Genomic DNA, 263764 nt, shown 5'->3' with positions numbered 1-263764 from the left:
GCACTCTCCACACACTTGGATGAGCCTCACGCATAAAAGAACTGACAGAGGAACCCAGGTGTGTGGGACCCGGGGCTGAGATCTCCAAGCCTGCACAGTTTGGGACTGGACCTGCCAGTAACTAGACAGTTACACCAGTCGGCCGCGCGACATCTTATCATCTCATTCCTAATTTGGTCAAACTGGCAGGCTACCAAATGTAACATGCCCACACGGCAGAGTCTGGCAAACTCCCCGTGGTATACCCAATATGCCAAATACCAGTAACAATGATGGGTCTCATTCTCCTAACCCTGAAAAAGCCTTGAATATGGCACTTTAAAAAAAAAATCTCAGGGCTAGGACGAAGAAGACGTTACTGGCACCTGCTCGAGGCAATCGACGAACAACAGGGTGGTCGTGATCGTGATCGTGATCTTTTTTATGTCGGAGTACTGCTATTTATTCAGCCACTGATTAGCTGATTGTATTGAGCATGAACTCCACCTTACTTTTTTTTTCATAATTTTATTTTTTCTTCTTATATTTATTTATTGAATCACTGTGGGAAAAGTTACTAAGCTTTCAGGTTTAAGTCTCAGTTATACAATGATCAAACATCTCTTCACCAGTACTCATTTTTCACCACCAAGAACCCCAATATACCCCCTTCCCACCCCTCCCAATGCCTGTGAGGCAAATGATTTCTACTTAACTCTTCTCTACATTGATTACATTCATTATTTCGACAAAAGATGCACCATTATTGTTTAGAATTCCCCCCCCCCCAACAATCAGAATTGCTGAAAAGGCATTGTGAAATACCTTGCTTTCTATAGCTGGTTATGAGAACCATATAATGTTGTGTGGCTGTGTGATTTTGGATTTCTGCAAAGAGCCAGATAATTATGAGTTTGGTTTCTGTGTGTCTGGTGTTATGTCTGTGCTGGAGAGCTGCTGGTGGGGGGCAACTTGTGACCTTGGCAGGGCGTGAAGGACGAGCTGGTACCGCCCCCCTTCCCATGAGACTGCAGTTGCCCCGTCACTGCCAGCTCATACCTGGCTTTCCTATAAGCTCTGAGGTAGCAGCCACCCTGCTGCTGGGGGAGGGGGGAGAAGTTGGAAGGGAGCAACACCCTTTCCCTCTCGGGGAGGCATGGAGCTGTAGTTTAACTCATGGTCCATTCACTTTTCTGCTGCAAGCTGCTGGGCTCTGGACTAAGTCCTTTTGCCTCAGGAGCCATGGTCATGCTGGAGAGTCACTCGTGGAGGGCAACTCGTGACCTTGGTAGGGTGTGAAGGACGAGCCGGTACCGTCCCCCTTCCCATAAGACTGCAGTTGCCCCATCACTGTTGGCTCATACCTGGCTTTCCTATAAGCTCTGAGGTGCAGTCACCTTGCTGCCGGTGTGTGTGTGTGGGGGTGGGGGTGGGGGGAAGGCGGAAGGGAGCAACACCCTTTCCCTCTCAGGGAGGCATGGCGCAGTAGTTTAATGCATGGTCCATTCACTGTTCTGTTGCAAGCTGCCGGGCTCTGGATTAAGTCCTTTTGCCGCTGGAGCCATGGCCGTGCCAGAAGCTGCTTGTGGGGGGCAACTCGTGACCTCGGTAGGGCATGAAGGGTGAGCTGGTACCACCTTCCTTCACATGAGACTGCATTTGCCCCATCACTGCCAGCTCATACCTGACTTTCCAATAAGCTCTGAGGCGGCAGCCATCTTGTATGCCGTCCAGATGCATTTCTGCCAAAAGACGCTGGGTTTCGAGATTTGTTTGAGTCTCTGGGATCATGGCCATTAATTAGCTTGTTCAGGAGCCAGAGAGGCCATTCGTAGGCAGTGATTCAGGGTCTTGCTGGGATGGGGAGGAATGGGCCGGTTCCATCCCCGTCTGGTGAGGCCTCATGTATCTCGTCACTACAGGCCCAAACCTGACTGTCCAGTGTCCTCTGGAGGATGGTGGTCACTGGGCCGCCAAGGGGAACAGGCCAAGGCATAAAACCTATTCCCACCTGGAGTGGCCCAGCACCAGTAACCTACTGCAGGAATAGGACGCATTTCTGCCAAAAGCCTTTGTGTTCCGAGATTCGTTTCTGAGTCTCTGGGATCATGGCCATTAAGCCATTGAACTAATCAGGAACCAGAGAAGCCATGCCTCCAATTATATAGCTGAGCCGGAGGTGGTTTGTGGGTGTGTCTCCCACATACCTAACTTTTGGCCGTTTACTTTCTTGGTAAACTTTGTCCCAAGTTTTTGGAGTCTGGCCAAAGGCACAGCAGCAATTTTGGGGTATCTGGAAGTCTGAAAGCACCATCAGGCTGCTGATGCACTCACCTCACAGGTACAGATTGACCTGCTGGTGGCACCATACCCCCTGGATCTTTTTATTTTAAATTTTAAATTTATTTATTTTCTTCCCTGATGCAACAACAAAATTGGGTCTTTTTATTTTAGCTTGAGTTTTTTTTGCCATACAAATCCTTTTTAATTTGATGTAGTCCCTTTTATTTATACTTTATATTTATTAATACACCTCTGATGTTTATTTCCTGGAAATTTCTGCCTGTTTTCTTCAATGTAATTTTGGATTCTGGTCTAATCTAGAGGATAATTCACTTTGAATTAGCTTTTGTGAATAGTGTGAGATATGGTGTCAGTATTATTTTTAAGAGTTTATTGAAATTTATTGGAATTATTAAGAGTTTTATAGATATATGCAGAAACATTAAGAAAGTCTAGAAATCAAATTAACCACTTGGCAAGGTTTTCCTGTTTTGTGAATAAGAGTAAAAGTTTAAAGAGGCCTGGTTCTATGAAACTTATTAAATTGATGCATATTTTCATTTGTGTCAGTATCAATTTTTAATATGTGGTTATCCAGTTTTCCCAGCACTATTGGTTGAGATTTCCTTTGCTCCACTTCATGTATTTAATGAGCCAGAATTTTAAAGATGCATTTGTGCCCTCTTCATTACTATGCCCCTTCCAGTGTCGAGAGGTAGAAGATGACAGACCCTTAGGCCATGACATGACCACATAATTATTAGGGCCTCAGTTCCTAAATCACCACATGGAAGAGAGTCAGACAACCAGGACATGGAATTTAAGACAAGAAATGTTCTTTTGTTGATTTGAGTTATTGTATAGATTATTTTAAAAATAAATTGTAGGGGCTGGAGTGAAAGCAGAGTGGGTGGGGCCTTGCATGTGGCCAAACCGGGTTCAATTCTCAGCATCCCATATGATCTCCTAAGCATCACCAGGAGTGATTCCTGAGTGCAGAGCCAAGAGTAACCCCTGAGCATTTTGGGTGTGACCCCCCGCCCCAAAAAAGAAAGAAATTGTAGTTAGTATTATCGTAAGTAGAACACTTCTTATATCTCCATGATGGGACACATAGATATTTTGTAAAAGTTTAGCTGCATTCAAATTTTCAAGAGGGTGAGGGTGGGGAAGATGGAATCCTGCTTGTTTTTGTTTGGGGACTTACTCCTGGCTCTGTGCTCAGGGTCACTCGTGGCAGATGTGGGGGACCATGTGGTGCCAGGGATCAAACCCAAGTTGGCTGCATGCAAGGCAAGCCTCTTACCTCTCTCTGGCCCCCAAATACCTTAATCAATAGTTTTCTGGAATAAAAGATCTACTCCTTCATTAACAGGAAAAAAGTAGGTAGAGGTTCCCATAAGATTTTTATCACTCCCCCAACCTAAATTATGATTTAATAAGAAACTTTTTATTTATTTGTTTTGAACCTCCCAAAAGGTGCTCAGGAGACCTGGGACCCCACCAGTGATTGGCCGACTGGCTTGGCAGTTCAAAGCAAGGGCCTGAGTATGTGATGCTCAGGGGGCCAAGTGGTCTGGTAACTGAACCAGAGTTCAGTGCTGATACCTGGGCACCTGAATTGCTTTACTATCTCTTTTGGCTCCAGCATCTGTATGTGCTTTTATTTATTTATTTACTTATTTATTTTTTCTTTTTGGGTCACACACAGCGATGCTCAGGGTTTACTCCTGGTTCTGCACTCAGGAATTACTCCTGGTGGTGCTCAGGGGACCATATGGGATGCTGGGAATTGAACCCGGGTTGGCCGCGTGCTAGGCAAATGCCCTAGCCGCTGTGTGTGCTTTTAGACAGACCCACTCAGAGCTCTGAATGTACTCACAGCAAGTATCCCTATCTTTTGGTTGAGGGTTTGGGGGCCTAGAACTTTCCAAGTTCCAGAAGTATTTGCTTTTTTTCCCCTGCAATTTCGCCTTGCTTATTGGATGGGAATTGTGATCAGGGAAACAATGGTCCTGAGGTCTCTTTAGTTAAGGACGGCCTGGCTGGGTCATTTCAAAGTGACTCTGCCTCAGGCTATACCTGAAAGCCTATCTAATACATATTCAATTCCCTAAAGGCTTCACTAAAGGTATTCAGTTTTCTCTCTAATGGATACTTTCAATCTGCAACCCTTGGCTTAAAAGGAATAATAACACAACTGAAAACAGATCATGGCACATTTTAACCTGGAGTTGCCAAATATGCTGGATTCACAATTCCCATCCAATAAGCAAGATGAAATTGCAGGAAAAAAAGCAAATACTTCTGGAACTTGGAAAGTTCTAGGTCCCCAAACCCTCAACCAAAAGATAGGGATACTTGCTGTGAGTACATTCAAGAGCCTGATATTTGCTACCAAGACTTAATTTTACATTTTAAAATAATATTCCAACTCTGAAAAAAATTATACTTTTGGCAGGTTTTCATTAAATAAATGCTTACCATGTGAGATTTTAGAAGAAAGGAAGGGAAATTAGTCACTCAATACTTTGAAGCATCCAGCAACTGCTAAATCCTTGGAAAAATCAACACAAGGCAGACCTCTTGCAGATTTCTTAACTTCTATTCTCCTAGGAACGCCAATCTCAGCTGGCTGCAACACAACTCCAGAGTAGGGATTGATCCAAACCAAATTGTGGTTTTTCACTTTCTATCGCAATGGCATTAAAATGGTATTAACAAGCACATCTTAAAGTGTGGTCCTCTTACCGGCAAACCAGGCAGAGTGGTGTCTGTCACGCAGCTTTCGCTGAGTGTGAAGGGGTCTTGTTCTGATCACTGGAGAAGCAGTGATTACCTACTGGCCTAGAGACTTAAGGGAGAGACAGTGCATTTCCTGTCCAGCACTACTGTCACCAAGAAAAAGCATAGACTTAATTTCCAGAGAGCTCTTTCACAGAACTTTACATCACATCTCTGCTCTGAAGTTACTTCCGCAAGAAAGTGAGCCAGCTATGTCCTAGCCATTAACCAGTCCACGAAGAGAGTGATCACAAGAGCTCCATGCTGCTGGAAGTGGCCTGCTGCAGACCCTCTCAGGGTCATCTTAACAGGAAGCAGTGAAGGTAATTCTCCAGTGGGCAGAGACACAAGAAACATACTTGGTGATTCCCTCCCTGTCATGAGGGAGAAGCAACCTGAGGGTTGGATTGATGTGAATCCTGGGGCAAGGGTTAATTTTCAATTGCTTAATCAAGGTTAAGCAGTTAAGCAACTGCTTAATCAAGGTTCCCATGAAAAAAAAAAAAGAATAGAGTTCCATGACAAAGTAATCAAGGGAAGAGGCATGAGGATGAACTTCTTTTGGTTAGGATCACCATTCAAGGGCTCTCAGAATTCCCATCCTGATGTCCTGCATACCTGACGTCCTGTGGTACCAGACATGTGCCTGTGGTCACTGGCCTCATTAGACATCTGCGAGTTTAATGTATAGTAAAATGTCTATTGAAGACTCAGTTGACTTTGAGACAATACTTGTCGGGTAGGATACTGAAGTGATGTGTGCATTATTTTCCCAAACAACTAGAATTCACAGGGACAGGAAGCAAGAGGTTGATTGGGTATGGATCTTTTCCCAATCACAGCTTCTGAAGCTGGCATTGTTAAAGGTCTGGTTCCCTCACAAGAGAAACATCAGTCAGTTACTAAGTTTGAAACTGTGACTCTGAGCAGTACATTTTAGATTCTTCTTGTCAGTGAAAGAATGGAAAAAGGAAATAACATGGATGGGAAATATTTCTCTGAAATGCCATGAGGACCACTATAGCACTGTCCTCCCATTGTTCATCGATTTTGCTCGAGCGGGCACCAAGTAATGTCTCCATTGTGAGACTTGTTGTTACTGTTTTTGGCATATCGAATATTCCACGGGGAGCTTGCCAGGCTCTGCCATGCGGACTGGATACTCTCGGTAGCTTGCCACGTTCTCTGAGACGGAGGAATCAAACCCAGGTTGGCTGCGTGCAAGGCAAATGCTCTACCACTATGCTATCGCTCCAGCCCCCTCCATGAGGAGTAGGTTTTTTTTTTTTCTATATAACGGACATACATGGAGTTAACTGGAACCCAGAGGACTCACTGGAACATCATAAGTGCTTCCATGTTAGGGCAGAATAAAAGCAAATAGGTGATTATAACAACCATGGCTGGTGAGGTAAAGGCAGCTAAGGACTCAGTTCTGGGTTGGTCCCTTGGGCAGGATTACTGTAGTGGAGAGAGAATCATAGAATCTCTACTTTATGGAACTCATGAGAGATCCCAGCACCTGTTGCAGGATTTTGAATTTAGTAAAAGTCTTTAGACAGTTGAGTGTAGGGATCTTTGGTGACTCTATTAATGAATAATTTTGCCCTGAGATTTGTAATAAAGGTGCTCAGTTTAATGCATGTTTAAGAAGTGCTTAGAATTCTCAGGGGAAGGTCTGTATGTTAACACTTGGCACATCCTCATCTCTGCAAGGTTCACTAATTGTCCCTCCCAAGAAGCTAGTCTAGTGGGGAAGTTCCCATACAGCCTTGGAAGCATACCAGACCACCTCTCTGCTTGCCTTCCCCAAGCCACTGTGTCACCAGCAGGAATTCATTATTCCTTCAGAGTCAGAGTGACAAAGAGAAATACAGTCTTTTAAGACTTTACCATTTTCTTATCCCCCAAATAAAAAAGGCCAAGTCACACATGGCTACAATTTGGATGTGGTGTCACTTTTACACTTTATTGTCCCACGCATAAACCAGTTGAATGTTTTTGTAAGTGCCTGAATGAGTTTAGTTTTCAAATTATCCCATGTACCTTACTCTGATAAATTACAAAAATAAACAGCAAGAATAATATAATTGCAGCATTGTCCGTGGTCTAAGACTCAGCTAGATGGAAAATTGCTTTCCATCTACCCCTTCATTTCTTTTGGGAGCAGTTGATTGGAGTTGAATTCTACAACATATTAGGCTAGCTTCTTGAAAGGTAATGAAGAGCTGTTGGGCCTGAAATATTGTTTCTTGTTCCTCATTGCAAGGAAGATTTGTAGATATGTGAAGAAAAGTCCATCAGTTAATCTATTCCTATAATCATTGGGGGTGGGGGGCCCAATCAGGCTGTATTCAGGACTTTTTCCTGACTATGCTCAGGGATCATTCCTGGCAGACTTGGGGACTGGGGATCAAAACTTGGGTCAGCTGCAGGCAAGGCAAATACCTTATCCACTATATTATTACTCCAGCCCCCTCCCATTGTTGTTATCGTTGTTGTTAGTGGTGGTGATTTATTTGCATTTTCTTTTGATAGTATGGCTTAGTGATACTCAATTTTAATTTTGTATTTATAGTCCATTCTCATAGGATAGAATCTGGTGGATATTTGAAGAGATACAAATATTCTAAATAATATTAAATAATGAAGTAACAAATGGCCATGTAATCGCTTCTAAGTTTAACACTTGGCTTCTGGTATCTATGAAAGCATGCACAATTATTGTCTCATTCACCAACCACTTTTAGCCTAAGTTGTTTTTTTGAGAAGGCTTTTGCACTATCTTAGTCTTTCACATGTGTATGTATGCTAAAATTTACCTTTGATGTCAGCCTGATAACATGTAAAAACTGAGATGTGGTTCAATGGTATGCCTCATGCGCTGCATTTACAAAATGAGGAAGTCAAGACTCAAAGTACCTGCACTGAGTTGCATCCAGTCAGGTAAGCATCCCCACACCAGTATGTTGCATCTATTTTCCTACTTTCTCTTTACAACAATAAAATAACTGGGAGTCTTCATGAGATTTGAGCACAGACTCATCTGGAGGAGCTTTAAATGCAAAGTATAACTTCTGCCAGCAATTCTTGTAAGAGGTTACCAGCAACAGCCCTGCTAGTCAGAAATGTTCCTCTATTTATTTTTCTGGGCATTTTGCCACACCCTGGGGAACTCAGTAGCTATTCCCAGTTCTGTACTCAGGAATGACCCCTGGCTATGTTTCGCACCAGGGACTGACTGTGGTTGGCTGCATGCAAGACCTGATGTTCCTCCTTTCAGTAATGGTCTTCAGTGAGGGACACATCAAGGTCTATGGACTAGGAAAGGAGAGAAGGCTGGTGGCCAGATTTATTTTTAAAAGTGAAGCATGATAGTTTTTTTTCATTTCTTTTTATAATTTTATTTATTGAATCACCATGAGAGCAGTATAAAGCTTTTCGGTCTAAGTCTCAGTCATACAATGAAACATCCATGCCTTCACCAGTGCCCATTCTCCACCCCCCCAAAACCCCAGTATACCACCATCCCACACCCTTCCCCTACCTGTGGGGCAGGTGATTTCCACATTATTCTCTCTCTACTTTGATTACATTCAATATTTTGACACCAGACCCACCATTATTATTTGGGATTTTACCCCAACACTCAGATCTGCTGAAAAGGCAACAGTAGACAATTTTTTTCTATTGCTGGTTATGAATAACATATGATGTCTTGTGGCTGCAGTAATGGCTGTGCAATTTTGAAATTCCGAAATTTTAACACTTAAATCTGGAGGGATTTCTGCTAAAACCTGCTGGGCTCCGAGATTTGTTCCTGAGTCTCTGAGATCATGGCTGTTAAGCAGCTTGACCTGGAGCCAAAAAGGCCGTTCATGGGTGGCGACTTGGGGTCGCGTTGGGATGGGGAGGAAAGGGCTGGCTCCACCCCCATCCCATGAGACCCCATGAGTGTGTTTCATCACTGAGGACCCAAACCTGACTGCCCAATGGCCTCTGGAGGATGGAGGCCACTGAACCGCCTAGGGGGAGCAGGAGGAGGGACAGCACCCTTTCCCCACTGGGGTGGCCTGGCGACAGTAACCTACTGTGGGGTCCAACCTTGCATTATTTTAAAAAAATTTTTATTTTATATGTACTGTGGTTTACAGACTATTATTAGTAAGATTTGATGTATGAACTGTACCAGTACCTCATTCTCCAACTCGTGTCTGCTTTTCCCCAATACTGTCCCAGTTTCCCTCACATGCCCTCTCTACCCCCATGATAAGCTTCCTAATGAAGATAGGTTCTCAGTTTTTGGTACATTTAAGCATCTATTATTCCCCTATTCTGCTTCTTCATACCCCGGATATGAGAGAGATCACTGTTTCTGTCCCTCTCCTTCTCACTGAATTCACTCAAACTTCATGGGAAATCAGACATTTATGGAGTCTATGATATGCATGAAAGGTACAAGAGCTTATAGGAAGTGGGCAGAGCCTAGTATAGGAACCCAGGGTTCTGGTTGGAAAAGACCTGGAGAAATTAGAGAAAGCTGAAAAAGGAGTAGGAGTCAATGAGTTAATAGAAAAGGGCAGGACAGCCAGGCAGAGGAAAGAGCATGTAGGAAGCTCAGACTTAAGCGAGCATATGGTATTCTTGGCTTCCAGAAAATAGACTTTCCAGGAACTGGAAAAAGTCCATTATGAGTGGAGGGTAGAACTTAAAGGTTAGAATGGTCACAATGAAATCAAAGGGATGTCCAGGCATAAGCTCACATGGAGATAAAAATGTTAAAATGCAAGTGCCATTGCATGTAATATTTGGTTGCAGTTGACTAAAATAACTGTAATCAAGTGACAGAGAATTGGAGGAGGTAGATGAAATGAAAACGGCAGGGCAAGATGGCAGGTGATAAATGGACAAAAAGGTAAAGAATGAAGAGTGAGGGGAAAAAAACCTAGAGGGTTTCATTAATTCCGATGAAAGATCAAGACCAGATTTGACCCAATATCAAGATGCACTAACCTTGGGAAGTAGATCATTCATTTGGAAAAAAAAGAAGAAAAGTGTTATGTGAAGGATATTAACTAAATCAGCCAAGTTACCAGGCCCACAGTGCTATTAAGCTCATACCAAAGGGAATTCTGGTGGGCAGAAGTGTTAGTTCTTAATGGTGGTATAGTGTGGTAAAAAGCATTTTGAAAAGAGGTGAAATTGTGTCCCTAAATCATATACAGTCTTGAAAACCAACATTCCCTCAATAAAAGTAAAGCAAAATAAAGCATGTTAAGTAAGGTGTACTGAATGACCTTCAACGTTTAAATGGAGTTCAATGTCCTATACCTTCAACTAGCTGACAGAACAGTAATACATATAAATGTTTATGTTTATTATTATATTTGTAATTCAAATAGTTTCCATTTTTATAAGTGAAACACATTTGAAAATATTTTAAAATCAAGCAAGTTTGGCTGGGAATACAGTTGAGACAACTGGAATGCATGCCTTGCATGTGGAAGACCTGGGTTTGGTCACCTGAGCACCACCAGGGAGCAACCCCTGAGCACTGAGCCACAAGTAGCCCTGAACAGTGCTGGGTGTGGAATCCAAAACCAAAATTACAGACTAACCAGATGAAATTGTCTCACCTAGTAAGATGAGATGTGCATTATCATTCTAGCATATGCCTAAGGGGAAAAAGTGAGCAAGTCTGTTAAAAACAGCATTGCTTTCACTTGTAAGTGCTTTTTAAGGAAAAGATGTGCATAGATCAGAGAATTACATGAACTCCTTTCTATAGTGTGCAGTTTGTCCATTTTTTACTGAAGCTGTTCAGTGATGTTCATGGAATTTGTCGAGTGTTAAGGGACAGAAACGGATAAAGGCATTTTTCCACACTGCAGAGCTCAACTGGCAGCACAAATTAGCTTTTCACCACAGCTCAACACGGTGGGCAGAGCCCTTGAGAAAATTGAAGTTTAGCAAGAAGAGCTTTGAAGACAAGGTTTGATGTATGTAAGGTTTCAAGATAGTTGTCGCTATCAATCTGTTAGGCTTCCCTACTGGAACTTTCTGTGATTACTAGAGACCTTGCATAATAACTGCAGAATGGGTTACAAAATGACCTTCTGGGGATCTGGCTTTTATTGTGGCTTCTTCTCAGTGCATATTTTTTTCTTGCACTTCCACTTGCGGGGATATGACTTCCTCCTTTCCCTGTGACATTCCCTGCTTAAATACAACTTTCTAAGGGGAATGATATTCTCTGTTCTGTGTATCCCTTATCTCATGTAAATTACTCTTGGTGTCAGGGATAGATCTTTTAATCTTGTTTTCCTCCATCACCAATATAGGATTACACAGCATGACAGTTTTTATTGAATGAAACTTGCTTAGAAAGATGTGAGAGGAGAGAAAGAGAGGAAATATGTTTTTAAGAGTGAACATCGACTTAGAGTGGAAAAAGCAACCAAAGATACTTAGAGACAAGCAAGTGAGATCCATGTTCATGAGGGAACATTGGCTTGAAGGGTGAGTCTAGTGGCCACTCTTGAGGTCATGGGCATGTATGTTGGACTGCAGTCAGAATGCTTACATCATCCTAGTAACATTTGATGAAACAGCATGTCAAAGCAGGTCAGAGTCAGAAGGTTAAAAACATAATTTTCATTTAAATATAGAGTGGGGATATGTTGTTCATGAGGAAACTAGCATGATGGAAAAACTGATTCAAAGCACTATACATTTTGGTATATATTTATAGTCAGTGAAAAAAAGAATTGTTGGTATAAATTTTTAAAGCAGCTTTAATCATAATGACCCAAACTGGGAATGAATAAGAAGAACCTAAATTAGTGAATAGATAAACAAATTGTGATACACCACTGCAATGGAATATCATTCAATGACAAAAACAACTGAGATATTAAATCACAAAAATACATACTCTGACTCCAATTAATCCCCCAAATTGACATCCTGCAGGATTTCTATTCTAATATTTTTAGTAAGCCAAAACTGAAGGACAATAAAAATATGTGTGGTTCCAGGAGGTAGAGTAAAAGGGGAAAAGTATGAATACATGGAGCCCAGTGTTCAGTAAAACTGTATGAAACTGTCATGGTGGAATGTGACATTATATATTTGTAAAAACCAATAGGGTTTTATTTATTTATTTTTTGGTTGTTTAGTTTTGGTTTTGGGGCCATACCTGGTAGTGAATTGGGAAAAAACTTGACTGAGTGTTTGGGGTACCATGCAGTACCAGGGATTGAACCCCAGACTCCAGAAAGCAAAGTCTGCATTCCAGCCCTTTCAGCCTTCTCCTTGGCCCTGAATCCATAGAATTTTACAGCATAAAATGGAAACCTTAATGTGGGTAGCATTTTTAATAATTGCTTAGGAGTGGGGCTAGAAAAATAGTGCAGCAGGTAGGGCTGTAGCATGTAGCAGACCCTGGAACCATACAGTAAACAAAAAATTAAAACAAACATAATACACTAACTCCCTACTCTCCTCCCACCATGACCAAATCCCTGATAGCCCCAAAACAAAACAGACAGCAAAAAAAATTTCTCCCCCTAGATCTGACAAGAAATGGGGCATCAAGTTTAGACTTACCTCTTAAGGCAGGCAGAAATGATTGGCTTCTCAACTGGACAGAAGCCATTCACAGTGTATTAGTGATCTTTATTAACAGTTTTACTGAGTCTGAGCCATTGTCAACACAAGTTGTCAATGTTTTGTTCTTTCAGTTGCCTAATATCCCTTAGACAGGCTTGTGATCCACAGGAGAAGAGATTTATGTGGGAATACGGCATCTCTCCGTCTCTAAGCACAACTAATAACTCTCAGACTTTCTATTCTCATAAATCATCATTACTAGCTAGATTTGTTGCCCATTTTTTTTGGAGGGGGCGGCACACCTGCAGTGATCAGGGCTTACTCCTGGCTCTGTACCCCGGGATCACTGCTGGCAGGCTTGGCTACCCTATGGATCGCTGGGGATCAAACTGGGATGAATCACTTGCAAAGCAAACACCTACCTCCACTATCCTATCACTCTGGACCCTTAGATCTGTAGTCCTTAACTGGTAGTTTTTAACTGGTAACATATGTTAACTATCCTAACATATAGTCCTGTGGCATTTTACAAATTCATTACTAACATGTAATCAAATATTGATCAAGGAATTAATTTCACCTTTTGCACATATAGAAAACTTTTATGGGGATGTAAAAAAGGAGCCAGAGATGAAACATTTATGAAAAACAATATAAGAGCCATATGCAAAGGGATAAAATTACTTTATTTTCATGTGCTGGTGATCAAAATAGGGAGCATAACAATACAATGATACTAATCCTGATGAAAGAGTGTAAGCCATAGAGATATTTGTGTGGCAGAAATGTAATAATGCATTTTCTAGCAACTATAGGGAAAATTATTTCTATTTACTACAGGAGCTAGAAAACATGGTTAAAAGGGGATTGATAGAAAATATTTTAGCTTTGTAGGTCCTACAATTCCTTCCAACTACTCATTTTTTTTACTGTTGTAGACTAAAGCCATCAATAGAACATATAAAACAAACACACACAGCTGTGTTCCAATAAAACTTTATTTATTAAAAAAAAAAAGACAGTGGGCCATGTAAGCATAAATGGATGCGAACTGATCTCTGCTCCCTTCCTCATGAATTCTCTTCCAAATACAGCACTGACGAGGGCATTAATTATGTACTGAGTCTTGACTCAGAGACTGCAAGGTTTCTAGATAGATCAGCTCTTTAAAAAACATAGCCAGTTCTCTGCTTACCTTCTGGGGTTCATCATCTCTGTGAACTGAGCCGACGCTGCTCTTTCAACCGCCACTCTTACTATCCACAAAACCACCGCTCGCACATCCAGGTCATATTATTAGGTGTCTGGGACGTCTAAAACCCTGCTATTTCCTTAGCTGGACTTGGGAATTGAGAGAGCGAGCAAGGACAGAAAAGCCCTAAGAGCTTTATGCATTTTAGGAGACAGACGTGACGTTAAATGCTTTTTATACTTAAAGTCCTTTAAAATGTATAATAATCCTGGGGCATGGATATTGGTATACCTATTTAAAACATGCCAAGTTCAGATTTTATAGTTAGTAAATATAACTTTCCACATATGCACATTTCACCCTTCAAGTCATGACATTTCATAGAGCAGAGATTTAATATCATCACGTCAAGATTTGAGTGTCTTCTGATTTAAATGGAATAGTACAGTTTTAAATTCTACTGTTACAAGACTCCATTTTCCTCTCATCACCTCTTGCCTCTGGATGAGCTAGTTTCAGAGGGCAGTGCGCTTGCTGCATTCTCTGGAGAAGTTTGTCTTTCCTAGTCTTTATTGTTTCCTATTGTGTCTGTGACGTCTTTCTTTTCTCAAGCATTGTCTCTCTCTCTCTCATTTTTTTTTCGCTTTTTAGGTCACACCCAGCACTGCACAGTGGTTACTCCTGGCTCTGCTACTCAGGAATTACTCCTGGCGGTGCTCAGGGGCCCATATGGATGCTGGGAATTGAACTGGTCGGCCACGTGCAAGGCAAATGCCCTACCCGCTGTGCTATTACTCCAGCTCTACATTGTCTCTCTTGGTGTGTGTGTGTGTGTGTGTGTGTGTGTGTGTGTGTGTGTGTGTGTGTGTGTTGATTGATTGAGCCACCTACTCACCCCTCTGGGAGAGTGTCTTGTGCTCAGCCATTTTCTTTTAGGGGGTTCCTCATAGGGACCTTGTACTTATGATTGTTAGAGACTCCCCTGAGGTTCATGCAAGCAGGAAATGTGTCAGTCATCAGTGTGCTGTGTGTCTGGGGCTCTGCTGAAGGTGAGGTTTCCTCATAACTCTCCAGTCCTCCAAAGTCTCTCTGGGAGAAGACAGACCAAGGAAATTCCAGAGCTTTTCTCTTCTCCTCCTCTGTCCCAGGGATTGGGTCCAAGTGGAGACCATTATGCAGGACTCTTCTTAGGGATTTTAATACTGGCTGTAGATAGGCTGACTCTTCTTTCCACAAACACTGAGCTCTTTTTATAAGTGGAGTTTTTATTTTTATTTTTTCAATTTCATTTTCATAAAGTCATTCACTGTAAATACACTCAATCTTTCAACGCCAATCCCACCACCATTACCCTTTCCCTCCACCATTATTCTGAATTTCTTTTATCACCACTAAAGCCTGCCCTACAGGCAGATGCTAAACGATTTATTTTGTATTGTTTTGAATAGTATAGGATGTCCAAAACTTTAAATAATTGGGGTCTGGATATGTCTCTGTGTTGGGCTGCCGATTCATCTGTGAATCTCTGGATCTTGGCCCTAATGTGCCTGGAGGCATTTGTAAGCATGGTGGACAGGACACCGGATGGAGGGGAGAAGGGAGGTATGATCTATACCTGCCTCCATGTGGCCTGGAGTTTTTCGTCACTGGTCCTGGTACTTGGGTTTTTCTTCCGGAGGTTTGTGGCCACCGGGGTGCATCTGGAGTAGGTGGAGATAGAGAATGCCAGTCCATCTGAGACGCCCCGGTAAAATCATCTTGGCACAGGGTACAGTGACATCTCTGTGGCGACCTAGATTCATTTGTGAGTCTCTGGATCTTGGCCATTAAATAAGTGGAGTTTTTAAATTTTAGCTAATTCTACATATTTTAAATTGCTTTTTAGATCATTGACAAAAATTATAGTATACTTCAGAATAGTCTCTTAAGAGTTCATTTTCTTTCATTTTTCTCCCTTAAATCGGCTACAGCTGTGGCCAATGATACAGTAGGTAGTATATTTACTTTCTTTTGCAGATTTTCAAGCAGGTGAACCCAGTTACCCTAGTGCTTCTTGAGCTTGTCGATGCCATACCCACCAGTATTGTCTAAAACCTGTCACATGGCTGAACCCAACTGAAAGGGCAGAGAAGTTTCTCTTCCTAGAGAAATGGGGTAATTGCTAGGTTGCATAGATAGGATAGAAACTGGGAAATGTGAAGAACTGCTGCCAGTTTTTTACTTTTATCTAGTAAAGTTTTCAGAGGAGGTTGAGGTGGAACACATGTTGTTGTGGGAGGCTTTAGAGAGTGCACCTGTGTAGAATTCCACTGATACCTGATTTTTTAAATTGTAATTGATTTTAATTTTTGTTTTGGGGTCACACCCAGCTAGTGCTCAGGGTTTACTCCTGATTCTGCACTCAGGGGTCACTCCTTGGAGGGCCTTGGAGACTATATGGGATGCCGTGGGTTGAACATGGGTCAACTATGTACAAAGCAAGCACCTACCCACTATACTATAATAAAATTTTTTAGCTTGATACCTGGTTCTATTTCTTGGTGAAAGACTACTTCTGTGCTGCCCTTCTGGCTGAAAGAGATGTGAGTATAAATAATTTATGCAATTTTTACCCTGAAGTGGATTAACTTCTTTCTTCACATCTTCCTCCTGACTACTTCCTGGAATGTGGGTGTGGAGCTGAGCCCTCTTGGACCATGAGAAAATGGTTGCTAGCTTTGGGATGGCAAAGAAGAGACAATGAGGGTGGTCCTCTGGCTTTCTTAGACACATAAAGTTAGATGCAAGGGAAAGAAGTGTCCATTTTAGTCTGTCATTACTTTGGGCCTCTATTTTGGCAGACAAATTTATAATGAATACAAATTGTTAGGCATTGTGCTCTGCTACCCAATGAAAGAGGTAACAAAGAAAACAAAAAACATTACTCTTTTTCTTAATATTTGCTCTTCTAAGGGAGAGTGAGTGTGAAATATCATACTCATTTTATGATAACTTCCCCCATGTCACCTCTGTGCAATATTTTAAACAGGAGCATTATGACATCAACTAATTGTCAAGGCAAAGTCTCCATAAAGCTATTGGGACATGTAATGACAGGACTGGCTATGTATGAGTAGATGCTTAGTAGGAAAAGGTGGAAAATGGGAAAGAGCAATTTGTTTGAATATGTGTTATTACTAGGGGATCGAGAGCCATATTCAAATCTGGGCCTGTTTGGCTGCTCCGAAGCCTATATTGCACTCAGTGTGAATTATTTCAGTTACTTGTGGAGCTCCAGCTAGAATATCCTAGAATATCAGGTGGTTTCTCCAAACCAAACCTCTCGCTATCCATTGCATTGGGACCAAATCAACTCTTGTCTTTTTCTCTTAAACAATGAAGAAATATGTTGTAATTCTTTTATCAAAGTGTGAAAATTGAAATTACTGCATTATCTCTTCAGTAGTCTTGGTACTCTAATTTATTGTAGCAGAGAATAAAACACAATGCAAAAACCCAATTCTCAGAAAGGTTATTGTTGGAATATAGAAAATAGCATGGATAGGTGGAAGTTGAGTGATTATGGTATGAAATCCAAGTTATTAGGAAAATTAATCTTTTTGCTTTACAGCTTACTTCCAATCCTAATCAAAGATGAATGCCAACATCTTTAATGCTAAAATCTTGATAGGTCAAAACCTGGAAAGTCTGAAAATCCTCCAAATAATAATTCTGCAAGAGCAAAATCTTGAATGTTGAAATCTTGAAAGCTGAAAGAGTGAAATCTTCTTTGCCAAATTATTCAGTCACTTCTGTCCCCTAGCACTTAGTATCATGCTTTCATTCAAACTATACCCTGACGGGCCAGGGAGATAGCTCACAGGGCATAGCATATACTTTGCTTGCAGGAGGCCTCAGGTTCAACCTCAGTTATATGTGGTCCCCAGAGCACCCTGAGGAGTAACTCTGAAGATGGTTCTGGGAACCCACAATTACTGCCAGAATGGCTCCAAATCAAATACAAACCAAACCAATGTGTGCCCTTTCAGAATGTAAGAAAAATTCAGTAGCTCGGTAACTTTCTGAACTAAAGACACATACAGACATAGAGGTCCTTATATGTTTATAATGTGTTTGCGATATAGTGATATACTACAAAACATTAAATGCTGAAATAGTCTTGATTTGGGATTTGACTGTCAAGATAGATTTCTCTCTCTCTCTCTCTCTCTCTCTCTCTCTCTCTCTCTCTCTCTGTCACACCCGGTGATGCTCAGGGGTTACTCCTGGCTCTGCACTCAGGAACTACTGCTGGCGGTGCACGGGTGGACCATATGGGATGCCAGGGATCAAACCTGAGTCAGCCACACGTAAGGCAAATTCCTTACCCGCTGTGCTATTGCTCTGGCCCCTAGATTTCTTATATACACCATTCAGTATAATTTAGAAGAGCTATACATTTTACTTTGAATAATGGATGGGACTTTCAAAACTGTTCTCATTGTTTTTGTCTTTCAAATCAACTGTTTACAATTCGTGCCCTGCTGAATCCCAAACTTTCAGAATGTATCTGCTCATATATTTAATAATGACTGGAAAAAAATGAAGCACTTTATGAATGATTATTTTGAAATTTTGCAGAAGAAAACATTTTAGTTGAATCCTTTAAACCATAATGACAAATTTGGAACTAGATTTCATCAAGGCTTTTTCAAGTGAATTTCCAGGTTTTGCTAATACAGTTTTTATTTCCTTTTGCCAAATATATTTAACAGATGATTCAGTTCAGTGGATTTATCATATTCTATAGCATGATTTTGCTTAAAAGTGTCATTTATCTTTATTAACATTCTTTCCATTTGATGAAATCCCAGAACCTTTTTCTTTTCTTTTCTCTTCTTTTCTCTTCCCACCACCCTATTCCCTCTTTAAAGTATCAGGAATCAAACCCAAGTACTAATGCATACAAGTCATGCCCTCTACCACTGAGTCATATCCCAAGCCCCAAATTCCAGGAGCTTTGAATGAAGTAGAGCTACATTTGCCTGAAAAAGCCAGTGATGTTACTGATTTGAAATTAATTACGTACATGGTAGAAAAGGAAGATGAGTATGCAGTGGTGGTGGTGTTTGATCACCAGGATTGTTTCTGCCAAATTTGTAGTCTGTATATGAGTGCATGTGGAATGAATTTCCGCATATCCAAAAACAACATAGAAGCATGACACAGAAGATGGGAAAATTTAATAGGGTATGCATAATGTGGTATACAGTAAATCATGGAAGAATTTGAGAAAGAGCAGTGCCACATAGAAAATGAATGTGAATGTATTCTCCTAGGACAGCCATGTCCTAAAAGAGGAAAAGCAGTTATTCTTCATGGTGCAAGGCTTCAGAAATACTGTTAATGATCATGAAAGCAGGCCAGCTCATATGAATTACTACCACCATGAACAGCCCATAAATTATTCCTGTAATGCATATTTTCATCATGTAAGCTTTTGGGGGAGAGTTTTTTTTTTCATTTTTACCCTTTTTAGTTCTTCTAATTCTATTAGATCATCAGTAATATTTTTTACAATGGCTATGTTATGCATTTCAATTGCTTCACTTTCAATACCAAAGGTATAAATTGTGTGAAGACTATCAGAGAGCTTTAATTCATGTTTGTAAAGTTGATTCTTTGCGTGCGTGTGTGTGTGTATGCTGTTGTTTTGTTTTTGGCGGGTTACTCCTGACTCTGGCTTTGGGAATCACTCCTAGTAGTGTTCAGGGGACCATATGTGATGCTAGAGATCGAATCAAGGTCAGTTGTGTGCAAGACAAGTACCCTACCTGCTATACTATTACTCTGCTCCTGTGTAAAGTTGATTTTGTAAAAGCACATTATCCATTATCACACTGTCGACTTTATGTGCAAGCATTGCAATGTTAAAATGTCCTCAGTCAATGGAGAGATGTCATTTTTGCTGGTTCCTATCCCCCTTTGTAGTTTGCTTAATCACAGACCTTTCAGCGTTTTAATAAGTGCCTAAGAGCAAAATATTTAGGGGCGAAAGCTGAATTTCTCATTGTTTTTGGATCATTAGTAGTAGCAGCAAGCTGCATTTTCGTGTTATTACCTCCCTTCTCCCACAATTTTCTACACTTTTCTCTTGAATAGCTTGTGACATGTTTTTGTTGTTGTTGAGGTCATTTTGTTTTCTTGGATCAACACCCATTGATGCTCAGAGCTTACTTCTGACTCTGCACTCCTGGAAGGACTTGGGGGACCATATGGGATGCTGGATATCAAACCTGGGTCAGCCACATGGAAGGCAAGCATCCTGAGATACTTGTTGTCCTATCTTCTCGTCCATTTCTTGCTAAATGTTGCAGCTGGTGGGAGAAGTGGGTCTCCCCAAAAAGAAGCAGGGGCCCTGACTGGCTCTCAAATTATGTTTCAGCTCACTGGACTCCTGGTTCTCTTGAAGGTTGCAGGCCTCTTGGGTGAAGAGGGAACAAGGAAGGTAGTTTGAGAAGTGTGCTTCCACTTTATCCTTAACCCTCCTCAGTGACCCTGGGAAGTCCTTGGGTTGGATTAAGACTTGCACAGTCTGCTACTAGTGCCTACGCAGTACAGATGTTAGCATCCAACCAGCCCCATGAGGCAGCTGTCTAGCTGTACCTGAGGTTCACTAGGTGAGCGTGATGTGAGTACCGGTTCCCACCATGTAAGTTCATTCGGAGCTGTGGACTCAGGCTGGAGTGAGTAATTGCAGGGAAAGGAAAGTCAGCTATAATTTCTGCCCAGGTTTTCCAGGACTGTTGCTTCCCAGGAGAGGTAAAATAGTGAACTTAAATAGTCGCTTTAGAGAAATGGTGGGCAGGGGGTAGTAGGGAGAGCGCTCACTGAGCGTATATATCTCAAATCAAGATGTGGGTACATCTTCAGGCTGGAGAAATATGACCTCCCTTTTTTGGTGGTGGTGGTGGTAGGGGGCAGGAGAGACACACCTGGCAGTGATCTGGGTATACTCCTGGCTGTGAGGTTGGGGGTTGCTCCTGGTGATGTTCAGGGTACCATGCTGTGCCAGCGGTCAAATTGGGGCCTCCTTGCAAAACACATTCTCAGGTTGTTTTACTCTCTCAGGCCCCAGGATATCATTTTTGAACTTCTCCATTTGTGAAAGTAAAAATTTCTCCTGACTTCTGTTATACTGTGTGAAGTGGCCCATGGTGTGTTTTGTAGTGCTTCGCAAACAAATCCCCTTCAAAGAATGTAAACAAAAACTCTTTTTTTTTTTTAACATCTTAAAGAAGTTTTACAGTTAGTACTCCAAAATTTTATTTTGGGATTTTGATCTTTCTGAATTGTAAGTTTCTGGATATTAGACTTAAGGATTTCAATATCAGGATTAATGGCATTTAGGATTATGATCCAAACCTGGAGATAATATGTGTAAATTCCTAACCCATGTAGGCATTATTATACTACTAGAGAGTCAATTCTTTGTGCTTGTTTATATTGGGCTTGGTCTAGGTCCTTTAACAATCGTATAATTCCCTGCTTCCAGGCATGAGTTAGTGGGTGAGCAATGTGTAATGCTATAGAATACAGCAAACTCTGGCCAAAGGCCAAGTCTTCATCCCTGGCCAATACTAAATGAAGACCCTGTGCTTAAGTCCATGTAATAATCTGTCTGGAAGAGATGCTGGCAGGAATTTGCACAGGTAGCTGCCCAAGTTACATCCATACTTTGCAAATTCAGGGCCAGAAAGTCCTTGGAAGAAGCTGAGACTGTAACACAATCCTAGTGGTGGACAGAGCTATTTCATTCACAGACCCATTCACTGTAAAATTGAAACCCAGGTGCTCTGCCTGTAAAGAATTAAAGTTGGCTTTCCCAAGACTGCTTTTCTCTGGACTTTGGCCCACCTTGTATAACCTGGGCATGCTCTATGCTTATTTGAACAGGATATCTTGGAGGACAGGAATAAGAGTAAGTGGAACAAAATCTTTTCAACATCTGTGTGTGCTTCATAAAATAAATGTGATACCATGTCCAAGGGGTTCTTCCCAGAAAATCATAATTTTCTATAGAGAAACACCTTTTAAGACTGAGAATGTGGCTTATAATTGACTGTACAAGTAAGAAAAGGTTCTCTATCACATCACTGGTTAGAAAAATTTTCTAAACCTTTTCCCTAACTGGGGTGGGTTGGATCACCCACTTTGCTAAGTAAAATTAATCTGTTTTGTTAGCTGACTCCTTTAACTTAATTTTCAATTCAGTTTTATATAAATATATATGTTTATTGCATACGTATGTACAATAACATATCATTAGTAACCTGAAACTCTTCATGTCTCCTGCTTGGTTTTTCTTACTCTTCTGTTCTTTTTTTTTTTCTTTGCAGGAGGAGCACATCTGGTGGTGCTCAGGGGTTACTCATTGCTCTATACCCAGGAATCACTAGGGGGCTCATAGGACCATATGAAGTGCTAGGGAACCGAACCTGCTTGGCCATTTACCAGGTAAATGTCCTACCCACTGTATTATTGGCTCCAGTCCCCATCTTCCACTCTTTACAATTTTTGAAAAAAATATTCATTATATAATTTAAAATTATAATTCATATATATGAATTCAAATTTATCTATGATGGAGTTCCATATGTACATTGTTTCAACACCAATGCCTTCATCAGTGTCCACTACCCTACACCAATGTCCTCAGTTTCCCTCCTGCCCTCTGTATCTGTGGCAGGCACTTTTCCCCTTCCCCACTGTCCTAGTGTTCCTTTCCCTAACTTATCCCTGTCACCTCTGCCCCAGTGCCATGCTTCCTACTGAAGACCAATTCTGCTCTGTTGCGATTGTGCGATTGGGCATTTGGTATTCCCTATGAGGTTTCTTTATATCCTGCATATGAGTATGTTCTCTCACTCTGACTACTTTCACTCAACCCAGTACTCTCCAGATCCATCCTTGTTGCAGCAAATTGCATGACTTTGTATTTTATTATGGGTGGGTGGTATTCCATTGTGTATATGTACCATAATTTCTTTACCTAGTCATCTGTTTTTTGGGTTGTTTCCATATTTTAACTATTATATAGAGCAGTAGTGAACATAGGAGTGCAAATGTATTTTTTTTTATTTGTGCTTTTGGGCACTTGGGGTATATTTTCAGGAGTGGAATTGCTGGGCCATGTGAAAGCTCAATTCCTAATTTTTTGAGAAATGTCCAAAATATCTTCCAAAAAGGCTGGACCAGTCAATGTTCCCACCAACAGTGAATGAGGGTTCCTTATCCTCCTCACCCATATCCTCACCAATGCTAGTTGTTCTTCTTTTAGATGAGTGCCTGTCTCTGTGGGGTGAGGCAGTATCTCATTATTGTTCTCACCTGCATTTCCCTGATGAATAGTGATATAAAGTATTTTTTCATATGGTTTTGTTTTTTGCCATTTGTATTTCTTCTTTGAGGAAATTCCTGCTCATCTCTTCTCATTTTTTTTGGATAGGATTGGATGTTTTCTTCTTGTAATTACTACCATGGTTTACAAATTTGTTTATAATAGTTTCAGGCATATAATGTTCTAACACCAGCCCCACCACCAATGTCAGTTTCCCTTGCCCCTGTTCCCTCCTGCCTCCAGCCAGCCTCCTTTTTCCCCCATTTTTTGTAATTTTATTTATTGAATCACCATAAGAGCAGTTACAAAGCTTTTGGGTTTAAGTTTCAGTCATACAATGAAATACCCGTACCTTTACTAGTGCCCATTCTCCACCACCAAAAATCCCAGTATACCTTCATCCCACACCCTCCCCCTACTTGTGAGGCAGATGATTTCCACATTACTCTCTCTCTACTTTGATCACATTCAATATTTTGACACCAGACCCACCATTATTATTTGGGATTTTACCCCAATACTCAGATCTGCTGAAAAGGCAACAGTAGACAATTTGTTTTCCTATTGCTGGTTATGAATAACATATGATATTGCGTGGCTGCAGTAGTGGCCGTGAGATTTTGAAATTCCGAAATTTTAACACTTAAATCTGGAGGGATTTCTGTCAAAACCTGCTGGGTTCCAAGATTTGTTCCTGAGTCTCTGAGATCATGGCCGTTAAGCAGCTTGATCAGGAGCCAGAAAGGCTGTTCATGGGCGGCGACTGGGGGTCTCATTGGGATGGGGAGGAAAGGGCTGGCTTCACCCCCACCTGTGAGGTCCCACGTGTCTCATCATTGACAGTCCAAACCTGACTGTCCAGTGGCCTCTGGAAGATGGCAGCCACCAAGCCGCCTAGGGGGAGCAGATGGAGGGACAGCACGCTTTCCCCCCTGGGGTGGCCCAGCAACAGAAACCTACTGTGGGTCTGGATGCATTTCTGCCAAAAGCCACTGGGTTCCAAGATTTGGTTCTGAGTCTCTGGGATCATGTTCATTAAGCAGTTTTATCAGGAGCCAGAGAGGCCGTTTGTGGGCGGCGACTCGGGGTCTCATTGGGATGGGGAGGAAAGGGTCGGCTCCACCCCCATCCCATGAGGCCCCTCATGTCTCGTCACTGTAGGCCTAAACCTGACTGTCCAGTGGCCTCTGGAGGATGCCGGCCACCAGGCCACCAGGGGGATCAGGCCAAGGCACAAAACCTATTCCCACCCGGGTTGGCCCAGCGCCAGTAACCTACTGCAGGGACTGGACGCATTTCTCCCAAAAGCCGTTGGGTTTCAAGATTTGTTTCTGAGTCTCTGGGATCATGGCTGTTAAGTAGTTCGATCAGGAACCAGAGAGGCCATGCCTCCAATTATATAGCTAAGTCGGAGGTGGTTTGTGGGTGTGTCTCCCATATACCTAACTTTCGGCCGTTTACTTTCTTGGTAATCTTTGCCCCAAGTTTTTGGGGTCTTGCCAAAGGCACAGCAGCAATTTTGGGGTATCTGGAAGTCTGAAAGCACCATCAGGCTGCTTATGCACTCGCCTCACAGGTACAGATTGACCTGCTGGCAGCACCATGCCCCCCCCCATCCTTAACAGGCACAATGTTAAGTTTGGTTATAGTGCTTTAGGTCTTCTGCTTATAGTGTTGTTGGCCCCATGGTTTAGACATACACATATACTGCACATCTACATCACTGAAGTGTCTGAGACCAATGACCCCTGCCACTGTTACCTCCCAGCTGCCTCTTCTTCCCCACTCAATTTTGTTTCTTCCCTGACCTTTGTATTTTTATAGTCTAGGGTAAAAAGTAGTCTTGGTATCCCCCCCCCCCCAACTTGACACCTTGCATTCCCTTGTCCTGTTATACTATATACAACAGATAATGAGGTCATCTGGTATTTGTTCTTCTGGCTTACTTAACATAATTTCCTCTAGTTCCATCAAGTTGCAGCAAATTGCATGATTTATCATCCTTTTCAGCTGTGTATTATTCCATTTTGTATATATACCACACTTTTACAATTCACTCATCTGTCACTGGACATGGGTTGTTTCCACATCTTAGCTTCTATACTAAAAACAGAAGTGAATAGTGTGTGCATTTTTTAAAAATGCAGGGTTCTATAAAATTAGATTTTTTTTTGGCCACACTCAGAAAATATTCAGGCCTTGGATTTAGGGACATGAGAATTCAGAACCTCATGAGACTTGCGTATTTGAAGACAACTGCAACAAGAAAATAAGTGATAGATCAGCTGAGTTTCTAATTCCTCATTTCTAAAATAGGGACTTTAGAAACTTTTATTATATAAAAGATAATATATATGGGGCAAGAGAGATGCTACAGTGGGTAGGGCACTTGCCTTGCATGTTGTTGGCCTGAGTTTGATCCCCAGCATCTAATGGTCCTCTGAGCACTGCTAGGAGTGACCCTTGAAATTGTCAGGTGTGATGCAATCCCCTCCCTAAAAAAAACTTCCAAACACCCTACCCCGCACTGCTCATCTATCTTTATATATATATATGTGTGTGTGTGTGTGTGTGTGTGTGTGTGTGTGTGTGTGTGTGTGTATGTGTATATATTATATGATGTATATGATAGGGATAAATATATTCCTATTTATTTGAGATCTCCCAAGAGTATTCAGAAGACCTGGGGGTCGATCTTGGTAATTATTGGTCTACCTGTCTGGGGGTTCGATTCTAGGCCTGAGGATGTGGTGTGACTTGGGCACTGTGGGAATGAGGATGGTCCAGTTTCCCTTGAAGTACTCAGGGTCCTCCTAGGCCACACATGGTGGTACTTAGAGCCTCCAGGGCAGCATTTGGTGATCAATTCAAGTGGGCTGGGGATCAAAACCAGGGTTGATATATGTCTTACCCCTGCACTATCTTTCCAGTCCCTGCAGTGCTAAATGTATTTAAACTATTATTATTGTGTGACTTCTATGATTTATGAATGGGTTATCATATCTACTTTTCCCAGAAGCAATCTTGGTAATTCATGGTAAAATTCATAATCATTCATTTGATTTCTATGACCTTCTTCCTTGAACATGGGTTTCCCCCTCGCCCCCACCTGCTATCTTCCCTTGGAGGTTGTTTCTGCAATGAATGGAGTGGCAAACACTTGGTTGTGGTGTTTTCTGGGGATGAGTGTGTGTGTGTGTGGGGGGGGGTGTCATACACTTGTTTGTGGCTCTTACACATTTTCATTGTCTGCTTGTGTACCGTTTTGGCTGCATTGCTTTCCAGGAGTTGCACACTTGGTTGCCCTGCTTACACACACTTGGTTGTGATGTCTCAGACCACAGACTTAGTTGTGCTGCCGAGAACCCCAAATAGCAGAGCTTCCAGGCTCCTACTCTGGCAACTGGGGAAGTGTGTGCGACTGAACTGGCAGAGTCTCACTGACGTCATGCTTATAAGGCAGGTGTTCTGTTGCACTATCCCCCGTAGGGGCCACTTTGTTGTTGTTATTTATTTTGGTTTTGGAGTCACACTGGTGGTGCATAGGGTCTGCTTCCTGCTCAGTGCTTGGATTGGGGTGGGGGTTTCTTCTGGTGATGCTCAGGGGACCATGTAGTGCCAGAGACTGAACCCTGGGTTTCTGCATGTGAAGCTTGTTTTCTGGTCTGTTGAGCCATCTCCCTGGCCCTGTTTTATTTTAATGGGCACAGACATTACAATTTCTTTCTGCTTTAAATACTTCAACTGCTATAGATCAGTAGGATTGGTAGTGGGGAGTTAATCAACATGGATTACAAAGAGGAAAAGAAAGAATGACCACCCCCCTCACAGGTTGTACATTCTTCTTTTAAGAACTATTTAGAAATAAATGTTTCCTACTTTCTCATAGCATGTAGCAAATCAGATACCTGAAGACCTTTTCTTGCTAAAACTCTGATACCAGAGAATCATACATTATGAGCAGGTCACAGAAATACAGTATATAAATCACTAAACACAGTGGAGTGTGTGAATGAGGTATTATACAATGTGTGATAGTCACTTATTTTATTATTATTTTTTTTTTTTGTGGGTTGAAGTTACACCTGGCAATACTCAAGCGTTACTCCTGGCTCTGCACTCAGAAATCACTCCTGGTGGTACATGGGGGGTCATAGGGGATTCCTGGGATTAAATTTGGGTCAGCTGCATGTAAGGCAAGTGCCTACCTGCTGTACTATTGCTCCGGCCCCCTCACTGATTGTACTCAGAGTATTTTTTTAAAAGGATCCTGGTTCCTAAAGAAAACTAAAGGTTTGTTTTTTTCTGTTGTTGTTGCTGATCTTTGGGCCATACCTGGTGGTGCTCAAGGCATATTCCTGTCTCTATGCTCAGGTATTACTCCTGATGGGCTCCGGAGATCATATGGGATGCTGGGGATTGAACACAGGCCAGCTATGTGCAAGGCATGCACCCTACCAAGTTACTGCTCTGGCCTCAGAACTGAAGCATTTTTGGTTTGAATCAAAATCCTGCCTTACTCCTGCGTGAAGGTGAGGTCCTGGAATCATATCACCTTCCTAGCTCATCCCTTTCATAAATATGGAGTGTAAAAGGCCTTCCATGAAGGCACTGGGGAATGACATGACGTTGTCTAACTAAAATACCTCCTACATGACCCAATAAACCATGAGCTCTTGTTAAAGTTGGGAGAGGAGTGACTCAGCTATAGGAGCTAGCACTCTTCTGGTGACAGGTTCAGCTGTTTAATGTTTATTTATATTTTGACATGATTCTTAATTGAGAAACATGGAGGATGGCAGAAAATGAGGATTGAATTTAGTCTATAAAACCTCTTGAGTGGCTGAAGAACTAGTGCAGGAGTCACGGCACACGTCTAAACCCTGGTACAAATCTTTCAGCACCCCATGGTTCCTGAGCCAGCTGAAAATCCTGAGCACGGCTTGGAATGCCAAAAACTGAACTAAAATGGAAGTAAAAGCTTTTGAACATAAAGAGAAACCAGTGACCAGTTCCTTCCTTGCATCATAGGATCTCAAAGACTCAGATGACAGTGGAGCCCACCAGCCTGATGGGGCTGTGGGACAGGGCAGTGGGGTGTAAAGCAGCTAACTGATGACATTTTCAGCTGCAAAGATGGCAGGAATGGGACCAGAAACAAGCAACACAGGCCACACAGTTGCAGGCATGAAAGTTAAACTCTGGAATTCTTTTACCATTTTATTAGGGATAGGTATCAGCACTGCCCGGGAAGCTCTGTGGGATGGAGAAGAGGAAATCCGTTGGGTGGGAATCTAGTCTTTGAGCATCAGTGCTATTTAGTACCTCTCGTTAGAATGTTTTGTGCTAGAGTTTTCAGTGGCAGGCCAAAGAGGAGAAAGATGGGCTTAGAGGAAAACTTCTTTCTTCGTAAGAGTTCAACATAAGAACCAAAAATTCATTCTGGAATCTCATCATACACACATGCTTTGGAATTATACTTTGAGGATCTGACTTAGAAAACACAATCCTTTCAGGTAGGACACAGATTTTTCCATTGTATTATCTCAGCCTTTGGCTGATGCAGTACTGTACTTTCCTGATGGTTCATTTTAGCTGTGGCAGGCAGGAATCTGATGCCAAGTAGGTTCATTCATAAGCGAACCACCTTCTACATTGTCAAGTGCTCTGCTCCTCCTAGCAGGTACCCCTCTCCCATTCCTGATTCCACCAAAATGAAGTATAGGCACATTTTAAGTTGACCACTTCCTATGGACGTGGCCAGGCACACAGCGAGAGTGCTGGCTGGTGACATGGACCCACCTGAATGAGTCATGCATGTATGTTCAGGCATGATCTAAACTGGCAAAAACTGCAAGGATGTTTCTAGATACTTCAAGTGATTGATTTCTCTGAGAAAATGATACATTAAATATATATTCATACACATACTTTTTTTAATCAACAATTGAAAAAACTTCATTGGGTAGAATTAAACTTGACAGAAACCTGCTGAGGTTTTATTAGTACCATTACTGTTTTCTTTGGCTCCATGTATTATAATTGTAAAATAACAACAACAAAAAGAATGAAAGAAAAAATTGTAAAAGGCAAATATTTTGTACAAAAATACAAAAAGTTTTAAAAGCTCTTTAAGTATATTTCATATTATTACTAAGAGTTGGCCTATATACCTGTATGTCTGCATATTCTTCCTACATTTGGGATTTTAGAATGGAAGGCACTGATTACACAGTGTTGCTCGATGTTTCTATTGCTCAACAAGCAGTGAGTCTTTTTTTGATTGGAGCATTTCATACTTTGGAAGACAATATTCGCATAATTGTGTAGTTACTGGCTGAGAGAAATTTCTGCAGTTCAGTTCTTGTGCATTCTGAAAATCACATTGTGCTGAGGAACATTTTTGTTCCCAAGTCCTTGAGTAACGGTGGATGGTAAAGAACATAGCTGTCAATTTTTTTCCCAGTAATTGGCTTTCAGTGCTTTTATCCTCCCCCCTCCCCCATCTGGTGAAAAAGTAATGCATCAGAAAGAAGTATCCTTTGTCCTGGAGAACTGTCCAAAAATTTGTTCATGTTTTTTCCTCATTTCATTATACGGCAGATGATAGAACTAAAGGGGAAGAAAAGAGTTGGGAATTAGTTTTTTCATTTTAAAAATAATATTACTGTAAAATTTAGATGTTTAAATTTGTCAAGGAAGTTTATGTAAGTTCCCCCTTCCCCCAGGTTTTGGGGACACTGGGTGGTGCTCAGAGCTTACTCCTAGTTTGTGCTCAGGTATTACACCTGGTAGTATTCAGGGTATCATATGTAGGGTCAAATACCAAACCAGGGACAGACATGTACAAGGCAAGAGCCTTAAACATCGTATTATATCTTTAGCCTTGTATTTTTATTCAAATTAAGTCAAAGGTCAGCTGCATTTTAAATATTTAACTTTTTTTTATAATTGGACCACACCCAGAGGTACTCAGCGGTCAGTCCTGGTGGGGGGTCAGGGGATCATATGGGGTGTTGGGAATCAAACCCAGGTCAGCAGGGTACAAGACAAGCAGCCTACCTAGTGTACTATAGCTTTGGCCCTAGTGAACTTCACTTTTTTTTCTTTTGCTTTTTGAGTCACACCTGGGCTCAGGGGTCACTCCTGGCTCTGCACTCAGGAATCATTCCTGGCAGTGCTCAGGGGACCATATGGGATGCTGGGAATTGAACCCAAGTCGGCCGCGTGCAAGGCAAACCCTATCCGTTGTGCTATCGCTCCAGCCCCAGTGAACTTCACTTTAAAGGAGACTACTCTGGCAATACTCATCCCAATTTAAGCTCAAATAGCTGGGCAAGGCAAACAAATGACAAACCTCAATCATTTGTCACCCTCTATTGTAATCTCTTTTTCAAATATTTCCGACCATTCCCTGCAGCCGACTAGACTGAGAACTCCTTAGGTGTTTCTGGACCTCTAGCACTTGAACCAGTACCTGAAACACCAAAGATATTCCATACATATCTGGTAAATGATTGTATAATTTGTGCTGTTACTGCCAAAATTAATTTGAGAAAAATATATTTGAGGTTTTTGTTTGCCATCAGTGTTTAAAATACAGTTTTTAAATACAAATTGCTTACATAATTTATTCTTTTAAATTATTTAATGACTTTTAGTGTAATCACAAACTTGGTCTACTCTAATTTTGTTTTATTAAATTATTTTGGATTTGGGGGCCACACCTGGTTGGTGCTCAGGGATTACTTCTAGCTCAGTGCTCAGGGAGCACTCCTGATTTTTGGCAGTACTTAAGGAACTGGGGATCAGGCCTGCGATCAAAGCCAGGTCAATTGCATGCAAGATAAGAGCCTTGCTCAATGTCCATCTCTGACCCCTCTACTCTAATTTTAGAACATTTTTAAGCACCCCCGCCTACCAAATCAGTCCCCTAACCCAGGGTTTCTCGATCAGGACTATATAGCTACAAAGTGGCCTCTAGGACATTCCCAGGGGCCACAGGTGAAAACTACTAAAATGGGGGTGGCCACAGCATGGGATTCGGGGTGCAACTGGTAGAACTGCCTGGGGGGGGGGACCACTGGACAGAAACAAGGCCAGAAGACAGCAATGGTTGGAAAAGGCTCAAGCCATCTGCTAGCACTATTCAGAATTTCCTCTTTCTTCCAGCATAGACTTTAAAGTTTGGTTCTGATGAATAAAACTAAGGATCTGCTTTCTTAAGAGTGTCATATATTAGGTGAAGCTTTAGCTAAGTATCTTTTGAAGTAAAATAAATTTTCCAAAGCCCTTTTGATTTACAAGCTTATAAGGGACTCTCTCTCTCTCTCTCTCTCTCTCTCCCCCCCCCCAACCCCCTTCAAATTCAACTTTTGGATGTCTGCATTATCTGCATTATAAATGCTAGAAAAAAGACATAAAATCAGTGAATATGTTTAAGAACAATTAACTTGGGGCCAAAGGCATGGCTCAGCAGTTGGGACACTGGGAATCTAGTTCAAACCCAGCATCACAAACCCCTTCTGCCTCCAGCACTGCTGGGTGTAGCCCCAGACGCCCCAAGGGCCCCCCAACATGGCTCCGAGGTTCCTTGGCACTACAGGGCCTGAGCAATTCTTTATTCATAGGAATTAGCACTGAACTGTGTGGCCCAATTGACTAAATATTGCCAGGAATGCTCCCTCCACTGCTTAAGAGTCTCCCTACCCAGGAATAAAATAAAATATATAGGAATAAATAAAACACAAATAACAACTATCAATATTCATGATGATAATCTAGGCCAGTTGGTTTAACAGTGAGTATTCACTAGATACATTGGTCTCATTTACTAATGTGTCTAAGTCCTTGCAACTCAATGAAGAGGATTTTATTATTACTATCCTGAAATTAATAGCCTGCCCAGCTAGAGAGTGGAGAAACCAGTCTGGAATCCATTTGCAAGGCCCACATTCTGACACCTGAGTCTCCTCACCCCTGTCTGTGATAGCTCTGTGCTTCCGAGTTCAGACCCTACAGCTTGCAGCTTACCTGTCTCCTTGTCTTTTTCACAAATGAAGTGATTGACATCTTCACACTGGAAATCATTCCACTGCCCAGCATAAATCAGCCCAGCACAGTCTTCTCCGGGCCCATGGCCATGACCCCAGTTATCTGGCTGTCCCGCCTTCCAATTTCTTTGAACAAAAAGGACATTGCGTGTTACTTGTCTGGTCCCTCAGAAGTTTTCTTTAACAAAGAGCAGCAGAGAAATATAAAAGAAAAACAGAACAAAACAAAAGAAAAGATGGTATCATGTCACTTGTCCTAGAATGAAAATGCATGGGTCAAAAAGCTAGATGCTGACATTCAGAATAAGCAGCAGCTATTTTGCAGAGCAGTGCAGAATACAGAATGGGATATCTCCCTGCAAACTTGTTCTTTGCCACAGTGAAACCAACTCATTGAGCTGCTTTGTCATTCCCAAACTTTAGATGAACAACTTTCTAATGTGTAGTGGAATGCCAAAATTCTCTTTCTTTCCCTTACTTTCCATTCCCAAATGCTTGGACATTTCAACAGCTTGTCTCTAGTCAAAGTGTCAGGTAGAGAAAGTGAGAGTTCCTTGATAAACATTTACTAGAATGTACAATTACAGCACTTTGTTATAACTATCTGGCTACATAGCAGACAGTTGACTGCTTTATGTATAAAAATTTATTTTACAAAAAATGACTCATACTTTTAACTGCCTTTTATTGGAATCGAGACTCTTAAAAACAAGTTTTCTTTAGGATGAGTTCACTTGGGGCTGGTTAACTTGGATGCTGCTGCTCAATGCAGCACTCTGCCAGGGTTTGCTGTTCTGACACCATTTCCATGCAGTAACTTAGACATATTTCCAAGATTCAGAACTTGAAAGCTCAATTTTCTCTAAGGAGCAGGTCTTACAACACAGGAGCCTGTGGTTACCACTTGAGAGGATAAGCTTCCCTGCAGCGGAGGGGCTGAAAAAACATTGGAGCAGGAGGCATTTCCCCCAAATGTGACTCATCACCTCGCCAGCCATAGGATGTCCCAGGGTCACCCAAGGACAGAGCCCATATTGCTCTTCATCTTGTGATGATCAGACAGGCAGAAAGAACTAGAGGCCAGTGAAAAGGACCACTGGTGTTTACAGCCAAAGAGCAGGGAAACAAGGTAGAATAGACTCTCCCACACCAAGGATTTATTTTCTAATTTTTTTTTACAAGTAAAAAGTGATTGCACATAAGTAGTGATAAGTAAGGTGAAACTGTCAACTTCTGAGAGTAAAAATGGGATGTTACTTAGGGAAAGAATCAGAAATAGTCCATTTTTTTACTTATCCATGCAACAGGTGTCCAGAGAACATATACTTGGTGCCAAGGATAATTCTAGGCAACAGACATCCCCCCTAAGTCTCACCCTTGTTACTTTTTTACAGCCTAAGAATGAAAACTCTTAGGCTGTCATAGTGATCACAGAGATGAAGTTGGAAGGGAAGATTGTTTATTTTCAAATATATTTCTGTTCCACTTGAAAGAACCTTCTAGAAATGGTGAGCAGTGTCACTTTTTGACATATATAGATTGTTTTTGACACTAATGCAAGTGGGATTGAGATCAGTTTTGTTTAGAGAATCTGGATCTGTCATATCTAAATGTACAATAAGAAAACATTTGCTATTCTATTCTGTTCATTGAAACACTGTGTAAATGTGACTTCTGAGAGAAGGCCTGCTTAATACTTCCCCTTGTTATTTTAAGGCAGGTGAAAAGGTAAGTAGAAACAGGGGACTTGCAGTCTAAGACTAGGGTAAAGATTATCTTCTTTCTTACAATTTACCATCATTCCCCATTGTTTTTTTTTTTTTTTTTAAATTTTATTTATTTATTTATTTATTGAATCACTGTGGGAAAGGTTACAAAGCTTTCAGGTTTATGTCTCAGTCATGCAAATATCAAACACATTTCCCTTTACCAATACTTATTTTTACCATGAAGAACCCCAATAAAACCCCACCCCCCACCCCTCCCCGTCCCTGTGAGGCAGATGCATTCTAGTTAACACTCTATCTGCTTTGATTAGATTCATTGTTTCAATAAAAGATTCACCACTATTATTTAGAGTTTACTCCCCCCCCCCAAATCAGACATGCTGAAAAAGCATTGTGAAGTGATTTGCTTTCTACGGCTGGGTTCAAGAATTAAATGTTGGTTTTGGATTTCTGCTCTTTTACCTATTGACCCTGGAAGTATTTCTACTGAAAGTCAGATAGTTAAGAGATTGGTGTCTGTGTTCTGGAGTTCTGGCCGTGCTGGAGAGCCGCTCGCGGGGGGCAACCGGTGGCCTCGGTAGGGCGTGAAGGGCGGAGCGAAACGCCCCCCTTCCCCTGAGGTTTTAGTCGCCCCCACACTCCCGGCTTATACCTGCTGTCCACAAGGCTCCCATGTGGCCGCCATCTTTCTTTCCAGAGAGGAGAGGGCGAATCCCCATTGTTTTTTAAGGTCACCGAAATTTTTCATATTAAGTGTTCAACCTTCAGGAAGAGGAGCAGAATGCTCTGTGTGGCCATGAATGGAGTGACTGAGCTTGGAGCAGTGATGGCAGTTGAATGGTGGGTAGCCTGAAGTCAAGCTGAAGGCGCAATTTGTCTTTTAGACTGAGCATCCAATGTCTTAAAGGATTTCTTTGGAAAAGCTAAGCCCCATGGAATTTAGGATTTGTAGCCACTGCCCTTAATATGCATGCTTATAATAACAAGGAATAGAATATATCAAATTATAGATGTATAAAAGAATAAGCCTAAATAGCATTTGTACTTCATTCACAGATAGATTTTGAAAATAACAGCTGATTTTTGGGGTAGAGAACTCCTGATTCCCATATTAAACACACATGTCACAGAAGTGTTGGACAGAAACACATGTTTTCACTTGGACTGCATATTCTAGATACTCCAGGGACCTTGGGAGGAATTGGACTCACTGTTCCTGTGAGCTGGAAACACACAAGCACACCAGTTAGTGGGTGTGAACCACCCACAGGATTTGGGATTTATCCTAATGGAGACAGAGAACAAATGCTCTGTTTTGGGAATAACCCTCTCCAACCTCACAACTTAGTACTCTCTCATACATCACAAAACGGGGTAAAGGTTCACGGCCAAGAAACTTCTGCTGGTAAGAGCTTGGCTTCAAGACAGGAAAATCTTAGTAGAGAGGTGTTTCTTTGCTGTAGAATTTTCTTCAGCTGAGAAGGTCTGCATGGTGAAAGCTTTCTCTCTAGTGGCCTATGCTAGTGCTGCTCTTCGAAACATGAATCATGGATCACATAAGTTACTACTGCTTTAGAAGATACTGAACACTCCCTTTTTGGTTTCTATCGTTCTATGGGTCTCTGCTGAAGTGCACAATATGCATCATTATCAGTCTGCAAGGACAGAAAGGAAACACATAATTTAACTCTGCAACATAGACATGAGAGTTATTACTCATAAATTGATGGCATATTGCCACAAACTGGTGTCTGGTATGGAGGCTCAAAAAAGTGGACAGGAGGAAAAGAAACACTTCAAACGTGCTTTGGGAAATCTCAGGAAGAATATTCCAACTCTGGTATTCTAACACAGATAACTACAGGCAAAGTGGTCAAGAAAACTTCAACAAGCTATTTGCAATTCTGCTCTAAACACGGAACAGCATATTCCACTTGAGTCTGACCAGGATGCCAGCCCCAGCTATGATGGCCTTTTCCAAATGACATGCATTTATCCCATCAAAAAGTAGAACGATCAGCTTTGACATGTTCTTGTTTTCCTAGATGCTCTCCCTCTTTTGTCTTTTCTATTTCATTGCTTTCTGGTCATTAATATTATTTTCTTTTATTCATGTAGTGACTAATTTGCTCTTCTACTCTCATGAAACCAAAGCTTGAAGTAGAAGCATTGTTTTTCAATTAAAAAATTGCTAATGTTATTATTCTAAAGCTATAAAACTCCTGGTTATAGACACTGGGTTAGCTACAACCCATAGATTTTGATGATTTTGTGCTTCTGTTTTCTTAAACATTTGAAAATTCCTTTGTGATTCCTTCTTCGAACCATGGGTTATTTAGAAGTATGTCCTTTAATAAAAATGTTTGGATTTTTATAAGTATTTTTCTGTTACTTATTTCTAATTTTATCAGAGAACATATTATACACTATCTCGGTTCTTTTACATTGAGACTTTTAAATTTTGTTTTGGGGCCACATCCAGCAGTGGCCAGGGCTTATTCTTAACTCTGCTCCTGGTGCTCAGGGAACTATAGATAGTGCTGGGGAACAGGGCCCGGGATGACTGCTTACAAGATACGTTCCCTATGTGGTCTACTCTCTAGTTCAGTAAATTGAGGCGTTTTTGGCCAACTTACTTTATTTTAGTAAACATACCACATGCACTTGAAAATAATTTGTATTTGTAGTTGTTGGGTAAAATGTCCCATAAACATTGATTAATGAGGGAAGAATGTTGGACCCTTTTTGGAAATCCTGCTCTTCATTGTGTTTTAGAAGTAGTATGTCTGCTTATTGCTTGTGTCAGAGTTCTAGAAATCATATTTAAAAAACTTAGCAGTATAATAGCACCTTTTTTGTTGTTCCTACATGGCATGGTAGAAAGATTCTCCAGGACAGCATGGAGGCTCCAGGATAATTCACTAAAAGTTATCATGCCATGCCAGTGTGGGTCATGCATCTCAAAAACCAGTGAGTAGTGTGGTAGCATTATAGCACTGTCCACTGTAGCACTGTCCTCCTGTTGTTCATCGACTTACTCAAGTGGGCATGAGTGACATCTCCATTGTGAGACTTATTACTGTTTTTGGCATATCAAATATGCCATGGGGAGCTTGCCAGGCTCTGCTATTCGGGTGGGATACTCTTGGTAGCTTGCCGGTCTCTCTGAAAGGGGCGGAGGAGTCGAACCCGCATTGGTTGCGTGCAAGGCAAATGCCCTACCCACTGTGCTATTGTTCCAGCCCGAGTAGACTGGTGCTTCCATAAAGTCAATCTTCATAGATATAGAGTGAATTGAGTAAAATAATGTGTGTCCCCTTTCTCTGTGGTCATCTTTTTTGATTTTAGGCCACATGGCACACATCGGATTTCAAATCTTCATCAGAGGGTTAACCTTTATCCATGTTATACTTGACTTTCCCATGTGTAGCAGAGCCATAAACTTGTGGTTCATGATCACACCCTGGCCAGAAGCCCAGCCAGGACTGGAACCCATTATATGTAGTGGTATCCAAGAGGAACCCCCAGACCTTTATCAGCTTCGCAACTCCATTCTTGGGTTGCCTACACCCCAATTTGAGATGTATAATTTCTTTCTTTGACTTGACACACGCCTCCTTAGAGTTGCCCAGATATCCCAGCTCAGCATGTGTAATTTCTTTCCTCGACAGGGCTCTCATCTGCTAATATTTCCTAAGTAAAATTATTTTGCTCCCACTATTTGTCTTCTCTTAAAATTCCTTTCTGCAAGAGCAGACGGTGAACCTAGGGAATTAGGTCGTGGTCAGGGCTAACTTAGGCTAAGAGTGTAACCTACCTCAGTCTGAGACCACAGTGCCCTGAAAATTCAGTGGTAGTGACCGACTGAAGAGATCACATGACTGTCAGTAGAGCTAGTCGGCTGCTGTTGTGAGGGTGGCAGGACTTTATTGTCCACCCATGCAGAGGCTCAATCAGACTTTTAAGAGTGCTCATTTCTTTGGGTACTTCCCTGGAAGGTCGTGGCAGATCAATCCAGGGGTTGGTACCATTCATTCTCTCTGTTGTGGCTACCTCTGCCTCCTCTGTGTCTCCCTACATACCTCGTAAGCAGCAGAGTGAAGCCTGGTTGTGCTATAAGTCATCCTGGCTTCCTTAGCCTTCACAATACTATTCAAATAGCTTTATTATGGACACTCTGTGGTGTTATGAATCTTGTTTTTTTCACACAAATGAAAAAAATTCTCTTTAAGAAAAGAAAACTTCAACTCCAGAACTTATCAGTTCTCAACCACAATTTCCTACACAAAATATGTAACTGGTACCAGGAGCCTCAGTTTGAAAAGTATATAAGGAAGAAACTGTAGGGAGAGGGGCAAGAAGTGAAAAACAACCGTGAAACTGTGTCCAACAATCTAGAGGTTTCTGAGTACTCACTTAAACTCTGGAGATGTCCCATCCAGCCACTTCCATTCATTTTCATGTTCTGAGTCCGTGAGACCAATCCAGTGGCTATCTCTCCCGACAATTTGTTTTTTTATCCATTGCTGAAAATTCAATAAGAGTGAGTTACTACTTTTCAAAGCAGATATCTAAGGTTGGCCTTTTTTTTTTCTTTTCAGCGGGGGTGGGGGTGTGAGGCTACACTCAGTGATGCTCAAAGGTTACTCCTGACAGTACTTGGGGGACCATACAAGATGGCAGGAATTGAACCCATGTCTGCTGCATGCAGACCAAGTACCTATGTGCTGTACTATCTCTCCAGCCCCTAAAGAACATACAAATGATATTTCAGTGGTTCTTCCTCTTCTGACTCTTCTAGCTAACCAATGAAATCCCTCCAGCCCCTTATTCCACTCCTGCCTCCTAATTTCTAGAAACAGGAATAGCCATGGTCTTATTGAGTCCTCCCCTGAACAATTTCAGTGTCCCACCCAAAGAGTCTTGTTTTGGGGTGGGGGGTTGCTGGGCCACACTTGGAAAATGCTCAAAGCTTTCTCACTCTATACTTGAGAATCACTCCTGGTGGTGCTCGGGAATCATATGGGAGGATGCCAGGGATAGAACCCTGGTTGACCACGGGCAGAGCAAGTGCCCTAACTACTGCAGTATTTCTTTGGTGCCAAAGAGTCTTCTTTTAGATGGTGGGAGGTAACCAGGAATCACAACCAGGACTTCGTGTAATTAAGATAATGTGTGGTTGAGTTGGGATTACACTGAGCTAATTGTTAAGCTCATTTCTAGTTAGTTAAAAAGAAAGACCCTGCAACCATCACAAAGGCATTTGTAGGTGCCAGAGAGATAGTACAGTGGGTAGGACATTCGCTTTGCATATGGTCCACCTGGGTTCAATCCCTGGCACTCCATATGGCCACCAGAGCCCACCAGAAATGATCCCTGAGCATCACTAAGTGTATCCCTCCCAAATATTTGTAGGGGTTGGAATGATAGTACAGTGGGTAGAGTATTTGCGTTGCACACAGCTGATACAGGTTAAAACCCAGTTACTCCATTTGGTCCCCTGAGAACTGCCAGGGCTAAGCCCTGAGCACTGCCAGGTGTGGCCCCAAATAAAAAAAGTATTTGTATCTGTCACGAGACATAAGTTCTGGATCTTAGTTTCAGCCTCCACCCTGCATTTATTTGTTAAATAAATAATTTAAACCTGCTGCTGCCTTCTATCTCTAAACTAAGGGTAAAAATACCCATAAAACACTAGGGTGATTTTGAGCTTTAAAGGTCCAATAAGTGCTCGCCACCCTTATCACATGTGATCTTGGGATCTTTCTTCATAATCTTCCAGATCCTGTTGAGCCACAAGTCATAACCTTGTACCCTGACCCCGCAATTTCTCCAATCTTCTCCTGTGCCTTTCCAGATCTCTCAGCAGCTGCTGGGAGGAGCCAAGCAGTAGCAGGCATATGCACCAGCTTCCAGGTGGAAGCATTGGCCGTAATTTCCATGAATACTTCCCACTATTGGATAAGGCCCAAATCTCCAAATGCAGCCTTCAGTGTTTATGTGACCATGAATTCTTGATATATTTGAATCCTTAGCAAGCATGCAATTTCCAGATGTAAACTATCCTTAAATTATAGTTTCCCTCCAAGTATGCCAAAACATACCTGCTCCTCTCTTGTGTTTATGAAGACGAGATGTGAAGACTTGTCTTCACAGAAAAGTTTTGCATCATCAAAAATGTCTTTCTCCACCGAAAAATAATAACATTTGTCTGTGAAGTTCTTCCAGTGAGGTGGGCAGCCTAATGGTATAAAGGTTTGAAACTTTGATTAAAACACACGCACACACAGAGTACTATGACTTTTACCAGTTATGTTAGATATTACAGCCATGGCCCTGCTTTTCTTTTTCTTTTCTTTCTTTCTTTCTTTTTTTTTTTGCTTTTTGGGTCACACCCAGCAATGCACAGGGGTTACTCCTGGCGGTGCTGGGGGGACCATATGGGATGCTGGGAATCAAACCTGGGTCGGCCGCATGCAAGGCAAACGCCCTACCCGTTGTGCTATTGCTTCAGCTCCAGCCCTGCTTTTCTATATAGACATGGGAGCAGACAGGGAGGTGGCTGCAGGAGTACATAGTTGTTAAAGCTCCATGGCCTGGAAATGATGTATTCCTGGGTCTTTGTTCCTCTGAGCCTGGATTAGTCTTTATAATGGCAGAAATGACAGAATCTCAAAGGCCAGTGCAGGCACAGATTTTCAAATTCAGTCTGGAATCAAATGGAACAATTTCATGTCTGGTGGAAACAGTCCACCAGACATGAAAACTCAGAACCCAAACTGGTTTCACAGAACTACAGAGATACTCAAGTCATACGAAAAGAGGAATTTAGTTTGGGTCAAAGGAGAGAAACAGGCTGGTTTACTAATCAACACTGAGTTTTGCCAAAACTTTTATTATCAAAGCTCTCAAAGATGCCTGAGTACCCTCTCAAAAAGAATTGAAAGTGGGGCTGGGGAGCTGGAGTGCACTCAGCGGGCTGGGTGTGGGCCCTTGGGTTTCATCCCTGGCACTGCAAGGTCCCCAGAAGAGGGAACTGAGCCTCCAGCCAGGAGTAGTCCCGGAGCATCACTGGGTGTAGCTCAGAGTCCTCCAAGCCCCCACCAAAAAACCCAGTGACAAGAAGCTCCCTGCATGCCCCCTGAGGGGCCTGTAGGGCAGTCTGGGAAATGTTGGGGATGAGTTTGCCACAAGGCCTCATTTAGCTAAATCAGCCAGGGCTGGAAAGTGGAGTGAGAGCCTGGGCCTGTGACAGAGCCAGGTGCTATGCGCAGGGGCTGTGTGCCCACTCCCAAGCCCCGCCCCTGCCCCCATGGTGCTGCCAAACAGGTTGGAGGTAGGTGGGCTATACATGGGCTGCCTGCTGGGGCCTGGCCCTACCATGCACCCCCCTCCAGCCCCCCCAGCCTGGCCCACCCCATCCTCAGAGCAGGGAATGACTTAGACTCACCATTGGCTTCTGGTGCTGTGGTTGGCTCGTTCTGCAGGGCCAGGGGCACCGCTGCTCCTGAGGGACCTGGGGGCCCTGGGGGCCCTGGGGGACCCTTGGGGCCTGGCATGCCGGGCACCCCAGGTAAGCCCGGCAGCCCTCTGGGTCCAGGCACACCGGGTTCCCCCACAGTCCCCTGTAGCCCCTGGAAGCCAGGAGGGCCCTGGGGGCCTGGAAGTCCGTCCTTGCCCGGTGGGCCCGCGGGACCTGGATCTCCACTGGGGCCCTGAGGGCCGGGCTTCCCAGGGGACCCACGGGAGCCTTTGGGGCCCTGTAGACCTTTGGAGCCTTTTCCTCCGCGCTCTCCAGGGGGGCCGATGGGCCCAATGGGACCCCTCTCACCAGCAGGGCCCGGGGGACCCGGTTCTCCCTTTTCTCCTTTTTGTCCCTTGTTGCCAGTGGGACCAGGGGGTCCCTGCTGTCCTCTGTCACCTTTGGGACCCCGGGGACCAGGAGGACCTAGCAGCAACAACAAAAAAGAAATGGCAATTAATAGGGAATCCACTGTGAGTGACAGAGAATCTTAGCAAATCTCTAATGACAAATCCCACAGAAGTGTGGAAATAAGGACTAGTTCACACTGGGCAACCATGGGACTGTTAATGGGATTCTTTAACACAGAGGTTGTTCTGGTAAGCCCAGCCTTCTGGCGCCAAGCCTCCAGAATCCATGGGAATGACATACAGTTCTTTAGTGAGTGGGGGTGTCTGCGGGAAGGGGACAGTGATGCCAGCCACACAGAGATACACACTATTCACACTGGCCAAGATCTGGACACAACCACATGTCCAGAAGCAGATGATGAGATAAAGAAACTGGCACATATACTTGGCTATAAGAAAAGATGAAATCATGCAGTTGGCTGCTATGTGAACAGATCCGGCGAGTGTTGTCCTGCTGAGTGAAATGAGTCAGAAGGAGACTCAGAATGATCGTCCTTATATGTTGGATATAAAGAAACTGGAGAGGAATAACAAATGGCCAAAGACACTGGAACTGAGAACTGGTCTACAAAACTGATCTTACCACGAAGGGTGGGGTCTGAGTTGGGGACACCAGTGGAAGGTGTGGTGATGGACAATTTTCTGCATGAAACCTTATCACTAACAGTACTGTGAATCACAGTGCCTAAAACAAACTCAAATCAATAAACTCAAACTCAAAGCAATAAACTTGAAGTTCTCTCCATTCACTAATTCCTTTCTTTTCAGGGCAGGAAGGTGTGCAGCTCAGGGCAGGATTCCCTCTTATTTCCTCTTTGTTTTGACAAATGCGTATTGACGACTTGTTACATGACTAACACTGCACCATGCATGTGTTGACATAAAGAGTAGAATTAGACCCTCCCAATGCCATTGAGCTCCTTGCAGAACCTGGCCTTTCCTTCATCCTACCAAGCCCGGCCCTAAGCTGTACACCACTGGTGCACCTGTCCCTTCCACCTGTGTTAACTGCACCAGCTCAGGGAGACAGGGGTCCTGTGGGTAACAGTACCAGGCCAGAACCAGCAGGGAGCATTTTCCTAGTTCTAGTCTAATTATGGCTAAAAGCCTCCATATACCTCCTAGAGAGCCTGGCAAGCTACAGAGGGTATCCAGCCCGCATAGCAGAACCTGCCAAGCCACCCGAATATGTACCAAATATGCCAACAACAGTAGCTAAAATGGGTCTCATTTCCCTAACCCTGAGTAGTCTCCAGCTGAGTTGGGAAGAACAAGAGGTCTCATAATAAGCAGATGGTGCAAGTCAACAGTGGGAAGGTGCTGTGTAAGCAGCTGGCCATCAAGATGGCCCACAAGAGCACACCAGCCATGGGTGGCATGAAGAAGCTGCACCACTACCGGCCCGACACCATGGCGCTACAAGAGATCTGCCAGCTACCTTTCCAGCGGCTGGTGCACGCAAGATCACATAGGACTTCAGACCAATCTGCGCTCCCAGAGCACGGCTGTCATGGCGCTGCAGGAGGCGTGCAAGGCCCTACCTGGTGGGGCTCTTCGAGGACACCAACCTCTGCACATTCCCTGCCAAGCCCATCACCATTATGCCCAAAGACATCCAGCTGGCATGCCGCATCCGGAGAGAGAGCATAAAGTTTACGATGCTAATATCTCAGGGCTGGGACAAATGGAGACACTACTGGAACCAGCTGGAGTAATGGGATGACAGTGACAGTGACAGCCTAATTATGCAAACAGGAACTAGTCCTTGTTTCTGCACTTCTGTGGCATTTGTCGTTGGAGATTTGCTAATTTTTTTTCTTTAGTCATATCTTAAAATTTATTAGTGAAACTTTTAAAACTAAATTCATATATTTTTCAACTCTACAGAGTCACACACAGTCATATACATTCAACACATCACAAGATAAAGTGATGTGTTGAATGTATTAATTCCCTATTAATATGTAGGAAGGTATGATTCCTTATAAACTTCCATGCACCATTAGTAAAATATTCATATTATATGAAAAAGAAAGTTATATTAAGAATTCTATTACAATTTGTCCCTTTTCGGCTCTGAGGTAACACCCTGAAGCTACAGCCAGCTCTGTGCTCAAGGATTGCTCTCAGTGGTAATCAGGGTACAATATGCAGTGTCAGGGAACGAGCCACAGTTGGCTGCATACAGGCCAACTGCCTCAACACATTGGAAAAGCAAGGGAGGTGGGAGGAGAGAAAACCAGGAGTGGACTCTCCTCTTGGCAGGGGAGAAAACACTTTTCCATCAAAGCAGCAAAAAATAAGTTTTCTCTAGAGGCTGGAGAGATGGTACAGTGGGTGGGGCACTTGCCTTGCCTGTGGCTGACCTGTGTCTGCTGATCCCTGGCATTCCATGTGGTCCCCCTCCACCATCAGAAGTGATCTTGAGCATTGCTGGGTAAATATCCCAAAACCAAAACCAAACAAAATAGTGGTAATGGGGACAGGGGTGGCAAAGGTAGAAAATATTTGCTCATCCCTTCCCAAACCATAAAAATGTTCACGCTCTCAGGGATCATGGAACATCATCCAGAGATCTCACACCGGAAACTGTATGATCCATTTCTGAGCTATTTCCCCCATCTGTTCTATCACCCAAGTCTATGGAGAAAAGCTGGGAGCAGAGATGCTCAGCTCACTGTTCAGGGTTACTGAGCTGTGCCAGAGAGTTAGTCTTGGAGAAAACCACACGGCGGCCAGAGTCTCAGCGTGGTACAGGAATAGGAACTCAGCTTCTTCCAGTGACGTCAGTGAGGTGAATGCATCTCAGAGGTTTTGGTTCTCAATTATTTAGCTCACCAGAATCTCCATTATCTCCACTTCTGAACTACCGTTGCAAGCATGGATGAAAAAGGCCCACTCAAAATAAAGTAACATACTAGGAGACTAACACCTAAGGACAGTAGAAATAGGGTCAGGAGGATTGCCCCATGGCTTGGAAGCCAATATCATTCACTGGGGGAAAAGGTAGCTGGGATGGAGAAAGAAGCACTAAGTAAATGATGGTTGGAGAGATAACTTGGGATAGTAGATGTGTACCAAAAGTAGGCTACGGACCAAACATGATGGCCATAACACCCATAAGGACAAAGAGAGTAAGAGGGAATGTACCTGCGACAGAGGCAGGGGGTGGGAAGGCGTGGTGGGGAGAGGGATACTGGGAACATTGGTGGTGAGAATGGGCGCTGCTGGAGGGTTGGGTACTTGAACATTGTTTGACTGGAACGCAATCATGAAAGTTTGTAAGTCTATAGCTACATCTCACAGTGATTCATTAAAACAAAAAAGAAAAAAAAACAAAAGCAAAAGGCCCACTCTTATTCTCTACAGAAGCAGGAAGTCTAAGGTGAGAGGTGTTGGGAACATGAAGAAGAGGTAGGTGATCGTGGGGGTGGGAGCTTCCCCAGCAATGGTTGGGAACCTGAAGTCCAGTGGCTGAGCAGAGCTGGGACTGATGGTTCAGTGTTCAGGCCCGACAATGTGCAGTGGTGCTGAGGTGAGGCCACACAGTGTTAGGGATTGAACTTGGAGCACTTCGTACACCAGGCATATTTTCTAGTCCTCTCACCTAACTCCCTGATCCCCCACCTAAGTTTTCTTTTTGGGGGGGGGGGGGTTTGGCACATCTGCCTATGCTCAGGGATTACTCTTGGCTCTGCATTCAGAGATCACATCTGGTGGTGCCAGGATTGAATCCAGGTTGGCCATATTCAAGGCAGTCACCCTATCCTGGATGCTTGTACTATATTATCTTCCTGGTCCCACACCTAAATTTTATCTGTATTCCCTTTTCCTCACTGGTAGTGCTTCCTACCTTCCTTCAGGGATCGCTCTCTGCCCCTTCCTACCCAAAACCTTTGATGGACACCACACTCTCCTCATACCACCATGCCCCAAATCAACTCACCATCTCTGGTCTCTGTCAGAAACCCCAACCTGCATGCCTCTTAGCCTAGGCCCTGGCATTGGCTTTCCTTAGCTGGGGCTAGCCACGAGATAAGTCAATCAGGGATTTACTTAACAGGACCCTCCTTGAGTTTTGAGAGTTTATCCTAATGGTTGCGGCCGGCTTCAGGTGCATTCCTTCTGGGCACATCTGTTCCCTAAATGAGGCTAGAGAAGACTTTAGGAGGAGCACCCTACCCGTGAGCCCATCACATCTACTTCTGCCCACCAGCTCCTGTGAGGTGCTCTGTCATTAGTTCCCTTGGATACTAGATCCTAAGTTCCATCTGCTGGTTCAACAATCCATTTTTCCCCCCTTGAAATATCTGTCAGATCCCCCAGCCTGCATGCCTAAGACTGACCTTATCAAGTCTGCTGTTTCTGGCTCCCTCCATCACCCTCCACACCATCACAATCCCATGTGTATGCTCTTATCTTTGAACTTTCTCCTCTTTAATTTTTCTACATCATTACATACCTGCTTACTTGCTATTTAATATAGTTGATTATCTCCATTCATCCTACTCTGCATCTCTCCCACATTTTTCTTAACACACAACTCTGACCTCCACTTGCTCTTGGATATTCAGCCCCTATTTGGTCATCTGGTGCCAAGTTTTTTATGAGCTGGTCTCACCCATGTTTAGTCCATCCTCCCTTGCACTTCTGCACATTTCTGCACTTGAAATTCCCTCTTCCCATATCCATCTGGAAAAATCCTGATGTAACCCTCCCAAGTCACTCCAGATGGAAGATTTTCCTCATTCTTTAATCACTTAGTCCTTGTTTGTTCTTTGAGGACCCTCCTCCATCTAGCAGCTAGCAGAGTCTGGTGCTGAGTCATTATTGAGTGTTTATCAAATCAATGTGTATCCTACATCAACATGCAGTGTGTGCTACTGTTAACACTTTGGGGCCCAGGAGAGACGAAAAGAGAGAGGTTTCAGGAAAATAGAAACCTGTGTTGTGTCACTTCCCTTCTGCTCTGAGTATCCCTCTGCCAAGTCAGGGTGACACTGGCGGCCACTATGGGAAGATCAGGGGAGATGTCTTTCCTGGCTCACACTGATCATGCAGAGGCCTCTGCAGGCTGAGTGACTTCTGCTTGACTTGAGTTGGCTCATTAAATAGCCGAGGCTATTTAGGAAAGACAGGGGAGGTAGACAGCTCGGTGGGAGGCCACAAGTTAGATCCCATCTGCAGTCCTGGTGACATTGCCACCTGCGAGGCCGGCGCCACGAAAGCCTGCTCTACAACACGTGTGTGCAGGCATGTGTTGTACACTACAGTGTGTGGCCTGAGGAACACTGCAAATCAGTGGATGCTGCCACCAATTTGTGACCTCTGGTCATGGCATCAATGGCAACAAAAGGTAAAATTTTTAAAAAATTGACTAAGTTGCTGTGGCTGATACAGTGGCACAGGATTAATAGTTGTGATGGTGGCATGTGCTCTGATGATGTATTGAGGAAGACCCGCGTGAAGTGATACTGACGATAAACTGAAACAGATTTCTAATTTGTTTGAATTGAGCAAAAGATGAAAGTAACTTTCTTCCTCAAATACTTTTGTTCTGTTTGTGATCTATGTTTACTCTCAGAAGCCCAAATAACGATGAAAGTGTATTAGAAATATCAGTACTTTAGAAATTCTTTCTGTGATCTCTCAGGAACTTGCCAACCATCAGATTTCTTAATCACTCACACCTGGGATCACAATAAAACAGCCAGGCCCTGAACTAATGATGGTTCAGGGTCTGATCTTCCTGATCCGACAACCTTGCGGTGGGAAATGTATTTCTTCCAGATTCCTGGCTCTGGTTTCTGACTGAGTTCCAAACACACATGCCTTTTTCTTCCTCTCCTGACATGAATCCCACACCTCTTACCTGGCGACAGCTTTTCAGTGCAGCTTTCCCCTCTAACTGAAAGCAGCAGCTTTACTTGGTTTTCACTAGGATGGCTTATTTGGGAGTTGTCTGGGAATACTTAACCATTGCATAAAAATGAATGCTAACAGTGCTGCCAGTCTCACACCCCGCCATCGCCACCCCCCCCCCCCCGCCCTCGCAACACCTCTCCAATATACCAAGCCATACCAAATCGGAGTATTCTATTTTTATTTTTGGATATTTTTTCCATCCACACACTGGTTTACAATATCAAGGTACTTCAGAGAGTTAACATCACATCTCTGGGAGCATGCTGGTTTGGGAGGGCAGAAGGAACCTGTAATTTTATTGCTTTCTGGGGTCAGGCAGTATGTCATGTTCAGTTATTCCCCTCCTGACTGAAAGTAACTGTTGAATATCTCCACTTATTCCAAGTAGAGGATGTGGCTTATTCTTAAGAATAACATCAAAGTGGATTCCATAGTCAGCACAAAATACCACAGATACCAGATCTTGGGAAGGAAGGGAACAGATATTAAGAGGAGAAGCAAGCTTTGCCTCTGATAAAGGTCTAAAAGTCTATGTTCTGGTGATGTCTTGCTCAGCTGGATGAGCTAAATAATGAATCCCCACCCTCCGCCCCAGCCGCCCCCTCCCCCAACCCCATCCCCATCTGACTCTCTGAATAAAAGCATGCATATTGTTCATGGTTGTAGATAAATTCAGGACCAGTGCACTACTATCTGTGTCTTCATTCATAGCTGCCCAACCTTGGGGGAACCATTGCTGAGCAGGGCAGGAAGCCTGGCTCTCAGTTGCTGGGTAAAGTGACCCCCTACCTCTGTGTGATCCACAGAACATTCATATACTCACACACTTTGCTCATTAAAACCTAGACATTTACTTTTTTTTTTTTGCTTTTTGGGTCATACCCATCAATGCACAGGGGTTACTCCTGGCTCTGCACTCAGGAATTACCCCTGGTGGTGCTCAGGGGACCATATGGGATGCTGGGAATTGAACCCAGGTCGGCTGCGTGCAAGGCAAATGCCCTACCCGCTGTGCTATCGCTCCAGCTCTGACATTTACTTTTTTAAAAAAATCACCATGAGGGGCTGGAGCGATAGCATAGTGGGTAGGGCATTTGCCTTGCACGTGGCCGACCTGGGTTCGATTCCCAGCATCCCATATGGTCCCCTGAGCACCGCCAGGGGTAATTCCTGAGCGCAGAGCCAGGAGTAACCCCTGTGCATTGCCAGGTGTGACCCAAAAAGCAAAAACAAAACAAAACAAAAACAAAAACAAAAAAACACCACGAGAAATATCTAAAACCATTTTAAAGGGCAGCACTGAATCCCCATAAATTTAAGGAAGACTATTAAAATTTTTTAAAATCATTTTTAAAAATCCCTAATAGGAAAAAAAACCCTAATAGGAAATACATTAATCGTAAATATACTAGAGTCACATATTAGCATCTGGATGAGTCCAAATTGTATAGATGACATGGGAATATTTATGAGCCTCAGCAACAACAACCTGAAATCTGAATGGAGGAAAATAATCATACTACTTATGGGAGCACATGCAATGCCCCATGTAGAATAAATTTAAGGCTTGCTTTCAAAACCAAGTGGGTGGTTCTTTGGTTCTGGATTTTATAATGCCAGCACACCATGTTACTAGTAAAGGCATCAGAAACTTGCAAAATGCTCCAATACAACTGAGATAGAATCTAGGCAGTCTCTGCCCGCATACCAGCAAGACTACCCTCTACTCTCTAGAACTCACAGAGAGCCTTGAGTACAACGTCCTCTAAGCAAGGATCTGGACGTGGACGGAATACTGTATCACTACACCATTTCTGCTTTGTGGTGTAAGTGTCCAGCTCTGTGTTCTACATAGAAGAAAAAATTACAATTTGTTTTCCAACAAAGCTGCTGATGCTTAACAAGAAGTAGAGAGTTATTTTACTTCTTCTTTCAAAATCTTGGAAATTCAGTTTTTGTTGTTGTTACTTGGTTTTGTTTCTGGGCCACACTGCAGTGCTCAGGGTTTACTCCTGGCTCTGCACTCAGGATGGGAGAATCCTCCCAACACCCTTTATTTGGTGCTCCCTTCTCTATCTGAGCTCCCTTTCCCCCTAGCATGTGTGTCTGGCCTCCAAGCCATGGAGCAAACCTGGTACTAATCTTGGCCACTCTTGGGTGTTAGTCTCCTATTTTGTTACTTTATGTTCCCCAGATGAATGCAATCTTTCTATGTCTATCCCTTTCTTTCTGACTCATTTCACTAACATGATACTTTCCATGTAGTACCACTTGTATGTAAATTTCATGGCTTCATCTTTTCTAACAGCTACATAGTACTCCATTGTGTAAATGTACCAAAGTTTCTTTAACCAGTCATCTGTTCTCGGCACTCAAGGTTTTTTCCATATTCTGACTATTGTAAAGAGTGCTGCAATGAGCAAACAAGTGCAGATATCACTTCGACTATACTTTTTTGCCTCTCTGGGATATATTCCCAGGAGAGCACACAGCTTCTATGCTCCATAATTTTGGTCATATATTTTAAATCATGCTACCCTGTGGATGTTCTTCTTAGACAGGACTATCCTCCAGGATTAGTCTTGCTATATTAGTAAAAGATATCACCTTCCTTATTTTAGGTATCATTCTTTTTATTGACTATCAAAGATCACATTAAATTTTCTAGCAGACACATTTCATATAGTCAACTAAAATGCTCATACCTTTGAATTATGATCCTATCATCATAATTCAAAACATATGCAGTATTATGCCACACAACTATTGGATTAACAGATCATCCACATCTCATGCTAATCACTGACAAGGCTATTGAACAGGGTCAGCCATCTGTCAGCTGTGCCTTGAGACTCCCTGGGTCTCACAAGATACCACTATTTATTTATTTATTTATATTTAGTCTCTGTGAAGTTACAAAATCATTCAAGATTGGGTTTTGGGAAAACATGCAATATTTCAGCACTGACCCCTTCACTGTTGCCCACTTTCCTCCAATTCTACCTCTCTCCAACCCCATTTACCTCCCACACACCAGTCTGTTTCTATGAGAGGCTCTCTTTCGCTTTTAATATAAACTTTTGCACTGTGGTTTACATCACTGTTCCTGATAGAGATTCATACATAAGACGTTACCACCTTTCAGCACCATCTCGTCCTCCTGGTTGACTACTTCCCTCCCTTCCCTCCACCATAGAGCCTACCCCTTCCCTGTCCTATCCCCCAACCCCCTTAAGTGGCAGGTTTCCTATTGAATACCAGTTCTCATGTTCTTTATTTTCACTGTCTTTGGGTATTTGTTATGCCACCATTATGTTTCTTTATATAACACATATGACAGTGATCATTCGATCATTCTGTGTCACTCTCCCTCTGACCAACTTCACTCAGCATCAGACTATTTGATTAAATTTCCATTTTTTAAATTTTGCTTTTTGGGTCATACCTGGCAATCCACAGGGGTTACTCCTGGCTCTGCACTCAGGAATTACTCCTGGCAGTGCTTAGAGGACCATATGGGATGCTGGAAATCGAACTCAGGTTTTCGCATGCAAGGCAAATGCCCTACCCGTTGTGCTATTGCTCCAGCCCCTAAATTTTTATTCTTAATATTTTTCTTTTTTAGCTTCTTTTGGTGAGCCCCCATTCTTTATACAACCACACCTCAGAGGTATTGCAGGTTCAGATCCAGTCTGCCACCATGAAGCAAGGCATATGAATTTCCTGGCTTCTTAGTTCATGTCAAATATATATCTACACCCCACTGTAATCAATGAAGCATGCAACAGTACTATGTCCAATAAAACAATCCACACGTTAATGAAGAATAATTTACTGCTTAAAAATTAATAATCATCATCTGAGACTCATGCAAGTTCTAATTTCTTTGTGTGAAATCCCAGAGCCTTATACATGTAAGACAAGTGATCTACCACTGAGCTACTTCCCAGCTGCAATTTGTAATCCTTTCACTTGTGGAGGCTGTAGTAAACAAAGACCTGTGTGTGGGTATCTGCTGATCAAAATAAACTTGAGCACAACAAAAATGAGGTATGCCTGAAAATGGCCATTCAACCAAGGTGGCAGCCTTATCCCAGGGTGTGTCTCAGGCCCCTGTGTAATCTCTTCCCTCTGAGTGTATCTGTTACCAACAGAATATGGCATAGGTGAGGGGATGTCATTCTCTTGACTAGGGATACATGTTAGTCTCCACTCTGCCTGCTGCCTGAGAGGAGGCTGTATGGGTGAAAGAGAAACTGTGGGTAGCCTCTGGATGCTGAAAGCAGTCTACCATCAAAAGAAAAGAGAAACCGTCATATTAATGTCACACAGAAATAGATTCGATCAAGATCCTGGGAGAGTGCAGAAATGGCTCTGTCTCCTGTCACTGCCCCACCATGCAGCCAGGTGAGGCCCTGAGCACAGGCTCTCTGTCAGTGTGTCCAGATTCCTAAGCCACGAAAACCATGAGAAGAGAAATGGATCTGTCAAGCTGCTAAATCTATAGGAATTGGCTATGCAATACAGAACATCCACAGATCCATCTCACTGTGGAGTAATCCAGTATCTTTCCCCACATTTTTTTGCTTTAAAATCTCCCTGCCAAAAGCTTTGGTTAAATCCCAATAGGCTGTTCTTTCCCAGCTTCAAGCATTTGCTCTCTCTGTGTAAGGAAACAAGACTGGGTCTATTGCTTTCATCTTAGATAATGCAACTGATAATCATTGCTTTCCTGAAGGCTAACGTTATCTTTTTAATAATTTCTTATTTAATCTTTCTTGGGCTCGAAGACAAACTCTCTATTTTATATAGTGTGATGAATCTGCCTTTAGCCCCCTTAAAAAATCAGGATTACCTTTGCTTACAGCTGATCTTTTGATGCCTTAGAATTCTCTTGGCTTGAAGTAACCTAAAGGCAAAGAACCTCTGGTTTTCCTTATATACACTAGAGGACAATACACAGCATCTTCTACACAGAATTTTCAAGTTAAAACCCATGATAATAATTTATAACTAGAAATATAATTAATGTACAGCTAATACAAATTTGCATAGATTGAATCAAGGACTTTGATATGAAGGACCCAAGTGAAAGTAAAACTAAATTTTATATGATCAGACACTATACATAATTTTCGTCTTCTGCAACTAAAACTGTCAGCCACTCATTTCTTGAAAGAGATGACTATTGAAAACAGGAATATCTTAGTGATAGTTTTGTGTTCTAGAAGAATTAGTATTCTTTCAGGGGATAGCATTAAAATAGCTCAGAAAAAAAGTCAGGCACTCAGTGAATCCAAATGAACCAACCATTCATCCAACAAACATTGAACTTAGTGCTTGGAGCACTCTGAGCCTTCGAGCACTGTCTTTAAATTCTTAGCTATACTTCTTTCTTTCAAGACATAAAGCTTATAATAAAAGATGAAATCCTGCCACTTACAATGTAGATGAACCTAGAAGATATTAAGCTTAGAAAGTAAGTCAAATAAAGACAAACACTGTATGATTTTACTCCTGTGTGATACACAGAGAAATGAAAGAAGTAGATGAACTTAATAAAACAAAAATAAACATTGGGAGTACCAGCCCAATTAGTAGTTATTAGAGGAAATGAAGGAAAGAGGGGTCACTTATCGTATAGTGAAGCTGGGCTTGGCAGAACTGGACTCTAGTGATCAACTTAATGTAATATATCCTCATGTTGATTTTTAACAATGCACACCCAGAAACTTGGATTATGTTGTAATGCAATTATATAATGCAATCCAATTAAATAAAAACTACAAGAAGCTTAATTCTCGTCCCTTGAGTGTGGGTTGTAATTATTTTTGTTGTTGTTGAGATTTTATTTTTTTGTTGTTGTTGCTTGTTTTGTTTTGGGGTCACACCCAGTGGTGCTCAGGGTTTAGTCCTTGCTCTGCACTTAGGGATCATTCCTGGCCGGTTAAGGGAACTATATGTGGTTTAAGGGATCAAAACAGGGTCAGTTACATAGAAAGATTGCATTCATCTGGGGGATATAAAGTAACAAAATATGAGATTAATACCCAAGAATAGCTGAGATCAGCACCAGGAGGATTACTCCATAACTTAGAGGCCAGCCGGGTATCCTAGAGGAAAGGGCAGTTCAGATAGAGAAGGGAGCACCAAATAACGGGTGTTTGGAGGATCCTCCCAGGAGGGGAGATGCATGTCGAAAGTAGACTATGGACTTAACATGTTTGCCACTCAATGCCTCTTTTGCAGACCACAACACCCAAAAGGAGAGAGAGAACACAGGGGATTGCCCTGCCACAAAGGCAGCGGGGATGGGGGGATGGGGGTGGGGGGGATATTATCCATGGTGGTGGAAAATGGGCACTGGTGGAGGGATGGGTATCTGATCATTGTATAATCGAAACCCAAGCACAAAAAATTGTAAATCTACAACTGTAAAAAAAAAAAAAAAACAGGGTCAGTTAAATGCAAGGCAAGTGCCCTACCCACTGTACTATAGCTCCAGCCTTTTAGAGACTTATCTGTAAAGAACCAAACACAACAAAAGTGATGTGACAAGAATTCTGAAGTTGGACCTTGTGGCTTCCTTTTTGCTCTTGCTCTTGCACCACCTGCTCTATAGGTAACCAAGTCCCATTGTAAGGAACTGAGGCTTCTTGTCAATAGCCAAAAAAGAAGTGAAAAATCTCTTGCTGAGAGCTGTGTGAACAAGTCACTGTGATGGTAGATCCTCCCAGAAGGGCTTGAGACATCTAAATTCAACCTCATAAGAGATCCTGAACCAGAACCACCACTAAACCACTCTTGAATTTCTAATCCACAGAAACAATGGGATAATAAGTGTTCATAGTCATAAATTGCTTGCTTTTGGGGTAATTTGTTATACATCAATAGGTGACTAACACAAACAGAAATTCAGAATCTTCACTTACCTTGTAGTATTGTAAAATTCTTGATGAGCTGACCATGCTTGGAGTCCACCAGCTTCATTTCTTCCATAATCACCGATAAGTTGGCAACTTCGGTGTCTAGCCTGGACCTCATCATATCTTGTTGCATCCTGAGAGAAACAGAATCCAAACGGATGTTGGCCAACGTGTTATTTAAGGAGGTCAGGTCATCCGTGTGTTTGGTCAGGGTATCTGTGCAAGTGGTCCTGACTTCATTCAGGTTGCTGGTCAGCGTCCGCAGGTGGTGGGCTGTGTAACTGATGTTGCTAATGATGTTCACAATATCTGTCTCAAAGAGCTGGAAACGTTCTTCCAGCTGACTGAACTTGATCGTTGTTCTGTTCTCTGCATCCTTGTGTACATCCTGCAGGTCTTTCAGGTTCTGCTCGTTGGCTTGTGAGGCTGCGGTAATGTTGTCCATCTGACCTGTGAATGAGTTAAGTTGACTGTTCATATCCTCCAGAGTGTCGTTGTTGGCTTTGGCCAAAGCAGAATTATTGGCAGCCAGTGTCTGCAAGCTCTGCACTTTTTCTTTCAGCCAATCAGTGTCCTTCTTGGCTTGAAGAAAAACCTGCTGCAGATTTTGGAAGTCGTTCTTGATTCGCTGGATAGCCTGGCTTGTGTCATCTACAGAGCGCTGCAGATTAGAGATGAGGTTCCTCTGCTGGATCTGTGTCAGGTTCAGGTTGTTGAGGTTCATAATGACCACGTTGTGAGAATACATCTGGCTCTGGAGGTTACCCTGCAGCACGCTGGTATCTTGTTGCAGATTCGAGACATAGCCATTATAGGCCTGGAGGGTTTTGTTGACGGTGGTGATGAGGAAAGAATTGTTCTCCAAAGTTTCTTTCAGTTGACTCTGCCTATCTACCAGTGCATCCCCACTTGCTTGTAGCTTCTCCAGTGTATCTTTATTCTTGCTGGTCTTTTCGGTAATCTCATGCAGTTGTTGACGAAGATCCAGAATGTCTGATCTGAAGGAAGAGAGTTCTGAATTGGTGCTTAGAGCTTTCTTCCCAGTCTGGTCTCCTGAAATTAGACACATTTGTTGTTTAAATTGCTGCACTGGGGAAGAGCCAGGAGAGGTTAAAATCCCAAAGAGACTTAATTGATATGTACTGAATTTCAGTTAAAAGAACCTGTCTTCTATACAGACCTCTCTGTATTAATAAAACCAAGATATCAATAAAGTCTAAATCTAGGAGTTTTAAATGATGATGAGCACTAAAACCAACTGATTTAGATGAAAAATTTTCTCAATAAGGGAAGAGGAATTTACCTAGTTCTAGAGTTCTGGGCATGGTGTCAAGAAGGAAATAACCTACTGTTTGTTAAACGCACCAACTTCCCTTTAAAAAGAAAACAAAAATCAAAGGCTAGACTAGGCTAAAATCTTTCATTTTAAAAAAAAACTGGCCTCTACAGTTAAAAGCAGTTTAAAATATTTTAAATAGTAAATAGAATTTACTTAGCACTTAATGTCCATAAATGGTTCTATTTGATGAGAAATAGCCTTAATTTTCATTTGGCACAAAATCATGTTTATATCAGGATGTGTGTGTGTGCGAGGGGGGTAGTAAGTTTCAACTCTCAAAGTGCTCCTTAAATATTTTTAAGTTTTTGAATGAAACCATGAAGTAAGATTTAACACACAACACAAATATTTAATTTCTTCCTGGATGAAGCCAATTTTACAGCACTATCACTCTAAAAACATACAGACACTCATACAAAGTAGAGTCAGTGATTCAACTTTATGGTTCGCTCTCATTGCAGGTTACCTAATTTTTTCAGGTCACTTTCCACTGCTGTGAGCTTGTCATCATAGGTTTGGCGTGATGTCTCCATACCACCTGTAACGTTGTCCATTTTCTCTACAACTGAGATTTGGAAATGAATGCATTAATATATACACCTGCATATGTTTTATTTTTCAGTTTCAATAAGAGATCAAATTATACAGAACAAAAGAAACATGGAAACAAAAAGACTACCAATGAAATTAAGTATGTAAAAAAGCTATTCTTTTTTTGGGGGGGTGGACACACACCGTCATGCTCAGGGTTTACACTTAGCACTGTGCTCAGGGCTTACTCTTGATGAGGCTGTGTGCAAGACAAGCACTCTACCCACTGTACTACCTCTCAGGCTCTGGAAAAAGTGATCCTTTTAGAAATCAACTTGTCACAGCTTTTCTATTGTTTGCCTGAGCTGTACATTTTTTTTTCCTTTTTGGGTCACATCTGGCAATGCACAGGGTTACTCCTGGCTCTGTACTCAGGAATTACTCCTGGTGGTGCTCACGGGACCATATGGGATGCTGGGAATTGAACCTGGGTCTGCCGCTTGCAAGGCAAACGCCCTACCCGTTGTGCTATCGCTCCAGCCATTGAGTTGTACATTGTTAGTTATTCTTAGGGTTCTGCATTGTCTTGGATATTTTAGAAATTCTTAAGAACTAATTTATAAATTTTAACATTTTTTTTTGTTTTGAGATCACATCCAGTGATGCTCTTGGCTCTGCACTCAAGGACACTCCTGGTGGGCTTGTTGGAACTATATGGGATGCTGGGGATCTAACCCTGGTTGGCTGCATGCAAGACAAGCACCTTTCCCCTGCACTATCTCTCCAGTCCACTAATTTATAAATTTTTTTGTATTATAGAAATCCTCAATCTATATGATTTCCAATATTACACAGGAAAGATTTTCTATATTAGTTTGCATAGGTGGAGGCAGAACACTGATCACTTCCAAAATTTTGTCATTCATAAGACTCTCAACTATTCCTGGAGAGGACTCACTTTTCCAGAAGATTCTATGGTAGAGCACCTAACTCCAGTCTATGCACAAAATAGCTCCAGAAAGGAAACAGAATCAAGAGTGTTTTCCGCTCTCTGCTGTGAATTCCACAGCCAGAACATGAAGATCAGCTTCTCCTTAGTAACAAGTGATAAACTGTAGTTTATCATTTCTCAAGAAGAGGCCTACATGGTTTTACAAATATTACTTACTAAAGGCTTTTTTTCTCTTTGAGAAATTCTAAAGAGACATTTTTTTCTTTGAGAAACTCTAAACAAAAAATTTTTTCACCTGCATTTTAGCAAACTGAAACTTTAAAAAGGAATATTTACAAGTTTAGATTCATCTGTCTCTCTCTCTCTCTTTTCTCACTTTCACTCTTTCTCTCTCTTTTCCACGCCCAGTAGTATGGGTGCTCAAGGGACTATATTGGATGTAGAGGTCGGTTGCATGCAAGGCCAGTGCCTAACCCCTGTACTATCCCTCTTTCCCCAACTGGAGACTTTAAAAACAAGCATTACTTCATAACACAGGATAAAGAATGTTAATGATACAATATTAAATAAAACCTTCTATTCTTACTTGTTCTCAGGAGGCACTGTCTCTATGGTTATAAACTCAAGTTGCTCTTTCTGAAATGTTCAATCAAAGTGTATTTTTCCAAAAGTGAGTCTTGTGAGATTCAACCTCAAAGAAGCTTGGAAATCAGACTGCCCTTCTTTGTATCAACAGCTTTTTAAAATAATGACTTTATTATTTGAGCATGAATACGTTTTCTCTATTGGTTGGGAGCCAACGGATGCGACTCATTTCATTCATCAAGTATTCTACCCATGCATGACTGTATGAAGCTCACTTGGCCCCTACCAGGAAGCAGAAGTCCTTAAGTGTCTGTCTAACCTAAAGTGAACCAGCTCGTGGCTCTTGGCACCTTCTCTGGAGAAGCCTGTCATGCTCCTCTCTCTCTCAGGCTTCTGGTATGACCATAATGACATGCGGGCGCTGCGCTGAATGTTCTTTCAGCTGAACCTTCCTATGTGCTTTTCTCTTTCCTGCCATGTTCTCCCCGAGCCTGTTCACCAAGTGAAGCCCTGTCTTCCAGACTATGCTCATTAGCCCTCCATGGGAATTGTCTGCGGAAGTGCATCATGCAGAGTTTTCTTGGCAATCACTTCTTGAATACAGGGCTGACTTCTGTGTTGCTATGGCTTCTTTACTATTTGGTCCTTTAGGGCTAGAATATTTGTGTTAAGTTTTATCTCCAGCTCCTGGCACAGTGTGTAGTACAGAGTAGGCATGTTAACTGCATAACTTATCATCAACCCATTTATTCAAATAAATGAAAATATGGGCTGCTGAGATCTGTGAAATACTAGCTGAACTAGAGTCATGACACGAACATACAAACCAACACACTCTGGGAAGCCTCAGAACCAGCAGGGAGTATGACATTTTGTTGAATAATTACTGTCCTTTTAAAAAAAATGACTGTGTAGACACTGAGGTGTAGTTATAATTTGTGCTTTAGGGTTGAGAGGCATGCCTCCACCTAAATCCGTGGAAATGCTAAAGAAGAAAATATTTCATCTACATTTTAGCAAAATGAGGCTTAAAAAAGAAATGTGGAATGTTTACAAGTTTAGGTTCAGTTTTGATCCTCAAATCAAAACACACACCTCACTCTGTTCTCAAACCGCACACAGGATCCGACGTCAGGCCCTTTCCCCGGGAAGCCAAAGAAACCGCTAACCCTGCTTACAGGCAGTCATTTTCTACCCTCTCTAATTTTTCTTCCATTTTAGTTTCTACAAAAACACAAGACTGTCATGGAGCCATCTTTTAGGTCAGTGTAGATAAAAAGAATAAATGTATTCATCAAACAAACAACCTGTTCAAGATCTCTTCTCTGCATCAAAGTTCCTACCTGCCCTGCCCACTATGCTAATGAGCTAGTCGCTGGACTGGGATGTGTGTGTCTGTGTGTAAAAATAGGATATGGGCAGATAGCTGCCAAGCTTAGAGCTGCTCTGGCATGAAATACTGGACTGATGGAGACCCAGAGCCAACACGTGCTGCCATAGCATATAGCACTGCACTGTCTTTAATGTAGTGGCATCAAATCAGCCTAGAAAGCGGTGGCAAAATCCTCCCATCTCACCCCAGAAGGTCCCACATAAATGGATATGAGGAAAAGGAACATTAGTCTTCTGTGCTTTCACGGACTTCCCATAACTAGAAACTTGACAGAGAGAGATTTTCTTCCATAGAACAGTGCATTGGGTTTCACACTGGAAAATCTATTTTTCAAGCATACAAATCTGGGACCAAAGCAATCATACAGTGACTACTACATTGCCTTGCATGCGTTCAATTCCTGGCATTTCATATGGTTCTTCAGGCACCACCAGGATTATTCCTGAGTGCAGAGTCAGGAATAATTCCTGAGCATCAGCGGGCATGGCCCAAAAGCAAACAAAACAAAACAAAACAAAAACCAAAGTATACAAAGCTTTGTTCTTCAGGGCATCTGAAAATAAGTTTTCTTGAAAAATGCTTTGAGAGTATCTCGTGGTCTCTCAAACTGGCCTCTTCCTGTCTTTTTTTTTAAAGTAGGAGGTCTGCTATTTATTCAGCCATTGATTAAGCTGATTCAATTGGGCATGAACTCCACATTACTTAAAAAAAATTTTTTTTAACTTGGATATTCATGAGATCTACGATTACAATGCTGTTCATAACTGTGTTTCAGTCGTACAGTGATCTGGCACCCATCCCTCCACCAGTGCATATTTCCCACCACCAACACCAATATCCCCTATTTCCCCACCATCATCCCCCAACCCCACCCCCTACCTCCAGCCTCCCTCTATGGGAGGCACTTTCCTTCTTGCTCTCTCCTTTTTCTTTTATGCATTATGGTCTGCAATGCAGGTGCTAAGAGGTCATGGTGTTTGTTCAAGGCATTCAGTATTTTTATCAGGACAGTAAGACTGGAGTAGTTTTTCAATTGGGTGAAAGCTTTGGGGTGTGGATGTGACTGCTGAGGCTTCTGGAAGTACAGGGAGGTGGGGGGCAGATAGCCTATCCTGACCCCGAGAAAGCCTGGAGATTTCAGTCACAAAACCTGCATACCAAAATTTTCTGCAGATTATATCTTGGTGAGGTCTGCTCATCCATGTGTGGGTCCGAGCTTAACTGAGGCTTTTGATCTCTTTTGAAATTTATTTATGGATTTCTGAAGCAAGACCAGTAGTACAGCTTACATGGTGGTTGTAGAGTTGGTTTGTGGGGGTGACTGTCATTGCTTCCTTGAGTATTGGGAAGTGGGGGGAGGTGATCTACCCCAACTCCAAGAAAGCCTGGAGATTTCAGTCATGAAACCCACATACCAGAATTTTCAACAGATTATATCTTGGTGAGGTCCGTCCTGAGACGGTGGAGTCAGGCCAGGGGTATAGTGGTGATTTTGGATTGTGGAAGCAAGTGGCTGCTGGGGGCTATGCTTGGGTGGGCCACCAGGCCAATTTACCTCTGATTTACCCCACTCTCTTCAGCCACTCATGGGTCCAAGATTAATTGTGGCTTTTGATCTTTTTCAAGATTTATCTATGGGTCTCTGAGATAAGGTCAATTAATGAGCTTGTATAGCTGCACTAGAGAAGGTTTGTGGGCGTGGCTCCCAAATACCTAACTTTCGGCCATTTAATTTCTTGGTAAACTTGGTCCCATGTTGTTGGGGTCTGGCCAAAGGCACAGCAGCAATTTTGGGATATCAGGAAGCCTGAAGGCACCATTAGGCTGGTGATGCACTCGCCCCGTCAGTACAGGCTGACCTGTTGGTGGCACCATACACCCACCTCTTGTCTTGATTTCAGTCAGTCTTGAAAGGCCATGTCAAATCTTAGCATCATTTCATGCTAAGCTTTCTCTGATGGTCCATGTCCAAACCACACCAGCTCAGGCTGCTTCAGCAATGCTGTCACGACAGTCTCTCCTGAGAGAGCTTCTGTACAAGGTGCATCACATCAATACTGCAGTGAGTCCTGATAACCCCTATTTTATTGATGGAGAAGCTGAGGCCCAGAAATGTCCAGGAACTTTTCCAGAACCACAGAGTTCATATGCAGCCAATTGGGACATTGGGCCAGACCTCTATAGACAAAAGTCTGACTTTCATACAATCCACAGGCTCTTGCATTGAACCGTTGACTGAGAATCCAGGGTGGGGCCCCTGAAGCTTCTGAGCACTGCTTGTAGAGCACCCACACCCATCTACCACAAAAGTCATGCTTTCTCGATAATTCCATAATTTCTCTCATTTGTTATTATTATTATTTTTTAAAATTTGGTTTCCTCCAATAAAAATCTCCTAAGCAACATTAAGTCTAGACATTGAGGACAAAAGACACAGTTTTTGCTCTTAGTGTTTGAGGACAGAAGATAAGACCAGAGCACAGAGATAAGACCAGAGCACAGAGCTCCAGCCTGGTACTCAGGAGAGTCTGTACCAGATGATTTATAAAAATAAATGGGAATTACAATCCTTTATTGGCTCTGAGAACTTCCCAGAACACCAATCCCAGAACTTCCCATGGAAAGAAGTAGGGACATGTCTTCCTTTTATATGACTTTAATTTCAATAGAAAAACACAAAATTGGGCTTGGGCTAGTACAAGGCATGAACCCGACCAGTTTGATCCCCAGAACCGTAGAGTGCCCCCTGTCCTCAATATCACTAGGAGTGGACCTGGTGGTCTTTAGCACTACAGGGTCAGGGCAGCACCTCTCTTCAGTTCGGAATAAAAGGCCAGGTGACCATTCATCACCGAGTGGCACTTGGGCCTCCTGAGCACTACTTAGAATGAGTCTCCCTCATGCAACAAACAACACAGAACATCTGACGGCAGGGTGGAGGGTCTTATTCTCACAAGAGCTACATATATGTTTGTTTTTATTTTTGCACACAGGAGCTAGGAGCTATTTAATTATGATTTAAAGACCATTTTCAGGGGTCAGAGAGATAGTATAGAGGCTAGGATGATTGACTTGCATGTGACTATCCTGGATTTCATCCCCAGCACTCCAAAAGGTCACCAGAGCCCTACCAGGAGTGATCCCTAAACTAAGAGCTAGGGGTAATCCCTGAGCACTGCCAGGTGTTGCCCTAAAATCAAGGCCAATCGCTCCCCACCCCTAAAAAGCCATTTCAAGATCAGTGCCAGCTTGCTTCAGGGCAGTGTATGAACTGATGAAAATTTTGAAAGCTTGGATTTATATTGTTATCAACTTCAACTTCAGCACAGCTTAGCAGAAAGTTAGACATTTAGGAGGAGGAATGCTGAGTCAGAGGAGAGTCCTATAGAAAAAGATTAGGATTTCTGTCTTACTCTAATTGCTTGAGATGGATGCCTAAGGAGAGGGAAGATAAATTAGTAGAATGTTCCTATTCAAGGAATATCCTGTAGAATTCACAATCCATTGGACTTTAGACAGATAGCTTTTGCAATGGAAGCTCCAAGAACTGTGAACATTGCAGGGCAGAGGATGCACCAAGTTGTATTTTTCCAAGAAAATGCTTTTTGAGAGGTAGCTGACAGGCCTCACGATCACTGCTGTGGTTACCGCCCTGTCTGGGTGACTCAGCAGTTCTCTGGCTTGTTCAGCAAATTGTCCAGAAGGAACTTGGTTATATCCTAATTTTCAGCTCTGTGACAGAAAAGGAGAAATAAAGAATCGTCTGGAAGTTGGGGGTGGGGGAGAGCACCTGCATTGCAGGGGTGCAATCTCTAGCACCATCCCTAGGCAGAACAGGCAATCTTGGGACAAGGATAAGGTGACACAGAGAAGTAGCAGGTGAAGGCTTCACACATCTAGATCAGAAAGTACGTGACAATAATAAATAAAATGGAATTTTTAAAAAAGGCAGTGTGGTACAGGACAGCAGCTTGATGGGTAGAGGAGCATGCCTTCTGCTCCTGTAGTAAAACAGGACAGCCCCAGTTCCTACAGAGCCATTAAGTGGCTATTTAACTTCAAGGTCCCTCTTTATCTGGGTTTACTCATAAAAGTCACAAGAAATGAGACACAAAGATACTGATATAACATAGTAAAGAAAGAGAACAAGCTGAATTACCTGAGAGGTTCCTTCCCGCACTGTCTTAATACATTGTGCCTGACTAATTCTACATTAGAGCAATCATCACAAATGGATAGATAAAGTAATAATCTGGTAATCGCCCACATTCTCACTGCTTGAATTCATCAGTCAGTGTACTACTGGATGAACATAATCCCCCACCTACCCCCTCTGTCCTTAGAGGTGGTAGTTAAAGTAAAGAATATATCTATCTATCTATCTATCTATCTATCTATCTATCTATCTACATACATACATGTGTGTATGTGTATGTATGTGTATATATATTCATATGCATAGATATAGATAAATATAGTGTGTGTGCATGTGTGTGTGTTTTTTGTGTATGTCTGTGTGGTGGTGCCAGTGATTGATTTTAGGTCCTCACACCTGCAAGGCAGGTGCTGTACACCAAATTGGGGGTTTCTGTTGTTGTTTGTTTTAGGGACATACCCAGTGGTGCTTAGGGGTTCCTCCTGACTCTGCACTCAGGAATTACTCCTGGTGGCCTCAGGAGACCATCTGGGGGTGCTGAATCAGATGTGTATAATGCAAACACCCTACCTGCTGTACCAGTGCTATACTGGGAATATAGTCCCTTTCAACATGTGCTGTCATTCTGAGGGCCATCTAAGTGTAGTTATGAAGAAGCAAGGAACAGAGGGATCAGAGCTACTATCTTAAAGGACCCAATAACAGGCAGGTGGCTCAGCGATATCATCTTTGCTCATCTCCAGTCACCTGGAAAAGTGGTATTATTATTGCCATTTTAAGATAAATAAAATTCTAGGAAGTGTGATTCATATTCAGGCTACACAGCACTCGGATGCCTGGCATGCCAGTAATCACTTCATAAAGGCAGAACTGTGCGTTGAACAATGACCATCTGGATCCATCCACCCATCTGGATCATTCTCATCCCAATTCATGATGTTTCCTCAAGAAACCATGAAACACTGGGAGAGAAGTGGGAGGAGTTCCAAGTTGGAAAGAATTCAGCTTGAATCCTTGTCACCTCAGGTCAAGACTATGGGCCAAGGAACCGAGACGGGAAGTGTGGAAATTCTTCACTGTTAATCTGTCAGTTCTGCGGGAGGCACTTGAGATGGCAGCTGAGTGAAGGTTTTGAAGCTCAGCAGACCCCCACATCTGCCTCTTGCTGAAAACACTCGACATGTCTGTCTCCTGTGTCTTTGACTGGAAGGCTTCCACGGCTGTTCTCTATAAAAGGGCTTCTATAGTTGGTGGTTCTGAATCATGACACCTTCTACCTGTGGTGTCTGGGACAAAACTGGGGTGAGGGGGACCCATTAGTCTGCAAGTCTGGAGGATTCAGGCAAAAATAATTCACTGACCTTAAACCAGACATGTTGAAAGAATGTCTACCGTTCCATAAAGTACAGTTGAGGTGCTGTCTCTGTGTTTAATTTCTAGAAGGCTCTATTTTTTTTATGGAGCTATATAAATAATAGTAACCATAGTAAATAGGCTAAAGAGGGAAAAAGGGAATTAGTTGGCTAAACCCTGAGTGAAGTAAATTGTTACTCTGGAGATCCTGTGTTTGGCTTAGTGTCTGTCAATCTAGTTTTCTGTGTGCTGATTCCTGGCTTTTCAGGGGGCCTCTTCAAAATAAGATTGGGGGTGGGAAAAGACAAGCAAGAGGGAGTAGCTAGAAATAAGGAGGAAATAGCAACAAAAAGGAAAACGACTTATAACTCAGGGAGGGTCATGATTTTTTGTTTGTTTGAGGGGGTCATACCTGACAGTGTTCAAGGCTTACTCCTTTTTCTGCATTCAGAGATCACTTGTGGTGGGCTAAGGGGACCATGTGGAGTGTGAGGGATCAAACCCAGATCAGCTGCACATAAGACATGCACCTTACCAGCTATATTACTTCTCTGGCCCTGGCCCATGATTATTATTTCCATCCCCCTTCCTGCCCTTCCCACATGCACACATTGCTTAGGGTCCCATAATGACAGAAAGCTCAAGACACAGATGGGGGGAGGGGTTGGATCGATAGCACAGTGGGTAGAGCATTTGCCTTGTATGCAGTCGACCTGGGTTCGATTCCCAGCATCCCATATGGTCCCCCAAGCACTGCCAGGAGTAATTCCTGAGTGCAGAGCCAGGAGTAAACCCTGAGCCTCGCTGGGTGTGACCCAAAAAGCAAAAAAAAAAAAAAAAAAGACACAGATGGGGCCCATAATGTTGCTGAGTTTTGCATCTAAACTGTAACTAACAAAACACTTAATACTTGCAAATATTTATTTGTATATAAATTAATAACTGGAAGTCTGCTATTTGAGAGAAAGGAAAGAGTACTTACCTTTGTACCCCAAAATGGCTACTGTGATTGTCAATAAGGCACACAAAATGTACAATAATATGATAGAAAACTTCAGTGCCCAATTATTTTTACATTTGGTACATTGAGTTCCTTCCTGAATACCTATAAGAAAAATGGAAGAAAAGTCAAGTTTTAATAACAGTAGCCAAAAGCATCATATCAAAAAGTATTTTTTTATATTTTGGTTCAAATTCTATAAGGAAGAATATTTTTGACATATACCTTACTGTAGAATGAGTGACATTTTAAAATCAAGCATACTTTTTTTTTAGCAAATAGACACTTTGGATATCATTATATTTTATACTAGTATTTAATATGAACATAGCCTACCACTTTGTCTAATTCTTTCAAATAAAGTTCCATTATATTGATTACAGTGATACTTTTGATTAAAAATTCTATGTGAAACGTTATATGTAGCGCTCTCTGTAGCATTGTCCTCCCATTGTTCATCAATTTGCTCAAGCGGGCACCAGTAATGTTTCACAACAAATTGTGAAACTTGTTGTTACTGTTTTTGGCATATCAAATACGTCACGAGTAGCTTGCCAGGCTTTTGCCGTACCAGCGAGATACTCTCAGTAGCTTGCCAGGCTCTCGGAGAGGGGCGAAGGAATCGAACCCAGGTCGGCTGCGTACAAGGCAAATACCCTACCCACTGTGTTATTGCTCCAGCCCAATAAATTATACTTATAAATTATAAAACACTTAAATCCAGTTAAGTCTATTTGTTTCAGCCATTGTAGGACTTATTTATAACAATTCAAAAAAAAAACCCAAAAAAGTACGTTTGTTTCACTGTTGTATTGCAGATACATTCTGATGGCCTGCCAGAGTCCATTCAATTTATAAGAATTTGGGGAGCTATATGTCAAATTGCTATTAGCCTGAAGTCAATCCTGGAGGAAGTACTTAAACTTTGGAAATTGGCAAACAGCACACGTGATGACCATCCTTTCCCACCACTGGTTAACTGACATGCCACAAGTTGTAATGCACTCTCCTCTTTAGTAGAAAATGTAGGAAATTTTATGACTACGACCATGATAAAATTATATAATCATTACTGAATCATATATAATCATTTTTGTGCATGATATGTACATAAGAACATATATGGATCTTGAAGTTATCACAGTGACTTGAAAAACATCCATGGAATAACTAGACAAATCAGACATTTTTGAGGAAAGGAGATAAATTTTTATAGCTCACAGTTCAATTTTTTGAAAAATACTCTAGTCTAAGGGTAAATCATTACACTTCTCTAAGTGATTCCAGAACTAACCCATAAAAAGGCAACTTTCCATTTATTGATTTGATTAGAAATGCAGAAGACAAAGACTTTGGATATTTTAATGTGAAAATCACATTGTAAGAAGTACCCTTACAGCACATACTTCTTTCCCTGACCTGTTTCCCTCTGTGTGTCTTACTAGTAACCTCCCCCAAGAGTAACAGTGTATAAAGGACTGTAACAGTGCATAAAGGACTCCTATAACTGTGCTCAGTAACTTTTGATGGGTAAGTCATGAGGATTAAGCCACAGCTGACATTTCTTTACTTGCTTCTTTACTTGCTTTGTAGTTTTTCAGTGAGAAGAGTTCTTTGGCTGTGTTTAGTGCAAAGTGATGAGAGAAACAGTTTTGAACAATGACTCAGTTTTGACTTTCAGGGTTTGCTCCTTCTCTCGGGCCTGTGGGCTGTCGATTCAATGCCTTCCGGCAGTGCTACTCAACCTCTGGATTACATTGGTAGTGCTTAAAGTTTTCATTAAAACAGATTGTACTTCAGGAGGTGGGAGAGGGATGCCTAAAAACTTGGATCTCAAATAAATTTGCTGGTGATACTGATGCTACTAGCTTGGGGACTATGATTCAGAATTGTGCTTCTGGAAGTATATCATGCTTCGAGACACACTGCTGATTCCCATTCATCAGGTCTGAGATGGGAGCTACGATTCAGCATTTTCAACAAGGTGCAGGTGATGTCTGGCTGGAGTAGACTACTCCTTTTGAGGTCTTAATTTTCGAACTGAAAAATCTTGAGTGCTTTTGGGAGAGTGGTGAGCTGAGTCCCTCTCATCTTACAGAAACCCTGGGGCCACAGCCACACCTCACAGCCACCATGCATAGAGCCCGTATCCACAGCATCACAGTTAAACATCGCAGAGACACCAAGTCAAGCCAACAAAAATTCCAGGAATAAAAATTTTAGTTAAGAAACGGTTATGGGGCTGGAGCAATAGTACAGTGGTAGGACATTTGCCTTGCACATGGCCCACGCAGGTTCCATCCCCGGCATCCCATATGGTCCCCTCAGCACTGCTAGGAGTGATTCCTGAGTTCAGAGCCAGAAGCAACCCTGAGCATCGCTGGGTGTGATCCCACTCCCCTCACCCCCCCAAAGGAACAGTTATGCTGGATTAATTTATGATTAACTAATTCCTTGAGGAATTCAAATGTAAAATCAGACTTATGGTTCCAATAGCCCTAGAAAAGATCAGCTTCTTTTGCATTGATTTTCCCATTTCTTTGACTCCTTTCCCTTTCCTTTCCCTTTAATAATTATCAAGTGAATGTCTCAGTTCCATCTCTCATGTGCAAAACTAGCCCTGCCAAACCAGATCTCCAACTTCTACCTAAAACTCTTACTTCCATCCAACCCAAATACTATTATCTCAATCCCCAGGTGGTTTAACTCAAAGACACCCTGAAGCTTTGTCTGATACTTACTCTCTAAGCCCTGTACTTATTCACCAGGCCTTACTAATCATCCTGTGGGATATTTTTTATCATGATCCTCTTATGTACAGATACTGATGTTCATTTACCACCTACATTGTACCAGGGTCTGACCCAGGTTCTTTATATACCATCTCTTTAATTCATATAATAACCCTTCACAAACACATAGTAGTGAGAACTGAAATGACACGTCACAGATATCGAAGCCAGGATTCCAAACTGGTTGGTCTGATTCTAAATGCTTGTTCTCAACACTCTGCTATGCGAAGTTTCCTGTCATTCTTGCTTCTCCATTTCCCTGCCCTTATTCTAGTGTGGTAGCCTTTCATCTTTCCATTTACACTACAATCTGTCCTTACTTACTCGGTTCTCATGACAAGGCCCAAAGTAACCAAACCTTCAGGGGCTCATTAAAGGAAACATGCAAACATATCCATACTTCTTGGGCTTGCGAATCTGGTTCTTTCAAATGAAACAAAAGCCCCTCAATTCACCGACAGTGAAAATATCTTTGGAGTTGGGAGAATGGGAAGTAGAGGTAGACCCCAGTATATGCCACCTTATGTGTTTAGAAAGAATAAACTTAGTTTAGTGGCAAATGTAAGACAAGGGATGGCAGGCACAGGGGTGCAGGAAAGTTCCTGTGGAAAGACTGAGGGACGCTTTTATGTGTTTCATTAATTCTTTTAAAAATTTTAAAATTGCTGTAGGTGAGTTTTTCCCATTCCTCCAGCTATTTCCTACACTTCGTTTGTTCAGAGTGGGGAATGTTGCAGATAATAGAGTGCCAGGGTTAGAAGTCTCGCAAGCATCATTGTACTACTGATGGGAAAGCAATTCCCCATACAGGGGTCTGTCCATACCATTCTTGCCCTGTATTCTAGCACTGTGTTTACCACAACATGAGGCATTCATGAAATTTGCTCTCAGACAGTTGTCGCTGGTTCCCATTCTGAAGAGCAGGATCACTTCCTCATGACATGCATTTCTCATTGCTGAGTATATCAGCATTTAATCAATATCAGATGGCACTGACTGGCCTTCCTCTTCACTGGACATATTTTCTCTGCCTTGTTTTTTTTTCCCCCATGAGACTTATTTTTAATAAGAATTCTGTTTTATCTTTCCCTTTCTGCCCTCCGCTGGGAGGCCATCTGGCCAAACATACGAATACCTACTACAAAGAGATCCCGCTGGTTCATGTAGCTGTGGGACCCCTCCCCCCTGAACCTAGATGGTCACAGAAAACATTCAAGACAGCTATCCCCCTGTTACCAGCCTTTGTAGTATCTGTTTTCTTAGCATTACTTTCAGAGACGAGGGACTTTGTTCCCATGGGGAGCACGAATGGTAGGACAGGGAAAAGAGAGTAGGGATGGATCTGTAGAATGCTAGATAAGAGATTTTAGAGCAAAGAATGAAGCAATTTTGCTTTCTGCCACCATAAGATCTAGCTTATGAAAAAAAACAACAACTCTGGCCCAAATTGCACATTTGTAATTCAACAGGCTACAGAGAAAATGTGCCCATAAGATGCAGGCCCTTCCATTGATTATTCCTCTTGAACTCTCTCCAGCTGAACTTGATTCTTGGCTCAGGTTCTGAATATGTTTTTCTAATACTCAAGTTTTTATTATATAAAAAAGTTTGAGGGCTCGGCGAAGCCAACTGAATCACTCTGGTTAACTCCTTGAGTATACCGCGGAAGTTCAGAATAGGCCGACAATTGGGTCCCCAGTGCCCAAACTCCAAGTTCCTTGTGTTGCCCCTTTTCTAATCACATGTGTTTAAGAAGTGTGGGGCTCTGCTGGGGCTGCTGACGAGAGGTGGTTAGCTGGTTGGCAGGAATAATCTAAATACTGCAGGACTGACTGTGCAAAGGCTCAGAAAATTTCACCAGCAAAGGGAATTCCTTTCTGTGGTTCTCCATAAAGAGTCCTCCCAAGTGTTGTGGTCCAGGCTCCAATCCACACTGTTCTTCCAACCTTTTTGAAAACAAAAGATTCTCCATGATTATCATATATTTTTTTTTTTTGTCAATGAGGGAGGCCTCATCTGTCAAGGTGGATTCATGCTGTTCAATCTCCATCTCATTAGGGAGAAGCCAGCCTGTAAGCAAGTGAGGAGCACTTTGGAGCTGTCTTCATTCTCGAAGGCTCTATAACTCAGTTGGTGTTGCCATAAAGATCATGTTACCAGAGAAGGCTTCAAAACTGGTAGGTTGCAAAATCCAGAAAACCACAGGTTTTGATCTGAGATTTGCAGTGACCTTTTCATGTGGTTTTTTTATAGTTATTAATCTACTGCCTGGTGGCATCTATTCCCATAAGTTCATGAGAAGGATTTGGCTCTAACAGTAAAACTGATGATTCAGATACATTCCTATAATTAAAATGCCCTCAAAAGCAACAAAGCAGTAAGAGTTAACATTCTAGTTATTTGGAAGTTATACAAGAGCACTAGCACAAAGAGGAATATATAAAATACTCATAAGACATTAGTTTTTATTTATTATAGAGGACATTTACTAAATGATGGGATATGGATTTAGCCTATATGAAAAAATTTTTTTCAGTAATTCAGTTCTCCAAATACAAATCTCATTTCTGGAAACCTTATTATGCCACATTTCCTAAATGATGGGGAGAATTATGAAAATGGAAGCAGGGCAAGAATCAGCAATAAAAATACTTTGAGAAAAATGGTGTTCTGTGCAAAATAAATGAGACTTCACAGGACTTCTGTATTTATCAAGAAGTATTCATACAAAAATTATTTACAAGAGTGTTTTCTGAGTTAAAACTCATTAGCATTAATTTCAGGTTTATATTAATATCCTATATATTTACCAAGGGTATGTTCTTATTAGAAAAATTTCACATATATGAGAAAGGCAGAAAGTTCTAGTTTCTTGGTTTTAATCTTTCAAATACAAAACATCATTGATTTATTTGGTTTTTGGGCCATAATCTGCAATGCTCAGAGCTTACTCTGTACTCTGTGTTCAGGGATCACTCCTGGTGAGGCTGGCGGGGAAAAATGTATGAAGGACTAAGGAAAACAATGCCATTCTGGCAGGCATTGATAGGTTCCAGGCTATCCCCTTCTCATTACTTATAAAACTTTCAAAGTCCTTCAAAGCAGGAATTCTAACTCTAATTTTATCAGTTTTAGAAGAGTGTATTAGGGGTGGCCTAGGGCGAGTGTCTCAAAGATGTGGCAGTCAAGCAAATGAGCAGCAGAGCTGTGCCGCTGAACCCAGACTTATCTTTGCTTTAAGTCTTTTGACTTTCAGAAGTGGAAAATGAAACAAGTCAAGATAAACTGTAGTAAACTGACTGGTCAGGCCTGTAGAAGTGTTCTGTCAAAATAAAGGGGTGCCAAAACATACTTTCAAATGTTGATAACACACCTTTCTCAAAAATGAGCGTAGAATTTAGGCACCAGTAAGTTAACTATTATAGGCCTGACACTTGAACAGGCTGTAATTTCTCTCTTACCATTCTGTGGTGACATACTTAATTTCACCCTAAATAAATGCTCATTATCTCTGTGAGAGGTCAAAAGGGTTGGCTGTGGAGTTCTGTTATCCCTCTGGGGAATTATCCCTCAAAGGTGATGGAATTTTTGGAATGGGGTGAGCCAGGAAGAGACGTTGCTTTATAATTTTAAGGCAGACTATGGGGCATGCAAAAGCCTTGCTCAGCTTGAATCCAAAAGAAGTTGGTTTAAAATAGAAGCCTCAAAAGCCAGTCTCCAATGGCTCCTTCATCTATGGACCAAAACAATTGCCACCATGTTCCAGCCTGCAGGTGCTGGTGACACAAGTTAGCAAAAAGGAAGGAGGTGAACAAAGTATTAATCATGTGGTATACAAGATTTATTTTATAGTAGCTAATTCTCCCCTTTAAAAAATATGCCTGGAGTACTGGGCAAAGTGAATTAGTTTTTACAAACACCTACTTTATCCCATAGTTTGAAAATCCACAGTAATTCTTCACTGTCATAGAAACAGCTCCAGATCACTTACAGTCAATTCTAAGATGTTCAGTGGCCGGCATCCTCTACCATGCAGTTCCAGACACACAGTCAGGAGGAATGTTAGCTGACATTTCAATCAACATCTAGATCACCAACATAGAGATTCACCTACTGCATGCCACTGCTTACTCCATCACACAGAAGTAGACTAGTATTGCACACAGGTTTTTAGACTCTGTGCCAAACTTCTTCAGATTGCAAAACATTGACTACTTCACTCTGTTTCCTTCTGGCCACATCCCATTTATTCAAGAAATAAATATGAAGCAGCTGCTATATGCCATATGCAAAGTATAAGGGTGACCAAAGCATGCTTACAGAACTTATACTCCAGTGGGAGAATTTTTAAAAGTAAAATGGCTTTATTTAGAGAAATGAGATGTGGCAATTATCCAAGATAGAGAATGTGCCCAGTGGGAGGATGTTTTAATAGGTGAGAAGGTGACAAACACTATAAGAGGAGCTGAAGAGACAATGCAGCAGGTAACGTATTTACTTTGCATGTGGCCAGCATTAGTTTGACCCCCCAGCACCATATATTTGGTCCCTTTAGCACTACTGAGAATGACCCCCAATCACAGAGTTGGGATGCAGCCCCTGAGCACTGCCAGATGAAACTCAATTACCCTACAAAATTCTATTAAGAAAAATAAAGCAATATATGGATAAAGAAAATGTGAGAGACAAGATGGCAATTCCAAACAGAGGGTCAGAGAGGGCTTCAAAGAGTAACATTCAAGCAGGAGCTTGAAGGAGTATAGGAGGTACACCAGCGTACTTGGGCTAGCTTCTCACTCCTGCAGTGTTTCCCCTTGCCTCTCTGGGTCTTAGAGTTTCCCTCCTTCCTGTATATTCTTCATCTCTCCCCAATGACATCTTAACTCCAAAACTTTCTCCCCAGGCAATCCCTTCCTAACCAGGTTTGCTGGACCCAAGTCCTTTCAGCTCCTTAACGTGATTCATTTCACAAAAATCTATGCTCATCTTATGTATTTTCCCTCCTCATATAGTTTCAATGCCAACATCAGATCTGCCATCTTCTTTATGTTTCAATAAGATATTTGTTTAGCAAATCTCGAAACCCAGCGGCTTTTGGCAGAAATGCGTCTGGTCCCTGCAGTAGGTTACCAGCGCTGGGCCAACCCAGGTGGGAATAAGCTTTGTGCTTTGGTCTGTTCCCTCTGCTGGCCCGGTGGCCACCATCCTCCAGATGCCACTGGAGAATCAGGTTTGGGCCCACAGTGACGAAACACGCGGGGCTTCACAGGATGGGGGTGGAGCCGGCTATTTCCTCCCCACCCCAAAGAGACCCTGAGTCACCCACCGCTCACGAACAGCCTCTCTGGCTCCTGATCAAGCTGCCTAATGGCCATGATCCCAGAGACTCAGAAACAAATTTCAGAACTCAGTGGCTTTTGGTAGAAATACATCTGGACCATGCGGTGGGTTACTATCACCGGGACACCCCAGGGGGGAAAAGGTGTTGTCCCTCTGCCTGCTCCCCCTAGTTGGCTCGGTGGCTGCCATCCTCTAGAGGTCATTGTGCTGTCAGGCTTGGGCCCTCAGAGCTGAGACACACAGGGTCTCCTGGGATGGGGGTGGAGCCAGCCCTTTCCAATGAGACTCTGACTCGCCGCCCATGAACAGCCTTTCTGGCTCCTGATCAAGCTGCTTAATGGCCATTATCTCAGAGACTCAGGAACAAATCTTGGAATCCAGCAGGTTTTGGCAGAAATGCCTCCAGATTTAATTGTTAAAATTTCGGAATTTCAAAATCGTGTGGCCACTACTACACCCACACGACATCATATGTTATTTATAACCAGCAATAGAAAACAAATTGTCTACTGTTGCCTTTTCAGCAGATCTGAGTGTTGGGGTAAAATCCCAAATAATGATGGTGGGTCTGGTGTCAAACTATTGAATGTAATCAAAGTAGAGAGAGAGAGTAATGTGGAAATTGTCTGACCCACAGGTAGGGGGAGGGTGGGGGATGGGGGTATACTGGGATTTTTGGTGGTGGAGAATGGGCACTAGTGAAGGTACGGGTGTTTCATTGTATGACCGAGACTTGAACCCAAAAGCTTTGTTACTGCTCTCACGGTGATTCAATAAATAAAATTATGAAAAATGAAATGAAAAAAAAAGGTAGAGTTCATGCCCAATTCAATCAGGTTATCAGTGGCTGAATAAATAGCAGTACTCTTACATAAAAAAAAAGATATTTGTTTAAAATAGGATTTCCAAGGAAAAAATTCAAACTTCACAATTTCCCACAGATTTCTCAAGAGGTTTGCTGGAACAAGCTGACATAACAGGTCAGAATTTACTTCTAATATTATTTATAGATCACCAGTTTGTGTGATGGCACTGGTAGCTTCCTCCAGTATCACTCTGGGATTTCTTTAGGCAAACCTGTACTGTCTATTACTGCAGGTCACGTAGTTAAGCACATTCACACTGAGAGTAGCTCCTAGCTATGAAAAATTATTTTAAGACTCCCCACTTCCTTATTCCCCATCTCTTAGGGGAAGGGATGTGGTTGTTTCATGACCTTCATTCCCAACTCTGTCTCTTTTTATTCTAAGGTAGGAATACTTCTATTTATTCATCCACTGATTAAGCTGACTGAAGCAGACATGAACTCCACATTATTTTTTATAAATTTTTAAATTTTAGTTTTATAAAGTTGTTCATAATAATTGTTTACACTCAACATTTCAACACCAATCCCACCACCATTACACCTTCCTACCATCATTATTTCGAATATTCCTACAACCACCCAAGCCGTTCCCTAAGGTAGATGTTAAATAATTTATTTTGTATGGCTTGTTATGCCTTGCAAGCGTCTGGCCTGGCTGACCCAGGTTCGATTCCTCTGCCCCTCTCAGAGAGCCTGGCAAGCTACTGAGAGTATCTTGCCCCCAAGACAAAGCCTGGCAAGCTACCCGTGACGTATTCGATATGCCAAACACAGTAACACAAGTCTCACGATGGAGACGTTACTGGGCCCACTCAAGCAAATCGACAAACAATGGGAGGACAGTGCAGTGCAGTGCTTGTTATGAATAGTATGAGATGTTGTGCAGCCGCAAAAGCAGCTAAGCACTCCTGGAATTCTAAAATTTTTAAAATATTTTGGGTCCAAAGGCATCTGTGTGGCATGCTGCTCTCTTCCAAGATGCATCTGTGACTCTCTGAATCATGGCCGTTAATATACTTAAACGGCCTGATTTTGATCTCGTTTGAGATTTATGGGTCTCTGAAATAAGGCCAATAAATATGGTTATATAGGTGTGCTGGAGGGGGTTTGTGGGTGTGGCTCCCACATATGTAACTTTTGGCCATTTAATTTCTTGGGAAACTTGATCCCAAGTTGTTGGTGTTCAGCTAGAAGCACAGTGGCAATTTTGCAGTATGGGGTGGGGCTGGGGGGCTGAAAGCACCATCAGGCTGCTGATGCATTTGCCCTGCGGGTATCGGTTGACCTGTTAGGCATCACCATACTCCCACTTTGTCTCTTGATTTTGTTTTGGGGGCTACCCCCAGCAGTGCTTAGGACTTACTCCTGGCTCTGTGCTCAGGGATCATCCCTGATGGGGGTAGGGGGATCATAGGGGTGTTGGGAATTGAACCCAGGTCCATACTGTACTATCATTCTGCCTCACCTTCACCTCCGATCTATAGTAACTAGCCTTTGAGGTGATAAGTGAGGTGCTGCTCTCATTGTCTTTCAGGCCAGAGTGTAGACATCATGAGGGAGGATTTCAGATCAGAGCCTGATAGTGTCTCAGGCTCAGACACTCCTAGCTCTTTTCCCAAACAGCCAGGATCCCAGGCCTGCAGAGTTTCTGTTTTCTGTCATAGTGATGGGGAGCTCAGTGCAATTTCCTAATCAAAGAACCGCAAACCATTGGTTTAGACCCCTTCCCAAATGAAACAAGTCCCAACATCCAAAGCTTATTGCAAGTGGTGGAGGGGGGAGGGCAGTTAAGATAGAGAGGTCCACTATGACAGGGATAGCTGGAAATGGTCACTGTGGACAAGAACTGAATGCTGAAAGTAGGAAAAGGGATAAACATGATAATCTTTCAGCACCTATATTGCAAACCATAATGCCCAAACTGGAGCGATAGCACAGTGGGTAGGGTGTTTGCCTTGCACGCAGCCAACAAGGCCGACCCAAGTTCCTCCGCCCCTTTCGAAGAGCCCAGCAAGCTACTGAGAGTATCTCGACTGCACGGCAAAGCCTGGCAAGTCACCTGTGATGTATTCGAAATGCCAAACACAGTAACAAGTCTCACAATGTTACTGGGCCTGCTCGAGCAAAATGATGAACAATGGAAGGACAGTGATAAGTGAAATGCCCAAAAGAGGAGACAGAGAGAGAGAGAGAGAAAGAGAGAGAGAGAGAGAGAGAGAGAGAGAGAGAGAGAGAGAGAGAGAGAACAAAAGTGTTTGCCACATAGATAGGCAGGCTGCAGGGGATGTGGATGCAAGGGGAAGGTGTTGAGAGGGAAACTAGGGACACTGGTGGTGGGAAATGTACACTGGTGAAGGGAAGGGTGTTGGAACATTGTATGACAGAAACCCAATCACAGAAACCCAATCACCCAATCACAAGCAATAAGTAACTTTGTAACTGTGTATCTCCTGGTGATTCCAAAACACCCCTCCCAAAAACCAACCCAACATCCTAAAGCAGCATGTTTGTGCCTCTTAGCATTCACCAAACTCAATCTCATTGGACAAAACCAGGAGGAACAAACCCAGTCCAAAATGTACATGAGATATGGCTGCCTTAAGAACTATGGTTTGGGAAGCTAATATGATTAGCTTCTGTTGGAAGGAAGTTTGTACGTCTCTGTTGATAATTATTTTTATGGCTGGGCATGTGGAAATTATGCTGGAGACTAGGTGATGGTCCACCCCCCCCCCCCAAAAAAAAACCCCTCTCAACCTACCATCTCTTGCATACTTAATAAATTTTTAAAGCATAACTAGTATTTTAATGAAAAAGGGAGGCCTTAATGTAAAAACAAAACAAAACAAAATACAACCCCTCAGTCCCATGACACTCCCCCGTGAATTCCTCTGTGAATATGTGCTTTGGAGTATCTTCAAGTGAAGACTGGAGTTGAGAATACTGAAACGAAAGGGAAGTGAGCCAGGGCAGAGCAACCCATGTCACTGTCGGCGCTTTCAAAGGTCTATTCAGACTGAATGGAGCCTCAGTTCTGAACCCGGATGGCAAATGAGTCTGTCGACTTGAAATGACCCAGATGAGTGAAGAAGGCAAACAAATCCCTAGGAGAGTGACAGACGGCCTGCCCACAGAGCCTGCGGGGTGGGCGGGCCCAGTCTTAGCAAGGATCAGCCCGTGCACCACTTGTTATTCATGCTCTCTACCTAAACAGAATACAGACTAGAGTGGAAGAAATCTTTTCAGGGGATAGATATGGCTGTGGAGGTCCAAGGAACTAAACTGAAAAAATAAAATTGAAAACTGCTCTACAAAAAAAGGAAATCAGAAGGCCTGAGGGATAGAATGGGGTTGGGTTGGGGTTGGAGCTCCCATAGAGGTGGAGCACGTGCCTCACAAGCCCAAGGTCTGAGTTCCATCCCTAGTACAAAAAAGTGAACAAGCCAAACAATCAGAAGACATCAGAAGACACGCAACAAATGAGTATAATAACATAGAGCAAGTGGGAAAGTGTATGCTTAATAAATTTTTCAAGCCTTGTAAAGAGTTCATAAATGAGTTAAATTTGTTGAAAACAAAATTGTTTAAAGTGAAATAGCTAGATGAAAGTATGGCTAGGTTTGTGCATTCATGTATATATACACAAGTAACTTTTCTTATTAAGGATATTTCTCTGCAAGAGGATTTCTGGGGTCTGGAAGGCAGCTTAAAGGGCTGGTGCACTTGCCTTGCAAACCAAAGTCCCTTCATTTGTGCCCCACACCACAAGGCTCCCTGATCACTGCTGCAGCCTTGGTGGTCTCCAGCAATGGGCCTGAGCAGCTGAGTTGCCAAGAGTTGCTCCCCAGACCGCCAAGCATGGCTGGTGAGGCGGGAGGTTCCCTGTTCTCCCCTCCAATAAACAAGGATTTCTAAGCAGAATTAAAATTTCCCATAGATTTCTCACAGGTTTGCTGGGGTCAGCTTACATGAACTGGATAAAAGTAGTTACTGTTTTATCTATTATTTATTTATAATAATTATTTATTATTGCTATTTCTTCTGAACTCTATGTTGGAACTTTTTTTCCCCTTTTACCATCCTCCATAGTCCTCCCCACCCCGCCTCCACCCCCAACCTATGTTGAAACTTTTCATTGGTGATTTGAAATTGGTAATCCTAGCAGTATTTACTCTATGAAAGTTAGTAAACACTACAGATCAGAACTTTACCTCCTGAAAAGCTGACTGTTATACATCTACCAGTACACAATTTAAGTTGGTGCTACTGGTTCATTACATTTGAACAAATCAAAAACTGCTCTGTCCTTTTGCTTGAAAAGTTCAGGATAATGGGCACAGTCCAACTTGGATGAGATTATATTAGACCACTGTTCCTTCTTTCTCCCTCCAGGTTATTGAGATTTTGTTTTATTTGTTTTTGGCTCACACCCAGCTGTGCTCAGCATTTACTTCTGGCTCTGTGCTCAAGGATCACTTCTGGATGTGCATGGAGTACTGGATGAGGTGCCAGGGATCAAACCCATGTCAGCTGCATGGAAGACAAATGCCCTACCTGTGTGCCATCTCTCTGCCCCAGGTTTACTGAGATCTTACTTGAAATCCTATTAGAGATATTTTATACACTAGATGTTTAGAGTTAAAAATGTTCATGGAAACAGAAAAGTAGTCAGATTCATATTCTTTGTGAGGTGAGGGTAATTTTTAGATTCCTAGTGAAAGTGACAATATTCATTGTCTCCATACCTGCTAGCTTCATTGCATGGGTATATGTTTGCCTTAACTCAGACCAATCATTTTGAATGAACTTTTCTTTCTTACAGGCAGATGAAGCAAAGAAGGACACCTGATAAATCAGCCATCTGAAATGGGATGGCAATATTTAGAGGTGGCACAAGGATGGAAGGACCTATGGACAGTGTGGACGGCAGGCTTGAACTGAGTTAAAGGAATCAGTAGAGAGGAAAGAATTTCAAAAAACCTTTGGATCACTTCTGTCTGTGCATGGAGTATCGGATGAGGTGCCAGGGATCAAACCCATAAAAATCAGGCAGAAATTAAAACCTCATCAGCCAGGTAGAAAAATATAACCAGAATCCAAATGAACATGAAGCTTCTGTGCCTTCATGAGATGCATAAATATTTGTGACAATAACAATCAGATCCAGAAATAGAAACATGAAAATCAGAATTACACTTGCTGAGCAGCTCAGATTGAACACAAAATACCTTTGGAACTTGACCTCTTATAGCCGAGAATTGCAAAATTTGGTCAGGGCCATACCCACTCTGAAAATATACACAAAATTGCATGAGGTAATAAATTCTTAGGGTATAAATCACTTAAATTTCATGCTCGAAGATATGAATTTTACTTCCAAAAATGAGCAAACGGTTCTGAATCAGGGGTGTAATTGATAAAATAAGCTGAAAGAAAAGGTTTAAATAGCATCTAGCCCAACCTGGCTCAATAGTTTTTCCACTATCCCAAGCGGGGATTTGGAATTCTATCAGAACCATTGACTAGGAAGCCATTTGTGTATTTTATTTCTACTTTGCAGCATTTATTGGTTTACCTCAGTTCTAGTAATATGTATATAGCTAGGGACACAGTGTGAGCTGATTGTTAATTCTGTCGTCCCTCAGGAAGAGATACTTGTCTTAGGTGGGTGCTACACAGTGGACCAAAGATGTGCACAACTTCTAACACGTGGCCTGGGCCGTGATGGTGGTGATGGTGGAAGGGATGGGGTGGGTGGGTGGGTGTTCTTCCTTCTGGGGAAAAGCAAACCCTTTCCCACCCCAGTTGGAAAAGTCTTGCAGTGATTCAGCACTAATGCTGATGGTCAACAGTGTTATCATCTTGCAAACACAAGGACAGTCCTGTTTCATTCCCTTCACATCAAACACAGTCCTGAAGAGGAACTGAAAAAGAAGAACTCAAAGATTCATAAAATGCTTGTTCCTATATGAGGAATAAAATGAAACCTGTACTTAATAGCTCCAGCTACTATGAATATTCTTTCCTGTTAGAAAGCAGTTGTATCGTAGGAGCAAAGCCAGTAAAGACAACCAACCACTTGTAAATACAACCTACTGGTTTCCCTGAAACAATCTGTCACTTTATATAGCACGTTGAGGAAACACCACCTAATAAACAACACCTAGTAAAGTAAAGGGACATATATTGAAGTGAAGGGAAAACTTCCACTTACAACTGTGGTTATGTCAGTGCTTATAAAATTAGAAACACTGATTTATTATGGCTTCTAGAACCCCAAATGACAGCACAATTGAGTATTCAATACATTTTATCTATAGGACTGCTGCAGCAAAGAAATCATCTTGGCTTTGAGCTTGATGGGAAGACCTGTTTCCATTCCAGCTTACTTCCCAGTCACACATCACATGGGGCACAAATCACATAACATCACATAACAGAAGTGTTTATGCAATGATGCAACAATGGCAGTACTCTTCTCGAAATGCAGCGTGGATTTCCTCCAGTCTCAACTTCCCTCCCTTCATCTGTTCTCACAAAATACAAAATAGGTAAGGACTCCACAGAACCAACTCTGTGGACCTTAACGCTCATTCCTAGCATGGGTTAACTCCCTGAGCTACAGCTTGGAACAGACAGAAACAAGTGCAGAACATCATTTCCTATTTATATTATTTGTAGAGAAAGGTTTCTGAAACATTTTCCTCCTCAGACCCTTTTTTTGCCTGGGAAATTTTATGTACACTTTGATATAAAATGTGCCTTTCAGTATAAAATAAGTATACAAACAAAATATCTGACAATCATAAAGAAATTTATTTTAAAACAAATTTTTAAAAAGTTAAACAATCCTATATTTGGTAGTGACACACAGTGAAAGAGGCCTAGGTTGTAGAACACCTGAAAGTGTTATTTACCAAGGGAGGAACACAGTTCACTCAATAATAAGATTTTAGCAATTTAAGAGTATATCAAATTGCCTTTAGCCATGGGGACATTTGATATTATGTCACTATGAAGGGCTTTGATTTGTCAGAATTATTTTTTGGTCTGATCTACTAATAGAAAAACAGCTTTGGCTAAACAAGTTAAACCTTTAACACACTGAAGCTAATGTGGAAATCTGTGTAATCAAATCACATTCAAGTTTGAGCCTCTTATAGTAAGCATCAGCACATTTAAGGAAACAGATTACAGTGCTGGAGCAAAGGATGATGACCCCCACAGAGACACTGTGAAATTAATTTGTTAAGTGAATTAAACAAGAAGGTCATTCAACCATGTCAACTTGCATACTGGACATTCTTCCTAAGCACACACAAACCCTAATGTGTAAATGCCTCAAGATTATGAGATTAAAACACTAGGTCAACCAAATTTAAAAAGCTAACAAGGTTTTAAGCTATAGTCAAAGAATTCCTGGTGGAAATGTGCACTGGTGGAGGGATGGGTGTTTGATCATTGTGTGACTGTAACTCAAAGCTTGTAACTATATCTCATGGGGAATCAATAAAATTTAAAAAAAGAATTCCATGCTCTGTAATGAGAAAAATTATTTACCCAATATCCATCAGAGAGGGGCTTAATATCCAGAATATACAAGATACTGGTAGAAACTTCCAAGAAAAAAAACCACCAACCCCATCAAAAAATTGGGAAAACAAATGAACAGAAATTTCCTCAAAAAAGAAATTCAAATGGCCAAAAAGCACATGAAAAAATGCTCTGCATCACTAATTATCAGGGAGATGCAAATCAAAACAACAATGAGATATCATCTCACATCACAGAAACTGGCACACATCAAAAAGAACAAGAACAAGTAGTGCTAGAGTGGTTGCGGGGAGAAAGGTTCTCTCATTCATTGTTGGTGGGAATGCTGACTGGTCCAGCCTTTTTGGAAAATAATATGGACATTCCTCCAAAAACTAGAAATTGAGCTCCCATATGACCCATTAATACTACTTCTGCGAATATATCACGAAGATGCAAAAAATATATATACAGACAGCAGAGACAGCAGAAATGACATCTGCACCTGTATGTTTATTGCAGCACTGTTTGCAATAGCCAAAATATGGGGAAAAAAAAACTCGAGTCCCTGAGCACAGACGACTGGTTAAAGAAACTTTGGTACATCTACACAATGGAATACTATGCAGCTGCTAGAAAAGATGAAATCATGAAATTTGCATATAAGTGGATAGACATTGGGAGTATCGTGCTAAGTGGAATTAGGCAGAAAGAGAGGGATAGACAGGATGACTGCACTCATTTGTGGAATATAAAGTAACATAATAGGAGACTAACGCCTAAGGACAGTGGAGAATAAGTGCCAGGAGGATCACACCATGGCTTGGAAACCGGCCTCACATGCTGTGGGGAAAGACAACTGGGATAGAGAAAGGAGCACTAAGTAAATGATGGTTGGAGGGATCACTCAGGATGGGAGATGTGTGTTGAAAGTAGAGTATGAACCAAACATGATGGCCTCTTAGTACCGGTATTACAAACCATTAACACCCAAAAGGAGAGCGAGAGAAAGAGTAAGAGAGAATGTACCTGTCACCGAGGCAGGGGGTGGGAAGAGCTGGGGGTGTTGGGAGGGATACTGAGAACATTGGGGTTGAGAATGGGTACTGGTGGGGGTGGGGGAATGGGTACTTGATCATTGGATGACCAAAACATAATCATGAAACTTTGTTAGTCTGTTACTGTATCTCATAATGATTCAGTAAAAAAAGGGGGGTGAGGGGGGGAAAATTCCATGCTTCTATTCTTTCTCTGTGCAAGACTTGCCCCAGTTCCTGTGGTAGCAGCACTCTTGGCCACTTTTGGTTTGGTGCTGGCTAAATCTAAGCAATTCATGTTCAAACTCTTAAATTTCTTCATATGTCTCAGTTTATTATTTTAATTTTTACTGTATATTCAAGTTAGAGAAGAGCACAGACTACAGATCATCTGTGACCAGGGCAAAATGGTGGTGGTGGAGGATAGGAAAATGGAATGAATCTGTGGCAAGGACACTTTATAATTTTTCTCTTTTAAATTTCCATCATGGTGAAACATATGAATTTTCAATGCAATTCAAGAACAACTGAATAGACTTGTGTTTATATATTGTTATATAGCATTGATCTCATCTATCAAGTGTGATCTATATTTGCTCCTATTTCTTTTATTTATGCTAAAATTTTTATTACAAAATTTATTGTTTAGGTAAAATGTTTACAATAGTGTTAACATTTATAGGTTTTGTGGATAGAGGTTGAACCATATCAAGTTATGCTGAGGGCTTACTCTTGGCTCTGAGTTCAGGGATAATTTCTGGAAATGCTCATATTCAGTGATTGAGAATGACTTGGGATTGTTGGCCCAAAGTAAGGTGAACAATTTAATCCCTAATAACATCTGTATGGGCCTATATTTATGGTGATCCTATTTCTGATAGCCATACTTTTCTCCTTCATGCCCTAAATCACGTGTCTGATTTTGTTATCTCTGTTTGTTTTGTTTTGGGGGATCACACCCAACTGTATTCAGAGCTCACTTCTGACTGTGTGCTCAAGGATTACTCCTGGTAGGGCTCAGGGAACCATATGCAATGTCAAGGATCAGACCTGGGTTGGCTACATGCAAGGCAATTTCCTCCTACTGTCTAATCTCTTTGTCCCAAAGACATGTCTGGTAAGAATGAACAATACAGGAGAGGCAGTATGGACATGTGAAAATGGATCCAGGCAGGACCAGAACTGTTTTCTTCATCACATGGAAGAAAGGTATTTTACAGATCCTTAGAGTGGACGAACTGAAGCATGATATCAAAACTATGTCCATTATAGTTTATTATATATAATCATGTGTCATAAATAGGATGGGGTTTGCATTCAAGGGCATGGGAACTATGATTCTTGACGAACCCTTTTAGGGTTTGTCAAGTCTCAGCTAAGTCTCAGGCTTCTCTAAGTCTCAGCTAAGAATCCCTCAAGCACTTCTCTGAACTGGGTGGAACATGCTGTTATGGAGAAATTTAATGTCAGAGGAAATAGCACCCTGAACTAAATTCTGTTTGGGATGTTCCTTTGTAGACCCACAAGTGAGCGTATGCCAAAAGATACATCATCTTTAGTACCAGAAGATGTGGGATATGCCAGAATGACTTTAGGAATGTGTTTTTCTTTCAATGTATTTTGAGAAGATGTTACATTTCCATGTTAGGTTCATCTCTTTGTTCCCCCAGGCTTGGACTTCTCAAATGTGGGCTTACTCCATGAAGGACCCAAAAGATGCAGATGGGAGGGAGCTTTTAAATACCGAAGACCTAGATTGTTGTTTTAAGCCACTTGGTTGAAGTGCATATCTGTAAAGCACTGCTAGAATTGGAGGTGTTTCAAAGGCAATGAGGAGCAGATGAGAATCAATGATTTAACATAACAGGCACGTTTCTAGTGATTTACTCACTGAGCAAAGAGGCAAACAGACCTTGACTGAGAATATACCTTGATGTCCTCAAAAATATATTGCACACTTTCTAAGAGACCTTAACTTATCTCTTTATCCTGGGAATGCTGTATTAGTATCTGTTAAATAGATACATTTTTAGAATCAGATGGTCTTCTGCTCAGGTTTTCTGGTAACTTCTCATCTCATAAAGACAAAGAACTGAGGGGCACTATGCCATTATCCTGTCTGCCTTCCCACATACTGACACCACCCACTGTTCCCCTCCATCCTCCTCCTTTGGGCGCTGCGGCCTCGGGCTGAGACCTCAGTCCTTCAGCTATAGGCTTTTCTTTACACTTGTGATTTCTCAGCTTAGGACTTTCCCCACATTCTCACCTTATATTTTTATTTTTGGGCCACACTGGTGATGCTCAGGGGCTACTCCTGGCTCTGCACTGAGGAATTACGTCTGGTGTAACTCAGGGGACCATATGAGCATGCTAGAGATCAAACCCGGGTTGGCCATGTGCAAAACAATCGTCTACCCACTGGACTATCACTCTGGCCCCTGTTCTTATCTTTTAAAATTTTTCAAAAATTTTACTCAAATGTCACCAAGTCAGAGCAGCTTTCCCTGCTTTTGAAAACTACAGTCTGGGGCTTGGGCAATGACTCAAATGTATAATCTAAACTGTACACTGGATTCCTGGTACTGTATAGACCCCTGAGCACTGCAGAGTGTAGGATGGGTGGACCCCAAGTAACCTTACTCCAGGCCCAAGCACTGCTAGGACTTCCCACTCCGAAGAGAAAGAAAACAGCAGACTGCTCACAATCATTCTTCATATCCCCTTTATTCTCTTTTTTTTTTTCCCCTCATAGCACTTATCACCATTTAAGATTTTACTTACTTTTTGACTTCCCCTAACAACAAGTTTATAAAGTTTCACTGGAGGCAGACTTTTCCTTCAGTTTTACTCATTGCTACTTATCCAGGGGGTTTGACTATGACTGCCAGATTACATACTCCTTGGAACTGTTGAGATCATTAAATGAGTAAATACATGTGATACATGTAAAATATATGCAGAGCACAGAGTCCTTAATAAGAATCATGGAACTTTTTGCTATTATAATACGACTAACCTACTCAATAGTTATTACTGCCCCCATTTTAGAGATACAATCAAGGCTTAGCGTAATTTACTTGATGTCACAAACTAGTGGTGGAACGAATCAGGACAGATATGACTCAGATCAACCTAGATCAGTGTAGTCATCCCTTGCCCTGCTTCAGAAGTCTTTAGGAAAGAAGGAAGGCAGAATGCATTCACTCTGGAACAAAGTCAAAAATAGACAAGGCTCAGGTCCACAAGGGTCGTGGGAGGGAATAAAGCTCCAGAATCCAGCAACTTTCATACTACATGAATCTGAAATGGTGTGTGGCATTCTGTTTACTTCCTAACTTCACCAAAAATTGTGAGAGAGCCTGCCAATTAAAAAAATGTTTTTATGACCCCCCCAAAAAAATCCATGTATTGGAGACATTTACTTTAAACAGTCATTCCACCATAACAGGAAAAAGAGGTAGAGCAGAGGAGTTTATTATAACAGCTGCTTTCATACCCAAAACAAGGTTTGGCTGTTTTTGGCAGATTGTACTGTAGTAGAGTTGGCAAGAAGCTGACAGACAGCGTGAGTTTCCTTTCGAAAGATCATTTTGCTTCCTTAGAAAAACCCATGACTGGACTATCTGGTGTGAACTGCAGATGTTTGTTCCTCCTTTGCTTCTCTGTCCTCCTGGGGCTTCCACCCTTCAGAGGCCTAAATCAGAGGGCTGGCAGGGGCGGAGGTACTGCAGAGGTAGGAGGATGCAAGCTTGCTGAGATAGACTCTGAGCTTTGGTATCGCAAAGACCTTTATTAGAATCCAACATTTCCTTTATTAGCTGCTTAACGCATTGAGACACAATGTCCTTGTCAGAAGGGCTATTATGAGGATTAGAGTAAGACAAACATAGCTCCTAGCACTTTACTGGGTTCCAGTGGCAGCAATTATTATGGTGGAGTAATTCTGATGACTTTTGATGGCTAGGCACAAGCCCTGCTTTCCTCTGGGAGCTGCCTCTCTTGAGACTGTCCAGTTTACAAAACACTCAGCAGAGAGGGTACAGGACAAATCCTCTCCCAGGGGCTTCTGAAGAAAGTGGCTTAGCTGCATCCCTCCCTTCAAACCTATACCACCGGACAAGAAATGTAGAAAGGATGGATCCCCCATGGATGTGAAATTGCTCACAGGGGTCCCAAGTGAAGGCCAGAGAAAGGAGAGGAGAAAAGGGGACTTAAGGGTGGCTTAGAGGGTAGGGCTTCCCTGGGTTTTAAACTGGAAATCTCACCGGAAGCAAGAACTCCCTGACTTTGCACTGGGTTGGGCTGTGCCTCCTGTAGCCCAAGCACGCAGTCAGCAGCTGAACACTAATGGTTTCCATATGGTCAGAGAGTGGTCAGCACATGATGCACTCGGCACGTGTGAGCTGGAGGGCTCTATTGTCCATCAGTTGGGTTGAGAGCCATAAAGAACTTATGGAACATAAGAAACTAGAATTGGACCCCAGCAAGTTTGGGTTCATGGTCAAATATTCTGTTATGGGCACTCCCGTACATTTGGTGTCTCAGTGGACACACAAGCCGCCCTTTTTCTTCTCCAGCAATATTTGCTCCTCAGCATCCAAGTCTGACATCCATAGTTAGCACAGTCCTGCTTATAATAAGGAAATGAGCTTTCCAAAGCATCTGGAAGACATGAGCTAGATTTTGGACCTATGTTGTAGTGGAGGGAATCCTTTAGCCATGGCCAACAATGTTTGAAGACCTATTTTTGATTCAAAGGACTTTAATCCTCTGTCTATTCAGAGCCTGAATTCAGAGCACTGAATTCCAAAGAAAGCATCAGGGGCAGGGGTGGATTCAAAGTGGCACCACCCATGGGTTCTTTCAAGTCTTTGCTCTTGGGCTCCAGCCAGCCAAGGAATGGGGCTGGGGAAACTGGGTGGGTGGGGCCTACTGCCCACTTCTTCCTACTGAGAGAGTTGTGGTTCAGTTTAGGCACTATAACATCCTAGCATCCTCAATACTCACTCAATGGAAAGGAAAATGTATAATTATGCACATCTTCAGTCTGAGTCCATAGCTGGGAGGGGGCGTGGTGGTGGTGGTGGGAAGTCTGAGTATTTAATAAATGCTCTGCCAGAGGCACTGATCAGAAGGGAGGGATATATCATAGCAATTCCCAGCTGAATATCGGCTCTGGCAATATCCTGCCAGAGACATTAACAAATGCCACAGAAATCACTTGTGGGTGGAATATTCTGGAGCAGCCAACACACTTTCCACTGTTGACTTTTGGTGTTGACTTCTGCTGCCTGGCACTATCCCTGGAGAGCACTCTGCTCCATGGTACCTTGGCCACACAGAGCTGTCCGGACACCAGAAAATGGACTCGATGCCCCAGAGTGAATTAAAAACAAAATTGTTAGAGAAATAGACAAGTGAATGGCTATTTCAAGTGGCTCCACTGTTTAGGGAAAGTTGTTGCAAGGATAGTGCCAGCACTTGGAGAATGTTCTTCCAAGTCCTGTGAAACCATGTAGAAAAATCCCAAGTATATTGTTTTGTGAACCACATACATACACAGATACATTTGTCACAGGTCCTTCTGCAGGATGACATCAAGTTCTGCAGATGACTAGTGAAAGAGAGAATGAGGCAAACAGCACACAAGTCTCACCCTCCAGGAACTTAAAATTGAGATATTTGCAGCTGATTTTCTGGTCTGTATCATCAAAGCACTCAACTGAGGACAACTAGCTCCTGACACAAGACAATCTATTCTTCTCTCCATTGGGAAATTGATTCCTAAAGAAAATTCTGAGGGAACCATATTTTGTTTGAATTTTTAAGAGTCTTCTGAAACTACATAAACTACATTTATTCTCCTTTTTCCTTTTCACCTCTAGATTGGTAACCCCAATGTCTCTCTTCTTCCACTGTCAACTTTCCTAGCCTCTGTTTTCATTCTTAGAAGCTTTATTTCTTTCTCTTATTATTTCCATCTCAAGAACCAATCTCCAACTGCCAGTAAGACCTTTTCCTAAACAGCCCTGGGGAAAGATAGAGTGGGAGATGGTGGGCACCAAGATCCTTGTATCCCCACCATCATGTCATTTATGGAGCAGGAATAGACAAACTGCTCAACTCTTTTATCACTTGATTTTCACTGAAGAAAAAGTGAAAAGGTTGGAAAAAGCTTTCTTTATTCCACACTAGATCCATGCAATGAAAACTGTATGGATAAGTGAAGGAACTGGAGGAAACATGGAGGGAAAAGGGGAGAAAGAAAATGAAACAAGGGGCAGAAGAGAAAGATTGGACTCTATAGTCATCACAACTTGTTCAGGGTCAAAGTTCAAAATACTAAAACTGTTTCTAATGTTCCATTAAGTAGCGGCCTCTCAGTGTCTTTGACAAGTGATTTAAGAGAAGTGGTCAGCTCCCAAGGGGCCTCATGAATCCCCATGTGAGGGGGTTTGATTGAGACAGTCCAGAGTTGCACAGTTGGGAAGGTGGCGAGACAAAGGTCAGACGTACAAGGGAGGAGTTCATTCATCAATTCCGACATCTGAGTATGCGTGACAGCAGACAGGGCTGCAGCCATCTGGGAGCTTCGCTTGCAAGAGCAGATTAAGAAAGCACTAGCACAGAAACCACAAAGGAGAAGACATAGCTGTATATCCGGAGGAAAAAGCGAAGATTTCTACCCAAAGCTGAGGTAAGAGCTTTATTTGATTTTTTTTCCAATGATGAAGAAAGAATGCTACTTCCTTCCGATTTGGATTATTTTTAGCACACAAGCCTCAGCTTTCATGCCCAGTATGTTTGGCCATAACTTCTTCCAGCCTGAAAGTTTGCAGCGACTTCCTATTGCTGAGGGTGTAAAACATAAACTCCAAAGTATGGCGTACAGGGCCCCATTTAAATTTTGCCTTGTCTTTTTCCTTCATCCCTAAACTCTGACCTCAGAGCAGCTGTATCTTCCAGAGTGCAGTATCCTGTCCCACACTTACCTAGCATATTCTATTTGGTCTGGAACACCTCTGCAGGCTTCCTTGCACAGACTTTATTTATCCTCTATCACTCATCTCAAAACTTCAGCTACTCTAATGAAGCCCAACTTCTAAGAGATTCCCTCTTATAGATGCTAATTGCACCCAAATGCCATCCCGTTACATGAATTAATCCTCCACAGTACAGAGAAGAACTGTATCTTCTTTGTTATCATTGACTGGTTTGCACAAAGGAAGTGCCCTCAAATGTATGCTGACTATTCATATAGCATTCAATTCATTTAGTTCTACATACATCCTTTCTCTCTTCTCTGTCTCTGTCTCTCTCTCACACACACACACACACACACACACACACACAAATCACCTCTTGCATCTCTGAAGCTGTGAGTTCCAGCTAGGATTCTAACTAATGCACCAGGGTCAGGATGGATGGACTGGAACAGAGTGGGTGATACATCAGACATAAAATTTAAAACATAAAAATGAAAAGACCATATATGTACCAGGCCTCAGTTTTCAACTCAGGCAGAATATATGAATGTACCTGAGAGAAGAGAGGAAATCAAAGTGAATGAGAATAGAAAGAAAAAGAGATATAGGATCACCCCGTCTCCTTTCAGCCCCTGGAAAACTAGCTGACACATACTTCTATATAAATTCATATATTATTTCTGCCAATTTGAATTCCATTATTATTGGCCCCTTCCAACGATCCAGAGAATGTCAAAGGTACTGAGGAAAGAAGTTGAGACTTATATAAATGTCAAAGCCAGCAGAATGCAAATCAGAGAAAGGTAAGTGAAGGGAGGGATATCATGCAGTCCAAAGTATGAGCAGAAAAATGCAGAAATATTTATGTCTGAAGGAACGTCTAAAATTGTTATTCTTTAAGACATAATTTCCCTGTAAATCTCAATTTTCATTAAACTGGCACAAAAATGACAGGAGAAGAGAGAGATGTCTAAATTGTGATGGTTCTGCAGTCCAGGTACTTGGTGTCATTTGTGTTTTATTAAAACAGTTCATCCACAACAGAAAAACAATTGCTGCACTGACTAATATCAAGGGCTCTTTATTTGTGCCTGTTAAACAAGCATACCAGGTAGATGGTCTAATGAATACTGACAAAAACTACTGCTGCCAAAGGAGGAAAATAGGGACTTAATTAGGAATCAGCAATGTGCTGCTCTAAGAACAAGAAACACATTCGTGATGGTGTTGGAAAAGTATTTTCATTACCACATACGGTATACAAAGTGGGTTATTTAGGCACTACAGTTGACCAGAAGATAACATTATTTCTACGGCAAAATGTGCCTTTAAGTGATCAAACATCTGCCTTATGAAACACTCTTATTCTAAGTCAGGGACTACATAGATAAATCTTTCAGACACATTAATGGCAAAAACATTTTTACTTTTCATATAAAGTTAAGAAAATAGGCTCAATTAGTTTCACAAAATGTGATCTGCCTTAATATTTCTAGCAAATAAATCTTAAAGACTGGAGAGATGTCTTCTAGGTGCCCAGCATCTCGTCCCAGCGGAGTAGGCTTTTCTAACCTGACAGATGCTTAGCAAGTGGAAGAGGATCCAGAAAGGTTTGGAAAGGCTGAAATTCTAAAGGACATTTTTCACCTTAGCAGTAGGGTGTGGTGGGAAGGGCACAGCTCTTGTTTTTATCCTGGTGCCATACTTAATGGCCCTTAGCCCCAGTGAGTTCCATTTCTTTGTCTGTAAAATGGGTACACAGTGAGTGCACCTCATAGTACTAAAGATTAAATGTGATGGTGCATTCACAATGGATACATTGATGGTAGCACACAGTGAGCCGATGTGTGGGAGCTCTCTCTTTCCTCCTTTTCAGGCAAAGGGATTTCAGACAAATCCCTTTTGGAGGGGTCTACCTGAAGCTAGGGGTCCGGTATTCTGTTCTATGCTTTGTGGGAATCCAGGGGTTCCCAGCACTGTGTGAGTCTTGCAGAAGGTGTGGCTGATTCTGGAGCCCAGGGAAGTGACTGCTGTGGTTCTCTGGAGCCACGTTCTCTCACCTAGTCTTATCAATGCATCACGTGAAGTTTTCATTAAAAAAAAAAAAGGAACTGCTGAGATGGAAGTTTAGTAGCAGCACTATGAAAAAAGAGATCTAGGAGGTTATGTGACTAGCAATCCAATATGACTTAGTGATGAATGTGCAATCTGAAGGATGAGAGAGGTTGGGAGGCGAGTGATAGCTTTGGAGGCAGAACTCTATCACCCCACATCCCAACGCCCACAATCCCAGAGAGCTACACAAAATACTATCTGCTGGAACATGATAAAGCATGAGACATGGAACCAGGAGCTCAGCATCTCAGTTTGAAACTTATCAAAACTTTGTTTTTTTTTTTTTTTTTTTTTTGCTTTTTGGGTTGGGCTGGAGCAATAGCACAGTGGTAGGGCGTTTGCCTTACTCGCAGCTGGTCCGGCCCAGCTGGGTTCGATTCCTCTGCCCCTCTCGGAGAGCCGGGCAAGCTACCAAGAGTATCTCGCCGGCACAGCAAAGCCTGGCAAGCTCCCCGTGACGTATTCGATATGCCAAACACAGTAACAATGAGTCTCATGATGGAGACGTCACTGGGCCCACTCGAGCAAATCGATGAACAATGGGAGGACAGTGGACAGTATTTATGGGGAGTAATAAGACAGCAAATAGGACCTTTGCCTTGCATAAGGCTGACCTGGATTCGATCCCTAGCATCCCATATGGTCCCCCTGCCAGAGTGATTCCTGAGCACAGAGCCAGGAGTTAGTCCTGAGCACTGCAAAAAAAAAATACACACACAAATAAAATGCATTTATTTTTTTTCGTTTTTGGATCACACCCGGTTGGGCTCAAGGATTATTCCTGGCTCTGCTCTGCATGGAAAGCCCCTGCTGGTAAGATCAGGGTCTATTTATTAAGCAGATTTAAATGATCTGAGGCTCTCTTTTGTATAAAAGAAAGTTATTGATTTCTTTGTATTAAGGGAAGGTAGGAACTAGAAGGAAATTATTTCAGCTCATTCTTTTGTTTTATTTTGTTTTGGGGACCAGTGGCAGTGCTCAGGGTTTACTCCTGGTTCTGTGCTCAGGGATCACATGTGGTGCTGGGGCTCAAACTTGGATCAGCTATGTGCTGGGCAAGTGTCCTATCCCACCCACTGTGCTATTGTTCCTGCCCAATTTCAGTTCATTCTTAAGAAGAGCTTTCTTAGAGATGAATTCTTCAAGGAACAGGAGGTTATGAGGGCATAGATAACTGATGGCTGTAAGTGCAGACCACCAGCATGAGGCCCCCTTGGATAGAGCCTGTAGAGGGAAATTAAGCATCAAATAAGGGATTAGGTTGCCTGATCTCTCCGATTCTGTGTGATTCCAGGATCTCAGTGCCTTGTAAGAACTAAATAAATGATAAAATTTGCACAATGAAGATTTTGTTTTTTAATTTAGGGGAACAAATCCATTATAAATCTTACAAAGTGGATAAATATGAGAGGGCTGAGACAGAGGAATAAATCCAGCAGGGCCAAATGCGCCAAAAGTGCTTTCCACAATACCATATAATTCATTAGAACAATTCAAAACACAGCCATAAAGGCAGCCACACTAAACAGCAACTCTGGGGAGGTTCTGCTGACTTAGGAAGGCTGACACCCTGGAGGGGACCCCTGCTGTTTATATGGTTGTCTAAGTTAATTATCCCTATATTTTCAGATGAAGTGAATGGTAATATGTTTATCTAGGTCAAATATTTGGAACTGCTTTTGTCCCTTGACAATCATACAAAATTACACAATGCTGTCCTTATGAGCATAAGAAGAGATGAGATAAAAAAATACAATACATTTTAAAAAAATAGGTTTAGCACAGTATGCCCTTATTTCTAATGTTTTCTAATTAGAGCCAACTCTAAACAAGTGGTTTAAAGTGGCATTTTTTTTAAGATGGGAAGGAAAGGAAATTTTAATTCATTCCATATTTTTTGTCTTGAGTTGGAATATGTTTCCTCATTGAGAAAATGAAAATCCTGACTTTTGCTGTAGCCATTCCTAAAAGTAGTAGCTATCACTTCATAAGGGAAAAGTTACAGAGCTACTGTAAACGGGGGCAAAGTGCTGCTGATTACCTAAACAGAGGGCCGTTGGCCTGGAGGAAGAAACCTGATATGACAAAGTGCCAGAAGTGTGCGGAGTGTGTGTGTGTGTGTGTGTGTGTGTGTGTGTGTCAGAGAGAGAGAGAGACAGAGACAGAGAGACAGAGAGAGAGGTGTGAAGGGGGCAGAGCGATCTTTGAACATTAAGATGCTTCCTAAAGGCATTTACCAGAGGTCCTTTAAGGTTAATCTGATTTTGGATTAAGTCAATGAGCTAAGGAGAGTTAGGGCAAATATATCTCTGCGGAGAAAGCTAGCATTACCAGGGATTCTGCTGAAGCTAAGAGGGAGGACTCATCTTTTTTTCTCTTCTTTGCCCCCAAGTTTATGGAGAGAAGGGGCTTGCAGAAGGATGGTGATGGGAAGCACAGGGCAGAATGTCATTGCTAATGAAGGTAGCTTTATCTGGGGTTTTAAGCTCTCAAATGAGGGATTTGGGGGTAACATCCAATCTGGAAACTCCCTCATCTGATATCAGGAGTTGCTGTGCTTGGTTACATGAATGTGCCTGGCTTACTACCGTGTACAGGGCTCTGCTGTGGCAGAAGGCACAACAGGTGGGTTGCCTAGTGGAGACAAATGGTGCATGACTTAAGATCTCAGAGTTGGTCTTTATGCCACACCAGGACGTTGCTCTTGGTGTTCTAAATTCTATGGGTTTGATCAAGTGCATAACAACATATATCCATCATTATGGCGTCACAGTAGTTTCAGTGCCTCCAAATTATCTTCCTATCATTTCATCTCTTCCTTTGCCCAGCCTCTGGCAACTCACCAATCCTACTGTCTCCATTGTTTCGCTTTCTCTTCTCTAATGTCATGAGCTCACATTGCTGGACTCAGATGGTATGTTGCCCTTTCAGATTGAACTCATATGATATGTAGTCTTTTCAGATGGAATTCTTTCACTTAACAATGAGAAAGCAAGGTTCCTCCATGTCTTCTTGTGGCTTGGGAGCCTGCTTCTTTTCAGCATGGAATAATATTCTATAATCTGTATGTACTTCATTCAACATATTAGTTCTTCTAGTTCAGGACATTTCATTTGCCTCTAATATTTGGTGATTGTAAAGAAAGACCATGGATATAACATTCATGTGCAGACTTCTGGGCAGAAAAAAAGTTTTCAACTTCTTTGTGGTAAATATCAAGGCATATAACTGCTGGATTGGATGGTAAAAATATGATTAGGTTGACTAGGACTGTAGCTCTGTAGTACAGTGCGTGTCTCTTATGTTTGAGGCTCCTGGTTCAATCCTCAGCACCATACCATACCACACCTCACATGCATGCACGCATGCACGTGCGTATACACACACAGTGATATATTTTTTTAATTTGAGAGATTTGTTTTTATTGGTTGAGATTCTGTGATTTACAAGGCTGTTAATGATGGTTTCCCATGCACATAACTCCAACAACAAGCCCATGACCAGCATACTCCCTCCCTCCTCCAGGAATCCCAACACCCCTCCCTTTCAATCTGTCCTCACCAACTCAATTGTATGGAGCAATTCTCCTGCTGTGTTGCTATTGGCTCTATGTTGTTACCTTGTTGTGTATTTTTAAGTCCCACATATGAGAAAGATCATTCTGCATCTATATAATGGTTCTTTTTAAAGGAATAATTTATCAGATGTGATGTTGAGACTCAAGGAAGTAAAGTGGCTTACTCAGTTAGATCATAAATTCATTATCAGCCAAATCTAGGACGAACTTTACCTGATGCAGCATCTGAAAATACCTATCATTACGGTTCAATCCTCAGCATCATTATGGGAAAAGTATGGATGGGGATCTAGGAGACCTGAGTTTGTGTCTTGAGTGCCTCCAGTGGAAACTAGGAAGCTGTCCTTCCTATGTAGGAGAATTATAACTCAGTGAAATAACATACCTCAAAATTCCCCTGGTGCCCAAACAATTTAAGTTCCTTCCCCTCCCCAACACTGCTCCCCGTTCCCCGTGTTGCCACTAGCTCTTCCTAGAAACCTTTGCTGAACCTCTAAAAGAGACTAACTGCTAGAATACCTGACTCAAACATAAGGCACGCTCCAAGTGGTGAGTTTTATTGGGTGAAGAATGCAGAACTCAACTGCATGCAGAGAAGAGTGGGACGCTTTGCTGCTGCCCTAGGACTGTTGTCTCTGCTTATATAGATCCCTGGATGTTTCCATTCCTGTTTTCTAGCACAGTGACAAGTTGGCTTTTGGCAGATTAATTGGTAGCATTGTCAGCACAGCTGCCTTTTATTGCCAATAAACTTGTATCCCTGCGAGCAGTGATCTTAATTATGTTATTTCTGTTTCCATGGGGGATAAAGTATGTCCTGCTTTAGGATGGTGTTCTCTTCTATCAGGGCAAGAAACTGAAGCATGCCCATGGGATGAGTTGCATAGCAAGGGCTAGGAGAGCCAGAGAAGAAGCAAAAAGTTGACAGAGGCAATAGCATAGGCTTTCCCACTTGCCCTTCCTAGTCTTCTCATCCCCTCTTTATTGTTGCTCTCTCAGTAGACCCATACCTACAGAGGCAAGGAAACATTTAGGATGAAATTTCCACTGGTAAATCCCCAGAGAAGAAATGTTTATAGGCTTCTGTGCTATTATCTACAGTCCTTTAGATGTTTTCCTGTGCAAAATCTGAGAATTGATCAATACAACTGACTGTATTTTAGTATAACTAAATCTACTTTCATAGCTCTTCAACATAATGTACCCCAAGAAAATAAAAAATGTTTATTGACAGAATTTAAGCAAAATTTGTCTTGATGAGAGTAAGAAATATATAAATCATGGATCATTTTTAAAAACTTTAAGATTTTGCTGGGTTTATCAAGTGTTTTTCATTACATATGATACAATTCATACCACATAAAGTAGAATTCTAATGACCTTACTTTTTATTTCTACTAAGAAATAGTTCAATTATTAGCTCTTCACAACACTGGGATCTAGGGAATCAGAGGGGAATTTAATTAATGAGGAACTTACAGGTTTTTAGAAACTTGCACACAATATAGCTGATAGGAGTTTTGTAAAACTTCTTTCATTTTCATCTTTAAATCAAGGGGTTGATCTGTAAAAGTCTCCAGTGGATAGCAGAAGGGATAAGGAACAAAAGTGACTTAGTAATAAACATCTATATAATTGGTCCTTGAAAAAAAATGCATGTTTAAATCATACAAGGCTGGAGTAACCCTCAGCTTCTACAATGGCAAATTACTTCTATATTATTTTATCATAGACAACCTTGTTTAAATAAAGACCTTGTAAAATTAAACTAGACTGATGTTTCAAAAAGAGTTACTTGTATAATCTCTAAATCTGTCGGACTGGGTCATCTACAATGGCTCTTTTTGGTCATTAGTCTTAATTAGTGTGACAGCATTATTACTGTGTATGTCCACACAGCTTTAGGGCTTAGCACCATCCACTGACTCTTTTGGGAGAGATTCACTGAAAGCGTTTGAATATATATAGTTTTTCATAAATGCCAACCACATGCCCAACGAAATTTATAAATCCAAGTTTTACATCTCTGAAGCCATTTACAACCTTTGATTACACATGTCCAAGATATGATCCAGAGACACTGGGGAAAGAGCTAAAGATATTTCTAGCAATGATGGAATACCAAGGAATTCATATAGCATCAAAATCAGATTTTGCCACAATATCTGATGCTACAGGGAAATCTGAAGAGCATTATTATTACATAATTGCAAGGTATTTGTTCAATTCTTATATACCACTGCTTATTTTTTTTTTTTTGGGGCCAAGGAAACTTTGTGAGAGCACACACACCTTCACTCCCCCAAACAGGATGAGTTGGTTTATATTTGATGCCCTTCTATCTTCCTAACTGCATTGTTTTTCTCTCTCTTGACACTCTTTTTTCCAGCTAACAGAAATCCTTCATTCAATATCCTTGTCAATTCTCTTTGGTTCCAATTATCTCTTCCTTTTGCAACAAAAACTCTTTTTAAGAAATTAAGTCAGTGTTTTTAAGCCAGTGCATCCTGACTCTATCATTCACATTAATGGGAAAATAAAGAAATTTACCCCAAGTCTCCCACAACTGAAAAGATACACTTATGATAAAATTGAACTTGTAATTAAATGGGCTGGAGTGATAGCACAGCAGTAGGGCATTTGCCTTGCACATGGCTGATCTGACCTACCCAGGTTCAATTCTTCCATCCCTCTCGGAGAGCCATGCAAGCTACCAAGAGTATCTCGCCCGCACGGCAAAGCCTGGCAAGCTACCCGTGATGTATTCAATATGGCAAACACAGTAACAAGTCTCACAATGTTACTAGGCCTGCTCGAGCAAATCAATGAACAATGGGAGGACAGTGACAATGTAAATAAATATAACAGCACGGTTTTCAGTTATTGTAATAGATATTGTCATTATTGATAGGTTATTAGAAATTGTGATTTTAAGCAAAATAGAGTATGAGTGCAACTCTGAAATAAAGTTGTTTTCTTCAATACAGGCTGGGATTACTTTTATGGGTTTATTTTTGCTTTGAATGCTGGTAGCTATGGGGGCTACACCTGGCAGTGCCTGCATTGAGAAGAGTGGCGGATGGTGCTGGAGACTGAACCTAGGACTTCACACATCCAAGGCATGTGCTCTACCACTTCACGTCTCTAGCTCTTCTCACCAGTTTTATATAGAACAATGTTAAGTGAAATGACTCCATTATGCATTTGTTATTGCCTGACCTACTGTACTAAAATGGAAATTCTCCAAGATACTGTAAAAGCAAATCTCTTAGGAGCTCCTTAACTCCAACTGCAAGGTCATCCCTGTTTTTCTTCCACCGGTTCAGAAAACTCATCCCTCCTCCTCCTCTGCTTCCTGAAACAGTTTCACTCCATACCACCCACAGACTCGAATCTGAAGAACGGAGCTGGAAACTTGGCACAGCACTCTGAACAACTGCTAATCCCTGAGCCTGACCAAGGGGTGTGGAAATCTCATTCGTGGTCAAAATCACACTCACAGATCAGGCCACAAATGCAAATTCATTTTCCGCTGTGGTATACACAAACCTCATCTACAACTTTCTGATGGCTGGTTTGTGTTCTAATTGGAAGGCTGAAGATAAGATCCTTGCAGATTTATTTTTTAACATTAAGAGCATAAATACCTAAAAGCAAATGTGAACAAATGCATTGAGAATTTATAGGATGCCAATTTAACCTAATAGTATTTCTGGGAGCAGGCTCCAGTTACTCCCAAAATCTGGGAAGGGAGGCCAGTTCTGCTACCCTAATGTTGGTTTGTTTCAGAAGGCAGAGAGAGATAAGATGATAGACTTGGATTAGAATCTTTCAAAGCAGAAACTCCTGTGGAGCACAGATTTAGGGGTGGGCATGGGACTTCCTAAAACACTAGGGATCAAAATTTTGGATCATTCAGCAAAATATTCTTTCGATGCTAAAAGATTAAAAGATAGTAGAAGTGATAATGACTCTTTTGGTGAGTATTTGTAATTCCCAGAAATTAAGAAAGCCCAGTTTTCTTAATGTTACTGGCTAGTAGCAGCCACATAAGACCCTGGATACTCCAGGTCTGCTTTGCTGCAAATCAGTTTTTTCAGCAAACCAATGTTTATCAGGAAAATATATGCCGATGCCCGCAGGCACTGGTGTGTTAACAGGCTACTGGTTCCCTCTCTCCTACCTTTCCTTCCTTCCTTCCTTCCTCTTTTCTCTTGGCCACACCTGACAGTGCTCAGGATTTAATCCTGGCTCTGCACTAAGGAATCACTCCTGGTGCGTTCAGAGAACTATCTGGGATGCCAGAAGCAAACCTGGGTTGGCCACAATGCCAGGCAAGCACATTACCCACTGTACTATCTTTCTGGCCATCCCTTTCTTTTTAACACAAAAATTTTCAGTTTTATTGCAAATCTTTTTTGAAACAGTGGGTTTGTCAAAATAGTTGGTTTTGGTTGTCAAACAGTTTTATTCCCAATGACTTAGCATAAATCTCCAACAATCTGGAAGGTGAAGAGAAGGTTCTTAGATGTGTAATTATTTTCTAACCGGTTTCTACCAATGTTTCAAACTGAAAGAAACTTAGAAGATGTGAAATCCTCTCATATTCAATTTGTGTGAAGATGTCAGCTAGAAAGGGGTAAGTGGTCATTAGTGTGCCAAATGGAGAACAGGAAAGAACATTCTGGAACAGTTTACCCTATTCCATTTGGGACAGATTTCTTTTTGGAAATTTTGGCAAATAATGGCATCAGTGACCCAGTTTGTTAGCACATACAGCTAGTTCTGAGTCACCAGAACTGCTTACTCTATTGAGATCTGGAATCCCTTCATCTATAAATAGGAGTTTTGGGGTACCATACTGAATAATCTCTTAGAAAGTCTGTGATTCTCTAGTTATAAGCACTCACGTTTACTGGGAGAACAGTTGAGAGTATGGGACACTAGTTTACAATTTACTGCACTGTGTCAGTGATAACTGTCCAATTTTATCCCTTATCAATGCATTTCAGGGGAACCAAGAGAAAATAGTCTACAAATTATACACTGCACACCAAAGTAAGTACATAGAGTTTTATCATCAATGAAAAGTAGGCAGGGGGTGGCAATAATTTATTTTCACCTGAGTACTAAGGAAAGCAACTTTTGCCACAAATGGAGGTCAAGATCTTCCTTCTAACTGCAGGAAGCATCACTGGAAATATTTGTTAGCATTAAATACTAACAGGTATGATTATTTGAAATTTCTATAATCTTTATGAATGTGAAATCTTGTAACATATGGAGTATATTCACAACTATCCATTTAAATGTTGCAACGCTTTGTATGATGAACAGAAGACTGAAAGAGCTAATCCTTGGATTGTTTCCAGTTGGCATGTACCTGGGACCAGCCATTGAATCCAGGAACTAATGAATGTTTGCTTGCTATGAACAGATGCATCACTTCAGCACCCCTGACTAAAGAGTTGATTTTTTTTCTGAGTTAATTCAAGAAGATCCCCATGACACTGGGAAAATTTCCCAATAGTTGCTACTATGGACTGAAGGCTACTGGGTATGTTATAATAATTTACAATTCACCATTTCTTTGGTTAAGCCAGCTGAGCCTGGGCAGGTAGAAAAACCACTGAAAATGAAAAGGAACGAGGTGACTTTTCTGGTTCTCCCACTCTACAATCATATCAACTTGATAAAGACTTAGTTCTAATATGTACAATGGGACAGTTACCATTCAAAGTTTATGTTTTATGCAATTCAATTTAGATAATGAGTGGTAATCATAAGGATGTATTAATTTAGATTTTATTTGGTGAATGGCATAAGCCTCCTGAGATAAAACCAAAACAAAGCATGCACACACAAAGTCTTAAATTCAAGTTTCTGCTTCATACAGTTGCTTCAGCAGCTAATGAAAAGGGTCAAATCTCAAAGGTAATTACTCCATGGCTTTCTTTCTACAGTGCGAGGTAATTTTATGCTTCCACCTTCAACCTGGAGTTCCCAGTTAGATATGAACTATGAGGTCAGGAATGTCCAGTTAGCCAGCTAGTTCCATTTCTAGGTTAGTCTGAATTGAGCCTGAAATAGTACTATTTGCCTAGAATAACCAATTACTTTTATTCTCTGATTTTACATCTTGGGGCTTTTTCCTTTGTTCCATAACCCAGAGTTCACACTCCCTTGCTATTGATATCTTTGCCAATGAAGAGAAGCACAAGATTGATGCCTGAGGTTCAATACTTTTTTTTAAGAGTCCTGTTGTAAGAAACAAGATTCATGGAATATTGCCTAAAAGATATAAAGGACTTCTGCTCCTCAAGATACCTGAAATTATATCCGCACACCACGCCAAAACATCAAAAAGCGGCAGACTTCTGCTGACTCATTTTGGCCCTGGGTAGAATTCTTCTGACTGAATTACACATTGGCAGCATGCCATTGGCTTGCATTGATGGACATCACAAGAAAGAGTCCTAAAAAATTGCTAGTTTAGGGATTTTGTTGAAGATATTTCCACTATATCTCCACATAGATTTTTTTCTTTTTGAGTAACATCCGGCAATGCATAGGGATTACTTCTGGCTCTGCACTCAGGAATTACTCCTGGCAGTGCTCAGGGGACCATATGGGATGCTAGGAATCGAACCCGGGTCAGCCTCGTGCAAGGCAAATGCCCTACCCTCTGTGCTATCACTCCAGCCCCCACCACATAGAATTTTTGATGAAAATCCATGGAGAGTTTCCCTGACTTCATTCTAGCAAAAGCTTGTTTCTCCTGAGAAACTGATTTTTTTTTAATGTGATACATCTGCCTGGGGCTGAAGCAATAGTATAGCAGATAGTGGGCTTGCCTTACACACAGCAGACTTGGGTTCAAGCTGGTCATCCCACAGGGTCCCTCAAGCACCAGGAGTAATTCCTAAGTGTAAAGCCAGGAATGATCCCTAAGCAATGCCAGGTGTGGCCAAAAAACAATAAATAAATGTGGATACAGCAAAGTCCACATTTCCCTATTTGTAATGACATCTTGGATGCTCAGAGACAAACATTTTTTCCCACTAACAACTGTTTATAAACTATGTAAATTACTGTCCATGATTTTATTATTATATTATTTTTCTTATATTAATTTTCTTCTCATTATTTCCTGCATTTTTAATTTCTTCTTGTTGTATTGTGTTTCAGTAGACCCTTCTGAATCTTTGAGAACAAAAATATGTTTAGCACACTGGCCCCATGTAAGGTTCTCTGAGATCCAACCTGCTTTCTAAAGGATGTATATAAGTCCTTTACTTGGTCATAATCTCTTTAAAAGAATTGTTTTTAGCATTTATCTTTGTGTTTCCACTGTCAAACCACAGTTCCAGATAGCCAACAAATGTCTGTAAAACTGCAAATAAATGAATGGAACTTGGCATTTTGTTATTCACTTTGGTAACAAGAATGCAATTTTAATTATCTTCATGGGTTTTGTGGTAATGATCTCTGGAGGCACAGGTACAGTGGACATTGTCATGCAGAGTCTGAGTCAGAATACTTGGTTCACTTCTTTCTCAGAGCAGATCCTAACCCTCAAACTTTTTCTAGAGACAGGAAACTAACTGGGTGCTTTTCCTCTTACAACATGTGCCTAAAGGGTCAAATTTGATACAGGGTCAAATTCCAGCTGTTCGCCATAGATTAGGCATATCCATAAACATGAATCAAATGAAATAGGAACATAAAAGATGCACTGACTCTGTCTGATCCCAGATTAGAATAGCCCAGAAAGAGCGTAGGGTGGGAAGCAACATGGATTATTCTGGGGGCATGAAGGAAATAAATGTGTATATGAGTACTGAAGTAAGTTAACACCAGTAACCAATGACTCCATCATTTTCCCACACAATGGAGAGAAAATGATGGTACTATATCATCTTTTGTTCTTTTAGCTTCAGAATTGTTTTTCATTGGTTCAAGAATCTAAAATATCCATTGGATAAAGGAAACAGAACATGAGACTAGCACCATAGTGTTTCTAGCAGAAAGGGGCAGCAAGCATGTTAACTAGGTACTGCTAACATCACTAAACATGCTAAACATTATGAAGTGAAATAATTTTATTTAAAAATTTTACTTAGAGAAATGGGGAAAGGGAGAGAGAGAGAGTGAGAGCGAGCGAGTGAGCGAGAGTGAGAGAGAGAGAGAGAGAGAGAGAGAGAGAGAGAGAGAGAGAGAGAGAACAATGAAATAATACAGGCTTCTCCAGAGTGGAAAAAGCAGAGAATAACTTTTGGAAGGTTATATACAATTTTGTCTTGACCTGAGGTTCTCTATACACATAAAAATTAATCTGGGTGTTGTCACAGGAAAAGCTTTTGATTCTGGCTTGTTTTTTCATATTCTGACTCTGACCTTTAGATTTTTTTTCAGAGGGGTTCCCCTCTCAGTTTAAGCATCTCCAAAGAGCCCAGAATTTGCATCTCAAAGGGATGTGTTGCTTAAGCCTTAGGGCTACTCAGAACTAGACATTTTCTTCTTTTATTATTTCTCAAAAGCTCATTACCAGCCCCCATCTATCTGTAACATTCCCTACATATTTACTCCCACTGAAATCCTTAAGGGGTACATTGTTGAGGGTCTGTTTTCTATAACTGCTTTTGGCTGGCAGAGGCAGGGACCTGTCTATGTAAGAGAGTGAAATCTCATGCTAACAGTATTAATGGGGCCCAGGCAATGGTTTATTAGGTTTTAGAGTTGTCAGTCTAGAAAAAAAATCAGATAGATGATACACACACATTTATATAATATACACATATATATACACATATATATACATATATGTATACATACACACACATACACACATATCTATCTATCTATCTATCTATCTATCTAGAGAGAGAGAGCGCCCTGGAGGACCAGGGGGCTTCTCTGGTTCAGAGTGGGCAGAATGTTCAGTTTTTCTTAAAATCTTACAGTAACTCTAATAGGATTACTGTTTCAATCCAGCAATTACATTTTACAATAGGAAAAGCTGAGGCCTGTCAGACATACTGACTTGCCCAAGGCTCTGCAATGAGTCAGCAGAAGAACAAATACCTGAGTGTCAGTCCACTCTTCTTTCCAGGATATCTTTGATGCTAGCTGCCCTTAAGAGTGAAACAAAAAAAAACTAAGTACAAATAATCAGAAACTCCTGAATAAGTCAGTCCACAAGTTCCCATGTTAAAAAAAAAAGTCCTTGTATTGAAGAAATTTGTATTCAAACCTTCAATTCAATTTGTATTGAACAAATTACCTTGAGGGCTTGAGGAAGTGATCAATGAGGACAGGGAAGGGGATTGAGGTTGAAAGGAGATGCTATATCTCAGGCCTGGCATCCTTGACTGCTTCTGCCAAACACTCGGGGTGGGGGTGGGGGAACCTAAGAGTTTTGAAGCCTAGAGCTGGAAGATGAGGTGAAAATGAAAGACAAGTATGGAAGAATGCAGCAGAAATCTAGGACCAGACCTCATGCTTCGCGGACAATGGAGACAACCTCTGTGAGTGTGGTTTACAGGTGTCATCTGGCGACTAGGAAGTGTCATCTATCAGCATAAAGACACTTACCGGTTCTCTAGTGGGTTGGAGGGCCCAGGGCCATATAAACGGTGACAACTGGGTTCTGAAACAAGTCAGCACCTTCTTTAAACCTTGCCCCAACATGTGTACAATCCCTGAGCACACACGACACAAAGGAAAGCTCACGAGAAGGTAAGTGTTTCAACTCACCCACAAAAAGTGCACTGTATATTTTTGAGTTTCTGATTGCTTTTTCTTTTTAAACAATAAAAACATGGATTATAATCCTTTCCAGAAAAAATGTGAGGTTAAAAGTTTAATCGAGTTCACAGCACATGCATTCCAAGGGGGCACTGTTCCTGGGGAAATTACTCACCTAGAGTTTATATAAGTTCCGAGGCGATTAGAGGCAGCCGGCAAATTGGAGCCAGAACACGTTTACATTTCAAGACTTAAAATGTAGATTCCTCTTAAGGCAAGAAGGAAGAGGCAGGTTGGGAATGAGGGGTGTGTGGGGAGGTGGGGGGCTGAGGTGGAGAGTCACGCATCACCTGGTGTTTTGTTGGTTTTTTAAAAAATGGAACCAGGCCCCCTCTTGTCAGGCCATCATCTCAAAGGACTTGAGATGCCAATTCATCGCCCTCCCTGTCCCTCTTGAAAAAGCACACGTCACATCTGCTTGCTATCAGCATTTATCTCGCAGCGTGTGTCTGACTCATTTGGAAAACTCAAAGCACATGTTTATTTCTGCTGAGGAACCAGCCATTACTGTGCAATTTAGGGGCCCTCTGCAACCCAGCACACACAAGGACCGAGGCACTGCCAAGAAACTTGCTGGGCTCTTGGGCTGCTTAGTTGACTATCAGCTCTGTGGACAGAGACGACATTCTTTCATTCTTTCCTCCAGATCAATCCTGTCTCCTCACAGGAATAATCACAGCTAATCCTTTTCCTTCTTAGCCAGTTCTGTGGATGATGACTCCAAAGTCTACATGTTTCACAGAGTCGGCAATTAATGAGAATCACACAGTTCATCAAGTCCAGGAAGCAAATAGCTTTTCTGAGCAAAACTCAGAAATTCTTTTTTTTTGTTTTTCTTTTTGGGTCACATGCGGCGATGCACAGGAGTTACTCTTGGCTCTGCACTCAGGAATTACTCCTGGTGGTGCTCAGGGGACCATATGGGATGCTGGGAATTGAACCTGGGTCGGCTGTGTGCAAGGCAAATGCCCTACCTGCTGTGCTATTGCTCCAGCCCCGAAGTTCAGAAATTCTTGATCACAAAACAAAATTGAAGTGCTCTTTTTCTTAATTAAGCCCTGCAAAGTTTCACTGATGGATACTGATAACTGTAATACATTTTTTGAAGACTTTCTGATGTGAAATGACTTAATCCAATGTCAGATAGCTTTTCTAATAACTCTGAAGGCAAGTGAATTGGGAACCTGGACCTACTCAAGGTCACAATCTGGGCTGAATAAAGGAAGATTCATCATACATAACATTTTTGTTCCCTAGATTTTTTTTCCATTTTCTAAATTGACGCTATTCTGCCAAAATTTATGGCAAAGTTGTCACCATAGCAGTGACCAAGGTCATCAACATAGATGCTTTTGCATGTATTAGAAAAACGTGGACCAACCTTTTGGAGGGAGTTTCTGCAGAACAAACCATGCACAATTGTATGCAGCAGCCCTGGCAAAAGAGACCTTTCTTTCCAGAAACCTCAAAAAAGTAATGGAAACAAAGTTTGTTTGCCTTAACTGGAAAGAGCCACAGTAGGATGATTAAACACAAGAAGTCAAAGGTTCAAATCAAAAACCTACCATCCACCTGCTTGTGTTCTTTGACGCTGAGCCACCCAGAGGGAGAAGCTGGCATGAGTTATGGACACCAGATGGGCCTCCATGTGGCCGGTTGAGATTACTATACTATTTGCTCCAGAACCAGCTCCTTGTCTGATCTAGTTGGTGTTGGTGAATTTGTGTGACTTTCCCTGGGTCCTTCCTAATTTTGCATATTAAGACAGGGAGATTCCTGACCTCCTGGTTAGTAAGCCCTCCCAGGCCTGGACTTCTTATCAGTAGAATGGCTTTTATCATCCCTCGGACTTATTGGCCCATAGGTCTGTTGCCTGAGGCCATCAACCTTTGACCATTAACTTTATTTAATTGTTTTTAGGATAAAATCTTTGCAACATTTATTGTGGGGCAAAATTATTTTATTTTTTAAATGAAAAGAATAAGGTATTAGGAAACAATTCCCCCCATGTGGTTATGAATAATTAATCTCTCCAAGAGATGGGTATTTGATCATTTTGTGATTGTAACTCAAACATGAAAGCTTATAACTATATCTCATGGGTATTTGATCATTTTGTGATCGTAACTCAAACATGAAAGCTTATAACTATATCTCATGGTGATTCAAAAAAATAAAAATGAATAAATAAATAATCTCTCCAAGTCTGGGTTACTTGTTCAGGAGAATAAGGTTGACACCAAAGTAACAGTCACTTGCCTTGCAAGTTCCAGACCCAGGTTCAATCCCTGGCACCTCAGGAGTGAGTCCTGAGTGCAGAGACAGGAGTAACCTCTGAGTACCATGGGGTGTGGCCCCAAAAACCAACTAAACAAAGCAAAAAAAGAAGAAAACCCCAAAAAACCCAAAAGAGTAAGGCTAATCTTGGATTTCTCTACACATAGAAGGACTAAATATCCAATAAAATCTGCTGAGTATGTTACAATTTTTATTTATTAAAGGGAAGAAAGACACACTGGATCAAGCAGGGCTCTGGATAGTATCTAGGTTCAAATTCATGACTCTGTCAGTTGTTGCATGACAAAGGTAAAAAGTTTTTTCTCGATAAGAGAAGGAACACATGGAGGGTGCGGGATCCCGGAGGAAAAAAAAAAAAAGAAAAAACAGGTTCCAAAAAGAGCCGAGATCACCGGCAAGTTCCAGATGGAGTAGGCGCCGCATCCCGCCTCCCCCAGATGGAACCCCGGTGACCAGAAGCCTCTACAAGCACAGCTCGAGTATATACAAAGTGATCAATGAGAAGTAAACCACCCAATCTTTCTCCCTGAAAATCAGAGTTAAGTTTGGAGCACGGCCACAGCCCCAGAAACACAAGGACTTAATGCAGAACCCAGCAGCTTAGAGCAGAAAAGTGAACGGACGATGAGTTAACCCAGGCCATCATTTCTGCCCAGAGGGGAAAGGGTGTTGCCCCGTTCGCCCTCTCTTCTCTGGAAAGAAGGATGGCGGCCGCAAGGGAGCCTTGTGGACAGCAGGTATGAGCCGGGGGTGTGGGGGGCGACTAAAACCTCACGAGAAGGGGGGCGTTCCGGTCCGTCCTTCACGCCCTACCGAGGTCAACAGTTGCCCCCCACGAGCGGCTCCCCAGCACGGCCACAGTCCCAGAAGCACAAGGACTTAATGCAGAACCCGGCAGCTTGGAGCAGAAAAGTGAAAGGACTATGCGTTGATCCAGGCCATCAAGTCTGCCGGAGGGGAAAGGGTGTTGCCCCATTCGCCCTCTCCTCTCTGGATAGAAAGATGGCGGCCACATGGGAGCCTTGTGGACAACAGGTATGAGCCGGGAGTGTGGGGGCGACTAAAACCTCATGGGAAGGGGGGCGTTCCGGTCCGTCCTTCACGCCCTACCGAGGTCACCAGTTGCCCCTCACGAGCGGCTCTCCAGCACGGCCACAGCCCCAGAAGCACAAGGGCTTAATGCAGAACCCAGCAGCTTGGAGCAGAAAAGTGAACGGACTATGCGTTGATCCAGCCCATCAAGTCAGCCGGAGGGGAAAGGGTGTTGCTCCCTTCCGCCCTCCTCCCTCTGGAAAGAAAGATGGCGGCCACATGGGAGCCTTGTGGACAGCAGGTATGAGCCGGGGGTGTGGGGGCGACTAAAACCTCATGGGAAGGGGGGCATTCCGGTCCGTCCTTCACGCCCTACCGAGGTCACCAGTTGCCCCCCACGAGCGGCTCTCCAGCACAGCCACGGCCCCAGAAGCACAAGGACTTAATGCAGAACCCAGCAGCTTGGAGCAGAAAAGTGAACGGACTATGCATTGATCCAAGCCATCAAGTCTGCCGGAGGGGAAAGGGTGTTGCCCCATTCGCCCTCTCCTCTCTGGAAAGAAAGATGGCGGCCACATGGGAGCCTTGTGGACAGCAGGTATGAGCCGGGAGTGTGGGGGCGACTAAAACCTCATGGGAAGGGGGGCGTTTCGGTCCGCCCTTCACGCCCTACCGAGGCCACCAGTTGCCCCCACGAGCGGCTCTCCAGCACGGCCACAGCCCCAGAAGCACAATGACCTAATGCAGAACCCAGCAGCTTGGAGCAGAAAAGTGAAAGGACTATGCGTTAATCCAGGCAATCATTTCTGCCCAGAGGGGAAAGGGTGTTGCTCCCTTCCGCCCTCCTCCCTCTGGAAAGAAAGATGGCGGCCACATGGGAGCCTTATGGACAGCAGGTATAAGCCGGGGGTGTGGGGGCGACTAAAACCTCATGGGTCGGGGGGCGTTCCGGTCCGTCCTTCACGCCCTACCGAGGTCACCAGTCGCCCCCCGCGAGCGGCTCTCCAGCACGGCCATGGCCCCAGAAGCACAAGGACTTAATGCAGAACCCAGCAGCTTGGAGCAGAAAAGTGAACGGACTATGCGTTGATCCAGCCCATCAAGTCAGCCGGAGGGGAAAGGGTGTTGCCCCATTCGCCCTCTCCTCTCTGGATAGAAAGATGGCGGCCACATGGGAGCCTTGTGGACAGCAGGTATGATCCGGGAGTGTGGGGGCGACTAAAACCTCATGGGAAGGGGGGCGTTTCGCTCCGCCCTTCACGCCCTACCGAGGCCACCAGTTGCCCCCCGTGAGCGGCTCTCCAGCACGGCCACGACTCCAGAACACAGAAACCAATTTCTTAACTATCTGACTTTCAGTAGAAATACTTCCAGGGTCAATAGGTAAAATAGCAGAAATCCAAAACCAACATTTAATTCTTGAACCCAGCTCTAGAAAGCAAATCACTTCACAATGCTTTTCCAGCATGTCTGATTTGGGGGGGGGGTAAACTCTAAATAATAGTGGTGAATCTTATTGAAACAATGAATCTAATCAAAGCAGATAGAGTGTTAACTAGAATTCATCTGCCTCACAGGGACGGGGAGGGGTGGGGGGTGGGGTTTTATTGGGGTTCTTCAGGGTAAAAAATAAGTATTGGTAAAGGGAAATGTGTTTGATATTTGCATGACTGAGACATAAACCTGAAAGCTTTGTAACCTTTCCCACAGTGATTCAATAAATAAATAAAAAAAAAAAGTTTTTTCTCTAAGAATGAGTTATCTCATCTGTAAAATGGAAATAAAGTTGCATTTATCTGAAGGATATGAAAACAGTAATTCAAATGGATCATTTACAGCTCTATGCTCATGGCTATATTATTTGCAACAGTTAAAACCAAGTGGAAACAACCCAAATGCCCATCCTCAGATGATTGAGAAAAAAAGCTTTGGTATATATACCCATGTAGAATACCATTCTGCCATGAAAAACAATGACACTGTACCTTGTGGGACCAATGAAAGGATTTTAAAGTGGTCAGACTAAGTGAAATTAAAGAAGCAAAAGACAATTACTGAATGATTTCCCTAGTTTGTAGAATATGAATATCTATGTTTTCCATGTAGTTTAGCACATAGTAAGAGCTTTATAACTACCGTTTTAAAAAAATTACTGGCAGTATGGGGCTGGAGCGATAGCACAGCAGTAGGGTGTTTGCCTTGAGCACGGCTGGCCCGGCTGAGCCAGGTTCGATGCCACTGCCTTTCTCAGAGAGCCCGGCAAGCTACCGAGAGTATCTCGCTCACACGGCAGAGCCTGGCAAGACGTATTCAATATGCCAAACACAGTAACAACAAAGTCTCACAATGGAGACATTACTGGGCCCGCTTGAGCAAATCAATGAACAACGGGAGGCAGTGCTACAGTGCTATAGTGCTACTGGCAGTATGGCCCAAAAACAAGATGGAAAAAGACATTTGCACCCTTATGTTCCCTGTGGCATTATCCACAAAAGTCAGAAATCTGTAAACAACGCAAGTGTCCAGGAATAGATGACTGAATAAAAAAAATACGATACACATACACAGTAGAATATTACTTGACCATAAGAAAAGATAAATTCATGAAATCTGCTGCTACATGGAGGGAGCTGATAAAATTATTTTTCGTTAATGTTTTGGGCTGGAAACAAATAATGAAAAATTATTTTTCATTAATTGTTTTGGGCTGGAGCGACAGCACAGCTGTAGGGCATTTGCCTTACGTGCAGCCAGCCTGGCCAAGCCGGGTTCAATTCCTCCACCCCTCTCAGAGAGCCTGGCAAGCTACCAAGAGTACTCAATATGCCAAACACAGTAACAAAAAGTCTCACAATGGAGACATTACTGGGCCCTCTCGAGCAAATCAATGAACAACGGGAGGACAGTGTGTGTGTTATTTTATTGGACATAGTACTATTGCATGCTTAATAGATTACAGTGTGGTGTAGATATATTTTATATGGACTAAGAAACCAGGAAATTCATATGCCTCACTTTGTGGTGGTAGTCTGGATCTGAACCTGCAATACCTCTGACGTGTGCTTGTATAAAGATTGGGAGCTCATGTATGGAGGGACGTGGAGAATGTGATGCTGAGTTAAGTTAGAGTGGGAAAGAGCAACACAGAATGATCTCTCTCATATGAGGAATGTAAAGACACATAATGGTGGAATAATGAATACTCCAAGACAATGAAAACAAAGAACATGAAAATCAAAATTCAGTAAGAAACATGCCACCTGAGGGGGCTGGAAAACAGGCAGGGGTGGGGGGCAAGGTCTATGATGGAGTTCAACAAGGAGGAGGAAGTGATGCTGAAAGGTGGAAAAGTGTTCTGTGTGCAGTCCTATTGGCAACAGTACTATAAACCACAATGCAAAATCTTATTTAAAAGAAAAAGCATCTCTCACAGAAGCAGACTGGTGGGAGGCAAGTGGGGGTTGGTGGGGGCATTTATGCAGGGAAGTGGATACTGGTGAACGGACTGGGTGTTGAAACACTGTATGCCTGAAACCCAATCAAGAATAACTTTGTGACTTCTTGGTTAAAAAAAACCAAAACCCTAAATAAATAAATTATTGGCACTACAGGTGAATGAACATCAGTTTATTTTTTATTACAGAATTTGTTTTCTTACTATTAAAGTTTAGGTAACAGGGTTGTAATTTTAAAAATATTTATGATTTTGATGTACACATTTACTCTACCTCAAAGTACCCAAGATCCTTCACTCTACTGTCTTATGTTGCCTTAGTGCAACCCTTCATTTCCCACACTCTCTCCCTCCATTGCTTGAAAATCTGAGTTTTGTAATCCCAGGTCAAGGGTTTGTCATCATTTAATATTGTGTGTCCCATGTTTTGTTTCTTTATATATCACAGATGAGTGAGATCATCTAATATGAACAACAACTTTAATATAGACCATTTGCTAGAACAATGGAGTTCCAAGGTTTTTGAATACCTATCCACCAATTTTCTTATTTATTCTTTGTTATAACAGAAATTATCTGTTATTATTAATAATAATTCAATATACAAAATAAACAGACCTGTAAAACTTTTACACATGTATCTTCTTTTTAATAATATGAGTGATATTTTAATAATTTTGTTTATTTTAACATTTGTGGTTCTCTGGTATTGAACCCAGGGCTTCACATGTGTAAAGAATGTACACTCTCACTGAGTTGCGAGGGATAATATTTTATTTTATTTTATTTTTTTGCTTTTGGGATCACATCCAGCGATGCTCAGGGGTTACTCCTGGCTATGCACTCAGGAATTACTCCTGGTGGTACTCAGGGGACCATATGGGATGCTGGGAATTGGACCCGGTAGGCTGTACTATCGCTCCAGCCCCAAGGGATAATATTTTAATAATTCTAATAATTCTGATGGGAATTCTTTTGCCACTTGTTTGGCAAATCAAATTAGATTAGTGCTGATTACCACTCTTTCTATCTTGTAGCACTATAGCATTAAAGTGTTGCTGACAGTTTATTGTAGGCACAATAAAAGTATAACCTCTGCAGTTTCTGTTTGGTTTTCTTGGAGCCTGTATAGTTAAGAGTGCTCTCTCCTATCCTTGACTTCTTTCAAAGTCTCTGATCCATTCTGTGAAGGTTAAAACTAGATAATCCAACTGGTAAATCCATTTCATCAGGTACAAGTAACCAGGCAGGGAATACGCTCTGCTTTTAAATTTAAGAAACTGGAGACAAGGGACAAAAGACTGGTCCATTCATCAGATCCAAGTTACTCAGACAGGAAAAATGATGGTTTGGGGGCTTCTAGAAAAATGATAGCTTCACAGCTGATTCATATCAATATTATCTGTAGTTTGTAGTCTAGCTTCTTAAAATGTGGGTCACTACTCCATATTTGGGGGGGTCACAAAAATATTTTTGACAGAATTAGGTGCAATGATCAAAAATTAATTTGAAATCAAGCATGTACTAAGTCCGAGGGATTTCTGGCAGTGCTCATCATGTTGCATTTCTTGGGGAAAAAAAGGTTGTGTGTGGCAAAGGGTTAAGCCCTGACTTGCAGCACCTTTTAGTAAGGAAAGAAGAGTAGGAAATTTACAGGTGGTAAATCTGTCCGGATGCCTTATATACCTATAAAAGGAAGCATTTAATCGTTTTGTTTAAGGTTAACCTTCAACCATTTTGTATCTTCGGGCTTGAATACCAGTCTACAGACCAGCCGTTGTGTCTGAGGGGGCAGACCAGTGGTTTCAACATGTCTATCCCTGTGGACAGACCAGCACCAGTCTGTGGACCAGTGGAGAGCACTGAATAAGGCCTATCTTTCTAGGTTAACAGAGAGGGGTGGTGGGAACAAAGGATTGTGGCTTCCCAAGCATAGCCAGATGCAGCCCTGGAGGCCCTTGAGCACCACTGGCATCCTGGGGGACCCCTGCATCACAGGGCCCGAGCAACACTGCATCCTCCAGCCCTAGCACTGAAGAGTTGGTCTGGAATCACAAGGGGTGGTCTCTGGGCCCCCAGAACACTGCTTCAGTACACACCAAAACAAACCGAAAAAGGGACTATCTTCACACATCTTTCTCTCATGTGCCTCCTCCATGTGCGAAAACTATAAGCCTTTGGGAGGAGTCTGTTGTTCGCCCTCCATTGGTCCACCCTGCTGCTCCTTCACCATGAAAACCATCTCTGTCAGTAAAATGATTTTGTCAGCCAATTGGAGGTTTGAAAAAAATTATCCTCCTCATGTGTATTTTCAATTTCAGGGCCACAATTTCTCTTTCTAGAGGAATGCTGTTACTTATTCCAAGAAAAGCAACCACCGTCAAGATGAAAGGAACTAGCAGCAAATTCCCCTTTCCACCTACGGCATGGAAAAAACACAAGATCAGCAAAATTCACTAATTTTGCCAGTGAAGACTTTTCTCCAAGGTCCATCTGACCCAGGTCTTCTCTCATGAGCTTCTTGTGAAAATTTCTCTCCAAGCTTCTATCTGAGATCAGAGACCACTGTTGACATCCCCCAAGTTCCACCAGAGGGATAGGGATCTAGGGAAGACATGGCTCACTGACAGCAGTTAAACAATTCTCTCAGATAAGAAAAGAACCACACTAGAAAAGTTAAAGCCATTAGAGCATAAATTAACTGTAAGTTAGTGGCTATACTGAACTCTCTGAGTCAGTGGGTCCATCATGATGCTCAGAGAAATCACTAATTATATTTTTAAAAAATGAGAAGGAGGGACTGGAGCGATAGCACAGCAGGTAGGGTGTTTGCCTTGCATGAGACTGACCCGGGTTTGATTCCCAACATCCCATATGGTACCCCGGGCACCGCCAAGAGTAATTCCTGAGTGCAGAGCTGGGAGTAACCCCTGAGCATCACTGGGTATGACCCAAAATGAAAAAAAAAGAGAAGGAAACTGACATTGAGGTCAAGTGATGATGTGGGCTGAAACATCTGAAATCTCTAGGCTTTAGCAGAGGGGTGTGCTGGGGGCAGGAGAAATGAGATTAAGCAACAGCCCTGACCTCACATTCCATGTTCTGCCTCTTTTCATTCTACTTGGGGATGTTTATATACTGATTATAAGTACTTGTGAACTTAAGAAGAAAAAAGAAATTAAAAGCCATTCTAGTCCAAAGGAATAAGAGGTACAATATTTGCCCTGTATGTGGTTAACCTGGGTTAATCCTCGGTACCTCATATGATATCCAGAGCCCTGCCAAGAGTGATCCCTGAACAGAGAACCAGGAGTAAGCTTTGAGCACAGCCAGGTGTGGCAAAAGGAAGAAAGGAAGGAAGGGAGGGAGGGAGGGAGGGAGGGAGGGAGGGAGGGAGGGAGGGAGGGAGGGAGGGAGGGAAAGAAGGAAGGAAGGAAGGAAGGAAGGAAGGAAGGAAGGAAGGAAGGAAGGTAGCCAGTCTCTGTATGTAGTATCCAGTCCTAAATCCTAATCTAAACATATCCAAACTCCTTTGATCTTGTTACGAATTTAAGACAGAAGAGCAGAGCCAAATAATTCCAAACACTTCAAGCCACCCATGTACAGCAGCCTGCTTCTCAGTAGCTCAAGCACAGTTGTTTCTTTCTTTTAAATGAACCAAAAAGACCAAGGAAACATCAAAAGGCCAAACCTGAAATGCCCTCCCAGAAAATGCACACTATTGGGGTCTGAGGTTGAGAGGTTCTCCCTCTTGCTGAGTTCACCCCAAGTGAAAAATGCTACTAATAGAGTGAATTTCAGCCCCCTGCAGGGACCACCAGTGTGACAGGCCTGGTGTGTGCGACAGGGATGTGGACCAGGAGAGTGATTCACTCTAAAGGGTGCTCAGTCTCTCTGTCCGGCCTAACCCCCTTTTCCACCAGCTCTACTAGCTGGAGACCTTTCTTGTTTAGTCAGCTCAAAGCATGAGCTCTGCGCTGACATTCCATGTCCCGTGATTCACTAATTTATTCATCCACATAAAAAGCATTTCTTGAACTCTTCCCAAGGGTCAGGTCCTGGGGCTGCACACCTGATGGAACACACAGACATCCCCTTTCTCTATCTCTGGCAGGTGGCTTATTCTAGTTCTCATCTTTGTTAAAATGTAGGTACTAGCAGGTAGAATCATACTTGGGGTCACTATGTGCTATTAGTTAAGAGAATATTAAAATTTGGGCTGATGCTGCAGACTTGGAAGGACTAGGCCCCTTCTGCAGATGGGGGCAGATATATTGGGAGGGTTGTGGTGAAACACTCGGGAAATTAATTTTTCATCTGTTTCACAGTTTGCTTGGAACTAGACCAACCCAACAGACCCCTGATCCTGGCTCAGTCATCAAGGAATGCTTGTTCACCAGTGCAGGATAATGAGAGAGGTGCTATTCCTTCCTTCTGTAGGAAATCCTATTTCAGGTTTTGCAAGGACTTTCATTTTTCTCTTAATATATATATATATATATATATATATATATATGTTGTTAACCCCTTTCATCTCAGATTCTGGTGGCTTTGCTTGGGAGGAGTGAAACTGGAAAATGACAGAGGCAAGTGAGTGTCTGGAAGATGGAAAGGACACAGACAAATTTGATTAGGAAGATCTCTGGCTCCTGAGTGATGTAGAACAAACACTGAAACAACTTTGTGTCCAACCTATGCCAACTGCATGTTCAATAGTCCTAGGATAAATGATCCTTTCAGTTTCTCAGAAGTTTACACACTTGTAATGACCAATAATGTATACTTAATCATGTAATAAAACTTAAGGGAAAAAGAGGGTGCCGTGGGCATGCAGGGGAAATGAACTATTATTCTTCTGGCATGGAAAGGCCATTGTATTTCATGTATGATTTGACCATGCTTCAGGAAAGCAATTTTGGCTTTAAATGGAACATTTCCTTTCTTCTTTATTAGGTTTCCTGAAGGGCTATTTCACCCCAGGTACTTTCTTTCACTGAGTAGTATTTCAGCTGTCTGGTGCTAACCCAGAGACCTTGCAGTGATCTCAACCATTGGCTGACCGTGGTGGTGGAATCCTGAGGCACACACTGGAATCTGATGGATGTTTATAACTCTCAGAATGTGTCTTCAATCATCTAAAAGATGCCTGTCTATTGTGCAATGGGAGACGTGACTGGCTGTGATTCTGAAGATGGGCATTTGTACCATTATTTATTATTGTTCTGGTAACATTTACTATTTTGGAGGGCTCATTGTTCTGTTTTAAGAAATAACAATTTGAGATTTTTTCCCCCAAAGAAGTGGCTTAACCCATCTTCCCCTAAGTTTTGAAGCAAGCAGCATCTGGAAACATATGGTTCCAGCTTCCTGAAAAATAAACTTTCCTTTTTTATTTTGTTAAAGATGCATTCTTTATCCCTAGTGAAAACAGGCTAGATTAGTTAATGGAGTTAGGGGGGTTGCTATTTTTCACATTTTTATTGATGTAAGGGGCTGGAGCAATAGCACAGCGGGTAGGGCGTTCGCCTTACAAGCAGCCAACATGGCCGACCCGAGTTCGATTCCTCCGCCCCTCTCGGAGAGCCCGGCAAGCTACCGAGAGTATTCGATATGCCAGACACAGTAACAGCAAAGTCTCCAATGGATACGTTACTGGGCCCGCTCAAGCAAATCGACGATCAACGGGAGGGCCTTTACCTTTTTACCTTTATTGATGTAAGGATGGACCACAAGCTTGTCTATGTTTAAGGGAGTCAATGTTGCCACACAATACCCACTGCCAAAATGTCATTATCCTTCTACCAGTCTGCTGTTGGACACCTCCAACCTTACAAATTCTTTTACTTTTTGGAAAACTCAGTTCTGTGGTTGAGTCTGAGGGTTTGTTTTCTTTTGACTTTGTTCCCCTACTTTGTTTCTTTTTCATTGGGGGTGGGGTCACACCTGGTGGTGCTCAGGGGCAACTCCTAGCTCAGTGCTTTGTTTGGGTCATTCCCAGCAGTACTCAGGAGATCCTGTGGTGCTGGGGATCAAACTGGGGTGATTGTGTGCAAGAAATGATGAACTTTAACCCCCTGTACTACCTCCAGCTTCCAATTTCATTCTTTTGCAAGTGGCTAGTTTTCTCAACACCATTTAAGATTTTCCTTTTTCCATTTTATGATCTGAATCCTTTGTGCTAAGTTAACTTTCCATGCATGTATCTGAAATACATGCATGTATTTCATGGGTCCTCAATATGATTCACTGATTTCTACGACTACTATTATTACAATACCACACTGTTTTGATGATTATAGCTTACAGAGATACAGAATTGTGAAGTACGCTATCATCATTCTTGCTCTCCTTCCTCAGGATTGCTTTTGCTCTTTTGTGCCTCTTATGGTTCCATATGAAGGAGTAATGTTTGTTCTCTTTCTTGAAGAATGCTGTAAGAATTTTCATAGGGACTGAATTTTCTCTGTGCAATGCTCTGAGTAAGATATGACTTTTTTTGGAGTTAAACCTGGTGGTACTCAGGCCTTATTCCTGGCTCTGTGCTCAGGGATCACTCCTAGTGGGGCTCTGGGAGCCATATGTGGTGTCAGGGACTGAACCTGGGTCAGCAGTGTGCAAGTTTATTCACTGTACTATCTTCCTGACTCCTCTTCTTCTATTTAACAGTGGCATAGTTTTTGGTACAAGCTCTATTAAGCTTTTCCTGAGGTACTTAATTCTATTTTTAGTTTACTGTTTGCATACATAAATGCAACCACAGATTTAAGGTTGCTAGTGTCTGGCACCCTTGCATTGCATTGCCACAGACATAGAGACCTGGGCAGGGGGTTGGGGAACCCATGTGTGGGCAGTTCTGAATGGAAGCTGGAGCATTAGTACCAGTGGATGAAAGAGAGCATGTTCCAATGCTGACAGGAAGTAGAGTGTCTGGCCATGGGCCTGGAAGGCAGCACAGCTGGTAATGGGTGTCCTTGCTAGCTGACCATGCTTTAGAAGATCTGCAGGATGCTTTCTGGCTGTCAGGTTACATTTTGCTGCTAGCAGCCAAGTACGGGCTGGCAGAGGTTGGGTCTCTTTTCTGCCAGGAGAAAATACTCTTGATAATTGTCTCTCAGATCCAGTTAGCTCAGATATTTGCTAGGGGTAGGTGGAGGAGCTCTCCTCGGGATCTACCCTCAGTGTCTGTTACTGTGGAGAATGAGATTCTGCTTGTAGCAGCATTGCTATAAGAAGGCTGCAAGAGGCTACCAAGATGGTACTGCCAGTATGTTTGACTCTGTTTATACCCTATAGCTTCTGGCCTCCTACTATAGTGTTGTAAGTATATGATTGTAGATTGGACTACCTGGTGTTCAGTGCAATGTCACATCCTGCTGCTTCCCAGGATAAAGTTCTGCACCTCAAAAATTTCTTCTCAGTTGCAGCTGTTGCTATGGTCGTGTTCCTTTGTTCCTTTTCTTTCCTTTTTTTTTTTTTTTTTGGTGGTGGTGGTGGTGGTGAGCTCCTAGGTGGTACTCAAAAGGTCCAGGGGGGATAACATTGATTCTTGGCCAACCAAGCCATTGGCTAAGCAGGAAACTCCAGTGCTATACAAAGTAACACTCAGAGTAGCATGTGGTATTGGAAATCCACCTGGGCCAGGCACAAGCCTAGCACTGGCCCAAACTGCAGTACTATCTTCTGGCTCCCATTCGGGCTTCCGTTTTGGTGAGAGTCTCACTCTGTTTCTTATCTGCCTGGACGTTGTCCTTTTGTCCTGCATTGTTGAAGCTGTTTGTCCAGGTTTCAGGTGATTTCTGTGTAGATTGATCCAAGTTTTGGTGTAGTTTTGCTTGTATGTGATGAGAGAAGATGTTCAACGCAGTTCCCCACTCAGCGAGTTTGGTACTGCCCCTTCCCAATATGGTGACAGACTTTAATTTCCTTGGGGGGAAAATGTCTACCTGGAAATATCAATCTCTTTAGAGTTTCTGCAGGTAAGGACTAGTGAAATGTAGAATTTGTCTTGTATGTGAGTGTTTTCTGGTAAGGTAAAGGTAAAGGTAAAGGTAAAGGTAAAGGTAAAGGTAAAGGTAAAGGTAAAGGTAAAGGCCTTCCCGTTGTTCGTCGATTTGCTCGAGCGGGCCCAGTAATGTCTCCATTGGAGACTTTGTTGTTACTGTGTCTGGTATATCGAATACGTCACGGGGAGCTTGCCAGGCTCTGCCGCGCGGGCGAGATACTCTCGGTAGCTTGCCGGGCTCTCCGAGAGGGGTGGAGGAATCGAACTCGTGTCAGCCATGTTGGCTGCATGCAAGGCAAACGCCCTACAGCTGTGCTATCGCTCCAGCCCTAAGGCCATACCACCCTGAACGTGCCCGATCTCGTTTTCTGGTCATAACCCAATAATTCAATTTGTACTTTATTAGGCTTATTTCAATATTCTTAGTATTTGGTATCAAAAGTGTAACGCTAAAGAAGTCTTGCAGTTTTGACAAAGAGAATATTAAAAAGTTATCTTTTTAAAATACAGGTTGAGCCTTGTGTGCTAATACATATATATAATATACATATATTTTTGATCAAGATCAGCTGCCTTCTACTAAAAAGTTATCTTTTGATCAAGATCAGTTGCCTTCTACTAAAAAGTTATCTAAAATATTCACATTATTTTCATAACCACTTTCCCTGAGGCACTGGGCATCCTTCTGATTCACCTCAAACCAAGTTTAGCTGAAACAGGGATGGCTAAACTTTGTTCTCAGAGATCTATGGCACTAAACAAAAAGTTGATGACAACGGCAGAGGATGTTGGAAGAGGTTTTATTTATCTAATATAATTTTTTTTTTACTATTAGTAGTAGTAATATTTTTGATTTGAGGGCTATGCTGGCTGTGCTCAGGTCTTACACTTAGTTCTCTGCTCAGAGCTCACTCTTTGATTGTGCTCAGGGAACCATACGGGGTGTCAGTGATTGAAATCAGGATTGGCTGGGTGCAAGACAAGTGATTTGCATGCTATACTGCCTTTTGACTCCATTTTATTATTATTTGAGGGTCTCCCTACCAATGCTAAGGAGGCCTATATATCTGGTGACACTCAGTCAACAATCTCTGGGGGGGAAGTGGCAGGGGGACAATGCGATGTTGGGGTTTGAACTCCGGGGCCTTGTACAAGCACAGCATGTGCTCCGGGCCTCTGAGCTATTTCTCTTTCTCTTGCTGTTCTCAAGCTTCCAAATATATTCCTGGATGAATTTTTTACTGATTGATTTTAGATAAAATTGTAAAATAATGTGACAATTAAGTATAAAATTGAAATTGTCTTACTTTGTCTTACTGTGGTGGCAACACCACTGTGCTCATACAATATATTACAGTGAAAATACTAGTAGATAAACTTTGATAACTACTTTTGATTTCTTAAAATCGATTTATTTTTCTTGAACTGAGAAAACTCCTGTGGTTTTATTAGAAATTGTTTCTCAAAGTTATGAGAAGTGTAGGGAAGAAAACACCTGATCAAATGAAAATATTAGTTCTCTCCTCACTGTTTATAAGACACAGAAATGAATTGTATTCCAACAATACAGAATCTAGTGCCTTTTTACATATTTTTAAGAATGTTATCAATGTGATAGAAATTTATAGAGAACGTGTAGTATAAACTAAGACTTTTCTGGGCAAGTCATGATTTTTTTGTTACTAAATAAAGCAAAATATTCAGGTTTGCACCACATATTAATTCAAAATAGGATTAAGGATGGGCAGTATAAGTTGACTGAGAAAGCATCCAGTCAGTCCAATACAGGTCTTTCAACCAGGCTAATTTATTCATGGTTCCACAATTAGGCAACGTGGATTTCTAATTTTCTTTTCCATCTTCCTTTAACCCTTTCTCTCGTATCCTCCTCTGGTTACCTTACTGAGCTTCTGACCCTTTGAATTTGCCCACCTCCACCCCCCCCATTCTCTGCTTTCCCTCTGGAGTGATCAGTCCCTCAATGATTTCTTACACTGGCTTGCAAGCCTCTTTGATTCATTTTCCTCGTATCTCTTTGGATAATCACCTCCCCATTGGGAAAGCATGAGAATTAGGAGTACCGCTAGTGTAATTACTGTCTTTCCAATCAGAAATACAGTGGAGTTCAGACCCCCAAGGAGCCAACGCTTCCATTAAATTTGACATGGAGAGAGAACAATGCCTCAAGTCAATGCAGTCAAACAGAAGAACCTGCTTTCTTGCAGGAGGTTCTGCCTTTTTGTTCTGTTGGGGCTTTCAGCTGATTGGATGTGGCCTAATCACATTAGGGACAACAATCTGCTTTACACAGTCTACTGATTCTAACGTTAATCTGAAACACACTCATGGACACATTCAGAATGTTTGGTTCTGGGCAATCCAAGACCCAGTCAAGCTGACATAGGAAATTAACATTCACAGGGAGCGATGTTAGAGATGAAAGGAAGTGATGAGATTTTGACATATCAATTGTAACAGAATATCAGACTCACCCAAGCACTTAAATATAGCTGCCTATGCCCTTTTTAGGCCATTTATTAGAAATTCTGTGCAATAAAGCCTGACACCTGATTTTTTTTTTAAAGTTCCCCTAGATGGTTCTGGTATGCTGTCAAAACTGAGAAACTCTGGACTACAAATAAGGAATATAATACACCGCTAGACATATGACTGATGAAGAGAAGGAATTCAGTTACTTGTGCTAACCTAGGTAGCACTGCACTGTAGCACTGTCCTCCCGTTGTTCATTGATTTTGCTCGAGTGGGCCCAGTAACATTGTGAGACTTGTTGTTACTGTGTTTGGCATATTAAATACATCATGGGGAGCTTGCCAGGCTTTGCCATGCGGGTGAAATGCTCACGGTAGCTTGCTGGGCTCTCTGAGAGGGGGGAAGGAATCGAACTCAGGTTGGCTGGGTTGTCCGCGTGTAAGGCAAACGCCCTACCTGCTATGCTATCAATCTTCATAATGCAAGAGGTCAAGTCAATTTATTTGGTTTTCAACATAAAAGAATATTTTAGCTTGGTGTCCTGAAAAGATCATAGACTTAAAATCTGAAAGATTTAGGTTTAATCCCTGCTCCATCATCACACAGTTAACTAACCTCTCAAAACCAGTTTCTGAGTTGGTAAACTAATAATAATCATACCTGAGCCAACATTATTCAAAGGTCAGCAGAATGCCTAGGCCCTGAAATCAATATTATCAATATCAGTCTTTCCCGCAGACTCAGTAGAGTTTAAGCAGTAGTTTGAGAATCAGAAACATCCTTGTCACACAATAGAACCCATCCATGGTATTTTTTTAAAGTACTAATTTTTTTTTTTGCTTTTTGGGTCATACCCAGCGATGCACAGGGGTTACTCCTGGCTCTGCACTCAGGAATTACCCCTGGAAGTTCTCAGGGGACCATATGGGATGCTGGAAATTGAACCTGGGTTGGCCACATGCAAGGCAAATGCCCTACCCGCTGTGCTATTACTCCAGCCCCCCAAAAGTACTAAGTTTTTGTAATGTTTTATTTTACTTTTTAATTGAATCTCAGTGAGATACACAATTGCAAAGTTTTTCATGATTAAAAGCTATCCATGTTATTTTTCCCCCTTTATTTTATTTTGTTTTAAAGTTGTAGATTTACAATTTTTTGTGCTTTGGTTTCAATTATACAATGATCAGATACCCATCCCTCCACCAGTGCCCATTTTCCACCACCATGGATAATATCCCTCCCACCCCCATCCCCCCAACCCCCCTGTCTCTGTGGCAGGGCAATCCCCTGTGTTCTCTCTCTCCTTTTGGGTGTTGTGGTCTGCAAAAGAGGCATTGAGTGGCAAACATGTTCAGTCCATAGTCTACTTTCGACATGCATCTCCCCTCCTGGGAGGATCCTCCAAACATCCTTTATTTGGTGCTCCCTTCTCTATCTGAACTGCCCTTTACTCTAGGATACCTGGCTGGCCTCTAAGTTATGGAGTAATCCTCCTGGTGCTGATCTCAGCTATTCTTGGGTATTAATCTCATACTTTGTTACTTTATATCCCCCAGATGAATGCAATCTTTCTATGTCTATCCCTCTCTTTCTGACTCATTTCGCTTAGCATGATACTTTCCATATTGTACCACTTGTATGTAAATTTCATGACTTCATCTTTTATAACAGCTACATAGTACTCCATTGTGTAGATGTACCAAAGTTTCTTTAACCAGTCATCTGTTCTTGGGCATTCAGGTTTCTTCAAGTTTCTGGCTATTGTAAAGAGTGCTGCAATGAACAAACAAGTGCAGATGTCACTTCGACTATACATTTTTGCCTCTCTGGGATATATAAAAAGCTATCCATGTTATAAATAATACATATTATACTTTCTTTAATAGCCTTCCCCCCATTATTATCTATACCAGAGACTCCTGTAGTTAATTAAAAAAATGTCAGATTTTTGAACTTGGAAAGAAGTCCATGTATATTTAATTTTAAATTATTTGTATTTTTCTCAAATGGAAACTATTTAAGAAATTAAAATATTGCTTAAATATTGAGAAAAGTACAAGGAAAGAAGGAAATATATCAAATCTTATTTCTTTAAGTCAAATTTCATATGGAGGAAATAGGTGTAAATTCATGGATATGAAACTTAGGAAGTAATTTTGACATAACTTACTTCATAGTAAACAGAGGTTAAAATGCCTCACTGAAGAAATTACTGTGTTTCATTATATCAGATTTTAAAGGTATTTATCTATAATTGAAATCTTTATGTATATTTATGTATTCTATACATATTTGGCATAGTTATAGAATAATACTGGAACATGTGAACATGACACTAATTTGACCGTAGAGCTATTTATAATTCCCTATAGTAAGTAAAGGATTCCTCATTAAATGCATAGGCATTTATACGTGTAATCTTACCTATATATATGAGTGTTCCCTCTTACTGAAAACTGATTTGGACTTGCATGATACGTATCAGGAATGGGTATGGAAAAAAGTCAGGAAAGATCCCCTCTAGTTGAGCTCAGAAGCAGAATGTGACATGGAATAAAAATGCGGGCAAAACTGACTTCAAATCCTGGCTCTGTCAATTACTGGATGTCTCTTCTGGAACAAGTTATTAATTTCTCTGAACTTCAGTTCTCACCTCAATAAATCAGGGTTAATAATACCCTTCTCCCATAGGATTATCTGAGGATTAAGTAAAATTATGAATGAAGTACCAAGCATATGATAGACACTTTTCTTTTTAAAATCTTAGAAACAAACGTTTTCTGTAGGTGGTTTGATGTTCTTTTGGCTTGTTAAGTGATGCCACATGTTCATAAAATATTTAAGTTGTAAAACCACGTTAACAATTAGAGCTCCAGGACTTCTACCACCAGGAAGATCATTTTAGGAAGATAAAGTGAACACACCTTCTCCCCTTTCCCCTGCTAAATATAATGCAAACTCTGAACAAAGAGGATGAAAACATCCTTAAGATTATGAAAGATGGAAAAGAATGACTAGCATGAAACCTTAGGACCTATGGAACAATACAATGGTGAACGGTTCTTATTTCTTTTTTATCTCACAAATTTTTACTTTGTTTAAGCAGGAATGGCTGAAGTAGGAATATGTTGAAATAACCAACAATTTGGGTACAAATGAAAGAACACGCCCTCCTCCCCACCCCCAAAGGTCCCAACAAAAGCTTGCTTTCTCAAGGAAAGGGCCAGTCTAGCAAGATTATCATCTTGAAGAATAAATACTATGCTCTAGCCTCCCTCTCCAAAACAAAACTGTTGTCCATATTCTATGCATGCTAGCAAAACCAAGTAGAGCACTTGAACACTTGAAGCTATAATGAGGTTCTCCAATAACCCTCACTAGGGTGGTGACAGAAAACACTTGGAGAAGAGCCAAAGCCAGGGCTCACAATAAGTCATTTACATGTCATATCCCAGAGACACTATTACGCATTATTACTTGACACTATTAGGCATGATTACTTAATGCTCAATAGTGAGCAATGATTGTTAGGAGCAATAATGACATCTCTCATGGGTCAGTGGAAGCTGAGTGGGGGACCTGGGCTATGCCTTTATTTAAGCAATTTTCAGGCAGTTACCACCCTTCCTGTACTAAATTCTTGTTATTGAACTAGAAGTTTTCAATAAGATCCACTAAATGAAAAGGAAATACAACAGATAGGACAGAGTTAAAAATCAGTGCTATGAGAAAAATTAAAAGTACTAAATGCATAAATTAGAGAAAAGCAAAAGTCTCAAATCAATGATTTACTTTTCTCATAAAAACTTACAGAGAAAAATAAACTCAAAAAGGAAAAATATAATAACCGAAACCAATGAAAAGTAAAATAGAAAAATAGTAGAGAAATGCTGAAATGAATAGCAAAAACAATAAATTTGACAAGGCTTTAAAAAGAAGAACAAAAAAGATAAAAGACCAAATGACCAACATCAGGAATTAAACAAAAAATATCACTACAGAAATCAGAAGAAGACTAAAGACTACTAAGAACAAGTCTATGTAAGCATATTTACCAACTTTTATGAAATGAATACATTAAAGCTCCCCATCAAACTCCCACAACCTACCCAATATAAATTACATTTTTTTAAATGCTCAGATATCATGCTAAAATTTATATAGAAAAGTAGAAGGACTAAAATAGCTAAAATAATCTTGGAAGAGTTAATTTAGAAGAATTAATTTAGCTTAGTTTAAGATGTATTATTACATAAGCACAATAGCCAAGAATGTATTATAGACAATTAAAAATAGAGAACTCAGATGCAGACTCTGACAAACATGCAAAAGTTATTCTTTGGAGGAAATGATGCTTTCATCATTTCAACAGATACTTCTGGAGAAATTGTACATCCACAGGTAATTCTCACACTGTTTATAAAATTTAACTTAATATGCGTCATATATTTAAAGATAAAGCAAAAAATCTGTGTATGTGTGGGAATGGGGTGGGGGAAGACTACCTGTAGGATATCCAGTGAAAAGGTGTTTTTTGTTTGATTTTTGATTTTTGGGTCAGATATAGTGGTTCTCCAGACTTACTCCTGGGTCTGTGTTCACTCTTGGAGGTGCTAGGGGACCATAACAGATGCTGGTGGTGGAGCCTGGGTCAGCTGCATGCAAGGCAAATACCTTGCCCACTGTACTACTGCTTGAGTCCTACAAAGAGTACTTAGAACTGACACCAAAAGCACAACACGTGACAGAGAAATATAGTAAACTGAATATCAAATTTATAAACCTTGTCTCTTAAAAATGAGAAGGTAAGCTACAGAGTAAATATCTGTAAACCATATATTTAATAAAGATAAATGATCCAATTAGAACATAAGCAAAATATACAAAGAGGCATTTCACCAAAGAAGATAGAGGATGGCAAATAAACACATGAAAGAAAAGATGAGAGCCAACACCTATAGCCATTGGTAAAAAGGTAAAGGTAAAGGCCCTCCTGTTGATCGTCGATTTGCTCGAGCGGGCCCAGTAACGTCTCCATTGGAGACTTTGTTGTTACTGTGTCTGGCATATCGAATACTCTCGGTAGCTTGCCGGGCTCTCCGAGAGGGGCAGAGGAATCGAACTCGGGTCGGCCATATTGGCCGCTTGTAAGGCGAACGCCCTACCCGCTGTGCTATCGCTCCAGCCCTTGGAATAATGTAAAATAAAATCACAATGATTATAACACTACCCAGCTATCAAATGGACATAAAAAAAGTGACATCACCAAATACTGATGAAGATGTGGAGAAATTAGATCATATGTATTACTGGTGGGCAATGTAATCATCCTGGAAACAGTCTGACAGTTTCTTAAACAATTAACCATGAAACTATTAGTCATCAAATATACTTCTGTGTATCTTTGCAGATAAAGAATAAATTCAATACATATAAAAATCTGTACACAAATATTTATAGCTGTTTTATTCAAAATATTCCCACACTGTAAACAACTAGATTGTCTTCAACAGATTAATGAATATTATTCACCAGTAAAAATGAATGAGGCACTATTATAGACACAGGGGTGGGTATTTTTGGCCCCCAGAGCAACGTTCAGGAAGCTCCAGATGCACTCCCAGTGGCACCAAGGCTGGCTGAGTGGGCCAGATGGTTCACTGCTCGGATCGGGCAATGAGGTGCTGCATGGGTCCACCGGTGCCGGGAGTCTCCAGGGCTCCACCAGGTGGTGCTCAAGGAATCATGTGGCATTAGAGATTGAACTCTAGGCCTCCATCCGTCAGGCATACACTCCAGGCCTTTTCAGTTCTTTGAGTATCTACCATACACCTACTTCAGCTATCTCAATGAATCTCCAGAGAATTAGGTTAAGTGAAATGTGGGGATGGGGGGGTGGGCGGTGGGCAACAAAAGTTATCTAATGTATAATTCCATTTATAGAACATTTTTAAAATAAAATTATAGAGGTGGGCATCAAATTTAAGGGATTAAGGAACAGGCAGAAGAAAGCAAGCAAGGCTATTTACATAAGAAAAACAAGTGGGACTTTGAAATAACAGACATTTTCTGTATCTTGATTTTATCAACACTAATATCCTGACAGTGATATTGTAGTTTAGTGTTGAAGTTTAGTGTTGCAAGTGTCACCCTTTGGGGTGAGCTAGAAAAATTATACTTAGGACTCTTCTACAGCAAATTTGTAATGATTTTAAAATAAAATTTTAAACCTTTGATGCTCCAAAGGTGTCCAGCAAATAAACTGAAAATTGCACAGACTTGTACTACTTATTGTTGGGCAAAGTAAGCAAAAGAAAAAAAAACACTATTAAACAAACATAGATTTCAGAGATAAAAAAAATCTTCTGTAATTAATTTGCTTGACTTCTTTGAAATTGGGAAATGAAGACTCAGCAGTAGAGACTTGCCTGAATGCTGAGGGTGTTAGAAAGCGTGGTTACAGGCACCTAGTTTGCAAGTCACAACACATAGATACAATCACTGTGACTCCCCAGGACAGAACACAGAAGCTGTTTCCTTCTCTGACCACTGAACATCTCACTTGTATTCTTTCATTGCTTCTCTCGACCTAGTAAAGCTACTGTTATGAAGAGAAGTGTGGCCACAGTTTTGTTGCAAACTCTGGTCTGAAACCATTAGTTACGAAGATTTCTCTTCATTTCATTCCATGCGTTTCAGCTGAGTGAAGACACCAGACATTTATAGAAATTTATAGTTTATTAACCTTTTATTAACGTATTAACCTTGGTAATTTTATTTGACCACAGCAATAATTCTGTGCGACTTAGAATCTCTCTTATACAGATGAGGCAACACTAAGACTAAAGACTTCATAAAACTAAAATCACCAACCCAGGCAGAAAACTAGAAAACCGCAGCACTAAGGTTCTTACGTCAATTTTCTATCTTTTATTACTGAGGCCTTTTCTTCATACTGTGTGATACTCTGTTCTTCCAGCCCTAGGGATGAGTTAGTGCCTATGTCTCTGCAAAAATAACTTGATTTCAAGATACGAAGTTCACTGCTTGGTCTCCAAGTTAGGCCTAAATCCTTAGCATCCCAGCTTAAGATATTAAGATATTCTCTGTACCACCAAATCACTTTTAACAAAATACTCTTATTTTTTGGTGACTATCTGAATTATGAGTCTTACTATGAAAGAATCCATATTAGGGCATCAAATTTTTGTGTACTTTAGCTAACTTGCAACATTGCTTTCTGTAAAACTGCTTGGCTGCTTTGCACCTGGGGGAGAGGGGACTTGGAAAGTGAACAGGGCATAACTTCTTTCTAAACCAAGTGTGACAGGATTCAGGTGTATTTACTGTTCCTGAAATGTATTGTCTCAGTAAAGCACCCTGCAGATTTGGGTAAAGGATAACTCAGGATGCGGGTGGTTGGGGGAAATTGCCCTTTCCTGGAATGTATTGTCTCACTAAAGCACCCTGCAGACTTGGGCAACTCAAAACGAGGATGGTCAAGGGAGATTACCTAAGGCTTAATGATTCCAACTATAACCTTGCTTGTGCTGACAATCGATGTACATAAATGCTGATCTTTGAATCTATAGGCTAAGGAGTGAGGTAATTTTAAATGGATTGGTTAAGAAAGTATATGTTGTTACAAATCTATTGGCTATGAAATGCGCGGGCTTTGCTGTAAGGGCCAGTGAAGGCCTATATAAGATCCCCTTTGAAGAAGTTCGGGGCTCTCAGCCACTGCCCATTTTTGGGGTATGCTGCGGAGCCCCAGCATGCTGGTCTAAATAAACCCCGTTTTTACTCCTGCAGGAATTGTGTCTATCTGGTCTCTCCGCGCCTCCCAGGGCTAGGGAACTCCCGATCCCAACAACTATTTTGTCTTAATATTCAAAGCCCATTCAATGATACTCATGAAAGTGATTTATTTGTGAGAGTTGCCTTTCTTAATGCCATACATATACTGAGTTATCTTATTTTTGAAATGTTTTTGGATGTCGACACCTAAAAGTTCTATACCAAATTCTACACCCAGTCCACACCAAACAGTTTTGTGTCACCAGAGAAAAACAAATGGGCTCTTTATGATCTAAGGGAAATGAAATCAACAGCACAATTTCTCTGGTTAAATCTACAATAATAGGGAGGTTTATTTTGTTGAACGTCAGAGTGACATCTGAACTTAATTACACTGTAATTCAAGTCTGTCATTTTTCAACTACTCAATACTCTGTTTTAAAATATGTTAGTCTTAAAATGAGTTTAGACTGAAGAAAAATAATGAGAAATGATAACCACTAGCACTAGTTCTTGGTCAGGCTACTGGGTTTCAATGTCTTCGAATGAGTTTTCTTCATGCTAGGAGTGGATGAAATATTTGTGAGGTCAGGAGAGGACTTTAAAACCTCCTTCTGGATTGCCCAGTCCCTATTTTCTTCTTTGCTTAAGGAACTAAAAGATGCAACATCAGAATTAAACTCAATATGTTATGATGCTGATCCTCAAATATGTAAACTTGTGAGTTGTTACCTCAAAACAAAAATGAACTGAAAATTGCACAGACTTGTACTACTTATTGTTGGGTCAGCCCAGAGAAGGACACTTTGAAACCTGCATATGCAAGAAAGCCCGATGCCTCAGGAATCTCAGAATCCCTGAAACCCATAACAAAGCACTACCAGACCTTGGTGCCAGTTAACCATCCCCCGTCCCAGGCTTCCTTTACCTCAGTATAAACCTATCCCAAAACACAGGTGGGAATGATCCTCATTAGCCTCCCTACAGGCTTGTGAGCTCTGCCCAGGAGCGCGCGTGCGTGCGTGCGTGCGTGCGTGCGTGCGTGCGTGCGTGCGTGCGTGCGTGTGTGCGTGTGTGTGTGTGTGTGTAGGAGGGTGCTGCTCTCTTCCCAATAAACTTCATTTCAGCCTAATTATCCTCTTGGACTCTGTTTCTTCCTTTCCACACTGTACCCAGATCTTTTCACTTATCGCTGCAACTATGTAGGTGAGTAAAATGTAAAACAGAACTGGGTTAATGTGATTATCTGAGTGAAGGAAAGAAAGATAAATTAGGTCAGAGGTTGAAAAGTGATGCAATGAGGAGTCACCTTACAATAAGTTACCATTCTCTCCAGCAGATCTTCAGCACTTACGTTAACTGATTTGTTAACTTAACCCTAAAGAAAATCCCTGACTCACTGTAAGTGGCTTTTGTGCCGCTATCTTTTCCATATGAGTAGGACAGCAATTTCAAATTTCTATCACTTGAGACTATGCTGGACTCTTCCACACCTTGCTGTGGCTCTTCATACAGCAGGAACATTTGTTCCCATGTTTCTTGGGGGTACAGGGAGAGCACCAGTTAAGATAAGTACTTGGTAGTTATTTGCATTTAAATGTTAACAACAACATGAAAGTTAGAAGGTTCATTTCCTCCCTAAATTCTGAATAGTGTGAAATGTATCTGTCATGTGAGCTAGGGGGATATAGAAAAGGAATGTGAAGAAATAGTGCATTTCAGATAGAGACTTCAACATCTGTGAAGTCACAAACATGTGGGAAATTTTTAAAGGAAGGCAGAAAGAGATATTTTGTCAGCCTTCTCCTGTTATCATGTAACCTATACCCAAACGGCATTAATCACTGAATCTTGGCTGAGTTCTCATTGATGATGACACAAGGGAATTCTAAGATGCGGGCAGAGTCAGAGGGAAGAAAAGGCTCTAGGAAAGAAGCTCCATGGAGCAGTAAGCTGCAGTCTGACAGAGAACTTTACAAAAAATACGGAAAGAAAAACCACCCCCAGTTTCCAAACACTTTCTACAAGGGTGATGTTACACAGAAGCCATAAGCTGATGTGGACACCGATAAAAGAGAAAATTATAAAATGATAGACCAATATTCATGATGGACATAGATACAAAGAGCCTTAACAAAATCATAACAAACATGTATATTAAAGAATTATACATCATAACCAATTGGAACGTTTTCCAGGATTGAAAGGATGGCTCCATATATGCAAATCAATGTATGTAATATATTGCACCAGCAAAAGGAAAAATAAAATCATATGATCATTAGATGCAGAGAGGGATTTCAACAACATTCAGCACTTATTCAGAATTTTTAAAAAACTCTCAACAAAAAACTGAAGAAACTTACCTCAATAAACTAAAAGCCAAATGCAACAAGCTAACAGCGAACATTACATAAAAGGCAAAAAACTGTAACCTTCTCTTCTAAAATCAGGCACAAAACATAGATGTCTATTCTCACCACTAATATTAAACTCAGTGTTGGATGTCTGAGCCATAGCAGTTAGTCAAGAAGAAAAGAAATTACAGGTATTTTATTTGGAAAAGAAGTTAAACTATCACCATTTTCAGATGACAAGAAAATATACACAGAAAACTCTAAATTAGAAAAAAAAACACCAGAAATCTATGAGAAACAATACCATATGCAATTGTTTTGCATGCTCCAAAATCAATATTACAAGAAATCTGTTGTTTCTATAAGCAGAAAATGAACTAGAAGAGAAGGAATTTTTAAATCCCCATTTATAATTATTTGCTTAATAAACCTAGGAGTCAACTTAGAGTAGAAAAAGACTTACATTTTGAAACTATAAATTACTATTAAAAGAAATAGAAGACATTAGAAAATATTCCATGCTCATGAACTGGGAAAACTGACATTGGGTGATAATCCTACCCAATACATTACACAGATTCAATATATTCTGTATCAAAATTCTGATGGCAATCTTCAAGTACACAGAACAAATCTCAGAATTTGTATGGTTCCACAGAGCACTTAAAATAGCCAAAGCAATCTTGAGGTAAATGATGACAGGAAGTATCCTGTTCTGATTTTAAACTATACTATAAAGCTTTAAATCAAAATGGTACTGGACTAGAAGAAGATATTTTGACTAATTAAACAGAATTGAGATAATAAACCCTCATGTATGTTTACAGCTGAGTTATAACAAAGAAGCCAATAGCATAACGTGAGAAAGGTAAGCCTCCTCCACAAAAGGTGCTGTGAAAACTGGTTAACTACATACAAAAGAATGAAAGCATTGCTAGCTCAACCTTGGCAAAAGCTACCCCCAAATGAGTTAATTACCCAGATGTTACCCTGAATTCATAAAATTCATAGAGGAAAATAGGCAAAGTACTCCAGGATATTGGCCTCAGGGTGTCTGCCAGGATTCAATCTCAGAGACGAGAAAAACAAAAGCAAAAATAAACAAATGGGACTACATCAAACTAAGAAGTTTCTGTGCTATGAAAAAAAAGCTATTGCTAAAATAAAAATTCACCCCACTGAATGGGAGGAAATAGTCACATAGCAAGCATCTGAAAATAAGCTATATCCAAGATGTATAAGGTACTCACAAAACCCAACAACTGAAAAAAAAAAGAACTCATATAAAAATTGGGAGAAGAGCTCAACAGATACTTCTTCAAAGAAGGCATACAAATGGCCAATAGGCACATGAAAGAAAGACACTTATCATCACTGATTATCTAGGAAATGTAAATCGAAATGACAATGAGGTAACACATCAGTCCAGTGAAACTGGCCTACATCAAAAAGTTTAAAACAGCATGGGGCTCGATGGATAGTACAGCGGATAGAGAGTTTGCCTGTACGTAGTTGACCTGGGTTTGATCCCCAGCATCCCATATGTTCCCCAAGCACTGCTAGGAGTAATTCCTGAGTGTAGAGTGTAGAGCAGGAAGTAACCCCTGAGCATCTCAGGGTGTGACCCAAAAATCAACAAACAAACAAACAAGCAAAAACCCAGCAGATACTGATGGGAATATAGACAAAAGGAACCCTCATTCACTGATGGTGTGCAATTGTAGACTGGTTCAGCTTCTGTGGAAAATAATATGAAGACTTAAAAAATGATAAAAAATAGAACTATATTATGACCTAGCAATTCAACTCCCATCTGTTTATCCAAATAGCACAAAAACACTAAATTTAGGACAATAAAAAGATAGAGGAGTGAATAAAGAAATTATGGTATACAATGGCACACTTCTCAAATATTACAAAAGATGAAGCATTACATTTTGCAACAGCATGAATAGAACTGGAAGGTATCATGTGAAAAAAAAACTAAGTTAAAATAAAGGTAAATATTGAATAATCTAATTCATATGGTAAATAAAGAAAAAATAAATAGAAAAAATAATGTCCAGTGAAATGAAATTTCTAGCCTATGATGACAGAACTGACATTTAAAAATTTTTTTTTTTAATTAGTGAAACACCATGAGGTACAGTTGTAGATTTACAATTTTTTGTGCTTGGGTTTGATTATACAGTGATCAGATACCTATCCCTCCACCAGTGCCCATTTTCCACCACCATGGATAATATCCCCCCCATCCCCATCTCCCCATCCCCCCCTGCCTCTGTGGCAGGGCAATCCCCTGTGTTCTCTCTCTTCTTTTGGGTGTTGTGGTCTGCAAAAGAGACACTGAGTGGCAAACATAGAACTGACATTATTAAGGAGGTTAGGGGCATGGAGAAAAAGTGTCATATGGACACGGGTGGGCATCTTTATCCTATGTCTACTAGGGATATGGGCCCTTTGGGGTGGGTGTAGTGAGATAATATGGTACTAAAATTTAAAAGCATTTACACTTTTGTATACCAATGTTTAGAAATGAGACACAGCAGATCTTGAAGGTAATGTAGCACTGTAGCACTGTCCTCTTGTTCATCAATTTGCTCGAGCGGGCATCAGTAACATCTCCATTATGAGACATCTTGTTCCTGTTTTTGGCATATCGAATACGCCACGGGGAGCTTGCCAGGCTCTGCCGTGTGGGCGTGATACTCTTGGTAGCTTGTCGGGCTCTCCAAGAGGGACACAGGAATCAAATCTGGGTGGACCCTGTGGTAGGCAAAAGCCCTACCTGCTGTGCTATCACTCCAGCCTGCTTGAAGGTAATAACCACCAAAAAAGGAGAGTAACTTGGCATAATTACATTTAAAAAAATTTATTAGTGAGACATCATTAGGTACAGTTGTAGACTTACAAATTTTTGTGCTTGGGTTTCAATTATACAATGATCAAATACTCATCCCTTCACCAGTGCCCATTTCCCACCACCACGGATCCCAGTATTCCTCCCACCCTCCAACTCCCCCATCCCACCCTGCCTCTGTGGCAGGGCATTCCCTTTTGTTCTCTCTCTCCTATTGGGTGTTGTGGTTTGCAAAGAGGCAATGGGTGGCAATCATGTTTGGTCTATAGTCTACTTTCAGCATGCTTCTCCCATCCTGGGAGGATCCTCCCAACACCCTTTATTGGGTGCACCCTTCTCTATCTGAGCTCCCTTTTCCCCTAGGATGTGTGGCTGGCCTCCAAGCCATGGAGTAAAATTCCTGGTACTAATCTTGGCCATTCTTGGGTGTTAGTCTCCTATTTTGTTACTTTACGTTCCCCAGATGAATGCAATCTTTCTATGTCTATCCCTCTCTTTCTGAGTCATTTCACTTAACATGATACTTTCCATGTAGTACCACTTGTATGTAAATTTCATGACTTCGTCTTTTCTAACAGCTACATAGTACTCCATTGTGTAAATGTACCAAAGTTTCTTTAACCAGTTATCTGTTCTTGGGCACTCAGGTTTTTTCTTTTTCAGATTCTGGCTATTGTAAAGAGTGCTGCAATGAACAAACAAGTGCAGATGTCACTTCGACTATACTTTTTTTTGCCTCTCTGGGATATATTCCCAGGAGGAAAAAAAAATTCTTTCATAGGAAAAGGAACTTGGGCTAAAATTAAGAAAAAAATACCCTTCTGATTGACACAGGATTTCTCTCATATATGTGATTAAAAGAAATATAATAGAGAAATAACAAATGTCCAATGACAACAGAAATGAAGAACATGAAAACTGGTGCTCAGTAAGAAGCACGCCACTTACTTGGGGCTGGAGGTGGGGGAACTGGACAGGGACCAGAACACTACAACAATGGAGGAGGGAAGTGTTTAACCAGGAAGAGGGGGCTGAAAGGTAGTAAAGGGTTATCCATGAATCCCTATTGGCAACAGCAATGTAAACCACAGTGTTAAAATTTTTATACATATAAAGCCTCCCACTGAGGCAGGCGGGAGGGTAGGAGGGAAATGAGGGGAAAGGGCAGGCAGGGGGGAGGGGGAGTAGTGGTATAGGACATTGGACACTGGTGAAAGGATCAGTGTTGAACATTGTATTCCTGAAACCCAATCATGAATAACTTTTTAATTCATAGTGAATCATTGAAAAAGGTTTTCAAAATAAAAAACTGAAAACTATAAAAAGAAGATGATAATTGGATGGCCAATAAACATATAAAAAGTACTGTTCATCAGTACTCAGTATTAAGGAAACTCAAATCAAAGTAAAAGTGAGGTATAGCATGACACGAGAATTACATGTAGGGGAAAAAATGGGGAAAGAAGTGTTCAAAGGGGTGTAGTGTAAAAGGGACCCTCATTCACTTTGGTGGAAATGTCACCTGTTCCAGTTTCAATGGAGAAAAACGATGAATATTTGCCCCCAAAATAGGAATAAAACTTCCCTTTGGCCCAGTCATCCTATTTATAGGCACCCCCCAGATACAAAAACATTAATTCAAAATAATATATGCACATCCATATTCATTGAAATTCTTATTACAACAGCCAGGTTATGGAAGTAACCCAAAAGCCCAACAACAGATAAATGGAAAAGTTGTGATACAGAAAAAAAAGTTATGTAGTTTGTGGCAATTTGATTGGAATTGGAATTGGAACGTATCATACTATGTGAAATAAGCCATAGGTGGAAGGACAGTTAAAGATATCCTCAGTCAACTGTGGTATATAGAGAAGTAAATCAAGGACAATATCAATAATAAACATTGAACCCTAGACAATATCAATAATAAACATTGGACCCTGGATCACAGACCCGAGAGTGTCAATTTGGAGGGAGGTGGTGGTGAGAATGAGTAGGTTGCAAGTAACACAGAAGCATGGGTGGTGGCTACGTGAGATAATAAGATGCATCAAAATTTAACTGTTGACCAACAAATAATGGGGGAACAAAAGGTTGGGAGAAAGGTCAGACCAGAACTGACATAGGGACAGGAATTGAGGGTCACTGGCATCTCAGCAGTGGTGGTGTACAGAAATTCTGTACGTTAATACTATAAACTCAAATACTTGCAATCCTATTGTCTGAACTATAATGGTAAACAAAAGATTCTCAGGCCAGAGAGACAGTACAGTGGACAAGGCACTTGCCTTATACAAGGTTGACCTGGGTTCGGGTCCCTGGCATTCCATATGGTCCCCTAACACTGCCAGGAATGATTCCTGAGTGCAGAGCAAAGAGCAATCCCTTAACATCACCGGGTTTGGTCACTCCTCCCTCCAAAAGCTTTTGAGGACTACTAGTTATTCATGTGACCCATAATCAGCTAAATTTTTGTTGTACTTCTATTTCCTCATCTGAAAGAATGGTGCTACTCATTCTTCTCTGAGATCAGATGTAGAAGCAGACAATGGATATGAAACCACATTTTAATTATGAGTCACACAAACACCAAGTATTTGCCTGAAGCAAGCCATTTTTTTCTTTATTCCAGAAAATACAGATTCCAAATGATACATATTTCTAAAAGTTCTGATTTTCTGCTTTCTTCTTTTGTTGTTGCTTTTGTTTTGGGCATACCTGCAGTATTCTGGGCTTACTTCTGGCTCTGCACTTAGAAAATGCTCCTGGCAAGGCCTGGGAAACAATATAGGGTGCCAGGGATAAAACCCAGGTCAGCCAGCCCCATATAAGGCAAGCACCCTACCCTCTGTACTATCTACCTACAAAAAAGTAACTCAAGGAAGCCATCAGCGAAGGTAGACATCCAAATGAATTCTAGGCTATTTGTAGTCATGTGATCTGGATTACTTAAACCATTCATAGTTTCAGTGTTCCCATCTACAACATGAAGATGACAATATGAAAGAGTTAATGTAATCAGATGTTACAAAAATTCTCTGAAAATATGCAATAATTTTAGATGATAATGGAATCATTATCATTTCTGATAAAATGACTTGTCTTCAACAATTTCTATATTGGAAAAACTCTGAAACAGCAGTTTTTAAGTACAAAGTTTTTAAGTACAAAGAAAGATTAATAATGCAGGTATGCAAAATTCTAGGAAGTTGACTTATCACCTGTGGTAGAACAAAGATGACCAAAGATTCTGTGCTATTCCTTCCACTGCGAGGTGAAAGTTATATGCTCTCTTAAGTATTTTAGGTGGACTGGAGGTGTCTGCGTGAAACCTTAACCACACAGGATTATGCCAATATCCAATCTAAGTCATAAGGTTCTGCCAGCTCTTGCAAAACTTGTTATTGGAATCTGAAGTCTTCACATATAAAGACTAGACCTTGCAGCCATCATTCTCTGAGGAAGCCCAAGCTAATCCATGAAAAGGATCATCAAAGGAGGGAGAGCGTGGCTGCCCCACCATGTCTTTGGGTTCTCTGAAACACCTGTTATCCCAGATCCCAGGATGGTGATTCAGATGTGAGCTGTATCTCCTGAAATTTTGAATGCTTGGCACACAGGATTAGAGATATAAGAATAATAAAATGCCTCAGGGCATTAAGTTTTAGGGTAAGTTGTTTTAGAGTAACAAATAATGAAAATCATAAATATCACTGTGACTATCACTGTCCTCTCATTGTTCATCAATTTGCTCAAGCAGGGCCAGTAACATTGTGAGACTTGTTACTGTGTTTGACATATCAAATACATCACGGGAAGCTAGCCAGGCTTTGCCGAGCAGGCGAGATACTCTTGGTAGCTTGCTGGGCTCTCCGAGAGGGGTGAGGGGGAATCGTGCAAGGCAAACGCCCTACCCACTGTGCTATCGCTGTAGGGTGATCTGGCTGCAACATGTCACCCCATTGATCACCAGGGTTGATTCGGCTGATCTGGCTGGCTAGGCGGGTGTCCCCTTCCTCCCTCAGGCTCCAAGTGCATCCCTCCTGAAGCTGTGTGCTCGGTATTAGAGGACAGCCTTCCCTGAATAGAGATGGACTGGTCTTATGTGGGTCGAGGGTATAAGAGTAGCTGCGCTCCCCTGCTAGAATCTCCAAACAAGCTCTCATACAAACATAAACTGATAAAATATTTTATGACAATTTATGGAAGCATGTGCCACTAAATTAAAATTTCAGTCCCAAAGTTTCTTTGATATTAGAACAGTGAAAGTCTCCTTTGATTCATTGCCAGAAACATCAGAGAAATTACAGAAAATTAGAATTATTCCCTAACATTTCCAAGTACACTGAAAAGGGGGAAAGTCTTAAGTTTTGTAAAGCAACAGAACCTCTGCAGGATAAATTTCTTCTGCAGAAATATAATAGAAAAAATCTTAATGTCTTCAAAAAGTTTCAGTGAAGGGGGAAGGATTTATCTCCAAAGTCAAGGTTAAGCTCCTTATTGGAAAATAACTTTCGGTCTATATAAATACCTTACCATGCATCCAAATTTCAGTGAAGCTCTAGAGACAAATTACTTTTTGGCACATATTTGGCAAATGATAGTGTAATTTCACAGAGTAACTATAGTAACTAATAAAGATGCAGAAAAACAAATTCTTTGTATGGTGTGCATTTTTTACATATTATGTTTTGGCATTTTAACAAACAACTGTCTAGCTAGGGAGAAATAGCTCCCCCAGAGATATCATCGATTCTTAAAGATTGAAAAAGACCCTTGGTTAGAAATGTAGCTTAGTGTGGTAGAATGGTGAACCCTGGTTTGGATCCCCAGTACCAAAACAAAGAAAAAAATAAAAATTAAAAAAAAAAACCCTTTTTGGGGGGGTTGGAAGAAAGGACACAGCTGGGGGCATGTCACAGTATTCCAACTATCCACTCAGCCAAGGGTCCTCTTCATTCCAAATACCCTTCCCCATGGAAATGCCAACAAAGCCTCTGGCCTTAGTGTACCATGGCATGTGCGACGTGGATATTCTCACATCCTTTCTCTCATCAGCATTACATACTCAAAAGACTTAGCTGAAGTCAAGTGCAGCTAGTGGGGAATTGGTGTAGATAATGTTAAACTAGTTTAATGTCTTAGGATTCCTAGACAGGCATTTCTCTGTCCCAAGTCCTAGCAACCTTCTGACTAGTGCATTACTTTCTGTGAGGTCCAGTTCAGAAGTTCAAAGGGTCAGAGAATGACTCCCAGCAGGGTGAGGAAAGCAACCTGCAGCTCTGCACTGTGAAGGAAGGATAAGCCACATCCTTAGAAAGGAGAACAGAGGAGGAAGAGCAAGGGAATCTGGTGACTAACTTCCAATATCCAGTTTTACATGTAATCTAGCAGGAAAGAAAAGTTTGTAGTTTCAAAACATCTAAAAGTACGTCATTTCAAAACATCTATTTCAACTAGTTTTTATACATATCGAAATGGTTTTAAAGTTTTAAAACACAGACCCAATTTTAAAAGACACGGGTTTTGGGGAAGTACAGTAGTAGTTAGGGTGTTTGCCTTGCACTCAAATGACAAGGGTTTGATTCCCAGCATTCCATATGGTTCATCTAGCACTGTCAGGAGTGATTTCTGAGTGCAGAGCCAGGAGTAAGCCCTGAGCACCATTGGATCTGTCCCCCCAATATTTTTTTTAATAAAAGAAAGATACAGGTCTTAGGGCTGGGGAGATAGTATAGTGGGCAGGTCACTTGTCTTGCATTCATCTGACCCAGTTTGATCCCTGACACTCCATATGGTCCCCTAAGCCCTGCCAAGAGTGATTCTTAAGCAGAGAGCAAGGAGTAAGACACAGCATCACCAGGTGTGCCCCCAAAACAAACAAAAATATATATGTTCACTTGTCCTCTGAAAATGAAGCCTGTTTCTATTGCTGAGTATTAAAAATTACATGTTGATGTTACAAGCAACTAACTTAATATAAATAAAAACTTAAGTTCAAAAAAATCTTCTTGCCTGTTGATATAATCTATCTATCTATCTATCTATCTATCTATCTATCTATCTATCTATCTATCTATCTATCTATCTAAAGAACCATCACAGGAGCAAGTGGCCAAGAATGTGCAAAGGTCTGACTCATTTTTGGAAGGCTTTACTATTTTCTAAAATCAAACAAAATCAGGTTTCATATTTACTCAAGTTCTAAGCCTGGTGCCTCTTTTATTTTCTAGGAAATGCTACAATGAAACAAATGAATTGAGGTGCTTTATTCCTTTATGAACTTCTACACTCACTATTGCTCACCTTTGCTGTTAGGCTAATCAAGCAAGGAGCAAACAAAAATGACTCCAAGGAATGTAGGAGAAATCTGGAGGTGTAATTAAAAGAATTACATGTCTGCCTTTTTGTGCCTTTAATTTGGGCAGTCAATTGCTTAAATCACCTACTTCAAGCATGAGTAATGTGCAGAAAGTCTGTTCTGCAGCCACATTTAAAAGATTCTGCCACCCAGACTGAAGCTGAGTGGCACTTTCTTCAACATGTTGAAAATACTTAAGTATTTGATTCCAATGATTGGCCACTGATTTAAGTCTTATCTAGATATCCTTGCCATTGGGATCTTTCTACCAGCTTCTTCAAATAGACTCCAAACAGCCACTGAAGCATTTTTAAAATATTGCCAACTCACTTCCTCAACAAGAGGCCAAGAATGGGTTTTGTGTATTTGAGTTACGCCAGCTGAATTGAGTTCTGACTCATCATGTCAATTTTTGGACATCAACTACAAGTCAAACTTATCTGGTCAACCCAGGCAAATTGCTGGTGGCTAAGCCAATTGCCTTGATGTTTCTTCACAGGATCTCTTCTCTAGTTAGCTATGCTCGAGCAAACCAGTCTCTGCTTGATATGGCCGTGAGCACAAATGCCTTTTTGTCACATGTACACTTCTACATTTCAAGTAAGCAAATTATTAGGGTTGGTGACATTTTTACCAGAAAAGACATTGGCCCTTTTTAGGGAAATAAATAAACTCACAGGAACACTTATGATCAAATCTATATTATTTGCCAATAGCAACTAGGTAGCCAATTTGGGAAGTTTTGTTTTTAATGGTGGAAAATAGGCAGTTGAGCAGTGGCAATCCAGATGAATCCTTTATTTTTATTCTTTGGATTGTGGGGCCACACCTGCCTGTGCTTAGGGATTATTCCTAACTCTGTGTTCAGGGATCACTCCTGGTATTGCCTGGTGGGGACTAAATTTGGTATTAGGGATCAAATTGGGGATCAGCCAAGTGCAAAGCAGATACCTTAGTTTCTGTACTCTCTGGCCCAAAATCTGTATTTTTAATGTCCTCTTGTAGCGATAGAGTCTGGCAAACTCCCCGTGGTATACCCAATATGCCAAATACCAGTAACAATGATGGGTCTCATTCTCCTAACCCTGAAAAAGCCTTGAATATGGCACTTAAAAAAAAAAATCTCAGGGCTAGGACGAAGAAGACGTTACTGGCACCTGCTCGAGGCAATCGACGAACAACAGGGTGGTCGTGATCGTGATCGTGATCTTGTAGCGATACAATCAAGTTTTCTTTTTTCCTAAAAATTTAGTTCTGTTTCCTCATCATCTTGCTTCTAATTCTCAATCAACGTTTGAGTTAAAAGAAAAAAAAAATTTTAGAGGGGGTAGAGCTTTTGCTGGTCACAATGGTGATGCTCAGGAGTTACTCCTGGCTCTGCAGTCAGGAATTACTCCTGGTGGTGCTCAGGGGACTATATGAGATGCCAGGGTCTAACCAGTTCAGCAAGGCAGACGTCCTCCCCATAGTACTATCATTTCAGTGCCATTGGGTTTAAGTTTTATGCCATTCTACAACTGACTCATGTGCTTGTTTAACACTGACTCGTTTGCTAAATGCCAGGCCATCTGAATTCACACAGACATACACACACACACACAGCCATGTTAAGCCTGTATACATACAACTGTTGAGGTCTGTATCGTCATGTACAAATTTTGATATAGTACTAATGACATTAAAAGTATAAATTCTTGAAGATTATATGAAAAGATCTTTAAAATTCTCACTCTGATCTTTATCTATGATAAAGTTTGCTAAAAGAAGAAACACTAGACTCACAGCAAGATAGGCCTTTGCACTGTAAATATTGTTCTCGTTCATGCATTCAAAAAGTTTGTAGGACTAGACGATCTTCCAGATATTAAAGCAAAAGTGTAATCTTATCTTCAAGTCCAAAATACACAGGATTAAAATGAATATCATGCTATGTGAAATGAGTCCAAAGGAGAGGGATACACATAAAATGATTTTACTTATTTGTGGAATATGAAAAAAACATAATATGAGACCTATACTCAAGGACAGCAGAAACAAAGGCCAAGAGGAATGGTCTATGGTTGGAAGCCTACCTCAAATTCTGGGGGAGAAGGCAGTTGGGACAGAGCAGGACCATCATGACAAAGATAGCTGGAAATGATCACTCTGGATAATAACTGCATGCTGAAAATCGGTAAAGGAACAAACATGATAACTTCTCAGTATCTGCATTGCTCAAAAGGGTGGTGGGGAGTGGTGGGGGGAGAAAGAAGGGGAGAGAGAGAGAGTGAGAGTGAAAGAGAGAGGGAGGGGGAGAGAGACACACACACAGAGAAAGAAAGAGAGAGACAGAGAGAGAGAGAGAGAGAGAGAGAGAGAGAGAGACGCAAAATGCCTGACATAGAGACAGGCTGGGTATAGGGTGGGAGGAGTCAAACTGGGGACATTGGTGGTGGGAAATGTAGAAAGGTGAAGGAATAGGTGCTGGAACACGATATGACTGAAACCCAATCATGATCAGTTCTTTCTAACTCTGTATCTTATGGTGACTCTATAAATAAATAAATAAATAAAATGAAGGGGTGGGTGCTGTAATGTTGTATTACTGAAACTCAATCATGAACAACTTTGTAACTGTAAATCACATGGTGATTTAATAAAAAATTTAAATTAACATTTTTTTCCAAATAAAATGCATATTTAAAACATATAACCCGAAAAATAGTTTTTTTAGTATAGTTTTTTTAAAATATAGAACCTATGGGAACTATAATGATAGTTGTTCAAATTTTAGCTTTTCCAGGTACAAAATATGATAACTCAGTAGCCATGAATGTTACCCTAAAAGATCCTTTAAGTGATTTTCAGGTATTTTGAGAAAATTTTGGCAGCTCTCACATCCGACAGGCCACACACATAAGGTTGGCCTGCCTGAAAGAAGGACGTGGGAGCACTCTGGTTCCACATGGCTGTGGCTGAGGTTAGCTTGGTCAGAATGTGCTGTGGCCCTTTCCAGAGACACCGAAGGTGTGCTCTCTCCCCCGAGACATAATCCATCAGGCTGAGGGTAATAATGTGATCATTTGGTTTCAAACAATAATGCTATCCTTTGCTTCTCATCTGAGAATTAGGCTCTTGATCCTTCTTCCAAAGAGGAAGGAAAAGAAAATGACTCTGGAATGTGCCACAGATGGGATTTATAGCTGCTGCTAAACTCCATTTTAAGAACAACATCTAGTTAGAGAAAAGAACTCATAAGGCAAATGTCCTTGATCATTTTTCTATATGGAGTAAAAGTACAATTATAAATTAGATGGGGATACTTAGATCACGGCATGACCTACCAGTGACCTTTTGCTTTCCATCAGCCCAGCCAGCTTGGTGGCTCCCTCAATCACTGTCACCACAGATGCTGTATTACAGAAGGAATGAAGGTTGTAGTGGGACTTACGTAACCCTCAGGCCTGTCTCCATCCCAGCCCTCCGTTCACATTAACACTAAGCAGCATATAATTTAGAAAAGGGGAAATGCGATCATAGCGTTTGCCCCCACACTGCTATGAAATTCCAGGCTTTTATGTGCAGGAAGCTCCATGTTGATTTTGGCGGCCCCATGGGTTAAAAATCTTGTTTAAATGTTGCAGCCTTAGAATAGTCTTTGAGGTTTTTCTATGTTGTTTTATAAAAGACTTCTGCCTGATTATTTACAGATGCTGTCTCTGAGAAAGCTGAAAATAGTCTCACTATGAATGCTGAAATTTGGACTCCAGCTTCTCTTACTGTTTTATGATGAACCAGAGTTGGAGTCCAAAGGTTGGCGGACTAAACTATCTTTTAAATGAGATTTCTGTCAATGTCTCCGGCAGTGAGCTCTCTGTTGATCTGACTTCAACTCCTCGAGGAGACATTTACTAATACATTTATGCAACTAGTATTTGTGGGGCCCTATTATGTGACAGGATTTGTTCTGGGGGCTCGGGCCAATGAGCTGAAAAACCAAGGATCTGCCTTGGAGATGCTCAGTCCACAGAGTGACAATCAGTTCACTGATAGCTGAGGATGGAGTAGCAGGTGCTATGGAGATTCTAGGAGAGGAAGATGTGTTATGCTGGGGGGTTATCTTAAAGGAAATAAGTTAGGAGATGGGGTGAAAAGGAAGACCAATTCAGATGCTCAAATTCTCCTACCTTCACTTCTTAAGTTAACTCATCAAAAACAAGGTGAACAAAGAAGATGTTATATCCTATTGTCTGTGTCCCGTATTCAAGTATGAGCTAAGACTCAGTCACTAGGGAAACACAAACCCTTTCTTGTACAATTTCAGAACAACCCATTCTTGTTCTTAAAAGTCTCTAGAGAAGAGTCTAGTACAAACTTCTTGAATGTGATGGTATTCACCAACTTAGGCAGAAAGTTCCTCTGTCTCTATAACCCAAATCCTAGCCCTGTTGTTGAGGTGACTTCCCCTTGCACTAGTCTTGCTGGAAAGCAGGCCTCTGTGGAAGCGTCTTCAAGGAAGTTAGAGCCTCAGTCTCCTCTTTTCCAGACTCTGTGGGCCCAGCCTCTCCCTCTTAAGGCTCCAGTGCTTTCAATGTCATGTCCTGGACTCATGCCAAACCCTCTTCAACCCTTGTCAATTACAAAACCCAGAACTGGACCAGGGCGGAGTGAGCTGGGCCAATGGTTTCCTTCCCAATTCCTGAAAATTCCTCGGAGTCTCCACAGGCTGGCTGAATCAGTGGTTTTTTTTTTGTCTTCTTTTAAACATGATAACCAGGGGAGTCTCTGGGATGACAGTCTAGGGAAGCGGATGGGGAGAGTAAAATACAGTCCTTACAGGTTTAATTAGGGACACATGGTCTCCGTGATCATCATTACCAGCCCTGGCATCACTGCCTTCTCTATGGAGCTAGGAAGACAGATGGGTGAGCACTGAAGAAGTGCCTTTGTGTTAGCAGAAGAACCGTAAATCATTGGTACTGAGTTAAAGACCTTTCCATGTGATTTATAACTTGGAGTAATAATGACCAGGTGACTTTAAGAACTCACCACTATATCTCCTGTTCTATAGTTTCTTTTAAAGAAAAATGACTCCCAAATCCAAGCAGAAAGCCATAATAAAATCACATCTCATCTTTATAGACCAGTTTTTATTTCCCAAAGTAATTTTCTACATATTGCCTTTTCTAATTCTTAAAATAACCTTGTGTGGTGAGTCTTAAATACACTAGCATAGCTAAGAACAGAAGCACAAAGACATTAAGTGACTTACCCAACAGCATGTAGGAAGTATTAGATGGAGAAATCAAAGACATGTCTATTTCACTTCTCAGCTATTTACAAAATGAGTTACAGCTTATATTGCAACTTTCCCCATGATTTTACTGATACTCAAAACATCCTATCATGTAATAAAGGAACCATAGAAATATTATGTGGAAAATAATTGTGAAAAAAAAGGGAATAGTTCAGAAATATATACATGGTGAGGGGTTGCTCCCAAACACTGCTTATAGGCCTCAGGGGCCATTGGTGTACTGTCCATCACTAGAGCTTGGGAAAGAGGTGCTGCTTGGGCCCTTTGGTGCTACGGTCACAGTGCCACCTTAGAGGTACTCAGGAACCTCTAGGTCTGCAACTGGTGGTGCTTGAAATATCTTATGGTGCTAGGGTTAGAACTCAAGTCCCCCTATCCTACCACTGGGTTACCTCCTTGATTGATCAGAAATATTTTAAATGAAAAACTAGGTGTTGCCTAGTTCACTTTCCAGGATAACTAATTCTATCAGGTCTGTGCACTGTTATATTTATTATTATTATTTTTTTAGCTATTTCACAACTTTAAGTGAGCGATAGCACAGCGGGTAGGGCGTCCGCCTTACAAGCGGCCAACATGGCCGACCCGAGTTCGATTCCTCCGCCCCTCTCGGAGAGCCCGGCAAGCTACCGAGAGTATTTGATATGCCAGACACAGTAACAACAAAGTCTCCAATGGAGACGTTACTGGGCCCGCTCGAGCAAGTGAGAGCAATGTAAGTGATTTTTGCACATAAGCATGCAAATGAATGTTGTCAACCGGAAGAGTGATTCATTTTCCTCTCCAGGTGAAAGAAAGTAGTTTTGCATCCACTGAAAAAATTCATGATATCATTCTTGATTGCCTTTGTATGTACCTACTCTGGATTTTCCTTTGAACTCACCCATTACTGACTCTCATTAATGTGTTAAGTAAGTCCTGGACATATATTCTTGTTTCATTTTGTTTTGCCACATCTGACAGCACTCAGGCTCACTGTTCAGGGTCACACTGCAGCTGTGCTTGGGAAACAATGTGGTGGCCGGGCCACCAGGCATGCAAAATATGCACACAAGCCTTTGGGTTATCTCTTCAGCTCCTTGACACATATTCTTTCGGTATTTGTAAAGAGTTAGGATTTCATATTTTAAAAATAATTATCTCTTAACAAATTCTAATACTCACTATAAGCTCTTACTAAGAATTTTACATACATTTAATTTTCATGCGCTGGAGCAATAGAATAGCAGGTAGGGTGTTTGCCTTTCGTGAAGCCGGCCCAGCCGAGCCGGGTTCAATTCCTCCACCCCTCTCGGAGAGCCTGGCAAGTTACTGAGAATATCTCGCCCACACAGCAAAGCCTGGCAAGCTACCCGTGACGTACTCAATATGCCAAACACAGTAATAACAAGTCTCACGATGGAGACATTACTGGGCCTGCTCGAGCAAAATCGATGAACAATTGGAGGACAGTGCTATACAGTGCTTAATTTTCACAACAACCATAGGGAAGTATTCTTATTATCTGCTGTCTATGAAGACAGGAGTTTGGAAATCTAATGAACTAGCTCAAGGTCTCAAAATCTGTAGTGAAGGAACTGGTTTCTTGTTTCTCTTTGAGGCCATGGTTCTTGATTTCCCCTTAGGTCCTGTGATACCTGGAATTAAATAATTAACTGACTAGGGTGGCAAGGTCCTGGACAGAAGTGGACATGCAAGTCCTTATCAAGCAATGTGGATGTCAGTCTGCAGTTCATGAACAAAGTTAAAATTGTTCTCATTCCTGTTGTTAATCAAAACCCAGCTGATTGAATATTTGGGTTGTACTTGATGTCATGCATCTTGTACCACCATGAGTTGAGTGAATATTATGTCTTAGAAATTGTACTGCCTCATAATGAGAAAACTTACACTTTTGGGGACTAAAGAGATAATACAGCAGGTAGGGCATTTACCTGGGACAAAGTCAACCCCTGGCACCCCATATGGTCCCCCAAGTACCGCCAGGAGTGATCCTGGTGCAAAGTCAGGAGTAAGTTCGAAGTACTACCATGTGTGCCCGAAACACACACGTGAGAGAGCGAGCGAGTGAGAGAGAGAGAGAGAAAGAGAGAGAGAGATTGTCCACCCTTTTCCAGTTTCTACTCACAAATAAACGACAACCTTTTTTTATTTCTCCTCTGTAAAGTGAGAAAGGTCAGATGCACAGCGAGTAGGAGGTAAATTCAACCATACCCAAAATGCTGACTAGTGCTCTGAGCCAGATAAGCATCATTACTGAGTCCCAACCTTTATAATCATTCAATCTGTGTCCCAGGATAGGAGTTGGGAGAGAATCCTCGTTATACACTAGTAAGGGAGCAGGTCATGCAGGTGGATGTGTTCAAAACTTGCCCTTGCTGGGTAGAGCAAATCTACTGATGTCTCAGGTGCCCTCTCATGGTATCTTCCTATGGTTCCTAGGCAGTGGCTCAGGGAGTCAGCCTTCTTGGAAGAAAAGTAAATTGCTATTACTGGAACTAAAAGGTTTGAGGCTGGATTGGGGAGATGGTACTATAGGATAAAGTAAATGTCTTCCACGTGTCTGTAGCAGCAGTGACACATGTTCAAAACCCTGCACCAATTATGTTCCCTGAGCACCACCAGGATCCTTTCCTCAGCACAGAGCCAGAAATAGCCCCCAAGTACCAACAGATGTGACTCAACCTTCTCTCCCAAAAGATCTGAAGCTTACCTATATACTTATTACTTCCTAGGGGAGAAAATTTGTCTTACTTAAAAAGTGTTCTCAAATGTGCATTTAATTGCATGGATGTAATTCTATTAAGTGAATAACTAATGCAGCGAACATTTATTTGGCACTTACCACATGCCTGGTAATTATTGTCCAAGATGAAAAGGATCTCCCCACAACACACACACAATGAACTATGATTTGTTCTATATACTGAATTAAAACAGACAAAACAAGTCTCTGATCACTTATAGTTTATTTACATCTTAGAGTGAAACAGAATGGCAGAAGGAGATAAGCAATCTTGACAAAGAAGAACAAAGGTGGAGGCATGATTCTTCCTGATTTCATCTATATGTAGATTCCTGATAAAAAACTATAGTAATCAAAATAGTACAATAGTAATCTAAAAACAGAAAATAAAACAGAACAGAGTCCAGAGTCCTACATATGATCAATTACGTTTTTACAAAAGGACCAAGAATATACAATGGGGAAGGATAGTCTCTCTCTCTCTCTCTCTCTCTCTCTCTCTCTCTCTCTCTCTCTCTTTCTCTCTCTCTCTTCTTCCTTTTTTTCTTTTTGGGTCACACTCGGTGATGCACAGGGGTTACTTCTGGCTCTGCACTCAGGAATTACTCCTGGCAGTGAGTGGGGGACCATATGGGATGCTGGGAATTGAACCGAGTGGGCTGCATGCAAGGCAAACTCCCTACCCTCTATCTTATCACTCCAGCCCCAGGATAGTGTCTTTAATAAATGTGTGTAAGACAAGAGCTCTTGTCTTATCTGCTGTACTGTCACTCTGGCCCTGGAAACAATAATCTTGAAGACACAGATTCATGGGAGAATCTGTTCTTCCATATTTACTATAGCATTACTCATAGTAGTCAGTGTCTTGAAAAGTTCAGTGTATATCAATGAATAAACTGATTTTTAAAAAAATGTTATTCACTCTTCTTTTTATTTTTATTTTATTTTTTGCTTTTTGGGTCACACCCAAATGATGCACAGGGGTTACTTCTGGCTTTGCACTCAGGAATTATTCCTGGCGGTACTCAGGGGACCATATGGGATGCTGGGAATCGAACCTGGGTCAGCCATGTGCAAGGCAAATGCCATACCTGCTGTACTATGGCCCCAGTCCCTATTCACCCTTCTTAAAAGAAAGAAATACTGCCATTTGCAACAATATAGATGAACCTGGAAGACATACTAGAGACACAATATACAAATACTGCATGGTATATATGGAATTTTTCAAAAACTACCTCTTTTATAGAAAAAAGTAGCAGAAATGTGGTTGCAAGAGACCAGGGAAAGGGGGAAGTAGGAGAGACTGGTTAAGAGCATACACACTTTTAGTTATAAGAATAAAATCTGAGAATCTAATGTATAAAATGATTAATACAATATTGTGCATTGAAAGCTTTCTAAAAAAATTAAAAAATAAAATTTACTTAGAGAGTAGGTCTCCTCCACCCTACCCCCCCACAGCCCCACAAACAACATCTGTTTTTGAACCACACTTGGCTTGCTACTGGCTCTGCATTCAGGGATCACTCCTGGCAGGGCTCTGTGGACCCAATGTGGTGCTGGGGGACTGAACCTGCATCAGCTGCATGTAATGTAAGTGCCCTACCTGTTACACTGTCTCTCCAGCCCCAGGTTTTACACACACCAAAAAGGGTAAATGTGTGAGGGGACAGATGTGTTAGTTAATTAAATGAGGGAAAGCCTTTCTCAATGTGATGTATATCAAATCATCAAAAGTACACTAAAATATCTTATTCTTTTATCAGCTACACTTTAATAAAGATGGAAAACAACTTTAAAGGCCCTGTATGATAAAACTTATAAATTTTCTTTTAATTTTTAAAAAGTAAATTAAAAAATAACCTAAGCATTTAAAATTAGTATCTTTCATGTCTTCTGGAATAAGTTAAATGAGAGAAAGAAAGGATAAATTTCTTTATGATTCTATGGTATCTGCCATTTTCAAAAACTAGAATAAATAAGATTTTATGGGCTTCCCAAGCAATGATGAGGGAACCCTGGTACCACTCCATGTAAGACCCGTGGGTTGTGTGGGCCAGAGAGTTCCAAGCTTAGGCAGGGTAAGGTGATCCAACTTGTACCCAGTGATGCCCAAGGGCTTCCCTAGCAGTGTTGAGGGCTGGTAATGTGATGTTAAGGATAGAACTGGAGGTCTAGAGCATGCAGGGGATTTGCTCCAGCTATCTCAGCTATCTCAGCTATCTCTGTGGTCCCAGAAATCAATTTTGTTCCCTTGAAAATACTAAGTAATTGAGTACTTCACGTTACTCAGACTAACACTGAATCAAATGTATGGAAACTCATGCCAGGGATTATACACCAGCCTCTTATTATGGCTAAAAAATTAACTGATTAGAAATTGTATCCAACTGATATGTAGAGACACGTGTCTGTGGGAACTAATTATAAAAGAGTTGCTTTCAATAAATTATAGCCCTCAAATGAAGCAGCACTCATTGAGTTAGGTAACTAAAACCTGTATCTTTAAAAGACAAATTAAACTTCATAAGTCATACAATTTGGGAGAATATTAAGGCACTAAACTACATATAAATATAATGGTTTTCCATTAAGCTTTCATTAACTTACGTTTTTGGATTTCCTTTTGGATTGAATTACATCAGGTCAAAATGAACTCACCCTAGAGCAAATTTTTTAAGGAATAAATATTGCATTTACCAGGGAATATAAACACTGTAAGGGAATTTTTTGAAAAAAGAGACTCTTTAACCAGATGGAAGGTTTTACTTTAAAAATGCAAAAGGTCATAAAATCTCTTTTTAGGGGAGGGGTAACATAAATATTTAATAGGCCAAAGTAAATATTCTTAACATACAAGTGAGATTTTCAGCTTTTTTTTAAAATGGAGGACGGGGAGTAATTTTTCCTAAACAGTAAGGAGGAAAATTTCTTTGTGAGCATGAGATCACAGCATTTAAGATTGAAAATTTGCTCACTTGGAGATGCTAAGTCAACCATGTGCTCTGGGTGTGCTGGTGTTTGTTTTTGAAAGAAAGCATTTTGTCTTCCCTGTGGTAATGATGCAGATTGCAAAGTATTTAAACTATTGTTACAACAATGTGTACCACACTAGACAATCTTCACACTTGGCTGACTGGATAGTAATCAATGAAAGCTATTTTCTCATCTAGTCCATTACTAGCACAACCTCGTAAAGAGGGTGCTGCAGAGTGAAAGGGAAGGTTGGGTGTAGAACAGGAAACGTGGATTCAAGTGTCTGCATACAGAACTATCAGAATTAATAAAACCTCACTGAAAACCTCACTAAAATGGAAAGTCCCCACCACCCCATCTTTCTAATGTCACATCCTTTACTCTCATCCTTATTGCCCTGATTTTAATTCATCTTGGAGATTTTATTGCTGCCTGGCTTCTTCCTGCAGCCTAATTGTTTATTTCTTTTCCTTTCTCCCAGGAGAGCGTATGCTGCCTCAGGAGAGGACTATATTTTACTCACTGCTGCTGCTCTCATTCCTAGATCAGACTCTGGCAGGGGAAGGTACTCAATAAATATTTGGTGAAAGAATGAATAAATCTTTGACTCTGTTCCTAGATAAACTTATCCTTTAACCCTATTTTAAAAGTTATTTTTCCTGAGCTCTTCACTAACTTATTAATGAAATATTTTGAAAAATCATCTTCCCATACAATTATTTGTAAATTTGAAATTTACTATTACTAAGAGTAAAGGTTTAACTAAATTTATAAATCCAAACTGAAGGGTAGAAAAAATTTAAACTTAAAAGTCAATTTCAAATTATTTCCCTTCTACACACACACACACACACACACACACACACACACACACCCCGGAAGATTTTTTTTCTAAATAGAAAGATATTTACTGTAAAGGCACTGTCATGTGAAAGAACATATTTTAGCATTCAAAATTCAAATAATAAGTATAATAGAATTTTCCAAAGACGTTTTGTTAACCTGAGCTAAAATTTAAAAACACAGAATGAACACAATAATTATACCTTTCATCAACTTTACACATAAAGTCCACTTTGCACTTAAGTGGGTGGCTACATATAGGAATGATGACAATATAATTTTTAACTCAGCTCCTATAAGTGTTAGTCAACCTATTTTACTGTGGTAGGTCTACTAATAAGGATTTTTAGGTACTTCATAGTTTGCATCTCTGCCTTATACCAAAATTTTTTAAAAACAAATATGACATATTAGTCATTCTTATTTTGAAATATTTTGGAAAGTGGTTGGCACCCACCTCTCTGTAAAATCATAGTTGAATGAATGAAAAACCTGCAGAATGTAGTGGAGAAAAGAGAAAATTGAGGTTTCCAGCTTGGATAAGTTGTGATAGTATTAATGACAGTGAACAGTCATGAGAAGGAACAAAATGGGGATCAAAATAATGGGTCTTCTTTTGGAGATGCTGAGTTAGAAACATATTCATGCATAGACGGACATATTCAGTAAATAGTTGTGAACACTAACTGAAGTTCAAAAGTACTAGGTCTCCACAGGGAGATTGCCAGGCTCTGCTGTGCGGGCAGTATACTCTCGGTAGCTTGCCTGGCTCTCTGAGAGGTATGGAGGAATTGAACCCGGGTCGGCCGCATGCAAGGCTAACGCCCTACCCTCTATGCTATCGCTCTAGCCCATGTTAAGGTAGAATTTCAATTTTATTCTAAATGCCTTAAGACTTATTTGGATAGATTATTTTTGGGGGGGCTGATTTGGGTAGTTTTAAAATGCTTGTTCTTATGACAATAAATTTAGATGAGTCATGGGGGGGAAAAAAAGTACTAGGTCTCCTTCTCTCACAGTCACTAATTCTTGGTTTCCTCCAATACACCAAGACTATGTTGGCAAAGCACCAGCAACAGCATTAATTGTAGTGGCAATCATGGATAACTAAAAGCAATAATAAAAGTGCTGATACTAAACCATTGGCATGTGTCAAGCACTGTGCTAAGAATGTTAGAAAAAATTCAATGAGCTAGACAGCAGTATTACCTATAGAAGTTAAATAATTTTCCCATGGACAATTCTAATTTTTTTTGAGAATTTTTTTATTATTAAAGACCCATGATTTACAAATTCACTGATAGTTGAATTTAGGCATACAGTAATTCAACAGCAATTCCTCAACCAGCATCAACTTCCACCTACCAGTATTCCCAGATTTCCTCCCTATCCCAACCCTCATTTCACCCTCATCTGACAACTTGGCAGGCACATTACAAATTCCATGGATAATTCTATTTCCATACACTTAATCATTTTATTAAAGTCCAAACCAACCAAAGAGGATTTGAGAAGTATAAGGAGACAGCATTTCAATATTAAATTTTCTTCCACTCCACTGTACTTCCACTCCACTCAGGTCTAGAATTGGATCCATAGTGAATTTAGGATTGATTATTTATGTCCATTCATTAAGTTCATTAACTGATTCACTAACAAATGTATATTTAATTCCAAATACATTTAATTCCTGGCATCTACATTAAAGAGCTAGTTTTGAGATCTACATCAAGGCAATTAATTATGAAAATAATGCTATAATCAAACAACAAAAATATATAGGACTTGGAAAATACAGTTAAAGCTGTAACAATATGGTACATAGTCCTGAAAAGGGAGCCTGGAGACCAGGAATCTATGAGGGTAACAATACAGTCCATTCTACTACAGCCTTTATTTTGAAATTGCAATTTCTTTACAACCCATTCTATATGTTAGAGGAAAGATTGAATATTACATTAATTTTATGTTTTTTATTTCTTCTTTGAAAAGTGACAATAAAAATGTCTTGCAGCTGAGCTAGAATATATGAAATATACACAAACACAAAAATCATCCCCCAGATCATATGTTGTGAGCCATATCCATTCACATATGGTACTAGAAATTCCCATCTGATTTCTAATAATCTTCATTCCACCTTCAATGCCTTCACAAAAATTCACAAGCCCTTCTAGTACCTAAATCTTCAAGCTAAAACTTCAAAGTGAAGCATCATGTCTGTAGCAGTATTTATTTATTCTTTAAAATGTTAGCCTGTGTAAAACTGTACTAACATTTTTTCTTAGGATATTTTCTTTTGTTTTTAAATATACTGATACACATATCTATATATTACTGATAACATTATTAAGTCTTGAGCCTCTTATTTAACTTTTCCCATAGCCTGTGGCTTTTTCACCTGATTTACCATGGCATTGTGATTTTCTCTTTGAAATCAGTGTTGTGCTTGACAGCAGATGACAGTATTCACAACATTTTAAAATTTAATATTCAGCATAACTTTGCTATACCTCTCCCAGATAAACTTTTTACCTTTCATAGTCCTTCACACACAAGCAAAAAGTGAAAAAAATTATAATTTTTAAAATTACAAATAAAAAAACACAATAATCACTAAAAATGTTCTTGAAATGTAAAGTTATTACTATGTCATTTTTACAACAAATTTCTATTACTGAAACTATCATTTTGCTCCCATAATCATACGCCTTCATAAGCACTAGGTCTGGCTTGGTATCCATATTTCTGTCACCAGTGTTTTGATCACCAGCCACATCCAATCTAGCCTTCCCTCCATCAGGCCTTATGTGGCCTCTCTTCCTGAGGGCAGGTCTATTTTACTGTCCTGATCTGCTCAGGCTGCCCACCACATCATTTTTTAAAAAAAATTTATTTTAAGCATTGTGGTTTACAATACTGTTAATGATAGGGCTTGATGTGTAACACAATCCCTCACCACATGCTACCACAGCTTGCTAAGGATGGCCAGTGGATTGTCAAACTCAAATATATATACCTCCTCCCTCTAAGCACTTCCCTATTCATTAAAGTTACCTTCCCAAACATGCATTTGAAGCTCACTGTCCCCCAGAGTCACAGAAAGCTACCTTTCCCTCCTAGACACCTTCAGACAGGTTTTAAACATAAATAATCCCTCTTCAACTGCACTGACTAGACCCTTCCCCCATCCCACCTCCCCATGCCCCGGCCTTTTCTCTCATTGTGGCTTTAAATCCATGCATCAATCAATTGAACCAAACCACCAGCTGTTCTTAGAAGAAACGCCCTTCCTGGCTCCTTTTGTACGCCAATTTCATACCATTTTTTTTCAGCCTGGACTATCAATCCTGCTATCCATATTTCCCTGATTTTGATGAGCAGCTTCTTGACTGTTAGCAAATATTGCTGATACAACGATCTTCATGTATACCTTTCTTGCTACATTCTAAATTTCCTAAAGATTTTAGCACCCAGAACACCCTCTAGTACAAGATCTACAGTCTACTAAAGTTTTCTAAAATGACTGTAACTGAGGGCTGAGGAAACAGTAAAGGGGTTGTGACGTTTCCTGCACTACATGGCACTGTTGGGGGTTGCCCTGCTGGGGGCAACCCTGGAAGCCCTTAGGAACTACCAAGATGACCCTGGTGGTCCAGAGCACCCTAGACTTGAGCAGCATCACATTTTGGGCCCCTAGCAGTGAAATACTTTCTAGTTGGCCAACTATCACCAGCAGTGGTTACTGGACCCCCTATATACTGCTTGCAAGTATCCCTGCCAAACATATTTGAACCTTTAGAGAAGTATGAGAACCTAAATTTATTATGGATGACTTAGATATGAAGTATCTTTTAATATATATGCTTTTTAAAAAATGAATACATAGGTAGACAAAGCATTTGTAATTTTGCCTACTTTAAAACAAATATTTTGGATATCCAAAATATGGATATCACATTATGTGTCATTAACTTCCACATATAAGAAAATTGTTTTTCTTTTCTTTTCTTTTGGGGGGTGTCACACCAGTGATGCTCAGGGGTTACTCCTGGTGACACTTGGGAGACAATATGGGATGCTAGGGATCAAACCCAGGTCTGTTGTGTGCAGGGCAAATAAATGCCTTACCTGTTGTACTGTTGCTCTGGACCATTTGTTTTCTTTAAATTTTTAAAAAAATTTTATTAAGCACCAGATTTACAAAGTTATTCATGGTTGTATTTTAGACATATAATGTTCCAGCACCAATCCTGCCACTAGTGCCGGCTTTCTTCCATCAGTGTTCCTGGGTCCACCCTTGTCCCCACACGCTTTCCCAGTCTGCCATCTTGTCAGGATCCTTTTAAGGTCTGGTTGTTAAAATTTGGGTCTCGTGATTTCAGTATTAGTGATGCTGTCATTTGGATATTTAGCTCTATCATTTCTTAATACCACTCAATACCACTGATATATCTGAATTCCCTTGACCCTCAACCCTGTTGCTTCTCCATCTCTTCTTCCCTTCTCCACTTGATTTTTTTTCTTCTCCTCTGCATACCATGGGGCCAAGGGTAATCTGGGTAAATAAGTGATATAATTAATTTCTTCTCAAAATGTAAAAATTGTTATAATTACTATTATTTCAATGGGTCAACCTAAATAATTTCCTGCAATTTTGCACTGTTGTTCTGATAACATACAACAGAAATTTGGATTAAAATCTAACATTTTTCTACTACTCACAGCATATGTTCACAAAATGACTCTGTTCCTGGCAGTCAGATAATCTTCATTACTGTTCACCTTTACACTTTGGTCTTCCAAGTGTCTGTGTTGTCTTTAGAGAGAATTTAAGTCCGAATCTGTGACTAATGTGCATAGTATGTCAGCCAGATTATTGGTATAAAATAAGTAACCTCCAGTCAACCATCAACTCTCTGTCATAATATTGCATCTTAGTTAAGTTACTTGGCTGTATGAAATGACCCTATTTAGTAAATAGAATAAAATAGTCCCTACTTTGCCAGAGTAACTAGGTAGACAGATAAATATTTCTTGGTCAGAAATATTTATTATGTAGGTCAGAGCAAAAATAGAAAAGGTGACTTTTAGGAACTTAGTTTTGAGGTCCAAAATGATAAAAATTTACTTGTACTACCCATTATTTATTTCTGTGTTCAACTGGACTTTCAAGTCTTACTTCTAGTCCCTCTGAGAGTCACCTGAACCAAGGTCACAACCAGAGGAAAACATCTGAAGAAAGAATGGACTTTTCCTCCAAAAAGCAATGCAATGGATATGTTGAAATCTCTAATAACTTTCTACATGTATTATAATAAGGCTGCAAGTTTCTGGAGGCCAAGTTCCATGTTTTATATTTTATCTATATCCTCATAACAGTAATAGAATCATCAACGTTGAAATTTCCAGCATATGCTCAATATATATTTTCAATGAACTGACTTTGCTGTCAGGTAATTAGCACAGTAGTTGTATTTTTTAGAGATCTTTAACTCATAAGTAGAAATAACCACACAATCATATGTCTCAATAACTTCTAAGGTAGAAGTAACTTTCTAGGAGAAAAAATAGAAATAGGGTGAGTGGAGGAGAGGGGAGACAGATATCACTGAAAATAAATTACAGGCCCTTTGTTGTATGTTGTCTTGGCACAAATCAGTCCTCTCTTATGAGGATAGCATTTTGGAAAAACATCTTCATTAAATATTGATGATAGGGCTGCTGATAGAAGGTCTAGAATTAAATCCCAATACTGTTTTAATTTTATGGGCTATGCAACATAAAGAACAAGAAGAACATCTGGGCCACTAGGCCACAGTGCACATGTTCACAGCTGGAAAGGATCATAGATGACCCAAGCTAAGCTGCAGGGTAGCCACCTGCACAGCATTTTCATTTCTCGAAAATTCCTTTCCTTGCCCATTTTGACCTGCCACAGAACTCTCCACTTAAAGTAGATTGTTTTTCTCATGACTATTTCTGTAGTCCCTTTTTTCTCATATTCTAAAGTTTTTCTTCATTGCACTGGTGATCTCCACATGTGAATGAGTGCACGCACACCCACTATGTGAGTGCATGCACACACATGTGTGCGCGCGTGCACACACAAACACATGCACAGGAACTTGAATTATCTGTTCAGTTGATGAATTATCTCTCTTTAGTATATTCCTAAGTACAATTAGAAAGGACAGGAAATGACTCCAGGGTTAACAGCTTTATTCTGATCTGGGTAAGTGGCTTGAGTCAACCCAGATGCTGATACTTCATGAGACACTATTTGAGCTAAAAGAAAAGTCTTTGGAGAAACAGCAGTAATGACAACAGTTTCTATTTACTGAATCCTTACCAAGTGCCTGACAATTTTCTAACTCTTCCACATCTCCTGATTCATGAAATAGGTTGTATGAACTACATATTTGGTGGGGGCGGGTCTGGGGAGAGAAGATTCCAAAATAGTTCTCTGACAACTAAAAAACTGACTAAGGAAACTAGAATTTCAAGATTTTGTCTGTCATCTCATTATATTTCTGAAGGCATATACTTTATTAGGAATTTACAGTTTACAAACACAGGTTATATGCATCCAGTCAATTTTACTTCTGGTCTTAACTCTTGAATATATTTTGAGTTTAAAAATATATTAAAAGTCATTAAAATATATATTAAAAGGGTAAGAGGAAAAGTGTGCTAGCCTGTCATAGAAAAGCCATATTCTGTAATGTATAAAAAGGAATTAATCTGATCATAGAGATACCACTAAACACAAAACACAGACGTAAGTAATTTCAGATGTTGTAAAGTTGGAATGCCAACATAAACCTCATGCTATTGCAAACTATGCTTATAGGAAAGTAAATGATTAATTCACCTCTTTTCTTCTAAGTTGATAGCTTAGCCTCAAATATAAAGTGGTATGTTCACAGAGCTAAATTTATTAAAAATTTTAATATACTCTGCCAATGATATATTAAAATAAATTTTAATATATTTCTGCCTTCTTATTTTTAGGAATATTAAAATCTTAACTGAGTATTTGTCATTTTATTTTCAATATTTTAAGATTTATATATCAAATTTAGTTGTACTTTATAAAAAAAGAAAACTATATAGTGAGATTAAAAACAATTCTCATTCCAAAAAGATCCAGTCACCTCATATCTGCAAATTTTCATTGAATCTATTTGAACAGCCACAGAAGATACAAAAAGTTTAGCTGCACTTCATTAAAAAAAAAGTATACAATAGGAGATCAAAAAACTTATACAATGGGAGATTTTTTTTTAAAAAAAGACAACAAAACATCTCATTCCCAAATGTCACAATCGTCCAGCTATATTTACAGAACCTCATTTTACATACAATTTTAAAGCTGAATGTTTTTGAATATCCATAGAAGAATGAAAACTAGGCCTGGAGAAAGGGACAAGGCCATGATTACGGAAAGTTAAAGGAATGATAATAAAAAAAGGAAACATTTATTTTAGATAGAAGTTGGCGCTATCTGAATTAACATGCCTCGTCTATCTTAGAAACTTTTCTAAACTTCCTCCTTTCCCCAGGCCATGCCTTTGCTCTGAAAACTACAACCCGGCTTGCTCGGTACATATTTCCACAATGGCACATTTCCCTGTATTTTCTAGTTAGCTGTTTCCATGGCTGTCATTTCCTCAAAACCATGAACTAATTTAAAAGTTTTTATTGGTGTTCATGTTCATGGCCCTTATAGCCATACCAACCCAAATGGTACAGTGTTTAATTAAAGTTTGTGATGAATGAATGGAAAGAAGTACAGAGGTTAAGGTACTTGTCTTGCCCGAGGCCAACCCTGGTTCAAATCCTGGCACTGCATATGGTCCCCCAAGCACTGTCAGAAGTGATCCTGTACTCCTGGCAGTGAGCAGAGAGCCAGGAGTAAACCCCTAGTACCCAGGGGTATGGCCCTATCACACCCATCCATAAAAAGCATGTTATTTTTATTCATTTTTTTTCAATTTTACTCTTATAGCTATACAATTTTTTTAGATATTACTGACATACTAATTGGAAAGCAGAGGATATAGTAACAATAATTAGGGAAAGCTACCTGTGAAGTATTCAATATGCCAAAAACAGTAACAAGTCTCACAGTTTGTTGTGAGACATTACTGGTCCCCGCTCAAGCAAATCGATGAACAACGGGAGGACAGTGCTACTAATACCTTACATTTGATTAAAGCATAAAAAAATCTTCCACATATTTTAATACATCGAATTCCTCCAACATTTTAAGTTATATGGCATATATTTTATTATTCCTACTATTGATTTAGATATATGAGTTTTGGAAAGACTAAAATATTCACAAGTACAAATGATCCAGATAGATATTGAGTCCCACTGAGTCAAGCTTCCTCTAGTTTATAAAGTGAAAGAGTAAAGGAAGTGTGTCACTTTCTAGTATTATGAACGCTGCAATATGTTATGCATAAAGCACATCTCCACAGAAAGTGGGGGTAGCAGCTTGAAATTTTTTTTTAAAGAAAAGCAACTTGAGGCACCATGGTTTACAATATTGTTAATGACAGGGTTTCATGCACACAACATTCCCACACCACACCCTCCACTAGAGCATCTGCTTCCCTCCACCCTTATGTAACCCCCACCATCCTTGTGGTAAGCTCAATTCTGTAGACAGTTCTAATTTTCTCTTGCCTTTGTCCATTTGTTATTTACTTACTATGTTTCTTTATAGCCCACATATGAGAAATCATTCTAAATCTGTCCCTCTTCTGACTAGTTTCAATCAGCATAAGATTCTCCAGATTCAACTAAGTAGTGGTAAATTGCATGATTTCATTTTTTTAATAGCTGAGTAGTATTCTAAAGTATATACATAGTACAGTTTCTTTAACCAGTCGTCTGTTCTTGGACACTTGGGTTGTTCCCAGATTTTGAGTACCATAAATAATATATGTAATTATTTTTAACTGACAAAATTAAGAGGCAATTTTTAAGGATCATATCTAGAGATCCCCTTAAATATAATACTTTGGAAATACTAAAATTAATCAATTTGTTTATTTGGAAATGTTTGTCTAATTATATGGCAGTGGGTATAGTGATGAGCAAAGAAGACATGCTCTTTACCTTTATAATAAATAGATTTTTGTTAGGATATTCGTGGGAATGGACGTAAGAAGACACCATCCAAATATCAATTCCCACCAAAGTAATGCCTATTATATCTCATATTCATGCTTTCCTGTGCCAGTGAGTGTACTACAATAAGAATTCCCTTGGTCACTAATAATTAAATATTTTTCCTTTTATTTTGAGGGAGGAACACCAGAGATGTTGAGGGGTTACTCCTGGCTCTGCACTCAGGAATCAATCCTCACAGCCATGTGGGACCATGTGGGATACTGGGAATCAAACTCAGTTCAGCCACAAGCAAGGAAAATGTCTTACCAGCTATACTAATGGTCCAGTCCAAAAGTATTTTTATTTTTAGTAGTTGTTGTACCCAGATATCTATGTACTAATGTCATTCATCTAATGTAAGTAATTAGTCAAATACTTTAAAAACTATGAGCCTAGAGAGTTAGTATAGTGGGTAGAGCATTTGCCTTTCACACAGATGACCCAAGTTTGATCCCAGCACCACATGTGGTCCCCTGGTCCCCACCAGGAGTGATAACTGAGCACAGAGCCAGAAGTAAGCCCTGAGCACCTCCAAGTGCTAAAAATAAATAAATAAAAACAAAAGCCCTAATATTACATTTAAAAGAATAATTTTATTACTGCTATGGTTTGAAAACAAAGAATTTTCCTTTCCATGATTTGTATTAAATATCATAGTGCAATAATGGGCTGGAGACATTAGCACAGCAGGTAGGGCATTTGCCTTGCACGCAGCCGACCCAGTCAACTCAGGTTCGATTCCTCCACCCCTCTCGGAGAGTCTGGCAAGCCACCCATGACGTTTTCGATATGCCAAACACAGTATCAACAAGTCTCACAATGGAGCCATTACTGGGCCCGCTCGAGTAAATTGATGAACAACAGGAGGACAGTGCTATAGTGTTACAGCGCAATAATGAACCAAGTACCCAAGGACAGATGATAGAAGAAGAAATCCTGCCTTTCCTGCTTGCATCCCATTTCATATCTTTTTGTTAGTAAAGTGAAATGATTCTAACTTTTGTTTAAAGGTCCCCCTGGGTCTCCTATTCCAATGGTATTCAGGGATATTTGGCTTTGGAAGACTAATTGTCTTAGGCCTTCACAAGATTTGTGCTTGTTCACAAACCCTCAGGTACTCTTGGTTCCAGACATATGTCAGTGGTTTGTTAGCTGTATATAGTGAATAGTATTATAACTTAAATGTATTTTCTTTTTCAATTAAACAGCAACAACATTCTACCAAATTTTAAGAGATCCCCGGGATAGATCCCAGAATCCATAGGTATGAGTTGGTCCAGTGAAAAGCTGGGCTGCTGAACATGTTGACATGTTTTAAGCTAAACCCACAAATAATATGCTATATGTACAGTTAATAAAGCCATACAAGTAAAATACATAAGTCGGTATATATATTTTAGCGTAAAAATCTAGAATCAGTTTTGATATGAAATTAATTTTTTGATGTGATATTCTAGAAATGACTTTCAAACTCAGTGGGTTTAGGGAGAGAAAATGTGTTCTAATAATTTTATTTTTAAATAAAGAACCATGAAAGTTTTTGATAGTTGAGTTTTAGGCATATAACATTTCAACACCAATTTCACCACCAGTGTCAACTTCAGTCTAGCAGTGTTCTCATATTACTCCTCCCCCCTCCCCCCACATACACTCCTCATCCTACTTGCCACCTGTCAACTTGATAGGCACATTATACAATTCAGTGGTTGCAGCTTAGAGCTCATGTTTTCTGTGTGGTGTTTTACATATGTGGTTATACCATTCTCCCACGTCACCTGTATAATTGAAGCCCCAATCCCTGTTCGCCCATTACTTCCTTTTCTTTTCTTCCTTCCCCTGCCCTGAAACTTTTTTCCTACTCCCACCTTTCTTTCTCTAATCTCTGGGGTCATGGGGGAACTAGAAATTTCCCCTTTACTACAGTACATTTTCTCACCAGTTATTCTATATGCCACAGACAAGAGACCATCCTGTTTGTCTTTTTTCTTCTGACTTACTTCACTCAACACAGTATTCCATTTCCAACCAGATTATAGCAAATTATATGATTTCATCATTTCTTGAAGCCGCATAATATTCCATTGTGTATATATAAACCACAACTTCATAATCAATTCATCTGTTGTTGCACACCTAGGTTGATTCCATATCTTACACATTATACAAAATTCAGCAATGAATAATGGTGTCCTTTTGAATGAGTATTAATAAATATTTTTTGAGGAGAGTAAACAGGTAAAGAACTTATGAAGTTAAATTTCATAGAAGTTAAAGTAAATAGAGGTATGAAAAATAAGAAAATTGTCTTTCCCTTGTGTGCAAGTACTTTTAGTTAAAAATATAAGTAAATTAGATAGACATGGTAGTTCCATAAATTTTCTTCCATAAACCAAGATATTTAGAATTTTCAAATAAGTGGAGTAATCCTACTGGATCTCAAACCCACAGTAAATTCAATGATCTCATTCAGTGGTTTTTCAACCATTTTATACCTGCACATTTACAGGTTCTGCAGACCAGTGGTTGAGAACCACTGATTTAAGCAATATATTTGGTGTGATAAAACATGATGCTTTTCCAGATGTTGGAAAATACTCCTTGATTTGTTACCTTGTTTTTACTTTATAAATTTAGCTATTTTTATCAAGATCTCCTCTTTTATTTTTTTATTTGTTTGTTTTTGGGCTAACTAGTGATGCTCAGGGATTGCTACTGGTAAGTGCCTTACCTCCTATACTATCTCTCCAGTTCAGTTAAGATATTTTCTTAAGTATTATTTTAAAAAATGAGGTCACATTTTAGGATATTACAATTTGTTTCTTCCAGGTGAAAAATGATTTTATAATGTGATATTTGTATTGAGGTGAGCCTCTAATAAAGGAACCAAACATGACCAGAGGAATACTTATTTATAGAAAAATAATAAGTGCCAAAGCATATAATAATGTATAGCTCAAAATTTGGCAATTTTATTTTGTGAAATTTCAGGGTACCATGGTTAAAAAATAAATAAGTCTTCTGTAGGGTATAACTATCATTTTTCAGCCTTAACTTTTTAATCTTGCAGCTGTTGTCTTCTTTATAATGTATCTTATTTATCTGGTCCCTAATCATTTATTATTATGGAATTTCTTATTAGAATTTGATGAACAAAAAAAATTAAAATGTGGAGAGCCAACACATCGTCTAGTATGTGCTTAAAAGAACAGGAATGAGGTTTCGTTAATCAGTTTATATTCTTTTAATTTGTATTATTATTGTTATTTGGGGGAATGTCAGGCAATACCCACAGGTTCTCAGGGATTACACCTGGCTCTGTTCTCAGGGATCACCTCTGGCAGGCTCAGGGGACCACATGGTGTGCTGGAGATTGAACCAAGGTTGGCTGCATGCAAGGCAAGTGCTATACTATAGTAGCATATATATATATATATACACATATATATAAAACATACATATAGTATATTGCTATACTATCTCTCCAGCCCAACTTTTATATTCTTTTTAAACAGAGCAGTTTTGAATATTGTTTATTGAGACAGACTCACAATACTGTTTCAATTCACTCACTGAATTCCAATGGTTCATTCCAATGGTTTTAATATATTTGTAGATTTGTGCAACCATCACTGTGATCAATTTAAGAATGTTTCATCACCTCAGAAAGAAACCAAAAACCCATTAGCAATCCTCATATCCTCTATCTTCCAGCCCCTGGAAACTGTTAATCTACTTTATGTCTCTATAGATTCTCCACATCTGACATTTTATAGAAATAGACTCACTTTGTGTCTGGCTTCTTTCATTTAACATAATACTTTCAAGGTTTGTCCATATTGTAGTATATAATAGAACTTGCTTCTTATGGCTGAATAATATTGTACTTATGATTGTACTGAATTTTATGTATCCATTAGTTGATAAAATTTGAGTTGTTTTCACATTTGGAGTCACATAAGTCATAGAGAGTCGTATGCAAATTTTTCATGGACACATACTGTGATTTCATATCTACAAGTGGAACTGTTGGATCAGATGGAAAATCTGTTCAAGCTCTGGAGGAAATGACACACTGTCCTGATATTTACCAGAAATTCAAATTCAAATGTGATATGCCAAAAAAAATCCACCTCTCCTAAAACAATTTCCAAACATTTCAAAATGTTCGCACCATTTGCATAATATATTTATGATGTTAGCTAGAAATTACTGTCTTTTTAGAGTAAGCTTAATTGCTCTTAGGGTAAACTATAACTATTTTCCAGTCATTCATCCATAGTATTAAACACTTCTTAAAATAATACATTTTTTTAATAAAGGGCTGGAGAGATAGTACAGGAATTAAGTTGCTTGCCTTCCATATGACTGACCCTGTTTCAATCCCTGGCACCACATATGGACCCTCAAGCAGTGCCAGGAGTGATCCCTCAGCACAGAGTCAAAAATGTTCACTCTTTATTGGCTACTCTGACTATGTGATTGGAGTGGGGATCAGTCTGGAAGTTATAAGACCTTTAAAGTCAGGTAGCCCCAAGTCAAATCTCTTCCTTAGAATGACTTCACAATGAGCAAGCGAAACATCTATTAGGCTTTTCCCCAACTCATGACCTTTTTAACCAACAAAAATATTTATTTTTGTTTTGTTTAGTTTTGTTTGGGGGCCACCGCAGCAGCACTCAGATAACTTCTAACTGTGTTCAGGGGTCAATGGTGATGACCTGGACCACCAGTGGTGCTCTGGACCATATGTAGTACAGGCCAGCCACGTGCAAGGTCCTTCACACCCATACTGCTGTCAGCCCTCAAAACTGTATTTCTTTTTTTAACACATAATTTAGGATCTGCCATGATGGTACTACCAAAGGGATGCCTGAAACCAGTGGCCTCTTCCTACTTAGGAAAACTGCCTCGATGAACAGGATCTTGCTTCATCAGAAGCCATTCTACTTCCCCTGAGGCAGAATGAACCTTCTCCATTTCTCCTACAAGCAGAGGCAGATCAGCCTACTTCATTTTGAAACTTCACAGTTCATGCTAAATGGAGGCCACTGGTCTGGCTTCATGACTAGAATTTGATGATTTCTCCAGACCAAGTGAAATAGATCCACCGCAGAGACACTGCTGGAAAACAGCAGAATTTACCTTCATGCTGAGAATCTGAATCACTGCTCTTTACACACCACTGTCTGAAGAGGGAGGAGATTATCCAGGTTTCTCTCTTTCCAAAATTCGCACCTCCACAAAAGAGGAAGTAATTTCTTATGCTTGTATCTTTCTTATGCTTGTATCTTTTGTTACTATGTATTAAAACTATAAGCTATACTATCATATTGTATTAAGTTAAAGTTACAGGTCACCTTTCCCCCCTCATGCAATAAAAACATAATAACTGTGTGAGAAGAAAAATGAAGAATTCATTTTGCTATGAAATAGTTTTAGATCATTTCTAATTTTTAAATAGCCAGGTGTCAAGGTAAATTGTACTCTGAAGGAGTGCCGAGGAAATCTGACTTTGGAAAGAGTGCGCATAAAAATATATATCTAGAAAATTTAATGTGGAGTGCAGCACTGCTGAGACTAAAAAGAATAATTCTGTTGCTTTCAAATACCCAAGTGCTGGCCACAAAGTCTGTCTTTCTCTAAAGTTTGTCTTTATCAATGCCTCTGTCCCTCTTGAAAACACTGCTTTGTGTAGTACTTATTGTACTTTTAAACTACTTTGTCATCATCATGGAATAAACACAATAGTTTCCAAAATGAACTGTGGAGGTTGTCTAGATAAAACATGACTGACTGTGCTTGGCAAATGAGTGCTCACCAAGGACCTGATCCTGTAATCTTTGTGTTGGCAAGACATGACTGTAGTATAACTCAGTTTGGCAGACCTTGTGTGAAAATAGGACCCTTGACTTAAGATACAGTGTAAACAGACTAACTTCCTAAATCCTTCAGTGGACGTGTGATGAATGAAGGCAAAGGCATAGACTCTGTCATGGACAGTCAAATTAACCTGATGTGTGATTTTTCTCAGCTCTTTCTCTATATTTCATCACATCTGAACAGACAAAGACCCTTGCCAAACATCACAATAATTGTCCAAATTCTGGTAGTATCCAAAAAGAATATTCAACTATGGGTGGAATTTGAATAAAATGAGATGCCTACAATGTCATTTAGGTTGTCGATGCCTATCACTGTCCAAGCTCAGATCTATTAAGTAAATTAAAAAAATAAAAATTAATTTATGGGGGAAATTTAAAAGCAGATGCCATTACACCAGTACAAATAACATTTTCAATGAGTTGAAAAAAGTTCCAATTTCCAGATGCCATTACACCAGTACAAATGACATTTTCAAAGAGTTGAAAAAAGTTCCAATTTCTAATCCATACCTAATCCCAATATAAATTTTTAAAATGTCTTTTGTTATCATGTGTAGAGGTACAACTTATATAATTCCTATTTTATTTTCAGGTTTTTGGGAAATATCTGGCCATGCTCAAGGGCTATTCCTGGTTTTGTACTCAGGAATTACTCCTGGCAATGCTCAAGGGACCTTATAAAATGCTGGGGACTGAACCTGGATTGGCCACATGAAGGCAAGAATCCTACCTGCTGTACTATCACTCCAGTCCCTAGAATTCCTTTATAAAAGTCAGTCATTGAAGAAATAATGTATATTTTGAGCAGTCTCAAACAATAAAAATAAATTAATGGCCAGATTTTTCTTTAAAAAGAGTATTTTTTCTTTTCCTTTCTTTCCCTCCCTTTCTTCCTTCCTCTCTCCCTTCCTTTTTGTTTCTTTTTATTGAATCACCACGTGATATACAGTTACAAGGTTGTTCATGATTGGATTTCAGTCATACATTGTTCCAAAAACCATCCCTTCACCAGTGTACATTTACTACCACCAATGTCACAGTTTCCCTCCCACCCCTCTCCCCACCCACCACCACACTTCTCCCACCCCAGCCTGCCCTTATGGCGATGCTTTTCTTCCCTTCTCTCTCTCTCTCTCTCTCTCTCTCTCTCTCTCTCTCTCTCTCTCTCTCCTTTCTGGGCACTATGGTTTGCAATATAGGTACTTAAGAGAAAATCATGTATATCTCTTATTTTATTTTATTGCTTTTTGGGCCACACCCAGGGATGCTCAGGGGTTACTCCAAGCTCTGCATGCAGGAATTACTCCTGCTGGTGCTTGGAGGACCATATGTGATGCTGGAGATTGAACCCAGGTCGGCCTCGTACAAGGCAAAAGGTCTACCTTCTGTATTGTCACTTTGGCCCCTATCATGTATATCATTATATCATGTATTTCTCTTTACCTCTTTGAGCACTCGGTTCTTGTCCAGAGAGCATTATTTGCTCCCAAAGAAATGGGAGGAAAATAATTATGGAAGGAAGGAAGGAAGGAAGGAAGGAAAGAAGGAAAGAAGGAAAGAAGGAAGGAAGGAAGGAAGGAGGGAAGGGGAATAATTCCGATTTACTTGGATTTACTTCTTTTTCTGATAGCATACTTGTCAATATACTGTAACAAAATATTTTAATAAAATTACAATATGCACGTATCTTTTAATAATTATTATCCTGGGGTGATTTTATAACACATATCTAAACTGTCAAAGCAACTCAACTGTGCATTATTTCAATCACCGGGAAAAATATTAATTAAAAAACAAATCCAGAGTGAGAGATTTCTTTGAGGTTGGGATGAAGGAAAATATGTTCTTATTTTTGATTATACGCTAGAGACAAACATCAATGTACCAGCATTTGTTTTAAAGGCTTCCTGCAATGTCATGTAGACAAACTCTGAACTGCTATTTGTTGTCTCACAAGCTGCCAAACTGAAGCTTCCTCATAGTAGGAAAACCACTATGCAGCCACCAAGGTGCAACACCCAGCTGTCCTTCCCAGAGAAAAATAGCTATCAGCTCCTGCCGCTGTCCCTTTGGGATGTGTACCAATGTTCTTGTTGAGATTTGCAGTGCTGAGTTTGCTCAGTCAGTGAGTGAGCATGTGAAGATGCTATCTCAAGTTACTTCTTAATGACACTAAAATACTTTTAGTAGTCATTCTCCTAGGCCAGGGAGATATTACATGATTAAGGAAGCTGATCCAAGTTTCCTTCCCAGCATTGCATATGGTTCCCCAAGTACAGAGTCAGGAATAAGCCCTGAGCACTGATGAGTGTGGCCCCAACACCAACAATATCTTAAAAATAAACTCTAAAAAGTATCAGAGAGATAGTACAACAGCCAAGGCACTTGCCTTGTATGCAGCCAATCCGGGTTTGATCCCTGGCTCCAGGAGCACGACCATGAGAGATCCCTAAGCTAAGAGCCAGGAGTAAGCACCAAGCACAGCCAGATGTGGCCAAAAACCAAACAAAAAAACCCAACAACCAAATTAAGGATTTGGGGAAAGAAAATTATCCTGAATTGTCTTGGTGAACTCTAAATTCATTCATAAATGTCCTTATAAGAAGCAGAAGATTAGCTGAACACAGAGAAGACAATGTGATCCCAGAGACAGAGAGTAGAGTGATGTGCTCAAAAGCCAGGGAATGTTAGGACACATGAGAAACTGGAAGAAGAAAACAACAAAATTTAGGCTCTGTGAAGCTCATCCTGTGCTCTGGCCTTGGGAACTCATAAGTGAATAAATTTTTGTTTTTTTAAGCCAAGTTTAGGATCATTTGTAAGCCAAGTAGCTGAAGGAAACTGACAGGATACTCTGTAAATTTCCTGGGTCAGCTATAAAAAAGCATCATAAACTGTGAGTTAAATAACTGAAATATATTTTTCACCTAGTTCTAGAGATCAGAAGTTCAACTTCAAAGTGTCTGCAAGGTTGGTTCCTTCAGAAAGCTGTGAGGAAGAAACTCTTCTATACCGATCCCCTTTCTTCCAGTGGTTTTCTGGCAATCTATGACATTTCTTAGCTTTTGCAGTTGTACCCTGTTGTACCCTGATTTATACCTTTATCTTCACAGGGTATCTTCTCTCTGCCTACATGTTTGAATTCCCATCTTTATAAGTAATCCAGTCATACTGATTAGGGCCCATCCTAATGACCTCATTTAATTTGCTAAGAACCCATTTCCAAATATGGTTATATTTGCAGGTAATGGAGGAGCTAAGTATTTGGAGTACACATACATAAATCCATGACCTCAAATTTAACGTGTAAAATTTCATCCTCCCTCAAAAGAAAAATTTGATCTTCCTGTGACTCATTTGTGAGATGATGACATCAATGGTGACACTGATTCAGTCAGAAGCCTTGGAGTTGTCCTTGGGTGTTGCTTTCCTTTGAACTCCATATTTAATCTTGCTTATTTTTTCCATTTGTGGCTCACTCCAGAGGTTGAACAGGGCTTATTCCTGACTTTGTGCTCAGGCATGACTCCTTGCAGTGCTCAGGGGACCATATGGGATGCTGGGAATCGAACCCGGGTTGGCCACTTTCAAGGCAAACATATACCCACTGTGCTATTGCTCTAGCCTGTCTTTTACTTTCTGACTTACTTTGCTTAGTATAATTACTTCAAGTTCCATCCATATTGTCTTTAAAGGCATAACTTCACCTTTTTTTAATAGTTTAGAAGTATTCCACACACAAATTCCTTATACAGTAGATCAGACTCTGCCTCTTTCTCTGTATTATTATCTTGCAATACCTTACCCCAGTTTTTCACTGTGAATCTGTCCTGGTATCTGAGTTTCTTGGGGTCAGAGATAGTAGAGCAGGCAAGGGGCTTGCCTTGCATCTGGTTGATCATAGTTTTATACTCAGCACCCCACTTGGCCCCCAGAGACCCTCAAGGAATGGTTCTTAAGCACAGAGCCAGGAAAGCTAGGAGTTAGCCCTGAGTACCACCAGGTGTTGCCCAAACCCCATCCTCACCTCCAAAATTGAATTTCTTGTGTTTTAATACAGCTAGATCCTGCTTAGAAACACTACACAGCAATTATGTTTCTTTTGAGTTCTGCCTATTCACATTTATTGCTATATGGGACTTAAGTATTGATATTTTATCTTTTGTTTTCTGGTTGTTTTATATTCTTCATTCATTTTTTTTCTTTTTGGGTCACACCTGGAGATGAACAGGGTTTGCTCCTGACTCTGCACCCAGGAATTACTCCTGGTGGTGTTCAGGGGACCATATGGGATGCTGAGAATCGAACCCGGGTCGGCTGCGTGCAAGGCAAACACCCTACCCGCTGTGCTATTGCTCCAGTCCCTCTTCATTAATCTTTTCCCAGGAGTTTTATCTGACCTTTTCTTTGGATAATAGTCTCTGGTAATTTTCTTCTTTATTTTTTTTCTTCTAAAAGTCACTGCTTTAGATTCTTGTTTTGTATTTACCATGAGGCTTCAATCAGTTTTCTTGTCTCTAACAGTCATTTTCATGCTGGAATCAACTGAATGCTTGATCCCTTGAAAGAGATTCTGTCTTGTTCTCCTCCCCCCTTTTATGTTTTGTTGTTGTCTCATTTTGTTTTTATGCTTGTAATTTTTTGTATCACTATTTATGACAAATAGCACATAACAAATTTACTTTATATTACTTGTTCCAACAAAGGGCTGGAGCAATAGCACAGCGGTAGGGTGTTTGCCCTGCAGGCAGCCAACATGGCTGACCCGAGTTCGATTCCTCCGCCCCTCTCAGAGAGCCTGGCAAGCTACCGAGAGTATCTCGCCCACACGGCAGAGCCTGGCAAGCTACCCATGATGTATTCGATATGCCAAGCACAGTAACAACAAAAAGTATCCGATGGAGATGTTACTGGGCCCGCTCGAGAAAATCGATGAACAACAGGAGGACAGTGACTATTTATGACCATAATTAAGGTTTTATGTTTAGTTTTCTATATGAGAACTCATTTCAATATTTTGTGCAGTGTAGTATGATGAGAATAAGATCAATCAACTTTTGCTTAGTGATTTAGTCAGTAATCCTTCATTTCTCCGTCATATATGCATGATGATTTGTAAGACACAGTATTCTTTGTGGTGTTTTTTTCAAGTGTTGAGAATCAAATCCAGCGCCCTGCATATGCAATCTCACTTCCACTGAGGGTACATCCCAGTCTTGGCCAGAATCTCTTATCTTTTAAAAGTAGGAATATGTCATTCCACATACTACTATCTTGTGGAGTATCTGCTAAGAAATCCGATTGGTAGGCTAATTGAAGTATTTGTGTATGTCATATATATTTCCCTTGGAGTCTTTAATATTTTTTAAAAATTATTTTTGATAAATTATTAGTGATCTATATGCCTTTCCCTGTGTCTTTTTGCATTGTGAAACTGGGCTATTCTACCAGCAAGCTGTGGTTCTGTGGCTAGTTATTTCCTTAAGTTTATGAAGTACTCAGCTACCATATCTTTGAATAGGCACTTTGTTCCCTTCTAGCTTCACTTTCTGGTATATCCTTTTTTTTTTTCTTTTTGGTTTCCTCTTCTAAAATAGTCTGATGGCTCTATAGGTGTTTCTCTATTTTTCTAAGTATTTAGTGGAATAACTACTTCCATTTAAAGTCATTACGAGAATTTATCATTAACTTCAGTTTTCTCTCCTCTCTGATACTTAGCCTATTTGTCATGCTTTCCATGGAGATTTTCATTATGTTCTCACAGCCAGGATCTCTATTTGAAATGTTTTATGGCTTCAATCTCTTTGGCAAAAAATTCCTCCTGCTCTTACATTTCCTTTCCTTTTTTATTAATATTTGATTCTGTGTAACTGTGCATTTGATGTATCTTATAAGTTTTTCTTCATGTAGTTATTTTAAATTCACTGTTAGACTCCCCACTTCCATTTTGTTAAGAATAATGTTTTAAGACATTTTTGGTCATTAATCTGTCACCAGATTTAGCCTCTTTGAACATTTGTTTTGTTTTTCTAATAAGATACATCATTTCTGTTTCCTCACTCTGGTCTCTCAGTTTTATGCTGAAGACTCCCAATTTTTTAAAAGTCTATTAAAAATGTTTTTTGGTGTACCTGGCGATGGCAGGGCTTCTCCTGGCTCTGCACTCAGGAATTACTCCTGACAGTGCTCAGGGAACCATATGGGGTGCCAGGGATCGAATCTGGGTTGGTTGCATACAAGCCAAGTGCCCTATCCACTGTACTATCTCTCTAGACACAGGTTCCCAACTTTCATTTGCAGTCAGAGTGTCTCCACTGAGCTCCAGACTCCGACTCCAGTAACTATATGCAAATGGAAATATAAATAAGCATCTCCAGACTAGTAAGTTTAAGAAAGATTCCAACTGTGCTCCCTCCTTAGGCCTCCCAATCAGAACAAATGAATCATCACTCAATAAGCATTTGAACAAGCATCGCAAGCACCGCCATCTTAGTCCTAAACACACCCCTTGTCCTATCACTTCTGATCATTTCAAGGACTATTTTCTAGTTAGAGATACAATTTTTTTAACTTAATCTACTGAACACAACAGGACTTGCAGACTCTCCACTCACTATAGCCCTATCAGTAAGTCAGCTATCCCTCCCTTTCTCTCTCACAGTGCTCAAGGGCTATTTCCAGCTCAGAGCGCAAGATTACTTGTGGCTGTACTCAGAGGACCATACAGTGCTGAGGACTGAGCCTGGAGTTTCGGCATGAAAAGCAGGCACTCCAACTCGTTGAGCTATCTTGTCAGTCTGTCTTCATTTCTTGGCCACATTCCTCCATTTTTCCTTTACCCCTTTCCAGCAATATCTATTTTAGTTGTTTTCCTGAAACACTCAAGACCATTTCCACCCCTCTTGCTATTATTTCCAATCCTCTTCAAAAGATCTTTCCTAACCATTCGATTTGAAATAACCATTCGCCTCCAACACTCTTTCATCCCATTCAGATTTTTTCTCCAAAGCAGCCATCACGATCTGAACTTATAAAAATTTGTTTATTACCTATGATCCTCACTTGCCTGAGGTTAGGGATCTTCTATATTGCTCTTGAATGCATTCCTAGGGCATAAAACAGTTTAGCTTACTGCTAATATTCAATAAATGCCTGAATAAATAAATGTTCAGACAGTGAGACTAGTGAGAAAGGGCTTTCTAAAACAAGATTTTTACTTTATTCTCAAAGAGACAAAGACTATATACTGGCTGAAATAATTCAAGATCCATATGTTTCAAGTCTTCCTGATGTCCAAGCATTCCAAAACTCCCATCAGCAAGGTCACCATTTATGATCACAGACCACAAGTTCTTCAGATGGTGTCCATGAGCCACTCAGAAACTGTATTTTTTTAAAAAGCGGTCTCATTTTATGTCTGTATGAGAGCTGAACAGAGTGCTACACTGGGAAATAAATAGAAGAAATGGCACCGTGATGTTATAATGTTATAAAAATAGCACAGCATTTTAAATGACACAATTCCTAAGTGTATTGGGCACAGCCAGGCAGGGTGTGAAATTAAACCATATGTCTGCTTACAGGTGGGGTTACAAAGCACGTGGATGAAGACTGAGTAGTTTAAGAGCGTTTGGCAATATATTATATAGAGCATTTTACTACTTTCCTTAATTGAACTTAGTTACAGAATTGGGAAAAACCATCTGAGTTCCTCATTAACCCACTGAAGTGGGTGTGGCAGCATTAAAAACCAACAGACATAGGGCCACAGAGATAGTACAGGGGTTAAGGAGTGTGCCTGCCTGTGGCTGACCCCAGTCTGATCCCTGAGACCACATGGTCTCCTGGGCACTTTCAGGTGCAGCCCGGGAGGCCCCTGAGCCCTGCAGGGACAGGACAAGTATTCCCCAGCACCACATGGATGTCCTGTGCAGCACCACATCTTTGGGACCATACACTGAACATCCAACACACATACCACAACTATGCTCAGTCCAAATTCTCAAAGCAGATCTACAATTGTGGTGTTACGTTGTATTTAATTGTTAACAATCACAATCTTGATTTTTGTCTTGCTCATTTTTTTTGTTCCACATCTTCCAAATAAAATCCCTCATTGGATTCACTCGATTCTGAGTGCCAGAAGCACTGAGGAGCTTGGAGCAACAGTGTGTTGTGAGCAACTTGTGTTAGTAAGTCAGGTTCACCGAGAGGAAACTACCCAGGACATAATAGCTGCCAAGAAAGTAGCTTTCTGAGAAGAAATACTCAATATGGGCTGGACTCACCACACTGTGCCCGACAGAGCAGAATTCCTTTTGGGTTCCCAATGATCTGTCCTCCACACTTTATAGGAGCCTTCCCATACCTCAACTCAACAAGGTCACAACCCACTTTGGGTTAAGCTCACACAATTTACTGGAAACCCACTGGCAGCTGATGTGGTGTTTTGGGAATAAACGATGTCATCTTCAAGATTCCCAAAAAAGGCACATTTTTCTCTTCCAACAAAGAGCAGTGCCTGAACTGTGGGCTGTGGGCAGCAGTAGGCCTTTGGCTGCTGGCAATTTTGATTCTGGAGAGAACGCACATGAAGATCAAAGGCTCTGGGGACAGCAAGATCAGCTTTCCAGCCAGAAAGGCAAAATCAAATACAGGTGGTAGAGAAGGAGCGTGCAGGCAATGCCTACATACTGTGCACCCCAAGACTGGCTCCCACTCTCCATCTAAGGGCTCAGTTTTTTTACATCACTTTTCCCTGGATGATGAAAAGGCTTTTCCATTCTTAATATCCCACTGCTTTGCCGTAGTGCTTTCCTGGGCATCTTGTGAGGAGGGTGGTTTCACTCACGTCCCCTCCAGTTTACTCTTGGCAAGGATTACAGAGTGAGGTGACTTGCTCTTCCTCTTAATGAGTCTTAATTAGATTATGTTTAACAGCATGGACTGCAGAGCGAGGCCCCTGGATCTGCAGACAAGGAGTGGCCTGCCCTGTAAATGAGTAGGCCTGGTTGGGATGATGGAAGCTAGCTGTGTAAACGCTCACAGAGCCCCCGAAGCCAACGGTCCTTGGCCTGCTGACACAGCTGCGCCCAAGTACCCAGTTACTGCAGCACCAAAGGAGATTCAGTTACAGTGAAGAAATCATAACAAAGACAGGAAACAGATCAGCACACTCTGGACTTGACACCCTCCCTGGGGAACTCTTGCTGATTTCTAGGCTGCAGATGTTTTTAACCCTGCCTTGAAGAAGGTCCATGTCACGTGTTCCAGCTGATGGAGCAAAGGAGGACAGTAGTTAAGCAAGGCACACATAGGCAGAAAGTGGCCTCCATTTATGTTGATTCCAGCTCCTGATCTCTGAAGTCAAGGTGAGGAAACTGGGAAAATCCATCAAACCCTTTGGTGGAGAGCTGTGCCGTTGGGAAATGAACACCCATAAAGATGTGCATTTGTTTAATTAAAATAAGGTGAAGTCCACTGGATTCTTGCACACAGCTTTGCATGTTCTGATAGTCGTGGAGTTTCTTATTTTGTCTCTCCTTTTTGCTCCACTCGGTCACTGTGGCTGGATGCAAACAAGCCCTCTCCATTCAGTGTTTCTGTACATCACTGTCAACAGAAACAGTATTCTTGACTGTCGGGAGTTTATGAATTCAGGGGAAGGCCTATCTTACTAGGAGGAGACAGGTCATTTTTCAATAGTTACAGAAACTTTGTAGCACTGGAAATTTATATTTTTAAATTCTTCTGAGTTACATAAATATGGCTAAGGTTGCATAAAGATGTGGTTTGTCAGAGGCACCACATTTTCTCTGTGGCAAGGGGAGGACTCCCTTGCCCAAGGAAAGCATTCAAACCAGGGGGAGGGGAACTCTATTGCACATTAACCTCAAGTCCAAGTTTGAAAAAAAGGAAAATTTTCAGCTTCACTGTGCTCTTTAGTTTTGAGTCTGATTTGCAGTCATATTATTGCTTGAACTTTCCTGATGTATAAAAAAAGTGATTTGGGGCCTACCAAAACCAACAGGATCCCTAATTTTTTTTAAACTTCCCTTAAAAACATCCCACTAGAACACATATTTTTTTTTTCAGGTTAAGAAAGCAATGATCATTTTCTAACTGCTACTGGGAGTAGACTTCATGTTTGAACAACGATTTCTGGGAATTTAGAGTAATTCTTTCTCCACCTGAGCCTGCAGACTTTCCCAAACAAGTGAGAAGATAGGAGCGTGAGTCACAGTCAGAGGGAGGAGGAGATACTGGCTGATGCCAGCCCCAGGCTTCTGCATATGGCTGTTACTGGCTGCACAGACCCACCTTCTGAAGGCGAGTTTTCATTTCTGCGCACAGCTGGCACTGCAGGAAGGAAGGCTAATGATGATTTAGGCAGCAGCTGCAACCTCTGTTGGACAGTTCCACCTGTTAAAATGTGCCCTCCTAGTCCTCAAAAAAATAAAAACGGCTAGAGAGACAGTGCAGAAGGTTGGAGTGCAATTCCTTAAAAATAAATTAATAAAACAACAATAATAAAATGCCTGGAGAGATCAAGGGTCAGGGGGCCAGACTGGCATGTACAAAGCCCAAGTTCAATTTTCTGCCATGGTGCTCCCTTCCCCTCCTCTCCCAGCACTACTAGAGTGGTCCTGGAATCCCAGCACTGCATCACGGGCCTGAGGGCAGAACCATCAGTCCAGGCATGGCTGGGTAAGTAATACCAGGATTGGCTTCCAGACTTCCAAATTTCAAAATTAAATGCAACTATTTCATATGAGCTAGTTATTTCAATAAATATAAGAATGAATGTAAACTGAAATATAAATTTAAATATGTGTATATGTATATATAACTCCCTATGTTAACTGCAGAACTATTTACATTGGCCAAGCATTAGAAATAACCTAAGTGTTCACTAGCAGGTAATCTGGTAAAGAAGATGTGACATATGCACAAAACAGAATACTACTATAGCACTGTAGCACTGTCCTCCTGTTGTTCATCAATTTGCTAGAGCGGGCCCAGTAACATCTCCATTGCAAGACTTTGTTGTTACTGTGTTTGGCATATTGAGTACGTAACAGGTAGCTTGCCAGGTTTTGCCGTGAGAGGGAGATACTCTTGGTATCTTGCTGGGTTCTCTGAGAGGGGTGGAGGAATTGAACTCGGGTCGGCCAGGTCGGCCACATGCAAGGCAAATGCCCTACCCACTGTGCTACCACTCCAGCCCAATACTACTATAGTTATATAAAAAATAATAAATTCTGACACTTGCAACAATATGGGCAGACCTTGAGGTATTTAAGCTTGGTAAAATAAGTCAGACAAACACTGCATGATTTGACTTATAGGTGGAAAAGAAACAAAAGCAGGGAACAAACAAAACAAAACAAAATCCTTAGATGATGAGAACAAAATCATACTTTACCAGCACAGAAGATGTAGGAAGAGTGTTGTGTACATCAGGTTAAAGGGACAATTGTACAGTGAAAAACAAAAAACATGTTTTTGGTGGTAACTATAATATAGTGTATACAGATGTAGACTTAAAATGTCATACATCTGAAACCCATGGGATATTTTAAACTAAAGTTACTTCAAAAAATTGTTAGAGTTGGAGAGATAGTACAGGGAGTGAGGTGATCTCAGTTCAGTCCATGGTACTGCATATGGTTTCCTAAGTATCACTAGGAGTGACTCCCGGGAACCTGAGCAAAAACCCCCCCTAACCCCTACAAATTTTAAGCCCCTCTGAATTTTAGGAATCTTGCTTCTAAATGACTGTTCAGGCCAGATTTATGAGCTCTTGATTCTCTCGCAGATGACTGCTCCACAAGACTGCTTTCCTAAATGAAGTGGTTTCTTCCAGAGTCCTCTCTCCTGCTACGGCACCTGTTAGAATTCTCACTTTTCATGGGGAGTACTCAGAGAATTTCCACTTGCCATATGAATGACTGGTAGAGAGAATCGCATCCCCAAAACTCTAGTGAGGAGTTTGGACTGATTATAGTCAGGGTGCCCTTGCAGTACATGCAGAGGTTTCTTCATTAAACTTGAGGGTGCTAGTAAACTAGCCCTCTTCTGAAAGTTTAGAAATTTACCTGCTGTGTGTTCTTTGGCGTTGCACAGTACCTTGTCAAAAAGTGTGTGTGTAAGGGGAGATTTTGAGGGGGCAACACTCAGTGGTGCTCAGGGTCTACACTCAGGGATCACTCCTGGTGGGGCTCAGATGACCATATGGGATGCCAAGGGTCAAACCCAGGTCAGCCGTGTACAGAGCAATCACCTTACCCATTGGTGATACAGCCCCAAGAGATTAGTTTTAAATTATCACTTGAAAGACGGAGCATGCATGGTGCTTGGTACATAAATTCTAAGTGAATTTACAATTGAAATTAAATATCAGACACTCATCCCACATGACAGCCCAAGGGATAAATAGGAACAAAGCCTAGAAGACACAGATTGGGTAACAGATTTGAGATCCAAGAAGTTCCATGTTGCTGTCTACCTACAGTTCTAAGTCCAAGAGATGAATGCTCGCTGCATGTCAAGGACAGCCTATGTCCTCCACATGCTGTAATGCTTTTGTTTATTCCTTTCTCTACCTTCCAGAAGCTTCATGGTGGAAGTGTAGGCGAGGCCTGGATACAATCTCCGGACTCTTCATGTCTCTCAGCTATGAGAATAAATAAAAGGATACAGAGGACCTTCTCAAAGGAGAACCACTGTTTATAAGGTTGACCCTAAAATCAGTCTGGAAATCCAACAAAACAAAGCAAAAGTGTCCAATATAGAAATTAGTTTACTGAACCATAGTGTAGACTCTCTTAATTATGCTTTTTTTTTTTAAAAAAAAAGTAAATCATAATAATCTCAGTCTTTTCTTAGTGGACTGCCCTCAGGTTCTTACTTTAAAATGGGTAAGTGATGAGAGAGGACTGATTAGATTTAAGATCTCATCAAGAGAATGAAGAAAACAAACTCAGCTATTTTGAGTTGGCAATGAGCTCAAGTCAGCAACATCAGTAACACAGCAAGAATGCTGTTGATAGGAGTCATCATTTCAACACACATGGAGTCTCTCTGCGGTCATCCAAGAATAAAATCCTGGTGTGCTCCTACCTATTTTAATTATTTTTCCCCCTTAGTCACTTGACCACAAGAGTGATCCATTTACTATATGCCTAAAGTTTTATGGATTTTTTTTCTGACCTTTGAATCCACCCTCACCCCTCACCCACAACCACTCCAGTCTCATTTTACACATCAGCAAAAGCCTCAGCCAGAGGGGACGTTTCCTTCCCATTGGAAAGAAATACAGGAATTTATCTGTCTTAAGGTCTGGAGTCAAGCTAAATTATGTTACCTGGGGATGTTGCCAAAATACAGGTCTGTTCTCTGTTTTGAATCATGAAATCACTAGTGGTAACCTTATGTCTAAATATTTGAGATTAAAAACACCAGTACATAATGTGAATTTTACAAAAGAGGGTTGCCAAGTATATTATACCTTCAACATAACTTTCCTGTTAATTAAATACTGACTTTCAACCAAAAAGGCAGGTGAGATGCCTAGAGTCAACTTCTTCTGTTTATCAGTAAATGGTATTCACGCATTAGCTGAAAGATGACCAGTGACCATCCTTTCCGAAGTTCTCCCCAACATTTAGATTCATATTTCCTATATGTTTTTTTTTTACTCTGCCAAGTAAATTGGTTATTCTACAGGTTTGTCTCTTATCATCCCATTACTGGGAGGGTCAATGAAGTAGCTAAATTAAGTAACATGATGTTGTTCGAATGTCTTTATGGTCAAATTTATATCCATAGAGGCTTTGTATTATTTTGCTGGATGAGGTGATGGAAGGAAGGAAGATTAGTTGGTCAGTCGCTTGACCAACTATTGCTGATGGGACCAGAGAGTATAGTATACAGAGTACAGCAAGGGGTGTGGTGTTTGCCTTGCATCTGGTGAACCCAGGTTTGATACCAAGCACTTCATATACTGCCCCAACTCTGTCAGGAGTGATCCCTGAGCAGAGCCAGAAGTAAGTCCTGAGAATAGCCAGATGTGGCTCAAAAGCTATTAAAAAAAAAGTCTTATTGCTGAAAACTGAATGGCCTTCACTTGACTTGCTGTTCTCACTCAAGAAGCAAATGAATTGCTGGTCTTTCTTCAATGATAAAAAGATGTGTGATTTAACATCCGAGTTTACCCAAAGGACATTTAATTTTTTTCTCTCACAGCAAGATGTTAAAATAGTATCAAATAGTACTATCCCACAGAAATATACTGTAAGACACAAAAGTAATTGAAAATTTTCTTTCATATTAGAAAAAGTAGAAAGGAACAAGTGAATTTATTTTTAACAGTATATTTTCTCTAACTCAACAGACTACAAATCTATCTTCTTTATATATAACCATCCAAAACTTAGTATAAAAAATTATATTCTTTCATAGTAAGTTTTCATAACAACATGGAGTTCCTAGATACTATGCAGGCAAATTCAAGAATAGCATTGTCCCAAACCCATACTGACTTAAAATGAGAAATTAGGAAAAGGAGATTTTGACTGTTAAATGTAAAAAAATTTACTCTAGCTATGACTACTTTCAGGTTATTTAATTTTTTCCTTTTTATTTAATATACATTATCCCTTTGTGATAAAAAAAAATTCAAGCTCATTCCCCCCTCCCCTTTGGAGTACAAAAAGTGGAATTACTCCATGAAGGAGTAGTGGAGTGGCTTTGTAAGCTGCCAGTAGAGAGAGTTGTCCATGAATCAGCAATTCCACTAGGTTCATTCTAAGAGAAGTGAAAACATATTTTCGCACAAAAATTTGGCATACAGCAGTGTTATTTATAACAGCCATAAAGTAGAAAAATTCAAATGCTTATCAATAAATGGATTAAAAATGTTGGACCATTCATACAATGGAATAATATTCAGTAAAAAAAATGAAGGACTAAAAAAAATGAAGGACTAACACATGCACAATGTAGATGAGCCCTCAGGACATCATGGCAAGTGAAAAAAAAAAACAGACACAGAAGACCACATATTATATGATTTCATTTATACAAAATGTTCAGAACAGCAAAATCCATAGATGCAGAAGTAGGCTGGTGGTCACTTAGGGGTAAGAGTTGGGTGAGTTGGAGGGAAATAAGGAGTAATTATTAAAGGGTGTAAGATATCTTTCTGGGATGATAAAAAATATCCTAAGATAGTAGTGGTGAGTATGCATCTCAGAACGCACCAAAAATATTAAATTATATACTTCAGTGAAGTTCATGATGTTTGAATTATATCTCAATAAAAGTGTGATTAAAAATACAACTGTGAAGGAGTTGAGCTTCCTGAACTCTCAGGCAACTGCATACACCACATATTGTAGCAGAAGCTCATTCAAGACTGTGCAACAACCATGCAAGCATGTATATCTACAACCCAGGGTGGACAGCAGAAGCCTGTATGCTCTTTTTATTTGCAAAAGGTAAAGAAGATGAGTTCTTCTAGTTTAATACTTTTTTAGTCAAAGAGTATTAATTAATATACTAGCTCAGCTTTAGGTCCTTGCTAGCAACAAAGGAAGAGACAGATCTTTCCAGAGCTGTGCTTTTGTGGAGAACTGGCAAGTTCTGCAGAAACATGGGCTTAACCTGCGTGGCCTGCTCGCTCCTGCCAACCCACAGCTTACCTGGTATCTGGGTCAGCTCAGACTTAAAGTGTCTTCCACCTCAGATAGATCTTCAGCATCAGCTCTTCCAGAAAGTAACATAAGTAGGATTTCAGAAACCTGATCTTGGCAGAGTCCCAATTCTGTTGATATCCAGTTTCATATTTCTTTTTATAATGTTTTGTTTTAGGCTTGGTTTATTGTTGTTTTGTCTGCTCTGACTCCCAAATAAGTATTTCCACCACCACTTGGCACACTCTTAAAACAACAGCTGCTATTTCTGGGCTACCTGATAGTATGTGTGGTTTTACATTTTTTAAAGGCCTGTGGCAATAACCAACAAAACCGAAAGATTGATTAAAACCAAGAAAGTGAACAACACACACACACACACACACACTAATGTCCCAATGCAACTAAAGGTGGCAGCATGTATGGTACACAGTGTACATTTTCATCCTGAAGGTGCTGAGAGTTCTTGGGCTCAGCAGTAGTGCCCATGCTGGGCCCCTCCCTGACCCCCGCCTCCCCCACCCTATTCACTGCCACTCCCCCATCCCCCAGGTTAATGCACTCAGTGACCACAGTGAGAGTAAGAGACATCTTGGAGACACAGATGTAGTCATGTCTTTCCTAGCTTTCTTCCTCTCCTTCATTCCGTTTGTCATGAATCCATTATCAGCTTATTCACCCAGGTGATGTCTATAGGCCTTTCTCTGCTCTCTAACTTCCACATTTTATTCTTTTTGTTTAGTTCGTTGCTTTAACAACACTAGTTGTTAAACCAGTCATTCTCAATATTAGAGCTGTCACATAAACTGTTATCACTTTGGGGGACCAGTTGTTTGCATTGAAACAGATTGAACTTTTTTTTTTTGGTTGGAGGAGTGGGGTTCTAAGTAGTGCTAAGAAATTCAGGGTTCCTGCCAATTCTCAGCCAACCCAGCTGCAGGTCAATGAAAAGTCCCAAAGATGTGGTACTGCTCAGGTCCTACAGTTCTAGGGATTACCCGGACCATTCTAGCAGAGCTCAGGGTCTTCAGACCTGTACCCAGCAATGCCTGAGAGGCCATGTAAATTCTGAAATTAAACAAGGATTGGCTGCATGCAATGCATGTTCCTTAGCCCCTGAATTATCTCTTCAGTCTATCAAGCCTAAATTCTTCTGCCTGATTTTCAATTCCCTAGCCTGGCCCCATCTTCCCAGTTCCAGGAATGTTTTCTATTTCTGACTCCTCATTCCCACATGCACAACAAGCTAAATCCTGCCTTTCTTCACTCAGATCCCCAGCTACTACAATGGATTTCCTTTCCCTTTTCCTTTCTGGACTTCCTCTGCTCTGGGCTCATCTTTACCACAAACCCCTACTGATCTACTGACTTTGTTTGCTACTGTTTTATGAGAGTAATTTTCACACAACCGTCTTGAGCACAGCACTCACAACTGAATCTGAATCTGTGAGTGCATTTCATGACTATGACTACAAACCACTGCAGGAGGAGGGCACCATCCCCACATGTGGGTGTGTACATATTTCACTCCTACGTACAGAACCCTGCCCGTTTCTCCATAAGAACACTACTTAAGAAATCAGAGAGATGGCACAGAAGTTAAGGCACTTGCCTTGTAAGCAGCCAACCCAGTTCCATCCCCAGCACATGGTCCTTAGAGCATCCATCAGTGGGCACAGCTCTGGGGGACTTTGCATACTGCAGAGGCAACCCTGATAATACCCAGCACCAAAGTCCAACCATCACTTCACTAGTTATGACCCTTGCAATGAACTGCTGGTCTTGTTGAGCAAGAACTGCCTGGTAGGGTCCCTGGCCCTCCGAAGCACAGCTTGGGAGACTCCTTTCCTAAAAACAAGATAGTACTTAAGACTTTTTCATGCCACTGATCCATACTTCCATCTCCATTTTATTCTAATATTGGCTCATTCACAATTTTCAAAGTGAGTTTAATGATTTACAAAAGGGCAATGAGAGAAAGAACTGACCTAGTAACTTCCCAGCTGAGACAAAGACTAAGTCACAAGCTTTTAAATTGCAATCTTAGAGGAAGAAAAAAAGCTACAAAATATATAAGGCTAGCTGGCGAATTTTAACTTTAGTTCTGGTCAATAAATCCCAGAAGGTGAGAAAGTCACAGGTCCTCAGAGGCCTCATCCCTATAAGGAGCTAAAATTATTTTTCTTTTTGTTAATAATTAGTGGATTTATGTTTTAATTTAATATGCCTTTCATTAACACAAGAAGCACAAAGAAAATTCATAATATGATAAACATAAACAGATCATTCAGAGAAATGGTCAGATTTTCATGTGATTATTAATGGAAACATTATGCTTTTTAGTAAATTTGCAGGAATGTGTATGTGAATAATTACCCACTGATTTTTATGAATCTTGGAGGGAACAGAGTCCTCCATGTCTATGAAAATAATTCAAAATGGCTGGAAAGAAAGATTATAATGTAGGCAGGTTTCTTGCCTTGCACGTGGCCAACCCAGGTCTTGATCCCCAGCATCACCAAGAGTGATCCCTGAACACAGAGCCAGGAGTAATGCCCTAAGCATTGTTGGGTGTGGCAAGACAAACAAAAAAGTTAAAAACACTTAAACCTGAAATGTACTTAAGTGTCTTTAAAATTTCATGAAAGAAGCTTAAGAACAAATGAAAAGCCAATAATTATGAAATCATTAATATCCCAAACAAAGTTAACGGGAAGACCTTTCCATATGTTAATTTTTGGCAAGTAAATTTTTGTATCATACATAGGAAAAATATACCTAGAATAATGCCTCACTTCTGAATAGGTGAAGTGAAAAAGTATAAGAATAATATATACTTAAAAATTCAACACAGTAGAATGTAGCCATTAGATATACACTCCATCATACTACATTATATAAAGTCCTCAAATCATGTGTTCTAATTCCATTATTTTGCAAAGAGCCTAGTGAGACCCAGAGTTTTATCATTTTGCAATATTCACATTGCCTACTAGTAAATGAGTAGCAAAAGAGACTATGATTCTGATTTCCATGCTTCTAATTCTAAAATCTCCAAATACCCACATTAGATCTATCACTCTATCAATGTAGATAGTACACATATAAGTTTGTGTGTGTATCTGTGTGTTTGTAGTTAGACAAGAGAGAACTCAAATGAAGTACTCAATTTTTAAAAATCCACTTCTTCCTCTCTCAATCTTGTCATTAATAATGGACATTCATCTAAGCATTGGGCTATGCACTCACATTAAGTAATTATCACAATGCCCATGAAATACAGGTTGTCTTATTATCCCCTTTCCATAAGAAAATGAAGGCTTGGTAGTATAAATGTTAATGTTCAACATAACTGATCAGGGCCCTCTGGATTCCTTAATAATCTGCTTTATTCTTCATAGAAGGTTCATTTTGGCCTATCAAAAGTAGAACAAAGATTGAGATCTTCCAAACCAAATTATTTTTTCTACACTTTCTGGATTGTATTTAAACTATCATAGCTGCTGCTAATAAGTAGAATGGATTCATATGTCAACAGTTTGTAACAAATGTAGTCAATAGTTTGTACAGCATATGGTGATGGAAAGTACCTCCCAACCGACTTTCACAGGCTTTTATCAAACAGATTCTCACACCTCCAGCCTGACTAGGTTTCCAGCCTAGACTGTCAGGCAGAGCAAAGGGACTACATATATGCCCTCTCCATTTCAACAGACAGGAATGGCAGGCACAAAGGAGTCCTATCTGAAAAACATCGACGTTTTGACAACACTGAATTTATAACCCTGTAAACAGAGAGGAGGCGGCTTGCATTCCATCCGGCATGTGGTGCCCTCCATTATGCCTTTAAAAACTCTGTGGGTGGGAGGGAAGCAATTTGTAGGGCTGGCTAATATTTTTGTCTCTTATGCAAATATCCCACTGATGGAAAACTGTCTGTTTTCCATTAAATCTGAAATTCCCCAAAGCAAAAGGTCTTGTCTTCTTTCTTAACTGTGCATGATGCCCAACACATTATTGATGGTTAATAAATGTCTCATCATTTTCACATTGTATTGGCTAAGAATGACATTTTCCCATGAATCTTGGTTGCTTCTCTTTTTCAGCGCATCTCATAAAGTGCACACACTTCTCAAGAAAACAACACTGTTTAAAGAGAGTTTTCCTTGATTGAATCTCTTCTGCATATTCTCACTTATGTTTCATTCACCTTTTCTCTGGGTAAATGGACTTAACTCTCACTCTTATTTGTTCCACTCTCTTCTTCCTATATGAATTACTGATAATCAGGTTCATATCACTTCTATAACAAAATGGCAGTCCCATAGGGAAGCCTTTGGTTAAGTTTAGTATCTGGGCTATATCTGGTATGGACATTTTTAGAAAGGCATTTTTATTTTCATGAGGGTTTTATAACGTTTTTCAAGGAAAATTTTAAAAAATGAAGAATTATAGACATTGATGATCATTAACATAAATGTCAAGATTATGGATCTTGTTTCATTTTTTCTAAGTCAGTAAATGCTTAATGACTAAGAATGGTCATAATTATCAGTAAGTTTTGAGAGAAGTCAAGTTGTTTCATATTAAGCTGGGTAAAATAATAATCCTTAACATTTTTGTTCACATATTTTAATGCATGGTTACATTACAGACTGTCAGAAAAAATAATATGCATATATATGTGTATTATTACATATATATATATATATATATATATATATATATACATGAGACCAGTTGTAGTTACTTCAAGAACGTCGAAGAAATAGCTAAGAGGATGAAGAACCTCCGGCTCCGGGCACATCTCTTTGATTCCACTGTTCTTCCTGCATTAACATATGCCTCAGAGACCTGGGCCCTACGCAAACAGGATGAGAACGCTATTCAGGTCTCCCAAAGAAGAATAGAAAGAGCTATGCTTGGAATATCACGTTTCACTCAAATGAGAGAGAGAATCCGGAGTTCTGACATCCGTTGACGATCAAGAATCAGGGATGCTGTCTCATTTGCCAAGGTGTCGAAAATCAGATGGGCTGGTCACGTAATGAGATTTAAAGACGACCGCTGGACTAGAGCTGTTACCGACTGGATTCCACGGGATGTCAAAAGACCGCATGGCCGCCCACCTTCCAGATGGTCAGACTTCTTCATCAAGATCATGAACGATCGGTTTGAGGCCCTTCATGTTCCCGGAGCGAACAGATGCCATTGGGCTACACTAGCACGCGACAGGGACAAATGGAGACGTTACTGGCGCCTGCTCGAGCAAATCGACGACTAATGGGAAGTTAAGTGATTAAGCGATTATATACATACCCTAAAGGCCCAAAAACTACTCAGAAAAGAAATGCGCTCTTAACAGTCATTGTAGCATTCTTCACAATAGCCAAAATCTGAAAACAACCCAAATGTTCAAGAATAGATGACTGGAGAAAGAAACTTGTATGTATATACAGTGGAATACTACTTGACAGTAAGAAAAATGAAATCAGGGGGCTGGGACGATAGTACAGCAGGTAGCGTGTTTGCCTGGCTCACAGCCAGCCTGGGTTTGGTTCCTTGTACCGCATATGGTCCCTTGAGCCTTCCAGGAGTAACCCCTGAACACAGAGCCCAGAATAAGCTCCCCTCCCCCCAAAAAAGGAAAATATGAAGTTATGCAACTTACTGCTACGTATATGGATATGGAGAATATCAAGCTGAGTGAAACTAGTCAGAAGAAGTTCAGACAGAAAGATCCCTCTCATGTTTGGGATATAAAGAAACATAGTAAGGAAATAACAGATACCCAAAGACAATGGAAGATGAAAATTGGTTTCATAGCGGGGATGTGGGACATTGGACAATGGTGGAGGGAAGCAGACACTCTAGTGAAGAGTGCGGTGATAGGATACTTATGCATAAAATCCTACTAATGACAGTTTTGTAAACCATGGTGCCTAAAATAAAATTTTTATTTTAAAATATATATATATATTATTTACACCCAATTCCATTCTGTAAGAAAAACTAGTTTTATTTATTTATGTGGGCACACTTGATGATGCTCAGGGGTTATTACTGCCTCTACACTCAGGAATTATTTCTGGGATGCTAGGGATTAAACTCAGATTGGTCATGTGCCAGGCAAGTACCCTACCCAGTGTACTTCCACTCTGGACTGAAAAACAAGCTTTAAAACTCATTTTGGAACCCAATTAATAAGTTATAACACATACAAAACTTGACTGTCATATTTCTTGTGCCTAGAAAATAATAGTGATTGTATTTTTATTTTCCTTTATTTCCAAAAGTGATTCAACAGTAAGATTTCTATGTAAAATATGAAGTTGGGTAATTGCTGTAATTTGACATTGCTTATCAAATAACCAGTGACAAACTGGATATTATGAGGACTTTCTCTTGCAAATACAAATTAAACCCACAGGGATGAAGGGTTATAGTGACTTATCATCTATATTGCTATGAATACTACAACTCAGATCAAGAACAAAATTTTAAATGTCGGAACTGATTTTACTTCTGCATTTTCCGGCTTCAAAGAACAGGAAAAATAGAATATAAAAGTTGTTTCAACTAGAGAATATAGAACATCTTTAATTATTTGGAATAGAATCTTATTGTAGAGTTTGGCCCAAATGTTTGCTAACTTCTGGTTCAATTTTCCTGTTTTTCTGATAATTTTAAGCTCATCTTATGCAGCATGTGAAAGACATTTATCTGTGAGAATATTCATTCCAATTAAAAAAAACACTACCCTAGTACATACAAAGAGAAACTTGCTTCAATCAGGGGAAAGTATCAGTTTTAAAAAACTTTTTAAAAGGATAAAAATGAAACATCGGAAGAAGCAAAAAGTGTTTATTGGTTATGACTCATAGCAGGAGACCAATTTCACAATATTTCCTGTGGCAAGAGTTGTATTCACTGAGATTTTGGAACTTTCTCATTTTTTTTCTTTTTCTTTTTTTAGTTCCTCTTCTGGAGGAAAAAAAAATAATGTTTCTTCAAAATATGCTGGACACTATTGACAATATTAAGTTTCAGAAAGCAAAAATAACTTTTGTCCATTCATTTTTTTCTTCTTTACTTTTTTAATGTCTCTTTTAAGTTTTCTCTTTTTATAAACTGCCTAAAACATGAGTTCAATACCTTGCAGCTCCATCTGTGAAAAAATTATAAATCAACTAAAAGCAAACTTGCAGATTTCAAGAGGCCCAGCTCCATAGCTCCTCAACATCTGCTCGCTGCCACACCCGACCAGTAGATCAATCTTGAGCTGACAATTTCTTTTCCAAACTGGGGGAGGGTGACTTCCCTTCCCCTCCAGCTAGGCCCAGTAGCCTTCACAACCTCCATCATTTCAAAAGGTCCAGCTCCACAGCTCCAGAAACTGCCTCATCAAACTTTACACTTCCTGTCACTGGGTGAAGATCAGTAATAAAGGGAAAGAGCAACTCCCAGCCTAATTTCTCAGAGTGGCAGCAGTGCTAACTACAAAAAGTCACTCTTAGCACAGCAAACCCAACAAAGAAACACACAGAAGTTCACCAACTCATTGAGTGAAAACAGTAACGCAGAAGGCTCAACCAGCACCAACCATCTGAGTAAACCCTCAGATAATGACTATAGTGATACCACTGTGAGGATGTTTAATGACCTCAGCACAGGTAGTCAACAAACAAGAGAGTATGAGTGCTAAAATGAGAAAACTACAAACATTAATGAAGAGTATGCTAAGTGATATAAAGAATTCAATAGAAGCTCTTAGCAGATGAATAACAGCAGTTAAGGAAAAGATCAAGGAGCTCCAAAATGAAATGAGGGAAAACCACTAGGTTTAAAAAAAAAAAGAAGGTTAAAAAATAGCTTGAAAAGAAATGATGAGCACACCAGAGGACTATGGGATAAGCTCAAGAGGAAAATTATAAGAATTATCAGAGTCTCTGAAGAACAGGATGGCAAATTTGACAAACAAAGAATAGTTAAAGAAATCATAGATTCGAATTTCCAAGAATTGAGGAACACAGGATCTGCGATCCAAGACGCAAAAAGGGTGCCAGCAAAAAATTGAGTAAACTAGGAAAACTTCAGGCCACATTGTATTCAAAATGACAAAATCCAAAGATAGAGACAGTATACTGACAACTGCAAGATCAAAAAAAGGAACTTATATAAAGAGGAATACCCATTAGATTCACAGCCGTTCTATCAAATGAGACTTCATGAGCCAGAAGAGAATGGAGAGATGTAATACAAAAACTCAATGAACTGAACACGTCACCAAGAGTACTCTATCCCGCTAGATTACCATTTAGATTTCAAGGAATGCTAGAGCTTCAAGGACAGGCAACATTATGGGGAAACCATAGCCTTGAAACTAGTCCTACAAGGAGTATTAAAGGAGCTTCTTTAAAAAGCAAGACGAACTCCTCTGCACTGGGTGTTGAATATCACATCATATACTCATGGTGCTTAGAGCTGCCCTCTACTGATTAAGAAAGATTTGTTTTTTCCTATCATGCTAGGGGATTTTATACATTTGCAATAACAAATTAACACTTCATTTGTATCAAATGTTATACATCTGATCAGGTTATTTTTACATCCATATAAATTTTACTACAATCCATTATTTATTAATGCAGACACTTAAGCAGCATCTATAATATTTTCTAACATAAGGCTAATATTTCTTTTCTTAGGATAAAACATACTTGTTCTTTATAGGCATATTGATATTCTTTCCTTTAATTTTTCTTGACTCTTCATTCTTACTAAACTTTACATTTGTAGAGTTTATCTATTTAATGTATATCTTAAAATAAATGGTGGCAGTATTATTTATAATATTACTTATTAACTTAAGTATTCATATATTTAAATATTTAATATTTATTTTTAAATGTTTAATATACTTAAATATTTAAAAAATATTTTATCATATACAATTTTGTGAAATTCTAGCTTTATTCTAGCTAGAATTTTATCATTTACAATTTTTTGAAATTCTAGCTTTACTTTAGCTTTATTCATCTATGGGTGTAGGTGTCACCTCCTCCACAACTTAAAAAAAAGGAGAAAGAGAGAGAGAGGGACACATCTATCCCAAATATGGGATAAAGAAAAACACAGTAAGGAAAAACAAATGGTCAATGTCTTCAGAATTTAATATTTTGTCTACAGAACTAAGCTTACATGGGTGGGGAGGGTCCTTGGGACACTGGTGGAGGGAAGCAGGCTCTCTGGTGGTGGGTGTGATGTTGGAATGATGCATCCATGAAAAGTCTGAATAACAATATTGCAAACCTCAGTATCCAAATAAATATGGTTTAAAAATTAAAATAAAAAAATAAACTTGTAGTTCTTTTGTGAATAATTTTTTCAGTGTGTCATGTAAATCATGATAATTTCATAGGTGGGACAACTTTAAAATAAGTATAACTTACTATTATAATAAAGTTACATTCCCATTTAATAATCACTTTCTAATACTGATTTATAAATAAAACAGTATTAGGCATTATAAAATATAATTATACCATATTACATATGATGAATATTACTGTAATTCATAACGGTGGTAAAAGTCCTTAACTGTTCACCATAAATTCATCCATGAAGATCAGCCCAAGCTAACCAGAACTAGACTGTTCCCTTTGTTCATAATTATTTGAGAAAAGACCAGTGAGTCAATATTGGTCAATGACACATGAAGTCGACTAAAGGCTTTCAAGGAAAGTGTGCTTACTTCAAAAAGGAAGGCACTGTAACACCACATGGGTGAAAGAGACAGTCCTTTGTCATGGCCACACTCATAATGCATGTACAAGGTGTTGCTCTAACTGTTGTCACTTGGTTGTTACAATATCCCTGCAGATAGGTTTTATAGCTATCTCTGAATTTTTTATAAGGATGGTGAGGCATTCAGATGTTATCCAAAATGTTCAAGCTATCTAATGAGCAAAAGACAAAAGTTGGAAAATAAATACCAAAGTCCAATTCCAGCATTTATTCTCTTAGTTGTGATGCTGTATTACTTCTCTGTGAAAGCTGTCTTAGCTATCAGTATGTGCTGTTTTCCTTAAAACGTATTCTTTCCAACTAATTTGCTTTATATAGAAATTTTCATTTTTAGGATATAACATGTGGAAACTGGATTTGAATAAAAGACAGACTAAACCATTAAAAAAGTAAAAGATATATATCTAAAAAATGTATTCTTTCCTCCATCAACAGATGAACTGAGGTAGACACACACACACACAAACGTGGTAAGATGTCCCCAGGAGAGTCATCCTACAAGCCTAAAAGTGTCTATTACTGTGTCCATACAGAATGATAAATATTAGGAAGGAGAATTAAAGATGCTAATTAAGTTGCAGGTCTAAAGAAAGGAGAAACAGACCTTCAGGGCTGTTTTGCGCTTGTGGGCTGTGATTGGTCGGGAAGTCTGGAAAAACATTTTTGATCACGCTTCCCCTGGGAAGGCGTGGTTGAGGAGGCGTGGTGAGAGGATAAAAAAGAGCGGCTGCGGGGAGACAGGAGATTGTTGTTGGACTGATTGTTGGATTGTTGAATGGATTGTTGGACCGATGGATTGAAGGAGAAGGAGAGAAGAGAGGGAGAGACAGCAGACAGAGAGAGAGGAGACGGATACAGCGGGAAGAAAGAATTGCGCGGTTAGACTGAGACACGCACACGCACAGAGGGTTGGAGAGAGCTGGGAGAGACGAGAGATGGAATAAACAGCAACAAATCAGCAACCAGCTTGGCTCTCATTCTTCCTTCGTCCTTCCAAGGCAACAGCCGTCCCGGGTGGAGAAGCGGCTCGAGAGCACCGAACGCGGGTGGGGAGAGAGAGCCGCCCGGAGAGCCCGTGAACATCCCCGTGCGCGAGGGGTTTACACAGTCCTGCGGTTGGGGATTTTTAACGCTATGCGCTCGCGCGAGTGGAGATTTTTACAGTAAATGTTGCACAACAATGCATGCTTACTGTCACAAATTTCTGAAATTTAGAATTTCAAACCTGTACAAATAAAACCAGCTAAAATTGATCGTTTTTTTTTTTTTTCTAGGTTTTTTGAATCACACCCGGTGGAACCCTAGCTCTGTGCTCAGGAGTGACCCCTGGCGGAGTCGCGAACCAGAGTTGGTCGAAAGTGGTCAAAGGCAAGGCAAATGCGAACCTCCTGTACTATCATTCTGAAACCTAATCTTTTAAATGTGATGTTGTGTATATTCTACAACAATAAAAATAATGCATTTCTTTTCAGGTGGTCACCAAAACTTAAAAGAAAATTGCGCGCCGTTTAGAACGCAAACTCCTTTGTGATCATGGTCATTGGTACAGTGCAGATAGAGAGCTCAGGAATGAATGCAGCAGCAAGACTCCAATGGAGGCAGAGACAGTGGGAAGAATGAACAGAGTGTACGAGGTGGAGTAATCAGTTTTCACCAAAGGAGAGCTGAGACAATACCAAATTAGGCTTTGAGGGTCTGAGAAGAGAAGAGAGCAATAAGGTTTCGGGAATTCAGTAGTTCCATGACAGTTCCAGTTTAGTGCAAACCTATAAGAGATCTGCCCCTCAGATCAATTATTATATTTTGTATTGATCCTGAGAAGAAGGTATTCTTGCCATTCCCATTCCCATTTCCCAGATGAATATGAACCAGGGCTTTCTGTGTCTAAAGCTTCTTGCTTCTAAATTGCCCCTAACACCCAAGGCACAAGCAGGGAGTAAGAGGGAAAAAGAAACACCATCCCACAGTGCTTCTGAGGACCATGGTATCCCCTCAACACCCGAAGCTCTGGGACATCCTGCCCTTTTCCAAAGAGGCCTCCAAATGAACAACCCAGATCTCCCAAGGAAAGTTTCAGAGTTCATCTGTTTTAAGTTGCTTGGAGTTGCTACTAAAAGAAATAACTCTTTCCCACCCTACCCCCACAACCAAACATTGGAAACAACCTAATGTCTTCATGCTGTCTTAGCAGGGAAAAAAAATGGCCACATAGATTTTTATTTTCTTCAGTTTTTCCAAAAATAAAAACAAAACACATTCTGCTTTAACCCGACTGTAGGAAAAACAAAATATTTTTCCTCTTCTCTGTCCCAACACCCTTACCAGGATTCAGAAGTGAATGAAAGCCAGGAAGGGAGAGGGGAGATGGAATTAGACTCAAAATGGTTGAAAAATTCAGATTTGAAGTGTTCAATCTGCACATATTATGAAATGGTGACATGTAAGTCTATAAACTGCTATGGATTTTATTCACATGATGAGCATTTTTTTTCCATGAAAATCTTGGGATGTTCTGAGAATGGACAGCTGTTTCTGTGTCAGCCTCATACAGAAGGGATAGAACAGTAGGGACTGAAGTCAAGTTGCCACTCAGCCTTATGTCTTTAGTTTCATCATTTGGAAACTGCAGGCAATTTTTTTCTCCAAGACTTTCTAGAAGAACTGAATGAATTAAAGTGGGAAGCCACTTAATACATAGCAGGGATTCAAGAAAGGATGTCTAATTATTTCTTTCCAATAAAAATGCTAATAATAATAATAATGATTAATACTCATCATAATTATAAGGACGAATAAAATCACTCAAAGGGTTTTATTTGATCCCTGACATCCCATGTGCCCATCACACCCAATTACCAATGGAGGAGTCTTGGTAGCCATACACTGGGCCAGAGCAGTGATCCACTAGATCCACACACAATGGTAAGTACCTCTGGAGTAGGTCTCTGGGTCTCTAAGCACTTTTTGGGTACCCCCACTCCCAAATTATAATCATAATCAGATGGGAATACTGTGTTAAACAGTTTTCTACTGATAGGCTAGCCTAACCAGTAAGAAGCTCTTGGTGAGAAAAGTGAAACCTGGACAAATATTGTTGGCCAGAGATCATGGTAAAAGTTAAGAAATCTCTTCAGTTCACTTAAAAGAGAGTGATAGCTGGTGCACTCCCTTTGCACGGGTCTCAGGAACCTGCTACCAGTGCTGGATGAGCCATTGTGGGACGCTCCCCCAAAGTGATACTGCCATCTTTTCTCCCCCCATCTACTCCTGCCTATGTCAAAATTATATGCAATCAAAAATACCAACTCCATTAGCATTTCCAACACCACATAAATAAAACCCTCCCCCCTAAGTTAGTATTTCTTAGGGAGTGATGCCACATCCTTGGGGGTACCAGATTGACCTACCTGCTCCAGCAGCTTCTAGTGGAACTAGGGAATCACTTTTCTGTTTAGATATTTAAAGAAGGTAGATTGGCGGGGGAGGGGGGGAGGAAGGGGATTTTTTCCATCAGAGGCAGTCAGTCAAGTAAGTTGGAGAATTTCTGCTCTATGAGATTACAAGATGTAAATGACTTTGAACATTCCACAGACATCCCAGAGGGTTACTAAGCTGGACTCTTATTCCCTGCCTTTAACTTATCTCTCTGGCCAGGGTCAGTCCTTGGCCTGAAGTTGTGCCCTTTCCATTTAGAAATTTTTGTAAGAGGTGCTGCTGAAAGAACAGGCTCATGCTGGGCTTATAGAGCCACTCCCCAGAGGAAATGATGGGAATTCCTAGCATTCTTATCATTCTTATCAGAGACAAAAAATCCCATAACTGCTGATCTGAAGGACTGTCAGGAGCATGTGTGCTTTCCTCCTTTGTTCTTGGAGACAGATGACTTCAAAGTGGCACTGTCTTCAAATCCTGAAGATGGAACAAAGATGGAACAAAGATGGAACAAAGTTTCTGGGAAGAGTCTCAGGACAGGAAAGACAGGTGACCTGGTCCCAAAAGTCTAAGACACCAGACTCAGAGTTTCCAATGAATGGTTTCCCCAAGACAGTTCCTCTTCCTAGAAAACTCTTTGATCCTCACTTCACTGAAAGCAGAAACTCACCTTGTACCCAGAGAAAATCTTTCTTTTGGGTTACTATGCAAAGCATACATAGGATTTCCTGTTTTTCAGAAGACTAAGTAGTCCTCTATACTTTAATTTATTGGGGCTGGGGGGAGCTTCTAAGCAGTTCTCGGGGACGCAACATTTTGACAGGAGATTCTCAATCAATCTGAGAGTTTGGGCGAGAATGCAATGTTGTTAAGATCCTGTAGCACTGCTGGAGGATACCTGGGCCACATCAGCAATAGAGGGACCTCTAGGGCAGCACCCAGCAGTGCTTGGTGGGGGAACCCTGCAGTGGGAGGAATCAAAGCTGGGCAGTGACCTGTAACTGCTATATGATCTCTTGACCTACTCCTCTCTACTTTAGATATTCAACTCCCCCACCAAAAAAGTAAAAAAAAAAAACTTCAAGTTTCATGTTTGTCACCATGAAGATGGGTTTGGGAAGGGATGGAAGGGCGAAGGAATACAGGGCATCCTCAGGAGCTCTATTCAACTGATGAATATTTCTCATACTGCTTCAACATGGCCAGCACAAGTTAAACTGCTTTTTAAAAAATCTTGCTAAACTGAAATTATCTGTCAAGGGGAGAGAGGAAAAAGAAAAAGCCCAACTTGACTGAAACCAGGGGTATCAGAGGGCCTGTCATGCCATGGGTGAATACATCTTAGGAAACAAACTTAGGAAAGAGCATCTCATGCCTCTTTGGGGGCAGTAGCCCTAAATGTCCTTTCAGTTAGTTCTCTTTATGTTAAAAGATCAAGTACCTGCTACCAGGACAGAATAGGAACAAAGCCGCTCTAGAGGACCCATGACATCCAACATCTTGGGCAGTGCCTACAAAGGGTGCTGGGACAATGAGTCACTGTTCTGGGTTTTCGTTTCTTTTTTTTTTTTTTTTTTTCATTTTGGGTCACACCCGGTGATGCTCAGGGATTACCCCTGGCTGTGAACTCAGGAATTACTCCTGGCAGTTCTCAGGGGATATGGGATGCTGGGAATTGAACCTGTGTCAGCAGCATGCAAGGCAAATGCCCTACCTGCTGTATTATTAATAGCTCCAGCCCCTGTTCTGGGTTTTCTCGCCCAGAGTTTAGTGGTGAAGCTGAGAAAGTGATAGGAATACAGAATCCTTGAATCTGCTGGAATCACAAAGTTCCAGAGGCATTCTATAGCCTAAACACTGTTCCCAAGCAATAGGACCAAAAAGCTTGGGAAGGAATCTAATACTAAAATAATGGACAACACTTGAGGGATGCTCATATTGTGCCAAGGATGGATACTAAATAATGGGGCATCACATTTCACTCCACAACAACTCTATGGGCTCTGCTCATACCCACACTTTGTAGTGAGGAAGTAGAGACTTCATAACGCTAAACAATAATGGGCCCAAGATGGCGAGTGGTGTAACTGTGATCTAAACCCACACATGGCTCCAACTCTTACACACTTAATTACTACAATTTAATCACCACTGCCTCCAGGAAAGACGAAAACCTGGCATAAAATGAAGAAGAGGACATTTGGTCTGCTGGCCTCATAGAGTTGTTGGAAAGAAAAATTAAGTCTGTAAGCTCTCAGTAAAGATGAAAGTGACATACAAATGTGGTCTGTATCTGTTTGATCATTTCTATAGGTTAACAAGCAGGATCTGGAACTCACCCGCGTCCCCACACCTCTAGCCTCCTCTGATGGAATCCTGATGCACTGATCCCTTGGAACTGAAGTGACATTGCTTTTTCTTCCATATACTCCATATATCATTTAATGAAAAATGATTTATTTCAACAAAACCGAATGCATTCATGCTAATGATAGGAGCAGTATAGAGTTCAGAAGATATTTCTTTCAACCAATTTTATACAAATTCTAAAATATAGAATGAAATCCCTTAGAATATTATTTGTCATTTTTTCTAACTATAAAGTATTCTAGGACCACAAGCAATGTATTTTGGAAGAAAATAGTAACTGAAGTAGGTGGAAAGACGGTCATTGGAGAAACCTCGTTTTTTAAAGTATAGGCTGCATGGCTAAAAGTGAGAGTAACAACAAATTTTGGCAATACTAAAAGGTTTCTGAACCTAGAATAACCAAAAATTAATTCAAAATCAATTGCATAATGAATCTAAGGTGTTTCAGGCAGCTCTCAACTATGCTGTATTTCTCAGAGGAAAAAGGAACTGTGAGTGGGAAAAGTTTAAGAAACCCTGGTATAAGTCACACTTTATCTAAATAGCATAATAATTAATGTACTGGTATCTTATGTCATAGAGAATAAACACTGCTAAATTCTAATTATAGTTTCATCCTGAGATCAGTAGCTCTACATACTGAGACCAAGAAGCACTGACCCTCCAGGTCTGATTAAAGCTTGAAACTGTTCACTTCATTTTTCAAATATTTTCTTCAAGGAAACTTTTCTTAGAGAGAAAAAAGAGGCAAGCCTGTAAGATTCAATCTCCCTCCTCTCCAGGGACTTATCAAAATCTTTGGAAAGTGGATTATAAGCATGACATACAGAGAAACTAAAACAATGAAACAACAACAAAAATCCTGGTTAACACCAAAATACAATTGTGCATCTCTGGTGGGCATGTGGGAAGCTAGTAGTTAATAATGAATAATGAATCATGGGGCGATGTCCATTGCTGGAGATCAAGCTTTTTGCTCTATATTATATTGTTCCGATAAATTTGAAGTAAACAACCTTGTAAACAGCCTTGACTTCATATAGCAAATATTGCTGAAAATTTTTCATGAATAACTTTTGGAAACAACCCACCAAATAACAGTTTGCTAGGGCACTGTTCCCTTTGCCTTATGGATAATTAAATCCTGGCTCATCTATATTCTAAATTAAAGTTGTAATCACTGGACTTGCATAAATAAGACATACATAAAATCATACAAAAACTAAATTCTATATGTTATCTCTCCAGGTTCAGAGAAAAATCACAAATTTGTACTTCAAATTTGTCATTTAGATTTGTCACACTTGATGTTTGACTATGTAAATTCACCAAATTGCCATGCTTCAAGTTATAGAAGAGTGATAATTCTGCCTTGCATTCTTAAAAATGAAACAACTTATTTTTACCTTTTATTATTGATTGAAGTTCTGTGATTTACAATATTGCTAATGTCCATGCACATAATTCCAACACCACACCCATCATCAGTGTACCCACTCACCTGGCTTTGTGATTGGGATGGACCTTCATATCACTATTCTATTGGTATGCTTTAGTGTCATCAAAGTTTGATGAGACTGACATATCTTGGCAGGTTCCACTGTGTTTCAATAGTCAGAGAAGTATCTGAGTCTCCCAATTTTAAGGAATTGGTTTCAAATTATGAGTAAACAAAAGGCAAAAGCCATGTTCTTTGTTTGAACAACTCCCACCCACCACCTTTACTAATTTTGTCTCCTTTTAATGGTGCAAGTGTAACCATACCGAGGGACGAGTTCTTGCGTTCTGCTTTCTATAACCAGTTTTCACCACTTTGTAGAAACCAAAAACCCACTTACCTTTTATAATTCTAGATCCAAAGAACCGTAAAATGACAAAGCCTAGTAGTGAGGCCAAATCCCTGTCCAGCCTACTCTGGGTCTCCAGAGCTGAGGTACAGAGAATCCCTCTAAGATCAAAAATTGAGAGGTCACCTCAATCTTACTGCTGGGCTCTTCCTTAAATTGCACTAGACTGGGTGTCAGAAGAGCGAGCTTTCTTCCTCAGCCTTTGCTAACTTTATTGGACCAGTACCCAATCTGTCTGGCCTCCCCTTTTCCATCTATAAAATTAAAGGCTGATTTAAGTCACTGCAAATGCTCTTCCATTGCCAAAATTCTACTCTAACCTGTACATGTATCACTTTTCTTAAGTTGAATTCAAAATTCTCAATATCAAAATATCTCTTTGACAGTCTAGTCCGAGATTTCCCATTAATTCCCTCCCTCTATCTGTACCAGTCAGTATCATTCTCTACACGCCTCTGTTTATACTCTCCAGAATTTGTAAGTTATCATGTCTCCTCAGTCATCAGTTTGTGATTTCTACACATAATTTAACCATCATAAATTTTATCTATTTGCCAACTTACTACTTTTTGTGTATTTTTCACCAAATCCCCATTCATCTAACTAGTCATAAAATTCTAAATAAAAATTGTCTTGGCTTCTTTTTTCTTTTCTTTTTTTTATAAAATTGGGGGAGAGGGTTGGACCACATCTGGCTGTCCTCAGGGCTTACTATTTTTCTGTGCTCACGGATCACTCCTGTGGGTTCAGGGGACCATATGGGATGCCAGGGATCAAGTCCAGGCCATGTGCAAGGCAAAATACCCTCCCTGCTATACTATCACTCAAGCCCCTCTCAAAGTCTTTTTTTTAAAGTAAACTTTTCTCTTCATCCTCCATATTTCTACTGATCTCCAAAGTAGAGTGTACTGGTTTTCAATACATATTTTAAATCTACTAATTTCCAACATGTATAGGCATTTCCAGCCAGCATGGCCTACCTGAGTTCGATTCCTCCGCCCCTCTCGGAGAGCCCGGCAAGCTACCGAGAGTATCTCGCCCGCACAGCAGAGCCTGGCAAGCTCCCCGTGACGTATTCGATATGCCAAACACAGTAACAACAAACACAGTAACAACAAAGTCTCCAATGGAGACGTTACTGGGCCCGTTCGAGCAAATCGATGAACAACAGGAGGACCATGACCGTGACCGTTATAGGCATTTCAACATTAATTTTATCTTAATCTTACAAGTTTGATTTTTCTCTTTATTTCTGCATTTCAAAATTGGTTTTGTTCTATATATCCCTTTCTTTTGTATTTTTGGTCTTCATTTCTATCACTTTCAGAGAACACCTCATGGGCAATCAGTACAACTAAGAATTCAGAAACACATAATTATGAAGATGAAAGAACAGAAGTATGGACGTGGGAAGAAAGTGTTAAATATAAGCCACTCTACCCACATCTAAATGGAAGAGCTATGGGTTTGATGCTGTTGCATTCCCATTTCAAAGTCCTATTTTTCCCTGTGAAAGTGATGCAGAAGTGTGTATCCAGAAGGAAAAATGCTAAAGCAACAAGGAAGCCAGAGCAGCTGGGGGTTGTTAACTTTAATCAAAGTCCAGCCAGGATTTTTTTTAAACAACAGGAAATAGACTCATTCTCATTTTCATTTTCTTTCTCTCCCTCTCTCTCTCCCTTCATCTCCTCCTCTCCCTTGAACTGTCTTTGGAAACTTGGAATGTTCCACTGGCAGTTCAAAGCCAAATTGCCAAGTATGAGAAGCACTATCCCAAAAAGAACACCCAGATGCCTCTGTGGAGGAGGCAGGGGTGTACCTGATAGTTCTCTGGGTTGCTTATAACAGGTTGCCATAAACAGGATGATGTAAAACAACAAAGAAATGTCTTCTCTCCCCATTTAAAGGGCCACAAGTCTGAAAATAGCCTCCGTCAGTGGAAATAAAGATGTTGGCAGGATTGCACCCCCTAAACAAGCTCTGAGTTGGAAATCCATTTCTTGGCCGTTTCCATGTTCTAGTGGTCACCAATATTCCTTGGCTTGTGGCCCCTTATTCCATCTTCAGAGTCCATCCCTCTCACCATGGCTTCCATCATCACATCACCATCTCCTCTTGGTAGTCAAACCTCCTTCTCCCACCTTTTTATAAGGGTGTCTGTGACTTTATTTAGAGCCCAACTGGGTAACCTGGTACCATTACCCTGTCTCAAACTCTTTAACTTAATGAGATCTGCAAACCCATTTTGTTTTAAAATGTTAATATTCAGGTTTGGGAAATGAGGACCTGAACATCTCAGGTGGGGGCGGGAGGAAAGAGGGAGAGGAGTATCATTCAGTCTATCATGAAATCCTTGTGTCTCTGGTTCCTAGGGAAAAAGTCCTCCTCTCACTAATCCACCAGTGTAAACACAAGGCCTGAAGTAAAAAGTTTGTTTTAAAATATTCCAGAAATCCCAGGCACTTTTGCTCCCGATTTTCCTTCTCCACCACGTTTACCAATTAAGCTACCCAGTTTTGTATTCAGAAAACCCCCACAACACCTCATCACTTCCCCTATTCCTGGGCACAGTTCTATTCCAGTTCCCTCAACATTGTGAGAAATCATCCACTTGTTATACAGAAACCCAACCTTCTGCAAACATTGGGACTCTGAGCCACATTCATGTCTCAAAGGTCCAACAATGGTCTTGTTGGTAAGTTGAGAAGAAAAAAAGCTTTGTTAGAACTCACCAAACCTCTTATAACCGAAGGATTGCACCTCCTCCTCCTCTGCGAAGTCGTCTACAAGAGAAGAAAGATAAACATTAAGGTTGAAAGGGCCAGAAGAAGAAGAATGGGGTCAGAAAGGAAGCAACTACTCCCCTTCTGCCAGGGACACAGTGCAATTATTTATCATGTTGCTAAAGGACCTCTCATTTCACAGTTCTGCTAGGTATGAATCTAGCAATGTATTGTGCAAATAAAGGAGACTTTTGATGACAAGTAAATATGTCTACGTCTGACTTTTCCAGGGACCTCTGACTAATTACTCTTGAGTTGGTCACATTACTGCATGGACTCCGAGCTTCTTCCTAGCAGTTCAGTTAAAAAATTTTGAAAGGGGTCAGAGAGATAGTACCAGAGTTAAGGAGCTTGCCTTGCATATGGCCAACTCCAGATCAAATCCTCTGCACTACAATAGGCCCCTGAGCACAGAGCCAGGAGCAAGCCCTGCGCACAGAGTCAGGAATGAGTCATGAACACTGTCTTGGGTGTCTGCCCCAACCCCCGCCAAAAAGAGAAATAAAAGAAAAATGATTTTAATTGGCTTTTCTCAGACTTCCCAGCAGTAGAGCTTCAGAAATTAGTGAGAAATGGCCCCTTCCATTCAGAATGTGACAGGTTTTCATAAAAGGAAGGGATATAGCAGGCAGGGAGGTGGGAGGGTGTGAAAAAGTCCCTGTATCAACTTTCAACAATTAGTGCTGATCTCTGAAATGTAATAGAAAATTAAAGTATTATATATTAATAGTATATGAGGGGGAGCCTCGGAACACTAGTTCGTTAGGGAGTGTTACGGAATGGATGAGAGAACATGTTTGATTCAGGTAAAGAGAAATCCTTATCGGTTGCTTCTGCTTTAAAAACCATTTATTTAATCATTCAGCAAATATCTGCTTCTGCCCAGTGGGGCTGACTCGTTATGAATAACAGTAACCATGGTGCCCAGGACCAGCTTCCCTGCCAGTTCCCTCCCACCCCCCAGGGCCACGTCTGCAAAAGAATCACATACAAACACTGAAAACTAAAGATGATCAATAACAATTTCCTACTGGAAACAAAGGAGAATTTATATTGCACCTCTGACAGCATATAATAGCCTAAAATTTCCCCCTTAGAACTTTTATTCCCCTCCCCCACACTTTTTTTTTTTACAGCGGCCTATCATTAGCTTATTTGTTTGTTTTCTTTCCCTGTGATCTTTTTTTCCCCATTAAGCATTTAGTCTGAACTACTCCTCTTTCCTTCCTGAAATTTCCCTGGAAACATCAGATGTCTCATATTTTCGTTATTAAAATAATTTAGCTCTGGGGCGGGAGCAGATAGTACAGCAGATAGGGTGCTTACCTTGCACATGGTTGACCCGGGATCGATCCCCGGAATCCCATATGCGTCTCCCCCCACCCCGACCCAGCACCACTACGAGTAATTCCTGAATACAGAGTCCGGAGTAACCCGAGTATTGCTGGGTATGACCGAAAAAGACAAAAATATTTTAAAAAATAAATAAATAAAAATAAAGCAATTGAGCTCTGCCTCCATATTAATATGCTCAAGTCCCTATTAGGGTTTAGGAAAACAAAGGCTTCACCAGAGACCCCTAACAGAACTCATGGAGGATCTCCTACTTATTGTCTTAACCCCTTATCCCAAAAGAATTTTTAATTTGGCTTGGGGGGTGTAGGGGGGGGAAGGTATGCCCTCCAAAGCAGTTTTCAGGGGGGCCAGAGGGCTACCCCCAACAATTTTTGACCCAGTTATTCAGGTCAGAAGGTACAATGTTTGAGCCCAGTAATGTAGAACTGCTTGGGCCCAGCAGTATTGGGAGTTACCAGGACATAGCCAGGGGTGCTCAGGACCATGCAGTGCACGGAACTAAGATCAGGGCCTCCTGCACACCAGACATAGAGCCCCAGCCCTTTGATCTCTGTGTGTGTATGTCTCTCTCTCTCTCCCCCCCCCAATAAATCTTAATATCTTAATGATTTTTTTGGAGGGAAGAATCTGGAAAACACTGCAAATTATTCCGTTCCAAAATTATATCCCATTTTTGGAAATTCATGTTTTCTGAACTATTATAGGCTTTGAGAAATGCTGAGAGAAGGAAGAAAAACAAAAACCTGTTTAACTTGTCTTTTTTACTTGTTGTTTTTGTTTTACTCAGTGTTTTTAAACGTTGACTTTAGAATCATGTTTTTATAGTCTCGAAAGCTAAGTAGAGTTAGGGCAGGTGATACCAAATATACAGTTCTTTAAGTACTGGAGTTCCCCTGGGTCCAATGCCAAATTTCACCAGCTATCCGGTTAACAGTCAGCTCAGAGTATGGGTAGAGAGGGCATGATCAGGTTTATGTTGATACAGATGAGGAGTTTTAAATGCTGGGCCAAGAACTGGTGCCAGTTCATAGGCATTAAAGAAAAGAAAAGAAAAGAAAAGAAAAACCTCTGAAATCCACTAGTCCTTCTCATTCAGTTTATGGGTTTCAACCCGCTGGTTTTTAGGCATAAATAAAAAGATTGAAAACCCACTGGCATAGGTCACTACTTCTTTTGTGTGTGTATGTGTGTGTGGCAAGGAAAGCCTCTTTAACAAGTGGAAAGGCATTCCCAGCTGTATAGGTTGGTTTACTCCTAGTTCTTCACTCAGGTCATTCCTGGCAAGCTCAGGGGACCATATAGGGTGCCAGGATCAAACACGGATGACCTGCATGAAAGACAAGTGCCCTGAGCACTGTCCCAACTAGGCTTGTGACCCATATGGGGGATCACACAACTGAATGGGAGGGGGACACAAAAATTGGCAACAGCAAAATGTTTCTTAACAAAAAAAAATTCTGACAACCAAAAATTAATTCAAAGTCAACAGCATAATAAATCTGAGCTGTTTCTGGCAATGCTCACCACTGGTGCTTTTCTGGGGCAAAAAGGGAATGTGAACAGGAAACGTTTAAGCAGCCCTGATTCAGGCAAGCCCTGTGAGGAGAGAGGCGAGACAGAGAGTGGCTGAGAGGCAAGATGTGCCTAACGCTAAACATTTGAGAGAGCAAGGCTATGTTGAGACACAAAGATTTAAATACAGGTTTGAGGAACACAAACTGCCTAGACGGTGTGTGCCATGCTATATTCACTCCTCGAAACCTTCTCCATACCATGGAAATATCACCCTTGATTAGGGTACCAGGGCTAGCAAAGACGAAACACTCAAACACCAGGGCATCGTCACTGGAAAATATTCAATCTCCTTAGCAAGTTATCACTTTTTAAAACTCTGATACCAGTAAAGCTACACAACTTCACGAGCAAGGACTTGGTTAAGATCTAAGGTCTTTAAGTTCTGGGGTGATCATACTTGATCTTCACTTCTGAGAGGACTCTGTATTCAAGGAAGCAGTAACCTTAACTTACTACATAACACGATGTGTTTAATTTAAGATTCAAATCTACAGGCTTGTACTTTCTTGGCTTCCACAGCCCTACTTTCTCATTCTCCCTTCTAATACATGAGTTTTATATTCACTTGCACATTTCAAAATATGATTTTGATTTTACTTTCCTTGATAACTGGCACAGTGCCACATAGGCCAGAGATTTTGTGATAGAGAAGATTGAACAGAATTTTTTTGCTGATTTATTCTTTGAGTTATTTCAGAGTACCATGAGTTCAAGGGAAGTTTAGTTTACTTGGCTTAGAGAGTCAAAAGTCATACATATTAAAACTTTCCAGTTAGGGTCGAGAGATAGTACAGAAGATAAGGCATTGCTTTGCACATGGCCATCTTTAGTTTGAGCGCTGGTACCACATGAGTTTCCCCAAGCATCACCAGGGGTGATCCCTGAGCACCACTGGGTAGGGTCAGAAAACAACAACAACAAAATTTCAATCTGTGGTCCAAATTGTTGCTATCACCCCAGAGTTCACTGTGTATTGATGTGAAAACACTTAGCTCTGTCTTCTTATATGCCTGCTCTCCTTTCACTCTACCAGATGGAAACCATTTGAAAATCTGTTATATTGAACCCTCAACAACAGTACTCTTATGGGACATTATAGGCATTCAAAGACAGATTCAATGCGATCCCTATAGCAATGCCCATGACATTCTTCAAAGAAATGGAGCAAATACTCCTGAAACTCATATGGAACAATAAGCACCCATAAATAGCTAAAGCAATTCTTGGGGGAAAAAAATGGGAGCAATCAACCTCCCTAACTTCAAACTCTACTACAAAGCAGTAATAATTAAAACAGCATGGTACTGGAACAAAGGCAGAGCTGCAAACCAATGGAACAGGGTTGAATATACTGACATCTCCCCCCAAACATATGAGCATCTAATCTTTGATAAGGGAGCAATAAATGTGAAGTGGAGCAAGGAAAACCTCTTTAACAGATTGTGCTGGCAAAACTGGCTGGCCACATGCAAAAAATGGGCTCAGATATCTGCCTAACACCATGTACAAAAGTAAGATCAAAATGGATTAAAGACCTCAACATCAGACCAGAATCCATAAGGTACATTGAAGACAAGGTTGGCAAAACCCTCCACGACACTGAAGCTAATGGTATCTTCAAAGATGATACGCCACTGGCCAAGCAAATGAAAACAGAGATAGACAAATGAGACTATCTTAAACTAAGAAGCTTCTGCACCTCAAAAGAAACAGTGACCAAAACACAAAGACAGTCTACAGAATGGAAAAGGATATTCGCCCAATACCCATCCGACAAGAGGTTGATATCAAGGATATGCAAAGCACTGGTTGAACTCCATAAGAAGAAGACATCCAACTCCATCAAAAAATGGGGCAACAAAATGAACAGAAATGTTCTCAAAGAAGAAATCCAAATGGCAAAAAGGCACATAAGAAAATGCTCTACATCTCTAATCATCAGAGAGATGCTGATCAAAACAAAAATGAGATATCATCTCATACCACAGAGACTGGCTCACATCCAAAAGAACAAAAGCAACTAGTGTTGGTGCAGATGTGGCAAGAAAGGGGCCCTCCTTCACTGCTGGTGGGAATGCCGACTGGTTCAATCCTTTTGGAAAACAGTATGGACAATTCTCAAAAGATTAGAAATTGAGCTCCCATTTGACCCAGCAATACCACTCCTGGGAATATATCTCGGAGAGGCAAAAAAGTACAGTAGAAATAACATCTGCACTTCTATGTTCATCGCTGCACTGTTCACAATAGCCAAAATTTGGGGGAAAAAAACCCAGTGCCCGAGAATAGATGACTGGTTAAACAAACTTTGGTACATCTACACAGTGGAATAGTATGCAGCTGTTAGAAAAGATGAAGTCATGAAATTTACATACAAGTGGTTCTACATGGAAAGTATCATGCTAAGTCTAATGAGCCAGAAAGAGAGAGAGAGATATAGAAAGACTGCACTCATCTGGGGAATATGAAGTAACAGAACGGGAGTTGAACACCCAAGAATAGTTGAGATAAGTACCAGGAAGTCTGCTCCAGGGCTTGGAAGCTAGCAGCATGTGCTGGGGGAAATGGCAGCTCAGATAGAGAAGGGAACACAAAGTAAAGGATGTTTGGAGGACTTGGTAATGAGATATGTGATGAAAGACTATAGACAGAACAGACAGAACACAATGGCCACTCAATACCTCTATTGAAAATTACAAGACCCTGAAGGAAAGAGTAAGCAAAAGGGAATGCCCTGCCACAGAGGCGGGGGGGGGGGGGGGGGAGACTGGGGGGGGTCTACTAGGATCATTGGTGGTAGAGAATGGACACTGGTGGAGGGATGGGTACTCGATCATTGTATAACTGAAACCCAAATACGAAAATTTGTAAGTCTACAACTGTACCTCATTAGTGTTTCACTAATTAAAAAAAAAACAACCTAACTCTAAATAAATTACACCAGTCAAAATAAATAAAGACTGAACTAAGCCGAGTCTATCTCTAGTTCATGAACACATCTGCCACTAGTTCATAAATTCCTGAAAAAGAGAAATTAAATCTTTCTCTCCTTTTTTGGTTACACTTGGCAACGCTCACGGCTTCTGCTCTGAGCTCATGAACACCCCTGGCAGGCTTGGGGAAATACATGGGGAGCCAGGGATCAAAGCAGGGTCAGCTGTGTGCAAGGCAAATGCCCTACCTGCTGTACTATCATCCCAGCCTCCAAATCTTCCCATTTTTGAATGTCCACCATATTCTGGGGAGATTACTAAGAGTCAACACATACTCAGTGTCAAGTACTTCCCATTCATTGAGTTTTTTGTCTCACAGATGAAAAAAACCGAGGCTCAGAGAAGTTATATAATTTGACCCACAATCTCATACTTTGTGAGTAGCTAGGTCATGAGCACAGATACCAACCAGTGGAGACTTCTGGTTACATCAGGTGATGATCATGGACCCACAAACCCAAGAAATTGTAGCCTATAACAGCAAGTTAAGAAGCAATGGTTTGGGGATATGGTGCCGCCAGCAGGTCAATCTGTACTTGTGAGGTGAGTGCATCAGCAGCCTCATGGCACCATTAGACTTTCAGATACCCCAAAATTGCTGCTGTGCCTTTGGCCAGACCCCAAAAACTTGGGGCAAAGTTTACCAAGAAAGTAAATGGCCATAAGTTAGGTATGTGGGAGACATACCCACAAACCACCTCTGGCTCAGCTATATAATTGGAGGCATGGCCTCTCTGGTTCCTGATCGAACTGCTTAACGGCCATGATCCCAGAGACTCAGAAACGAATCTCTGAACCCAAAGGCTTTTGGCAGAAATGCATCCTGTTCCTGCAGTAGGTTACTGGTGCTGGGCCAATCCAGGTGGGAATAGGTTTTGTGCCTTGGCCTATTCCTCCTGGTGGCCCAGTGACCGCCATCCTCCAGAGGCTACTGGACAGTCAGGTTTGGGCCTGCAGTGACGAGACATTCAGGGCCTCACCATATGGGGGTGGAACCGGCCCTTTCCTCCCCATCCCAACAGGACCCCAAAAGGACTTAATCCAGAGCCTGGCAACTTGTGGCTTTTAGCAGAAATGCATCTGGACCGCATACAAGGTGGCCACCACCTCAGAGCTTATTGGAAAGCCAGGTATGAGCCGGCGGTGACGGGGCAACTGCAGTCTCATGGGAAGGGGGACGGTACAGTCTCATCCTTCACACCCTACCGAGGTCACGAGTTGCCCCCCATGAGCGGCTCTACAGCACAGCCATAACACTAGACACACAGAAACCAATCTCGTAATGATCTGGCTCTTTGCAGAAATTCAAAGAGAGCACCAAATAAAGGGTGTTGTGAGGATCCTCCCAGGGTGGGAGAAGCATGCTGAAAGTAGTCTACAGACCAAACATGACTGCCACTCAATGCCTCTCCTGCAAAACACCAAAAGAAGAGAGAGAGAACAAGGGGGAATGCCCTGCCACAGAGGCAGGGTGGACGGGGGTGATGGGGGGTGGGAGGGATGCTGGGACCCATGGTGGTAGAGGATGAGCACTGGTGGAGGGATGGGTACTTGATCATTGTATAACTGAAACCCAAGCACGAAAATTTGTAAGTCTATAACTGTACCTCATGGTGTTTCACTAATAAAAAAATAAATATAAAAATAAATAAATAAATAAAATAATAAAATAAAAGTTGTATTAATGACTTGAGCGGGCCCAGTAACGTCTCCATTGGAGACTTTGTTGTTACTGTGTCTGGCATATCGAATTAATGACAGGTGAGAGAGACATGGTTATTACCATAATGAAATCCAATTATAAAATAAAACTTAATGCAATATAAAAAATTACGGCTGCGTGACATTATATGATTCTCATAACCAGTTATAGAAAACAAAGTATTTCACAATACCTTTTCAGCAATTCTGATTGTTGGGGGGGAAATTCTAAACAATAATGGTGCATCTTTTGTCGAAATAATAAATGTAATCAATGTAGAGAAGAGTTAAGTAGAAATCATCTGCCTCACAGGCATTGGTAGGGGTGGGAGTGGGGTATATTGGGGTTCTTAGTGGTGAAAAATGAGTACTGGTGAAGGGAAAAGTGTTTGATCATTGTATGGCCGAGACCTGAAACTGAAAGCTTAGTAACTTTTCCCACAGTGATTCAACAAATAAATATAAGTAGAAAAAAATAAAATTATGAAAAAAAAGATGGAGTTCATGCCCAATTCAATCAGCTAATCAGTGGCTGAATAAATAGCAGTACTCCTACATAAAAAAAAAGAAGCAATGGTTTACCATAAAGAACCCTGAAAAGGTTCAGGAATTTGCAACACAGGTCACTCTAGAAAGAAAAACAAAGGTGAGGCTGAAGGAAGATTCTTTGAGTTCAAGAAGCAGCTGCAAGGGCTAGGGAGGTAGTTAAAAGGTTGGAGCACAGGCTTTGATGCAGAATCTCTGGGTTTGTCTCTCAGCAGAGCACGAAGCCCCAAGGATCTCTGGGAGTAACCATCTCAAGCACCAATGTGGCACTAGGCCCCAAACACTGTTGGGTATGCCTCCTCCACATCAATAAAAGTTGTTGTCAAAAAGGTAGGTAAGTATTGAGGATACGGAATAATTAGAATCCTCATATACTACTTGTAGGAAAAGATAATGATGCTGTCACTTTGAAAAAGAGCTTGCAAGCTCCTCAAAAGGTTAGACATAGGGGCTGGAGTGGTAGCACAGCGGGTAGGGTGTTTGCCTTGCACGCAGCCAACTCGGGTTCGATTCCCAGCATCCCATATGGCCCCCTGAGCACTGCCAGTAGTAATACCTGAGTGCATGGACCAGGAGTAACCCCTGTGCATCTCCAGGTGTGACCCAAGAAGCAAAAAAAAAAAAGGTTAGACATAAAGTTATCAATATGATCCAGCAATTTCCCTCCTAGAAAAATACCCGTAAGGTGTATATGCATATAGAAGCCCATATAAAAGGATCAACTGTGGCAACATTATTCATGATAGTACAAATATGAAAAATTGTGTTCTATTAATACCATGGAATTTTATTCAGCAAGAAAAAGAAATTAAGAATTGGTACATGCTACAATTTGGATGAATCCTGAAGACTACTACATGAACAAACTCAAGTCACAAAATTTCATATAATACATGATTCCAATAATCTAAAATGTCTCCAATAGACAAACTAATTAAAAAAGGTAAAGGTAAAGGCCCTCCCGTTGATCGTCGATTTGCTCGAGCGGGCCCAGTAACGTCTCCATTGGAGACTTTGTTGTTACTGTGTCTGGCATATCGAATACTCTCGGTAGCTTGCCGGGCTCTCCGAGAGGGGCGGAGGAATCGAACTCGGGTCGGCCATGTTGGCCGCTTGTAAGGCGAACGCCCTACCGCTGTGCTATCGCTCCAGCCGGGTGCTAATTGAACTAATTGAAAAAATTAAAATTATTAGTGCTGGGAGGCATTAGGGGAAAACAGAAAGTGACAATTATTGGGTGTGATGGTTTCTTTTGAGGGGAGATGGAGGAAAATGTTCTAAAACTGATTGCAATGACAGCTGAAAAACCTGACGTTCCTCTCCCCTCCCCCTGACCAAAAAAAAAAAAAAAAGATTTGCACATGGTAAATAGGTGATTTGGTGGCATGTGGAAAACAGAAGAGGCTGGACCTGTGGGGCCCTGCATAATGGGAGGACCACCCCTCCCTGACCACAGCAGCAGGTGGAGTGTTTATTACTCAAACAAGTTCAAACAAAGGCCTGTTTTCTAGCAGGTCCCAGAAACCACTAAAAGCAGAAGAACCCATCTCAGGAAGAGGTGAGAGTTTATGTACTGAGTGCTCAGACACTCTTTTTCCCCTCTCAGTCACTATCCCCTTTAGGCTAACAATCAGAAGTTTCTTCCTCGGAAATGTAAGTAGTCAAGAAAAGAAATCCATTATGCTGGGAGGCCTCCAAAGGAACTGACCAGCATGATGCACTGAGTGAAGCCACAGTCCACACATCCTACCCAGACTGGAGGTTTGAACGAAACTGTCTAACAGTCTCTTACACCTGATGGAGACTGCAAGCATCTTCAGCCATCTGACACAGCCTCTAACACTAAGTAACAAAGATGAAAGGGAAAAAATCAGAAAATGCAACGTGAAGGAAATACACCTTCTTTGAATAAAAAGATCTCCAAAAGAAAATTCTAGTATTTAATAAGAACAACCTACTAGAAAAATGAAACCATCTGGGAGGGGAAGGTGGGAAAAAATCTTAGAAATTAAAAAATATAATTACAGAAATAATAGCTTCACAGAAGAGTTGGAAGATAAAATTGAATTAATCAGGAAATCTGGTGAGGGGGGAAGCAAAAGAGAATGAACTCAGATGGTCCAATATTTAAATAAACACTTTCCCCCCAGGTGTTTCAGGGGAAAGAGCAGGAGAGGACCCTTAGAGAAATGACTGAAGGACATTAAGCATGTTCTAATACTAAAGGACAAGAGATTCTTCCAGGAAAAAGCACATCACTTGCCAGCTCAAAGAAAATAATTTACTTCAAGTCACATCATCAAAAATTTTTACAGACAAAGAAAAATAATATATTTTTAAGAAAGAAGAAAATGGTGTTAGACTTCTCAAAAGTGAATAATGTAAAACTGGTAGAAATTAAATCAAGACTTCAGAATTCTAAAGCTAAATTATTTCCACTAGAAAAACCTCAATTAAATGGGTGCGTAATATACAGCCCTTTTCAGGAATGTAGATACCCCAAATATAGACCTACCACTCATATACACATTCTCAGAAAGCTACTGAAAGAAGCGTTTCACTAAAATATTGAACAAACTCAGAAATATGTGTGTACCTACATATGTACATACATAAGCACACACCCACTCCCTAACCTTAGCCTAATCCTTAACCTAACCCTGAGTAAGTCATAAATCTCCAGCAAAAATACCTTGAAGAAGAAAAACAGTAGACAGTACCTACCAACTTGTGTATATCAGAGAGCTTCAGGAAATGAAAGAATTGGGAGGGACATATACAAGCTAAAACACACATTCATTGTTTGAGTATAGCACTATTAAGTTATGCAAGAAAAAATGTCACAAGTGAATTGAATTTACGTTATGGCAATGATAGCAACACGAGTACTGAGCTAATCCAGAGTAGTATGACAATACTGAGATAATGGACAGCCACCAGAGGTATCTATGAAGACTGTTAAGTAGGGATCACTATCACAATCACTGTCCTCCCGTTGTTCATCGATTTGCTCAAGCGGGCCCAGTGACATTGTGAAACTTGTTACTGGTATATCAAATACATCACAGGTAGCTTGCCAGGCTTTGCCGTGCGGGTGTGATACTCTCGGTAGCTTGCCGGGCTCTCAGAGAGGGGCGGAGGAATCAAACTCGGGTTGGCCGTGTCGGCCGCATGCAAGGCAAATGCCCTACCCGCTGTGGTATGCTAGATAAAAATCCTCATTTGCTATGGAGCTAATATATGACTCCTAAAAAATAAATTATAAGAAGAGCACCATAAGCCTGTCATTGAGAGGTGGAGGTGGGGGGAGTTGTGGTATTGGAAAACCAATTCTTTCCACTCTTCCACATACAAGTTCATTTCCTCTTTTTTTGGGGGGGGGGGCGGGTAAAGAGGGGAGACCACACTCAGTCATGCTCAGGGCTTATTCCTGGCTCTGTGCTCAGGGTACTCAGCAGTACTGAGGGAAACATATGTGGTGCTAGGTCAGCCAGAGATGGCTGCTTACAGGGCAAGTACATTAGTCCCTGTACAATCTCTGGCTCAAGTTCACTTATTTCTTCCTGAATCTTCCTTGTGAATCTAAGAGGGTGCTAGTATTTTCTGTGGATAATGTCCTATGGCAGAGAGGAGAGTGGATGAACTTCAGAGCCTAAGCCCCTTCTGTTTTCATCCTCTTGGCAATCAGCTGTTATGTGACAAGTCCAACCACTCTAGTGGACTGGAAGTCACCAGAGGAGGGAGGATCTCTGAAGGATGAGAGTCCATGAAGGCAAGGAGACAGATATAGCAGCCCTCAGTCATTCCAGCCATCTAGCCCATGCTCCAGATGTGGGAGGGAAGTCGCCCTGCCTGGCCAACTCTTCAGAGCCAGTTAGACATCCCTTCACAGCCCAGCCAGAATCACATTAATGTATGCACAGCTGATATTTGAAACGGAAAAGTTCATTAGACAACAGTAAAAAACTGAAACATCCTATAATTCATATGGAACAATAAACCCCCACGAATACCTAAAGCAATCCTTGGGAAAATGAAGATGGGTGGCATCACCTTTCCCGACTTCAAACTGTACTACAAAGCAGTAGTAATTAAAACAGCATGGTATTTAAAATAGAAACAGACCCGCAGACCAATGGAGAAGAGTTGAATATTCTGACAGACTCTCATATATATATATATATATATATATATATATATATATAATCACTTAATCCTTGATAAAGGAGCAAGAAATGTAAAGTGAAGCAAGGAAAGCCTTTTCAACAAGTGATGCTGGCACAGCTACCTGCAATAAAGTGAACTCAGACCTCTCTGTCTAATGCTAGGCACAAAAGTCAGATCAAAATGGATTAAAAACTTCCATATCAGACCTGAATCCATAAGATACATGAAGGAAAATGGAAAATGTAGGCATAACCCTCCATGACATTGAAGCTAAAGGCATCTTTAAGGATGAAACCCTCTGACCAAACAAGTAGAAATAAATGTAAATAGGACTACATTAAACTAAGAAGCTTCTGCACCTCAAAAGAAATAGTGACCAATATACAGAGAAGCCCACTGAATGGGAAAAATTATTTATCCAATACCCATCAGATAAGGGGTTAATATCCAGGATAGAGGATCTAGACAAGGAGAAAAGTCTCCAATCCTATCAAAAATGGGGAGAAGAAATAACAGAAACTTCCTCAAAAAATAAATACAAATGGACAAAAGGCACATGCAATAATACTCTTTATCACTAATCATCAGAAAGATGCAAATCAAAACAACAATTATATATCATCTTACACCACAGAGACTGGCCCACATCAAAAAGAACAACAAGTGCTTGTATAGATGTAGGGAAAAAGGAATTCTCTTTCATTGCTGGTGGGAATGCTGACTGATCTAGCCATTCTGGAAAACAATATATGCATTCCTAAAAAAAAGTAGAAATTGAGCTTCCATATGACCTAGTAATACCACTTCTGGGAATATATCCCAGGAGCATAGAAAAGCACAGTAGAAATTACATCTGAACCTGTATATTCATTACAGCACTGTTCACATTAGCCAGAAGCTAGAAACAACCCTAGTGCATGAGAATAGATAACTGGTTAAAGAAACTATGATACACCTATACAATAGAATACTATGCAGCTATTAGAAAAGATAAAGTCATAAAATTTGCTTATAAGTGAATGGACATGGAGAGTATCATGCTAAGTGAAATGAGTCAGAAGGAAAGGAAAAGACAGAATGACTGCACTCATTTGTGGAATATAAAATAGCATAATATGGGACTAACACCCAAGGATAGAAGATACAGGGGCCAAAAAGACTACTCCATGGTTGGAAGCCTGCCTCATGAGCTGGGGGAGAAGGCAGCTGGGATAAAGGATCACTAAGTACATGATGGTTGGAGGGATAACTCAGGATGGGAAATGTGTGCTGAAAGTAGATAAAGCACCAAACAGTATCTGTACAGAAAATCAAAATAGCCAAAAATAGGGAGAGAATAAGAAGCAAGATGTTTGCCATAGAGGCAGGGGATGAGGTAGGGTGGGAGTGGCGGGAGGGATACTGGGGACACTGGTGGCAGAAAATGTACACTGGTGGAAGGATCCTTTTATGACTAAAACTCAATCATGAAAGCTTTTAAACTGTATCCCATGGTGATTCAATTAAAAAAAAGAAAGAAAGAAAACTGAAAGACAACTAGATGCCAAAAGGAAAATGCTTTTAAAATAAGTTAAAGGGCTGGAGCGATAGTACAGCAAGTAGGGCATTTGCCTTGCACACTGCTGACCTGGGTTCAATTCCCAGCATCCCATATGGTCCCCCGAGCACCACCAGGAATAATTCCTGAGTGCATGAGCCAGGAGTAACCCCCGAGCATCGCTGAGTGTGACTCAAAAAGAAAAATAAATAAATAAATAAATAAAGTTAAGAAGTTTTTGGCAAACTGAAAATGGTGAGATGATGGCAGGGCATGGAGAAAAGGGCTGTTTTTCATAATCAATTTCTGAAAGGTCTTGACTCTTTCAAATATGTGCATTTGTAATTTGACACCAATCAAAAATGAAGTAAAATGGTCCAGAGAGATAATAAAGGGTAAGGCACTTGCCTTATGTGCAGTCTACTAGAGTTTCTACCCTGAGCACTGCCAGAATGATCCCCAAGCACAGAGGCAGGAGTAAGCTCTGAGTGACACTGGATGTGCCTCCTTCACCCAAAACAGGGCGGGGAAGCAAAGTAAAACAAAACAAGGGAATTTACTACCAAAATCAGAGAGAGAGAAGACAACACAGACGCAGCTAACACTGAGAATCAGCAAAGGTTCTGTGCTCTAAAGGGCCCATGTGGGGGTATGGTGCTGCCAGCAGGTCAATCTGTACCTGTGAGGAAAGTGCATCAGCAGCCTGATGGTACCATCAGACTTTCAGATACCCCAAAATTGCTGCTGTGCCTTTGGCCAGACCCCAAAAACTTGGGGCAAAGTTTACCAAGAAAGTAAACGGCCAATAGTTAGGTATGTGGGAGACACACCTACAAACCACCTCCAGCTCAGCTATATAATCGGAGGCATGGCCTCTCTGGTTCCTGATCAAACTGCTTAATGGCCATGATCCCAGAGACTCAGAAACGGAACCAAAAGGCTTTTGGCAGAAATGAGTCCTTTTCCTGCAGTAGGTTACTGACGCTGGGCCAATCCAGGTGGGAACAGGTTTTGTGCCTTGGCCTGTTCCCCCTGGCAGCCCAGTGACTGCAATCCTCCAGAGGCTACTGGACAGTCAGGTTTGGGCCTGCAGTGACGAGATACTCAGGGCCTCACCATATGGAGGTGGAACCGGCCCTTTCCTCCCCATCCCAACAAGACCCCAAGTCGCCACCTACAAACAGCCTCTCTGGCTCCTGATCAAGCAGATTAATGGCCATGATCCCAGAGACTCAGAAACAAATCTCGAAACCCAGCGGCTTTTGGCAGAAATGCATCTGGACTGCATACAAGGTGGCCGCCACCTCAGAGCTTATAAGAAAGCCAGGTATGAACTGGTGGTGATGGGGCAACTGCAGTCTCATGGGAAGGGGGGCAGTACCGGCTCATCCTTCACACCCTACCGAGGTCACGAGTTGCCCCCCTCAAGTGGCTCTCCAGCACAGCCATAACACCAGACGCACATAAATCAATCTCGTAATGATCTGGCTCTTTGCAGAAATCCAAAATCATTATATGATATTATATGATTCTTATACCAGCTATAGAAAACAAAGTATTTCACAATGCCTTTTCAGCAATTCTGATTGTTGGGGGGTGGGGGGAATTCTAAACAATAATGGTGCATTTTTGTCGAAATAATGAATGTAATCAATGTAGAGAAGAGTTAAGTAGAAATCATCTGCCTCACATTGGGAGGCATTGGGAGGAGTGAGAGGGGGGTATATTGGGGTTCTTGGTGGTGAACAATGAGTACTGGTGAAGGGAAAGGTGTTTGATCATTGTATGACCGAGACTTAAACCTGAAGGCTTTGTAAGTTTTCCCACAGTGATTCAATAAATATAAGAAAAAAAAAAATAAAGGCTCACGTGTGTTTTGAGGAGTTCAATCTGAAACAACAAAATAAAAGTTATTTGGACTCGGAGACTTTAATATTGGCACTGACACTGAAAATGCCAAATTGAACACAACAAGTTTATTCAGAGTTTCCTAAGAGTCTGGTGAGGCAGACAGCGGCTAGGCTGAATTTCCACCTTTCTTTCAAGTTTGTCTTGGTGTTGCCAAATAGTCAAATGCTGCTCCATCTAGTATCCTGTTCTTGAATGGCCATCACTGCTAGAACAAAACACTTATTTCCCATTCATTGTAAAAGTGTCAATGCTTCCAAAAGATCTGGGGAAAGGAATTAACTCAAGGCGGGGTGGGGGGGGCAAGAAGAGGAAGTAATGGGGGAATAGGGCTCAGAGGCTTTGGGTGTACTGCTGATCTGGAAGAGTGGTATTGCTACATATCCAAAGCACAAACTCAACAACACTGAAATCCTGAAACCTCGCTACAACCACCAAACTCTGAAATGTGCCTGTCAGGATGGAATGGAAACTCTTGTAAGGGAAGTTGACACTGGTGGCGGGATTAATGTTGTACTATTGTATGCCTAAAACTTACCTATCAGTAACTTTGTAAATCACAGATCTTTAATTTAAAAAAAAATTATGCTGAAAAATACCCTCTGCTTTGAGCAATCCTGTAACCTGTGGCCTGCACAATATGCCACTCAGGTGGTGAAGTATCTGGGCATCCCCTTAGATGTTGTGATATCTGGAAGAATTCTTTTCCCAAGGTCAGAAGCCAGAGTAACAGTAAAGCTTGGCCCTTGGAAATAGTACAGGGGTTAAGTTAAGACACATTGCTTTCATGCTTCCAACCTGGTTTGATCCCCAGCATTACAGGGCTCCCTGCAAGCACCATTAGATGCAACCAAGGAGGCCCATGAACACCATGGGGATGATCTGAGCAATCCCTTGCACTGCAGAAGCTGAGCACAACATCTTCAGGCCCTCATACCAAACCTGTCTGGTTGGCTGAGAATCACAGGTGGGGCCTCCAAGCCTCCTTAGCACCACTTGGGAAGCCCCTTCCTAAGAGCCTTGTACTTGAAGGCAAGTTTTGCACTTTACCAAAGCACCGAAGTATAAACTCTGTCTGCCTCTCAATCTCAGATAAGATGGGGCTTATAAATTCTATCTCACAGACTGTTGGAAGGGCAAAGTGAACTGATAAATGGAAAACACTCAACACATACCACGAACTTAATAATAGGAAGGTTTATGTGAGTATCAGGGCAGAGGTGGTGATAGAAGCTTTGAAGTTCAAAATAAATACCACAGGATTTGAATGTCTGTAAAATATAGAACAGCTTTAGGTCTGCATAAGGACCACTGTAATAATCTTGTTTCAAAAGACATAAAGTCACTATCCAAAGTGAGAATTGAGGGGAGGGTGATAGCAAGGAGGTTTGATTTAGTCACAGAGAAATGTATGAGGTGGGTTCAATTTGGTCAACAACCGGTTGACACTGACATGCTTATCTGCTACTGAATATTTATCTCAATGTATTTGGGGCTATAAAAATTGAAGACAGACATTATGTAACCTTGAATTAACCCTAAATTTCAGCTATACATCACAGTTCCAAAAACTATATCCACTACATTAAGTTTTCAACCAAAAGTTTAATTCTCTCCAAGGTTGCTTTTTGTTTTAAGTTAAATTTATAAAGACATATGTCTGACATGATTTGTATTTCTCATGCTTAAAGCTACCTGCTTTCAGGACAAAAAGAAATAATTTATCTTTTTCTTTTTTCCTTTACAGCCCAACAAAATTAAAAATAATTTTATTAGTTCTACCCCAATATTGGTAGAGAAGGCTAGACAAAATTTTCCTTCCCCAGAAACCAACCGTAGCTTAAAATAGAAGAAAAGAAAAATCACAGTACTCCAAACTGTGCCCACCTCTCCTTTATCAATGGCTAACTCCAGGGAGCAGATGTGCTTTCCTTTCCTCTATGAGGGACATTCATGTAGTCATGTTAATAATAAGAAAGTCTGGGTGAAGACTGGGGTCTCTGTCTCAGATTTTATAATGAATCTAACTAATTCCTCTGTCTCCGGAAACAGACACAAAACAATCTTGCTTAAAATTAACTAATCAATGAAATGCATACATCTGTTTTGTTTAGAAATTGTCATGTTTGGATTATTCAAACAACTAATGCCAAAGAAAAATAATATAATTCATATACTACAATTCAAAGCAATACAATTCATAAATGATGGGCTAAAATTGATCTAAGAAGACAAAGTTTGAGGGAACTCTGAATTAAATTTTCCTTCACCTAAAAATGTCTATGCCTGAAGATTTCAGGGTTTCCCTGATGCACCATTTTCCTCTTCAGTTACTTCATCCTGTTGGAGCAGAGTTGGTTCCCCATATCCAAATTTTGCCTGTAGTCAGCCAGCCACAATCAAATACAAATATAGTGCTAAGAGGCCTGTGATGGTTTCTTCTGGATCAAACTGGTCTAGATATTTCTTTCTTTTTTCAAAGTAAAACCATTACAAAAAAAACTATTTATATTGCATTTATATTGTATTTGGTATTGTGAGAGATCTAGAGATGATTCAGAGATTAGGGGGATGTATGTGAAGATTATATGTAAATAACATTTTATATAAGGACTTGGGAAACTGATAAATATTGAATATATTTAAATAATAAGCTAAATAAAAATAAAATAAAAGCTATTTAGGACTTGGTGACCCAATTATAAATAAACAAAACAGAAATATTACAGATTAATGGAAAATTATCACCACTAGTGAAATAGACATGATGCCATACAGAAAAAAAATCCATACATATACATCTGTCTTAAAAGTCAACTAGAGGCAACTTAGCTTTGTATTTTAATTTCTTGATGTCACATCCTTACAGGATAAAGGTGCACGGTTAATTTGAGATAAAAATATTTTAAAATGTTATGTTATCATCCATAGGCACCCAAAGAATAGAGCTCCCATGAAACTAGTGCTTCTAGATGAATTAAAAATATTTACCCATTTTCCTGCCATCTTGATAACTAATGAGAAAATGGTACCCTTTCACTATAACTATAAGCTTCTCAATAAATGTGGTTCCTACATTTCAGGAAGGGCTGACTTTTGACTATATTACAATAATGGCAATAACAAGAGCTGGAAGCTGGAGCTCAGCCAACACTAACACTCCATGGAGAGCATGGCTCCCTTCTAGTTCTTAGGTCAGCTGTGAATACACTAGTAATTGGAAAATTACTTTCATTTCAAAACTGAACTTTTACCTTCATGGTTTTAACTATATCACTTGATTACTGTAACATAAGTGGTTCTTAACTGATGACTGTGTTACTGGTTGGAGGAAGTAACAGAGTACTCTACTCAGAAAAATGCCTTGAGTTCTCATTAAGTGCTAGACACCATTCTAACCTATTAATCTGCACTAACCTGTAACTCTCAAAACAAGTCTATTTAGGTGCAATCCTTACCCCCATTTGCTAAACTGAGGGACTTGCCAGGAAGGTTGTAATCTGCAGATGGTTGTGATGCCCTTTCATTTTAAAACCCCACATTCTTTGTCATCACACTAAAATCATCAGGTTCAACTCCTGGGATTACTATTTACCATTCCATATTATGAAACGGCTATATTTGAAAGTATATTTAATCAACTATAAAGCTTAACTAGTTTATCTTTGAATAATTAATCCCTGTATAAACATCAGTTAGCTTCCTAACATTTTCATATCACAATTAAGTGATTGAGGCCCCATTAAGTTTGGTTTCTTCCACAGAATCAATGACAAATTAGTTTTTCACCCAGAATAGAAAATTACAATACAATCTCATGTAATATTGAATTATAAGCCCATGTCATTCAAGAATATTAAAGGAGTCACAATTAATATATCTAAGTTGATTTTAATAAATATGTTCCATTTTAAATGTCTCATGTTTAATAACACATTTCTTTTTAAAAATAATACTGTGTTGTTGTTTTTTCAATTTACAAAGGCATTTACTTTTCCCAAAATACTCCTTCTGATTAGCAGAATTCTTCAAGTGTTCCATATATAAGTTAGAATTCTCTAGGTCTTCCATTCCTGGGAAATGGAGAAACGTCAGTAAAAGTAATGTCACCAGAACTTCAGAAGTTTATCCTACCAGAAATTGGGTCACCAAGGGCAACATATTGATTCGTGATAAATTTGGAGGTTAAAAGAACTCCTAGGATCTCTTGGAAATCTTAATTTGGTATTTATATGTAGGTATTCAATTGTGATTACAAATGTCCCTGAGGCAATCATTTGGCAGGACCATTTCAAAATACTGTATCTTCAGATATCATTGACTTAACTAAAATCGAATCATTTCTTGATTGAAAGATACTTCTATAGTTAGAAACTGTTGTTAGCAGTAAGGAATAAAAAAATTGTATTAATAATAGTTTTATAAAGCTATGTTTACAATATATTTGGGGGCTGGAGAGATAGTAAAAAGAGTAAGACATGTTTGATTAAACCCACCCTGGTTTGATCCGTGGCACTGCAAACAGTCCATGCACCACCAGATGTGACACCCTAAGCACAGAGCCAGGAGCAGCTCTTGAGAATTTCCAGGTTATGGTCCCAATCCCCTACACCAGCACCACAATAAAGTTAAACATATTTCATCTATCAGTGGTTAGAGTCTGTTCTTAAAAATGGAACATGTGACAAAGTTTTACTTTATCATGGCAAAACCGTCAGCAAGATTCATACAGGGGCTTTTTTTTTTCCAAGTTGACAACAATAATGAATGGGTCTTCAACATTCACTACCTCTGCCCTTCCAGGAGATAGACTCTACACACACAGCAAGAACCCTGGCATCAGCTTCCTCTTTACAAGAGCTCCAAACTGAAGAGTCGCCTTCAGTCGCTAGCTGAAAAGCACATCAAATTCTTCAAATAAATTCTTCAAATTCATCAAATTCTTCAGAACTTCAATCCAGATTATTTTAATTCTGAGACCAGATTGCAAGGACCCCATTTATTTTGTTCACTCTGTGTACTACACAGTAGGTGCTTTTAAAAGATGTATTCAGGGACTGGAGTGATAGCACAGCAGGTAGGGCATTTGCCTTGTACATGGCCGACCCAGGTTTGATTCCCAGCATCCCATATGGTCGCCTGAGCACCTTCAGGAGTAATTCCTGAGTTCAAAGCCAGAAGTAACCCCTGAGCATTGCCGGGTGTGACCCAAAAAGGAAAAAAAAGTATTCTTTGAGTGAATCATTAGGGTAAAGCAAAGAGGCGGTGTGACATGTGTATTCTGTTAGACTGCCAGAGTTTGGACAAAATTTCCTCATGTCTAACTGAATGCCCTTAGAAAAGCAATTCAACCTCTGTAAGCTTAAGTTCTCTTATCTGTAAAATGAGGAGATGAGATGACTTATCCTGTCATCAGGTATCTAGTAAAAGTCCATTATTATTAAAATAAAAATAATAAGTGGGGACAGTGAGTGGCCCATAAGTTATCTGGATGAGGTTGTGATCTTAAGTACAGTTCCAACTTGTCCCTGGAGTTTTATCTTCCTACGTGATCCTGTGCCAGTCTCAAGGCCAATGACAGCTGAGTGAACTTGTGTCCTCAGAGAGGAAGAAAGGGTGGGGGCCAATCCGGCAGAGACAAGCCCCTAATGGAGGGGAGATGCTCTTCACAGAGAACAAAAAATGCCATCTCCACACCCAGATTCGACCATTGGTTCTTTCCTATCTGAGTCACCAGCCTGCTCTGAAGCAACAGGGACCCATACTCCTCACACACTAGCAGGAAGTCAGGTATAGCTAAGTCCTATCCTGGTGCTCCTCTCCCTCTCCCCACCATGGAGACAAGTGGGTGCCAGACTCTCTCCACCTCCGCTCCTGTGAGAGGGTTACAGCCAAACATACATATTCCATCACAACATTTAAAAATCTAGTCTGCCCTTTGGAAACTAATGCTTCCAGGGGGCTTTTAGCTTCCTTTGGCAAGGGCTCCATCAAATGTTTTGAAATATTTTAATGAGACAAAGCATTCATTTAGGAAATTAGACACTGAGTTCTGACAAAGCTTGAGAGCTCTCACCTGCACGCCTTCCCCACTCTCACCATTATCAGGGGAGGTGAAGGCGGGCAGAGCGGGGAGGGGAGAGTCTTGGAAAAGTACACAGGAGACCGCAGAAAAGATCTATACTTAGCAATAATTGAACCTCAGACTAAGAATGTTAAGAATCCCCAAACTAATGAAAAGTCCAAAGTATAATTAGATTGTAAATTTGCCTCCCAAAAGAAAGGCTGCCCAATTCCAAATCATGAAAGGGGAAAAGTCCCTAGTTTGTTTGCCTTTTCCTGTAGAAAACATGATTCCTTCATGTGAAATGCAATTGACTCTCCCAGACTTGTTTGTTTCTCTCTGTGAAGGACAAACAATCTTAAAGCAACACTAGAACGGAGAGATCCTGAGTGCAGAAAAACAACAGGCAGTAAACATGCACTGCTTACCAGCACATTTCTGAAGTATTATTGCCAAACAGCCTTTCGGAAATGCTTATATATAGTAACACAAAAATAAGTTACTGAACCTCTATGTTTTGATGGCACCAACCTTCTCCCTGTGTTAAACCATAACAGTGCCCGAGACTCTGGGATCCAATGTGCCCCTGGGGGTTTTCAGTTGTCTCTTAGTCAACATGTGCTGCCTGATGGAAAGTCACCCAAATTTCTAGTTTCAGAACCAGAAATGTGGTTTAGTAATGACACTAATGCTGGAGAAGTCAGATTCCTTCACTTTTTTTTTAAATAAGTGAACAGTTATTCAAAATATTGAGATTTATGGTGCAGTACAGCTAACTGAATATAAATCTGGAAGTAAATTAAAACCAACTTTATGTTTGAATCAGTTTGGAAGACTTTAAGCATTGCAGCAATAGGGAAAGCAATGTTCCTCTGGAAAATATATAATGATGTCATTATTTTGGTACTCGTGACTCCAGGGATAGAGGAAATAAAGCAGATAGAGGTTTGCAGAACACAACAAATAGATGGCGCTGTGGTGGTGGATTCACTCTGGGAAGCTTGAACTACTGCTCCAAAGCCCAAGGTTTAAACATCAGAACTACAAAGTCAAGCAGGAACCTAAAATAGGAACCCGACTCTTACAGGAACCAAATTTTTGCTTGGCCAAATAAACTTCTGCAACTTCTAAGGTGTCCACCAATTTTCCATTTACTTAAAGAACATTTTTGATGAACACAAATTTTTGAGCATTTGCAAGGCTTCTCTTTGACTTCTATCATGGAGGAGACTCAAAGGTTAATGAAAGGCTCTAGCTTTCTGAATCATAGTGAGTTAATAGCTCATGGGGTATAACGGCAAACCCAAGTAAAACTCTGGGTTGAATACCTAGGGCAAACTGTCAAACTAATTCCACTTGGTAAAGACGGCTTTCCTTTCTGGCTAGAATCTGCACTCACTGGGTCTCAGAAGACTTGTGTTCAGTTTCTTGGCTCCACCCCTTCCTGGCTGCAAAACTAACCACGGGTAACTTGGCTATCTACTTGTCTGAGACTCACTTTTCTTCTAGGCTGTGCCAGAGGTTATCATATCTAATATGCTAGGGTTCTCCAAGTAACACTGAGAAACTGGCAGAGCCTGTCTTGAGATGTCTATCCTCCAATTCCTTCAATTCCCAATTCCAGTTCCTCCTAGACTCAGTTTCCACATCTATTCCAGTTAAAGATAGCCCGAGACAGTGTCTTAACATGGTACAGTACAGACTGCCCCTCAGTAGGTACCAAAACCTCATTACTGTCCCCTCTCTTTTCCACCCCACCTACAAGACAAATAAATGCAAATTACATGGTGATAGTCGGCTGGCAAAGGTCTTACATAAGCAGAATATTTCTCCGTATTTTTTGTGTGTTGTTTCTGAGTAATGTCTGTGGTGCTCAGGGTTTACTCCTGGCTCTGTGCTCAGGTGTCAGTTACTTCTGGCCAGGCTGAGGAAGCATATGGGTGCTGGGGACTGAAACTTAGCAGCATGCAAGGCAAGTGCCATGCCTGCTGTACTCTCTCCAACCCCAAAATACCTTATTTTAAAAGAGACCTTCAATGTGACTAATGTACCCAAGAACCCACCGTTCCCAGTCCCCAGACCTCAAATGGAGCAGAAATCCAGTAAATAGGGGTAAGCAAGGAACCTTCTTCAAGAAACCTGCAAGTGGATCCAGAACCCAGTGCACAAATAGCACAAAAATGTTTGGAACGTTTAGGTGTGTTTTCCTGTTACGAGTCTGAATTAAAAAGTACCCAGAAAGTAATACCCAGCGGAAAGCATAACAAAATTTTCAGAGCGAAGGCACGTGGGAACTGCGTGATCGAGTGGCTGGCTCAGCTTTCCAAGAGCGCCCAAACTACTCTCCTCAATGGCTAGCAATAAGACATCTAATTCTGGACAAAATCATGGTAACTGAGCCACAGAGTAACTTTTAGGCATGTGGACTCTTTTCTCTCTGGAATGGATCCTTTCATTCCTGCGTGTTGCCTAACATGTAAATGAGAGACGAGAACCCGAGATGGGGCAAGAAGAAGCAGACAGCGCCCCGTTTTGAAATTCTCCAGCCAGAGTTGAACTTTTTGTTCCTCTTCCCAGAGTTGGAGGCGTGGGGCTAGGGGCTTTTTTCACCTGGCGCTCAGTGCCCTCGCTTCCCAGGGTCTCCTGATGTGGAGACAAAACGCCTCGGAAGCCTGAAAGAGTAGGACTCATCTTCAAGACCATTTAGCCCCCACCGACAGAGTCACAAGTTAGCTCCTGCGAGCCTCCCTGGGACAGCAACGCTTGCCAAATCCGAAGCCATCACCAGCACGGTGGCCAGCGGCTGGAAACTGGGCACCGCGGTCGGAGGGGAAGAGGGGGACGCTCCCGCACCCGCACCCCTCACTCAAGCCCAGCCAGCGTGCGGACGCTGAAACGTGTTGTCGGAGTTCCAAACCAGGAACGGAGTCTAGTGTAAACACCACCATGCTGGCCCACTCCCTTTGACGCCTCAGCTGTAATCACTTATCTCACAAAGAAAGGCGCACTCTGCTGAGCCACCGCAGGCTTCTCCTGAACTGGACTGCCCTGCGAAGCCCTTCCCGCGGCCGGGCACGTCGGGCACTTCCACCAACCCGCCTGCAGGGGGCACCGCCCGGGGAACGATTAACGGGAACGGTCGGTGTCACCCACTGGACGCACGTGGGCAAACCAAGTCCGCAGGCAGGTACACGCAGGGGGCGCGGAAGCCAGGGTAGTTGTTTTCCAGGCGAAGGATTGACGGAGAAAGATGCCAAACGCGCGGCTCGAGCCAGCTGAACTCCGCGGGCACCTAATCAAGGCCAGATGTGGGGAGCGCGCACCCAGAACATCCCCAAGCCGGGAGAAAAAGCCTGGCCGGCTGCACGTCAGCATCTCCGGCCGGGAAATCACAGAGGCCGAGAGAAAAGCACCGTGGGGTGCGAGGGAGCGCAGCAGGAGAGGGAAAAGGATTTGGGTGATGGGGGGGAGATGATGTCTCCACTCTCCTCCACATACTTTTTCAATTAAAAAGTTGGAAACTGGAATCCGTAAACAACGACTTAGAGCTTCAAACTACTTGGCAGAGAGGCACGACGGGGAGCAGAGACTCCTTGCGGGCTTCCAAACCCCAAACCTCCAGTCCTCCGGCCGTTCCCAAGCTCGGAGCCCCCGAGCGCCCCAAGCGTCGGCTCGGGTCCCCCCGCGCGCCTCTCCGCTGAAGGTCCTGCAGGGATGCGCCTCGGCCGCGTCCCCCCCGCGCCCTACCTTTCATGGTGACTGAGGAGCTCGGCGCCGCCGGGGAAGTCCGCGCTGCGCAGCCGCTCACTGTGCGCCCATGGCAGCCGCCGGCCCGCGCTCGGCGCTCGGCGCTCTGGGCCCGGGGCCGCCGGCGGGAGGCGCCGCCGCAGCGCCCCTCCCCCTGGGCCGCGGGCCGCGCCGGCCGCCGCGCCCACGCCCCCGCCCCGCCCGCGGCCCGGGCTGCGCGCGAACGGGTGGCGGGGGCCGCGATGGCAGACCCCGGGGGCCGGCGGCGGCGCGAGGGCGGCGAGGTGAGACGGTATCTGCGCCCTCCCTCCTGCCCCCGGGGCCCCGGGGTGTGCGGGGTTAAGCGTGCAACGGGCCGGCACGTCCCCGCTTCAGCTACAAGTGCGCTGGTGGGCGCGCCGGGTGTCCTAGCGCGCTTCCCTGACGCTAAATTCGAAGTGACCGTCCGACGCTGTCCCTGCAGAATCAGGGCTCGGTGCGTGCGGGAAGACCCGTGCAGGAGAGTGTCCAAACCCCCGCCACAGCCCAGGGAGCTGTGGCCGTGGGCACCGCTGTAGAAGCGGAGAGGAAGGAGGAGAGGAGGCTGACCGACGGGGCGCTTTGCTAAGTTTCTTTCATTGCGGCCCATCCTGTGGCCATGCCGTGTTTAGCTTTTCTGCAAGCAAACCTCCTGAACAGACCCCTTGTTTTATTGCTTTAAAACATAAACCAACTGGTGCCGGCTGGGGAGAGGTGTAAAGGAATTTTCCTCGATGGAGATGACATCAAAGGGCCAGAGAGATAGTACTGTGGGCAAGGTGCATGCCTTTCCTGTGTTGACCCAGGTTCCATCCCGGGTACCGCATATGTTCCCTGCCAGGAGTGATCCCTGAGCGCACAGCTAGGAGTAAGCTCTGACCACCGCCCCCAAACAAACAAACAGATGAAAGATAACACTGCCAGCAGTGGCATTCTGGTTTGGCAACGGCGGCAACTCTTTAGTGTTCTTCCCAGGACTTCATAAAGACAGTCTATCTCATTCACTGAATCATTCTAAAACCAGAACTCTGTGCTCTAGTAAAAGAAAGCGCCCAGAAATGAACGCATTCTACATTAGGTTACAGACATTTCAAAAACGTTCTTTTTTAAACTTAGGGGGGAAATTGGCACTTCATATTTTTTCATTTTACGGGTCCATGTAGCTACAGGGTCTTTCTGAAATTCTGCTGAGGACTTGCTCCAGCTCTGATGAACTTACTCCATTCCAATAGTGGTTAGTAAGATCTTGCTTGAGCTCCTAGGAGTCAAGGAGCAACACAAGGCAAGTACTTTAAGAAGTCCATCAATTTCCTTGTGTAGTCATTTCTCAGCCCAAACAGAGGAAATTTGGCTCTAGTATTTGATATTTAAATCATTTTTGAGAACTTTAAATATAATGTAAAAATTATATTTTTATATTGAAAGAAACCACAGACAAATTTGATTTCATCAGTCTTTTCTTTGTTTCTTTGGGACAGGGCACACCTGGTGGTTCTCATGGGCTACCCCAGTGGTTCGGGACCGAATGTAGTAATGGGATTTAAACCAGAGTCACAGATGTGTATTAGGCATCACTTTAACGTTTGTAATCTCCTTCCAGCTCCTCATCAAAATTGCTAACTATGAATCAAAGGAATGTTCAAAAATACTATGAACAGGAAACCCAGATTTGGGAGAGAATAGTTTGCAAGCCATATATCTAATGATGGCTTAGTATCCAGAATATATAATAATTTATAGACCACAAAAGCATACAGCAGAAATGTCATTTGCATTATTTACAATATTCAGAATCTGGGAACAACCCAAGTGCCAAAGAACAGACTGATAAAGAAACTGTGGTACATCTACACCATGGGATTTTACACAGCCACCAGAAAAAATGAAGTCATGAAATTTGTTTATAAGTGGGTGGAGATGGAGAGTATCATGCGGAGTGAAATGAGCCAGAAGGAGAGGGACAGATACAGCATGACTCCACTCATTTGTGGGACATTAAAAAAAATAGTATGAGACTATTACCCAAGGACAGTAGAAATGACCACCAGGATGACTTGGCCGCATTTGGAAACCTGCCACAAGTGAGGGGAGAGGATAGAGAAGACACCACTAGGACAACAATAGTTGGAAATGATCACTCTGGACAAGAACTGAGTGCTTGAGAGTCACTGTCTCTGTCACTGTCCTCCCGTTGTTCATCGATTTGCTCGAGCGGGCCCAGTAACGTCCCCATTGTGACAATTGTTACTGTGCTTGGCATATCGAATATGTCACGCGTAGCTTGCCAGGCTTTGCCATGCAGGCGAGATACTCTCGATAGCTTCCCAGGCTCTCTGAGGGGGGCGGAGGAATCAAACTCAGGTCAGCCATGTTGGCCGCAAGCTAGACAAACGCCCTACCCGCTGTGCTATCGCTTCAGCCCTCTTGAGAGTAGGTAAAGCAATATATATAATAATTTTTCAGTACCTGTAATGCAAGCTATAATGCTCAAAAAGAGAGAGAAAGAAAGAACTAGAGAAAGAAAGGGAGGAAGGAAGGAAGGAAGGAAGGAAGGAAGGAAGGGAGGGAGGGAAGGAAGGAGGGAGGGAGAGAGGAAGGAAGGAAGGAAGGAAGGAAGGAAGGAAGGAAGGAAGGAAAGAAGGAAGGAAGGAAGGAAGGAAGGAAGGAAGGAAGGAAGGAAGGAAGGAAGGGGAAGGAAGGAAGGAAGGAAGGAAGGAAGGAAGGAAGGAAGGAAGGAAGGGGAAGGAAGGAAGGAAGGAAGGAAGGAAGGAAGGAAGGAAGGAAGGAAGGAAGGAAGGAAAGTGACTGCCTTAGAGGCAAACTAGGGGTGGGGAAGACAGACTGGAAGGTGGGAAACTGGGGACATTGGTGATGGGAAAGTACATTGGTGAAAAGATAGTTGTTGGAACTTTGTATTACTGAAACCCAATCATGAACAACTTTGTAACGTGTCTCTCACAGTGATTTAATTTTTTTAAATTAAATAAAAAATAAATTATAGGCTACCATAAGCAACCCACTTCAAAGATTGGAAAATGACTTGACTAAACATTTCTCTAAAGATATATACAAATGATCAGTAAGCATATGGAAAGATGCTCACCAACATTAATCACAAAGAAAATGCAAATAAAGAATAGGTTTCTTCATACCCATTAGGGTGACTATTAAAATTTTGTATAAAAGATAGAAGATACTGGAGCCACCCTACACATTGATGGCTCTGATTCAATCCCTGGAATCCTAATCCCTGCCAGAAGTGATTCCTGAACACAAAGTCAGGAGTAAGCTGTGAGTACACCTCAGTGTGACCTAAAAGCAAACAAATTAAACATAGAATTAAGATGCAGCAATTCTGCTTCTGTATATAGTCCAAAAGAGTTTAAAGGAAAGACTTGTGCATATATTTGTATGCATAGGTTCATAGCAGTATTTTCACAATAGACAAACAATGAAAACAATGCAAATGTTCATCAACAGATGAATACACAAAGCATAACATAAACTAACGATGGACTATTATTCAGTTCTCAAAAGTAAGTAAATTGTGATAAATGCTATAACATGAATGAACTCCAGTGGTATTATGCTAAGTGAAGTAAGCTGGTCACTTAAAAGATAAATCCATTATTTTACTTCTGTGGGCTGGAGCGATAGCACAGTGGGTAAGGCGTTTGCCTTGCACGTGGCCAACATGGCCAACCCGGGTTTGATTCCTTTGCCCTTCTCAGAGAGTCCAACAAGCTACCAAGAGTATCTCGCCCACACAGCAAAGCCTGGCAAGCTCCCTGTGATGTATTCAATATGCCAAAAACAGTAACAACAAGTCTCACAATTTGTGAGACATTACTGGTGTCCACTCGAGCAAATCAATGAACAATGGGAGGACAGTGCTACAATGCTACAGTGCCACTTCTGTATTACCTAGTGTATTCAAATTCACAGAAAAAGAAAGCAGAATGGGGAAGCATAGGGTTGATAAAATGGAGGTAGCACTAGGTTGGTCTGGGAAGAGACTGGGTAGTTACTGTCTATTGGCTACAGATTTTCTGGTTTGAAAGATAAAGAGTTTTAGAGATGATTGACAATAATGTACATTTACTGAATGAAACTGAATTATGTAAGGGATAATGATTGGGACAGCAAATTTTTTTTTTGTTTTTGGACTACCCCAAGCAATTCTCAGGGGTTACTTTTGGGTCTGCCCTCAGGAATTCCTCCTGGCAGTGCTCAGGGGACCATATGGGATCCTGGGGATAAAATTTGAGTTGGCCATGTGCAAGGCAAACGCACTTCCTGCTGTACTATTGCTCTGGCTCCAGGGACAGTAAATTTTATGTCATGTGAGTTTTATCACAAGCATTTTCTAATAAAAGTATCATGAGATTGAAAAAAAAGCCCATAAAATCTCAACTTACGGTATTAGCTATAATATGCCAAAGTCATAGAATGTCATCATTGAGAAAGCTAGCCCAGTGCCCCTGTAGAAGACCCTTCTAAGGAGAGATCCTAGAAGATCACGTTCTCCCAGCTCCTCCCCCTTCAGTGCAGGCTTTACCAAATGATCCTGTCCTTTCGTAGCACCTTCTCTAGTACCCGTCTGGGAGAACACAAAAGCAGAAGATTGTGGTCATAAGTAGATCATCTGTTAACTGTAATTTCTCTGGTTAAAAGTTCTGGAAAGGTGCCAGAGGGAAAGTGCAAGAAGCTGGCCCAGGTTCAATCCCTGGCACCACATGGTTCCTGACAGCCACCAGGAGTGACCCCACCCCAGAGAACAGAGCCAGAAGTAGTTCCCCAGCATTCAAACCCTCCCCCAACAAAACAAAACAAATCAACTCAGGGAAGAGTTGAGGATTGACACGTGCTGTGGGAAAGAAGGAATGAAACAGTATGGAAGAAGTGTACTTGAAACAGATTGGATCGTACTGGTGAAGATGCCTTGACTGGACAAACAAATCTCCAGGCTGTACACCAACCTCCCTACCCAAAAAAGCAATAGCAGTTCACTGCACTCACATTGCATTGATTAACCTACAGCAACACTGTCTCATTTCATCCTCATCCCATAACAGTGCTAATATCACTTTTTTACAGATGAAAACACTTAAATTCCCTTGCATCTATCCCTTCTCTCAACCCCTCATCTACCAAACTCATTACTATTTTTGGCATTCATCTCATACTTCTCTGTGTTCCTCCATCTCTATTGGAGCTTCTGTAAGAACCACTATAGCCAATCTGTAAGAATCCTCCAAATCTCTCCCCATGTCCCCTATTGCTCCTCCATGCCAGGCTCTAACATAAAACAGCCAGGGTAGCAAGGAAGACCAGTGACAGATAGAAAACAAACAAGATAAGTAAACTTTGGTGTCTTTCCAGCTCAGTGCCTTCAGAATTTCCAGCAGTCATATGAAGAAAGGATCCCAGGATAAGTTTGGGGACTCCAGGAAGGGAATAGCTTGAGTACAGGAAGACCAACCAAGCAGTATTGGGTACTGGAAGAGTAATGGTAAACTCTGTTGCTTACTGGAACCCTGGTATACCTAGATCTCTAACATCTTGGTTTGCTCTATGTAAGGGGGCCAGTACCTCCCAACAACTGTACTGGCCACCAGCATTTCGCATTTGCCCACTCCCTACTCCTTCTTTAGCTCCCCTTACTCCATTTCAGCAAAGCTATTTGGTGTTACTTGCTTATTCCAATCTGTAAAGCTTTGCTCCTGGCATTCCACCTCTCAAAAATCCTTCTTTCTTCATAATGAAAGCATATTTATCCATGTCCACTTTACATTTAGAAATGAACCCCTTTGAAACACTGGTGGTAGGACTGGACTGAAACATTTAATGCCTAAAACAAATTTATTATGAACAACTTTGCTAATTCATGGAATTGTAATATAAAAAATTAAGGAAACAGCAATCAAGACTTACATAATTATTCTGTGTTAACACTGCAGAAAATACAAGCTCAAGTTAGATACTATCCCCCTGCCAGGTGTCTAGTAGATGAGACACGGCATTCCAGAAACATCTACAGTAAAGGTAGAATGTTTAAGATGAAGTGTTATGAGAGATACAGATAAAGAGAGATGAACATAGAAAACTTCTTTGGGAAGAGGTCCTAAGGATGGTTAAGTTTTTAGTGAATGAGAAAAACATACTCTACATTCCAGAGCAGTGGGTTCTTATATCAGAATCATTTGAGATGTTTGTGTAGAGTGTGGATGACTAGGCTTCACGTCAGAACTTTGAATCAGAATATTATAGGGAGAGATTTTGCATTTTTACATTTCATCTCACTCTCCAGCTGATTTCCATGCTCATTAAATTTGGAGAATTATCAAGATATACTGTGATTTCTTAAGAACAGTTCTGGTTTTTCTATTTGTAACAACATTACTTAGCAATTAACAGTCAATAAATGACTAAATTAGAGGAACAGAGGTTAATAATAAAGGGAAAGGCTTACAAATGGAGCAGGGAAAGAAAATGCATTGAATGCACCTCAGAATTCCCAACTACTGATGATACCCCAAACTGAAAATCAAGCCTTTGAATATGGCAGGAGCATAATCTTGCTTTTCAAGAAGGATCTTGGCTTTTATACCTCTGTCATCATAATCACTTCATAGTCCACATATGATCTTCCACAAGTGACAAAAAATAATCTTGCTTGCCTGAGTTAACCATTGTGCTATGATCAAGTTCACGAAAATGTTATGATCCCTTAAAAAGACTAATGAAGTTGTAATGGACACCAGGTGCTGTGTCTCCATCCTCTGAAATGGGATTATACTTAAGCTTGAAAAGTTTTTTTGGATGAAGAAGTAAGTTTTGGTCTTTAACAGGTTATGGTTTTTGTCAGTATTTCTATTTAAACAAAATTATGGTTTTGAAATGGGAATGCTAATTGAGAGCAATTTTTCCTGTTTGTTCAGAGTCAGTATTTTATTCTATTTGATGTTTTACAGCTCAGAGAATCGGTCTGAAACTTTTAGCCCACTACGCAGCCACTCAGGACTGATATCTGAGCCTATTTTCAAACTCAGTGAAAAGACAAAGCTCAAGGAAAAAGGAAATATGGCTCCTGACTCACAAGATAAACCATAATTCCCTTTGACATTGTTGCAATGACCAAAAGTTGTACATACACTTGGCTATGGTTCTTGGAAAATTGGTTGTGGTGCTCATGGGGGCTGTATTTGAAAACGTGGTGTTTTCACAGGCACTTGCCAAGGTTGCACTATTTTAGCTGTGATGTTCTCACAACTAAGCATTCTGCGTTCTCATAACGAAATATGCAGCAACCACATTCTGGTTGACATGCTTGTTGTGGGGTTATACACGTTTGGTTGTGTTCAACTCAGGTTACCAAGCAATCTGAGGAAAGATGGGATCGGGGGAGATGAAGAGGTGGATTAGAGAAGAAATAGGGAGAGTGGTAAAGGGTTTGGGCACTTTAATGATAAGGGGTGCAGTAACTTCATACATCAAACACTATTATAACCAAGTTACCTAAATAAATAGTAGAAAGAAAAAAGTCCCCCTATTTTTTAAATATTGTCTTACTCATCTGAGAAATAATGAAAATAATAAATATGCTCTTATAACATTTGGGAAAAGATGAGTGACAATGATTTTTTTTTGTGACAATGATTTTAAATGCCATATTAGTTGTTTCTTAGGAGAAATTCCAAAAACTGTTGTAATTTTTGTCATGGTTCATTTCTTCTATTTGCTATTTTAAGATAAAATAGAAGACCAAATTGAACAAAAGAAATAATCATGATTAACTATTTTATATAAATAAAAATTTGGATAAAGAAGCTCTTAGTAAAATTAATTTAAAATTTGAATGATAAATATCTTCAAAGAGAGTTTTATTTAAGGTCAAACAAGTACAGAAATAGTAGAGTTCCTAAAGAAAACTACCTTTAGAAATAGATTAAAATGTTTATAATTCACATGTAAAATGTTACTAAGTATGGTATGATGAACATAATTTGTTCTCTAATGTAACCTAAACATTAACTTTATGAATATTGTTTATACTATCATTTGATTAATAATGGCAAAAAGGTAAACTTCTGCTAAGCTTTTGTCAGAATTGTTACGAACTCTAAATAAGTATTTCAAGATTAGTGATGTTTCACAGTGTGGTTTTATATCTATGTAGTATTATCTGTTAATATTATAGTTTTTGGAGATTGGCAAAGTTTTATTTTACTCCAGACTTCTTATAAATAACTAGCCATTTTCACTGGAGTTTTTTTATTCCTATAAATAACTTGCACTACATTTTTTATTCAAGGTTAAGATACAGTAATTCTTTCCATTTTAGTTATTTATATATTTCATTGAGAAAATACATTATGCTTTTAGCTTAAGTTTTCCCTTCCTTTGAAAGTATTTTCTTAGCACATTATAGTAAATTTAATATTCTAAAATATTTGCTTAAAAATAGAAAGTGCCAGTTATATGAAAAAGGCCAGAAGCAGCTAGTATTAGTGGGGGTGTTTAAAAAAAAAAGAATCCTTATTTACTGTTGGTCCTGCCTCTATGGAAAATAGTATGGAGGTTTTTCAAAATATTAAAAATAGACTTATCAATTAACCTAGCAATTCCACTCCCTAAGTATCTATTAGAAATATACCAAAATACTAACTCAAAGACATATTTGCACATCTATAATCCTTTAATTCTCTTTGTAATACCCAATGTATAAAAACAGCCCAAGTACCCACTAACAGATGAGCAGGTAAAGACTATATTTACAGAATAGGATACTATTCAGCTGTAAGAAAAGATGAAAAATTGACTTGCAACAACATGAGTGAACTGTTGGGGGTCATGCTAAGAAAAGCAAAAGAGGAAGAACTAGACACTCTTACTCACATGTAGGGTATAAAGAAACAACAATGGAAATAAAGACAAATGAAAATAAACTCTCTGGTTGTGACCACAGAGCTGAGATATCCAGAGGGGAATGGACACTGGTGAAGGTATGGATGTTTCATTGTATGACCGAGACTTAAACCCCAAAGCTTTTTAACTGCTCTCACGGTGATTCAATAAATAAAATTATTTAAAAAATGGGGAAAAAAGTAAGGTGGAGTTCATGCACAATTCAATCAGCCTAATCAGTGGCAGAATAAATAGCAGTACTCCTACATTTAAAAGAAAGAAAGAAAGAAAGAAAGAAAGAAAGTAAGAAAGAAAGAAAGAAAGAAAGAAAGAGAAAAAAGGAATGTCCTTACTAATATAGAAATGTGGATAACTGGAAGGTCTTTTTTTTGCCTTTTGGGTCACACCTGGTGATGTTCAGGGATTCCTCCTGGCTCTGCACTCAGGAATTACTTCTGGCGCTGCTCAGGGAACCTTACGGGATGCCGGGGATCGAACTAGAGTTGGGTGTGTGCAAGGCAAATGCCCTTCCTTCTGTGCTATGGCTCCAACCCCTGAAAGGTCATTCTTTATGAGAATGAGAAAGTTTTTATGAGAAAGTTTGACTAGCCATATCTTTATAAATCATCATTAGAAAACTAGATTTAAAGGCAATGTGAGGGAAATGCCCACAAATCAGATGCCAGGGGTCCTGGTGGTAGTGCAGATCAGAGAGTGTTAAAAAAGGCCTCTTGATGCCCTTTCCTTTACTCAAAACTCCCATTTCCTGATTTTTCTAAAAATTACTTTTGATCCTCTACCCAAGGACTCTGCTTGCTTCCCACCCTTTTTCTCTCAGTGAATCTTCATCTCATCCCCCCTTCAGGAAATCAGGTCTCTAGCCAGAATCCCCTCAAGTTTCTGCACCCTCCCTGTATGACTTATCTCCTGCCACACCTGGACTCATCACTTCCCCATATTATCACAGGAAGAAGCAGCTTATTTGCCTTTCAAGGGTCCCTCCCCTTGCACCTGTATTGTCAAACCACATATTTCTCTATCCTAGTCTTTTGCTTCGCTCTCATTCCCCTCGCTCTCAGTCATCCTCCTTTTATGTCCTACACTGTTCTCTCCATCAGAGTCGAGCTCCCGGAAACACCTACGTTTGCAACTTATCCTTTGACAGGTTCCCTGATTAACATCAGTACCTCTGTTGCCACAGGGTGGCACTAGCTCTGCTATAAGAAAGGTCATTTCAAGCCATTCAATTCCAATGGGCAATTTGCGCTTCATCCTTGGAACACCTAATGTCTCTTTCCAGTGACACTGCATGGACTTCTCTCTTTCCGCTGCTAAGACTTTTCCCTCATATGCCTTTCTTGGTGTCTTTTGGATTTTCTCATGAACTTCTTCATTGTGTCACTGTTTATCCTGGGTTGCCACGGCAGCTTCTCTTTATCTTTCCTAAAATTAACGGTGCTCTTAAGGAAATTTTTATCAATTCTGTCTCCAAAACCTTAATAATGATCTGTTTCTACTGACCTTTTTTTCTGTTTGATCTTTTCTGAGTTCAGACACAAATATTCAACAGCACTAGATATTTCAAAATATTTTCCTTTCATGTAAATTTTCAAATTTACTAGCCAGAAGTGCAATAGATATTTCTTAAGAACTTTTGAAAATCCCAACTCTGCATTTCCAATTCTTACTATATGTAGCGTCCATCTGCTAGAGGTCTGCCTATTTCAAAAAAGAGCTATGAAAATGTTTATCTCTGTATAGTTTTTCTATATATATTTTGTTTGTGCTCTTTATATTAACTTTTTGTTTTGTTTTTGGTACACCTGTCTGTACTTAAGCTTACTCCTGGCTCTATGCTCAGAGTACCATATATGGTGCGAGGGATCAAATCCTGGCTGTGAACACGCTGCAGAGATGCCTCTGGACAGTGCCAGGCTGTCACATTGGGGGCAACCTGAAGGGGAGTAGGTGAGTCCCCCCCACTTGCCCCAACAGAGCTCCTGTAGCCAAAAACCTCCAGAACTCAATCACTGCTATGCTCACAGCCGACTTCTATAGGTTCAGACAAGCCTCATCATGAGTGAATCTGCTAAAAATAAAACAAACAAAAAACAGGTATGTGGGACTTGTGGCTGAAATCTCTAGGCTTACAAGGAGTTGGGAATTGGAGACCTCCCCCCATTTCCCTGTGCTTCTGGTAGCCTGGCAGTCATGACTACGAACTTCCTCTGGCAGCATGTGAGCTCATTAATGGCCATGATCCAGAGAATCATAAATAAATCTCTCAGAAGAGAGCAACATGAGCAACACTCTGAGAAATGCTTCTGGACCCCAAAGTTCAGTTAAAAAAAATTAATTAACCTCAGATGTATCAACATATTTAAAATTTTCAAATTCCTGGAGCAACATCTCATACTCTACACCACTGATGTACCACCAAGAACAAGGGCTTAATAGATCCAGGGTGAAATACAACAATCTTCACACAGTTTCCTGTAAGGAAACTCTTTGGATAATTTTTAATGGATTATTCATTACAAGCAATACAAAGCAAATTAGTTAGGTCCTGCCTTGGGGGCAGGCTTTGCAGGTCACGGTGGAAATAGTCAAAATATAGTGGTGGGAAGGTATAATGGTGGTAAGATTAAATGTAATAAATTAATAAACTATTGTGAAAACTTTATAAAAATAAAAGTAATTTAAAATGAAAAACAAAAAACAAATCCTAGTTGGCTGTGTGAGAGATAAGGGCCTTTCCCACTGTCATACCTCTCCAACCCCATATAATTTTTTATTTCCTTGATTTGATTTTACTAATTTTTCCCCTTTTCTACTATATTGAGTTCAATATTAATTTATCTGTAATTTTTTCACTGTTTTCAATGATAGTGCTAAGGTCAGTGGTAGATATTTGTTATTCTTTTGGGATATTGTAACATCTGAATTCCCCTACTATGTTTTAGTTATTTCCTACCAATGAGTGTTGTAGGAAAGCAAAGACTTCTTCCCACTGCAATTGTGAAGGCTCAGTTCCATTGCCACTGGAAGATGAAGAGGCCACTTAAATGAGAACAAAGGAGGCACGGGGGGGGGGGGGGGGGGGGGGAGTGGTTGGGGGTGACACGCCCTTAGCAACATGCAGATTAGTTGAAAATGGCAGATTCATGTTCTAGAGAACCATCTCTTTTTTCATGTTCACAAGGAACAGTTAAAATAAGGAAAAAAGCACAAGAAGTATATTTTTAGGAATAGGTAGGTTGAAGACTGGTGGGTGCCAGTATGGTCAATAAATTCTCCTGTTGGTTGATCCTCTCAGGCATAGTTCATCCTACTATCATCCTGTATAGACTTTGTGGGAAAGGACAAGATAAGAGAAACATTCTTTGCATTCTCAACCATCCAAGTTCAGAGGAGTTTTCTGGTTTTAATTTTTGAATCCGGCTATTAATTCCTTTTGGCCTCTTTCAAGTCCCCACTGTCAGATAGTTCTACAATATGGTAGAAAGTGAGGCATCAATTCAGATCTGGTTACTTCCTGCTGAGCAGAGTTGTAATGAAAAAAGGAGTGAGATGGTTGAACAGAAGAAACTGACATGCTGGGGGGAAAGTATCCCTTCTAATGTAATCTCCAATGTGCCTTCAGGGCCTCGTCCATAAAATCATCATTTTACCCAAGACATATCGGCGGAGGAGGTAGTGGCAGACTTTAGTGGCAGTTACTCTAAAGTCTTGCTATTGAAACTTCTTGAGACATTCCACAATTCACAAGTTGTCCAATTATTTAATAGAACCAGTCTCTCAATGGGGTGGGGGTTAAGCAAACCAAAAATCAGTTAAGAACTCTGAAAATTTCTGGTGGAGAATAATTTATAGATATTGATCATAGCTTCAGATGACAGGTTGTCTTGGGTTGCAGTGTCGCAGATGTCCTCGGACATATGGGAAAACAACACAGGATTTTTATTAAGCTCTTCATCTCTAGCTTGCATTTCTTTTTTAAAAGAACAATATCAGTTTTTATCCAATACAAGTCAACAAGAAAAACGTGAAATGTTAATTTGAAAAGTCATAGTGAAATCTTAGAAAAATTCAAGAAGCATTCTAGTTCCCATGAAACATTTTCCCTTTGACACACAATTCCTTCTACTCCCTCAATAAAAACATGCATTCTTTATAGCTTTCTTATTTAAAACATACAACTACTGTCTTATATTCAGAGGTTTTATTCCTATTGCATTGGTGTGGATTTCATAATATTCTTAGAAAGTATAAACTTTAAAACCTTAACTTCTAATTTCAAAATCATAAGTAAAATATTATGTTGCACCAGTATCTTTACAAGATAACAAATTATCATAACTTCTATTTGTGCTTCATTATAGTACAATTTTCTAGACTCCAATCTACTTAATAAGTTCAATCCTTGGTTTCAAAAATGAACAAGCTGAGGGCACAGTGATAGTACAGTGAGTAGGGCACGTGCCTTGCACATGGCTGACCTGGGTTCAATCCCATATAGGGTCCCCTCTAGGATATTAACCTAAAGTGTTTTAGGCTTCATCAGTGATTTACCCCTTTCCTCTTCCCAGAGAAGCTTATCCTGCTCTTGCTAGCATCCCTAATTTAGTTAAAGTTTATCTTTAACCTTTTCTTTGTGTTTTACCTCTCATTGTCTCAGTTCCCCAAGTCAGTCTTAATTACTTATAAGCCAAACTTTTTTGTCATTCTGGACTTTGTATTTGTAGTGATTTGTATTTGGAGTGCTGTGTATTTGTACTTGCTTTTCTATTTCCCCTATATCCTTTTTATATTTTACTATAGAACAATGTTCTATGGCTAAACACAGAAAAACTGCAAATCATGTGGTCCAAATATTTGTTAACTGATCAATTCTAAAATATATCTACTCCTGAGCATCCATCATAATTACTGGACTCAGGTTTCAGTTGCTGTAATTCCTAACACCCCAAATGGGAGGTCTCACCATGGGACTGGCATCGACCCGGGACAAGGGGCCAAAGCTACCCCAGCATTGAAATGGGGCAGTCTAGAAAGCATAAATGCTTGGTCTTGATGCAAACTGTTATGACATAAGACACAGGACCCCACGGGGAAGGACAAGCTGAACTGGTCTGAGGAGACTTAGTTTGGTATTTATGGTAAAAGCCTTGCTTGCTCTCAGAGCCCAGAGAACTAAGTTTTGAAATTTTTGTCTCTTGCTGTGCTTATCCAAACAAGTGCAAGTATTGGTAAGAAGTAAATTTAATTGTTTAACACATATAACTAGAGGAAAAGGCAAAAGCAATGTAAATGTCCCTGGGAGACATTAAATGGGTCATTTCCAATATCAGGCTATGATCCCTCATCTCTCTGTCTCTCTGCTGGGAAGGCCTGGAGAGGATGGGAGGTGGCTCTTGGCCACTGAATGCATGCGTCATCACAGCACCCACATACTTTGTGAACTCACAGTCCCCCAAAACCTGCCAGGAGTGATCCATGAGTCCTGAGACAGAGATAAGTCCTGAGCACCATTGGGTGTGGCCCAATAAGATAAATAATACAATTAACAATTAAAATAATAAATAGTTTAGGAGGAAAGAGACCCAAAAAGTCAGTCACTGTGAGAGCAGAGGGGATAGCTCAGGGAAGGTACCACTACAACAATGACACAGGAAAGTGGTCACTCTGGACAAGGACTGGATGTTGAAGGGAAATAAAGTGATGTACATGATACCCTATCAGTAAAAGTGTTGTAAACCACAGCCTACATAGAAAAAAGGAAAATGGAAAATGTGCCTGCCAGAGAGGTAGGCTGGGGAGCAGGAGGGAAACTGGGGACAGACATTGGTGGACAGACATTGATGAAGGGATTGGTGCTTGAGCACTACACCCCTGGAACCCAATCATGAATAATTATGTGACTTTGTAGTACACAGTTGTTCAATAAATAACTAAAAAAAATTTTAATTAAAAAATTCCTGATATGTCAACTGATTTTATTTTATTTTTTTATTTAGTTATTTTTATTTTACTTGTTTGATAAATATATTACTTTTTTTGCATTTTGGTTCATACCCAGCGATGCACGGGGGTTCCTCCTGGCTCTGCACTCAGAAATTACTACTGGCAGTGCTCAGGGGACCATATGGGATGCTGGGAACCAAACCCGGGTTGGCCACGTGCAAGGCAAACGCCCTACCCGCTGTGCTATCTCTCCAGCCCTGATAAATAATTTTTAATTAAAAAATAATAATAGTCAACTCATTCCCATTGTTAACAGTAAAATCTATTTTCCCAAGAAAATCATTTAAGAAATACATTTGAAATAGAGACTCCCCAATCACAAACTAAAATTTCATTAGGGTTCAGTATTGTGACTCTGCTTCCTTCAGGATAGACCCTTAACAAGTCAATCAAGAACCATAGTCGAGGGATTATCTTGACAGATAGGATCATTTCTTTATCTTATTATTTAATTTAACGTACTCTATCAAATTACTAAAAATCTCAGAGAGACTAATTATAACTAGAGATTTCTATTACCTATTTTATTTTTTTTAAATTTTTAAGTAATTTATCTGATGTACTGACATCCCTGGCACTAATTAGCACATATTGCTTTCTTCATACTATCCATAATAAAACCTTAATGGACCAAGGAAATAATTTTTCTTTTTAGGTTGCTTTTTTGTTGTGTTTTGTCTTGTTTTTGCAGTAACAGGGCTCAAACTTGGGGCCCCAAACATGCAAAGCAGATGTTCTATAGCTGAGCTATATTCCTGGCTCTAATTTTCTTATTTAGATAACACAAACTAATTATGATGAATAAAATCAAAACTAATTGAGGACAACCAAAAGTATAAAACCCAATTTTAAAACTTTTGATACATAGGTGTTTCAAACTAAACCACTGAATTTTAAAGTTGCTTTTATTTACCAAAATTATCCCAGATCACCTTTTCAAAAACTTTAGATTTGTTTTTATTACATTCCTAAATTTAGAATAGGAATTGGCAACATATAGTAATTAATTCTAAGTATGTTATCTAGCAGCCAAATTTTAAAAAACCATAAAGGAAAGACAAACATATAGACACAAAAAGATCTCTTTACTTTCATTAGAATTTCAGACACCTGTACTAGTTTTAAATAAATATTTGGACTGCCAATATTTGCAAAATTCAAGAATTTTTTCTGACTTAGTTTCAAAATAGTCCTCTACTCAATCCTTTTAAAAGAAATTTTTCCTTAAATTTGTAATTCAAAGTATGACTCTTTGGTTTTCAAGTTGGTGGTAGAAAATTATTAGCTCAGAAACAGAATCTTGCTTCCAAAGTTCTCTGTTCTAGACTGGAAGGATTTTCTCAGTCCCTAAAACCCTAGAGAAGATCTGGGATGGGTAGACATGTTAACTGAAGCCATGCCTTTGGCCCTATAAAACATTTCTTTGTAAGACGAAGACAGTATAATTTATTAAACAAACAAACACCTAGGTTGTATGTGTATGCAAAGTTTTGCACTGCCTAGTTAACCAGAAATTAAGATTCTTATACTCTAGATTAAGTATATTCGATTACAATCAATGGAAAAGCCTGAAATGATTGTAGTTGGCTCACAACAGCTAAAACAAAACAAAACAAACAAACAAAAAATTTCACCTATGTAGCCAGGCTTGAGAACAAATATAGTTGTTGAAATACCAAGAAGAGCTTAAAAAACTGCATCCATATCCATGGGTCAAAGAGGAAGTTCAGCAGATAAGTGGGAAGGAAGGAAGGAAGGAAGGAAGGAAGGAAGGAAGGAAGGAAGGAAGGAAGGAAGGGAGGGAGGGAGGGAGGGAGGGAGGGAGGGAGGGAGGGAACTGCATCCAATCCTAAGATTTTTTTTTTCTTTTTGAATCACACCTGGCAATGCACAGGGGTTATTCCTGGCTCATGCACTCAGGAATTATTCCTGGTAGTACTTGGGATACTGGGAATATGGGATACTGGGAATCGAACCTGGGTCAGCCGCGTACAAGGCAAACGCCCTACCCTCTGTGCTATCACTCTAGTTCCATTCCCAAGATTTTTGTTCTCATAAAATTCCAAAATATTTGTGGTAATGACAAGTACAGAAGGAAGAGGATCAGGAAACAAACTGGGATTTCTTACTTTCTATTGTGTATTGAACCTAATCAGCACATTGCATTTCTTTTCTGTAAGTGTAGTTTTGAACTTAAAGCACAAACGTTTTGGAAACTCAGGAGTCCCTAGTGGCTTCTGAAACTTTAAAGGGATTTTTGGCATGATTGCAAAAGTAAGGTTGTATCTTTGATAAGATATAATTTGAAGTCTTAAAAAAATTCCCTACGGCTAGCATGATACTTTTACATGATTTCATTTTCTTTTGACAGTTTAATCTTTTCCCAATAAGAAAGTTAGATTAAGAGCTCTATAATTTTTCACAGGGCAATAACCAATTTAGAAGTTCAATTTAATTGCAATTTAACCAAGAAGTATGTGTTTTGTAAAATAAGATTATATAAAAGATCCAAAGTTTACTCCCAGTATAAGACAGGACAAAGGAAAGACTCAATGTACATTAGCCATTGATTTTTTAGGTAAGCCCTGGAGTTCTTGGATTTAATAAACTATAATGATGCCCAAAAAGTTAGCAGTGTTTTTATTTTTAAGATTTCCTTAGAATTAGCTTCTTACCTTAGGGCACATTATTATTTCTCCTTCTTGTAACAATAATAAATAGCCTAGGAACCTCAATACCCTTTGACATAAAATCTGTGAGACAATCAGAAACCCTTGTAAATACAAGACAGCTACCTCAATCACAGCCCATAACATATCAAACAAATGAGACACAACACATATTAGAAAATTAAAGTCTCAACAATGAGACTGAAAGAAAGAAAGCATAGACAAAAAAGCCTTGTGGATCAATTCCCTATAATTGTGACCTTTGCTAGAAGTTAAAGGAATAGTACTTTCCTTATAAAATAATTTCTTTTCTATAGTGGTGGGGTTATGTTTGGGCCATACTCTGCTGTGCTCGGGACTTTCTCCTTGCTCTCTGCACAGTGATAGCTCCTGGTGGAACTCAGAGAACCATATTCAGTACCAGAGACCTGGGTTGGCTGGTACAAAATATGAACCTTATATACTGTATTATCTCTTTAACCCATAAAATAATTTTACTGATGCCAATAGTGCATTCAACCACTTCTACCAAAGTTGTGTGAAATCGTGGTATGAGTAGGAGAACTCATTTAAAGTTTCTTTTTAAAGATTTTTCAGTTGTATTGATCTCTCTCTTCCTTACCCTCATACAGTGAAATTTTCCTATTATGTAATATATAATCTTGCTTTTGCAGTAATTCAAATTTGCCCATCCAATGAGATAAGATGATGCTTCCAATATGTACCTCAGATTATTAGCTGGTTTTCAGATTCTCCATTACTCAGATTTCCAGCAATAACCATCCAATTCTATTAACAAGTTAAATTAAATTCCAGGATATGAAAATGTGTACTTCAGACTAACCATGTTTCAACCAAATAGAGTTTACCTTTCCTAGCATGCTTTTCCAAGACTGATGGTATTTTCCTATGATGACCGGAACTACAGACACAGTAGTGGATGCGCAGAAGGTGAACTGGAGTATTAGGGAGTCTCAGATGAGTACTAGAGGTAATTTTCTACAGAACTGGTTAACCAAGACCTGTTACTTCAACCTGCCCCACAGCGTTGCAAGAGGCAACCTACTAACAGGATGGATAAAAAGACTGTGGTTCTTAGTATAAAGAGAGTTCTGATAGTTGCATGGACTTGCCTGATAATTTCCTGATGTAAAGCAGCAGAACTCCACTTCTGGCTCACTCACCAAACTGTCCCTGTAAAAGTCTGGTTTCACTCCTAGGAGAGGGAGAGAGATAAGGAGAGAGAGAGAGAGAGAGAGAGAGAGAGAGAGAGAAGGAAGCAAGAAAGAAAGAAAGAAAGAAAGAAAGAAAGAAAGAAAGAAAGAAAGAAAGAAAGAAAGAACTTCTCTAGGAACATACAAGCAGCGTGGAAGATGGCAGACATGTCCTAGAGAACCATCTCTTTTTTAAAAAAATTTTATTTTATTTTTATAAAGTTGTTCACAATTATTAATTACAGATAATATTCAAACACTAATCCCACCACCATAAGAGGAAAGTGTGTGAAGATTGTTGTATTTCATCTTGGAGCCATTTAAGCTGTTGCATAAGAGATTAAAAGCATATATGTTAAACCCAAACAAATGTGTGTTAGTTTTGGTACATCAGTGGAATAGGGTCATGGCTGTGTGCTTCAGGACGTTCTGTGTTGCTCTTTTCTGGGACCTTTTTTTGATAGTCTTTGGATCTTGGCTGTTGATGAGATTATATGGTGCCAGGGGCAGTTTGTGGGTGTGACTGCCAAGCTACTAGAAAACTGGGAAGCTGGGGGGAGGAGGTCCAGTTCCATTCTGAGTGAGCTTGGAGATCTCAGCCACAGGTCCTGTATACATGGGTTTTTCTGCAGGTTCCCTACTAGGTGAGACTCGTCAAAGCCTATGGAGAGCAGTCCTGAGCATGGCTGCGTGGTTGGGTTCTGGAGGTTTTCAGCTGCCGGGGTTCTGCTGGGGCAGGCATGGAAACTCAGCCCGCCCTCCTCCAAGTTGAGAATCATTTCTTCTGTGTGCTCATAAGAAGAAATTCATATAGAAAAAGAACCCGAAAGTGTATTTCTAGGAAGGGCAGATTGCACGCTGGTGGGTACCTTTGTTGGTCAATCATCTGAGATATTTTTGATTGCGTTCAGCCTACATGCTCTCTTTCTTGTGTTGACTTTAAGGAGAAGGACAGAATAAGAGAAGCATCTCTCACTTTAGCCTCAGTCAGTTCCAAAGAAGTTTTAATTTGTTAAATTTTAATTTTCAGTTTAGCTCTTAATTCTTCTAGGGCATGATTTATCATTACAGGGGAAACAATCACATATTTGCTACTCTATGCATGGAAGTGTTGAATTTTATTTATTTATTTATTTATTTATGTATTTATTTATTTTTTGTGCTATTATTCCAGGCAGAACTCAGGGATCTCTTCTGGCAGGGCTCAGGGACTATATGGGATGCCAGGAATTGAACCCTGGTCAGCTTCATGCAAGGTAAGTGTCTTACCTGCTGTGCTACCTCTCCACACTTCTATGTATAGAATTTTTAACTGCCAATTATATCTCAACAACTTAACTTTATGATATAAATTGTTGCTGATGCAAAGTTTAGTATCAATCAAATTACTGTTTCTTGACATTTTACACTGTATATTCCTACATTTTTTTCTGGACATTTTCTTTATCCTTGAGAACTAAGTTTTAAGTTTATTCTTCAGGTCATGTCCTAGGATAAAACTGGAAATTTTCACTCTCTGGTCCTTGAGTAAGAGGATAACTTGGTTAGATACTGTGTTTGCACCTAGAGGCTCACATCATGTGGAGGCCAAAGTAGGAGGTGATTAAGTTTCTTTGTTTCCATATTACATTTCTTTTATGGAATCTATCACACTAATACTGGCATGTTTGAATGTATGTCCCCCCATCCCCAATCCCTCACCCCCACATATACACAACTTGACTATAATCTCCTTAAAAGCAGATTTTGTTTTACTTCTCAGTATCCAATATCAAACCTGATCTAGTGCCTTCTCATAATGAAAGCTTATTGAATGATTAGTAGTAACCCCTAATCTATATTAGTTCTTCTGTTTAACTGGTAAAGCAGAGAGACTTAGTTGTTCTCTAAGAAAGAGTTTTTTCAGGCTCATGATTCTGCCAGTTATGTGTATTTTACCTATAATTCAAATGTGAATTACTGTTTATAATAACATCAGCAAGTCTTTGATGTTTCAGACCTCAAAATGATGGAAGTAAAATTGATGGTTGCTTTAATAAATGTTTCTGCTTTGTCCAGGATTTTCTGTTTTGTTGTTGTGTTAGAATAAAATAAAATGTAAGGGAAGAATGTCAGGTAAAAGAAACTTATATCAAGTTTATATTGTATACACACTTGTAATACTTTAATATATTATTTATATTGGTCTTTGGGCCACACCTGGCAGTATTCAGGGTTTACTCCTGGCTTTGCACTCAGGGATCACTCCTGGTAGCGCTTAGGGGACTATGTGAAGTGCCAAGAATCAAACACAGGCCGGCTGCATGCAAGGCAAGCACCCAGCCCCTATCATTTCTATTTTTATTTAACATACTTATTCCAATTGTGATATTTTATTTAAACTTGTTGAGAACTTGTGGTTATTTTTCTTTGAATGATTTAAAAGCTTATTTGGTGGAGACCATAGCTAATACAGTATAACTGAACTATTTCAGAAATCAGAAATTTTTTCAGTCTCTGCCTGATTTGGCTGTCCAAAACTTTCCAAGTTAGTTTTGGAAATTTCAAACACTGTAAATGGTCCCAAACCTAAACAAACTGAAAATATGAGTCAGGCCCCTCATGATCCACCTAAATTTGCCATTTAGCATATCTCTTAAGAAGCAAGCACTGGGAACCTACTAATGGCAAAACAGAGAGGTTTCTGTTCTCAAGGATTTCAGTGTTTGTGGGGAAATAGGAAATGAAGTAAGCATAAAAAAATACCTCGGGGGGGGGGTTATTGGGGTTCTTCGTGGTGAAAAATAAGTATTGGTAAAGGGAAATGTGTTTGATATTTGCATGACTGAGACTTAAACATGAAAGCTTTGTAACTTTTCCCACAGTGATTCAATAAATAAATAAATAAATTTTAAAAATACCTCAAGTGTACTGGGGAGATGGCTCAAAGGATTAGAGTGCATGTTTCACATGCAGGAACCTCGGCTCAATCCCTGACACTGCTGGGACAACCCCTAAGCACCGAGATAGGAACTGCTGGCTGTGGGCCCCTTCAAGAAACAGAGTAAGAGAAAAGAAAAGAAAAGAGTAAAAGATCGGCTCGAGTAATAATACTATAGCAAGTAGGGTACTTGATTTGCTTGGTTTGATCTACAGCATCATATAAGATCCCCTAAGTCCCTCGAGGCGTGATCCCTGAAAACAGACCCAGGATTTAGGCCTAGGTGTGTGCCCCCAGCCCTACGCATCCCCCTGCCACCACAACCACCACCAAAATAGAAGGCTGGAGTGCAAGTAGCAGGCCATCTAAATCCCTTCGTTAGCAAGAAGGCACCTTTACATATTACACTGGGGAAATTCAGAGGTGGGCGGACTTTAGCAAGACCTGGTCGAGGCAGCTCAAAGCATAAAAGCAAACCTAGAACTCCTTTCTGCTCATTTGTCACTTCCATCTCCATGATGTAGGTTCCTTGGTCACTAGAATGCTCCCAAGATAGCTGCTCTGAGCAAGACTTAAAACTGCAGAATGTGGGGATGCAGGGGGGTGGGGGGGCAGTCAGGGGAAGGGGAGGAAATCTGTGTCCCAGAATTTCCACTGTTTCAGCAAAAGCTTTGCTTTATTTTGACTAAACCAGCTTAGGACATGGCCTACTTGAACTGGTCACTGAGTTGTGGGAGGGGTATGTTGTCATGTATTCCCAAGGCCAGGAATGGCAAAGGTGCAGTCAGACTGAAATAGAAAGTTACTGTAAGAGGAAAAAGGGAAGGCGCTAGGCAGACACTCTGCCAAAGTCTGTTGTGGGTGCTGTGATAGAGAAAGCTGGCTCCCTGGTACTTTGGGAAAAGCATAGCATGATCGCTAACAAGGGCGCCAAAGGCATTTGTCCAGTGTCTGAATGTTAGTTCTGCCTGTTTAATTTCCTATCCTGTATTCAGCTGGGATTATAAAATTTAGAATTTAATAGTCATTTACCCAGTGAAGTAAAAAAAATTTTTTTTCTTTGCTTATTGAATACATTTGACAATGCTCAGGAGTTAAATCGCTGGCTCTGCATTCAGGAATGACTCGTGGCAGTGTGCTGGGGACCTTATGGGATGCTGAGGATCAAACCCAGATCAGCTGTGTGTAAGGCAAATACCCTAACCAGTTACTCTCACTCTGGCTCCATAAATTTGAGAGCTAAAGAAGAATACATGTTAAGAGATTAAAACAGAACATGGAACTCTCAGCAGTTAATATTTTTGTGTTAACGAAATGTAATCTAGTCTAGAACAATCAGGGAAGGTTGCCTGGAAGAAGTGACATGTACACTAAATACTGAACTGTAAGGAACATGAAGGATTGTGTTTTAAGAGCTGGAAAACTGACCTCTTTATTTTTGACTCTAAACGTAACTTATGCTACCTTGGAAGGAAGTCTTTCGCTTGTCTCATTTTCTAAGTAAAACAGATTAATATTTTTTAATTGGACATATAGTTTTACTATGGACAGAGAGGTCTAGCTTTTGACAAGGGAGAAAAACATGAAAACGGAACTCAAGGAAAGGAAATTTGAAAATAAAAATTGGCTTGTGCAAATTATTTTTTCTTTTGTTTTTGTGGGTTTTTTGGTTGGGGAGGGGCTGGGCCACACCCAGTGTGTTGTTTAGTGCTTAGCTCAGGGAACCAAATCTGGAGGGACTCGTGGAACAATATGTGGTACTGGGGATCAAACTGCATGCAAGACTAGCACCTTAACCCTTGTGCTATCTCTCTGACTCTGCGCAAGTGATTTTGGAATTTGAAGTTTTTTAAAAGATATGTGTATATGAAAAAATTCTAGATATTTGAGATGACCCACATCAATATGCTTGGTATATTTATGACACGAGTATGTTAAAATAGAGAGGGGGAATTTCTTTGTAATCATTTCTCACAGGCTGCTGAAGCCAGTGAAAGGTTAGAGTAGACCCAGACACATACAATGCAGCTCTGGGGATTTCTGATTAAATATGAGCCAGAGAAGTACTGAACAACTAACTATAAAACAAGCCCATCTGAAGGAAATCAGGCTTCTTCTAATAAGAAAGCAAACCCATTAATAATGTAGGCCAATGACGGCAAATTGGCTCTCACCAACCCCATTCCTTCCTGTACTCAGATCCAGTCTAAATCCTGTCTGTGGTTGTACCAGCAAATGAATAGGGCAGCCAGGATTCAAGCAACAAGTCTTTCCTGTCTCCTCCCTGGGCAAGGCTGAGGATGGGAATACAAAGATTCATCAAACATACACCTTTCCAGGCTCTTACCTCCTAAAAACAACAAGGCTAGCATTTACCAGTCGTTTTAGTGAGTGACACTGTCAAGTGCTTTGTGTTACAACTGTTGACCTTGGAACAATGCAGAGATTAAGGATTTTGCAGGGGTTAAGGACTCTGTTGACCCTGGCACAATGCAGGGGTTAAGGGTGTAAGGGTGTAATTTATAATTCTCTCTCCCTAACCACAATTTAAACACACATACACACACACACACACACACATATTTAACTAACCCTCGTTAGTTAAATCACAATATATATACCAATATATATACATAATACATATATATGTATGTATATATATACATATATATGTAGTGATTTAACTAAAGAGGGTTGGAGGGAAAGGAAAAGGGATGCTATAAGATTACTGGAGCCATGCAAATGCATATTTCTCAAGGATCAACTGCATTTGTATAGATCCCATTATATAGATGAGGAAAGAGGTTCTGAGAAGCTACATAATATGCACAAGGGCTTGAAGGTGGTTAGGGACAGAACAAGGGCTCAAGCTTGTTCTCTAACAAGCTCAGGACTCATTTTTGGGTTTGTGGAAAGCAGGAACAGTGTATCCACAGAGAATATAGTGTGTTAGTTTCCAGGAGAAATGATGGAACTCAAGAGTTTCGTGTGGCTGGGGAGGAATGCCAAAATGGACAGTTCTGACCATTTTCTCAGTTTTATTCATTTTTTAAATGACAATTGAGATTCCATTTGATTCTTGATGGTGAATACTTTGGGGTTTGTCTTTCCAAAGAGTCATATTGAAATTTGTGGTGCTTATTTGTCTTTATATGTCTTTATTTGTCTTCATTTGTCTTTGTATGTGCTCATTTTCCCTTAATATACTATTTAAATTTTGATTGCACTTCCCTTTAGCCCTGAATAAAATTTTTGTTCTCTGTTAACTATAAAACTACAAGTTTACTAGAAGATAGTCATACAAGTTTTACTATTTAAATGTGCATTATTTTCAACTTTGATTAAAGCACAAAAAAATAAAAAGCAAGGATGTTTAAAAGACTCTGAGCAGGGAATTCTTAAGATTTATGAGTTTTCTCTGTGTGTGTGTGTGTGTGTGTGTGTTAGCACAAAACAGAAGTTTCTCCCCCTGTCCATTCCCTATCCATATTTTCTATTAAAAAGTAAAATTTATTGTTGCTAAAATTACTGCTACATTTTCTAGTCATTCTGGAAGCATTTTTATAAGCTTCATAAAGTAAAATTACACTGGTTTCTTTTAAAGAGTCCTTAACATTTTTTAAAAATTATTTTCATTTTTTTTTGTCTTTTGGGGCCACACCCAGCAGTGCTCAAGGGTTGCTCCTAGCTTCTGAACTCAGGGATCATTCCTGACTGGGCTCAAGGGACCATGTGGAGTGCCAGGGATCAAATCCAGTTCAATCACATGCAAGGCAAAACACCCTCCCCACTATGCTATTACTCCAGTCCTTAAAAAAGTTTCTTGAGTGAGTACTAGTTCAAGAATGTATAAATATTTTAATTTTATTTTCTAAGGAATGGCAATTTGGACATTCCTATATAGTGAGTTGATTTCTCTTTGTTTGTTTGTTTGTTTTGCTTTTTGGGTCACACCCGGCAACGCACAGGTGTGTTATTCCTGGCTCTGCACTCAGAAATTACTCCTGGTGGTGCTCAGGGGGCCACATAGGATGCGGGAATCGAGCCTGTGTCAGCTGCATGCAAGGCAAATGTTCTACCTGCAGTGCTATCACTCCAGCCCTTTTTTCTTTGGTTTATTAAAATAGTACATGAAGTGGGTCTCAATTTTATGTGTTTGCTGAACACTTATGAGCATAGATTTAGGGATAGACACTAAATGATTATGTAGCTTGCTCATCAAGCCCATGTTTTCCATACTCATTCCTTGCTTGCTTATCTCTATGTATCTTTGCTTGTTTATGTTTTTCATTCTGGAGAAGTTGGTTTGAACATGAATTTTCTCTATCCTATAGCATCTAAGTAAGTTTAATTCAGTAAAAGCTACTGTGCTTCACACACACACACAATTATACTAGTATCTTGCTATTATGTGGCTGTGATATTATATCTTGCTATTATGTTGCTACTTTTATGAAACTATTGCCCTTATCATGCCTTCCAACATGGCCAGTAGCAAATCCCTCAATTAGAAATATTTCTCTCTTTGAGATTAGGTTGATAGTACAATATGCAGTTTACTAGATTAGATTGATAGTACAATATGCAGTTTACTACATGTTGAACCTGTGAGACATACTACTTATATCATACTGTGGACCCTCAGTTACAGAAAACAATAAACAATAAGATTGATCCAAATTTGGTTGCTTCTCTGGGAGAGTTTGTGGCATTACTGTTGTCAAGCAACACTCCTCAACATTGCTAGCCCCCCTGGGGGGGGGGGTCACAGCATGAACTTTGGAGCATTGTACACCTATATTTTTATTTCAGCTATGCCAGCTGAGTGACAGAACACATTATTTAACCTCTCTGAATCCCACATTCCTCAACCATAAAATCAGGCTTTACTATCCCCCTGCAGTACTGTTGTGAAAATTAAATGAAAATTTAAATTAAATGTTAAGTGCTTAAAACAATTAGATCTATATAATCAGCCCCCAGCACCACTGGGGGCGGGATGGGAGCAGGTATTGATGATTATACCCACAATGCAGGACCCAAGCGGCTCACATCCTTGGGCCTGGGCCTTTGCACTGAACTACTGGAATTGCCAGTGGGGTCTCCAGACCTCCTAAACACTGCATGAAAGATTCCCCTCAAATAAAGTAGAATAAATGCCATCTGTTAGTTTTCAATCTTACCGATGGTTTAAAAATCCCTCATCTTTGTTATCAATTCAACTGCCTGTGTGTACAATTGTATTCTTCAACTATAGTCTTTCCACTGAATGTTTCCATTCTTATCTAAAAAACTCCAGCTTTTTCTTCCTTTTTTTATTTTGGTGGGGGGTGTGGGTAAGGCATTGGTGGACAGAGTGGAGGGTCTTGGGCACTTTGGTATTGGCGAGGTAATGTAACTGTGTGCACCAATACCATAAATGTCAACACTATTGCAAACACAGTCCCTTAACTAGAACTAGAATACATATTTTTTTAAAAAAATCAAATTTTATAAAATTAAAATAAATTATCTTTTAAAAATAAGAGTGTACCCTTTAATAAGTATTGTCTGTGATTAGTAGTGGTATTGGCCTTGCCCATGAAGTCCTCCTCCTCTGGATCCGAGACTATAAGCCCCATGATTATCCAGAATGATCATGTCTAGTTTTTGCTTCCCACATGTGTCTAACTCATCACTTTGTTGATGACGGAAGTCCCACAGTAGATCAAGACCTATGCTTAGTTTCTCCTTGAGGTAAACATATTAAGAAGTTTCACTTTGGGAGTTTATTCCAAAGTCTAGGTCTCTGTTCAGAAGTTCTGGTTTCTCATAAGTTCTAATTTCTTTGCTTTAAATCCAGTCTTAGCTCCCAGTTCCTCACAGCCCATCAGCTGTTTGAGCACTGGCTCTTGCAGGGATATTATGGAGCAAAATATATTTCAGTGGAATTTGTGATTCCGTTCAGTGCTCGAACCTAGTCCAACCTTGGTGCTATTATCCATGGCTTCTGGCTAATTATTTGCTTCTACACCAAGCACAGCGAGTAAGGCATTTGCCTTGCACGTGGCTGACCCGAGTTCAATTTCTCTATCCCTCTCAAAGAGCCCAGCAAGCTACCAAGAGTATCCAGCCTGCAGAGCAAAGCCTGGCAAGCTACCCGTGACATATTCAATATCACAAAAACAGTAACAAGTCTCACAATGGAGGCATTATTGGTGCCCGCTCTAGCAAATCGATGAACAGTGGGAGAACAGTGCTAAAGTGCTACACCAACCTGCTTAGAGTCTCAAGCGACATTTCATCATGCCACTGGAAGACTCAGAGGAGTTCCTTGCCTGTTATTAAACCCCTTTGCCACTTCCCACCTTATTACTCCAATGTCTATTTGGGAGTATGAATCTTCACAGTTGGAGCCATCACACACCAAAAAGACTAAAAAAAAAAAGTACATAATCATGGTGTGAAAAGTACCTCAAAACCAGCAAGAAGTACAAATGAATTTGTAAATACAAATACTTTATGAATTGATGAAATTTCAACGCGTAAGTTTTAGTTCAGAAAGAAGAGAGAAGATGAGTAACAGCAGGTATTAATCTCATGTCAGAATAGAGTAATGGCTATCAGGTCACAGGTGTGTCTAAGTGTAACTTGAAATGATGTCACTGGTTTCTTCATTAGTCTTAGATCAGGATAGAGGTAAGAGAAAGGCTGGTAAGCAAATCTCATAATAGAATAAGTTTACTCGAATAGGAGTCATGTGAGAAGCACGTGGAATATATGTACACCTACAGACCCTTGATTTAGTGACACTAAGAAGAAACAAAAGGAGGCCTAAGAAGTCAGTTCCAGGGGCTGGAGCAATAGCACAGCAGGTAGGGTGTTTGCCTTGCACGCAGCCAACATGGCCGACACAGGTTCGATTCCCAGCATCCCATATGGTCCCCCAAGCACCGCCAGGAGTGATTCCTGAGTGCATGAGCCAGGAGTAACCCCTGAGCATTGCCGGGTGTGACCCAAAAAGCAAAAAAAAAAGAAAAAAAAAGAAGTCAATTCCCCAACCAACAGAAGTTTATTTATTCTGTCTCCATCACCAGATTCTTGAGGGATTTGAAAGAGAATCAAATACTTATAGTCACATTTTCACAATTGATAGCATCAGTAAGTGAATATCAGCTATACCAAGTCCATTACAAAACCAAAATTAAGTGCATTTAAAAAAATATTTGGGTCATACCTGGCTGTATTCATGGTCAACTCAAAGCTCAGCATTCTAAGCAGGACTGGGGGGACCTAATGTGGTGCCAGGGATTGAACCCAGTTAACTGATCGCAAGACCATGCCTTACCTGCTGTACTATCTCCTCAGCCCCTGAAGTCAATCTTAAACAATGAAATATGTTCAATACAAATAATGAAAAAAACAATTTCATGACTCTTATTTCCAAAGAGGAGCCTTTTTCAAATCTCTTCTCTTCTCTTCTCTTCTCTTCTCTTCTCTTCTCTTCTCTTCTCTTCTCTTCTCTTCTCTTCTCTTCTCTTCTCTTCCTCCCCTCTCCTCTTTTTTATTTCTCTCCTCCTCCTTCTTCTTCCCTCCTTCCCTCTCTTTCTCTTCCTCTTTCTCTCTTTCTCTCTCCTTCCTTCTTCCTTCTTTCCTCTTCCTCTTTCTTTCTCTATCTCATTCTCTTTATTTCTTTCTTCCTTTGTCTTTTTTCTTTCTCTATTTCTTTCTTTCTCTTTCTTTCTTTCTTTCTTTCTTTCTTTCTTTCTTTCTTTCTTTCTTTCTCTCTCTCTCCCTCCTTCCTTTGTTCCTTCCCTCCTTCCTTCCTTTCATTTCTCCTTTCTTCTTCCCTCCCTCTCTTTCTTTTTTTTTTTAATTTTCTTCTACTCTCTTCAGGGAACACTTAATTTTCTTTTAGTAGTTTTTATACTTGAGATTAATCAAATTTCCATGCTGAATGGCTAACTCTAGAACCACACTGTTAATCAGAAAATAGGAGCACATTTTATGGGATACATTTTTCACTTGGTAACTGACTTAACTCACACATTTGCTGACATTATCAAACATAACTTATTAAAACTGAAAATTCCAAAATGCAGCTCAAAAGTACTAAAAACGAAAGCGGGAGGGGTCAGGACATGCCTCCAGCATCCAATATTTCACATTTACTTTCTCACTCCAACCCTGACCCCATTCCACCATTTTAGACTTCACTCCCCTCATTCCTCTTCTTTCCCACCACCTTTAACGGGTTAAGTGTTATTTACTTAGTCCTTAGTTCCTTAGATAAGAAATCCTTAAACTCACCCAGAACATAACAGTGCTCCTCCTTGGGGTCCCAATTTTTGCCTTTTCTACTTTGTAAAAATGTGGTTTTATTTTGGAATACAAGCATTGAATTACAGAGATGATTTAAAAATCTGAAAAATGACGAAAAGTACTTGATCACCTTGTTAATCAATACCTAGAACTGTAATGTTAGTGAACATCTATGAGGCATTTGTGATGTATCAAGCATTGTGCTAAGCCCTTTGCATGTATTTAATTGCTTTGAATCTTCACAACAGCACTGTGAAGTGAAGTAAATTTTATTATTCTCATTTTATAGATGCAGACACTGAAGTTTGTGGGATTAGGTAATTTATCCAAACTAATTCCAAGTCTGAGTTCATGCTCTCAGTCCACTAGGTTTCTCAGTCTTCTCAGCAGATGTTCTTTTACAGGGAAGTCATAAACAGCCTTAGATATTTGGTCTCTTGAAACAGGTATCCTTTTCTTCAAATTTCATAACATAATACTTGCTTAGATGCCAGTCCAGTTGACCACTTTGTAATTGTCTCTAACTTTACTTCTGAGATGTTATGCCAGATGAAAATTCTTTTCAAGTCAAAAGGACTTGTGGTAAAAATTATAAAAAGGTTGAGAAAAGGTCCATAGAACAAGAATTTGAGGGTATTAAGGAATGGGGTAAAAGGGTAAAGGGACAATGCTGGAGGGATGATGATACTCTGGCAATGAGCATGGTGTAGCAGCAATGCAGCATAAAACCAACAATAGTGGAACTGTGATGCACAGGGGTTACTCCTGGCTCATGCACTAAGGAATTACTCCTGGCAGTGCTTGGGGGACCATATGGGATGCTGGCAATCGAACCCGGGTTGGCTGTCTGCAAGGCAAATACCCTATCCGCTGCATTATCGCTCCAGTCCCATTGTCTATAATTTTTTAAACAGTTATTCACTCATCAAACTCATCAAAGTCACTGTATCTGAAATAGCCATTTTTCTCAGAGAACAAACTGAGGTGGGGGGAAAATCTTAACAAAATCAGGAAGAAGGAGTCCTTGGTATGGCTGAGACAGCTCTTGGTAGAATTGAGGGGGTGAGGAAGGAAGTGATCATGACAGATGCTCTCACAATAGATCTGTGCTTACCAAGGCATAACATCACCCTATTGTGAGGTTCCGGCCTACTCTAAACTTATCAGGTTATTCAATTCCAGAGTGTCTTATTTTTCAGTGTAGGAAACTCAATTGCTTTATCTTATCACTCTTCCTCCTTCCGGTTTCCTTTTCCCTTTCCTCCGTGTCCCTCTGGTTCCCCAGCAATTCCTCCTTCTCCATCCCACAGCAATACACACATTCTCTCTGTCTCTCTCTCTCTTTCTCTCTCTCTCTCTCTCTCTCTCACACACACACACACACACACATACACACAAAATCCTGTAAAAACAAATTTAAAACTTAGTCTTTCATTACATGACAAAAAGTGGAAGCAGAAGCAAAATATAAATGTACTTTCTAACATAATATAACTTTCATGCAGATAAGTGTCATTGGAAAGTACCTAGGAAAACTCAGTGTTTGACCATGAGTCAATAGGTCTGCGGAGTTTAAATGATTGTTTCTAGTTGTTAGACAATTCCAGCAAGGTTCAACCAAATTCTCCTAACACCCAACATGTTTTTTGTATCATTTGATTACAGTAACACTGTAGACATTTATAAAGTTTCTGTACTTTACAAAGCATTTCCCCATCGGGGTCCCAGTCTAGGCATTCAATCAGGTGGCTATTTATAATCCCTCTTGTTAGTTATTCAAACAACAAGGCTAAAAGTTCAAGTACTCTCCATGGATCATCTGGCTATTAAGAATAAGAGGCAGAACTTGAACTCTGGGGTCATAAGCTATTTGCTTTCCTCATTGTTTTCCTGTGCTCTCTCACATTTGTATTATAGGATCAATTTTCCACAGACATATCATTAAAACTAATAAAATTATTAAGAGATACTCAACAAAAAGGTTCAGTGTCTAAAAGTACTTGCACTGCTTATGTGAGACTGAGGATTTGATTCTCAGTGCCGTCCACCCATGCTATAACACTGTGTGATCTCTGGTGCAAGCAGGTCAGCTAAAATTATGCCACCCTTAGTGATGACCACATTTAATGCCATGCAAGTACTGTGACTAGGAGAGAGGCCCTGGTGAGCATGTATATAAACACAGCAACTTCTGGCGAGCACTGCAACCAGAATATTACACATGCACCCCAATTCAATGGTAGCACACATGGCAAGCACACATGCAAGCACCATAACGCAAAGTCTGCAACCCCCAGTGAGAATGAAGGCCCAAGGTGTGTGGCCCCTGGTTATTCCAACAGCAGCAGCAATGGGAATTGAAGGAGAAACACCAGAAGGATCATTTAGATAATAACCAGGTATGGTTAGTAATAGAATGATATATTTATTCATGGTCTT

The 263764-nt window shown here is 40.6% G+C and overlaps 1 protein-coding gene across 1 annotated transcript; it reads right to left on the bottom strand.

The window, feature by feature from the left end:
• Positions 1-29146: 29146 nt before the first annotated feature.
• Positions 29147-231383, bottom strand: COLEC12 (collectin subfamily member 12). Its single transcript, XM_056137914.1, has 10 exons — positions 231273-231383; positions 205628-205678; positions 66083-66205; positions 56597-56695; positions 54798-55844; positions 41459-41956; positions 40113-40249; positions 38425-38534; positions 32262-32407; positions 29147-29840 (listed from the first exon to the last, which is right to left on the bottom strand). The coding sequence occupies exons 1-10, from the start codon at positions 231277-231279 to the stop codon at positions 29821-29823; spliced, it is 2238 nt and encodes a 745-aa protein (XP_055993889.1). The 5' UTR covers positions 231280-231383; the 3' UTR covers positions 29147-29820.
• Positions 231384-263764: the final 32381 nt, after the last annotated feature.

This window comes from Sorex fumeus, unplaced genomic scaffold, assembly GCF_029834395.1.
Source record: "Sorex fumeus unplaced genomic scaffold, SorFum_2.1 ptg000128l, whole genome shotgun sequence".
Taxonomy (NCBI): domain Eukaryota; kingdom Metazoa; phylum Chordata; class Mammalia; order Eulipotyphla; family Soricidae; genus Sorex; species Sorex fumeus.
This window is presented reverse-complemented; position numbering and strand designations above follow the sequence as displayed.

What these genes read in the sequence shown, in the direction of transcription:
- COLEC12 (XM_056137914.1), bottom strand. An exon ending in AAGTGACCTGAAAAAATTAG is followed by an intron (nt 55,845 to 56,596) that starts GTAACCTGCAAT and finishes GTCTAATTTCAG; the next exon opens with GAGACCAGACTGGGAAGAAA. An exon ending in CACAGCACCAGAAGCCAATG is followed by an intron (nt 40,250 to 41,458) that starts GTGAGTCTAAGT and finishes TTATACCATTAG; the next exon opens with GCTGCCCACCTCACTGGAAG.